Source organism: Grus americana, chromosome 5, assembly GCF_028858705.1.
Source record: "Grus americana isolate bGruAme1 chromosome 5, bGruAme1.mat, whole genome shotgun sequence".
NCBI classification, from domain to species: Eukaryota; Metazoa; Chordata; class Aves; order Gruiformes; family Gruidae; genus Grus; species Grus americana.
Genome location: NC_072856.1, coordinates 7,920,103 through 8,208,460, shown reverse-complemented (window position 1 = coordinate 8,208,460; position 288,358 = coordinate 7,920,103). Strand labels below are relative to the sequence as shown.

General features: G+C 40.1%; 2 protein-coding genes across 8 annotated transcripts; one reads left to right on the top strand and one right to left on the bottom strand.

Moving 5' to 3' along the window:
* The first annotated feature begins 105,497 nt into the window (after positions 1–105,497).
* Positions 105,498–235,884, top strand: MPPED2 (metallophosphoesterase domain containing 2). Of its 4 annotated transcripts, none has more exons than XM_054828777.1 (8): positions 105,498–105,607; positions 118,995–119,148; positions 133,354–133,597; positions 166,296–166,477; positions 187,128–187,353; positions 228,483–228,598; positions 231,278–231,391; positions 234,467–235,884. In XM_054828777.1, the coding sequence occupies exons 3-8, from the start codon at positions 133,470–133,472 to the stop codon at positions 234,583–234,585; spliced, it is 885 nt and encodes a 294-aa protein (XP_054684752.1). In that variant the 5' UTR covers positions 105,498–105,607; positions 118,995–119,148; positions 133,354–133,469; the 3' UTR covers positions 234,586–235,884. The 4 variants fall into 4 exon arrangements, with proteins under 4 accessions (XP_054684752.1, XP_054684754.1, XP_054684751.1 ...); XM_054828779.1 differs by lacking the exon at positions 105,498–105,607 and adding an exon at positions 111,130–111,164; XM_054828776.1 differs by lacking the exons at positions 105,498–105,607; positions 118,995–119,148 and adding an exon at positions 127,906–128,386.
* A 35,674-nt stretch (positions 235,885–271,558) lies between these two features.
* ARL14EP (ADP ribosylation factor like GTPase 14 effector protein) lies at positions 271,559–280,308 on the bottom strand. Of its 4 annotated transcripts, none has more exons than XM_054827964.1 (4): positions 280,125–280,308; positions 275,666–276,172; positions 274,520–274,650; positions 271,559–273,092 (listed from the first exon to the last, which is right to left on the bottom strand). In XM_054827964.1, exons 2-4 carry the CDS (start codon positions 276,086–276,088, stop codon positions 272,864–272,866), a joined length of 783 nt encoding a protein of 260 aa, XP_054683939.1. In that variant the 5' UTR covers positions 276,089–276,172; positions 280,125–280,308; the 3' UTR covers positions 271,559–272,863. The 4 variants fall into 4 exon arrangements, with proteins under 4 accessions (XP_054683939.1, XP_054683942.1, XP_054683941.1 ...); XM_054827967.1 differs by having other exon boundaries at positions 276,727–280,272; XM_054827966.1 differs by having other exon boundaries at positions 280,130–280,272.
* Between the last annotated feature and the right edge of the window lie 8,050 nt (positions 280,309–288,358).

Sequence of the window (288,358 nt, the reverse complement as noted above, 5' to 3'; positions counted from 1 at the left end):
CAATGGAAATGGCAGGGAGTTTCTCCAAAGTAGTCATTGCTCAGAGACCAAGTGGGCATTGGTCTACTGGCAGGAAGTGGGTGAGTGATTGCTTTTGCATCACTCGATTTTGTGTATGTGGGGTTTTTTCTTCACTTAGTATAGGGTCTTTGTCTCCACCCACAAGGTTTTTCTCACTTTTGCCCTTGCAATTCTCTCCCCCATCTCACTGGGTGGGTGTGAGTGAGCGACTGGGGGGGGATTAGCTGCTAGCTGGAGTCAACCCACCCTAACACGTTATGGATGTGGTACAGCAGAAGAACTCCAGCCCCTTCAACTTCAATTCCCTTTAGATTCACTTAGATTTACCTCTGAATTTGACCTAGTGATTTTTTTAATTTTTTTTTTAGTCCTAAAGCAGTAGGTTGCAATTTGCAAACTCCAAAATTCCATATGTTTACCTATTCATATTTCACAGAACGGACAGCCAGGCAAGATGAAGTTGGTGTTCAAATGGCTTTTCTATCCTTTGAGAGTCTGATGTAATTTTGAAATGTGAACTGTAATTTTGAAATGTGAATTTTATACACCAGTATTTTATTTCATTTGTTACTGTATAGTACTTAAAGAATGTTTTCCATGGTAGAAGCAGACTCTTCTGCAGAATAAAATATTGTGCCTTTGAAAATAACAACTGAGAATACCAAGAAAAAATAGCAAGGGGTTATGGATTTTTTTAGTATAGTAATAGGATACAGTCCTGGGCATCGATCGCATGTATCTAACACAATGATATAGGGTCCATGACAAATATTTCCTTCTCTTCTAGTCTGTAAGGATAGCCACTACTTGGTAAGTGTGAAAATCCTGGATGCTGAAAATCTGTGACCTTCTGGGGAGACTCAGACAAGACACGTTTTAGGCCAAACTGTCTTTTCATTCCATCAAGAAATTGTAAATCTTCTAATCCCTCAACTTCATAACTTGCTGACATTTTTACATTTTCCTTTCATAAACAGAATTTTTTACTGTAGAAAATAGAAGGATTGCTCATTAATTTGGTGATGAACTGGGAAAGCAGTACATTTAGAGATATTCCAGAACTGTATTTTAGAAACTCCCTTGTCCATTAAAAAAACAAAACCAAAAACAACCCCCAAACAAACCCAAAACACACCCCAAAAAACCAACCACAAAAAAACCCCAACTCCTATCATTATACAATTCAGAGTCTCCAGAGCCCAGCAATAAAGACGAAGACAGCAGATACTCATCTTACACCCAGAGAACAGACTTTTACCTTCTAGATGTTGGTTCTCCCTACATCAAGTACCCCTTCAAAGGACAAGGAGAGAGAGAAAAGAACATGTGTAGTGACAATCCTCTGTTGCTAAAGATGGTCAAAGAGAATTGGACAAGTTACCACTCATTTTTGCATCTGAGATTGTCCTGCAGTTATGACCAAAGCCTCTTGATACAGGACTCATGAATGCAGAACTCAGAATGACTTTTTTTGCCTTTAACTAAGGGAACTTCATTAGCTGTGTCAGTGTTACTTTGTGCTACACCGAATTTGTTGTTGTTTTCCTCTTAATTGTTTTTTCCTCTTAATACTAAAAAAGGGTTGATGTTAGAAGGTATGCTATCCTCTTCACTGCAAACATCACATTCTTCTGGCACTACCTGTTCAATAAACTAAATAACGGTAACTTGAAATAAAGAATAACATGTTATGAAAGCTAATTCAGCTGTAACCAGACATATGTACAGGAACATTCATTGAAGTTTAAAATAGGTATCTCATTAGCAAAACATACCAAATTTTGCGGGACTGAAATCCGATTTTAAAAATAGCTAGAATCTTGGTTCCTAGATCTCCAAGAGTATCTATCTGCACAAGAGACATGAATACAGCCACCATTTCAATAAAGTGTAGTTTTGACTGAATTAATTTTAAATTAAATGTTGGACTTGATTTTAGAAATGTACTGTTTGTATTCCAGTTCTGATGATATTTCTTCCTTTTTTTTTTTTTTTTTTTTTTTAATTCAAGACTGACTTCTTCACTTTGGCAGCTAAAATACATTGCACCTTCTGTAAAAAGTCCTGTCCTCTTTGTGGACTGACACCTTCTCACAGACTGCCTCGGAGGAGACCGCTGCAGCTATGACCTAGAAAGCAGTAAATATAATCGCATATAGAAATGGAGTTGACTACCAAAATGGGCAGTTCATATTGACCAAGGCATTCCCTTTGGGAGGTAACAGTCCCCAAAGTCAACTGTAATGACCAGTCACTGCCGCTGCCTACTCGCTCCTTGTCTATTTTTCCACATTCTTACACGTGCTCTTTAAAACTTTATGATCAACTTAAATAGTTGCATTATTGCCAATAAGCCCACTAAGGATGATCAGTATGAAAGAGTTTACCAGCTCGTGCCTCTCAGGATGTAAAGAAACCCAAGCTATGAAACATTTTGGACAGTTCAAGGAACCGTGCCTGCGGAGGGCTTACCTACCTTTGAGAGTGAGGTGACTTGGCTTGGTCAGGAACGGAGGCCACAAATTTATTCTGTAAACCCTAGTAAATTTATGGGATGGTTCAGGAACAGACTTGGTTATTGCAAAGGTGACTCTCAGGAACTTTAAGCTGTTTCTTGGTGGCTGCGTGTCTCTTATCCATAAAGTCCATCTCCTGATTCCTCATCGTAATCATTGATTTCAATAATCTCTTAAGTGGGAACTCAGTGTAAACCAACTTGGGGATGTCCATTTGAATATTTAGGTAACTTCTGAGAAGTATGAATTTTCCCATACTTTTCACAGAATGTTTGAATCCTAGAGACAGTATGTCAGCTAAAGCAGTACTAATCACTGTAACAACTGCGTCAAGCATGTCTGCTTCTCCCAGCTCATTAAATATGAGACAGATAGTGAGCTGAGTAGGAAAAGCATTAGAATATCTAGTTCTGAATGTCTAAAAGGTGACAAACCCACAGAATTTAACTTCTGTTCAAGGATAGCCCACGATGTTGTCACGGGCTGCAACTGAGCAATAGAAAGATTGGGGAAAGCAGCGTGAAGGAAGAGCTAAAATCTGCAACTTTGCTAAAGGAATGACTTGTGGACATTGCAGGTAATAAGACAATCTTAAAAGTCTCAGTTAAATTTTTTTTTCTGTGAAAATGCATATAGATTATTTTTAATACAGCTACAGTATTTTGTTACAGAGCTAAAAGACAACCCTTTCCGAATAAATGCTTAAAACTATCTTTAGAAATCCTTTACCTTGATTTTCACTTTCTTACAGAAAAATGAACTATATTAGAAAAAATATTAACATTGCATAAACATGCTGTTTATTTGTGTATTTTAATAGGCTCTTTTTAGTTTAATCTTACCTCAAAAAATAGCACTTTTGGACTAAGAATGAATTGCATGACGTATAGATGTTGCTTTGAAAAGTTTGTGAAAAGTTGAAGGGAATACACCTGTAAGGCCAGCATTCTATGCCGTACACAATGAGGTGCCTAATTTGAGAGCATAATTAATGTCACTGGATGTACAAATTATACTAGTTGCTGCCTAACTGACCGTTACTTTTACAAATTTTTAATCTATGTACACAACTACAATCATTGCACCGGTTAATTAAATGCTATTGAAAATCAGACTTGGTGTAAAGGTTATATTAAATAAATACCAGGCTACTTAAAAATTATTAATTGATCAGTATTGCATGCAAGATGATATACTTTTCAGAGTAAGCTTCTGAAGTATTTTTATATTACTGTTAATCATTTTTATTGCTGACTTGATACATCTGTGAGTATGTAAAGATTGATTGTTCTTAATATCTGTAAAATAATTGGAAGGAAAAAAAGACTATTGGGATTGTGAATCCATTTTACGTACTAGTCAATCCAGAGAGTAAGAAAAAAGAAATAAAGATTTGAGATTAGCTCAAAGATATAACAAACATAAAAAAATGTAATGGAATTTTGTGTTAAATTCACAATTATATTTTTATACCATTAATTATTAGATGGATGTCAGTCATGTAAATTCAGATCAGAATCGCAACCTTCCCAAAATATCATTTGGTTTATTGAAAGTTTTAACTTTTAAGTCATGCGATCAATGCCAGGAATTAGGTACCGCAAAGAGGTGGCTCAGAAGTCAGCAACTTGCTCCCTGCTTCACACAATACCATTTAATTAATTAATTACGCTTAAGGCAACATGGACAGATAGTATTGGAGAAGAGAGACCACAAATGAAGTTTCTCCATCTTTGCTAAATACATAACTGCTATGCAGAAGAAGAATAGTCCCTTTTGGGTGTTGTCTCTTTGTCCTCGTTAGTTTTAAATGTGTGATGACCTGTTTTCACAGAGAACGATGAGATTTCTGACCAACTGTGCTGTAGTTTGTATTAGAAGAGGCTCCTGAGAGTGGGGCAACCAGGGTCAGGCCCCCTGACTTCTTCAGTGACTCTTAACAGCTAAGCTACGATGTCAAAACAGAGGAGATGCAAACCCCCTACCCTGTTTTTGAATAAAAGTAGCGTGGCTGATTTCTCTTGTGCGCCACGCTGCTGTCCGTTCATGAAAAGCACGCTCAGAGGCAGATAAATAGGACCTGCTGGGTTTGACCTGCAGATTAGGTATTATCTCTGGACTGAAAAAAGCGGAAAGGGAAGTTACTTCCGTGCACATATTGAAGCCCAACTGTAGGGACTTTGGACAAAAAAATCACTCTAAAAGATACAAACTGAATTAAATGAAGGATCTACCAAGTGCATTACCCAGTGAAAAGCATGTCACTTAATTGGCTTATGGGTGACTTTCATCTTCAATCCCTTTTTCGCGCATCAAACCAAATATCTTGATATTGTCCGTGATTTCTGTTGAAGTGCTTCTGTCTGCATACCTGAATTCCTCCTGTAACTCTGAAAATCTGCCCCAACAGTTATTTTTTAGCCCATCAAGCAATTTGTACTTCATCGTGATTAGATCCATGCCTACCTCATTGATTTTTTTTTTCCCCTTTTCCTTCCTCTTCCAGTTCTTAACCAACGTTCATTCTTCCTTTGTCCATCTTTAGGCAGCCTTTACCTCATTGTAGCTGTACTCTTATCCTCAAATAATCAACACCATTTACCTCTCTCGTAAAAATGATCAAGTTCAATGAAAGGCGATAATAAAGGGTTGATTGCGTGGTAGTTATCACTCTGTAGATGCAACTAGTAACAGTTGGGATTCCTGACATATCATCCTGTCTTCAAAAACTGCCAATGTCATTTCTTTTTTATGCTTTTGCTAGCAAAACTGAATTGATGGGCTAAGAATGTATACACTTCAGCTAACTTTAATGAGCAGCATAAATGCTAGCATGCTGCTTGGAGAATTAATAGATGGGAAAGAAGATAAAATGGCTATATCTCTTTCGCAAAGCTGTGATATTGCAAAGGATTGTGATTCACTGTGTCAAAAATAAATACACAAAAGAGAGAAATCTAGAAAGCCAAACAAAATGAGGAAGAAAACCACTTTAAAAACTGGGAAAAAAAATATCTAAAGTTTTAGAATGCTCAAAAGTTTGCCTGGCATTGATGTGCTGTATAAAATGAATGTAAACTCCATTCAGTACTGCCTCAAACAAAAATGGCAGTGCAATTTTCAAATTGTGAATTTAACATCTTGCGTGCTTTGAGTGTTTTTAAGTGTTATTCTATGTTTTAAAAGGAGGCAGATCTTACCGATGATAAAAACACATGTGCAGTATATTATTCCACCCTTTTGGTACCAGTGAAAATTTTTTTGCCTGTGTTTCAAATGCAAATTTTGTCACTTCCTAAATGAACTTTTGAGATCCCTTAATATTGCGTATTATTAAATTTTGAATTCTAGGTAATCTTAAAATGAATTGCTCAATTAGACACAAATTCCTATATTGACGTTCTTTAAAACTTCAGATGAAATTCATTGTATTAGCATTAATAGCGTGTGACTTGGTTACCTGAAAGATTCTCTGTTCTTTGTATACCTTGTTATAGCACAAAGAATGTAAGTTTAAGATGAGGCCGTGCTGACTTATCTAGGATTTTCTCTTAAAACAGCCTACCTGAGCTATCTGAGCTATGGGTTAAGAATACAAATTCCAGAATTTACCAGATCCTGGAATTTGTGTGCTGCGGAGAAGATCCAACATTTTTCTTTGGACTGTATGTAATGTGAATTTGGATGATCACGATGGTTACCTGTTTGGATCTACTAATTTGTATAGTTAAATATTTTTTATTTTTCTTTATGATAGGCATAATGAGAGAAAAAGCAGACTTTGGACAATTAATTACTGATCTCTCTCATTTGTTTTAAATCTTCTATTTCATTGTTTGTGTAATAGTATCACTATATAAATTGTTCTGAATCACAATGTTTTTACTTCAACCAGACATTAAAAAGTTAGCTCCAGTCAAGCTACAGAGAAATGACACCTTTTAATCTGTTTCTGTGATGTTAATTTTTTAAAGTTTTATTAGCATAGGAAAGTATGAAATATTACAATATTTGATGCTTTTGCATTTGGACATATCATTCTGTGTCATGCAGTTTTAGCCATAACATAACTCTGAATTATAATGCCAAAAAAAAAAATTTATAGATTTAAAAGCTGCCATCTTCATACTATAAATAACCACTGCTGTCACTGAAAAGTAGTAGATTAATAAATCTGAGTCTTTTAACCTCCCTGTTGTAAAAGCTAAGGTTTTAAAACAACATTTACCTGGTATTACAATATCAAATGTTGCGTAAAAAAAAAAAAAGAAAAAAATCAGTTGGGCGTTACTGCACATGATATTTCCATCTTTGGTCTATTTAAGAGAATGGTAAGATAGTAGTCTTAGTAGTTTGTTGTTCCTGTTAATGCACAAAATCCCCGTATTGTGTTTGGATTAAGGTTGCTGTGTACATCAGGAGTGAAATTCGATCCCTTTGAGATCCGTGGGATCTTCCAAACCTAAAGAACACAGAAAGGAAAGGATTTGGCTACCAATAACAGTTTTCTTATACTGTATAACAGGCTCAGATAGCCTATAAGGAACAGAAACATATTGCAGGAAATATGCCGTATAATTCATAGGCATGCTGTTCTTCCACACCATCTTCCCCTAATGAAATCCACGATTTTGTGCCAGAACAGACCTTTTCCCAAATTACGCCGTCGCCCCCTTACTGAGAACGTACATGCTGGAGGAGTTTGGAAAGGCGCTGCTAAAACATCATCCTTTATATGAGGTAAACAAAGAAGTATGGTGCATGCGTGACTGCGGCCATGAGGTCATTAGCGAGCTGTGACTTGGTGGTAGAGAAGCATATGTAATGCGGCCTTTTCCAGTTTTCATTTTCTTGCTCTTCTTGCCTTTGTACTAAGTTTAGTGTAACCAGAATAACCAAGATGGGTGCACACTAAAGCGATTTTGGGGAGGGAAGTACATAAGTTCTTTCTTGTAAGACACTTAATGGTTCAGGTTTACGTATATCACAAACTCTCACCCTTGAGCCCTCCAGACGTTTGAAGAGCAAAATGGCTGAATAGTTTTATGGAGAGTACGAAAGAAAAGGTAACTGTATTTTTCCTTTGTTAAAGATCCTCACTGTTGCCCAATCTTCAGCTTTTTCCTAGGCAGGTTTAATAATTTCCAGAATTTCCTAGTCTTTCACAAAGTAATTTCTGATTCGTCAAAGATCATCTTCATCTAAAAAACTAAGATTCATGACCTAAACAAAATCCATTCTCAAGGCCCCACAGTCGTTTCAGAAATCATTACTGAAGGCATATATCAAAAGGCAGTCTTATATTCTAGTCCTGATCTTTTTTTAAAAAAAATATTTTTTTCTACAAAGTTTTTTTTCTTCTACAAAGAATCATAGTAATTTTTTCCTTCCTGTAATTAATCAAACAATTATAAAACCCTAGAGAGAAAATGAGACTGTTTCACTATACTGGGATACCAAAATTTGCCCTTCTGTAATTTTAATTTAATTTAAATGGGTTTCAGTAAAAATCTCACACAGGTTGTTTACCTAAATTTTCCTCTCTCATCCTATAAGATTTCAGTGGTGCACCTCCTTTATCTTCCAGCAATAATAGTTCAGACTTGACGATATTTGCATTCCCGTATACAGCTCACTTTTAGTACAAAGACTTTTTTTAACATCCAGAGAGAGGGGGGAGGGCATTTTGCACATATGATTGTTTTTCCTTTATGGACCATTCTGCAATGTTACCACCTACCCCTGTGGTATTATTGTTTATTATTATTGTCTTCTTCCGTGATGTAACTATTATAACTCAACCTTTTAATTAAATTGTGATTTATTAACACTCAATACATGAACAAACGGATGAAAGAGAGTGTAGGTAGTTTTAAGTAAAGTAGTAAGACCAGAATATTTTTTTTTTTTATTCTAACACGTTATAAACTTTGTTGTGGCTTCTCTGAAAATAGAAGAAAAGCAAGAATGAAAGGAGTGGGGAAAAAAAATCACTATTAATGAATCCAGGCAGTTTAAACATCACAGCTGATTCTTTGTGCGCATCTTCAGCAAGCTAACAGGAGTCCAAGTTTCCTGTGGAGAACTTTTTTTGGCTGACCGGTATGTATTTGCTGTGCCTCCTTCCTCCTCGGTACGGGATAGAAAGAAAACACGGGGCGGGAGCTGCCCTCGTGTTAAATGGCTGGTCCGCGCGCATGCGGCTGCCTCCGGGAACGGAAAAGCAACGAGTAACAATTGTCTTTCCCCAGGGGAAAATCTGGGTCTGTCTCCTCTACCCTGCCTCCATTTTAATGTAATTTTTAGGAAGGTAGTATACCCGAGTCCTTTATTTGCCTGTCAGGTTAGATGGAAATAACTGAACGATGTTATTGGAAGTTCCGACAGACCCGCAGACCTAGCGCGCTTGCGGAAGCCTTATTTCCATAGGTAATGAGCCTGGTTTTCTGATAGTTCTCATTCCTAAGAGTAAGAGCTTTAAGCAGATGGAATAAACCCATCTTCACTGCCTCACAGAAGTGTGTAATGCTAGAAAAGTAAATGTAATAAAAGCATTTAAAATAAATGCAGGGTTTGGGTTTTTTTTTTCACTTTCAAAGATTTTTTGTAAATCTGCATTATTTCTAGAACTTCTTTAGGACATTTACTTTCAATTATTTGTCTGTAGTTGAATCTCCCTAATTCATCACTCTTCATCTTTTTAAAATGTGTTTTCCATAATAGCTCTGATTATACTAACTGATCACTATAAATCCATATGGATCTATTAATGCAATCATTATAAGAGATATGGGCTATAGAAATACTGTAGGGTTATTATGATATTTGAGAAAAAAAAGGGGCAAAGATATTTATCTAGAAAATAAGACATTTTTGACTGATCTAGATGCCACAAAACTCAGACGGAGAAAGCTACAAGGTCGACATCATTAAGCATTCTGTAACTCTGTTATTTGTGTACGTAGGAATTTTCATCGTAAGGTATTATGAGGTATAAGTAGTTTTGCAATCCAAATTTGTTCATACGGTTCAGCATTTGGACACGTGCATTTTTTGACCTAGAGAAGCCTTTGTGCCATATGAAGCTCTGTACAGATTTTTGGCAATCTGATGTGATCAGATCTTAAGCTATATGTAGTAGAACTGGAGAGGAGATATAGATATATATTTTTTTTTTCCCCTTTGGAAATGTTTTCATCAAAACTGTATTGAAATTACATGGATTATAAAAACCAACACAACAACTGGTGCTAATAACCTTAATACTATGTAGCTTGTTGATGTGTTATGTAGTTTGTTGATGGTGTTGACATCATGAAATAAGGCCCAACTGAAGATAACAAGTAATGCTTCAAGATCAGACTGGAGAGATTATCTAAGCATATGTTGTACAACATAAACTGTGCACAGTACATATTTCTATTCTGAATATGGAAAACACACAAAAAAAGCAGCAATTTTAAAATTGAGTATTATGGCAGGAATGACTGTTTTCTCCAGTATGAGATGTGTAAAGATCTAGCCATGAAATATAAATGAAAAATAAAATATCCCAATTATAGGTAAGCAATACTTGGACCATCTGTTGGCCATAATCAACTCCTGTATCAACTGAATTAAATTACTCAGGAAGAGGCATTTAACTGAGCATATGTACCTTGGTTTTGTAAGATACTACTGAAGTATTTAAAATGGATTGTTTTATTTATTTACTAAGCCTAAAAATACTGAGAGATATTTGTGATAATTTCATTCCCTGATTTTTTTGCCACATAGGCATATTACTCAGAGTTGCAATTCAAAAGAAATTTTTCAGTATTACTTAAACTGCCATCACCTGAACTGAGATGTCTGCATGATCACCCAGCTGCAAAAAGAATTGTGCTTATCTAAAAGCTTATAAACCTGACCAAAGAATTCATGCCTCGGGAAAAATAATTGTAGAGGTAAAGATACTGAAAAGGAGATCTGACTGTCCAAAGATCGGCCTTGTATGACAGAGCAGCTTGCAAGACTCAAAGCCCATTGGATAAACATGGAGGTTTCTTTACCAGGTTGTTTCCGGAGATTCCTATAGTGCTGTCAGATTGATGAGGAGCTGACTAGAGAATCAGTTTTTTGAACTTTGTTTTTTATAAAAATCTATTCTATATATTGTCTATATATTATATTTATGATATCTATTATATTGTATACGTATTTATCATATAATTAATGCAGAAATTATCAAATCTGATTTTCTCACTGTTGTGTACTTTTCTCGGGTTCATCTGGCAATTCTTTCACGTGTACAGCCTATCAGTGACCCAAAATGAAAAATTACATATTTATCAAAACAACAATGAAAAAATTTTAATATCTTCAGTCAGTAGTACCATGGAAAGAATTGTTGCCAAAATATTTGTAGTGCTCTTCGACAAAGACAGTAACAGTGCCTGTAGCTCAAGTTCAAGTCATCTGCTCCAAGTACTGCAAAAAAATTACTTTAAAGACCTTTGCTGAAGACATTAACTATGCAATACAGCAAAGGAATGAAGAATAATGCACTCTAAATGTTTATTAAATGGATTATATGTAGGCTTATTTTGTAATAAATTTAATAGAAATATTTTTCTTTGTTAACAAAACCCATGCAGTCCTGTTCCCTTGAATCCAGGGTAAAGTGAACTATACGGACTATAAGGTATAGTCTGTTTGAATATTATTTCAAAAATCTTTTGCTGGTATATTTTTTTCAGGATCATTCTACTAATATCTTGTTGCCTTTGTTGTCATTTTTACAGTGGTCCTCCCTCATCCTTTTCCTAAGATATGTCCAGTAAAATATCTCCTTATAGCTGAAATTGTTCCTATTTGCAAAGATATGTTTATTAAGTGAGGGTCTTCTATTGCTTATGACATCTGATTAATGGCTTTTTAAATTTATCTTAAACGTATACCAGGGCTCGTACCTTTTCATCCTGCTTTAGGGCGTTTTAAGTCGAACTATAATAGTGTATTCATATTCATTTTCTGTGTTATAAACCACCATATTTTATATATTTGGTTAAATAATTATATGAAAGGTTAAATGAGACCCTTAAGTAACATCTTACTTAAAATAGTTATACAATTCTAAAATGTTGTGATTATTTTATATTGTGGGCAGGATTCACGCACCTGATCCCGCAAATACGGCTGTGATGAACTGAAGAGGCCTGCTAGAAGAAAAGAAAAGAAAAGAAAAGAAAAGAAAAGAAAAGAAAAGAAAAGAAAAGAAAAGAAAAGAAAAGAAAAGAAAAGAAAAGAAAAGAAAAACCACTCGCAATTCTTTTTCCACCTGGTAGATCACGTCTAGTTACTGTTCTTGAGCGTTGGTGAGTTCCCATAAGTTGCGTTAGAAAGCAAGTATGACTTTGCTGGCCAAGTACACCAGATAAAGCTGCCCCCACCAGCTGATTGTGCCGCAGCCGGTGAAGCAGAACAAGAACAAATGTTTGTAGCTCTGGGCCTCCCATGAAAATCAAGGGAATTATTCACAAGTTTGTCATCTTTTCTGATATTTTGACCACCTTTCTCTTTTACATTGCCATTTCTGTGAATTTCTTACATTCGTTTCTTTTGAGGATTTTTGAGGGAAAATCCAGCCTCTCTCTTTGTGGTGCGAGGGGTTTAAAATATCACACGAGTGCAGCAGCAAGAGTCAATTGTTTGTGTGTGCATCGCAGCGACAGATCATCTTTGGTGTTCACTGAGTTCTTACTGTATTTAATGCATAGAGCCGAGACCTGAGTCATCAGGGTCGCCCACATCGTCCAGAGTCATATATGGGTACCCTTGAAGTCACTGCTGTCTCTTCCCCACACACAACGTACGGTCTCGCCCTGACCTGCAGCTGTCTCCATCTCCTCCCCCGGACTGCTGTACGCCTTGCCTGCCTGCCAGGCTCTGCTCAGTGCCTGCTGCTCCACAAAAAGTAACTCCCAACCTGGCATTAAAGCCTTTGTCCTCCTGTTCTGCTGCCCAGGGACTTAGGAGGCCCGCTCGTGCGCAAGGCTCCCTCGGCCAGCCCCAGTGAGCTGCCCGGGATGGGCAGCAGGACCCCATGGACGAGCAGAGTCTTGTCAGGTCCAACATAATATTTCTGCAGGTTTGGCTTTATTTAACAGTTCACATCTAGTGCCTGTTAGGAATTACTGAGAACAATATTATAGAGCAACTTTTTATTCTTTATGTAAGTACGTGCACGTGTGTTCGCCCGCTTACACAGTTCAGGTGTTCTCTGCTTATCCCTTTCTTGAGTATCGGTTCATTAACTTTGGGGATTTATATGTGATGTTGCAAGATGGTGATGAACTATTCCTGAAATTTGTCAAATAACGAGCTAGATCATCTTTTTAGCCAGAAGGAGCTAGGCAAAAAAATCTAAACTAGTATAAAAGAATGTACATTAATATGTTATTTGAAAAATATTTACTCTATAATGTGTGTTAGATGTCTCTGTCTACAGTGGTAACTGTACTAGAATATCCCCGATGATTTCTGCTAATCCTACGTTGCATGGATAACATCCAAAACAATTTATTTCTTTATTTATTTATTTAAACCTAGACTCTCATTAACAACTGTAGCAGGTTTGCGTAAAACTAAGCGTGGTCCTCGGCAGAGACTCGGCAGCAAGAGGTATTGTAGCATCTGGTTTACTGGAGTGTGTTCTGTTATATCATTAAAAAATTATGGTACTTAGAGACGTTAAGTAAAGACTTTATTTTAAGTTGCTACACACATAATGATTAGTTTCATGTTTTTTTTATTTTATCTGCTAGATAAGTGCACCTTCCAGCTAAATGCGCAACAGCCTGCTAAAGCTCTTTGCACACCAGACGGTGAAGTGCACGAGCCACGGGATGAAATAGAGTGTGCCATGGTTCTGTTTGTTTCTTCAGGAAAACCTTTTATGAGCGGAGAAGGTAATTAATCAGACGTATCCTTCTATGAAAATTGAGCAAGTTGCCAAGTCTTGCCAGATGGCCAATGCCTGTTATTGAGAAAAAACTAGATTATGACTTAACTGTTACACTGTGGGTAAAATCCAAACCTTTCCGAAGCCAGGACTTCATCTAAATTTAAAATATCGGTAAATCAAATCCACATTTGTATAAAACTCTCTTTTTTAACAAACTCAGATTAAAATGATCATTTGGTTTAAACCAATGAACTCCCCAGTTTTAATCTGATCTTTGTGTTTTCCTTTAATGCTTATTTCTGAGATTATTGACATTTGCATGATAAAATATCCTTACTGAAAGCAATGTATCAGTTTGGCTGCTGGTTTCTAAACTCCTAAATTTATGTTGTCTTCAACTGGATTGAACATCTGATAAGACAAAGATTATAGATAAAGGAAGCTGTTCACTTTATGATTCTTTAGCTTTTGAAAGGCAATACCATCATTCATCAATTTGGATATTCTTGAATTATATTGTAATTTGACTTAATGGAGAATTAATGAGAAACTGAGTGGGAGCAAAGGATGCATGCTCATCCTCTGAAACAAAAAATAAACAGTATAGGAATTAAATAGTGAGGGATACAGAAATTACAACAGATTTCATTGATGTCTTAGTCTCTAATAAAATGAAATGTATTCCACTCAACCGATATGCCTGTGGTAATTGGCATCACCAATCATATTTCAAAGGAGCACTGTGAATGAGATTTACCAGAAAAGAATAGCGAATTAAATGACTGCATGTGAGGAGCACAGACAGACTTTCCCCCTCATTTATTCAAGATTGAACATAATAACCAAGGAAAACTGATGTAGCTAACCACTTCTGACTTCTGTAAATTGATACGGGATGGAGCTGTCATCTCCTAATCAGATTAAGTCCTTTCTTTAGGCCATTTTTAATCCAAGTTCTACCATGAGGTTTTACTTTAGGGGAAAATAAACTGCTTGGTGTTCAGCTACTAAACATTATTGATTTAATAAGATGACCAAAAGATAATATTCCACTGGTAACCAAACATTTTAGCTGTAGCGTGTATTTTGTGAATGCCTTTTCACTTGTTCTTTACAATATTTTGGATACTCTAAGTAAAATGGGAACCAATCAACTAGATTGCTTTAAACCGGAATTTAATATTAGACCATGGTTGTTCTTTTGAATTGCTGTGATCCAGGAAAACTCGGAACATAGTCATTAATAGGAAAAGACACACACATAGATGGAAAGGTAATTTTTAACAGGTGCCTCACAAGGTAGCCTCTGATTGCGTAGGCAGTTGAAAGAACTCATGTTAGGAAATGCAGGGAATGCAGCAGCAATACTTACAAACAATTAAGAAAGCAGACTGACCTTTACTGTGGTCAGAACCTTTGCAGAGCTCTACATTGTACTCAGACCCAATGTTTAAATTTTCACTCATTCTAAATTAAGAGTGATAGTTCGCAATTATTGTTTACGTTACGACGAATTCATTTACATTCCTGATGCATTACAGAAGTCAGCGTTTTTCTGGGTTTACTGCCTCATACTTCAGCCGGAGGCTTACAGTTTTATATCTCGTTGATTTTTTCAACTTCTATAGCTTATAGTATTACAGTCCCCCTTATGCTAACTTAAATCTACCTAATATCCCAATAATGCTTGAATTCTAAAACCTGATTATCCCTTCCACTTCTGCAAGGGATGAAAAGATGATCCTCTTTTGAGAGGTGGTGAAGGAGCAATAGCAATAATCCTGGCTTTTTTAGGATTCCACCGGAGCTCTGTGTAGTAAGAGGTCCCCAAGATTTTGGAAAAATGGGCAAAATTAGAACAAAACATGTAGCAGACTACTCATTTTTGAAAATGATTTCATGTAGTCTAAAATGTTAGAACAGCGAGTCATGCTATTTGCTCCACGGATGACCTACGGTCCTTCTGTTGTAGCTGCTGTGCAGAGATGACTGCTCTTTGGGAACGGCACGAGTGCTCGCTTCGGAAAGAGATGCTCCACAGAGTTGTCAGGGTAGGGCCAAACAACACTGAATGCCTTCTCTCCTAAACTGGGACTACTTTTCCATTACATTTGGGACCAAGAGCTGTTTCTCCTTCCCCTTCTTTATCAAGCTCCTTGCATGTGAGAATCCAACAATCTAAAAATTCCAAAAGTCAAATTGATCTGGTTTTGTAATCTTCTTTTCTACTATGATTTATTTCTCCTTATGTATCAGCTTCTTCCTGTTTGCGTGCAGCTGTCAAAAAATACAAAACTGTTTAATATTAAAACGACCAATAAGGAGACACAGCACCAGGCTGAAGTTCTGATTCATTTCCTTTAAATTCTACAGGAGTTTTCAGTCTGCAATCTGTAGGCTGAAGCCAGATAGTTTATGTTAATATGCATTCTTGATATTTTGTCCTTTTGTCTTGTTATATTTTTATTTATATAATTTTTCATGTTATTGGACAGAATACAAACTTACTGCATATAATAAATGCGACTCTTTATATATTTCTATGTAAAAATGTACAAATTTTAATTGTTATTCCAGCACCCAAAGGCAGCAAGACCCAGCTGCCACAGATGCTGTTGTTTCTCCTCCAGAGAAATATAGCAGCCAGGTGTTTTGATATAGGTATTTTACACAAAATCTAGAAAAGATATGTGGCTACTGTTTTCTTTTTTTAATTAGAAATTATTTATTCCATCACCGTGGCACATCAGCTTTATACAGTTCATGTGCTATAGCCTTTTACTTCAAACTGATACGGAATTGATGTCTAAAAGAATTAGAAACAGTAATTTAACATGTTTGAAGTTTACCCTAGAATAAACACAATAGCATGCCTGATAATGAAAGATTTTTCTTTGACTTTATTAGAAATACTTTTTCCATTCTATAAAAGCAATAGATGCTTTAAAATTGTTACATGTACAATAACAGCCAATAATTTTTTCAACAGACTCAAGTGCATATAAAAGAAATTTCAGTGTCACTGTTTTGGAATTAAATTAATTTGGAATGAAATCAATTGTGTCCATGTCCTAGGAACCTTTCTCATCTAATCTGCAACTGTGACTTCAAGGGACCGATGCCACTTGTAATATTTTTATTTTATTGTGGTTTAGGCTGCTTTCTGTTCAGTAGAAATTAAGGAATAAAACTGTCCAAACAAATACAACACAAGAGCCAAAGAAATTCTCCAAGTAAGCGAGTAAAGGAGTCTGGGTTCTAGTTTTTCAGAAGTGTACGTGAAACTTAAAATGCATGAGAAATGGGCTTTTAATGCACTAATTCGTTTTAAAACCATGTAAATAGAGAGCCACAGTGAGTTAGGATTAATAATCAGAACCTGGCTGTCACTAGTTCATTACTTTTCTCTTCCCTTGTTTTTCCATCTCATCTGCCAGTAAACCGCAGGCCTGCTGAACGGGTCTCATGTAGCCGGAACCCTCACTTACAAATCTCACCTACTTTTTCTCTAGATAAATTTTTCCGTAATGCCGTTTTCCAGCGTGCTTGAACTAGACTAACATTTTGAGTGTAAACGAAATCCTCCAGTTCTCTCTCCCTCCCCATGACGCGAGCGGTGGTAATTCCTGCCGAACGGCAAGTAAGTATCTCTCATTTCTAAACTCATAAAAAGCTGCATGAAAATAATTCTTCCCTTTCTCCCAGCATGGCAAGGAACAGATCCCAGCTTGCAAGGTAACATCCATTGGTTCTCCTTACTGAGTTTCTCCAGTTTCACTAAATTTCCTGTTAAAAAAAAAAAAGCAAAAAAAATTTTGTTGTGTCCGGTTCTACAGTAACCCCATGGTTAAAGGAAATGTAACTGCTGAAAACTCCAGTATGTTATTGACTACATAGAAAAACAAGTGTTGTTATTGTTCAATAATTAACCAAAAATGTGGTTTATGTTGAGTCTGAATAATGAGATTTCTATAATGAAATAAACAGATTTGAAGGCAGGTTTGTATTCATTCTTAAGTGAATACTTGTTAAGTTACATATTTTTCCCTCATAAATGCTTCAATTTTGGGGTGTGGGAATATTCCCTGTGGTTAAATCCTATATGGACTCTCCGGTTAAGCCTTGACTTGTGGGCTTGATTGTCAAGTACCACAACTTTTTAACAAACCCAGTAATTACTGGAAGGCTTTTAAAAATTTGCATCAGCTATTTGAAAGCCACAAATCAGATTCCCGGGTTTTTAGATGAATGGGGAACCATGTTGTTATTAAACGTGAAAGGTACCAACGTCTCTGAGCTTGACAGCATCCCATGGAAGATATATTTCCTGCTGCTACAGAAACATTAAGGTGATCCGAAGGTAAATCAGCAGTGACAGATCAGTGACCATATTGCACACTCAGCATCCTCCAGAGAACTGTGTGTGTCTGCATATCTCACGCTCTTCCCGTCTAAAGACTTTTCTTATCCATAATTAACATGAGGATTTGATAACCATAAAGCATTTATTTGCAAGGTGTTTTCAAGCAAAATAAAAAATAGCTCACACTGTGACTGCCTCCCTCTCTGTGACTGGACTACAGGTTTGGGCAGAGTGGTATATAAATTGAAGTGTCTGACACTTTAATGTTGCTGTAGCAGCCTCAAAATACATTGAAATCAATTACAGAAGAAGCAGAGATACGCATTGCAATATTGCAAAATATGCAAATACAGCTCAGGAGTTTGTTGTTTCTCATATCTCTATAGACTTCATATGCTTATATTCCTACTGACAGACTAACTCCATATTTATACGTATAAATACGATAAAAAATAATTTGTAATTTTAAAGGGATATTATGGGTAGCCTTATGCCATGGCCTTTTTTCTTCAGGTTGTTTTATAAAGAATATGTGATTACTTACACAGGGGCAGAAGCTGTTCGCTTTCCTTAATAAATCGCGAGCGTTTTGGGATGGTTTTCTAATAATAAATTGTTACCATCTACATGTACGCTGAAACAAGTTAAGAAAACAACGTTCTTCCAAACTACTGGTTTTTAATTTTATTTTCAACAATGTCTAATTTAAGACTACGAAAAATATTTATTGATGTTATGAAATAATTATGATTATTGCAATTTTCTATTAATTCCAGAACTCCCAGCTTACTTCTAGCTCTTAGTAGCAGTGCCCGCCTTGAAGAGCCAGGTAAGCAGCAGATGCGGCCGCTGCTTTGTGACAGATTGCTCAATATGCGATTAGCCAAGAAACCGATATCTTTCAGAGTCTGTTTGTAAAGTCCTCAATAATTTTACCAAGGCTTAGTGTCAGGTAGGAAGCAATACTTGCGAGAAAAGTTTGGACAGAAGCAGAAATAGATTTGGTGGCGGGATTATCACACGTTTAACAGCTACGATACAGTCCACAGCCCGTAAGTGATAGCAACATCAAAACTGGGCATATTCTCGAGGACTTGGTTTCTGTAAAACTGTTAAAGAGGAAGACTTTCTTTGTAACCACCCAGCAGGTTCAAACTTGAGCAGGAGAAAGGAGTTGCTCGGTGCCGAGGGCCTTATCTAGCAAAGTTGGGTATCCGTTGCGCAGCACAATGAAATTAAGCTCACGCACTTTGCTAAATTGAAGCCTAAACCTATTACCAGCACCTGAGCAAGCAAAAAAGCAGGGCAGAAAGAGCGGCAGCTAGAATGTACCTTTTTACACCCAGGAAAAAAGGAAAATACAAAAATAGGTACTGTAAAGTAGCTGTAGAAGAACAGAGGCTCATATGTAGTTGACACAACAGATGTTAGGATAATTACTCTGCTGCCCTCAGAAGAATGTATCTCAGAACTGCACGTGATACAACAGGTTTTCCTCAGAGAACTACTTTGCACTGAGGGACCTGTGAGTCTTTAACTGTGAGAAGGTGCCTGTACACTACCACAGGATGAAAAAATGCAAGAAAAACTGGTATGCAGTGTGAATACCACACAAATGCAAAACCTCTTATAATTTCTGAGGAAATATTCTGTCTTTTCTAGCTAAAACCAATTGCAATGCTCAGTGATCAAAGCGTGATACAACAGAACCTGTACGACCAGCTGTATCTTTAGCCAACTTGAAATGCCAGTTGTCTTCACTGGGACTCTTTTCTGCTTAAAATTAAGGAAATTTTTAAGTCCTGGAGAATCATAAAACTAATCTTAGCTGCTTGTGCGATTTGCAGTGCCATAGTGGTTAAGCACTTCACCGTTGCTAGCGGTCTCACCCCAAGACACATCACTGGCTACGTGAGGTTTGATAATTCAGTTAGAAACCCACCTTATCGCAGTGAGATTCTGCCTGTCATTGGTAGACTTTTATATCAAGAACTCAGTCCCCACTGGGACATTAGCCTGGTATTTCAGTACTCTTGGAAAGCTACATTTTGAGGGATCAGCATCCTGCTCATTATTGTGTTGTTTTATGAAAGTAGCTTCCCAGTAGCTACTACCTTTCCTAGGAGAATACAAGAAATACAAATCAGCGTGAATGACTTGCCATATACTGTGCTTTTGGGGGAGAAACTACACTGTAGGAATCTTTCTGCAGTAATGTTTGCTTTTCACCTGATGTCAGGAGTGTGTCTGTAGTCCTTCCACGCAGCTGTTCCTGACGCAGCAGTCCAAGGAAATGGTTATCTCTCTGCAGAGATGGTTAGGACAGCAGGTGTGCTAGAAGATTGCTAAGGCTGAGCCTTTCAGGCACCGTGTCCCACGTATCTAGAGCACAAGTTAAGCCAGACAGAGCTCAATCCACATTTTCACCAGCTGCAACACTATTGCAGAAGAATCTAGGACAGATGTCGCATGTGACAGAGCAGTTCTGCAATGGCAGGAGTTCTTCAGGTCGTGTTCTCGCCCTCCTTCCCCTCCTTCTTGGAGTCTCCAAATCCTTGTGCAACAGACTTGAGGTGACACAGGGTATATTCCAAGAATGGTGTGGTTCGAATATGTCGAGGGGACATACTGTGAATGGGAGAAAAAGCTAAAACATATATGCACCAACTGTGGGAATGAATATCTAAGCAACATATCTTTAAGAATTCTTGTTATTTGTAAGTAACTTCTCTTTCTGAGGCACATTGCTGTAGAAAAGCAATCCTCATCCAACCATTAGTAGTAATAGAGCACAATTAGTCTGAGCATCACATTTCATTAAAATTCCAAACCCTCCCAATGTATTCTTTTGTAAAGGAAACATTGAATCCAAGGTACATTCTATTTTCAGAAGACAGAAAAAAAGAAAACTTGACATTATCCCCTTTAAGAATTAATCTTGCTCTTATTCATTATTATTAGATCCTGAAAAAAGTAAAGATACTACGTTAACTTTAAAGGACCTAAAATACATCAGTAGTTTCTTCTTCAAAGATGAGACTGAAAAAATTACCGTGATCATACCTACAAGAAAAAACGGTGTAACACTAAAAAGTTACCAGTTAGAATTTTTACTTGTCTTTCTTCCTTTGATGTAAAAAAAAAAAATCCTTTGAGAGATGAATGTAGACTTAAAAACAGTGAAATTACTTAAGAAATATAGTGGAAGACTTAACCTTTTGACTTCTGCCCAATGTCCCAAAACCTACTGAAAATGTTCAAGGTAATTCAGTGAAATGAGTTCAAAGCACTAACATCTCATCTGCAACTAAGAGTTCAAAGAGCCCTTTTACTTGAAAAGCTTCCTCCTTCCGTTTCCATATTCCTCCTCTTTCTTTCTATGACGTTCTGTTCTTTCTCTTAAACTCAGCCATTTTCCCCATCTTTCAATGCTGAAATTCCTGACGACGCTGCTGGATCTCTTGTTTCCTTCCAACCTGAGTCGATCCTTTCTCAGCCGCAATTCCCAACGGTGAACAAGGAAATTCTGCTTGCAGAAATGCCGTGTCAGCAGAGAGTGAGCCTACTGCTAGAATACTGGAAATTATGAAAAAAAGATTAAAAAGTTGAAAGCAAAGCATTGTCAATACAACCCACAAAAATAGGCGGGGTTTATGCCAGCCATGGTTACTAATGTGCATATTAAATATTTAAACTGGGCAAAAATGCAATATTAAGAAATTCTTTGAATTGATTCTTGGAAGTGATTTTTTTATTAAGAATTTGACATTTGAAAAATAAAAAGTAAGCATCTCTCTTAAATATTAGACTTTACATTTACATCACAGTAGTAAACATATTTAAGCTATATCACAGTTACAAATAGTATTATAAAAATCTGCTCAAACCCAGAAATAAATAATATAGAGGGAGATAACTGTCATATGTTTCCTTTCTAATTATTAAAGTACCACAGCTAATGAACTGAGAATACTGTCTTGTGATAATGTTTCAGCTAAAATTGGAACACTCTGGTGTTAGTTATTATCTATTTTCAGGTTTGTTTAAAAAAAAAAAAGGATCTTGCCTTGTGAAGTTTACACTACAAGGGCATGAGGGCTTTTTGCACTGAATTCAGTGGCTGGAAGATGAGAAGGAAATAGAGCATAGAGAGGCAATAAAGTACTCTCATCTGCGTTACTACTGAGCTTATGAACGTTTAGTGAGGAAACCAAAGATTAACAATGAGGTTGTTTAACAATAATCAAATACTAATAACGGTGTTGATGATATTTTTTATAACAACCGTCAGATGCAACTGCACTGAATCACTTATCGTAAGTTCTAAAATATACGAATAGACTCAAATATAATTGCTTGTGTTACCATTACTACAGCTTTCATTTTAACGTGCTTCAAGCTAGTCACCTCCTTGTAAAAGCTTTCTAGCACATAATCGATCCCCCCTGGCCTTTGCCTGGATGTACAGAATAGATTTTATCTCTGTCAGCACAATAATTAAGAAAAAGCATCTGAAGACAACATATTTTTAAGGATAGAGAAAAATGAAAATCAAGACTTCTCATGAAAGAAGAATGAACCAGCTTTGTAGTTCAGACTTCTCATTCCCCCCTCACCTACGGACCATGTTGTGTAACCCCCTTCTGCACGTGTTACATAGGTAATGTCTGCAGAGGACACGGGCACCGCTGAAAGAACGGCTACGGTTCGTTCTCTTGCGCCGACTGCAAAGGGTTTCCAATTAGAATTGCAGCTCGTCAAGACAGTGCCAGCAGGCTTCTGGGTGGTTAAGCCTCCAATTTTAATTGAACAGCCTTTAGCTGGTGATAAAATCTGTCTTTTTAAACAGTCAAACTGCATAGTTCCTGTAGCAAGTTAAATTCAAGTTGGGTTTGCATTCAGGATAATTACACAGGCTTGGATCTAATTGATTTAGTTGAAATGTGTATTTTATTCACCAAAGCGCTACAAAATGTAATTCTTTTCTGTAGAGTATCCTGCTTTTTTCCATTTCCTATTTCTCTCCTCCTCTATTTTCCATTTTTGTCATCATGTTGTTCCTTTCAGAATAATTAATATGTAAGGAATAAGACATGTGAAGAGTTCTCTGGTTGAAAATGGAGGTTCTTCAGAGTTTCCATACATGTGGAAAAATAGTTTCAAGACTAAACTTAATTCACATTATCCATTTTGTACTGCCAAAACCAGTCAGGACTGTGTGAAATTTAGAGAAATATTTTGCACTAATTTATAAGATGGTAATACCAGAGATCAATGGAGATTTTCCAGCTTCCTATGCAACAAAAGAAGGAACAAGAGAAAGTGTATATTTTCAAGACATTAAGTAACTAAAGCATATTTTCAAAACAAGTGCTCTCCAAGAATAGCATGACAGTCTTTAAAGGTACAGAGTCATTCCACTATAATAAACACATCAGCTATGTATAAATAGACGTATAAGATAATCTGGGAGGGAAAATGGAAGCAATGCATTCATGTGATGAGATTTAAAGAATGAAGTTTTACAACGTAATGGCATAAAATTCCTAATTAAAGAAATAGAATAACGACACCTTTTAACTATTACAGGTTATTTTTAAAATTCACACGGTGTGATTGGGCCAATATGAATCTGGCCCCAACTGCACGTGGTGTAGTTAAGTTCTGTAGTTCAGAAATTGGTCTGTCTCTATCCAGCAAAACAGGTAAGCACAACTATGACTTCGAGTGCTCCAGTAATCTCCTCAGTTATGTTGATTATATTCATAAATAAAAGAGGAGATGACCAAAAAAGTATGTTTTGCTTTCTGTCTGCATCGCTGTGCAGGCACGTCTGACAGCAACATGATCTGCCTGTTTATATCCTGGCTCACTTGTCCAAGGGCTGCCATTTAGCCAGGGGCCTAATTTGCAGCTGATCAAATACGTGGACATATCATTATTTTTCAATGATGGTGAGAAAGTAATTATTAAGCCTCAGTTGTAAAAGCAATGTTCAGAATGAAAAAAGGATTTTTGACACATTCAGCGACAAAAGCTAACAAATGCAGCAAAAATTATTCTCTAAAGTGTGCATGCTATCTATTAAAAACATTTTAAAAATCAGATTTTTCTGTCAAAAATAATCAGTGATTGAAAATATGACTAACGATCCATCTTCCAGCAACTGTTGTAATCTTTTCAGGACAGAAGCGTTCAGGGGAGGTACCCAGAAGTCATTCTGAGTGCACGTGCCTAGAATACTGCGCAAGAGTTTATTTTCTTAGAATCATGGTATCCTTTCCAAGTTTGTATCTCGCGTGATGGAGGAACTGCCACTCAGGACTACCCCAGCGTAAGGACGGTCAAACTGCTTTTACAACCCCTTTTGCAACGCTGGAGGAAGCCCGGAGTGACGTCGCCCGTTGCAATGAGTAAGAAATGAGAGCAACAAAACACGTTGCAAAGTTGCAACACGTCATCAAAGATTGCTAAGCTTCTTTCTGACTATTTCTCTCTCTTTTTTATGTTTGCCGTCTTTTTGCCAGCAGTTAAGTTAGGTGTTAATGGAAAAACCATTAAACCCCCCTATTATTCTATGAAGAAAAAATGAAGGCACTCAAGTGGAAAAGGAAGACTTATCGATCAATTTTCAGGTAAACCTTCTTGTCTGACACTTAGCAACAAAGGAATGCATTTTTATTACTTGGCCAGATAGTTCAGATTTCTGTTCAGTCTTAGTAAAAACCTTTTTTATAACATTTATAAAACTTTATTACAGAGTTATGAGAATAAAATTAGATTTCATAACTCACACGAGATCTTGAGGGACCTGCATCTATAAGATTTAAAATCATTATTAAACTTAATGCATCTGTTCTGATAAAATGTGTGTTTCTTCTCATTTCTCTGAAAATTTTAACCATATTTTTTTCTTTCCTTGGACAAGTGAGGTTGTCTTTGGTAAAAATTTAAAAAGTTATTTTATTTTTTAAAAAATCCAATAATTATAATTAGTTGATGTTATAAGTCAGTTGCAATTTGCAGGCACATTCTTTTGAGAAACTTAAAAGTTAAGCTCAATCACTGTACAGTTGATGTCACCTGAACTCCCCTATGCAATGAGCATGTTTTAGGAAGCTAGTTGCTGGTCTTGTAAATGTATACAGCGTAACTACAAACAAGTATTTTTACAATCTATCTCAATAAATAGTTGTGAATTGTGTACGTTATAAATTACATGTACTAAATTAATTCTAAAGATGTCAAAATTAAATAGTTGTAAGCGACTGGAAGATTAGGAAGGAGGTATTCCCAGTACCGAAGGATATGCGTCTGCCTGCGGTACAGTCAACGGAGGTTCCTCCAGAGGAATATTCAGAGTTTGAAGCCCAGTCTAGATTCTCCAGACTAACCCCTGGGGGATCCTGTCTCTCTTTACTGTACGTACAGCTGAAGGACGTCACCCGCACAAGTTAGATTTTTCAAGCAGGTACCTAAATCTAGGTGGTATGAGTACCTCCTTATGATGAATTTTCAGAGTCTCGCAAATTCTCTCATGTGTTTTAAAGTTTAGTATAAGCATTTAAATTGTAAATACATGTCTTCTGAGAAAGAGAAGATGTATTCTAGCTCTAGATTTGAAAAGTGCAAGTAAATTAGGATGAATCATGTAATTTACCTACTAATAAAAAACTTTACTCATTAAACTTGGTTTAAAATCTTTTGAACCTCCTTTAGAACTACCTATTGGGCTAACATTCACAGAGATAGCCTTATAAGGAGTGGTACCATTTGAATTCCTGTTGAACAGATAAGCGTCTTCCTTGAGCTAGCTAGAGAAATCTAAATAGCCAAAGATTCAGTGACAAAAAATGTAATTGTAGACTTCCTTGGAAAGTTAAGAAATGTTATAAAATCATCAGCATCATATCCAAAAGTATTGTTAAATTAGAGATACTAGGCAAGATCCTCACTAGAGGTAAATTAGAATTGTTCCAATTAAGTCAACTAAACTATGACTTTAAAACTTGTAGTTGAAAACAATTTTGTTTCTTTTTCAGGCTGTTTTTCTGGAATGAGGTTTCTGTATTATACAAATTCTAGGATCCATTTACCACATTATTCTGAAAATTCCCTGCTCTTCGGGTCATCTCTGAGTTTAAAGACTCTTTCAAACTCAGCTCAAACTATGACTCATCAGGTGATTTATTCTTCTTTCAACTTTCTGCTGTTCCAACTTTGGGATTTTTTTCCCTTAGGATTCCCACTTGTTGCATTTTGATGACAAAGTCTTCTTTCCAAAAGCAGTAAAATTCTAAGGTTATACTACATGGATTAAGGTGGGGTTTTTTCTGTTGAAAATACCAGAAATCCACTAGTGTTTTAGAGAGCAGATGATAGCCAAATTCATGTTGTTCTGACTACTCACGGGTTGCTTTTTTCAATTATTCCAGATCATTTTTTATTATTATCATAGATACCATCATTTCTGCACAGAAGCTGTCTACGTATTTATGTTACCATAGAGTCCTAGCAACAGACTCAATCTTGGAAATAACTGTGAATTTACAAAATTAATGTTCTTTTAAGTAATTAAAAGTTTTCTGCAATCCTTAGAATTCAGTTAAGTAAGGCTGCACAGATAAACTGATTATCCAGAGGGAAATATACAGATATTTATTTCCAGAATCCATAGCTGAAATATTTTGTTCCCTGAATAAGACTGCCAAACCAGAAACTTAAAATTCAGAGTCCTGACTATGGCAGCCTCCTCCGTTACAAGTTTCTTGAAGCAATACAGAGAAACAGCACAAGAGTCTGGATAGGGATTATTCAGATTTAAAAAAAAAAAAAAAAAAATTAAAGGAAGAAGAATTTAAAAAGGACTTGTAAGGGATCATGGAGAAAATTCTCTAACCCTTTTCCCTACTGTGTGAAAATATATACTGAAGGAGATCATATCCAAAGGTAAGACTAAACACTAGAATTTGAAAAAACAAAATAAATGTTCCCTATAGTTGTGGATGTTCGCATACACTTGCCTGTAACTGGTTTCAGATCACAGCCTATTTCCCAGTTGCAGTTTAATAGTCTTGATCTTACTTATTCATTTATTTTAGCAGAATTGGCTACTATTGCATTTCTTTGTTTGATTATGAGTTTTCTCAAAATCATCCATTAGCTTGAGAAAACAGTTTTCAAAATGTAATATGATATATCCTTCCCTGAAGACTGAAAAACTAGGACTTAATTAATATGGCAAATTCCACTATTGTGGAGAACATACATAGATTTTGAAAACAGAACTGAAATGTGGTAAGGGAATGGCATAATTGGTTTTATGCATTAGGAATAAAATTTTCATGTAGTTTAATGCAATTTTTAACATAGACTTGATAAAGCTTTACCAAATACACAAAAGATTTGGCTGGAAGCTATGGTTCTTCAGCTTGTATTACTTAGTATGATTTAAGCAGACATAACTCAATAGTCTAGAAATGTGATGTTTTAATTTAAATAGTTTTGATCTCATTATTTTAGATTTCGGTTAAAGTTTTGAGGGGATATTAGAAAAAAAGTTAATCAAAAGGGAACAAATAAGTTCTTAAAAGTCACTTTGATTCTTACTATGTTAGATCTCATTATTAAAAGTAGTAAAGAGAAATCGTTTCCTACAGAAAAAAGCTAAACTTGATGCCCACAGTGTTCTATTACATAGATAGCAGCAAGTGGACAATGATAAGTCTCTGATCTTCATACTATTATAAGATAATTGAAGTTGATGGGGTTATTCTCTGAGAGGAGTGTGAGGTCCAGTCGTTTGAATTGTCTAATTAAAAATCATCAATGAGAGTAGTTTTAATAAGAGGAGTTTCTGTAATGAAACATAATTTGGATTATTCCAGAAGGCTGGACCCCCTGACACAAGAAACTTCCGGAAATTTCCCAGGCATAAAACTGGAAACATTATACAGATGTGACGGGGGAAACGTGGCTTCTTATTTTGGAAAAGCTGTAGCCTTGCAATCTGCTAAAAAGTCTTGATTTCAAGGCAGTGATGATGTAGAGATTTCTATTCATTACAGCTTAGTTTTATTGGACATAAACATTTATACCGGGCTGATACAATGGCATGCTGCAAATTTCTCTGCAGAAAATAGGAGCCACCAAATACATATCAAATCATCTCCATATAAAAGTGTAGGTAAATGACTGTCAGTCAACAGCAACAGTCCATTACTGACTACCCTGAGGTGTGGGCGGTGAAGACCTTGGCACACTCGTATGCACATTCAAGGGCATTCTCCAGGTATTTTATTTACATCAGTTAACTAAAAGTGGCTAAGAGAATAACTCCCACCAGAAAGAGAATGCGAGTATATGGCTCGTTGTCAATGGACTTAAATTAGGAAGGTGCTTAAAAGCTTTATTGAATCATAATCTTACAACTTTAATTTCCCTGTGGTGTATTAATTGAATAATATAATTGTTTAGTGATTTTTTTTTTCAAATAACCATCCATAATATGTGCTGTTTAATGAGCAAAGGACAATGAAATCTATCCTTTGAATTTTTTTCACGTAAATAACTTTTATTTATAGAGGTAATTGTATTTAAATCAAGAGAAGCAGCAGTGTGCTTTCTCTTATGAGCAAGGCTTTCAAGGATAAATTGAAAATTATAAATAAATGCATGCTTTTTACATTGGGGAATAATTTTAATATCTTGATACATGTCATTTATGTCTGTTTGCCATATACCATGTAAAGTTATTGCATGATCTACAGATAGTCATTTCTAGCTTTTTAAAAACATTATAAAAGACAACTAAATGTGGTTGGTTTCTTTGCCACAAAATTGAATTCTCTATTCGTTATGTCTTGATTACATGATTATTAATTCCAGTGATAACTAAATTTGGCATGAATGTAGCATGTATTTCTGTGCTATTGTTGCTGTATATATATTCTCTACTATTTAAACTTTTTTATTTTCTTTGTAGCTTAGCTTATAAAGCATTTCTAATGCTTTATGCAGTTGACTTGGGCTCCAGATACAAAGCGTACAATATTTGCAAAGTAAAACTACAAAGATGTAGTAGAGTGACGGAAAGCAAAGGTGTCACAGACCTAACAGGCATGTAATAGTCAAGTCACAGTGATAACATCAGCCTGAGTCATGCCCAAGAAGTCTTTCATACCAGCTGTTACCTTACTGCCCTTGAATAGTAAAGTACTTTCACATAAGAAAATATTGGACTTGTTTATATACAATAAACCAGTGAGAACAGTAAGCTCACACGTTTCATGTTAAGAATATACCTACCTGGGCTTCAACTTCTAAGTGTCTTAAAATCAAATGCAGGTTTAAACGCAGGATCAGGGCTTCTGTCAGAAAAGATTTACAAATGTAGTTAATACTGTACAGAATTGGTGTAATTTAAAGCCCAGTGAAATAAATTGGAGGAAGTTTTAATGGTTCATTGGGTTTAGATCTAGTTCTGGAAACAGTTCCACTGAAAGCACTTCATACTCTGCAAAGCACGTGCGTGTGTTCTCACCCAGTCAGGGTCTCAGCTTGAAGCCCAAATTACGAGTTTAAAAAATTTGGGATAGTTACTGAACTTTCCAAAAAATATCAGTGTACATCTCAAAATCACTTACATACAGTGATTAATGCCAGAACAGTGTTAAAATAGAGGAGGCAGTGTAGCCAAGAAATAAGGTGTTTGGCAGAACCTCTGGTGGATTTTTATTTACTGTACTTGACTGCTTTGGGTTACACTAAAGTCATGCAAAATCTTAAATGCAAACAAAAGTCCCATGCCATAGGAGACCATGGCTGCTTGTGCTTCTTTTTTCTCTTATTTAAATCATAAAAATTATTCATTTATCAGGTTCAAGCAGAAATTGAACCTTTCTTCAGAGTTCCAGCTACTCTGATTTAATGTCTGATTCCATACCTCTTTAAAGAAATATGAAACCTTAACATATTGGCATGTTTAATACATCTATATGTAACAGAGTTTCTTCATGCTATTTGATTCATACAGTGGCTTGTATTAAATTAAAGCTATTGCTTTAAAAGTGCTATTAAAACTTGTTTCTGATAATTATTGTAGCTTTTTCTGTAGGAAGAAGAGCATGCTCTTGGTCCTAGGTACCTACAAGAACTCAGTAAATTGTACTAATTCTTCCAATATTTTTGTTACTTCTTTTATGGTAATGGTGCCTGAATAGACAGAGATTAGTTCCTTTAACACCTTTCCATTTCAATCTCCAGAGGTTCTGCCATTCAGCAACTTGCAGGAGTGGGCTCAGGAGGAAGACCTCAAGATATGAGAGGTTAAAACCAATTTTTTTTTTCTTTAAAAAAAAAAAAAGACTGGTGGGATTCAAGCTGCTTTTATATTGATCATAGTACTTGTAAGATTCTCTATAGCCTATTAAAAGCTACAACTGTTATTAAGACAGGAATTTCTGAAACACTTATATCAAGGGAGAGTACAACAGAACACAAGCATATTACATGTAAATATTTTAAAATATAAGTGTCAGGAAATAGTATTTGCTACTCTAATATTTCATTTCTGTAACAGCACACACAAAACGCCAAGAATGCTGCTTAGAGTCCCTAAGCTCAATAATGTGACAGCAATCTTTTTGTTCACTGTCCTTAAGATACAGAATAATGATCATTATAGATTTTTGCCTTATGCTGACATCTAAAACTCACATGGAAAATACGCCTATGATGACAGTACAGAGAAAGGAGACTTTTAAAACCTAAAAGAAAGCACTGTTAGCAGCCAACACAAATGTGAGGTTTTTTTAATTGTCATGTGGTAAACAGAGAGGCTGTGCCCTGCTGTGCCTCCATCCTGCACAAGACCGATGCAACATTTAAATAACCCTTCGCACTTAATTATTCATTTTTTTATTATCGTAATAGGAACATGCCCCAGCTGATAGCAGGGCCCAAGCATGCTGAGTGGGAGTACATAAAGCATACAACTCTGGAGAGCATCTCCTTGGAGTCCAGAAGGTCAGGTCCGTGCTAGAACTCTGCTAAGGCAGCGGATCCAGATCCAGCGGCTCTCCACCACGCTGTTTTCCTCTCTGCTTCTTACGCCTCAGACCTCCGCCTCGTTTCACAGCCGCATCCTCTCCGCACCCTGTGCACGCAGCTCCCCAGGCTTTCTACGCCGGGACTGTTGGGCACCTCAGGAATTTCTTCTCTTTAAATAATATTTTTATTGTAATACCTCCCGCTTTTGCTGTTGGTGTACAAACAGCCAGAGCAACTGGGTAGATGTGGGCCAGGGAGCAGGGTTAGCAAAACGACAGTCTCATTCCCCAAAATCTTCTGGGTTTTGCCCAACGTTTTGTTGGACCGTTCGACTGATGGGAAGACCCAATCATTTCAGAGAACTGTCAAAAATACTGCTTTTCTGAGCCGTAGCCACGCCAGGCCTCAACAGCTGGCGGGAACCTGCCATTTGCATGCTACTGCCCGGTGCTGCTGAGGCCAGGGGAGGCCCCTGCTGGCCTTTTCCCTTCCCTTTCAAGAGGTAAGGAAACGCGTTTCATTTGTCTGGATCTTAACCTCCTCTGAAGATTTACTTTTATTAATTACAGGGAAGGGGGTCCCCTTAATTAGCGACGAGCTGCTTAAGGGAGACCGGCCGCCGGCCCCGCCTTGCCGCCGCCGCCAGGTGGCGTCTCAGCGCCGGCAACCGCCGCCCCCGCCCGGGCCTTCCCGCCGCCCCGGGAGCGGCGAGGGGAGGCGGCCCCGCGGGGCCCGGCCCGGCCCGTGGTGTGTCTGTGAGGGGGACACCCCTCGATCGAGGCCCGTGCTCTGCCCTGGGGGCTCCGCTGCCCGGCAAGAGTGAGGGGAGACTCAGGCGGGGGCTGCCTCCTGTGTCTGGGAGCCTGGCGGGTTTTCACTGGCGGTCTCTGCGTCTTTTCAAGCAGCTGCCGAATCGCCGGCCCAACGCAAACGTGCAGTTGCTGTGTTAGGAGGAAAAAGAAAAAAAATAATAATCTTTTGGCTTTTTTCTGATGGAGTTCATGAGTATCCAGTTTATGACCTCAGCTGCTTGGGTTTTTTTCTGCAAACTCCTTCAAGTCTTGGGTTGCTTGCGGCGCGTGGTGGTGGAGGAAAGTTGAACGATGGAATAGAGATTTATTGCGTTTGTCTGAGGAAAGACTTTGCTTTCAGGTGCTTGCTAACACCCCTCCGTACTTGCTCAGAAGATTTAGTCCTTAAAATGCACGAGTCTCCAGTTCAAATATTTCATTGGGCTTTTTCTGACTTGCTGCGTTTTTGAAGTCTCTGCCAGATTTATCCTAATTGTTCCCGAACGCATAAATATAGCTCCTCCCCTAGATGGGCACGCACTTAAAATGTATATATATATTCTTTGGCATGGGCCTAGTCCTGTAACCCCAGTGGCAGTTTAAGGAGCACGTCAATGGCTGTGGAAGTGCAGAGGGCAGCGCGCGCCAGGCGGGCGGCAGCTCCGCTGGCCGGTTAATAAAGGTTTTATGGTTTAATGTCTCTTCTGTTGAAGCCTTCTTGGCCAGAAGACAGTATACTTCTATCTTAATATATGGTTGCACTGAAGCTTCCAATGACTTAAGTGTATTTCAAGTGTGAGTTCATTAGCCCCTTTGCATACAGTGAAGGATACGGCGCTTGTATTTGTTTCTCAGGTGTGGTTTTGGAGTAGTAAGGCTGGAGGGCACACGTGGGCTGGGGCATTGGTTGTGTGTTGGCTTATTCATACATCAAATATTACTGAAATACTGCTTTTCGGAAGAAGTGGCCTACTACCGAGTGGATATGCCTTTTGTTGTGATTCTTTTTTTTTTTGCCTTTTTTTTCGCCTTGGAAAAAGGAAACATCTGGTTGCGATGTAAGCCTTTCCTTAAAGTGGTACATTTGGGGTAGGATATAGCTCTACCGCAGTCAACAAATGCAGAGCAAGTCTGTGTATTTTTGGGCTGAAGGACTGATTAGGAGGCAGGGAGCCCAGGTGGACATTGTCCCTTTGTATGATACTCAGGCATTCCATTTTCTTAATGTGTTTTCTCTTTTCTTTGCCTGTTATGGGAAATAGCCTGCAATTTCTGTTCTATGAGTGTTCTCCATTGAGTCAAGCATGATCTGGTCTTCTATTTACAATTTATAGTGAAGTGCACATACGTGAATATATATGGCTAAGTTGTTTTGTATTGCTAAAGTTGACAGGTATCATTCTCAAATTGCTCTTCACTTGGTGTGATGAGACCTTTCTTCTCTCTCTTTGCCTCTCAGGCGCACCAAAGTTATTAACCGTGGGTAAATGGTATCACCACCATGTGGTTTCTTTAAAAATCATCCAGCCAAGGAGATCACTCTTCTTATGGTAATAAGAGGCAAGTATATCCCCTGGTGTTCTTACAAGCCTAATTTAACTGCTTGAGGGGAGGCAGGGGCAGATTTAAAAACAACTGTTTTAACTAGCTTGTGGCATTAAATTGTTTGCATTTAAGCTTTTTTCTTTTTTTGGGAGGGCAGCTTCATTTGTAATAAGATGTATTTTACATTGACCATATAAATATACCTTGCATTTGTTTAAGCTTTCTATTTCTCATGTGTTTAGTCATTTTTTATGTAAATAAACTCTGGATCAGATCAACTACTGAAATGGAGCATAACTGTGCTGACATCAAAAGAGCATGTGCAGCTGAACATGTATCCCTGTATGGTCAAAACCTACATGTGATTTATTTTTAAGTAGAGGACAGGGTGGCTTCTTGGTCAGATACAGGATTCATTGTCAGGAAATACAACTTTTATTTCTGCCCTCGTCCTGAGTTCTCTTGTAACCTGGAGTAAGCACATAATTCCCTTATACTTTGTCTCTAAATCGAGAACAATTCTTTCTTCTCTCACATGGGTATTATTCAGTGATGCATAAAATGGGATAAATACTTACATTAAAGTTGGTATGCAGAGTGTCAGAGTATGAAAATAAATACATTTTAAAGCTGTGGGCCATTTCCTCAGCCAGGTTAAGTTGAAGTGGTTTCCTTAAACCCCTGAAGGTATGTAGGTTCATGCAAGCTCAAGGTCTGATGCATGTGTATTTCTTGAGAGCTCTTCTGTAGTTCAGCCTATACAAGAACATCGGGTTTTGCATGCTGGAGATGCTGTGAAGGCTGGAATGAGTCTGTAAATGTTACTTATTAATGGTCTCTATTAATAGAAGGAAAAAAGCTTGTGTTAAATTTTTCAAATTGGCAATGCATTTAAAGCTGAAGTAAATTTGATTCTGCTGGCTGCACATAAGTGAAATAGGTCACCATCATTCCTACTCTGGTGGGCTTTTTTTCCTCCGTTGCTTTGATGACACTTTGCAAAGCTTTAGGAAGAAAATTCTACACAGCTCCAATATACTTGCTTTATTTAAAAAAAAATAAAATCTATGTGTGTATACTCTAAAGGCAGGGAATAATAAAGCTGAGGAAACCCCAAAGTATCTGCAGGCTACTTGGCTTTGGTAAAATGACTTTGTATTGAATTCATATATACTGTACTTGCACAATATAATGTAAAATAGCATTTATTTACTCTGTGATGCTGAGTGACCCACATATTTCTGTCCCATATTAAATGGCGAGGGGGATGAACACTATCTGCAGGTGAATATTTCACTGTTCTCCAAGGATTTTTGTCCTTGTCAAATATTCTGCAGCTTCTGTATATGCTTGAGCTATTCTCAGAAGATGTGGTTGAATGAGAAAATTAGTTTTGGCCCGTGCCATGTAGACCTTTAAAAGAAAAGGCCTGAGGGGGAGATTTTATTTAATAACCCTCTACACCCCTGCATAGCAATCAAGTGCTTCAGTACAGCCAGAAATGGATTTGTGCAGCTGTGAAAGGTACCGGTTGGTGAGCAAAGGACGGTCCAGCTCAGAGGTAGGCTAACAGCGGCACATCCCTCTAGTCCTGGACTGGCAGAACTGGATGGAGAGTCTGTACAACACTTCTGGTCTGGGGCCACGCTATAATCGCACACCGCAGGTGTCTTTACAGTCCTTTGGTTTCTTGCCTGTCGCACTTTTATCCATCTCAGGGCAGCTAGCTGCTGTTTCATAATCTGGATAAAAATGGATGGTTGTAGAGAAGGGATGCCACTCAGCAGTGTGTTTTGCATTCAACTTAATGCTCTATACATACACAGGGCACCTGTCTTAGACTTCTTTGTTTACTTATGTCCTCTGCTATTTCTTTATATTTGTTCAGTCCATTTGTCTTCCAACACTCTGACCAACAAAGGGTGTCTTGATGACAGAGTAATGGAGATCATTTGTTTCACAGAAATGTGTTGCCTGTTACTAACACAGGCTACTGATACTGTGAACATCAGGATATTAAGAGTGAATAATAAAAGAGGATGAATGTACTCCATTTTCATACAGACTGGTGGATTGTGCTGGCATTAGGCACTCGGCAGTCTTTAGCTTTAGGATATCAGTGTTGGAATACATGTAGCAAGAAGATGTTGTCTCCAGACATCTTGTCTATAGGCAGCTATCCACATCAAATGAGGAGAGAGTAGGAGGGAGGATTAGGTGGAAGCTGCAAGTCTATCGGAGGCAATAATAGAAAAGCATGTAAGCTATGCTAATTAATACTCTGATAATTTATTTCCCCCCCTTGTTCTGTAGGCGATGACAAATGGTGAGCCTGATTCTGTTCCCCCACTCCAAGGTTTTATATAAATATATTTGCACAACTTGACTCCAAGGGCAAGTTTACTTCTCCCCTCTGTTCTTTATACTTAGCCTATTTGCAACTCTGTCTGATATTTCACTAGGGCTTCTACTGCTTCTCTTTCACCAGCATATATTTTTATTTACAGTATTCTTCTTTTCCTCCCTACATCCTCCAGAAAGATACAAATTTGTGTTTTGCCAAACCTTTTGCTATATGTTGATTTCCTTTTCTCATAGAAGGATAAGTTGGATGAAAAGAAAGCTACTACTTTGTGCTTTCTCCTATTTTGTGTCATTTTGTTCTGCTAGACAAACTATCTTTGATTTAGTGGGGTTGAAGTATGAGCACATAATAGATTATCTGTCACTGGACCAAATCAATCATGGTTAACAGTGTATTGGCAGAGCACATAGCAAGTATCCTTGACCTGAGGTTGAAAATACCTGTTATCAACATCATGTGGTTCTTGCTGCTCTTTGGCATGAACTTTGAGGCAGAATTTTATCAAATTTTTTATTCTAATATATGTACTAGTTTTCTCTCTGAGCCTTTCCAAACTAATGTAGGCCTCCTTCATTTGTGGAGCACAGAACCACACAGCCAGACGTGTCTCAGAGTTTCAAAAGTAAAAGAGAGAGAAACTCTTGTGCTTTAAATAAAAGCCAGCCTTTAAATGTTGAGGTTACAGTGAGGTTTTCACTATAGTTAAGCTGCCATTTAATTGCCCAGGCCAGGGTGTTATACATATTCATTTGTGGTATCTAATACTGGTTGTTGTTGGAGGGAAAGTATGGAATTGGTGTAGTCCGTTATAGCAGATCCTTTGCTCCTTTATTCATTTTAAGCATTTATGCTTAAGCATTTCTTTCACACAGCCCTAGGCACTTCTAATAGCATTATTTTAATATTATAGCAAAATGTTCCTGCTGTTTGTTGTATAGTATCAGTTCTGTAGTATTTTCTGTTGGAGAAGTGTCTTTTCCCTCTTCAACAAGTGTGTTTTGGTATTTGCCCTGTGCTTCTGCACAAATGAAGGTGCTTAGCTCCTTGCAAAAGCAGCCAGGAGGTGACAGGGTCAGACCGAACCATCACTCTCAATTGGGATGAACAGGTGAGGTATGTGCTCAATGATACCTTCTTCCCAGTGATACTGCTGCTTGTGTCTGAATTCAGAAATCAGAAGGGTGATGTGAGCATGTGAACAGCCCAGCTGAACTTACTGGTACTTAAGTTCAACATGTGCTTAAATGCTGTGCTGAAGTAGGAGCTTATTTTGCATCTGCATGTGTCTTTACAAAGGTGAAATGGTGATGCAGAGTGGGTCTGCATGTGTCTTTACAAAGCTGAAATGGTGATGTAGAGTAAGTAAAGTAATTACTACCAAGTGAGAAATAAAAGACTTGGAGTAATATTATTGATATACTTTGCTACTTCAGGAGAAATGTATTTGGTAAGCTTCCAGGCAAGCAATGCCTTTGCTCTAGTTTGGCTTGCAGTTTATGGACAAATGAAAATATATTCTGCCTATGGACAGTGTAACTAGATCTGCTTTGTCTTGCTTATCAAAAGATACATGTATTCATGCAAGAATGACCGAACTTCTACCAGAATGGATTTTTCTTCATTATTACCTATTTTGTTTTATGAAAATTCTTTCTTGCATTGTCTCCTAATCCTGGCATTTGAACGCCTTCTGTTTGCATAATCAATATGTTAATACCTTGTCTGCTCCTTATGTCCCAAATAAGGAGTATTTTTTTTTTTTTTTTAAGAGGAAGGTGAAATGTTTTCTTCTGTGGACCAGCTTGTAAATACATGTTGTTGGCAAGGACAAGGCTACAGTTTGCCTTCTAGTTGGGTCAGAAGTGAGGAGGTTTATGGCGATTCTTAGCTCCTGCTCTTCTGTATTTGTTTCAGTTTCTTGTTTGATGTGTGCAAGAAAGAGAAGCACATGGCACAAAGTTGGGGGCATGATGCTGTTGGCCCAAGTACAGTCTCTTCCAGCGTCAGGAAACCACATGACAAATGTTGAATCCTGGAAGGTCTGCAGAACATCTGCAGCCCAGCTACACAACTGTTTCTAGTGCTCTGTAACGGGCTCAAGATATACGTGCAACATTTAGCATTTTACTACATAACATAGCATCCTTGGTTTCTTGACTAATATTGGGGTCCTGGTCTCTGAAATACCTGGGTTTGTGACAAATGAAATTCAGAGATGGTTACAGGAAGCAGAAATTTCCCCATGCTGCTTTTTTTTTTGTGTGTGTGTGTGTGTGTCTCTGTCATTGCAAGCTGACCTGAAGAAAATTCAGTCCCCAAATTGCTAATCAGTTTAAACCTCACCACGAAGGCACAGCCAGACAGTGGAGGGTTGATCTCCACCCAGGTATCCCGCTCGCATTGGCAGTCCTGTTCCTGCTCTATTCATTAACAGAAATACTGACATCATGCCCAGTTATCTGTGTGCTGCGGAGGGGAAGTTAAACTGGGGGTGGTGGTGGAATGCCTGTCTATTGAGTAAGCAGATGATGGTTTGCATCTGGAGCCCTACGTGATGTTTCAGATGACCAGGACCCAGGCTCCCACTGCTATGAAAACAGGTGGGAACCCTGAGGTTTTCTCACTGTTTGAAAATGTCGAGATGTGAAATATGTTTTGTTCCCACAGGTATTGCTAATTGGCTGATTTTTGTGAGAATTCCTGCATGCATGCAAAAGGGTAATTATGTGAACCATATTCCTAGAAAAGTTTCAGACATAATTCTTAGGAGAAACAATATCAGGCAATATCAGTTGATTTGTATGTGGACATCTAAGCAATAGATCATGCTGTAAGAGGGCCACGTACTGGAAAACTGCAGGGTTCCCGCAGATTTGTTCCTTGGGACAAAGCTGTGGAATTAGGTAATTCTGTGTCCTTCTGCATTTCTCATGATATAAGTGCTCAGCTTCTGTGAGTAGATGAAACTTTAAGAAACTTTGAGCAACATCATAAAAAGACTTCAGACTACTCCTTTTGCCAAGACCTGCTAATGAATGGATGAATTCAAAACAAACTATCATTTATCATGATAACCTGTAGTCAAGCATAGAGTGGTTGAACTGAAAACACAGGCAGAGAAACTGCATTTTACATACTTTATATTCTACTCATGGTGAGAATTTGAAGATATACATCTGTTTGGGGTTGGTTGGTTGTTTTTTTTTCTTAGTTAGATTTGTAATATTCATGCATTCCTCATGTCCAGACCAATAGAACTGGAATATGGATCTGGCTCTGTGAGAGAGCTATGATGGATTTTATAACTCTGTTGCAAAGTTTCACATCTCTAAATGCCATACCAGGGACCTACATCTCCATTTCAGAAAAATGAGCTCACAGCATGCCTACTGTGTGATTTGTGTACCAATCACACCTGTCATAGGTGTGTCACCTATGCAATACACTTCTGTATTTTGTTTGGCTCAAGTCTGAGGGAAGCCAGGTTATAAGAAAATGTTTAAAGTTTTTGTTAATGCATTTATTATAATGTAGTATTGGAATATCACCTAACTGTTCCTGCTAGCCCTGCAGGAGCCCAAACATGAAAACAGTTTTGTGACATCCAGATAGTACAGCACTGGTTTCATAAGAGATGAAGCAGTTCAAGTGGAAAACCCTGATCATTGTTTATAGTAGATAAAAAATAAATAAGCAGCTGTGGGAGGGCAAACAGATGATATGGTAAGAAATGCCACTAACCTTTGTTTTGTTCTAGACAAAATAACGAAGCCCTTATTTCTTTACATCTATATAAAGCGAAGACAGAATTGGTGTAAAATATGCAAATCTGACTTCACTACTTATTTACAGTGACATAACCTTATACTTTTTATCTCCTCTTTCTTTAGGTGAAATGGCTATGGTACAAGTAAAGTAGATGCTGGATGTTTTACATTTTTTACCTTCCCTAGAGAGAAAAGTACTTTTTAATGTATCATTCAAACAGCTGCTTCCTCTCATTGCTGTAAAGGTAAATCAGAGCTTGGGGGAGGTTTCAGGAGGGAGAGGAAGAAGCGGATGTTTTGTATAAGTAATGTCATTATCTGAGGTTATGGCAGAGGTGGTGTGTGCGCATACAAAGTTACAGGAGGGCATAAGCTGAAGACAAAAAGAAAATGCTTCTGGAAATCACAGCTTTCTATTATGGGATTTTTTAGATCTTCTCTGGAGCTTTGGCAACAGTTGCTGTTGGAGAGAGGATGGTATGTTAGGTCGCAGATTTGACCCAGAATTTGTCTATTTCTTTTCTGTTAACATTAGAGATAGTGAAGAACTGAAACGAGGGCTGTTGTTTTCAGCTGTTATTTGTTTTTCCACATTTCCTCTTCATGTGTCACTGATGACCTGTTCCACTGTTGATTCCCTTGTTGTCCATTCAGTAGTAATCTCACCAGAGGCTTTGTGAAGAACTCAACCATTTTTTCTTAGTGAATTCCATTACTTCTCAAGAGTTCAGAATGCTTGTTCCTCAGGACTTGAGTGTGAGCACATGCTCCTTTCCCAATAACTTCCCTACAGGACTGTGTTTACATACAGCCACTTTCTTCTGTTATTACAAATACTTGGTAATGGTACGTTTATCATTTCTGAAAGAAAATGTTTAGTAGGATCAAATTTTGTCTAACTTTGGCTCGATTGAAATGCCACTAGGAAGCAGATTGCTCACTCCAGCCTGGAACCAGCAAAGTTGTTGTTAGAAAAAACCCAAATCAGATAATGGGAAAAGCAAAACTGAAGTGGGATAACAGTCATCCACCCTAAACCACAACACTTATAAAAAAATAGTTGTACAGTACACAGTACAGAAAGGTTTGTCTGTCATCTAGGTTCTCGGTGAGCTCACATGAGCCTGAGGAAGAGTTTTCATCAGAGCCAAAAATGGTTAAAGAAAAGATTCTTCTAGGTTAAAAGGAAAAAAAATAACCACTCTCTGTATTAACTTGTAGAGCACAAAATACTCATAACAATAACATTCCAAAGAAGTGAGATTGCCAAAGATGTGAACAAATGCTAAACCCTCTCAGACTTAACCCAAAGGGTAGTAGTGAAATGCTGCTCCTTTGTCATCCTTGGGGGTTGGCGGGGGGAGGTTTGGATAGTTGGGAGATTTTTTTTTTGTTTGGCTGGAGTTTGGGGGTACAGTGACAATCTGCTGGAACTGAAGGAGCAACCATTTGATAACATTTCCAGATTTTCTTTCTTGTTTCTGACCTAAAAAGATGGCCAATTTATTGAGATTTTTTTTTTCTTCAGGCTTAAGGATGAGCCTTAAATCTGGGTTTTCTTTTTTTTTTATCTCTACTGATCTGTTTTAAACTTTGTTCAGGTTCAGCCCTAGCTAAATTAGGGCAAGTTTTAAGTTTAAAAATCAAGCAAAACAAAGCTCTGGATACAATGTATTTTCCTTTTTCTAACTGCTTGCTTTTAAATGTCTGTGTGAATTTGCGATCCAGAGGGACCTTGACAGGCTTGAGAGGTGGGCCCATGGCAATGCTAAGTGCAAGGTCCTGCACATGGGTTGGGGCAATCCCAAGCACACATACAGGCTGGGTGGAGAATGGATTGAGAGCAGTCCTGAGGAGAAGGACTTGGGGGTGTTGGCAAACAAAAAACTGGACATGATCCAGCAATGTGTGCTCGCAGCCCAGAAAGCTAATCGTATCCTGGGCTGCATCAAAAGAAGCATGACCAGCAGCTTGAGGGAGGTGATTCTCCACCTCTACTCCTCTCTTGTGAGACCCCACCTGGAGTACTGTGTCCAGCTCTGGGGTCCCCAGTGCAAGAAAGACATGGACCTCTTGGAGCAAGTCCAGAGAAGGGCCACAAAGATGATCAGAGGGCTGGAGCACCTCTCTTGTGAAGACAAGCTGAGAGAGTTCGGGTTGTTCAGCCTGGAGAAGAGAAGGTTCTGGGGAGACCTTAAGCACAGTAAGTGAAGAGACAAGAGGAACCGAGTTGCGAGGAACTCACTGTACTTCTGTGAATGGATGGCCACATTGCCTGCTAAAACATTGCCTCAAAATCGAGGAAAGCTCATGTGAGATTGTCATTGCCATCTTCACTCCCCCAGCTGCTCAGCATGTTCCATTTTTTTCAAGCACCTGTGGTGGGCTTGGTGGTTTTGTTTTGTGTTGTTTGATCTTACTGTTCTGTTATGGTTGACTATTCTTCACAATTATGATCTGCTGAAGTTTTCCAAGCATAGTGGTGAAAACCAGCTGAGTACAGAGAAGCAATTTGGGCTGCTCTGGTTCCTGGCATAAGGTCTAGTGGAGAGGAGATGTGAGAAGGTGAGAGAAGGCTTTGGGGTCTTATCTTTTTTCCTGTGGTGGTTAAATACCAGGGCTTTCAACAACTTCAGTTCCAGCTGGGTCATTGGGATTCTGAACTAGGTACTTCAGCATAGCTTATGGATTTTAAACCTGTCACATTGTACTTTTATTATAGATATGGTCCTGCACTTGCAAGCTGTTTTCTTGATCTTTTGCCAGCAAGGCTTTTGTAGCAGTCCTTGGAAGATATACTGTAGCAGTTGCCTTTTATAATATCTATCATTAACACCTCTTTGGCATCTCTAAGAGTTTCTTCTTTGCTGGAGATTGGAGCAGTTGATTAAGCAGCCTTTTGCTGTCCGCAGGCAATTTCTCAGATTTCCACCTTGTTTCAAATCTACCTTTCTAGCAAAGGTCCTGGAAAAAGGTTGTGGCAGGGCAACTGCAGCCCTTACCTTCATGGTAATAATAAACTGTTTGAAAAATTTCAATCAGGCCAAAGCAGTGAGACAGCTTTAATGAGGATTTGTAGTGACCTTCTGTTTTATAGTAGGTGGATTCTGGCACATTGTCAATTTTAATTCTTACTGATCTTCCTGTGGCTTTTGATACCAGAGATCATAGATTTCTCTTAAAATACCTGTAGAAGATCCTGAGCCCTGTGGGCACTGTTCTGACATTGCTTCATTACTATTTGCCTCAGTGGTGCCAGTTTGTCACTGTAAATATCTCATCTTCTGATAGTGCCCCTGTGAATTGCCAAGTTCCCCAGGGCTATGAATTGGGCGGGTCCCTGGGTTTCCACTCTGTATATGTGATCTGCAGCTTGCATTTTCAAAACTTGCACGCATTATAATGGCATGCAGAAAGTGCTTGGAAATATTTATTTCTTATGAGTGTTTTGGTGTATATGACAGCAGTGCTTGCCTGCCAAAGTTTAGACTGTAAAATGTTGAAAAAGTAAATGCAAATAAAATGGGGTTATCACTGTCTCTTATCTCCTTTAGATTGAACCACATTGGTTTAGTTTTGATTCAGCATCTTAAATCACAGAAGTAGCCTAGGCATGGGGGTGAATTTTACTCTCTGGTTAGTCATGTAACGCTGGAGAAGTATTTCTGGATGCCAAGAGGCAGCAGAGACTGACTGCTGTTACTGTTTGCGGTAGTTATGACAGTAAGACTTGCTGATGGAAAAAGTCTGCGAAGTCATCAACTTGTCCTGTCTAGCAGAACTTTACTTATGGGATATCTGTTAGAGGCTTCTGCCTAATCCGTAAAAAAAGGAAGAAAAAAGAAAAATCCAAGATGTGGCACCTTTATTTTATGTATAGAAGGACTTTTTTTTAGAGTTAATCTGATGGTTTTAGTCTTTTTTCCTTTACTCCTAGTTATTCTTCTGGTCACTTCAGGTAGAGTTAATCTTGTATTGGAGGTATCAACAGTTAGATAAATAGCTACGACTGGGCTAGATATCTCGACTGTGGATTTCTGTCTGTGGAAAGACAGAATAAATCTGTACCGTGATTATTTCATGCATAAGAAAGCTTGTACAGAATAGACATTTAAATCCTTGACCTCAGCCGAGGAGGGTGGGTGTATTTGGAAGATTATGGTCTGAACATAGTTGTAGGCTCGGGAAGCAAAAGCACGAAAAGGCAAAAGGTCAGGGGACCTACAACTAGTTTGTGCAATGTTTGCATGTCACAGACTTTTTAGCAGTACCGTTTCTGGTAATCCTACCCACCCAGGCCGTGCAGAACATCTGCCAGGGGCTGTACTGTGGATTGGCTTGGCAAAGTGGTTAGGCTGGCTTCTTGGGGAGTTATTTTTTGGGGTGTGGGAAAAGACGTGGGGAGAATTAGTTCCCTGAAGGGCTGATGTGTTGCAATGCAGAGGTCAGGACAAGTGTCCAAATCATGGAAGGTGCTCGTATTGCTGCCGACTGCCACGGCTTCATTTTGCCCCTGCCACTCAGGCAGTGGTTTCATAACACAGCGTGTCTGAGCTTCTGGTTCATCGTGGTATCCATTCAATTAAACTGTCTCTGTCCATCTTAGAAGAAGAGCTAGCTGATAATTTACCTCGTGATTCAGTGTATATATCCTCAAATTGTACTTGCCTTTTGGATCATATTTTGCTTTGAAATGATGTTTAAGGTCTCTTATTCACAACCTCTGTGGATTTAGCTGTGGCAGCTAAATCTGACAGGGATTATGAATTGGAGCCCTCTACCACCACAGTTCACAGTCCAGGGTATTAAAGTGAACTGAAATCAATAGTGGTTTACATTATAATGTGCCTGGCTCTGAACTGGAAACTGAAGAATGGACACATCACCTGTTTTTGCCTCTTCAGCTTTCAGCAGAAGGTAAGGTGGCCAGCACCAAGAGAGTACTTGAACTTTGCTTAATAGGACTTGGAAGAGCTCACAAGGAAATGTTCTTCTCTGATAGTTTGCTTTCTGTGTTGCTTGTTCACTTCTTGCCTCTGTGCTTCAGATTATACTTGCCACGTATGAAGTTTGCATGTGTTTCTAATTTACCTTGTTTCTTCAAATTTTGTAATCTCATGCATTTTTGCCATTTATCTCAGATTGCTACCAGCTGTAAATATCACGAGTATGTTTTTTCACACTGTTTTCCTAATTACAAATGAAAATGCTAGCTAAAACCAAAACGACCCTCCCATTCCACATGAAACAACTTCTATATTTAATACTCTCCTTCAAATCAGTTGTTACACAGTGCTAGAGCTATTATCTGTGTAATGTCTGTTCTGTCTCCACCAGTGGTCATCAGTAGAAAGGACAGGGCAGCAGCTTGGTTAAATACACATCTAGAAATTGAATAATGATTTCAAGTTGTTTTGTCTGTTTCTAGTTTTATCTAGCTGGCTTTTAATTCCTTATTGTCTAATTAAATGTAAAAAAGATGGTAGTACTAGATGCTTCACTAAAAAAAAGAAGTGTTACATTCACCTAATAGAACATTATCAGATTAAAAGAATGGATTAGTAATTTAATTAGATTTGAAATACTCTCTGTAAACCAATGGTATTCAGTAGATGCTATCCTGCTGCTTCTCTGAGTTCTTTTAAAGCTTGAAAGTCCACAAATGTTTTTCCTACATAATGACACTTTCATAATAGAAATTATTAGAAGCATGCCTCTCTGTAGTTGTGCCAAACAATGCTGTGATTTCTGTTTTTCTAGTTTCTCAGTCTCTCCCAGCTGATTATGAGTTTTCAAAAGTCCTTGTCAGTGCTGTGGTAAGTGTGGCAGTGGATTCCCTCTGAGCCCTACGACGACGTGGACACCTGAACCAACAGGTATGCTTATGCTCTGTTTACAAGGGTTGTCTTGCCGGCTCTTTTCTGTAGTTGCTTTTGATGAATCCAAGACGCTGTGACCATCAGATAGCATTGTTGCGCAGTAATATTAAGGTCCTGTTTATTTTCATGAAGAAGAAAGACAGCAGCAAACCTTATCACCCGAACTAAGCATTCACAGCACAGCTCCCCTCCCCCAGGGGCTGCACTGGCTTTGTGTTAAACAGCATATTGATTACAAGATTACAGCATTTTGTATATAAAAAGTGTATGGTCATGGGTCTTTAGATTTCAATTGCCTATTTATCTCTGTGGAAAATTGCATATATTTACAGAGGAACTGCTTGGGGTGGTTCAGCACAATGTGGGGCGAAATGAGTTAGGACAAAGAAGCGGATACTTGCTCTTCTGGGGACTCTCTTCTCCAGTAGCCCCCTGTACCTTCGTGGGTGAACATCAGTGGCAGCAGAAAAGGTGTCAAGGCTTTGCCTCTGTTATCACTGGTGCACAATTTGGTGTCTCTTCATTCCTTCCTCTCCCCTCCCATCCACTAAGGATGATGTGTAAAACACAAAGGATTTCTTAATCAAAAATGCTATATATGCAGTTGTGAAGCATTTCTACTGTCCTAGGTAGGTAAAGTGGCATTGTCTTTCCAGTGGCTACACCCACTTTCATATAAGGAATCAAATGTTGGGTTAAAGTTACCTCTAACACAGTGTGTTTTATGAATGACTGGGTAAAGCAATTTCCTGTGCAATTTGGGAATGCCCAGGATGCAGAGCGTCTTGCGTGAGGATCGGCACTGGTACAAGTGATGGATGTATGCATAAGTTGCAATAGACCATGGTCAACTTCATTTTATACTTGTAATCTAGTCTGTTTGGCTGCTCGGTTTATGGATGAGTTAAGTATGGCTGCTTCCCGGGTAGTATAATATTTCACACTGTGGTGAATTAACTTAAAATCCTGTTGCTGTTCTCCTGTAAAGTGCCTGCCTCACTTTCTTTAAAGTGTTCTGAGGTCTGTATGGCTGCAGCAGTGTAACTACTTTAATTTAAAAAAATGATAATTTAATTCCATATTATGTGAGCATATTTGGTTAGTCAGGACAAGTAATAATAATGTAATTTCTCACTCTAGTTCTCAGGTTTTAACCGGTTGCTTAATTTTCACACTATCCTCCAAATTTTCATTAAAATTTTGAAAGGCTAAGCTAATATTAAGAACTGGATGCTAGTATAGCTGTTAGAAATATTGATGAGAAACTTGTGTATGCAAAACTGTGTTGTTAGTAAAAAGCGGAGAATGGCAGATATTGAGAATTTCCGATTGATTTGGATGCGTTTAAAGTATTTTGTTGATACTTGTACACAAGCCATATAAAGAATATTTATTTGGTCATACAAAGGTCAACTACAATTCAGTGGCCATGAGGAGTGCAGAATAGGCCTGTATTTGCTAGAAGTATATATTTTGAGACTGTTTTGCACCAGGAGATGCTGATCCATTATGATTCCAGTAGAAAAGTCACTCGAACTCTGTAAAGTGTCATTTAAAATGGAACTTATTAGAGCTAACACTAAAAAGAGAAAGAGAATAGTAAAATCTTGCATCGCTTCAGATATTGGGAACCCTGAGCTGTGCAGCATCGAAACGGGCCTCTGATCCACTTACAGCACACCGTGCAGACCTGCCTGTGTAAAACTTTACTCCATTTTGGTCATTCAAGCTCTTATAACACTTTCTAACAAGAAAACAACTCTATTCATCATCCCTACTGTCAAGCAGAAAGGATGTTGACATGAGAACTTGTTGCTGCGCTCGTTAGATAAAGGCAAGGCCAGGCAGGTGGCATCATCGCCGGTACCAAGTGGGAGCTGCCCACAGGCTCCTCCGTTACAGTTAGCCCTGCGGTTACCCGAAGTTTATCCCGCGGCCAAGAGATATGAGCAGCACATCACAGGGCTGAAGGCCAGGCTGTACAGGCAGCACGGCGCAAGCCCGAGACTGCTCAAGTTAACTGTTAGGTCGATGTACGGTGGTCTGCTGGATAGGATCGCTGCAGAGACCACGTCCCTTTCGTTCACAACTCGAAAGTGTAGTATCAAAATAGGAAAGGTAAAATACTGGTCATATGGTGTCCGGCGTTGCTCGCTTTTTGAAAGCCCCTGTGTTACACGATGTGTGTATCTAGTCTGCAAAATTGATTTCCAGTGTTTTGAAATCAACACCAGGGATTATTAAAAAAACAATTACTGGTCTTGGATGCAGCGTTAGAGTTTTATATGCATTAGGGCAGCAATACCTCTGTAAAGAAAGCCAAGAAAATCACCAGCTATTGATACACTAGAAAGAAAAGCTTCGTTAATGTATTTTATGAGTCGGAGTGATTCAAAGAATGTCCCAATGTGATCAATCTCGATGTTACTCCTTTACCACAGCTTGAAATGTGGAGAATGTAGAACTCATTGAGCCTGAACTGTCTTTGGACAAAGTCACAAAGAGAATTACGCATGTTAAATCCTATTGCTGACCTTATTCAGGAACTCCACCTGCTCAGTCCACACTGCCTCTTCACTCTATAACTTGAACTCCTTCATTATGCAAAATTTCCTTTAATGCATACAGAGTCAGTTTATAAAACAAAACAGTGAGAAATGCATCTCCTAGTTATGCTCAAAATACAAAAATCTATTTAAGGTATTTTGAAATATTTGAAATTTAGAACACTACCTCTTTCCAAAAATCATCTGCTGAGTTACAGATCAGCTACTGAGCAGTATTAGTAGCAGAATATTTTTAAATATTTCAGATTACCAATTCCAGTCAGAGTAAATATGAAATATGTAGTTTACAAGAATGTAACAGGAGCCAGCTGTGAAGTTGTGAAAGTAAGGAAACTTGAATTTGCTTGACAGATACTGTACTAAAATCTTGATTGTGTTTGATACACCTATTACCAATAAAGGCTGATTAAAAAAAAAATAGTTGAGGTATAATTTTATTGTGGTTTTGCGTGCATAATCCATATCATCAGGCAACGTGCAAAAATCAAGGCAGAGGCAAAGGAGCTATTAGAAAATTTGAACCTGGGAACCATAGGAGAAGTATGACTCTCGGTTAAACTTGTATAACCTGCACTAATGCTTACTATGAGCTGTTGTGAGGAAGCATTTTGGTTTGTCACTTAAAATAATCTGCAGGTTATAGGTATGAAAATATAATAATTGTGACTACTGCACTGAGTATCCTTCAGCCATAAACCTTAAGTGATTGTGCATATATATACACACATATATTTGCCATATGCAGCTGTTGAGTTTGCATTCTCAAATGGGTTTTGTAGTCATGCTTGTTGCCAGATTTTACTTTCCCTGTATTGCTGGTCATCATGCTCTCTTGCCCAGTTGTAGCATCAAACGTAGTGTGCTATCTGGCCTGTAAATGCCAATGTGTAATTAGCGTTTTAAGGATCAAGTCTTTTGTGATAAGAACTACAGTGCTCTAAGCTGTGTCGCGTCTCAGAGTGGCAGATAGAACAAATAGGCAGAACCACAAGGGAAAGAGCTGTGTCCTTCTGATTACACAGAACTACCTGGATTTCGAAACTTAAAGATTTGGGGTTTTTTTAAATACAGTATGTTAAAACAGATGGAATCCTTTTTCTGCTTCAAGGTGGTTAAGGATATTTTACTTTGGAAGGACTCCACAAAGTAATTATTACCCCGTTCTATAACTGTTACAGAATGCAGGAAGCTCAGAGAAACTAATAATTAAATCTTAAATGATTGTGTTTTGGGCTAGGTTATTTTTCTTTCCTCCTAGAAAATTCAATTGTTCAAATGCCTGCTAATTAGAGAAGGGATAGTCTATATTAGATTACCTTCTCTCCTCCCCCTTTCTGGTGTATTTGGAGAGGTATGTTTCAAATTATTTACAGTCTTGAATTGGTGAGATATTCCCAAATATTTCACTGATATTTTTTTTCCTGCTGTTGCCATAGATTTAATGTAATTAGTTCTCTCCTTTTCATTAGGTCACTCAGGCTGATGTATATCCTGAATGAAATCTTCTTATTTTATATTTAACTAGTAGTTATAACATACTTAACCCAATAGGATCTGATATTTATTTTGCTGTTTTAAATCCCTATCATCTGCATTTCAAAAATGTGGGGTTAAATTTGTAATTATACCTTAATTATTTGGTTTTATTTTTATCAAATACATTGCTTTGTGGCATTATACAGTTTTTTAAATATCCTCTTAAACTGTTTGGCTTTTTCTTACCATGTGGACTGTATTGTTTTAAACTTACTCTGAACATACACCCAAGCAGTGCATAGTGCTGTTGGATGTGTTCTGTTTTCATGAGATGTGTGAAGCTTTGATTCATGATTTTGTTTGGTTTTTGTCAAGATTTGCTCTCGTCTCCCTCCTTTGTCAGCCTGGTCCCTTTCACTCCTTATGGGGAGTAGGAAATAATCTTACTATTAAGATGAGGATATACAATCTATTTTTTTTTTTCCTGCCATGTTCACAGCAGTCTTCTTTCAGCAGCTAAATGTTTTGTCCTGTCGACTCTTTTGCAGACCAGGTTATTAGGAAGTAGAATATTGATTATTTAGGATGAGATTTTTAAAACTTGCCTAGAGCATTGGGGTGTCCAATTAGAAATTAATGACCTAGAGGCAGCTTTGAAAATCCCACCTGTAGAGTTGAAGCTTTTAAATGAGTTTGAAGTTAAGAGTGCAGCCATAATGAGTGCACAAATGGTGTGATATTTTCCTGTGATTGGAAGGAGTGTTAAATAGCAGCTCTCTATCTTCATGTCAAATAATTAAGGAAGTTACCAGAAGTAGACTTCAGATCAGTAAACTGATCCTCCTTTCTTTGGAACACGCTAACAGGCAGTTATTTAAAAATACTAAGGCACAGTACAGCCCGGGTAATGACAAGTTTTGTCTAGGAAGTCATATTATATCTGTTTTGTGAAGATAGTTCATCTGAAACTTAGAAAAAAGCCTAAAGCAAGAATAAAAGCAGGAAATGTAGATGCAGAATTTTTTTTTCCAATGGAGTAAGAGAAAAATAATTTTTAGTTATTTTTAGGATGTAAAAGTAGTAGTATATCAGCTACAAGAATAAAACTAAAGCAAGGCTCTTGTGTGCCAAAGATTTTTTTTTTCTTTTTTTAATGATTCCAAGGGTATGGCAGGTGAATCCATTTAGCAAGTCTAATGACTGGAAAGTGGAATGTTTTTCAAATAGCATAGATGAAACGATCTGTAGCCCATCAGCGTACAGCTGGAATGATGTCATACGTGGTTATGCTTTAATTCTTCCTGCATTGCTAAAGGGGGAATGGGGTCTGTAATATCCTCAGACTGCCTTGTTGAATGCAAATCCTCAAGCTGGAAATGGAGAGCCTTCTCTTTCTCCACATGACTAATGTTAATTTCTTTAGCAGAAAAAAATTTAATAAGTATCTCTAATGGTAAATTACCATTTATTGTAAATGTGCCACATAAAGGAAGTAATAAGTCATTATTATTGACCTATTACTGTTCTTTCTGTTTTACCTCTAATTAAATAAAAATGTGCACTCTGAGTTAATATGCTTTTTGTTTGAATATTCTCTTATTAGTCCAGAACTGGTGCTGATACTCCAACAGACTGTAGTAATCAAAACTTCCTCTTAGATTTTGCTTAAGCTGGGGGTGAAGTTTTCATCTTAGTTGTTCTCCTTTAATTGGATTCCCCCACCTCATTTCTGTCTCTCTGAGACTTCTAGTTCCGATAGCATATTGTTAGGTGGTGTTCCTAGTCACTTGTTTGCTCCTCCAGCACAAAGGTGGAGTTTTTCTGTGGGGAGATAGTGCCCTACTGAGCTAATGATAACTTAAAATACATTAGTGCTTAAAAGAGTGGACCATAATGTAGAAGAATGAATGAGAGTAATTATAAAGGAAAGCCAGAAATTCACAGGGTGTGAGTGATGTTACCGTGCAGCTGGTGGAATAGCTGAATGATTGAGGTGGTGGTGTAGTGTGCCAGACAGTGTTAGAAAAGAGCCTCAATTCTCTCTTCTCAGGCCAACTTAGACACTTCAAGAAAACTGCCACAAGGGTAGAAGCTATCCCAAAATAGGCTCAGGAACTGAGATCGTAATCTGGGAACCTGGAGGCAAAGTACCCTATCTATAAAACCAGCTCTGCTCGTTCTTTCTCATGGTTGGTTTTGTGGTGTTTTGTGGGTTTTTTTTTTTTCTTTCCCCCTCAGGTCAGTATTTCTTTCTGTGTAATAGCACAGGGTTAGCAGGAGGAATGACAGGAATTGCTTTGTAGCTTGATATACACCCTGGGGGAAAGGCAGTTTCCTTGGAAAACATGGACTTGAACCTCATGAGGCAAGGAAGGCATTGAACCTGACCTCATGCACACTAAGCAAAGGTATGAGTGCTGTGATAGTATATGAAGGTGAACAGTGTAATCACCACCATATCAGCCATATTTAGGAAACCCTGCTGAGATCTCATAAAGACTAGATGCAAAAGCCTACCCTCAGAAGAAGGTCCAGTACTCTGTGTGCTAGCACGTGTCTACATCTCTGAATAAGTGTATTCGCTCTGGCATTTAAGATGCTGTGTGTGCTGATTTTTCTCTGGACTTCAGTGCACTGGTTGTTTTGAATCCCACTCTGAAATGCCAAGTTCCTCCATGCATCGCAGACATCAGGCTCTGAAATCTGAATTCCCTCCTTGGGATCAGAAGCCTAGAAGTTAAATGTCATCACTCGTTCTTTATAGAGCCCTGTGTCTTTTATTGGACATATCTAATCCCAAGTGTCTAGGCAGAGTGCAAGGACAGTATGTCACCTCATGTCTCTTTAGTGATCCTGTTGCAGTAATTGTCACTAGGGGTACTCCAGGGTCATCCTCGTTCAACGAAATGTTGGCAACAATACTCTAACTATAGTGGGACCAAAGCTTTGCTTTGTAGCTTTGTTAAGTCTAATTAAAACATTGTGATGTAAACGTAACACAACACCAAAACTGTCGTAGTATGATGGAAATGCAACCACTGAAAATTGATCTTCAGCTAACAATAACGAGCATGTTGATAAATGCTGGTACTTTCTCAGTCAAAATTTAAAACTGAGCCCAGTCTTTGTTCTCCAATGTACATGGCTAATCCCACTAAATTTGACTCAGTACTAGCTCTCTAGCTCCTTAGCATTTTTTAAGAAAATATATTACACTTTGGAAGTGAAAAAAATGCTGCTGTTACTTGAAAGAGAGATGCTAAAGAGCATTGCTAACTGAGGCCTGTAAGTCCTCGTAGTCTGTTATGGCTGTTGGTAAGTATGGCAAGCCGTGGATCTTGCTGGAGGAGTAAGAAAACCTATTGAACTTCCTGTCGTTATGGATTTCTCCTTGCATGCACATATTTTTCTGAACCGAGAAGTCTTCTGAAGCGCTGAATGTCCTTAACTTTTGTTTCCTGGTAGCCATAGTTCCCTTTGTCGCCTGTCCCAAATGCTCCTGCAGCCTTTCTGGTGCTTCCCCAGTCTTCCTGTACATACCCTGCTCCTTCCTTTGCTTCTGAAACACACCTCTGACCTGGATCTCTTTTCCCAGAGTTCAGCCTCTTCTTTCCACCAGTCCCCTGGTACCCTTCGTTCTGTGCTTTTGTTCTTTCCTTCCTTCATGATGCCTTCGCTTACCTGAACTTTGTGAGGAATACTTTGAGGAACACAGGTAACTGAGGCCAGATAGTAAGGGAATAATGCATTTTAGCTAATTGCCTCTATGCAGGGAAAAACCCCATCCTTTCTGTCAGAAGTGGCATTGCTCTGTAGCAAGAACGCTTTAAAAAGAAGAAAAATTTCCTAGAATTCCTAAATGGTCGATCTATTTAGCTCAGACTTTTAAATCGCTGGTGACTGTATTGTTAGTCTTCAGCAATGGTGCTTAATAAGATGGAGAAAAAATAGGAAGTATAATTTCTCTTTTAATGCTCTTTGTATAAGAGTTCTGATGTAGAAAATCAATAGTAGCTATTCAAAGGAAAGCTACTGAAACAAATAATATTACTGGTTGGCAGGCTCAGCAGGCCGTTTTCTTTGATTACATCCTTGCTGACATAGTACTGCGCTGGTGGTTAGAAAACCCAAAAAACAATTCTAAGTGCTTATGCTATGAAACAATTTAAGCAATTTAGTATTTGGGGTATAGCTAAAAGAAATCTCAAGAACAGATGAGAATATGATCTTATTTGTGCTAAAAAAAAAATTTTGTATTAATGAGCAAATAGATTCTGTACATCAACTCAATGACCACTACTGTCCCACAAACCCTTTCTTTTGGTTGTCCATGTTTGGTTTTTAAGTTTGTTCTTTGTTGAATTCTTAAGTGAAAAATATGATACTCGGGGGTTTTTTAAGATCTCTTTTAGCATATACTTAATCACAAGCATTTTCCTTGTTATATCTGGAACACAGATTACTCAACGGTCTTTCTTTGTCTGTGCCAGCTCATATAATTCACATTTTTATTACCCTGATCAATTGAAACATTTTATTAAAGGTCAAAAGAAAAGAAAAATTGTAAAATTAGAAATGGAAATGGATTTGATTAACGATTGAAAGCATAAATATGGAAGCAAATGATCCAATTTATTACCTTTTTCTGTTTAATAAGTATCTTTGTCTTTGATTCTAGTTCTACATTTTACTCCAGCTGCTTTGACTATACAACTATCTGTTCTTTTTCTATCTAGTCATTTATAAGCATGGGAGAAATCTGTGCTAACCTATGCACGTGTAAAATGGCTGGTAACAACGGCAGTATACGACGTAGTATTAAACTCGGTCAAATGTGTTAAGTGTTCCTTTTTTAATTTGCAAATTCAATACAGTGCTGAAACCGTGTGCGTGAAAGATTTTTTTTTTCCTGAGACTGTAATGCTAAACATTTATTACTGTTGAAAGCCTATTTTGCAAACAGACTATGTGTGCGTAGCGCTTAGACTAGCAGTCACTATGATCACGTCTGCGCTGCGGGGCGAGTGTGTGCAGCGTCGCTTTGTGACACTGGTGTTGGCTGTGCAGGCAGACCGTGGATACTGAGAGTTCTGCTGACAGCCAGTCAGACCTGGTCTGGGCACCCATCATCTCCCAGTGCTGTCGCTTTCCTCTGGAAGGAGGTGGGGGGTTCGAGCAAGAAGAGAAATGAAGTACAGTAGGTCAACAAATCTGGTGATGGGGTGAATAGGACTGGGGAGTTTTCTGCGTGTCCAAGCATACTTTAATCCACAGTGTATACACAGTGTAGGTTACTCCAGTTTGGTGGTGGTGGTGTAACCGCCGGGTTCAGTGGTGGTGGAGTGTTTAATGGGTATAAAGGCGGAAAATGAAGCCATTTTAGCTGTGTAGTAGAAGGTGTTCTCCCTGTTAGTGCCCAGGTTCAGCAAAAATACTAGGTGGTACTTAACTTTTAAGTGCGTGAGTGGTCCCCTTGAAGTTCACGTCAGTTAAATGCGAGCGTATGTAACTTGCTGAGCTATAGACTATTTTCTTTTACTGGTTAAGACTGCGAGAGGGCCCTTGAGACCCTTTGGGAAAAGGAAGTCTTCTAAGCAGTCAGCGATCAAGGCACCAAGCAGGAGAAGGTGCGCCCTATGCACAACATGCTCTCTGAAGTGCACCCAGGCTACAACAGAAACCTAGCAGAGGGCAGGTGGTGAGGGCAGTTACGCTTAGGGAGGGAGGCTGGGCTGACAGTACAGCTCAGTGCTCCCTGGGAAGCTGACCTGGCAAGGCTTCATTCCCCATTGTGACCCAGCTGAGATTATTTGGAAGGATGAGAGTCCAGCCATCCTTGTGAGATGTCTTTTCACAGATCTTCAAATGTCCAGCAGACAAGTGGGTGACTGTTTTTTTGCTCATTGTGTAAATAAGGCAGTGGTACATCAAATATCACGTAAAAAAAGTGCAGCTAAGCACTTCCTGGATTCTTAATTACACAAAACAAATTGACAGGTATAGCGACATAAATGTTAGCTGAAGACCAAAACAAACTCAAGTCTTTTATCAGTGATCCGAGTGATGACTGTATTCAAAAGAGAAGGAAACTGAGGGTTTGTTTTTTTCTGGAGTAGTAGTAGTGGATTTTTGTTGTTGTTTAGGAATCACTGTACACCATTTTTAACACTATAAAGTCATGTCCTTTATAGCTTGTCTAAATATATTTGTACGTAGTACTTTATCTTCTAGTGTGAAGTGTTTATCTTTGTGCCTACTGCTTCTATCTGACCCTGAATTAACAACTTTCTCATAAGCTTTGCATTGATGATTACAGCTAGAGTATCCGACACAGCCGTGCCTCCAGCAGTGACTGTAGCTCCAGCGGCCCTGTTTGGCTGCAGTAATAGCGCCGTTTACATTCCCAGGCCTCAGTGAGCTGTGGTCTTTCCAGCTGGTCAAGTGTTGATGGTAGAGGTGAGGTGGCGAGCATGGAAAATATCCAGTGGGGAAGTAAAACTGATGAAAGTTGAGGATGAGTAGGACAGGAAGACAGAGCTTACAAGTGTTGTTCCAGAAGAGCTGGGAACCACTGCACTGATTGTTGGATACTGAATGTAAGATGCCTAGGGTATCCACTTTAGAATACTTAGTGGCAACAAGCACTTCATGTATTGAAAGCTCAACTTGCATTGAGGTCACTTTTGAACATGCTTCATTTGCAGAACTGTATTCACACTTCTGTAAATCAAACCCGGTGCCTGAATTCAGGACTGACAAAAACAAAATTGAGGAATTAGTGGCCATCTAGGGCAAAAAAGTGATTTGAGTGATTTATGTTGCACTATATAACATCTGTGGCAGGTGAAGAAGTTTTCCAGGTCAGCTGATCAACTGACGTATCTTTCGTATCATCCCGGCCTCTTTCAAAACATAACTTCTTTTTTTCCCCCAACAACCAAAGTGGGTGTTCCTTTAGTTACAGCTCAGTTCCCTCCCTCTACATGTGCAATGAATGAGGCAAGAGACTTGTTAAAATATCACTACAGTCTGTTTTGTACGTGTTGCGTCATTGCACACAAAGGAGTGAATGAAATTGTATGGTCAGCCCTAGTTTGATATTTCTCAGGTTTGGAATCCTGGATTTTTGAAAAGTCTGTTGTAACACATCACACTGCTGTAACACAAGGGGGTTTTGTGTGCAATTATACAATACTCCAAATATGTTAATATGCAGTGGTTGAGAAGATTGATGGATTCTAAATATATCAACAGGGAATTAACTGAGGGTATCTCGAGGGGTAATTTTAGAGACAAACAAGACAAGACAGTTATTTTCAGCAACAGTCATATAATTCTTTTACATGGAACAACTCTTTGAGAGATGTCTGATTCACTGATAATTAAAATTATAAATGAGTCTTGTTTGGCCTGAGTGATTATGTTCATGCTCCAGTGCCCATGGCCTCTAAGTACTAAGGCATATAATTAGACCCTTCTTTGACCTTTCAATATCATGTTGACCATATCTAGGCTATAACAGATCCATAGCCTAGATAGTTGTTTAGGGCCAGATGGTGTTTTCATGCAAAATTAACGCAAGAGGTTGCTTCAAAGCTCCTTGTTCCATGCATAGCACAAGAATAGATTATTGAAACAGGGGCTCTGGTATGATATGATGAACTGTAACTGAACTTACTGAGGATGGGCACTTTGTACGTATCATCTTCCTTCCTCTCCAGCATTCTCTGTGTCGTTCTAGGTGATTTAACTTGTAATTTTCGAAACATTTTTTTTTTCATTCAGCAACAAGATGTAGGTTTTAGTCTGACTGTAGGAATAATTCATATATTTTACCAATAACAATCTTTCGTGTGTTTAACTAAATAAAATAATTCTACTTTCAGAATAGCGTGACAAGGTACATAATTCGCATGAAGCATCGATGTACTTTGTACATCCAAAGTGAGCATTACCTTCACAAACTGCAAGAAGAATAGGGTTTTTTCACTCAAATGTAATTACACAGTGTGGGAGACTTTCACATACAAATTCCAATTACTAATTCCTTTTCCTGAAATTTTAGTTTGGCTGTTTCCACTTCAAGCATTTTAAATTTTGAAAATTTTTGTAGGATGAAGGGTCGCACTAAGGAAAATGGCAAAACCCAGGACACTAACAAGTCTGTCAGACACTGCCGAGAATTTCCTCAAGTTAGAAGATGACGGCCAAGATAAACATTCCTTTGCAATATCCTGATGAGCCTGAACTTTCAGAAGGTAGTTGATGTTCAGTGTATGAGCACAGCATTTCTTTTGGGTACCCAAGAATACAAATAATCATTACGGAATTTATAATAATTATGGAAATTATATAATCATTATGGAAATAAAACAAAGTTATGAAATAGAAACTAGGGAGGACTATGTATCAGCTCTACATCTTGACTGCAGCTGTTACTTCGCCTTACCTGCTTAGGAATTCATCAAGAAAAAATGAAACAATCCTTAATATTCTGTGCAATCTTTAAATCTGTGCATAGGAAGGCATAAGACACAATTTTTATATATTCATTGATTCGATGCTAACGAGTTGACAAAATATTGGGCTAAACTGTACCCTAGTGTAGCTTTACTACTGCTTTACAGAGAGTTAATATTGCCTGTTTTTTTCCAAAGCCAGCTGTGAGAATTTCTGTAGTGCACAGTTTCCCTTTAATGCACTCGGGCAGACTTTGGAAATGAGGTCCAGCAGTAACTTTTTCTGGCAGTGCCTCCATTTTCCACATGTTCATTTAAATGATTTACATCATCTTCTACCCTGTCCCCAGCCAAAGTCTGCACTCTGTACCTACTGCTTCAGGTAATGGGCCCAAGATGTATTTAGAAGCCCAGATGAGGGGTTATTGAATTTACATACTTTGTCTATGAGGCAAATGAAAGTCATATAAAATGGTTTGACTGATGTTGACAACATAAAGGAATATAATACTTCTCAATTATTGATTTTAAACTAGCCTTTTGGTAAACATGTCTTTGGTTTTGATGTTTCTGGCTCTTAACTGTGAAAGAAATTGGTCTGGGTTTTTGTTTAGTTTGTGTCCTCCTAATTTGTTTAAACCGGGCTGCTACACGTGCTGTCTTCACAATGGTAGATCAAGGGGGTTCCGTTTCCTTTTGTTGGTTTCATGTATAAGTCCGGAGTCAGCCACTAACTTAATAGAGTTATAGTAGCTTTGTGTGGTTATAAAATAGATGACAATTTGTTCTCTGTGTTAAGTATCGTTCAGTTTTGTTGGGTGTAATTTCCTTCATAAGTATTTATTAGGAAGTCTGGCTGGCTGGAAGTGGTGTGCCTTTCCATGGTGTGGAATTGTTTCATGAGCCCTGCTTCTCTTTTCCCTGAAACTTACATAAAAAACGTACTGTGCAAATGATTCCACTACCAGAAAAGTATGTGTAGGCTAAGGTAGTGCTAAAAAGGGCTGAATAAACTCTAATTCTTCATTTATGGGGTTGAAGTTACTGGAAAGTGTAATCTAAATTTGCACTTTTTTTAATTACTAGGAGAGATTGCTCCTGGTCATTGTTTAATGACATCTTTCATTCTAAACCACTGACAGGAGGTTGTGTCATCCACTGCTGAAATGGATCCAACGCTTGTATTTAAACCATGTTACCAGCAAGAAAAGGGCGTTGGTAGGAGAGCAGCGGAGAGATGACCCTTTATATAACTGGATCTTCTTTTTTGGAGTTTACGTTTCTTAGGAAAGAGGTGATAGGGAAAGGATGGATGCATAGGTGGATGGGGAAGGGATTCCTATCGCCCTTTTGGAAATGAGCATATGTTACTTGTGTGTGCCTGGGAGCCATGGCACGCTGGGAGCTGTTGGAGTTGCAGCTCCAGGGAGCAGGGTATGAGAGAGGCTGGGGCCGGAGTGGCTCCAAGAAACACTGAACCTCAGGCAGTGAGTGCCTGGGAAGTCGCTCAGGGTTTGGGCTCTCGCCCCTTCTGTTAAGGATGGATTTGATACTCCTACATTTCTTGTTCCCTTTCTGTCACCTCTCATGACTCCCATCAGCTCCCCTGACTTTCACTTTGAAAGGGACAACTCCTGTTTGTTCTTCTGGTGTGCAGGGAAGAGAGGTGATTTGACCTGGTAGCCCAGGAAATTTTGAAGCCCCTCTGAGAAACAGAAGATCTAATATAGGAGTCCCCAAGAAACACGAGTAAGGATGTTTAGGATATAATTTTCTAATAGTTTTTTCATCAGTGCAGAACTTGCTTTTATTACCATGTGGTTTCTTTCATTCTGTTACATGTTATCCAGTGGTACTGGTACTGTCATTCAATTTTTCAAAATATGAATATTCCCTTTTTATTGTAAAAAGAAGATTATAAAAGGATGCTGCTCAAGTAAAGAGTGCATACCTGCTGTGTTAAGGCCTTGCCCTCTGCAATTACTTGGGAGAATGCTGTCCTAAAATAACCCCCTCTTCCAAGGCAAGCATATCAAGAGCATCTCTTTTCAATTGATTGTATTTTAACTACTGACTATGAAATCCTGATTTAAATATGAATAGATGTAATGTTTTTTCCCCCGGAGTTAAATTCCTGTATTTGATTTTGGGTCTTTGCTTGTGTATTCTTATTTTGTAAGGCAGCTGTTTAGGCTTATGCAATACTAGATAATGCTGACTGAACCTCCCGTGTTTGTTTGCATTATGCTTTTGTTTTACTCTGCAGTTCCAAATGATAGGTTGCAGTAAGTATTCAATTTTCTGATGAGGCTTAAAAGAACTTTGGCTCTCCAATGCATCAGCACATGACTCCTGTTTCACCATGATAAGAAAGTGTTTGCCTTTAGGGAAAAGGAAAATGATTGAATGTGTGTGTTTTACATTACTTGAACCATGATCATTTTACTGAAACAGGCCAAGACATTAACAAGGGTTTGGCCATGAGGGAATTAAGAGTCAGTCGTGTATCTTATATCCTAGTCAGATGTTGCTTTTCTTTTCTTTTAAAAAAAAAAAAAAAAAAAAAAGAGTAGTGCTGGAGTTGAATGCAGTTGGTTCCATATAAATATATATAGATGCATGTGTGCGTCCATCCGCATGCACTGGCGGCCTGTATGCAACATCTGTATGTAAAGTACAATGTTATTGCTGAATGCTAATGGTGATCCTCAACTAGCAAAATGTATTTGGAGGAGAAAATACCATTTCAGCTTTTACATAGTGGTCAGAAGTACTGAAGAACGAGATGTGATTATACCAAGTTCAGTGCCATTATTCATATAGATTTGAATATAAATCAAAAGTGTGTAAAACTGTGTTCTTTGTTATATATTTATTGTATTATAATTCCTCAGTAATTATTTTAGCCTACATCTAGACTTTGTGCCATTTTCAGACCTTAGATCCACTCTCCTTCAGGAGTTGTCTGGCCACAGTCTTTCTTCCTCCAAGAATTTTGGGTTTTATCTTTGAAGTCTCCCCTGAGCTGTATCCGAAAGTATTATTGCTTGTGAGTGAGATTCTACGTGTCACTCTGCTCCCTGAAAGGTTGGGAAACCACTCGGATGCAGTTCAGATGATAATCTAGATGTTGTAGCGTGATCCTCTATGCCGTATCAGCACTGATGTTCATTCATCCACTTTCTTTTAAACAGTAGCTGCATTGATATTCTCTTGTGCAGCATGATGTAAGGGGCAAGCACTGGACCATTTGCTGATATTTTGTAAGAAGTGATGTTCTAAAAGATGAGAATTGTTTGCAGCAGTACCTCATAACCAAGTTGCTTCCATAGAACAAACGATGCCAACAAACAGGGCATGGAGAAGAAAATCCTGAAATCTTCCTACCAAAAATAGAATGGCACAATTCACAATGCCTTATCATTTCAAGAAACAATATGATAAAAAACGAATCTTCGTTAGATGCAATTCAGCCTCTCTCCTGGACCTGGTAGGGCACTAGTGGTTTATCATAGAATCATTTAGGTTGGAAAAGACCCTTGAGATCATTGAGTCCAACCGCTAACTTAACAATGCCAAGTCCATTTCAAAACTCTGGAAATGGTTACCTCGTTGTTTAGAGAATGATACCACAAACTCTTGGAGGTGCCCGCCCTCTGGGAATCAGCAGATTGACCACTGAGGCTTGTGCCAACTCGGTGTTCCTGGGCAGCTCTAGGATTAAGCCTTTAGCCAAGCCCTGTTACTTCACACGTCCTGATGAGACAATGGGGACAATGTGTTTCATAAACTGATATGGTTGCAGTCTGCGTGTTTATATTCATTAGTTGTATGGACTGGATCCTTTGGCTGTTTATGTCAGTCTGTGCTGATACTGCGTATGCGTCTGTCTGTCTTTCCTGTATATGTTGTTCAGCTCTAATGATAGATTCATGAGACCACAGCTCCTACCACGCTTCCTTATATGTGCCCAGAGTTTTGCACTGATCTGCAAGAGGAATTGTTTAGACTCCAGCCAGGCTTTCTGGTGGTAGATTTTGGTAGTTTCTAAGGCCTGTTGTTTTCCCTGCGCTGCCAGGGTTTCCTGGGGGGACACGGGAACTTTGGGCCTAATGGAACATGCAGCATTAACCTGTGAAATCAAGATTTTCACTGCAACATAAGCTGTCACCCAGGAAAGCAGTGTACAATGCATTTGTGAAATGTATGAAAAGAAGTCCAGGAATTCAGTTAATTAACCACATCAGTTTCTTAACGTGATCAATTTTAATTAAACTGAATTTTAATAGAGATCTGTGTAGTCTGTAGAGAGCAATTGCTAATTCTACAAAGCATGTGCTGCTTTTCACTTCAGATTTGCTCCCATCTAATTAATATGGATAGGGCATTAAGCCTTTTTGGACTCTGGTGGTTTTCATTTCATGACTATTAATGATTTTAATGAACTGGACTAATTCAGTAGTTTTCATCCTAGTGTTTCAGAGCTTTGTTCATCACAAATTTCAGGTTTATAATTGGTTTCCAGGTCTTAACAGTGGTCATTGATCAGCTTCAGCAGTTTCTTTTACAACCCAGTAGGAACATAAGAAAAGTTTTTAACCCTTTGCTAGCACATGGGCACATCAAAACTGCCTCGGTATCCAGAGAAAGAAGATGGGATCTGTGAGTTCATTGAACATACCAAATTGTGTCTGAATGCAAGTTGGGTAGAAATGTTGCCATTAAGACGTAAGACAAATGAAAAGCAAACGCACAAGGTGGAACTCTGTCAATCTTAACGTATAATTATGTGACCAGTTTACAATACAGAGGACCTGATTCTGCACTGTTCCTCCTGGTAGGTTTTTTTATACCAATACAGAACTATCTTAAAGCATTGCTATTCTAAATGTGCATTACCTGTCTGATTTTTACACATATACATATATATTTAAAAAATGATTGTGAAAAGTGTGGAGACTGCTTGTTCATACAGTGCCACGTGTGTTCAAAACTTTGCATTCATAAATCAACAGACCTTTTTAACTCTTTCTGTACCGTATGTGTTCAGATTAGAAACCCTTTGTAGGTTCATCTCCCTGGCTGCACAAAGACTGGCACAAAGTGTCCTTCTCTCGGTAGAGGCTTTTACCGTGCTAATGTGTATTATTACTAACAGCAAAAACCTTCTTTCAGTAGGACTTAACTCTGCTGTTGAGATAAGTAAAAATGCATACATATTATTTTTGCATTTAAAAATACCAAATATTTTCAGCAGGGTTTGAGCAAGAAACCTTGTACCTGTAATACAAGTTTTATTGATTCCTACATAAAACATTAATGCTGGAAATTCTCCTTCAACAAACAAAGCCCCTGGTTTTGTTCATTCTTGTAGCTATCTGCACTGCCTTTGTGGTCCTTATGAATTTTAGGACAATTCAGAGGAAGCAAATAGTGTCAAGCTTCATTTTTAAGTTGGTTGGTCATCTTAGACTTGGGAAAATAATAAAAAAAAATTGCAAATTTGTTTTAGGTGTAAACACATGTTCATTTACAAGATACATAGAATGCTTTGCAATTGCTACAGACACTGTGCTGAGCCATGGAAGTAAGAGGCAGCCATATGTGTCCTGGTGTCGTGGTGATGGTACTGGTGTTTTGTTTGTTGAAAATCTTGATCGTTGACCAAGACTGAGTGTAGAAGGTAGGAGAACAGGGTTAGCTTGCTACACAGTGTACTCAGCAGTTACCTGGCTGTTTGCAGATGGCCACCTGCAGAAGGATGCAAACCACTGTGGAACCACTGCTCATTGGCATGAGAAGGCAGCAGGGTCTGGTGAACTGAGCTACTGATGGGCATTGACTTCCTCTCAGGTGAGTCAGGAAGAAGCTGTGCTCTACAAGGCTCTTGTTCAGTTGTGTGTCAACCTTTTTATTTCTCTTTCTCATGGATCATGCTACATTTGGAGTCAGTGAAGGTGAATCGTTTCACACCCACAATTTCCTAATGTTTATATACATTTCTAGTCTTCAATTACTTGATTTCTAAGTGTTAATGACAGCTTGGAATGATATTTGCAGTCCAAAAAAAAAAAGTGCACATCTTGTCTAGAGGCAGCTCAGAGACCCCAGACGTGAACCTGCATCAAGAGGCTATGAATGCAGGCTGAAAAATAATGTGGTGCAGTGGGGTTTTTTTTAATTTTCATTTTAATTCTACCAGAAGAAATAACAGCAGTTTGATATAACACTAGAGATATATTTAGTAGGTTTGTTGCAGAACAGAACTGTATTCATGCCACTTCACCAGTGTCAGTTGGTACCATTTACCCATCATCTACCAGTGCACATTGGGTAATTGTGTTCAAGTTCTGAATGGATAAGAGCAAGTTAGAAGAGAGAAAGCCTTATGTATATTCAGAAGATTAAGCAATGATCATAACTATTCCTTCTGGTCCTGTAATCTCGGCAGGCATTAGCATAGGGTTCCCGTTCCTTCAGAAAGACACCTTGCGCTCTGACAGAAGGATCTCTTTCCTTCTGCTGCCAGCTGTAATCTCTTTGGTTGTGCCTGAGATGAGAAGATTCTTATCCAACTGCACTGTGGTTTGGAAATACCTCTGTTTCAGCACTGATGTGTGTGACTCTATCAGCAGCGGTAAAGATCCATCATGCTTTCCAACTGTATGTTAATCCCGCTTCAGTTTTTGTCAGGGTTTGTTTTTTAGCTGCCCTCAGACTGTGTCACTCTTTAAGAATACGACATGTATATAATGTATGGATGTGTGAGACCAAAATCATTGGATTGTTAAACAATAATGGTGAAAAAGATACTAATAACTTTCATTATTCTCCAAAACAATGCTCTCTTTTTGAGCTCGCTTTTTGGCATTCACCTATCATTTTTAGCACTTTTAACATTTCAAAACAGCACTGAGTCAGTGCTAAGAAACATGCTGTAGTAGTAGGATCTAGTGAGTAGGGTAGTGAAAGATAGTGAACGGTGTTTGACAGTGGTTCAATGTTTTCACTGAAAAGTGAATAGAAGCTCTCATTGTATTTACTTGCTGTTTGTGAGGTTTGAGTTTATCTGTAGTCTAGCAAGTTGCTGTTAGAAAGCGCTGTGATAATTTCTTGGAGTGAAGGTAAGGGAGAGATTTGACTATGTGCTTATTACATTTCAAGAAAGGAGTTATCCTTGGATTTCTACTCTGTCTCAAACAGATTTTTGAGACTGCTGAAAACAAAGAAAATCCTTCTGGACAAAATGAACAAAGTAGAATGCCTCTGACTCCAGGTCCCTGTCCCTGTTTTGCTCCATCTGCCCTCCAGAACAGAGTCCTGGGAGGTGAGCAGTATTCTGACTTCATGATGACTTGCAGCAAGATTTGCACGACACTATCTGTGTGTGCGCACGTGCCCCAGGCAGGACTTACTCATTTCATGTAATTTACAATATGCCACAATGATTCTGTAAAGTCAGGAAACATTCTATATAGAAGGATTAAGAGCTGGGTTTACAGCTGTAAGAAATACCGATATGTAGCCATGTTTTATAATCTATTAATTCCCTTTCAGTGATGAGTGTAAATGTTAATGTGCTGACATAAAGTCCATTGACACTGAGACACCGTTGTTCAAGAATTTACCTATACAATATCTTTATCTTATAGTGTGGTCCACAAGAATTGACTGGAAGGTGTTTCAGGGAGAGTGTGCGTAAGGAAGGATATGGTCTTATTAGAAGCAGTTTCCCAACCAGATTTGAACCATTATGATTGGTTGGCTGTTGTCATGTCAGTAGACCAAAAATGTGCTAAAAAGCAGATGCCAATTTATTCAGTTAAGTTGAAAGTGGCTTTTTCAGTTTGCAGTTTCTCCCTTTGATGTAATGCAAAGACAGTAGAACAAAAGGAGAAAAAAATAACAGGGAAACAAAGACAAAATAACATTAAAATACAGCAAACTGCAATCTGTTTTATGTAAGGACGTTGTTTTGTAATCAGGGGGCAGAGAGGAGGAAAAATACTAAGATACAGCACCAGAAAGGGACAGAGCTATGTTATATTGTATAGCTAATACAGTCCTGAACATAGTGTTGCTGCAACACAAAAAGCAGCTGTGATTTAGGAAACGGTCATGTTTGAAATGTCTAGATCCCAGTTTTCCTTCTTCTTTCATCATTGCAGTCAGCATAGTAACAAAAAATAGCTCTCGTGATGTCATAAACTTTACTAAAGAAAGCGGTGTCTTTCTTGAATTATTTATTTTACATAAAACATTTATAAAGTGCTACCAGACAACATGTAAGAGCAGTATAATAAAATCAATAAGCATTAAAATCAGAATTAATTTGGACACCTCATCCATTCTGTGGGATTATTCTTCAACTGTGCCCTATATGTGGCTACAAAACACCTCTTCTGCCATCCTTGATCCTGTGGCCTCTCTGGGGAGGCTCTTGATATTTGAACAACATTGCTGGGCTGTCCTCAGCCAGATCCCAACTATTGCCAAGGGACTGTTTCCCAGCTGGGATCTGCACATCATGGTTTGTGCTGACCTCGCCGTTCTTGTGCTGTTGAGCACCAGTATTTTTGCAGAAGTTTGAAGCGTAACACAGAGTTGGCTGAGTTGGTCCATGAAGTGCTGTCGCTGTGGTTGGGGATCTCCCAGCTGCCCCTATAGCTGAGCTTTAGGTCCCATAAACTCCCTTGGAATAGCAGAACAAGGACCAAGGAAATGACCTATCGCAATGAGCAGTGATCATTATCATCTTTCCGAACCTGAGATTAAAATTCTCAGTGTAAGAAATAAAAAGCAGCTAAGAAGTTCAAGTAATGTGGAAAGGAGGGAAGATTGCTTTTGTTCTTACCGAATAACTACATTTGTGGTTATCTGAATTAATAGTGTCACACAAATACGAAATGACAGCATTACATAGAGCATATAAGCGTAATATAAATTACATCACTTCATTTAAAAGCAGAGTCTGTGCATGTGTACAAGACAGGCACTGGGTTTGCAAATACAGATTGGGAAGTGAAATGAGATCACTTTGTCACACACACAAAAGCTTTGCAGCGTACACTCTGGTGTCATAATTCTGTCACAAAATTTATATTTTAAACTGCTGAGTGATAGTTTTGCAGTGAGGTGGGGTTGGTGCAGCCAAATACCTCTTTGGGAGCACTGCTTCATCCCTTCATACAGTTCTCGGGTGCATCTCTTCATCCTCTGGTGAGATTCACACCCTGGTGAGGTAGGTTGTCATACTACCAACTCTTCCTCTGCTCAGTATTTCTTGGCTGCTGTGTTATCTGTTCCAGAGCGACCTCTCTGGGTTTCCTCAATTAGTACATCATAGTTCCCTGAGGCAGTATCGGTATTGCCTGCTGATAAGCTCTCAATAGGTTTCCCAAAAATAAGAACCTGTTAGATGCTGTGTGCTCGGCTGTGATTTCTTGGCACGTAATTTGCTGGTGGGGTATAACAGGTCCTATCTAGTTTCTAGACAATATCAGCCAACAGATGGTCCTCATACTTGTACCTCTTCTTGTTGGTAATCCTCTTGGTTCCAGATCGCAATCACAATTAAGGATCTGGAAATAATTGATTAATTTTTTTTTTAATAGAGTCTATAGGTCAGCTGCTGAGGGAAAAAAAAAATCTGGCAAAAAAGTTACTTTGGTTTGGAGCAAATCTTAGCTATTTTCTCATCTCAATGAAAAAGGGGAAAATTGAACAAAGCATGCCATTCAAAGTTAAATGAGCACAAAAAGACGACTGCTGCTTCACTACTTGAACTTGCTTCAAGAACTCGAACTTGCGTGTCTCAGAAAATTGACTTTAAGATCAGGCAATACAGTCACTTTCTTTCATACGCTGGGGGTTTTGTTTGGTTTGGTTTTGTGTCAGTAAATATTTGCATATTTTGTAGTAACTGAAGGAGTACAAACAGCAGAAGCTGAGAGCACATAGGCAGAGACTGTGTATGGTTTTGACTTGTGAAGTGAAAAATGAAGATTTTCCTAAGCAGAGAAATATATTGAATCTGGCCTTGCGCTGCTGTTACTGGACATTGCTGCTGACAGCTCCACTGACAAGTGAGAAAATTGATCTTCAAAAATGCATTCTCCAAGCCTGTCTCGATGGGTTTCTCACAAATTTCCTATTAGTTTTGGCTCATGTAGTTTTGGGATGGCCCAAATTAAACCTTCTGGTAAATAACTCGGATAGTATTTTCAGTTTTGCATGTGTGTACTTGCTTGGGTTTTGTTGCTATGTTTTGGGTTTTTAGGGGTTTTTTTGGTTGGTTTTTTTTTTTAAGGGCATTGCATTAACAGGCAAAATTATGTGGTAAAAGTAATGTTTTGCCAAATTTTGGAGTCTGCGAGCGTGTTAAAGACTCAACAGATAAAAATGTTTTTAATTGTACAGGAACTATTTACTTTCACAATTGCAACAATCACTAGCAGTGGTGAATGTGCTTTGTACAGTATAATAAGAAGCCTAATCTGCTAATTTTTCCATAGTGTGTTTTCCCAGGCTGATCAAAGTTTATCGGTCTCATGACTGAACTGCTAAAGCACCTAAAAAGCCTCTAAGACTTCATAGAGAAGCTGCTCTACTGTATGACTGTTGCATGTTTTTGCATGCAGGTTCACCAAACTCTGTGAGTTTTTATTTTTGCAACCTAATTACTCTATCTATAGCAAATCAAATGAGATCTGCTTGCTTTAACTAAAATTTGTAACACAGCAAAGCCCTTTGCATGACTGTTGATCTCAGGTAAGAGTAAAAATGTTGGAGTGGTAGAATTCTACTTAGAATCAGTTTTTGTCCATTTAAGTGCTTGTCAATAGTCAGATATGACTATAATTGAGCCCGTTCTTCCTTTCTTTGCACAGGAAAGACTCCTAGGAGGCAGGAAGAGTTTTGCATAAATGAGGCAGGTCACAGTCCTCTAGACGGGCAGTATTTTCACAAGAGCTGCTCCACGTATTTGTTTTCTGCCTTCAGCCTGTCCCCAGTACACATGTACCTCTCTATGCCATAGGCACCAACGACCCCTCCAGGTAGCCACGTGTCGTGGGTCTCTAACCAGCACCCTGACAGGAAGACTCAGTGGCTCAGTTTGGATAAAGTTCTGAGACTTTATTAGTGATCTCATGGTTTCTGATGACTGGGGATGTTCAAGATCTGCTCTGATGCAGGACGTTCAGCGCCTTCAGGTCTGCACTCTCGCCACAAAAACAGAAGTTGTCCTTTGACTAAAGTGGTTTGTGGCAAAGTGTCTCTTCTTTTTAAAATCTCACGCCATCGAAGTGGCAGACGTGATCTGGCAATGATGGAGGATGGGTCAGTGAATATTATATATCCTGGTGAAATGCAGCCTTTGGGAGCAGCAACACTGAAAGTGTCCTATCGGCTCTTCGTGTCAGTCCTTGCTAGTACACCAAGTGGAGTCTGCCCGCATGGGACGATGGACACATGCCTGTTTCTCCCTTCTTGAAAGGTGGTGGGTACTACTGGTTCATGTCAAGTACTCTGGGCTAGGTGGGACCCAAAACTGGTACCTGCAGTTTTCAAGGAAAAAAAAGAAGGGAAAAAACCCAACCCCAAAAAAACCCATCCCAAACCCCAGACTTCCTACTCTTTTTTTAAAGTGCTTCTTTTGTTTTAAGGGTTTATATCTTCTTCTATTCTTATTTCTCTGGTATTTCTAGATTTAGCACATTAGCCTGTCTTGTAAGGGTGAAAATTTGGGTTGATTTTTAGACCTAACTGAACAGCTATTTGTTATTTTAGAATATTTATTCTAAATAATGTCTTGTTATTTTACAAATCTGTTCTTTGCCAGGTTCTCTAGTTTAGTTATAGCCTGGCTGGCTGGTTGCAAGGCAAATACTTTGAAATCTACTGAAATAATAACTAGAATAATGACAAATAGTTTCTAGAATCTGCAGAATTTATTGTCGGCGTTTGGTTTGAGTTTTGTTGATTTATTATTGTTATTTTTAAAATAAGCCTGTCTGTTCTCTGAAATGAATACATAGTACAGAAGTATTACCCAATTACAAGAATCATCTGGCTAAATGTTAAATATAGATAAAGCGCTAGTTAGTCAATGGAACTGCCGTTCTCCTGAAAGCCCAAATCTGTTTCACGTAGTATTACTCTCTGTTGCACATTGTTCGGTTTTGTATGTAGTGCCCAGATAAACATGCAGGGATGGCTTTTCCCTAGGCAGTAGCACAGCACGACTGTAATCTATGAACTCAGCTTGCACATGCCTCCACATTGCTAGTTGGTCTTACTACTGCTGAACAACACGGGGGAGTGCAAGACGGGATGACAAGGCGGTGTTGCTGAGCAAGGTCACCTGGAGCTTACGTTTCACAGCTAAGCAGGCTACTGCTCTTGACTAAATTGCTGGTGAGTTCACTGCCTGGAAGAGTAGGTGGCCACGGCAGAGACAAGACTTGCTTGCTTACTTTTGGTAGGAGGATAAAGGCGATGCTGAGAAGAGACAGAAGCGGTGAATTCTGTCTCAGAAAGCTTTTATGTTTATTCTTATGGTGGCAAAATTCAGTTTTGCATGTACTGTATGGAGCTGACCATATGACGATGATACTTTAGATTTAATTTTAGTAAGTTATGAGGAATGTGGAGATGATAACTTTGAAAGAAGTGATCACAAGTGATTCGGTTTAAATTACATGGAAGGATGTACATAAACACCAAAGTAATTTCAAAAGGGAAGAATTTGAGAAACATGTCAATTAAGGATCAATTAAATGAACTGGACTGAAGAATTTAGGGAATTGAAAAGTGCTTTGGATCTTCAATTTAAAGAAATTCCAACGTGTAGTGTGGAATTTGCAACCAAGGACCTAATTACAGAGCATCGGGTACAGTTACTACAGAGATAATTTTGGCCCTAAATTAAGGGATGCGACCCATAAGCAATCATGTTCATTGCGTACCCCGAAACTATAATTAAGCTAATGCAGATCTAGTGGGAGAACAAACGTGCATAATTTTGCTTTGAATAAATTCAGATTGAAAACTAGCTATTGCGATTCTGGCACAGCTCTCCAAAAGGAGACAGAAGACCTAAATGGAGTTACGGTGGAGCCCAACATACTGTTTAAATGCATTACCTAGAAAGAGGGTGTAAGCTGAGGGTGTAAACCAGATATGAACTGTAAGCCACCTCTGATATTCTTTTGCACAATACTGTGTTGTGCAGTGCAGGTTTACCCTCAAAATGTGTTTGTTATAAACCTGCTGTACTTTTTCAAGACTCCCATTGACTATAAATAGGCTTTAAATTATGTCCCAAAGCAGCAAGTGGGGTTTAATTTGCATAGCTCCTAGTACCTCAGCTGAAGGTACTCCTTTTCCATTTCTGGCATGGTAAAGCCTAAGAGAAAAAAAAGTCTGATTACCAATATTTTACGTCTATCACCTGCAGCTGATGTTTTTTAAAAAGACACGGAGAAAACAGGCATGGAAACCCAGTGCGACAATCAATATCAAATTGACTCTGACAGTTCCGTCCTAGTGAAGGCTGTATATGCGTGTGGGAGCGAGCAGGGAAAGGGGGGGCCGAGGTCCTGTCTTACCTGGTGCCTTGCTTTCTCTGCAACTCTCTACCTCTGGCTTTTGTAACACTTATCTGAAAACTTGCTTTAAATGAACAGGATTTTAAAGGTGTGCAGGCTATTTTATGTGAAAATAAGGTAAGTTTAGAAGTATGTAGTCATACTTATTTTTAGGTTTTTTAATTTCACAACCTGTCTAATGGTAAGCAAGAAGTAATCCCATTACAGTAAGCAGGGTTAGTCATGGGCTTGAATTAAGTAATTTTGCTTAGTTGGTGCATAGAAATATCCAGAGTCCCAGTGCTTAAGGAATCAGCATAATATATCCAGTGTCCCCTTCATGTTTTATATTTTGGGAACCCAGAGGTTATATATTTTTCAAACACATTTGAAATCAAATCAAATGAAACAATATTAGCAAAGCTACTATATAGGATGTAACACTTAGAAGAGAGAGAACCTTTGAAACTATTAAATTATTATCTACAGTAGTACCCAAAATATTTTAGCTGCGTCTGTGAGAACTTTGAAATTTGTTTTAAGGGCTGTATAGTTAAACACTTTTTAAATGCACTGTTTAATTTTTCCTCACATTGTAATTCATTGTTGGCCTTTTCCACAATGAATTGTTGGGATTAACCAATAAATCAACAGAAAAGACATGCCAATTTCCTCAACAGTTGACAAATTACAGTGTGGGCAAAGTACTATATGTTTTATTTATTTTTTAAAATTTATTTCATGAGGAAGGCTAACATTCAGATGCCCCCCAAGTGTTGGTTTTATTTGCTAATATTGCATTTAATTATGTTTCATTGTTTCTCAAGTAGCATTTGTAAATGTATTGCTAATAGTCATTACCGATATTAAAGTAACGTTTTCCTTGATTTGCAAATGTTTACTTAGAAAAAAATTGTAATATTCGGGAATAGAAGATTTTTACTTACAAGGTTTTTCTTTCTAGAGCTTCACTTTAATGGAAGACCTTTGTCTTGGGTGTATTTTTTCAGAAGAAATAAAGCAGAACTTTGGGTTTGAATACTGTAGTTCTGAATTATTTAAATACTTGCATTCTAGTTTCCACATATTCATTATTTCCTGATGTTTTGGGATTGTAGCTGTGCAGTCAGACCAGGCACGGTATTGCCATGTACAAATCCTGTGTCTGTATTTACAAATGGATATATATCGGGCTGTTTCTAAGTAGCACTTGATGTTTGTGAAAACTAGTGAGAAATGGCCATGCAAATTAGGCCGTTAATTGTGCTTTATCTTGGATTTCTCAGTTTTTAAATATCATTGTCTGCAAGGCTTAAAACAATAAATACAATACAATCCTCGTCAGGAAGGTAGTCTCTTTCGTCTTTATCATAACAAATCTATTGTTTAAGACAAGCTTTTGTTAAGTGCTTAGCAAGTGCCAGTGGAGAGAAAATGTTCCTGACCTTGGCCATGTACTACACCTCCTGAAATTGTATTAGCTTTTATACTGCATGATGTATGAGCAGCCTTTTGAGATCTGGGAGTCTGGAATACGATGCTGAAAAATAACCATTCATGCGATCCATTCAATATTTAAGGTTAGGCACGTGAAAAAGGCAGCAACCTTGGAGTGTATTGCAACATTACGGGGTTTCTTAGAGCCCTGAAGCTGCAATCAGCACCTGGGGAGCTTCCTTGGGACATGGGGAAGTTCTCGCGCAGCAGCTGCCTTGTAGCTGCCATCGAGACATCTCCCTCCCTCAGAGACGCCCAAACTGTGGCAGGGGAGAGCGTTCATACGAACCACGGTGTGCCAGGTCTGTAGAAATGAGGCAAAGTAGAGAAAACACCCCGTAGTCACGGTCCTGATCTCAGCTGCTCGTTGTGCACCGGCCTGTAGCTGCTCCCCAGGTGGGCGCAGTTATGAGGGGGAAAATCAGATCCTGTCACGGAAGAGGTGAAATGTCCCTGGGGACGGGGATGCTGCAGTGACTAAAAACCAAATGATCACAGTAAATCACCTGCTACTTAGCAAGATCAGTATTGAAACAGAGCTTATGCTGTCTAACAACTCTTGAGGGAAAGAGGCGTGGGTCCTGGCAGAGAACATGGCTGCATCTTCCACCTCCCTCTTGTGTCGCATGGTGGGGCTGACTTTGCCCTTGTCCCTGCTTTTCAGTCAGCGTACATTTTTGCATGTATGGGTGGCATTGCCACTTTCTAAAGCTCCGTGGAAATCCAGAGCTCACCTTATAAAGGGCCAAGGCATGGGTCCCATCCCACCGTCACTCCTCGCTGACTGAGCACACCTGGGGACAAATGAGGCGGTGCTTGGGGAGCACCGTGCTTTTTCTTGCTGCCGTTTGTTAAAAATGATTTGAACTTCAAGTATGATCTCAGTAAATATGGTGCAATTTCTATATTGCTGTGTGATAGATAAAGTCTTTAGCCTGCTTCTGGACAGGGAACGTTCTGGGAAGGATGAAGGCCCTGTGGGGGCCAAAATGGAGTTGGGAGCCGTGGGAAGTACTTAGAGTGTCTGTTTGCACGTTAAAACTGAATTTCTGTTTACTCATTTAAAATCCTCTGGAGAATATGGCTAGGTATCTATTATTTTAGAAACTATACATTATTTACTTAGCTGTGGCAAACATGCTCCTGATTTAAAACCAAACTGTGCTGCTTGTTTGGGTACCAAGTAAAAATTCCCCCCCACATAGGAGGAAGTATCGCTCATGAAAAGCATCCGTGGTGTTAGAGTGTGTTTGTGGGAAAGGAACTGGTTTGCTTCTGAAGCTACCGGACTTGGTGGTAAGGCGCCAGGAGACGCACTCGTGGATACAGAGCCAGTTCTTGTGGTATGAAAATGTCTGCCATACTGGCATTAATTATAGTTAAGGGCAGACAGTGTGAATTAAAAGGGTAGAATAGTGTGAATGAACAGCACTTCGGCTTTACGTCCGAACTTTAAATGATTGGCTAAACTCTCCTTTGTAAGAAGCTCTAGCTGTATTTCTGTATTATCAAGGTGTTATGAAACTTGTCTGTCTGGATATATCTCAACTTTTAAAAGTTAGCTTACATAATCTGAAAAGCGTGATAGCACCATTGCAGCTTTTTATTATAACTTCTGTAACTAAAATCTGACAATCATAGGGATGCGGTTGTACAATTCATTGCTATTGGCGGTTGGGCTGGCTCGAGTGGTTTCCAGGCTGGGCTGATCATCTGCGTCCCCTCGTGCTCACGCAGCTTTCTGTGGCGCTCCTCTTGTAGGGAGCGCTTGCTCCGGTTAAACACAGCCTTGCAGGCAGCTGAGGAGACCTTGCTCTTTGGGGAGCGGGCAGACTGCTTGTGACAGCCCTGCCAGCATGGCCTGAGGCTTGGGAAACTTCATCCTCCTCCTCCTCAGCTTCTGCCCTGGCTTGCATCTTTGCCATTGCATTGAGGCTCGTAAAAATGTTTTATTTGTTACGTTACAGCAATATTTCGCCTTACAGTTTTTTTGTTTTTCCCCAATGCTTCAAAATCAAGCTTCAGAAAATTGTTCAGGAGGGAGAAGGAAGGCTTCCTTTCTTTATGTATTTGTTTCTGTAGGCACTCTTATCTCTTTCATAGTATAAAAATATTATTTACCTGTCTTAAGAAGGTTGTAAGGGATAGCTTGAGAAATTGGTATTTAAATATGTATTGGAACAAAACACTCTTGGAAGGTTACTTTGGTGGTAATTTACAGCTACTTCTGGGATCACTACTTTGGCAAGACTTCCTTCTTTTTAGGCTGTAAACAAAATACAGCTCATAAAAGCATCGTACCAAGAAAATACAGGAATATGTAATACATATAGTACATCTTTCTCTTTTGCTCCACTAGTAATAGATGATGAGGTACGTAATTTGTATAAACAGTCACAGATGGAGCTTCAGTTTTACTATTAGGATCTCTCATAAAGCACTAATTACTTGGCTTAAAGGAAAGCACTAGGGGGAAAAATGGGGTTTGTGGATCAGAAAGAAGGAATCTGAATTGAAGTTTTTGTTTCATAATTACCTACACTTTTCTTTTGGTTTGGGCCATGCCATGACCCCAAAACCTCTGAAAATAAAGGTTTCAATTTACAGACTTCAAAAGCTTTGTATCTGACTTTCTGTTTTCCCATTGATAAACTTAAATGAGGCAATAATTTAAATAACCTACCAATTTTAAGGGAGCATTTGAGTGTTTTTCTTGCTGTGAACATTACTGGCAGGAAAGAGGTTCTTTACTTCCCCCTTATTTCCCAACATGTGCATGTCAGAAATGAGCTCGAAAACAAAAAAAAGGCTGTCTCCCCAAAAGTGTTAGGACAGGACTCATGTTTGTGATCCTTAAGAGTGAACTCAAAGAAAAAGCTGTATTTACTGTGCTTTTTGAAGTCAAAGGTCTTTATAAATGTGGGTAATTTAAAACTAAGATAATGAAAGGTTTTGTCTCAAATTGTGCAAGTTTCTTGCTCTAATAAATTTGTCCACTGCTGGTACTAGCAGTCTTTTCACTGTCTGAAAAGTGATTCAGATCACCCACCTACAACTCTTATCGCTATGATTAAATCTTATCCAGTGGGGCCACCCTAAAACACCCCAAACATTTTGTAAGTAAGTTTTACAGTAAAGTGTCCATCCTTGCAGGTAGCAGAAGCAAGTTAGATTTTTATTTCAAGGCTTAGCTGGGTTTTCTCTGGCTGATGAAATTTGGATACAAAGCCTTAACGTTCCAAGAATTCAACCTGCTGCTGGTATTTGTCCTTTCATGCTTTCAATTCTCAATTGCATGATTATTTTGATTAGAAAGAATACGTATGTATGTGTGCTAATAATTTCATCTAGGGATTAATAATTGCTGTGGAGATTCATTTAGGAATAATGATGATTTGAAAAATATTAATTAACCAGTCAGGTTGAGAGCATTGGCTAGCAGCATTAGATTTCCAGGCCTTTGATTTCTTACATGTACTCTTGTTCTGTGAATCTACGTTTTCCTGCATCTAAGTCTAATTAATCTATAATAAAATTTTCTCTCATTTCTAACCCTTTGCTTTTAGAATTCCATGGTCTTGTTCTGTTTATTAAATAAAGGTTGCTTTCCAAATACAAATGTATGCTGAAGAAAATTAATATAACACTTACAATGAAGTGAATGTTGCAATTTTTAGGGTATTTAATTAATACTAGAACACTTGAAACAATGTCCTGAAACGAATGGGGTTTGCTGATGAGTTGGTTTATATTTCATTTTTTTATATTATCCTGCTTCTCCTAAGGGGAAAAATATTTTTTGTTCTTAGTCTAACATTTGTCTCAAGAATAAGCATAATGAGCATCTGAAAGTTGACTGTGGGTGAAATGATGTGACATGCCAATGACATTTTCATTAAAAAATATTTTAATGAGAACAGGAAACAGAAGGGGGAGAAAAACCCTGTAGGCTCTGATGCACTGTTAGCTTCTAAAAAGTACAACTATTTACTTTGGAGTGTGGTGGGATAGATAGGTAGATATTCTTTCCACAAAATAATCTTTAAAGATGTGCCCAAGTTTTTGTAAGGGGTTATAAGTAATGCAGAACATAAGGGTAAAGTAAGACTTTAAGTTTAGTGACATGAGCTGCTCCTGTTCTTTGTACTACTGGACGCAGGAGACTCTCAATAGTACCTGGTTTTAACTATTCTGACAGTTTGTTTGAAATAGTATGCCATTGAGTGGAACAGGGAAATGTAATGTGCTGCATTTCAATATGCATTTGTATCACCTTTTTTTTTTTATAGCAGCAAAAGCTATGTCATTAGAATGAAAATAAAAAATAAAAGAAGTCAGACAGAAACAAACATCAGCTGACCTCTCCCAAGTGGATCCACTTACAAAACTACAGTGGTATCTATCAATTTCCATTATTCATACTTCGGTTTATTTGACTAGTACCAAAGCAATTCAGATTTAACATGTTGAGGAGCATAAGCTATGTAAGTGGTAAGACTAAATTAAAACAAGACTAGTGTTTGGATAAGAAGTCCATGCTTTCCCTCTAGTGCACCAACCATTTTTACAAGGTGTGTTTTAATCTAAGACACAAGTACTGTAAAAACATACAGGCTATACATGGCAGAATGATCATCTTCACCAAAATGCTGAAAATAAAGAATCATTCTTACCTTTTGTGGTAAGTATATATTAATGAATGCATCACCAAATCCTTAGTGTTGGAGCAGAAAGCATACATGCTGCAAAACTTGTTGCATTACCTTATGTTAAAGTCGATGAGGCCTTAGAACTGCCTGCAAAAATAGTTTTGCTTACAGAAAAATGAATGTTCGAAGTCATATAGGGGAAGGCAAACTGAAAAATGTCTGTTTAACCCGCTTCTGACTGTTGGCTAGTGTGTACGTGCCTGAAATTTTTGTTTTAAATCAGTCAAGTTGTTCTATAAACTTCTGCATATCATCTCAGCCAGTAAGAGCCTGAGAGGGTAATTCAAATGAATGAATATTTTCTGTATGTCTCAGAACACTTACACAATTAATCATTCCCTTGAAAAACGTTTTGAATTTTTGCCAGCGCTTATATTGGTACAGAGCCAGTGCAGAAATAATTGAAGGGTCCTTATGTGTAAAAATTGTAATATATAATAGAATTTGGGAATGAGGGAAAGGTCTGGGTTCATGTTGCAGTGATGTCATCCCAGAGCTCAGATACCATGCGAGGTGGGGGCTGCAAGCTAGAACAAAACAGTAAAAAATCCCTCCCCCTCTTTCTCTCTTCAACTGTGACCATGATGGCCCAAACCCGTCTCTTCTTCCACACTAGAATTGAAATCAGAAGCCACTCTTGTTCCAGTCTTTAAATGTAACAAAGAATGAGACGTGGAAGTGTCTTGCGTAGGGGATATTTAGACCAGAATAGTAATTGATCTTTGGTTTGGATTCTAATAATCTGAATGGATAAGGACATCTTCCTTCATTAATATCCCTTCCACGCTTGGTAGGCAGGGATCCTGAAGTTCTAATAAGTATCAAAAACCCACTGGAATCTGTCCCTGACAGTAACAAACCATTTAAAATAAATGAGACTTGCATAACTCGCTTCAAGCACACGCGAAGGCAAATTTCATACAAATGTCTGTATGCTGTCTTAGCTTCACCTGCCAACTCGATGTCTTGGTTGCCCTTTCAACACCCCTCGTACTTCTGCTGTAAGGTCCCTTAAAACGGAGACCGATAGCATCATGCCAAACTATGTAAGGCAAAAATTAGGATATGAATAATTTCACCCCAGAATATTTTTTACTTGCACCTTTGGGTGAATACATAATAAAAAAATGATTATCACAGAAGAATAACCTCAGAAAATCCTGACTGAGTAATGTATCGTTTGCTTATTTTAAAAGAAAACTCTGACTACTTTTTATCTACAGAGAAGGACAGAGGGAATAGAAAGGTGTGCCTAGTTTTTAATGTTCTTTAGTCCAGTGTTTAGAATTCTGCTGGTTTCTAATATTTTTTAACTTAGAAATATATTTAAATGAAAATCCATTAGGTAGACCAATTTTCATAGCAGAAATAATGACAAGTTTTCTTCAGTCTCTGACCTTATGAGTTGTGCCACAGGGAGATTTTACCTTTTTAAACAAACCAAGTATTTCTGTGCAATGAGCTAGCTTTGAAGGACTGAAATTCGTAACACACAATTGTAGTGGAAGAGTTAAAGGCAACTTCTGCATTTTCTTGGCAAATAAATACCAGATTTTATTAAATATATGTTGTGCAGGGACAATGCTCCACATATAGAGGAAATGGCATGTATCCTGCAGATGCAGAAGATGCCTCCTGCACCTTCTCTAGGTACTGAACTTCACTGATTAGCAATTAAACCTGAAAACACGGAACTGTAGGACAAGGTGCCGTGGCAGTGATCAGAAAAAAAAAAGAAAAAGATTAAAAAAAAAAGATAAAAGCTCTCTATGCTTACAGGGGGAAAAAAGCTAAATATATAGAAATGTTTATATATTAAGAAGGTTTTGTATATTATGTAGTGTTTGGAAAGGGTTCACACTGCTGAAGAACTGGAGTTTCTTAATCCTTTTCCTGTCCTTAAGTCTCGGGTTTGTGTAAGGACCATCAGTTCATTCCAACTTTGACGTTTAACTTGGCTCAGATTTTCAGCATTCAAAGGCTACGTTTCAACCTTATGTGCTATTCAGGAGGCCAGTTAAAAGCACCTCTGCTTGAGATGGAGTTTTTGGTGATTTTCCCTTTTACTGTTGCTTTGTTTGTGAGTGTGGAGTCAATATTGTCTCTAGCGATCATTCCACAAAGTTCTTGCAGTTAAGGGAGGGGGGCTTGTTTGGTTTTTTTTTTGTCTTTATGATTGATAGCTGTTTCTGCATCTTGTCTGATTAAATTCAGGTATTTTAAAATGAGAATATTTCAGTGACAGCATTTCCCAGTATTATGAATCAGCTGAATTTTCATTTGCAATATGGGTAGTATAATATTGATAGCATTGCAGTGACAGAGCAGACAAACAAAGCACTCCACTGGAAATCAAATAACCTTTGAGTTTGCAGTCCTAAGCACCAAAGCTGTCACTGGTGTGTTCAGGTAGGAGAGATGGTTGTACATAAGCCAGACTATCAATGTTTTCAGGCAGAAGATTTTAATGGTTCTATCAAAATGTTCAAAGAGGAAAGATGACAAAAAAATCTTTGGTGCTGCAATTGTGCTCTCCTCTGTGAAGTGCAAAAGTGTACCGATTCGGACTAAGATCAGTGTGATTGACTTGGAGACTGTCTGATTACAACTTGGATACCAATTTTAACTAAATTGGTTTAGAAACCAATTCAGGTCTATAAACCACATCAGGCTAAATCGATTTAAGGTTCTCTTAAACTGATTTAAGAGAGACTGCACCAGGGAGTTGCACAGATTTAACTAAATCTGTTTCTAAACCACTAGAGTTAACTCAGTGCTCATATTGTATATAAATCAGCCTTTAGATGTAGAAGTTAAAAGGTCCATATTTTATAGTTGTTCACTTTGTTCATGTGATTCATCTAGATATATGTACAAATGTTCACTGTACACAACTATTTCATTAGCAGCGAGCAGCATGGAACAGGAGTCATAATTTTCTTTTTTTTTTTTTAATTGAACTAATATTTGAAAAAGGAAATACTTGAGATGCATATAACAGTGCTTTTTCCTGAAACCTTTAGAAGGATGAAAAGACACTGGATGATAATGAAATTGTATTTTGAGCTTTTTTCCATAAAATGAAGTAGTCATTCTAGTGTGCGAAATGCTATAATTATAAAGCAATTTGCCACCCTTAATGGGAGGACTTTTATTTCATAAAATATTAACAAAATATAATATCGGTGCAATAGGTTAGGAACAGTCTTATTTTCTCCATAAAAAGTCAATTTGTAACCACTGTAGGCTGTCTTTCTCAAGATGACTATATTAGAGTAACTGATCCTTTTATAGAAGTATCAAAATATAAGCATTAAAATAATCACAACAGATGTCTCATTTACCTCTCTACTTAGTAGTCAAATATTTTTCACTGTCTGCCTCTAATTTAAAGGCTGGTGTTTTTTCTGCACATGATTGGCCAAGGGAAGTACCATCTAATGAGTGCCTAAAAAAAGTAAAAACATTTGAGACAAAACTACGTTTAAGAAGGGTTATCAGCTAGACAACATGGACCTGTCTCCCAGCTTGCCTAAAAAAAGCATTTGTATTAGGCTAGCAAGTAAGGAAAAATCAAACTTCTTTTCCCACAGTGAAGCAAGAGGAAGGAAAGTGAGGGAGCATCTGTAATTACAGGATTTCAGCTCCGGTCTGGGCAGCTGCAAAGCATATGTATCATATGAAGAACAAAGGACTGGAGATGGCAGAATTAACCAAGCCTTAATGGATTTGCTCTTTCATTTGCTCTCTTTGTTACTATTTTTAATTAACCAGTAGATATCCTTTTTCTTTTTTTATTTGCTCCTGTTACTGTTCCAGTGTCTGCTCAAGCAGAGCAGGATCAACTCCTAGGGCAATTGTTAATCATATTCATTTTGATAGTTCTTCAAGATCAACTAAGAAATGGAACTCTCTAAATAGTTGAGACAAAGATCAACTCCAAAGATGGAGGAAACCACTTCAGCAGAATGATAAACATCATTTTCCTCTAAAATAAATGAGAATTCCCCCTGTGCTGATGTTAGCTGGTGTGCTAGCTAGGTAGAAAGGTAGGGAAACACCAGGAGAGACAGAACAAAATGTTCAGTTAGCAAAGTAGGATCAGAAATCAAATGTGAACCACCTCTTTCTCTAGCTTTCCAGTCATCTGATCAGTCACTAAAGATGAATACAACAAACCTTACTGCAATATTTAAGTGTTGCAATGAAGTTGATAAGAGGTATCTGGTCTGCCTCTTCTCTGGTCAGGATGAGAATCTGTCAGGGCTAAAGTTTGTGTGTTTGCTGAAGCTCAAGGGCCAGGAAGCTGTCCTTTCATTTTAGCAAACAGGTTGTGTTCATTGGCTTCAGTGCAATTGCACCACTTTACACTGAAGATAATCTGGATCGTATGTCTGCTAAAACAGTGTCAAGTTCTGTGCAGCTTTTCCACTGACCCAGAACACTCAGATGTGATAAAATTAGATGGATTTTATGTTATCTCTGGAAGCTATGAACCATTGCTCTGCCTTTAGTTTTTGGGGTTTTTTTAAAGTCAATAATGACAATATATATTAGGAGCATAACCCTCTGTATTTAAAACCAAACCAACAAAATCATAGGCAATCCATGGGCAACTGTAGAGTTGTGTCCATGAGAGAGTATTCACCAAACTTTTTTCAAATGCAGTCCCTCTTTGGCAAAATGTATTTTTAAGCTTTTCTAAGTGGACTAAATCTCTGTTTTAATGATGATTGGTTTTTGTTTGCATTTAAAAAATAAAGTAAAAACAAAACAAAAGGAACAGCACTACAACAACCAGTTAAAATCTTTTATTTCTAACTATATTTTAAGAGTTCATTTTCTGAATAGCAGGAAAATAGTTTAAGGAAATTACATTTATCTGATTGAGGATACAATAAAGATCATTAGAATTTTAGCCATTCCAATGCCGTGAGGTCCCATCCTAGTGTCCTTTATGCAAGCAAAGCTCCACTGATGTTACGTGGGCTCTACGCGACGTTAGTTGATGTTCAGACTGAAGGATGGGATCCCAGCAGCATAGTTAGCAAATGGTCCTTAAGAATTCAGTGTACAGTGTAAACTTGATTATTAGCTAACAAATCACTGCGAGCTGAATGTTTAGTCAGTCTGCCAAAGCTACTGGTTGGAAAATCTGTATCTAGAGAAGTCATTCACGCTGGAAACCCATCCTGCATCTATTATTAACAGGGTGGAAGCAATCTTGCTTATGTCTCTATGTATGTTCACAGCTGTCTGGCAATCAGGAGTGGTGGAAAACACTGAAGAAACATTGCCTAAACTAGTTGCTTGTGGGTTGAAAAAGCAGTGTGTTGGTATTTATCCTTGTCAACAGCAGGCCCTATTAACTGTTTTTAATGAATCACCGCTGCTTTTACTTTTGCCATCAGCCATGACCTTCACCATTTAGAAACACATGGTCTCTCATAAACGATGGTCTATGACATATAAACTTGAGAAGGATTCTATCACGGCTCAAACTACAATATCTATCACTAAAACAAACTGCTCATTCCAGCTGAAGAGACACTCATATATATCATGGAACCAGCCTTCCATATTTTGAAATTTACTGCCCTGCATTGGTGCTTCTTTTTCTTGGCTTTTTTTTTTTTTCTTTAAGGAGGCCATGCAACCTTGCTCACTTAATACTTTTGATAAACTTCTACTGACAAGGAACTTGATTAATGATGGTTAAAAGAATTGAATCAAGAGTAGGAAAGACAGGGCCAAAAAAGCAGACTGCTGGGCTGATGGAAACTAACGTCTCTACAGAAATATATGATGGACCCTCCTTTTTGCCATGCCAAGTAATTACTCGCACAGGCCTGTTGTAATAATTCCTATTACAGCCAAAACGGAAAAGTCAGTAACTCACAGCCCTGGGACAAGGTGAAGGCAAGGCCAGAGTAGCGTGGATCAATATTTCATTTACTCACTGAGGTTAGCTTCTATCCCTGTATCAAATTCTCTTACAGAAAGCCATGAAAGAAATGAGGTTTGCTGAAAAACACCGATACAGGGCCCTCATTTCCTTGGGGGTGCTCATAGAGTACACGGAGCAACAAAACCTTTCAGCAAAACAATATGCACTCAAGGTCACTCATTACTTGCTACTGTTGGAAAATAAAGTGCCATTAGCCTGATATGAGTAATGTACATCAATCAACTGCAGACCAGCAAAAGTATGTTTTCAACATGGTGTTGCAGCTGAAAATGAATGAACCATGTTAACGCTTTCTGAACAGTTTGACAACAGTGAAGAATTTTTCCTTTGGCGTTATCATTTATTTCAGAGTTTCACTGCGACTCGTCTCTGTAAAATCAAGCCAGAGCATCTCTCTTGTTTGCTGTGCTTTATTATAATTGAATTAATTCTCATTAGGCAAAAGTCATTATTTTGATGGGGGCAGTTGGATGCTTTCCAAAAAGCTCCTGTCTGTGTCTTACAGGACACTCCATCTAAGGGCAGATAAATAGATTTAAGAAGAAATGATCTATCGTGTTAGTCAAATAATTTAAAGCAATTCTTGCTTAAAATGAGAGGTACGCATGCTTCTACTTTGCTGCATACAGCCAATATTTTCTTCCCTAAGGAAGTTTTGAGGAAAAGGAGGACCTCAATATATCACTCAAGAATTGCATGTTGTATGTAAGGCTACCACTGTGCTGATCTGAAGGGCAAATATAATATATGCTTCTGAAATAGCTAAAGTACACCGTGGTGTATTTTTTTTGCTGCTTCCTCTCACAGACTTCCTTTAATATTTTAAATGTTGTCTTCCCTGTAGCTTTGGGGTTTCCAGAGAAGCTGTTGGGAGAAGGTGGTAACTGAATGTGTTCTGGAGCTATGTACAGGAGACTGTATGAAGCGCAGTCACAGTGATATAGCTACTGTGCAAAATACTAGTGTTTTTTCTTGCATCTGGGGCATTTATCAAAATGCAGGCTTTCTTGTTTGAGCTTTCTCGTTCGTAAATACTTCCATGAAAACAGAAGAGAAAGTTCTTTTCCTTCTGTGCACTTATAGGGATACAATCTTGCTTTTACTGACTGATTTTTGGAAGAAGTATTTGGCGGGTTGTTTATGATTGCTCATATGGTTGATGACGTTTTAGATCTTTTCAAATCTTCTTGATTGTCATCTGGTCAGAAAGTTATGTTTTGGTCCTTAGACCCATCTCCTTTTTGTGTGTGGCATTTTTTGAGTATTTTTTCCTTTCACTTATTTAGGGCATTAATCTGTTTTGTGTTATTAAAGTTCAGAATTCTCTAATCTTACCTGCACCGTTGAAAAATTTATATCATAGTCATGAAGGGGTACCTTCCTAAGAACTGCCATGTCATCCTGTTGAAAAATAAATGCATTTTGTAGACATAAGCTGTTACAGAGTAGGGAATATTACTGTATAAAGGGCACGCTTATTTTTCTATAAGATGGCAATCTTTTCTTTTTTCCCCCCCTTTTCTCTTTTGTAGTATTCTCTTTGTCTTTCTTTAGCATTTTCAAATCACTTACTAAACAAAAATGTTAAGTCTTTGTTCCAGGTTCTTATCCTGAAGACTTACTGTGGTGTGAAAAAATAGTTGAAGTGTTTAGGATTTTGCACTATTATTGTTTTCTGTAGTGGTGAAGATAAAGCAGTTTCTTTTTCTAGCACCATCTCCTGAGCGTTGAGCTACTTCCAGCACTGAACTCACTTAACCCATGTTAAGTCCATGCAACACTGTGAGGCATAAGTAAACACAACCCAGAAATGATGGAACAAGGGGAAAATAACTGATCAAAGGTCATGTGCTTAGTCAGAAACGATTGTGGTCTTTCACGTCTGACATTTTGAAAGTTTCTGTTAAGTTTACTGCTGTTCAGTAGAGTCTAGGAACATCCAATGAATTAATTTCATGTCTCCTGCATAAAGGTGTCCTCTACAGTTGTTAAGAACTTGGATAATGCTCCTAAGTTTTGTGCAGTCAAGATGTTTTGTATTTTCATTTACAATTTGGAAGCGTTGGCAGTTAAGCAAATATAGTCTTAATCCCAGTTCCTTGCAGACCACGCTGTTTCCATTTGAGTAAATCAGCTGAACCACTGGTAAATGTGAGTTTGATTATATTTGGGGTTCGTTTGTTTGGGTTTTTTTCCTATGGATTTCCTTCTTTAAAAATGAAGATTATAGTAATTATAGTACAGTGGGACACTTACCTCTCCTTCCCATTGTTCTCCCTATGTGCTATTTCTTTCTAATGATTTAATGTAAAATGATGTACAGTGTAAGAGTCCTGAGACAGTACTGCTCCCTTCGTCATGTCTGCAAGAAGGAAAGAGAGGTGAACATTTATAACTGCCTGTGAAACAAAATAGATCAGTTTAAAGGGACTCTGTCTTTCTAGTCATGTAGAGAGGCTCGCTTGGATTAAAAGGGTCCACTACATTTGATTTGCTCTGTGGTTTAGATGTGGAGTCAACTTTGTAAAGAGGGGGTAGTTCAGTCATTAAAAGTCTAATAATTCCTTAGAGAGATCCTTTGAAAGGCACAGAGGAGAATTAGAGAACCTATCCCCTGTTCTCATAGGAGAATTAGAATCACAATTTCCTTTTTTTTAAAATCATGTTGTTGTGATTAAGTTACTTTTCAAAATCTCATTCACTACGGGTAGTAAGCCTATAACGCTGTATGGGGCTTATCTATCCTATGTTCCTACAGTCTCTGAGGCCCAAGTCCTCAAAGTTATTTGGGGGATTAAATATAATTTGAAATGATTCAGTGATGTTAGTAGTTCATTCTCGTGAACCTTCTTTGAAACAAGCAGACAGTATTGTCTTCATTTACTGGGAGGAAGAGGAGTGGTGGAGCATAAATAGGTTTAAAGGCATTTAGGTGCCCAGTTAAACCAATAGGAAATGGGCACCTAAATACCTGTGGAAGATCTAGGTTTCACTTACTATAGGGAGGATCAGCACATAGGTATTATAAATCTCTGGAGATTTCCTATGCTTCTACTTGCAATGAATAAATCTCTCAAGAATGCCTCAGTCAGGGCAGGAGGGCCTTGTGATGGGAGGTTGAATGCTTCAGTATGTTTTAAAAGAAAATTAACCCCCTCTTTCCCCCCTAACTTTCACTGGTATAAAGGAATCAAAGATTTCTTTTTCACAAACTAGCACTCTAACTTTGGGGTTTGCTTTTATTCCTATTTCACAAGAAAATACCCCAGTGGTTCTTGGTGTTACTGAGAACTAGGAGTCACTACTTTCTGTTGGTGAGCACTCTCGTGTAGCTTTCGTAACAATAAAGTTGCATGCAGCAGGATTATTCTTTGAACCAGAGTGTTAACTGAGAGATTGGGGTCACATCCGTCACCCAAATGTGAGGTGGTTTGCTTGCACTTATAATAAAGAACAAATGTTTGGTCTGGAGGTCAGGATTTTTGGATTCCCAGTGCACTTAGTTAGATCAAGGTCTGATCTGGGATTAAAATCAATATTGCAAATTGCAGCTAAAATGACAAAGAATATGTTTCCATCTATGTTATATTTTAGGTACAGTAGTCTTAATGTGTAAGTAGGTCAATTCCATTAAGATGTAATTTCATTAAGGGACCATAATTGCAACTGAAATTTGGCCACTAGATGAATTGTCTAAAGCAACCGTACAGACATGCATCACTCTTGGATGCTGCTCACATGGGTAGTTCTGCTTTGGAACAATAAACCCAGTAATTATACAGTGCACTTCACAAGAAAGTTTGAAGGAAATCAGTAGAAAAGTGTTTGTCTGTAGGGAATGCATTCTTTTTTTTAAACTGTCACAAGAATACCTATAATATAGTAAAGCAGTCAAACGTTGAAGAAATGCCCACTTCATAGAAACTGAGTTTAATGCACTTGTACAGGTACAGATGCAAGTCGGGTATTTAGCAGTGGAGCCTTCAGGCTTGCTTTCAAAAGGGACATGAGACAAAACACCTGATTTTAGGAAGCTTCACTTCAGTTTCTGTAATGTGGCAAATCTTGACCATAAAATACTTCAAAGTCTGCGAATAAGGAGAGGAAGGAGTCATTCAGGAGAAGACACTTTTTCTGCATTCATGTTGGCTGAGGTACAATGTCTGTCTCCAAGCATGGCGTATGAAGGGGTGGCAGATGAGGAGGAAAGGGGAAGTAATCTCAAAATCTTGGAAAAGAAGAAAGATAGTGGAACGGGTTTTATTTAATCGTCCGTGAGGATTAATTTCATGTGCTTAAAAGTCATATGGAGCTTTGTAACAAAGCGTGATGCCTCATTTACAAAGGGCGGCTCTGTGTCTGCTGGTGGCTGGGCCATAGGCTGAGAGTCATCTGACTCTCGTAACTGTTGAGCTAGAAGAGGCTGTGTATTTCTTGCACAAACTGGAAAGGTTTATTTTGGGTTTCATACCCACTGCCCATTACCCTAAGGGCATTGCCGTACAGCACAGAGCGTAATATGCTTTCATCCACTTACCGTGCGGAGTCAGGGAGGAAATACAGCCAAAGCTGTAGCCAAGCAAAGAGCTCTGGCTCTTTCTCTCTGCTGGGGGGGCCTTAAGAAGCCCCAGCTTGCCGACAAAGATCTGCTGCATGTATGTGGAGGAAGTCTGGGGAGAGGGAAGATCATAACTGGGCAGCAGCTGCTCTGTATGACTTGCTTCCCTGGTAACCTGGCAGCTCTCCAAGGCGAAATCTGAATAGGAGTTAAACTGCGCGAAGCATTCATTCTCCTTACAGTCACGAGCCTTCTCTTTCTTCTCCCTGCTCCCGCTGGAGCAATGCTCAGTAGAATTGGAAGTATCCTGTGCCCGTGCAGGATTTGGAGGGTTCATGCTGTCAGCAGAGATGGGGAAGGCACTGCTGCTCAGCCTGGTTTGTCTTGAGTGTCGGCTGCCTGCTGTAACAAACAGGAGGACTGGGATGTTGGCGAACGACTCTTTTCTCTTCCTTGGGCCCCATCACTTGACATGGCCCAATCTCATGAGGAGTTAAACACTGCATGTACAAGCTTTTGTGATTGTATTGATATTTGGTGATTCCTGTTTACATGGAAGGCTTTTCCATGAATTTCCAGTCATGTGTAAGGATCTTGGGATTACTTTCTGCCGTCTCTGGGTGACTTGGACATCCTCCCCCTGCTCTCCCTTTGGTATTCTACATGAGCAGAATTTTCTTGGCAGCTTTTCAGGACTCCCCAGCTTATTATTGGGTTCTCTTGACATTCAAAACACTGCTCTGAATCTAAACCCTGTTGCAAAAATGCAGTTTTATGTCCCTTTGATATTTATAGACATATTCTTTTAAATCTTCCCAGTTTCAATCATGTTATAATTTGTGGGTCTTTATAAGTACCTTTTAAATTGTCCTGTTTCCTTCCTGCTGCCTTTTGTAACAGTTTTGTCTTGAGCTTTCAGTTACTGTACAACATTAGTGACTCACATATTCCAAAATATTGCAAAGAGGAAAAAATAAAATTTCTACCTGTTGGAGAGCGAAGAGATGATAAGCTGGGTGCAAATTAGTATCTATTAATGAAATGCTGATGTTTATTTTGTCAAGATATATAAAAAAGGAGTATAAAATTAACAAGAGTAACACATACAGCTACTTTGTGCTTACTAGTAAGTTTTCTCTCTATGGAGGCAGTAACGACAGCAGCCCAGACAGTTTCTTAAGGCTTTTCCTGCTCTTCTGTGCCCTCTATTTGATCATCTGCCAAGGCTTGTGAATAGCGCCAAATCAAACAGTACAGCATCTCCATAAGTCTGCTCTTGGAAGCTAAGGAATTCAGCAGTTGAAGTGCAATGCCAGATATAAAAGAAGCAATTATAGTGGACTTCCAGGAGTTTAGGTTGAATAACTTTAATATTTGTTTTAACAGATATTTTGAGGCTCCTTTTACTGACTGGACTTCTGCTTTCTGTATGCTTTATCAACAGAATCTTAATCTATGGAAATATAATCTTGTAAACCCATGGTTTTTCCCTCTCTTTTTTAGGTTCTGAAGTTCCATACAAACTATGAAGCCTATTTCTGTGTATACTGGCATTGGCAACTGAAGAGCAATGTTCACTGAAAGGTGAAAGAGAACCTTTGCAGAAGGAACCAAAGCAGCTATTTTGAGTATAGAAGACCACCTTCGTCTTTGCAAGTATTTATCTTTCTTCATGCTTACGCAGAAGTCTTCTTTAGTTTTTTGTCCTTCTTACTTAGTAACAGTGAAGAAAATGTTTAATGTGATATCTCACAGCTTTTCATGCTTTATACAATGAAATGAACTAGTGAGGTAATGACACTGTTTAGAGTGAAAGGAAGAAAACTTGGATTTCTTTCATTGAAATGCAGTGTGGTCACATGCCAATTCTCACTGAAGTAAAATTCATCTCACTGTGGTTGACCATCCAAAATCTATTCACCATTTAATCTTCAGGAGCACAAAGAGGAGCTTTGCCCCAAATGAAACTATTTTTACATCTACGTTAGTGAACAGCCATGCTCTCTTGGGGTCTAGAAAGCCAGAGTGCATTTGCACTGATTTAACATGCTGCTTGCTTAAATTCTACATGTGGGGGGCAGGGAAAATCTAACTGAACTTGAAACTTGATTACAGTATGACAAGGTTAGGGGAATAAATGGCAAAATCAATCTCACACTTAGTGATTTTCCTTGTAAAGATTCCCGTTTTACCTGTATATGTATTTTCTTGTTGTCTCATAAAGAAGCAATGGCTTCTTATTAACCCACGTGACCCAGACCTTCCACACTGTGCCTGTTTGTTACGTGCATACCACTGTGTTTGAGGGGGGAAATAATTTCTTTGAATAGCTTTAATGAGATAAAACCTCGGTCTATTTTCTTTGTTGTTTCAGTCATTTGTACCTTGGAATACTTGGACTATCATGATAAAGGGAAAAATAGTTGAAGATTTCCACTTTTATGTGAAATTTATTGAAGTAGCTTTTGATGGTAGTGAGCTCTAACAAACACTAAAACAAACCAAAAAGTCCTTTTTCTTAATTGTATGTGGATTTTTCCCCTTGTTATTTTACTGTGCGGGCTCAAGTCTTCACTACAGTAGATCAATAAAGAACTTGTTTGCATTAACAGGGCTAACTTTGCACTTGATGTAGGTGCCTGGCTGTATACAAAGGTCACTTGCACTGGAAATGCATGAGAGAAGTAAAATCTTTTACCTGCTTTGGTTGGATCTATGGACAGCTTCAACATTACTCCTTTTCAGTCAAGGGACTTAGTTCTTAATTGTAGCTGCTAGAGCTCTGTTATTTATAATCTCTGTGAGACTTGTAGGAGTAATAATAACAAAAAAATAAATCCTAGATTTAATTCTATTTTTAAGCTCACTGCAAAAAATTAGTGTATTTGTCTTGTAAGTTCTACTTCACAACATCACAGTCAAATTCCTTTCCCATTCAGAAACACTTTGTAAATACTATCTCTTGGACTAACGGGTGGCTTCATTACTGCATAGGCACAAATTTTCTACAGTAACATAGTGCAGGCTCATTGTAACAGATCTCATGCTTACACTCAGGGGAGTTCACTGTCCTTGTTAGCAGACTTTACCTGCTGGTGAGCTTCCAAGTTGTATTGGCATCTGTTTAAGACAGGGTTACTTTCTGTCCCCTCTTTCTTCTTTTCCCTTGTTCTCCCCATCTCTAGTGAAAGATGCAGTAGAAGTGACAACTACCTATCAAGCAGATGTACATTCAAGTATATATAGAGAACACTGTGGCAATGCGGGCACATCAGGTATGCTGGGGAAACAATCTTCATGGTATACATATATTTCTAATGACATAATGACTCTAAGTTCTTTTTGCTATGGAATGGTTTGTTTCATCCCTGCAGATGTTGAGCTGATAATGCACCCTCTACGTATGAATTACTTTGCAGCCTTTCAGAGGGCACTCTCTTTTGGAGTGAACTGCATAAAGGGAAAAGGATGCGTGAATTATACACTGCAGTGCCAAAAGGCTGGAGCTTAGCCATGGGAGTGGACGGCACTGTATGGCCGGGAAATCTTGGGTCATTGTGGAACTTGTGGCAGAAAGTTAGGTGTCTCGTTTGGGACTGATAGCAGCCACCGTACTGAGCTTTGGGATGCTAAAAATGCACGTGCTAGGACACGTCAAAGAGAAGGCTGCATCTAAAACTTCTCTCTCCTGCACAGGTGCACGTGCCTATGTTCTGGTTTCAGCCATGCCTCTGGTGAATGTTGGCTTCAGAATTTGGAGCTGTGCTCAAGCAGAGGTGTGTGTGGGGGGAGGAACTCTGTTTAGCTTCTGAGATCTCGCAAGATTAAAGCTTAAGTTCACGGGACATATTTGGTCCTCAGGATGCAGCTACTTGATTTAGGGTAGAATTGGTAGAATGAATTTTTAATATTTCATCTCTCAAGGCTCCTTGAAATGCAGAAAAAAATAGTGTTGTAAGGAATCTTTACACTTCTTGTATGCAAACCTAGTATATTTTTTTTTTACTCAGTACTTCACATGAAGGAGAGGTTTGTTCATTTAATGATTTTATGTTCTAAAGGAACAAGTTTCTAGCTTTGGGTTTTGCTAAAAAATAAAATCTACACATGTGCACACATATGTGCTGTCCGCCAGGTGACATTTTCTAGTATCTTTTTCCTAGAGAAGTAGGATATGTTGAAAAGAGAAGTAGAAGTAAAATAATTTCACTTTGCTTTGGAAAGCAACCTTTTGTAATGTGTAATCCTATGTTACCACTTCCTTGGGAAAGCTTTCTTTTACCTAAAATAAACTTTCTGAAATAACTCTTACCATTTGGGCAGCTTTCAACACATCGTAGGACAGATTTCTTTCTTCTTCTCTTCCAATAATGCTTTGCACCATGGTGTGACTTGAACTTTTTTTTCACATGTTGTGGGAGCATCTGAAATCCCTTGCCAATCCACCTTTCTCTCCAAATCCTTGAAACAAAATTAACAGAAAAAAAGGTGTGTATGTATAGGTATGCTACAAATACATGTATAGGGTAATTATTTTATAACAATGGTAGGTAGGAAAACAACATAGGCTGCAAATGGAGCTTTCTGACATCATGTCCATGACAGATACTAATAGCAAATGCTGATTTTAGTTTACAAGAAACTGGTGAAAGTTCAGCTGGTGCAGGGGCAGACCGATGATATTTTATGGTATAAAATAATGTTTACAAAATTCCTATTTTTTTTTTAATTGTAAACTGGGTAGAAACTCTTCTAGGGGAAAAATATAATCAAATAAGGGGTGGGGTTTTGTACAGCAAAGGAAATTTTAGACTAGCCAACTGTTTAGAAATGGAAGTAGGATATAGAATACAGGCGTAGCTATTACCTGCGGTGTGGTAAGGATGCTTAATCTGCAGTCTGCATATTGAAAAAATGTTGGGTTTAATCTGATTTGTGATAAATAGTAATGGATTTTTCACTTTGTGCAGTTATGTTTGTTGTTATTTTTACTGAAGCAGTTTATGTATAAGTTAGCAAAATCCTGAAACCCAGTTAGGCAATGTTTGTGATTTCAGCAGTTCATGTGACTAATCCAAAATAAGCTTGCTAAATGGAAATGTTGTTATGTCTTTCACTGATGGATTTTTTTCATGAAATTTAAGTTCAGGTTAAGTCATGTTATGTTCAAAGAGAAAAAATAATGAAGAGTCTGATCCTACAGTTGCAATTTCTTTGAATCAAGAACTGTATGATTGGGTCTTGATATAGTAACAGTTAATGTTATAGATTCTTACATTCACCTTGAGCAATTATATGGTTTAAAGTTTATGCAGCAAATTATTAGGTTTGGCAATGACTCAGTCGTCAAGATTAGTTTTACACCAAATTACTTGCAGATACCAAATGACAGGTTTTGTAATGAAAGGTTGCAATTATTTCTAATTTCTTCAACAGTAGTCACAAATCACTGATGCTGATTCTGCCATTTGTACGTGGCTTTCTAAAGTAATATCCTGGTGTGTCTGCCTTACCAGTCTTTTATTCTGTTCACAAAGTTGAATAAATCAGGTAAAGTTTCAAGTGTGCAAGAAGAATTTTCAGATAAATTATTACTGAATGACCGGGGTGTGTGTTCTGTTTTGGTTTTGTTTCTGTTTCATTTCGTTTTTTTCCCAGCACATTTGGTTCTTACTATTTATTTGCCGTTGATTTTGTTTGTTATGTCACCTCCCTTCTGAGTTTTACAGTGAACTGCAAAAATGGGTAATTAACCGTGGTACAGCGTTACACTGATGTGACTCTTCGGCTCCTAGTTCTGCAGGTAGCATGCTCAGCCCTGGCTCAGGGACCTTTGCATTCTGTGCTACTCAGTACAGCATAAACGCTTTCAGTCTTCCCAAGCTTCTGAAATTATTCAATCCACAGAGGCTTATCACATTGCCAAGCTCATATAATCTCCTTATCGCGGTCAGTCTCACACAAGTAACACCATGACTTATCCTTATGCTCTCCTGGCCAATATTAATGTATTCTTTCCAAATAAAACAGCTTCTAATTGCCTAAGCTGTGTCTGAGCTATTGTCCACATGGCTACTACTGCTATTACAAGTATTTAATGGCTTTGTAATACCATGAGTATGAAAAAAAAAACTATGTAAAAGAAACTTTGGTTTATTTTATATCATGTTTCAACAACTTGCTGCAACAGCACTGTCTGCAATAGTAGTAATTGGGATTCTAATGCAATTTTCTGATTAATGCTTTTGTTTATGGTGCATGTTTAACTGCATTTTACCAAGAACAAAACTGTACTGCCAGAGAAAGCACCTAAAATCACACAAACTATGTGGAATTCTTTTCATTAAATACTTGTTTCATCTTATCTAAAGTTTTGGTCAAAGCTGTGTTAGCAGTTTACACCTATTCAGTACATGCAGGTGGATAGCAGTGCTATTCTGGATGAATATGCGACAACCTAAATCTTCAATGTGATCTGGATTTAGATACTCATTTTGAAATCTTTCTTATTTTGGTTACTTGCAGGAAGTAGCACAACTATTGACACTTGATATACTGCTGTAGAGTTAAAGCAATATGCCATTTGGAGACCACGCTCTGGGAGCTTTCGTGCATGTTTGGAAGAAAATTTCCTCTTTTCTCTGCCAACAGGTTTTGTAAGGGTGCCCCCACCCAGCCCCAGGGGTGGAACATTTGCATTGCGTTTGCCCAGTGCAGATATTCTTCTAAATGAAAAGTAGAAGTGCAAATTGTTGCGCAAACCTCTTCTCAGTGCTTCTCTCTCATTCTGACAAGACGTTAACTTTCAGAAAATGACTATCAACAGACAAATAAAAATTTCTCCCTATTTTCATTAAAAATTTGTTACTAAAAAACTATGCCGCTATTATCCTTGTATAAATTGCAGTAGCCCTCTTGGGGTCAAGCTTTTTTAACTTTCAAACAATTCTCAGATGAAGAATAGTAGTAAATAAGCATCAGTGGATGTGCAATAAAAAAGATGACTGTCCTCAGTCAGTTTGGGTTTCTCTGTGCTCAATTTTTATATTTGCAAATATGGCCATTAGAGAGGGAGCATATTATACCTGAAATAAATATTTTAATATTATTTGATTGAAATAACTTGAAAAAGCTTTTCTTTCAAGCAATGGTTTTTAGTTTATATATACACTAAATATTTTCTTTAAAATTCATAGTTTTTCTGTTGAGGAGGAAAAAAGTTTGATATCCTTAAGTAAAAGGGTTGTTCAGTATAAAAACCAAAGATATATGTGATGTGTTAGTTCTCTGGAATGCAGTTTGTTCTCAGGGGTCTCGGATTCCCAAAGTGGATGCACATAGAGGAAAGTCTGGGATACCCAATTCCTTCACATCTGTGACCTTCTCTTATAAGCAAGTAAGACATCTCTGCTTTAACAGTCGAACTTTGGTATTTGCGGTATGATGCTGCTACGCTGGAATAACATTGTCAGAAAATCTGTCAGTACCCTAAAAATGATGGTGGTAGGCACTGACGGTCAGACTAAAGCAAAACCTTCTGAGATATAACAACCCAGCAATATGTGCTAAACATGGTAGTGTAAGCAATCTTCTGGCCATTTAGCACAATACAATGAATTTTAGGAATGCATTCCGGAACCTGACTCTACTTGATGGAAAAATAATCCCTTATGCTGCCTGGGAAGGGAGAGGGCAGCAAAGCATTTTAACAGAATATTTTGGGAAGACAGCAACCTTATTTCTTCAGCATATTTTATTTGCTACAGACTTGCAGTGGCGGTTTCACTCTATGGCATCGTGGTGCTGTACAGCTAATATGAGACATGACATGAAATGCAAAATAGGTAGGAAGACTTGTAACTGCTTACAGATGGGCTATGCCTCCATGTATAATCACACTAAGTCAGTATTACCAGGGTTTTTGCTAGCATTTCAGACCCTTCGGTGTTTTGATTTTTTTTTCCTAATTACATTTACATGTACTGTGTTCTTCTATGACCTACCAGGCAGCCTCTAGTGATGGTCAGAATTGAGCGTATTTTTCATTGCAGTGCAAAGGGAATGATTTTACACTCAGGGTATTGCCTGATGAATAATGCTTAAAGCTGACCAGAGCTTTAAGTCCAGAGCTATATTCTTTCTGTATTACTTAATTTCATTTTTTGGCAACTAAATTCTTTTTCATTTCTCTCTGCAGTTTCAAAGAGTTGTTTATAAAACAATTCCTTTTCTAAGCTGCAGTAAATATGAGCAATGGGTGAAATGATAACTGCATGCTTTTGAAAGTGTATATAGTAATCAATAGAGGCAGAAGGCTCTTTATAAAAACAGGAGTTAGTATTTAAAATCAACCATTGAAATACTGCAGAATTTTTAATTGCTCTTAATTCTCTTATTTTAATTACTTGTCAACTGTTACCTTAATTTTTGTCAGATAGCCTTGGTTTGGGTCAGGCAGAAATACAGAGGTTTCAGAACAGAACAAAGCAGGAAGCTGGCTATGTCTTTTCCCATCCTTTTCGTGTGTTCAGGTTTTGTACATGAGGATGAACACCCGTCACATGGCAGAACTGTAAATATTGCAGAATTTTCTCTCTTAAACCTGGATGGTTTCAAATGTATTATTTTGTTTGAGAAGTTCAACGATAAGAGGACTATGTCTTTCTAATGAGTCTTCCTTTTAACACCTTTGCTCCTCTCCAGAAACACAACTCCCAAAGTAGCAGACTTTTTTTTTTTTTTAATCCAGAGATATAACAGCTTCCTGAAAGGCATGCAGTCTGCAATTAACTTTTTTCTTTACTTTTATTTTTTGCAGAAGAATCAAACTTTCTAACGTACTCTTGACAGCCTGAGTCATTTGATGGGGTCCTTCAAGGTAAAAGGGTCATGAAACATCACAGAAAAAGGAGACTTCTTCAAAAAACCCCAGACTTCAACCTTTGCTATAACTATACTTCTTTTACTTCCCAAGAAGAAACACTGTGCTTCAAAATGAAATATTTCTATCATATAGTAATAAAGTAGTGTTGAATAGGGAACAGATATAAAATTACTCAGCAATTCTGTTCTTTTTTAAAGTCTACATTGGGAAAGCTGATTAGTATAAGGCCCATAAGAAAAATGATTTAATTTATTTTTCTGTACCCTATTCTTTGGTCCAGTCTCTTCTTCCCAATCAATTTTATGAGATGCTACATGGGACTTCTGTTTAACGAATACCCATAATACCAAGAGAATTTACAAAGGCAGTCTTAATAGTACAATTATTAGGATTCACCAGATGCCAACTAAACTAATAATAATGTGTTGGATCTCAAACATCAAACCTTGCAGTAGGTCTAATGCTTAACTGTACCACTGGTAGAAATGAAATCTTGATCCCATCACCACAAGTGGGGATTGGTTGCATTGCTCTCAATGCTCAGACTCTGAGCTAATCGTTATCAGCCACATGATCTGCTTGCTTTTCAAGCATGAGTGTGACAATTATAGAAGTTCTTTTATAAAAAGAGAAATGATATAAAGAAAATCTCTATGACAACTATGGGAGCTTACCTGAGTGTGTTAATATAGATATAAAGAACTATTGATAATTGTGTAAAATAGTTTTACCCTTTACATGGAAACTAAGGAGATTAAAAGTATACTAATCTATCATTAAAAGAAAATGAAACTTCAGAAGAATTTATGACAGTTCCCCTAGCTCACTGTAGCCTTGTGGTACCTGTTACAAACGTTAATCAGGAAAGGCATAATGGTGGTGATAACAATAGTCAAATATGTGGCAAGGTAATTGAGAGAACTGTCTAATCTGACTAGAAAACTGGCAGATGCCACGAGGAATGTCTGAAACGTTTTTGGGCTAATCAATGCCAAGGACCTCGACACTAAGATGAACAGACATACTTAGCATGGACTGGGCACCGGACACTATAGAGAGTCCAAAAGCAAGGTGGATAAGCGGTGGTGTCTGAAACATCACTGTCGAAGGGTATGCTTCATTTAGGAAAGATAGAAATGAAAGTGATAGGTGATTTTCTGTGCTAATGAATCTGTAAAGTAATACAAAAGAATAGAGTGACTAAAACAAAGAGTTTGGAAGTGTTGGCTGAATAATGACCCAATGGAAAAGTATCAGCAGTGAGTTATATACTATCAAAGTAAGTTTTGGTTGTGAGTAAAGAACCTTGTTACATAGTTTGACAGAGCACTGTGAGAATTGTGCTGTGGTGAAAAGGTGTAACATTCCACATAAAAATGGAGGAGAAACTGAGGCATTGGTGGTAGGACCCAATTTTAATTCCGTGTGAGTATGATGAGTTTCTTTATCAAGTTGTTACAGAAGAAATACAAGGTGATACTATGCTACGGTAAGCTGTGAGGACATAAGAAGAAGCTGTTCACAGAGAAAAGCCTTGGCTTGGTTGATCCTTTGATTAATTTCAAATTAAATAGAAATATATCTCACACTGTTTTTGAAGAAATGACTTAGATCAAAGTAAAGAGCTATTCAGTGGAGTCACGTGGACTGTAGAACTCAGGACTTGGAATTGCTGTCTACTTTTGGTTTAAAAAATGTTTGAAATTTGCATCTTAAGCAAGAGGGAATAAACTTGTAAGGAAGGTTTTGAGGTCTAGTTTTGTGATGTTAAACCGGGTAACCATCTAGAAGATTATGAACAGTAACGTTCCACTAGAAATTAGGAAGCAAGTTGATGAACAGAGGAAGAGATCTGCCATGGGTAGGAAAACCGTCTAGTAAGTATGACATGACAAGTGCCAAAGTCAAGATGTCTTAGACTTGTGAAATAAATTGAATGCAAATCGATGGTAAATAGTTCCTTATCTTTTTTTTTTTTTTTTTTTAAAAAAGAAGGTGTTGAGAGAAAGTGGGACTTGCATTTAATGTAAATGAGGTGTAGACTGAGGGTAATCTAGGTTTGGCCAAACCAGTTGGAGTTGGGGGGGGGGGGGGGTGTCAAGGAAGCAACACAGTTCTTAATGAGAATAGAAAGTATGAAAATATAATCTTAGTAAAGCCAAAAGAAAATGAAAACTTGGAAAGCATAATATACAAATTTGGCAGAGAGAAAGTAGGAGAGAAAAAAAACCTCTGAATAACTCTTAAAAAAATATGGTATGTGAAACTATGGTTTAAAAGATCAGTAAAACTGTATATGGTGCCAAAACCCAGGAGAATAAAAGTTTTAAGAAGTTTATGCATGGTGGTGAGGATGGCCCTAGGTAACTGTCTGTTGTTTTAGCTTTAATAGTATTCAGAACTTTAGAGAAGTTAAAAGAAGATACTAAGAATAAACAAACAAAAAGTTCTGGAGATTGATTAAAAATGGGATAACACACACTGAATTTACCAACAATAAATTATACCACATATCTCTTTGATAAATTAAATTCTTCATGGAAAGCATTTTTTTATTTAAAACATTCTGTATGGATCCTGTGGTAAAAACCATGAAGGATGGTGTAGAGGGAAATAAGAGAAAAGCCGTAAGGTAGCTGAAGAATTCTACAAAAATCTGTTCTGAAAGTAGAAAATTTTGATTGGAAGTAGATTGAATGGAGGTTTTTTGAAAGGCCACCTTTGAATCATTGTTATATAATAACACTGGAATGAAAAGCAGGTACAGCATAATTAAATTATTGCAAAGCCCCAAATTATGAAGTTATTACGAAATGAACTTCATAAAGGAAGAATTTGGTGACTGAGGATAATGGAAATGGGAAGGCATTTAATACTACAAAGGCTGATGCCATGCTTTTGAAAACTAGTCATAAGGATTTCTTTTGCAAGATCTGAGCTAATCAATTGGAAATGACAACAAAAAGAAGAATTTGAATATATTAGGAGATTACAGGATAAGGATGAGCTACCACCATGATGGGGGTTGTTAAAAAAAACAATAGTTTGATACCCCTGGACAAGTATTCCCAAAAGGGACAGCAACCTGCTAAGGTCATATATGTGACAGTGCTACATGTCATTTAAATTATTGCATGCTGTTCTTGCCCCTGTTTCAATAACATAGTTCCAGTTGAAAGAGGTGTAGGAAAAGGCTGCAAGGATTATCGATGGGATGGAGAACCTCTCTGCTGAGACAAGACTCAAGTAGCTTCGTTTGTTTGGCCTAGCAAAGTGAAGCTGTAAAAGAGCTTGCTTGCTCTTTACAAGTATGTTAAAGAAGTGAACACCAGACAAAACAGCTGCTTAAGAGAAAGGAAAACATTGGCACAAGAACAAATTGTGTATCACCTGGTCTTAGATGCATACATTTGGGCTGGAAATGAGGAGATCTCTAAGGACTGGAGAAGGGAGATGCCAGAAATGCTGTCTGACAGTAGAAGTGGGAGAGAGATGCCAAGGTACTGTTAAGATGAAGTATGATTAATTTATAAAACAGATTGTATGATGATGTGGCTTGTGATAGCAGGCAATTAATTTTGATTTAAGAGGTTCCTTACTGCCCTGTGTTTGGGTTTCATTAAATGGTCTTCCCACCTGCCTCAGAGTGCATGTTGAACGTGATGGCGTGGCACTGAGGGAACACCAAGGATGTAATTTTCAGCTGTGTCATAAAGTCAGGGGATATACCAGTTGAGATTGTTTAAGATCCTATGACTGTTTTCTTGAGTTCTTTCTTATTGCTTATGACCTTGCTAGTTCGCTGGTTTTATACCTACCTTCTGTCTTTTGCAGTTTTGCTGTGCTAATATAGGTCAGAATATTTGGCCGATTCTAACCTCCCTTATAGAGCACTGAAGGGCAAGGATGAAACCAGACTTCCTCAGCTGAGGAGTAGGTCAGAATTCCCTGACTCTGTTCTGGTTACAGGGTTGCATCCTACAACCCTCCTAACGTCTCTGGCACTGCAGGAGTGGATATGGGAGTCAGAGAGCAACAGCTAAAGTGCTTTTGAGCTTCACCGGCCAATGCAAGGTGGGGCATCCCTTTTGGGAACCACAGCCGGGCAGTTCTGTGGCTCCTTCTGAGACATGCTCAGGCTCAAGTCTGGCATGAAAACAGGTCCCAGAATCAAAAAGCTGTTGTGTTGCCAGTTCCTTTTTGCAGTTTTCTTTTGGTAAGCTGTCAATTTTTCTGCAATCGCTGGGTGATAGGAACCTGCTAAGCATTAATTCACTTTGACGTTGTGCATTAGTAAGCAGTGGCTGCATCCCTCTTCTGAAATATATATATGCTTTAATGAATGAAATTACATTTCTACATAAACTGAAAAACGTATGAGTGAATATATCTTACATAAATGACAACTGATTTTTTTATTGCATTTAGTTAATTAAAAATGTATATGCTGATGGTAGGGTATTAACACAGATGTTTCAGCCTCAAGAAAAAAAAACACTCAGAAATGAGGTATGAAGAATAATCTGGGTTTTGGGTTTTGTTTAGGAGGTAGAATATTAATCATGAAAATTGGATCTACAGGGGGATTTGTGAGGTAGGGCAAGAGTTAGACATTGCCTGCAAAAACTCCATGCAGCTGGATTGTTTACGAACGTATCTTTGTAAGAAATCTTTAAAATAAGGAACCTCTCTACCAGAAAGTCTTTTTATGTTTCTTTCTACAAAATTGTCGTGAAGCTTTGACTCTAGATAAGGGAATTATAATGAAATAAAGGAAACATTGTTTAGTTGTCAAAACGAATTTGAAGTGTGACATGTGTGGGAAGAAAGAAACCACAGAAAATTGGATATTGGCTCCTTGAAATTTACGTATGTAATGTGATGACTGTGGATTGTCTGAAAGAATCTAGCCCTTCATGATTGGTAGAATCAACAATTTTATTGACCTTTCTGTTTTTATGTTTTAAAGAGTATTAATATTAATGACACATAAACAAATACTGCAAAAAATCTCAAGAAGTACTCATTTGCAATCAACTTGATATTCACTGTCTCTGCTTTTTTTCAAGATTTATTATCATGCTTGCTCAAATTCCCTAGTAAGTGATATAGTAGATTTGAACTGAATGTTGTAGAGCGTCCATGAAACAAAACATTCTTTGCATCATAAACAGAGTGTTGGGTTTACTTAGATGATTAAGATTTGCTTTTATACAAATAAGAACTAGTCACATGCCCTGCCTGTGAATCAAAAATCAAATATTTTGGTGTAGAAACGAATAATGCTATTTGTCCTAATTACTGCTCAATAACCTTCACGAGGCTAAAGTATGTAAGGTTCAAATGTAAAGGAACATACAGAAATATATTCTCTCTCTCACATACACACATTTACATGTGAAGAGAATCAAATTATGGAGGAGCATGTTTTAAAATACAGATATGAATTTAAGGCATTGGGTTTATCTTCTAATAGCCAAGCATTTGCATAATCAGGATCGTATCAACGTCAGAAGAGATGTATGGAATCCTGAAGTCGGCTTTGACAGCTATAGCACAGGTAGCTACCTCAATCTTTTGGTTTTAATGTGCCTTTAGAGAGAGTACTAGAGTATACAATAATGATAGTGCAAATGAGCTTCTGTAAGACAACTTGTTCTCTCAATAATATTGTTCAGTTCTGTATAAACCATCAGTCAATTTTTAAGTTTCTTTCGAATTCTTTAAAGCCTTTACAAAATGGTCCAGGAATATGCATACAATATGTTTATGTTGACAAGGCTAAGAATCTAAAGTGAGGTTGATGAGGGTCTGTGTTACCACAGCGCAGTGACAGAGATGGCACTGTAAAGCTGAAAAGAGTATTATCTGATGCTTGGTTTTGTGCCATTTTATGCTCAAAAATTACTCTTGAAAACTAGGAATAGCAGTGCTTTCCTTCACAGACACTAGTCAGAAGTAAAATTTTCCTTTTCCCAAAGAGTTCACAGGAAAAATTTTACTAATGCCAACTGATCAATACAGGGGGGAGAAGCCTGACTAGTTGGTGATGAGCAATATGTCACTGGTTAGAAACTGCTGGAGGCTGGTAACAACTGAAGTAGGCATTCTCTGACAGCTCTTTGGTAGTTGCCAAAACCAAGTTCATGCTTCATTCAACTCTTAGTTGACAAACGCCTTGAATTTCAAAACCTACTGTGCTGGTTGTCACCAACTGCAATGCCTTTTTTGGTAATTTCGCACCGAAATTCAAGAATGAGTGAATTATAGAGACTTAGATGTTCCTTTGCTACTAAAGTTGTAGTGGCCCTCCTCTCCACAACTGAAAGCATCCATATGGATTTATAAAGACTCATGGAATTTGAGCCTTAGGTCTAGTAGGTTTGTGGGAGAGTTTCTCTCTTTATGCTTCTCTGTGCAATTTTCTTTCTTGTGTTTTCTTAATGTGGGCTAACTGGGCAAAAGGAGACACTTCACAGGACTCCATGTGGTTGCAGGAGCAGGACGCCAGCCGAGCTGTGGGTCAGGCTGACGGAAGGTCCTGCCTCCAGGCACAATCCAGGAGAGAAAGGTCTTTCCCTCTGCTGTGCTTCCTCGTGAGGGGAAATAATCTGCTGCCTCCTTAGTAATTATAGGACCCACCACACACTCACCTTCTTCCTATACTATGAGGTGACTGAAACATTGAAGAAAAGCTTGAGTTCATTTCTTCCAGCCAGCCGTATGCCATATCTGCATGAGGAAATGTGAAACTGCGGCTGTAATCCCCTCTCTCCAGATGTGCATTCATATGAAATGAAATGACGCTGTGCAAGTGCACGGCCTCTGGGGGGAAATGCAGGGAACCAACCAGACAAAAACCCCAGTGCCCTCACAGAAATCACAGAGAACTTACGCTAATACTGCGTGCAATGTTACAGCAGCAGCAATATTTATATTTAAACAGCAGTACAAAGTCAGCTCAGCAAATCAAAACTCAGTGAAAGGAAGGGTTTAGTAAAAACTAGGTTTTTATTGAATGCATGATATTTTGAGACAATTAAAACTAATTCGGAACAGATTGCGTTACCAGTGACCGAAGCCTGTTCAGGAAGACTGGGGGCTGCAGTTAGTCTGTGGGTGTGTTTCCCAACACGGCCTTGCACACACCCCAGCTCTTTTTCCCCTTGCGCTCCCTACGCCTGGCTGCAAGCGGTGACTGCAGCCCAGGCTGAGGCAGGCAGGGGGCCCGTGTCTGCGCCCGGTGAAAGCTAGAGTACTTCCACTTACTTTAATGGTGTCAGTCCTGATTTACTGTGGCACAACTGAGCTTGTAATCTGGCTCTGAAATAATACATTGATGGTGACTCGGGGAGGGGGGGGGGGAAGGTCTTATGTAAAATCAGGAAAATGCTTTTGTTAAAGGATGACTCTGAGATTTTTATTTTTTATTTTGTTTTGTTGGGTTTCTTAATCTCTGGTAAAAAATTCAGTTTTTTCTCTGCTCAGTTTGTCACATAATAAAAAGAATATATAGTAAATAATATCTTGGGCTTTGTGGAACTAAATGTAAACAGTGTGTTGTTCATGTCAGTGAAATGCCTGCCTTTTTCAACATGTCAGGGCACTTCTGATACACTTGTGTTGGTATCATTATACTGTGGTAGGAGGAAGTCATTTATTTATTCCCTTTTGGCATCCATAGGATTTAGAGATGAGACATTGTCCTTCTGGATACGTAATCCAATTTTGATGCTTTCGTTTTTTCCAGTAAAACATCAATAATTTGATATGTTTCTATTGTCTAAAGCGGTCTTGTCTTGATGAAAGACATTTTAAGTGGGCAGTGTTTCAGAACAAAATTTCTCTTATGTAGCTTGTCATTATGTGTATAATGCGTAAGTAAATCTTATCTATTAAATTAATGAGAATGTGGGGAGAAAGAAATATTTTTGATCAGTGGTAACCAAACTCTGAGAACAGGGAGGAAAAAAGATGTGCAAAAAGCTTCAAAATACAGCGCCGCATTGTTTGCAAAAAGCCTGCTGTTTCCTTTATGTCTAACTGATCCGTGCCAGAAGCCCTCTTGAATTTCTACAAGAATAGAGCTTCAGATCATCTGCATTCAGTGCCAGAGTCATGGCCCTGGAACCGATAATTGCCTCTGACAGGATTTAATTACCTTCTCCAGGACCTTTTCTCTGTTTGATTGGAGACCACCCCCTGCCTCCGATCAAATCAGACAGTAATAACACGCCGCGGCGCCGGAGCCAATCCCGAGCCCGGCCGGCACGGTGACCTTGCCGAGCTGGAGCCGATTGGCGGTGTCGGCCTTGTCGGTGGTGGCAGGCAGCCGTCACCGGCCGGCCACCGGGAGATAAGAGAGCGGCATTAATGCTAATGGAGTCTGTCAGCACGCCGGGCCCCGGGTTGCGGTTGGAGCACGGCGGCGTGGGCAGGCACAAGGGCTGCGGAGCCGATGCAGGCCCCGGGTGCCTGGACCCACAGCCCTCTCAGTGGGCCGGTTGCCGTTCAGCAGCAGCCCCGGTAGCCGGCCGGCCGCGCGCGCTCGGCGTGACACAGTCGCGTTCAGGAGAGTCTTCCCGCGCTCCCCTCCGAAAACAAGTGGGGTGAAACCCACCGATGTTTTGTTGCGTAGATGGAGAACGTCGCTGCTTGGTATGCATCACGCAGCCCCTCTTTTTAATATTAACTTGACATGTGCAGGCACTATATTATTTATGGTCGTTGTAATGTAGAGTCTGTGTGTACCCTCAGCTCTCAGAAGGAAAACTGCGTTCCTTTAGCGGTCAGCTTTTGGAGACCTAATGCTTTTTAGCTGAAATAGCAGCAGAATTTAGAGTGCGGTAGTTTTTAGCAAATATTTTTTTCATTTACAGAAATTAAGCAAAATCTTTTGCCCGCACCTGATTTAGCAGCTGGATGTCTTTGACAGCATTACTGCTTTGAGAGTTTAATTGGCCGGACTTCAACGTAAGGTGTGTGTAACAGCTGAGAGTCAACAGATATTCTTTTGGTTTTGTTCAAAGTTACATTGATCTTGGTGCAGGTAAAGGGCTTGTCCCTGCTCCAGCGAAGCCAGTGGCCGAGCTCCAGGTGGAGCAGGGGTAGGTCCAGCCTTATTTCATGCTGTATTTGTTGCTTCATCTGTTTTCACCTCGAAGGGAGATGTAAATGTCATGTAGTGAAATGGAGGGGAGGGGGTGATTTGATGTCATGGTAACTTCTCCAACTCTCTGTACAGCTGTACATAAAATCCAGGGCTGCTAGAGGCAATGTATCTCATAGCACCTCAGACAGCAGCGGGGCGATGCTGATGCGATTCTTTTCCTTGCGGCTCCACTGGGAAGAGCAGCGGTTACCCTGGTGAATGTCTTGCATCACAGTATTGCCCCTTCCCATTTGAAAGGCCTATCAGTGTAAACAGGAAAACGGATCACAAACAGTGCCACAGATGCAGCATTACTCAGAGAAGCAAAAGCACAGAAGGATGGAGAGAGCGTGTTCAGTTCTGCATTAGATAATCTAGCCCTTTGGGCAAACTGGCTTCATTTTGCCAGTTACCGTGTTTTTTCCTTTTCCTAAGTTTCTGTGTAACTGAGGATCCAGGATGCTTTCATGTGCTCCCAACAGGAATTACAGGGACGTAGGGCTCTCCTGACTCTCCAGGCTAAGACACTTCCATACGAATGCGTTGTTTGGTGAAAATAAGTTGTGTTTCTACAAGGCAGCAGATAACTGTGTATGTGTGACTCTGGTCTGACCAAAGGCCAGTTTAGCTGGGAGTTATTTCACCTTTCTGCAGGTGGTCTGGCAATACAGCGGTCTTCTGAGATGAAGAGATGTTAGAAATAAAAAGGTGGAGGTGCGATTTTTTTCTTTTTCTTTCAAAGCTCTGCTAGCATATAGCAAAGTATGCAGACTGCTTGTATAGACTGAGGCACTGCACAAATGCTCTTAACTGCAGTGCAAAAGCAAGTAGCATTTTATTTTTATTTTTTTTCATTTGCCCAGACAGATTCCACTGTGAACATGTAATGGTTTTCACTGAAGCACTGTGTTATTTTAAGGTAAATCTGCTGACTTCAGAATGCATAATCAGTTTCATGATCGTAATAAATTATATCACAGCCATCTCTGGTGGGAAAATGCAAGGAAATGCACAAAGCAAGACTGCTAGGACACCTTCCTGGTTAGGATGCTAGCCTAGAACCCATTTTTTGGTTGCTTTTTTAAGCAAATAATTTAGAAAGCATCTAGGTCAATAAAAAGCTCGTTTTGAAAGCGTTGTACGTGCTCAGAATTCAAGTGTCTCTGAAAGATACGTTGCTGCAGTTCAGTTCCATAGATGTAGGTTGGGAATTGCACCACTTCTTGCAAAGGTGATGCATGAAGAAATGTATTTGAAAGAAACTGGAACAAAACAGAAGCTCTGTAAGGACCGAGGACAGACAGACAGGCTACATAGGCTGTGGTACTGAGAGCAGATACTCACTAGCAGTCATAGCTTAAGCAGCTCGGGCATCTCTCCCCCCTCCCAGCGGGTTCTTCCCAGCTCTTGCATTTGTTGCCACAACTGTTTGCACAGCGGCACAGTGAACTTGATCAAGGAATAGATCCAGCTGGTAAAAGATAAAATATATGCTGACTACATGGCAACACAAATGTCTCTGCCAGCCAAAACACTGGTTGGCACGTGGGGCGGAACGAAGGCTGGGAGGAAGGAGGGTGGGAGCTACTTAAGCAACCTGTCGCCGAATGCAAATTCAGTCTATTCTTATTTTCCAAGTACTTTAAATGTTAATCTAGAACACTAAAGGTTTTGTTCCAATGTGCAAAAAGGATTGACCATGGTCTGATGAGAAAACTTGGAGATATTTGTCACTGATTTCTATACAAGCAAAACTGGCTCTCTCATTCAGATATTAAAAAAATAGAAGTAAAATAAAACAAAATTTGTTGAATGATAGCAGTAGCCCATGAAAGAGATGATTTAGGAGTCGTACTGTCAAGTGCTATATTTTTATTTTTCTGAAGAATTTAATAGAAAACGTATAAATGGAATGCTGCCTTTAAAAAAAATAGCTGTAATTCTTTATAACTTTTCTTAGAAGCTTGTGTTGTATGTCCGCTACAGTATTACTTTTTTAATTACCACTGCCTAATTATGAGATAAATCATTGTTGCATTACCCTTTTATATTTGAGATACAGATACTCATACTTTAGGTTTGTCTTTCCAGGCTTCAGTGGCAGTATACTAAAGATGAATTTCATCTATTCCATGTGACACAGGTTGTTTAACAGGAAAATGTTTTTATTAGAAGAGCTGGTTTAAGGGTCCATCTGGAACCAATTGAATTCTCTAATGGCCTAACCTATTTCTAGAGGGAGAGAGGAGAAAAAGCAGGGAGGAAATTCAGGCTAACAGTGCAGTTCTCAATGTGAATTTAAGAACTTTCCCCTCCGCTCCCTTCAGCCTCTTGTTCCTGCTCTCTTGCTGTAATTTGCCACGTCCTCAGCTTCGTACATACAGCTACTTCTATGACTTGCAGTAAATTACACTGTTCAAATAACTGCTGTTAAAAGTCATCATCAAAAAAGGATGAGGGGAGCACTTAAATAGGACAAATGAGAGAAGAGTAAGTTGTGCCATGGGAAAGGATATGAACATGGGTCTACCAGGGAAGACCAGGAGCTCCTCAAGCCATGATCACTTGAGCCAGTCATCACGAAAGCCCATATGCCATATAATTACAGACTCAGTCACAGACTGTGATGATCAGCAGCCCTCTTTAGATTACCAAAGTATTGCTGTCTACCTCCCAGGACTGCGTACAAAGGCTTTATCAATATACGAAGCACTAGAAAAATGGAAGGCTAGATATTGCAGCCTGATTCAAAGTCCAGTGATGATCCTAGATCTCATTCCATTATTCCAAGTGGCTTTGGTGAGAACCTGCGTGTAGCATTTCTACATCAGATGGGAGGAATTCTGCCCATTGGGTGCAACAAATTGGGCTGAGCTAAAAGAAGAAAGGGGAAAAAAAAGATTTGCAGTAATGTTTCTTTAAAGGACTTTTTCATATCAAAAAAGACATTGAGGCAGCATTTGTCCTGATACTGTGCTGCTTATAAACCCAGAACTTACCGAGCTCCCCATTTTGTAAACCTATTCTCAATTCAGGCACAATGTTAAGCAATTGCTTTCTCAAATGCAGACAGCCTGTAAGACAGCAAATGATTGCTACTTGTCCAGGATGAAAAGGTCTACAGTACATACATTAATATATGTCATGGTATTCTGAATTTTTTTTATTTCATTGCTCATTTAGTTTCAAAATGCAGTGTAAGAGTCATTATTGATAATCTCACTGTATCTCTGCTGTTTCAGCAGCTTGAAATAAGGTCTCTGCCCCAACCACCTTAAAATTTTGTTAGTAAATGATACAGAAAAAAATTCTCCAAAAAAAAAGAAAATACTCTCCCTTGCTGAAGTTGTCCACTGAAAATATTTTATTTCCAAGTCATGTTGTATTATTAATTCACATCAGGGTGGAGTGGTAGCAAAATGTAGAAAAAGATTATGTTAATATAGAAACAAACAGCTGTGAAGTCTGAAGCTGTGAATTTTGTGTAGCTTGTGTTTGGTAGCACCACATCCTTGGCAGAAACATTGTAGGGTAGAGCATAGCTACAGGAAATTAACGCAAAAAGTGTTGATTATAAAATATTGGTGAATGTATTTGTGTATGTGTTTGGGAGGAGATAACTGCGCAGTTCCCTCCTAACCCCATCTGCTTAAGTGCACGGCACAGTTATTTGAAAAACCTTATAAAAAAGATAAAATCCTGAGTGCAAAGAGCCTAAAAATGCATCTATATTGAGAAACTGTAGCCAATTGATTATTCAGCTCGCAAAAGGGAAATTTCAAGTTGCATAGACAGCTAATTGTGGCCTGCCTATGGAATGACAGGTCTATAATTTTTAGTTTTGTGCACATTCAAAGCCAGTCACCTTGACACTTAACAGTCCATTATCTGCCGGCCACCGACCATATGATGATATTCAAAGAGTGACAGGTCTTTTCCATTACAGAATGATAAAATGCACTATGCTTTATTTGGATAAAGCTGTCTTCACAGACAGAACAAGCCAGGTGCTTATCTGATCCTTGCATGCAACAATGACATTGGGACACCTTTTACTCCACAGGGCTAACCTTTTTTTTATTGTTGTTGTTCTTTTGGGATAAAGATGAGAGAAATGAGTGAAATCGGTATCCCCAGTATTATTTTCTAGAAGAACAGGTAAGCTGGCATTCATATCTATGATTTCTTTCAGTATTAAATAAGATAGATTGCAGGAAGCATTGGGAGCCAGGTCATGCAACTACATGATTCATAATCTAGGGAGAAATGTTTATTTTTTTATAAAAAAGATTGTTGTGTTTTCAGCATGAATACAGAGCAAGGTCAGGAAACATGTCCCAGGATAGTTGCTGTCAAATAATAAGAAACAAACCGCCACAAATCAGTCTGAGACCTAGCATTTAATTCAGACTTAAACAAGGGGCTGGATCCAGCCAGGGACTCTGCTGCACCTTCCCTGGATGTGGAAAATGTGTGTGTGGCTCAGTCCCTGGGCTGCAGCAAGGACATGAGTCTGGTGACCATCTCTCTTTGTGGGACAGACATAGCTTGAAGAGCCAACGGTGCTTGGAGCTGGTTCTGTAGGTTAGGGCGTTCCCTGCCTGGGTATCTCCTGAGGGGGTTGTGTAGTCCGGGGAGGGCAGGGAAGCGATGCTTCTGTAACAAAAGCTCAAGTCACAGCGGACAGAGGGATTCTCTTCCTTGTTCCTTGCTGCACAGGGAAAGCCATACCTTGGAGCGCTACAAAGGGTTTGAGTGCAGGAGCTTGCAGTCTTCAGGAACCTAATGGGAGATGGGCCCACGCCAAAGTCATAAACTCTGCTTTGGCCTCAGCACTAGCTTCTGTGCCAAATTGTTCTCAGTGCGTTTTATTTATTGATTTCTAAATGTGAATTTTTAGTTGGGAATTTTGAATGTGCCTTTAGAATAACTATTTTGAAACTATTTCTGAAGTTTTAACAAGAGTCAGTACTGTTTTTCTTTGCCGGCAGGGCCTGTTTCAGCTCCCAGTGACATTAGCGCAGAGACAGTCACCGATTCATCGTGTGCTGGAGCAAGTGCTGTGTGAGTAACTGTGCAGAACTTTGCAAGCGATAAGTTCTATCAACAGTTCATTTTGAAATGATCTTAAAATGATAAAAATCCTGTGAATTACAGATTTACCAAGCCATTTTCTTGGCCATTTAGAGTTAGCAATAGTAACCTTTGCCACTGGAAAAGATGACTTGTGGATTTTCCAAATAATACAGAGCTGCCATTTCAGTGTTAAATATTATTCTTTTAGCTCCTTGCTTATTCAGTAATGATCTACAATACTTCTGTGGTTTTTTTGTTTTTCCTGTAAGAAATGTACTTCATATGCAAACGTTCGGTCTCCTATGTTCTCATATGTACAGTATATTGCCTGTATTTATAGCTCTGGAAAAAAGGCTAATGAAGAGAGCATATTCTGAAGAGAACAGTCATGAGACTTCATTTGTTCCCTACATGCTGCAATAATACTAATACACCTTTTACTCTACAGAATGGCTTGTACTTGGGGAATTGTGTTTCATCCAATTTTCTTGCAAATAATGAACAAGTTCCCTCAGGTTTATTGGCACTATCTTGTGCACACTTTTTTGGTGTAAATTATTTATTCTACTAATTTAACAGCAAACAGTCCTGGATAGTGAGCTTAGTGAGGCAATTTCATACATATTGGTTGTAGGTTAATTATTTAGGGATTGAGATGTCTCTGGTAATGCCAAATAAGTACAGACCTAATCAGAGAAAGCAATTGAATGCATCTAGGTTTTCCAAATCTCAGATCATGCAACCATTATTTGATGGTCATTAAATTTGGGGTTTTAGTGCAAAAGAACACGAATGTGTTTTGAGGTAGCCCACAAGTTAACCCTTATAGTTCCTATCATTTCTCAGGCAATCGACCCTTTGGTCGCTATGAGCCAGCTAACCAGGATGTTCAGATCCACATATTCTGTTGTTCTGGAAATGGAGACGGTTAAGGATGTTTTTGGGTATGCGTCTCGTGGGATAGCTTAATGGTTTGGAGGCTGTTGAAATGTGAATGCTGAAGAATCAACAGATAAATCATATTTAGGAATAAAATAAACATCCTCTGCTGATTTTTTAAAAGATGGTGTGCAGCCACACAGAGGAGACAGTTTAACTGTTATAATTGTCACTACTTTATTTTTATAGAGAAATTGTGATGCTAATCATCTTAAAAATGGGAAACATTTCAAGTCCTAGGTAACATCACTATCCAGTGTCAGTTTAATGGGAATGGGTATTGTGTATTTTTTTTAATTCAGTGAGGAAAACATTATTCTTAATCAGTATGAGGGGTTTTTCAGCTGACATAAAATAAGTTGGGCAATTCGTTGGAGAGAAGTGTAAGCTCTGAGTAGAGCCTGGGAAGACAATGAATGAAAAGCAGTGTGAGGAGACATCTGTGAGCCAATGCTTGTTGTGGAGAAAATGTTGTAGTTGTTTCCATTCTGTCATCTTTATTTATACAACGAAATTATTGCTCTGTGCTGTGCTTGACTCCTTAAATAGCACTCAAAGCAGCCCTTCGGAACGGCTAGAAACGCTTTTATCATATGTCCACGTTCTAGCACCTCTTCAATAGCAGTTGTGGGGGGTTGTTTTATTTCTGAAGATCCCCGACGGAGTAATCTGCTCTGTAGGCTGTTTGTTTTGATAGTTTGGGGGTTTTTTTCCCCTTTATGTTTGTTTTGGTTTTGTTGGGTTTTTTAAATACGTGTGTGGATTCCTTTTTAATGTTAAATTTAAAGCAAGTTCCTAAAACGTGCCTTGAAGTTGGAGCAGATGGTGGGGAAGATTTGAGATGATCCCTTTTTTTCAAAGGCAGTTCATTCCACAGTTTTAGGTCAGCCTTCATGGAAGTGCTTGCTCCCTTCCAGATGAGCCCTACCTTCTTGCTTAAGAATCTGTTTTGTTAGCGGGAGTGCGTAGTTCATTGCAAAGCTTTAGGATTCACAGGCTTTCCAGTGTAGAATAGAGGATGCGATGGTGAAAGCATGATAGTTCGCATTGTCAAAGGGATGTACCAAAGCATTCTGCACTAATTGGATTTTCTTTAGCACGAAAGCCTTCGTGCCAGATGTGTTGCACTGGTAAGAGAGATGAATAACCGAAGCCAGATCATTAACTAGCAGGATAGGATGGAGTCACTTAGCGGCAGATTGAAGGAATCCCCATTCATTGCCACATAAGGGCATTCTGCTAGCAAGGAATTCAAGAGTACAGCTAAACGTGTTTCCCATTTCACATTCAGTTGATCTGAGATGCATCCTAACAATATATTATTCTTCTCTGTTTCACTATGTAAAAATAAATACAATCCTTCAAGGAGGATGAAAAGCCTCAATACCTGAGTTGTTCTCTGGTAGGAAAACATGCTAATCTGCTAAATTCACCAGTTGCTGTGGCATTTTTGCATTTCTTAGGAGAGAGCTAATAAAACTCATGATTAGTGGAAGAAGATAAGAGAACCTTGGATAGTCCTTTAATGATGGAGTGCTTCAGGGAAGCAAGGAGGAGACCTGGGGCTAGAATCTAATGGACAGCTCTGAAAAGAAGCCCAAAAAGATGGGTGTTAAAGAGTGTCCAGGGTTCTGTGTATCTCTGGGGTGGAATAAAAAGATACTTCCAGCCATGAGCTTAGAGATCATTCAGCAACTTATATTTTATGGAACTATGGAAACTAAAAATTAAAAACATGAAAGGAAGGCTGTAATAGTTGGAAGAGTATATGAGGAATCTTGGCAAAAGTATGAAATAAAACATATACAGCTGTGTTAAGAAAAATATTTAACTCCATTTTAAATGCCATGAGTCATTAGGATTTGTTAAAAGGCAAAGAGCAGCATAGTATAGTTTTCCAGCAAAAATGAGGAAGGAAAATTGCATCTCACTTAATTGTAAAATGTTTTAATTACAGGAGTATGCTGCACTTCTGCTTAGGTGCAGTTCCTGTGCTCTGAAGTCCATCAGCTTAGAATTGTGCAATTATATGTGGAAATGGAAACACAGATAATCAAAGGCTTCAGACTTACACAGGGTAACTATAGGAAGGGCTGAACTGGTTGCATGGAGGATTTGGAGCGGTTAGACATGTGCTAGTTCTTGTTATTTTAGAATTTTATTTTCCTAAGACAAGGTGATGATGACAAGTAAGAAAAATGACTTTTTCATAATTCAAGAATTGTATGACCTGGTAGGCTGGAAGAAAAGAAAGAATCTCCTAATATTTGGCTTCTGTGAGCTATTCATGCAGTACAGCTATTTTTCCTACAAAATTGAGAATGTGTAGGAAATGGAGCTGTGCAGTGTAATTAGAACTGAGGCATCTGATTTTGTGTTCCTAGTCTGGCCCGTAAGTGAGAGCAACAAATGAAAGACACAACTTCATAAGACGAATGATTTTCTGACTGTGATAAAGGAAGAAAAATGGATATGGACTTAGAGAGCAGTGATGGATCGGTCTTTAAAAGCTTCCTAGTTTGGGGAAAAAAATTAAATATTTATTTTACTAATCTAGATAGGGACGCTTTAGCTAGTCCAGTGTTTAAAGTTATGCCTGTATCTTAGGCATCTTAGGGTTCTGTAAAGAGCTACTTGAAATAGAGGTAAATGAGCAAGCCAGGTACTGGAAACAATCTGGTTTCTAGTAGTAAGGAACTCAATAAGCCCTAATTTGTCCTGTTTAAGAAAACACTGGGTTTGAATTCCTTGGTTTTTCTTTGCTGCTTATACATTTTAAATCATCAGTGCAGGATGCAGTGAAATTAATTGGTTATGAAGGTGTAATGTTGTTGGTTGTGATGCTGCTTCTGAGTGAATGTTCAGTGAGAAGACCCTGGATCCCACTCTGCCAGGTTCCTTGCTTCTGCTTTGCTTTGCTGAGCTGACACACGCTTGCTGTAATATGACATGAGATCCAGGACTGTATTTCTAATGACAGGCTTCAAGTTCCCCCTTCTCTTTGTGGCATTTGAGTTGAATTTTTGCAGAAAGGATATTGTAGACAGGCACAGCAGTAAGGATTTTTAATCCTTTTTGTAACAAAACTCAATGAAAATCTTCAGAAACTCAACATACTTTGTCTGCTAGGCTTTGTGCAGTAGTTGCTTTTTTATTTCTGCTGAGAAGCAGTTCTTAAACAGAGTGCAAACCAGTAGGAATGACTGTACAAAAGGCGTGATGCTTTCCATTGTATTACTGAGCTGTTTCCCAGTTTACTTCCTGGCCCCTCTGATGGCGTGGAGACAAAGCTCGCAGCCCACCTGCATGAAAAGGAGGGCACAGGGCTGATTTGGATACAGCCAAACTGATCAGGGAAACTTGAAACAAGGAACCCCTGACAGATTCAGGGGGTTCTGGGTGGAACACAGCCTTTAAAAGTCTCCAGAGGATAACACATTGTCTTTCAATTACATGTCTTTCAATGAGTCCTCTCATTTTCACATTGTTCTTCAGTATGAAATGTTAAACAGAGATTCCACCTGCCTGTTCCACAAGTAGGTCAGCATTTGATAACTGCAGTAAAATTGGCCTTTCCTAAATCCTCTCTCTCACTGTAATCCTTCCTGTCCCTCTCAATTTTCCTATGTTCTAATGCTCTATTATGGAGAAAATATTGTCTTTTTTCAGATTATTTCCAAACTGTCATGCACAATGGAGCTGTTTTGGTTTTGTTTTGGATCACATTTCTTCCCCAAAAGGTTCCAAAGATAGGCATCACAGATATGATGCCACATGGGAAAAAAGGGGGTTTTATGCTCATGCAAAATTCTATGTCTTTTTCTATTGTTCTGAAAAAAAAAAACCAAAAACCACCAAACCATTTTGGGCTTGTAAAAATGTCTTAAAGAATGTATTCTGAATATGTAAAATTATTTGGTAATTTAATTCTCAAGCCTAACATCCAGTTCATTTTCAATGTGGCCTATCACTTCTGGTGTGACATTACTGAAAGCCTTCTGATTAAAGCCAGCTCTCTTATGCATACTTTACCTCTGTGACCTATGAGTAGCTTGAAACCATTTGAACTCCGTCTAAATTGGATCCCCCTGGTTGTAAGTGTTACTGCATGTCAGTTCTATGTCAGTTGGATGGAAATCTTGCTGCAGAGGATGAAAGTTCACAGCTCAGTATTAATCTACTGGGCAAACTACATCTAATGCCTTCGGTTTTCTTGAAATACAGCTTCTGATGACCTCTGACAGGTAAAATACAATATAGGATTTTCTAATATTCATTTCTAGTGTAGATATTTAAAATGTAGCATGTATCATCCTTCTGTACTAAAAAAATGCTGTGAGACACAACATTAAGAATAGTGACAAGTGGGTTATTTGATGTGGAGACTTTTGTTAATAAAATATGTCTAGGTCCACTACTTGTTCTCAAAACAGAAAATGCAAATCCTGGCTTCAGTAAAGGAGGCTGTGTACCGATGAACTGCTGGCTGGGATTCCCTTGATATCTGTTGGATGAGACTTTCAAACTGGTGTGTGAAGAGGAGTTTAAAAAAAAAAAAAAAAAATTCCTGAAGCTGCATGGCTTCTGGAGCAGGCAGCATAAATCATTGAGTGCTGGTGGAGTCTCTCTTTAACTCACAAATAAGAACTTTGAATTTAGCACCAGCTAATATTTAAAAGAGACTCTGTCTAGCTTTGTGCAGCTTGGATGACACCATTATCAACATCCGCTGTTACAGAGTGACACCTTTGCTCTGCTCTCTCAGTGGTAGGGAGTCTTAAATCGCAAGTATATTACATTTGGGTTTGCTTTTGAAGTGACCTTTTTGCACATAAAATTCCAAGCTTAAAAAAAAAAAAAAGTCTAACAAGTCCAGGTTTGTAAGCCTGCAACTTCATCTCACTTCTGTTTAACGGTAAAACTCATACCTCCTTCAGTAGGAGCAAGATTGCCTTTAAATATTTAGTTAGTATCTGAAAGAAAACTGATCCTGTGTTCCTTGCAAATCCCAAATTGTCTCTGAAAGTAGTGGGATTTGGTAGGAGGAAATAAATCTAAGATTAAGCTCTGGTTTGCGGTGGGATGATGCTGATGCTGGGAGGGATGCTTTTTGGGCACTAGACATGAATCAAATTCATCTTTCTCAAAACCCTGCTCCAGTCCTACTGAGGAGAACTGGAAAAGTGTGCTTGTGCTGGGCCTGAATGGAGCCTTTGGCTCTTTGAGAAGTCTGTGCTTCAGCCCTGTGTTTCAAAGAGAAATTGTAGTCTACAGCATGTGTACCTAGTTGATAGTATCTTTTGAGCCCTTCCAACGGCTCCTATTCTGTAACTACAGTTTGTCGTTACAAACCGTTGCCATTTGATGTCAGGTAGAATATCTCATCTGATGATTCTTATCCTGTTATTCGTCTTAGGGAAGTACAAAACAATAGTAATAAATCAGTATCGGTACGGCCAGAGGTATTTTAAGACAGAGGTTATTGGATCAGTTCTTGGACAGTTTAGGAGCATATTTTCCTGTTGCTTCCATTTTTAAACCCAGACTTCTAAAATCCTGTGAGCCTGACTCTTTTTCCTATGAGTCACACAAAGAAATAAATTTTTGATTACAACAGGTGCAGAACCCAGAGTCCCAAACTTTGGAGTTCTCTTCTGTCAGAGGCTCCAACACCTGCTATCAAAAGATATATCTCAAAAGTCAGCGGAGCTCCCTGTGGATGCAGTGTTTGGTCACACTGATCTCTAGGAGACCAGAGCTCATTCAGCAGCAATGCCACAGAAGTTTTCTCTACGTACACATGCTGTATGTACACACATTCTAATATAAATATACAATAACAGCATAGATAGTCTTACGACAATGTAACAAGAACAGAGTATTAAAAAAAAAGGAAATTAAGCAGCTTGCAGACTGCAGCAATCTTGTGGCTTGTGGGCTTTAATCATTGATTTCTGCTTTGTTAATTTGGCAGTATTGAACGTAGGGAGCTGTAGTGTTCTGATCCGACAAATATGTGGAAAAGAGCACACTGATGAAAATCCATCAGAAGATAAGTGAATGTTTCAAAGTAACATGAGTGTGCACAGTCAGATTCTGAACTGAAAGTAAAGAAGCGTGGACTGGCAGCAGTGATCTCTTCCTTTACCGTTCATTGCCTCCCACAATTCATTTTAATAGAGACGCCCAGATATCAAGAGTTAATTTACCCATTGTAGAACTCCCGTATGTGGTAAATTTTCTTTTTAACCTTACTGAGTGCTTTATGCTAAGCTAAACTTGAAAGAATAGAAAGAAACAAACAATGGATGAAATAGTATGGTTTAATGGGTTTTGTATATGAAATAGCTGGCTAAAAATCATGTATACTTAAAAACCCCCCAACTTTTATATCAACAGCTAATGTCTCATCTCAGATACAAGGGTTTGATCTCAAGGCAGGGCAGAACATCTGCTCCTTTCCATTTTATCAATTTAGCTAGAAGTGAAGCCAAGGATTTCAGTGGGATGAAGGTGATTCTGTAGCTTCTGCTCTCTGACCCAACCATGTAAAGCCTTTAGTCTGAAGCTTGGGCAGAAGCTTAAATATACATTTCTCGGGTTTATTCTAGATTTTGACCTTCTTAAGGTTAACAGCTTGTTCTAAATGGGAAAGAGTCATTGTCAGACTATTAGTTTATCTTGTATCGGGGTGGAGACATCAGCTAATCTGGGGACGCTTTGTGCCTGGGTTTGTTTTAGAAGCTATACAGTTTTGTAGGCTTAGCCCCATACTGAAATATGCCACTGGGCTTGTGGGAAGTTGAGACCTGAACCCCTACTTTTTCCTTTGTCTTTTCTGTATTTTTAATTTTTTTCCTTTTCACTTCTCCTTTCCAGAGGTGAGCCATCTCGATGGACGGGCACTGTTGACAATGAGGGTGCTACAAACAGACACTGTGACTCTGCTGCTCTCAGCTACTGTCAAAGGGTACGCCGCGTGCAAATCTGAACGCACGGCAGGAATCCATGGGAACCCTAGGTGGACAGAAAGGTACCCTGGTTAAATTCTAATTGAGATTTATAAACTGATTTTATAAAGTGGTTTTCTTTTAGAAGGCATTTTTTACAGTAAGATCACAGTTTTGAATTTGCAGTAATAACATCACAAAAGACGGAATTGTGGTCAGTAAGTCAGGGGGCAGGGGGGAACACTGATAGAAGGTGGCTCCTCAAGTGCATAGTTTGGGTTAACAGTAACTGACAGAGAAAATGACTTTTTAACACATGGGTTTTGAGATTCCCTCATGGGAAAAGATGATATCAAAACCTATGGAAATCATGCCTAGATTAGTTTAGAAACTTGAGTGTATTACCAGAAAATCCTCTCGAGATTCCACTCACCCTTTTTCTACTAAGCCTCCTATCTGTATATTCCCTAATAGAAAGAAGTCTTCTAGATATTTGTTAGCACAACTTTCTCATTAGGCTTATTGATAATTAATCTGGATAAATCCATGTGCAGAAACTTCTCATTATCATTCTTTTAAAGCATGATATAGGACCTTCAAAAGATGCTTGTTTATAGATATTTCCTATTTCGTGGTTTGTGCTATGTGCATGCCATAGTGAGATTGTGGGTATAGTTTAGTTCAATTTCCAAATCAGACTACACTTTAAAGAAATTAGTGCTTGGTATCCACTGCTTGATCTTGGTGATTGACTTTTATACATGAAAATGTTGATGTGACTGTAATAAGTATCCTGAGATAAATATTTTCACTTACAATAGCACACTTTAACATTTCTGTGTCTTTGTTTTGTTTTGTTGTTTGGTTTTGGGTTTGGTTTTTTTATTACTTCCTGGTTCTTGTTCACCTCCACAAGCACACTGCTAAGTGGCAGGAGGAATAACATATAGCTTGCAGTCCATCATCTGCATTCCCTGTGCATTAGGTGTAACACTGGCATGAAAATTGGAGCCCCTGCTCCAATTTTTCCAGCTGTCTCTGTCTCCCTGTGATCTTTTTGTACAAATTTTCTGGCAAGTCTTCGAATATGCAAGCTTATATCCCTTTCTTGAGCATAACATACACATGTTGCTATCTCAAAACATGGGTACAACTGAACAGAATCATTAATGTTTTTTTCAGCAATTTGAGTGTGTTTACTGATGTAGGCAAACCCTTAAAGCATACAATATCTTTTTCTTGTGTCCTCTTGCTCTCAGATTTCTCTGTAAGTTTGTTTTGTTTTCATTCAAAATGTATGAATAAAGCAATATCAGGATCTTTTCACTGCCATCTTCAGGTTTTATTTACAGAGTACTTTTACAGCTTCAGGAATTGTTAACTTTCAGGCAATAAATGTCATCTTACTTCTGAGGTTACATTTGTTTTATTTTCCTTAGCAATATTATTGCTTTAAAACTGTAATATGTTTTCTATTTTGGTCTTTTTTTCTATTGCCCCAAGGGACTTGTGCTATAACTAAGATTTGCATTGGCCACGGTGCTGTTCTTATTCTCTATGTGGTTACGGGCAGACAGGCGAGAGTGCCAGGGCCAAACATGGTGTTCTATTGGAAGAGCTTGTGCCAAGATTTGGGCTTGAACAATTTGGAGGAGACATGATGTCACTGTCTCCGTAAAGTGAATTTGGACAAGAATGTTGTATTGTATTTTGGGCATGTGTTTCAAAAATAACAATTAAATAATATCTGGTATGTTTCCTTAATTTTTGTATTTACTTTCCGGTTTCACAGACTTTGCCCTGCATTTCTCGTGTCCTAGTGGTATTTCTGTTTCATTATTTTTCAAGCAGAGTTTGATGACACTGATTTAGCAGTTTCTCACAGTTCACTGCTTCAGTTTTCATCAAATTATACTTCTAGTTATACTAGACACTTTCATCATCAATTTCCATATGCCTCAAAGACATGCAGGGACCAGTTTGCCAACACTGAACTCAAATGCTAGACAATAACTGGAATACAGGTTGTTTTTTTTTCCTAGGGTGTCTGAGACAAAGAGTATAGAATCCCTCAGCTCTTATCAAGTGTTTTCAGCCTGGATGCATTAAAAGTCTAGACAATAACTGCTATGGAATATTGATTTTAAAACATCAAATCAGGGGATAAAAATTAACATTAACCAGAGATTACACCGTAAGGTCTTATCCATTTCTTTCCAGAAGCCTATATTACCTTAGAGAGCGCTGCATGCGAATTCAAGCTTCTCTCTTTCACCACAGAATGGGAGGATTCATAAGCATCCTGAACTGCATTTTCTGTACAACTGGGTTTGATAATTATGATAGTTAACAGATAATAAAGATTTTGGCTTCAGGCTCTTGGTTTAAACGTACCTTCAGATCAGCAGTGTTACTGGGGACATTCAAAGTGACAAGACTCCTGAGAATGACTGTGAAAGTCTTTTCCTTTCTTTAGGGAGTCTGGTTCTTAACTTCATGCTCAAATTGGAAAGATCTCCATGTTGGAACACCTGACCCCTTTAAAGGTTTTTCATTATGTTCATCTTAGAATTCTCTACAATTTTCTATAAAGGGACCGCACTCCTGACCTAAAGGTAATTTGGGACTGGACGTAGGTGAGCTGGAGACCGTGGTTCTTATGTCTGTCAAAAGCGTAAAGTTAATTATGCAAGGCATGAAGTGAAGCTCTGGTGCCTATTTGTTTAGATGTAAAGAGGCTAACTCTGAGTAACTGTTGACAACAATCATCATCATCAGATGAATTTGCCATTAAATCTGTAGCCTTCAAGATAGCATAGGAGTAATAGTCCCTCTTCTGCAACACCATGTAAATTGCTTTACTTGCACTGTGAGCTAAGGTCTATTTCAGCTTTGCAATTTGCTTTCCTTGTGGAATTTTGACTGATGTTGAGAATTTTATGCATAACTTTCAGCGCAATAGGGACCTTCTCTCAGAAATAGAGAGAAGATTTTTTTTTCTGCAGGAATTTCAGTTCGCAGAGTCTGCCATTTGCAGAATGCACTCAGTGCGATACAAACCCACTTCACAGAATCTTCTGTCTAAAGTCAGAAGGACGTGGGTAGAGGGAGAGCATAGACAGGAAGCTGTCTGCTATCACTGTGACTTCTCAAAAGTCATGGGCACGCAGTTCATCTTACAGCCAGGAACAGAAATGGAGTGTGGACAGAGTCTGCCACAGGATGAGATAATGTATGTGATGAACAGGGAAGGGAGTTGTGGAGTAAGTTAAAGGTCAAGGAGAAGAGAGGTTTGTAATACTCTCTACTGTAGTACTAACTGTCTGTTTCCTGACAGAACTGGAAGTTTTGGAATTATCTGGTACAATGAGCTGTGAGTGCCTGAACTGAAGCTGAATAAAACTGAAGGTTTTCTCATGCATTGGCTTTGACTCAATGCATTGTAGACCAATTAAGTGATAACATGAGCACTTGAGGAAAAAGGCATCCACCTTTTTCTAAACAGGTAAATTGATATGCAATAAATAGGCTGTTCGAACACCTCACATTACTCCCACAGATGCTTATTCCCTGCCACAGCTCATTGACCAGAAGGTGACCACCAAAACCGTTTTGTGCCCTGAACCTTCAGTATCTGGGAGTTCCTGCAGTAATGTCTTTGCAGTAACTGCTGTGCACCAAACAATACTTGCATCTTTATGTACATACAAAACTGAAGTCACTGCCTGCTCTGTTATGAAGGAATTAATCACCCATGCATTCTTCTCAATTTTGAAAATGAATGTTTGATGGAATGTTCAAAAACAAACAAGCAAAAAATTAATAGGAATGGTTTCTTCTCTAGGTATCTTGACAAGCAGTTACACTGGGAGTTTTTAGAAGGGCAAAAGATTCACCTGCAGCTTTTTTGCATCACTTTTTATTTCTACAGAGAGCAAGTAGGAGAGTTCCAATCAAATATTTAATTTAATTTAATAGGGGCAAGGCAGCAGACAACCATTATCCTGTGACAATGTTCTGGTCCATCGAATATAAAAAGAATGCCCAGAGGACAACTAGTGATATTTCCTTCAGTAGTCTTACCTGATGCTCTGTCAGCATTATAATGATGTGCTCCTCTGTCTGCAGATTCTGACAGAAGGCTCGAGTTTCACTTCCTTTTGAGAATTGTCCTTTTTCTCAAAAAGCTGGTGCACTTCTATGGAGAGGCCATGGGTTCTTCCTGAAGGTGTAGTGTTTGCTGGAGTGTTGAACAGGTTAGTGTATGGGCCCATATTTGTGAGAGAAAAAGTCAGATAAAAATTCACAATGGTAGGGATTACAAAAATCACAAGCCAAGAGGCTTTTTTTTTTTTTAAATTCAGTTTTTAGGATTTAATTAGCTGCTAGTTCCGATCTGTAATTTTCTTAAGGAAAAGAAGCTCTAAGAGCTAAAAAACCAGTTTGTATCTTCCAAATGGGAATCCTGGTTTTTTGTTTGTTTTTATATCTGTCCTGGTTTCAGTGGGATAGAGTTAATTTTCTTACTAACACTGTAGTGCTCTGCTTTGGATTTAGGATGAGAATAATGTTGATAACACACTGATGTTTTGGTTGTTGCTAAGTAATGTTTATACTAAGTCAAGGACTTTTCAGCTTCCCATGCTTTGTCAGTGAGGAGGTGCACAAGAAGCTGGGAGGGCACACAGCCAGGACAGCTGACCCAAACTGGCCAAAGGGATTCCATACCATATGATGTCATGCTCAGTATATAACTGGGGGAATTGGTCGGGGAGGCACTGCAGCTCGGGAACTAGCTGAGCATCAGTTAGCGGGTAGTAAGCAATTGTGCTGTACATCACTTGTTTTGTATATTCTTCTATTATTATTGTTGTTGTTGTTGTTATTACTATTTTCCTTTTCTGTCCTATTAAACTTTATCTCAACCCACAAGTTTCACTCTTTTTTCTGATTTTCCTCCCCATCCCACTGGGGTGGGGAGTTCACGAGCAGCTGCGTGGTGCTTCATTGCCGACTGGCGTGAAACCACGACAATATCTAATCCCATGTTTTCCTGTCGTCGTGATGACGTTGGCCAGCATGCACACCAAATGCTCTGTGACTTATGGGCTACAAATGGAGGAAGAGAGCAACGGAGACCTTTTAATCTATCTGACTACGTTCTGCAAATTTGGAATGTAGTATCTGCTCAGTGGGGCGTGAAGCCTAAACTAGCACAGCTTTTCTCCGATTGTCTTCTGTTCCACAGTTAGTGAAGAATTTCTACTTTAATGAGGGGAACAAGCCTGTTAAGATACAGGTTTTGGCAGAACTGCAGTGGTCTATATTGAAATATGGTGAGTCCAGTGACTTTCAGTGTAGATTGCTGCCAGTGGATGTCCACTGGATCAAACTCTACTTTCTTAAAACGTTAACACATGAAAATAGGCATTGTCTAGCACCGTAGGTAATTTACTAGCGTACCTGCATGTCCCAGTCTCTGCAGGCTGAAATTGAGTTCTCTCTGCAATACAAATGAGAACCCTTGATGCTCTTATCTTAAAATGGCTAAAACCCCAGGAAATACATGTATTAAACAAAAAACCCACCTCTGATACTGTGTTCAGACTAAAAGATAGTGTGAAACACTGGCCTAACTTTGTCTGAAACTGTAGCATACCCTGTGCAGTCTTGGTTCTGCGCTGCAGACTGTGGCATTGTATTATGCCAGCACAAGCATTCAAGAGACTGTGCTGTGGGCTTTATACTGGGGAAGTGATCTGCTTTAAAAACCTTTTTGCCTTTTTGGAAGGAGGCTTTTTTAAAAAACTGAATTTGTGTTTCTTGTGTGGTTTGCATCCCAAAGTATAGGAGCAGAAGTAAGTGTCAGAGGAGTGGGGGAGTTGTGGAAACAGCCTTAGAATAGCATTGTTGATCATTTCATACAGTGAGACATGGCCTTGTAATCAGGTCTTCCCTCCTTCGGTCAGATGATGGAATATTCTTGAGACAGCTTACTCTGAGAGTACCCTCAATGAGCAACATGCAGCAAATTGTGGAGCATGGTAATGCACTGCATGACGTAGTACATCCTGACCATGTAGGACCTGTCTCAGGACAGTGCTGTAACAACAGACCAATGTTGTGATACGCAGGTTGAAAGATTTTCAGGGTTTTTTTTAAAATTCCTTTATCTGTGAAAGATCACTCCAAAAATCTTATTATTTAAGGAACCAGTTCTCAGAGGTTGATTTTAAATTATACTTTTCTTGCATTGCTGCACAGATACTTAGGGAAGATTTTTCCCAAAGTAAAGAGCAAAGTGAGATGGGTCCATGGTTCACTCTGGACTAGCCTATATGTGTCTCAAAAGTTGTTAGCTCTTTCTTGTGCTTGGCGGAAACTGGAGACCTACGGTCTCCATGGTACCTATGAAGTGTATTAGAGATGACATAATAGACTGTGAAGAATCTGTACGCTTTTCGTGATAGTATAGTGGTTTATAATTTTTAACATGTATCTGCTGCATCTGCACATTTGATGATGCTCACATTGGATTTGTGAAAAAACAAAATCCAGAGCAAACTCTGAAACTTGACTAAGGTTTCACGTATAACATACACTTTTAACATTACGAATAGGAAGTATGAAACTAAACAAAAGCTGCTTGTTCACTGTTTTGAATTTTGCCTAACTAGAAAAATCAGTCCTGTGACACTGACAATAAAGTCTGTTTACTTTTTAAGTTTTCAAATTTATCTCTGAGATCCTCTTGTCAAGTGTGTATTAATACACGTTCCAGCCAAAATAAAGAAGTTTTCAGTACTTACAGACTTGCATTTTGATGCTGCTCTTGTGAATTTAAGAAAGGCAACAAAATGCATCTCTTTTCCTCAGAAAACCCCTTAATCAATTTCAGAAAAATATTTTTTCCTTTTTTTTTTTTTTTTAGCAACTTCAGGGCCAACATGTTTCTAGAAGTGGGTACATCTTTGGAAAGCATGCTGTTCTCAGGGAGACAGAAAACAAGTAGTTTGTTAAAAGGAAGACTTTCATTATGTGCTCTTGACAGAAAATGTTTCAGGGTTTGTCAAGTCATCTATGACTGTATTACTGCTTGGTGTTGGTGCCAAACATTTAGTAGTGTGAAAAAGATGTGACCTTAGAATCAGGTCCCATTCTGGATTCATATGAGCAAAACCCAAGTACTGCTGACTTTCAGGCCACATACCTTGCTTGTTTTGAGCACTAGTGAATTAGGTAAATGCTTATTTCAGTACTAGGACACTGGGGCCATGTCTGATTTGTCTGCCACCATACAAGGTATCAGAGAGAAGGCGTTCGAGCTTTCTAATTCCCAGTCCAGCCCCCCACCCAGGCTTCTACCCTGTTTCTCCATCTGTGCTAGAAGCTCATTTTTGCAGTGCTGGGGGCTCTAGATGTGGTATGAGGACACAACTACAGGAAAAATCCTTCTGCGGCAACTGCAGAGAAGGGATGCAGCAGGTTCAGGATCAAACCTGCTCCTCCTTTCTCCCCATGTTTTTATATTTGAGCTGGCAGTAGTACCAATGAACCTATCCTGTCCTCTTTGTGTCCCCAGTTGCTCATCCCGTTCCCTGCCTTGTTCCAGCAGAAGCATGTGTGCAGTTGTGGAGTGGATGAGGAGACTGACCCCCAGCAAAACAGGCTGCTTTTCCCTGGCACTAACGGGATGGGTTTCCAGGCTGAGGGCTAGTGCAGGGACAGAACTGGGGGAAGTGGGCTGAATGCTGGCTTGCTTATTTTACAGCAGTGTCAGAGTAAGTCAGCTAAAAATATTTGTGAAGCTACGGCCTCAAGACTCCGTTCCAGGCAAAGATTCCGTGGAAATGTTGCTTTGATTTGGTGAGGAGGACGACTCATCCGTGGGCCATTTTGTCTGAAATGGGAATTTTCCTTTTGTGGTTCACAGTGCTTACTTCTATTAAAAAGGAAAATGACAATACTTTCAAAAAATCAGACTGAAAGGTCTAATATCAAATTTGGAGACAACTTCTGCCATTTAATCTTTTTTTTCAGGTTGATTTTTCTTAATTTGCCATGCTTTTAAACAGGACAACCCATCCTGGCAATACTGGGGACCCTTCTCATTGTTTTCAACAACAAAGAAAAACCTGCCTAGTTGCCATGCATATCCGAAGGTTGGCCAGAGTCAAAATTACTTATTTAAAATATGTAGGACACTACTTAGAGGCCTGTTAGGGCCTTTTATTTTCTGTCAGCTCGATTATTCCAAATTATTTGGAATTTTTCGTTTTCTTTTTTTTTTCTACCCATTTTAAGTGTGTGGCTGTGGAAGTCCCCCCATCCGTTTGCGGTCTTGAAAGTAAAAGAACAAACACCTCTAATCTTTACTTTGTTACTGTTGTGGCTGTTGACACAATTGCTATGGATTTCAGAAAAAAAAGACAAAAAAAAAAAAAGACAACAGCAGCCTCCCTGGTTCTACCTCTCCATAGAAAAGCCCCAGTTACCCTAAGATAATGTTCAGCCTCAAATGCTAACCCTACAGTAGTGTTTCTTTATGTTTTTCCTGGTTGCTGAGGTTAGCTTATCTACAGAAGGAGCAGAGCACTGCATTAATACCTAATGATGAAAGGTGCGGGACATGTGAAAACCTGTTTCGAGGATTATTTTTTTTTAATTGTTGTTGTTGTTGTCATCTTTTTATTTCATTATTTATTTCGGCAGAGGAAGAGCCGAGCGGCGATGCTGCGTGCGAGGGGTGCCGGGCCGGCTGTGTGCGAGGGGTGCGAGCCGGGCGCCTGCCGCGGCCTCCCGGGCGCTGCCCCGCGGCGGCGGGGGGGTGTCCGGGCGGGCTCCCGGCGCTGCCCTCCCCGCTCCCCCGGGGCTGTGGCCGCCGGCACCCCCCTGCCTTGACCCCGGCTGGGCCGCAGAGCCGCTGCTCCTGCTGGCCTCTCCCGCCGGCTCGGCGGGGGGAGGCTGTGCCGCACTTGGGAAATGCAGCAGCGATTCCTCCCTCCCTCCCTGCCCGGGGGGGTGAAGTGCGAGGCAGCGGGAGGAGCTGTGCGTGTGTGTGTGTGCGAGCAGCGCTCCGTGGCCGCCGTGTTTCCTGGTGCCTGCTCCCTGACCCCAGTGGCAGTCCCGCTCACTGCACCGCGCCCGCCCTCGCCGCCGCCCCGGACCCAGACCCGGACCCAGGCCGCCGCCGCCGGGCACCGCCGCGGGGTCGGGCGCAGGCTCTGCCCCGGCCGCGCCCCCGCAGCCCCATGGAGCGGCCCCGCTGCCCGCGCTGAAGGCATCCCCGACCCGCCCGCAGCGGCAGCCGGCGGAGGGAAGGTGAGCGGCCCCGGGTCGGTGTCTGCGTGCCGGGGTGGGGGGGGGCCCGGCGGGGGACAGCGGCGCACAAAGCGGCGGGTTAGAGGTGCCGTGTCATGGACGAGAACGGGGGGGGGGGTGTTGCGGGCAGGCAGCAGCTCCGGCGGCGGCGCCGGGGCCAGCCTTCTGCAAACAATAATAAGGATAAAACTGGCCGCCTGCTCTCGCTGCCTCCCCCGGCGTGAGCGCCCCGAGGCCGCTGGGTCGGGTCGGGTCGGTGCGGCGGCGGCGGCTCCGCAGCCGAGGCGGCTTTTTCAGCGGCGCTGAGCGAGCCTGCCCTGCCCTTCTCCCCCAGGCCGTGCCCCCGCTGCCCTCTGCCGCCGCCGCCTAGCTCCTCGGCCGGGGTGGTGGCGGGGGTGTGTGTGTGTGTGTGGGGGGGGGGTTGCAGCGCTGGAAGCGGACGGGGGGCGGGAGGCGGTGTGCCGGCTCCTGGCTCGGGGGTCGGGGCGGGGGGCGCCGCGGCGGGGCCGGGAGGGTAGGCCGGGGAGCATTGTGCTGCTGGGGCCAGCGGGCGGGCGAGGCGGCAGCTCCCGCGGGCACAGCGCCGAGCAGCCGGCGGAGGACGGGGCTCCCGGCGTGGAGGGACCCGGGGGTGGGTGAGGGAGGGGGACACACACGCCGCAAAAGTAAGGAGGGTAGCGCGGGTTGCTTTGCCGTTCCCCGGCGGAGTTTCCCCTCTCCGTCTCGCCGGCAGGAGAACCCGCTTTGAAACCCTGATCCCGGAGGCCTCAAGCACTTGGAAACCTTCCGGGGGTGGGGGCGAGGTGCGGGGGACGGCGCGGTTGGCAGTGCCGGAATAAAAAGCAGCGGGCATCCCTCTCCCCTCCCCCCCGGCCCCGCCGCGCTCGCCCGCGGCTCGCTGAGGAGTTATTGCATCCCTTCCCCGAGCATCCTCCCCCCTCCCCCCAAAAATAAAAATTTCGGTTCTGTGGCGGTGCGGGGGGAAGGCGTGATGTGAACTTTGTGCGCCGTGGCACGTATCGCACAAAAATTGCAGAAATGCCCCTCGGTGGCAGCCGGGGCCGGGGGGGGCAGGGCAGGGGGCGCGGGGCGGGGGCTGCGGCACACGCCGGGACGGGGCTGCGCCGGAGCCATTGGCCACCCAGAGCCATCAATCACCGGGGGGGCGAGCCCGGCGCCCCGCGGGGCCGTGGCCGGGGCGGCCCGGGAGCCGGTGGCGGGCGGAGGCGGGGAGAGACCGGGAACCCAGGTACCGGGGGTCGGCGGCGGGGGGGAGTCGGGGTCCGCCTCCCCCCCCCCCTTCCTGCCTCCGCCTCGGACTTGGGTAGGCTGGAGCCCGGAGTTGCCCGCAAACTGCAGCGCAGCATCGCGGGGGCTGTTGGGGCAGTTGCTAAATAACCCCCGAGGCGCAGGGTAATAAACTGTGAGGGGGCGGGGGGGCGCCGGCTTTCGGGGGGTGTCGCGGCGGCCGGTGCCCGCGGTCCGGCCGGGTGTAACGCGTGGTGTTGCTGTAACAGTGTCGGGATAGTGGATGTAGCCACAGAAGGTGTTGACACGGAATTAACCCTTTCTGTCTCCTGCCTTTCACAATTTTCTTTTACAGCCCGAGAGCAGCCAGAAGGCAAATTTTTGAAATTCAGATGAGGAAGGCGTAAATATTTTATTTGGGGGAAATGCGTTTTTCGCGTGCCTGTATGTGCCTGTGCATACGTAGAGCTTGTGTGTGTAGCTCTCCGTGAAATGTGACGTTACGGTTTAAAATGACTTATCTGTGCATATTTTGTGATAGTTTTTTTTGACACGGCGGTAGCAGGCTGATTTAAAATTAGCTGCGCGTAAGTTTGTGTCAGCCCTTTTATGAAAAAGTGCGGGTTTCTACCTGTAAAGCTGAGCCGATGTATACAATAGCACAGCTCCTGCCTCGCTGCCGGCACAAATCCACGCTGGAGAAGGTTTGCTGCTCCCAGGATAACAGCTCTAGTTGGGAAAACGCAACATGCTAAAAAAAAATAAAATCTTTAGGTTTTTAATATAGTCATTCTTAACTGAAAACTGCCACGTAAGGTGTGGAAGATGCTGCACGTTGTTTACCTGACAGATGTGAAAAATAACGCAACTTTTATTCTTTTGTACTCATCTCCTGTATGTAATCTTCAAAGAGTGATTGCAGTTGGAGGAAGAACAATGGTAGTCATTAAAAGTAGCCTTTTTGCTTTATTTTGGTTTTATCTCGGGCCTAAAAAAAAAAATTGTTTTTAAAGTTTTGAAGTGTTCAACTCCTTTTTGATATTTTCTTCAGAGACATTTCCAGTGAAGGTAATAATTAGCTACTTCTGGTAGGTGAGCTGTAGTACTTCATGGAACACAAAATGGAAATTAACAGAATTGTCACAGAAGCCAGCTTCAAATTTTACTTTTTTTCCAGTCCGGCGTTTGTTGTTGAATTTCATTTGAAAGGATGCTGTGTTCGGCTTTGTCTTAATTTAAGTATAGAGATTTATTCTTAAGATTAAAGATTGGAACAATGGGAAGCAATTGCAGCTTACTGAAAGTCAACTTTAAAGTATTTAATACAGCTATTCAAGTATCCTCTTATCATTCGTTTTATGCCAGTTAGTTGTAATTTCTTTTTGTAACGTGGATTGTTATAAACCTTGTAAAAAAAATGCTTATTATCTTTATGTATAATTCACTCTCATGAACAAATTGGATTTTTTTTTCCATGAGTGAACTATAATATGAAATCTAGTGTTCTGACCTTTCTTATGCTAGATTACTGAAAATAGTGTGATTTAGCTTTTCTGAAATCCCAAGCATATTTTTGTTGTTGGTTTAACGTGTCGTTTTATATCGTAGCTTTTAATTGCGAAAAAATAACATTAGATATGTAATTTTCACGCTACTTCTTAATTTATGCAGCCGCTAAAGTTCTTGCTGTGTAAAAGAAAAACTTATTTTTTTTTCCTGGGAGCTTTGATGGCTACCATTCTTGTTAATGACAGTCATTTTTCTAACAGGAAGATGTTTTCATTTGTATTTACTTTTCAGTGCAGGGCAATTATGCTGCTCTGCGTTTCACACTCTTCGTAGTTTCTATCTCAAAAGAATTACAGTGCTTGGAACAGGACTGCAATTTGAAGCAGGTGTTGTGTTTTACTGTTATGCAAAATAACACTAAAATATAATTGTAAGGGAGATTAAGGAAACAGCTGCAAACTTGGTACGGTAACCACTACATTATGATTCGTGAGCAGTTGTTGCACGTTTCTTACATCACGTCTAAGGATTTGGTTTAGTAAAGCTCACCTTGCTGATTTTTACTCCCGAAACTCTTGCGTTTATCCTTACGAGAGGGAGTTAGCGCAAAGACCAGACCATAACTCGATTACGGAGATGTACTTACTGGTGACTCGGTTTGTAAATGGGAACTTTACGGTTTAGTTTCATCTTCATCTATTTTTTTTCCCCTCCGATGCTAAAGAAGATGAAGGATAGAAGCCAATTACTGGAATGAAGGTTGCAGAATGTCTTAACCCAACTAACATATGGAAGCCTACATAGGCCCGAGGTTGTAAAATAGTAAAATAAATGGCCTATAGCAGGCCATCTGCCATTTGCAGGGCATTTTTATCGTGCTTCATGCCAAACTGGAAATTAGTCTTTGTATTAAAAGTATATTTTGAATACAAATCAAAGATTCCAAATGTTTAATGTTACACATGGCAAACACATTTCTATCTAGGAGTGAAGAGAAGTCTAGGAATATCACACTGTAAAAAATATTGCTTAGTTCGATGCCCAGGGCTCAAGTCTCTCTCTTCTCTTTCTATCTCTTTGTCTTCCTAGTAAGCACTGATTTACTTTTGTAAATTGCACACCAGATATGACAAATCTACTACTGAGTGTAGCAACTAAAGGGGGGATCAGCTGATGCAAAGTGTCATGATTTCATGTAAGTCCTTGCAGCTGAGCATCTACCTCAGAAACAGGGCTTTTAAAGAGTTGCTCATCTTGAAAGTATTTGTCCAACATCAGCTGATCAATTTTCACAAAGTCCTTCCGAAAGGAAGGCAGCTTGAGGTATCCTCAGTTTATCGACTGAAGAAATTGAAGCTCAGATTCTGTGCGGGGAACTCGACGCAGATCAGGTTTGGGAAGTTTCTGGCTTTTGGGCTTACGCTCATGTTATAGAATGCTTCCAGTCTTAATGCAAAATATGTTTAAGAGCACTTTGAAGAAGTGAAAGAGAAGGAACAGTGTATTTCTTTCATCTTATGCAGAAATATTTATGCATAAAATTGCACTTAAATCTGTCAGATAAATCATTACTGCCTGGTGATGAATCCAAACCAGTTTCGTTGCTAGTACACTATAGTGTGGATGTTTTGTTAACATTGTCTAGATACTAGCCTTTCTCTGTGCAGATAAATACTTTGATTCAAAGGTATTTGAGTGTACCTTTTGCTATGCAATTGTAAATTTTTCTGCTTTGTATCAACTTCTCATAAGTCTCTTGGATGTAACTTATTTTGTAAAGCTAAAACAGGCCCTTGAAAACAAGTGCGCATATTTGTGGAAAACCATTTATCCTTCAGGAAACTGGGTCCACTTGTTAGTTTTCATGGTTGCAATTAGCACAAGACGTTATTTAAAATAAAGAATAGTAGATGTGGAGTATTTAACTGGAGCTTTCAACACAAGTTCTTCCCCCCCACCCCACCCCAAAGATAAAGCTTTATATTTAAGCACTTATCCTTTGGATGTATTTAATGATGATGGAGTCAAATGATGAGGTAATTCAAAAAAATTCGTGAATAGTAATGCTTAGAGAGTTGGGTGATGGGTACATCAAAAATACAGAAAAGGATCTTTGAATGGAAATCAGGAGAGGATAGAGTAATATGTCTGCCTATGTTTACGTCTCCTTTGAGTTTATAGCGGTGTGTGCTGTCTTTCTCTCCTGGCAGAGGTCCGTGGAGTTGATGAGGTGCTGCTTAGAGTCGGGAGCCGCCGGGAACACAATGTCCTACCCCGCTCCTGGCCTTGGGAAGTTGTGAGCTGCTCATGTCCATAAGGAGGAAGGATGGCTCATGGAATTCCTTCACAAGGCAAAGTTACCATAACGGTGGATGAATACAGCTCCAACCCAACGCAGGCGTTTACACACTACAACATTAATCAGAGCAGGTTCCAGCCTCCGCACGTGCATATGTGAGTATTCCTGACGTTGCCTTTGTGCGTGTCTGCGTGTGTGCCTGCGTGTGCGTTGAAACCGAGATCCGCTGCTGAAGGAGTGGGTTGAAAACTGGAAAAATTGGTTAGTCACATTAGCTAATAGGCAAAATGGTTATCACATTTCTTACGTGGTGTCTTTGAGAAACGCTGCTCATCATCTGGAGATAACTCTTCCAGCCTGAGGCGCAGTGCCACCGACTTCGTGGAACTTGCCCCAACAATGACTAACAGGCTACGTCTTCTGCAACGTCTCACTTTACTGATCTCACTGTAATTCGCCTGAGGGACCCACTGCTTTAAAATTTAAGCTCCTTTCCCCCTGCCCTTGCACTCGGCTGTGAAATAGGCCTAATTGGGGCTAATCGTCCTCCCTGATCACTGATCCTTTGTCCTCCTGGTTGCGAGTGGAACGTGTGCTGCACGCTGCCTTGCACGCTGCCTTCCACTCGGGACCCACCGCACAAAGGAGCAGGAGGGGCTGCCCTGCAGTTCCTCCCAAGAATTACAAATACTGCGTTAAAACCACGTCCCTGGCCTAAAGTTAAACCAACAAACGCATGGGAAGGGGGGGGGGCTGGAGGCTTCCTACCTCACCTTGTTATTCCCGGGGGTTGTATGACCCCCAGCATGGTTCTGCTGCAGGTACCTGGGCACAATGGTTGCCCTTAAGAGCTAAGTACCAGCTTTAACTCCGAATTTCCTTCCCATTGTTTAGTTAGGTTTGATCTTTATCGGTTATTTCTGTGGAGGTTCTTTTTTCTTTTAACATTAATAGACTGGAAAGCACGTGAAACTAAAACAAAGAGAACATCGCTTGACCTCCTGCGTGCCATTGTTAGGCAGGATTTTGAACGATGTCACACTATTGAATTTGATAAGGATTTTGCATAATAAGAGGGGGAAAAGCTGTATGGAACTTCATTGCATTTTTGTTATGTAGAAGCCTGCCGGAACAGTCACAATGTAGGAGTTCAGCACCTTCTAATAGGATTTCGTGTGCTTACAATATTCCTAAAGGCAACTTGAGGAAGGATGCTGAAGAGTGTCTGTCCTGCATGTGACTTTTCAAGGTGGAAAAAGTTATCATTAATTACATTTGATTTAGTACTACTACAATGGTGATGTAACTCTTCTTTTAGAAATATTTACATTTCTTGATTCATTTTGCAGACCTTTTGTCAGCAAATTTCCATTGCATGTTTTGCACTCCAGACTGCACTTCTGACTAAGTACAAATTCTATGGAGAGAATGAATTCAGAACAAACAAAAGAAATTTAGAGAACAGTTTTAAAGAACGTCATCTTACTGACATTGATTTCAGTGGGGCTGATTTTAGGACCAGCTAAGTGTGGCATTCAGCATTGTCAAAATCACTCATGCTTTGTTTCAAAAGCTCACAAACATTTATACAGCTACTTCCCTAATAATTTGTGTGTCTTTTACATGGTACTGACCTGATAGATGTCTTAAAAGATATTCTACTTGTTTAGAGAAATTTTATAATTGAAATAAATACTGAAACTATAAAGTACAATATAGCAACAGTATTTTAAGGGATTTTTAACTGAAATACTGCAGCTTTCTTAAAATCAGTAATTTGGTTTCACGGAACGGTGTGGTATTCTAAAAGGGAGATCAAAATTTAGAAAAACTGGAAGGAGATTACTCTCAGATTTACAGTGGAAGCAAAGAAAACAATGTTGCAGTGCAGGAGGTGAGTTCAGGTATAGGTCTGGATTGCAAATGATGGATTTTATAAGACCTGTTGAGGAAAAAATCAGGGGATCCTACCAGGTGTCTGGAATTGGGGGTAGAGGAAAGCAAGGAGGTGAAGATAGAACTGTGGCTGTGAGCGTGTGTGATGGTGAGAAGCGTAGAGTTATTTCTGGGGAGGAGAGACTAGAGCGTGTGATAGCTTCAGAGGGGGTCCAACTTTGTCTTCCCAATGTTTTGTAATGGAAGCATATTTCTGAAAGAGGATGTCATCCTGAACAGAAAATTGGTAAAAGCAGCATTAACAAAGAAACCGTGATCTTTTTACTCAGTTGTATCTTTGCTAGTGCCACATTGCTGCAGCCGCCAGGATTGTTTGATTTGGTTTGGTTTTACAGTCTGCTTTTCTTTTTTGCTATCTTAAAGTAATGCATGCAGTATTTTTTTTGTTTTTTTAAGATAGAGTTTGAGGAGGTTTTATTCTTCTCTAGTGAAAAATTTATTTTAAAAAAATCACGGGATGATGAAAAATGAGTAAAGCGACACAGGAACTGAGTGTTATGACATGTATGTGAATAGCAGGGCAATATACTGCTACAGGGCCCTGCTGCATACCATAAATCAGTGGCTGGGTGCAGCTTAAGGACAACATTCTTTCCTAAAAGAAGTATTGTTTTAAAGTAATTTCTTTATGGATATGCATCTTCATGTGCTGAGGTGAGAACTGGATTCTTGGCATATACTGAGCCATTTCTGGTTCCAGTATCCTTTGGGCTTGACTCTCACACAGAGTGAACGGAGAGTCTGTGGAATATCGCCAGTGTAAACCTGTGGTTAAGGCACTCCTGGTGTTGCACTGCCCGTTCTGTGGGACACGTGGGAGCAATGCTCCCACCCACAGGTTTCACTTACTTTCTGAAGATGTTATAAAATGTTAGTATTTGAATGTTTACTTTCAGTTAGTTTTAATTAACTGCATCACCTTAGTTCCCTGCTTTAAAGGGCAGCTGCAGAATAATAACAGTTATAACGTGCCTGCCTTTGCTTCTTAGTGATTATTATTCTTCTGAAAATCTTCGTACTTTCCCATTTTTTTGTCAGAAATCGTGACTTCAAGAGGCAGATGCTTCTTGCTCCTTCGGTGTAGCGCTGCCAAGTATTGTAAGTTTGGGTTTTTTTTTTTTTTTTAAACAAACCCCAAACTTGTAAGCCTTGAGATGTTCCATATGAGGCTTGGGTCAGTGGTGCCAACAATACCATGAGCAGCAGTGGGATGGAGCACGGGGCCAGGATGGGCGCAGGAGGAGCTGGCAGCAGGTATGCCTTCAGCCACAGGAGGCTTCAGCCTGCAAAACTGCAGCCTCAAAATAGAGAGGATAGAGAAAATTTGTACTGTTTTAAGCAAACAGTAGGAAAAAAGTAAAAATGACTAGATTTAGAAGATAATTGAATTCATTAGGTGTATTCGTCATTTGCTTAGGGTGTTCTCTTCTTTTGGAAGACTGATTTTTTTTTTTTTTTTTTTTTTGGTTGCCTTCGACCACAGTGGGTCTTTAAATCATTTTAACTTAACAGGAATTGCTAAGGCTCAGTTTTGTGGAACCTTCCCATCTCACCCTTTTTTTTTTTTTCCTCAGTCCAATGGAAAGGAGCTGAGAAGAAAATGGGACAAATCCAAACGGAAACTTACTTAGGTTTTAGTGAGAGGGAAAAATCTTCCTGTTTGGGTACAACACGCCATTTACTTGCACAGGAGAAAAAATAGGGGAGAGTGAAATAAACTTTGTGTATCTGTTGTGGAAAATGCCTGTTCCGAGAGGCTGGGCTGGTGAGGATGAGGGAGTTTTGTGGAGACAAACTAGTTGTAGCCCAAGCTGCTGCAGGCTGAGCCTTTTAGAGGAGCTCATTAGCTTTCCTCTGACCTTACCAGAATGGCTTGGTGGCTTCTTTTTAGGGTACTTGAAGTACACTAAAACTCTGGTTTATATTCAGTAGTAGAGGAGTAAGAAAGATAGAGGTTTCTGTGCCAGAGCAAAAGTCTTCTAAATGAGTTTATATATACCTGGAGATACATTGAACAATCTGTAACTATATAATTTTACTGCCTTTTCTGTACTGGAGTAATTTCCCAGGTGAATATTCTTATTTTAAAACAAAGAGTATAAACAGCATTTTAGATTAGTAGAACTATATATGTATAGTTCTACTAAAGTATTTAAACATATGAGTGTGTGTAAATGTGTGTATATATAATAGTACTACTCATAGAAAAATATAGCTGTATAATCATAGAAGAAAAAACTTTCAACTGTGACGAAGCCTTAAATTGTTGAAACTCAGAGATCTTATTAGACTACTAACCTTGAGAAATAGGATCTTGTGTATTTTTTTTTTTCTTAGGGAAACCATCCTGCATTTAATGGGCTTTATAAACTCCCACTGAGATTAGTGGGAAACCATGCATTTGATTTGTAATATTCTCAACTTTTGTTTCATGTAAGGTATGTGATATTTAGGGGGAGGGGGAAAGAGTTGGCATTAGTTGAATATGGATTCGTTTGACATTTACAGAGTAGTGGAGTTTGTACATGTAATAATATTGGTTGAGAGAATACAGAGATTCAGTCTCAAGCTGGTTAGCTATACCTGGGCAGGCTATCTTAGTTGATACTGATGTCATAGAGGATCATAGTTTTGGTGGAGATTGTCGCTCTGTCCATTAATAACACTTCTTAGAAAAACATATGTAGCTCATGACCACCTAAGTTCCTTTTCACTACTTATTTTTCTAAATAAATCGAAAAAAAACCCCAGCACTCCTTGAAACAATCAAGTTGCATTTAAGCTCTAGTCGTGACAACGTGAGTACATCTAACGAGCGTGGTTAAAACTTGAGCCTTACTTTTGGACACGGGGATTTTTACTGGGGTCATGGCTTGCTATTGGTCCGCTTACCTGTGAGCAGTTTTAGCCTCCTTTCCCTCGCCGGTCCCTCAGCAGCATGGGTGGCTACTGAAACGCAGAGGTGTACAGCCTGGTGGGTTAAGTAAAACAAACGTGTTTTTCTGCAGCCGACAGACAGCAGTGGCCCTTGGGCAGCTGCCCTGAAGCAGCTGAGCTCTCCCTGCGGCGGGCTGGGGATTCCAGCAGAAAGGCAGGGAGGGGGGACCGACAGCTGGAGGGGAGAGTCCGGACAGCTGTCCCCAAAGAAATAGTCCCCACTCAAGAAAAGGGCCATTAACTGGTGGTGTTTTCTGGTTCTCCTACCATAGAACAATGGAACCTGAGTGCAAAGATGCTGATTTTAATTGTTTTTAAGAAAACTTTTACTGGAGCGCTTGTATGTCTGTGTGAGTTAAGATCTCTACTGATCTCAATGATTTTACATTATTTAAAGTTATTTATTTTGCAAACATGTAAGTATAATGTAAGTTCTAAAATTAAATTTTACATGTAAAATGAGAATAAAAACTTTTTCATGAGGACACACTCACATTTAAAGCCGGCTGCTAGAATGGAGCATGCGGAAAGTGAAGTCTTCATACAGCGGTGATACAAGGCTCAAGCATTGCGGTTTTGTAATTAAAACTCAAATTTAGGCCCTTTCTATTGTGTTTATGCAGTGTAGTCGTAGTATGCTAAACTCTTGAAAAATTAAGTTTCTGACATCTCTTTTTGTCATTGCAAAAAGGAGTAATACCAACCTACCTTTAAAAAAAGTTCTGGCATCCCTGGAAGGCTGATGCTGTAAATTATTATTATTAATGAATTTTTTGTCACCATCGCACTATTAGTTACTATATTTCTGGATTACTGTGTCCTAAGCCGGAAGCCAGGTCTGGTCTATATTGGTGCTAAACCCCTTTACCTCGGTGCTGGTGGGAACCGGCTGCCCGAGCAGCCTCCATAGCTCTCAGAATCAGTCGGTGCCTGCAGACGGGTATCGGCCCTGTGCAGTTACCACTGGTGGTCTGGATGCGCGAGCGGCGTCTGTAGGCTACTTGCAGGGCTGGAAGGCGGAAAGTCGTGGATGCGCAGACTTGAGTGCTGTGGACCTGCCGCTGCCCGGCTGCTCGTTCCTGCCCTGTGCCACAAACACGCTCTGCCCCCTCCCTGGTAGTGCTGGCAGAGTCTTCTGTGAGGCTGCGGTATGGATCATACCACTGAAATGGTCTGGCTTAAAAATGTCCATTCAGTGGTGGGGCTTTTTTTTTTTTTTCTCTCCTAATGAGCTACTTCCAGTGATCCCTTTCTTGGTGCAGCCTGAGCAGCAGTGGGTTATGGCGGTGGCCAGCGCGGCGGAGAGCGCGGTGAGGTTACGGATCAGCCGCTGGGCAAGGGTGGGAGGAGGTGGACATTTCTTCACCTTGCTTCTTCATTGACGAAGTCGTGCTGTTGAAACAACACCTTGTAGGGTCAGTCTGGCCCCTGTGGCAAGCCCTGAGAGGGAGAAAGAAAGAAAATTGTTTGGAGCTTACGCACATGTATGTTAATGTTCTTTTATGCTGTATTAATCATGTAAAGAAGCCTTCGGGTAACAAGTGCTTTGATTGCAAGGCCCGTTTCAGTAACTGAACGCTATAAATGGAAATTTTCATCATGTGATCCGATTCTGTGTGATCGTATTGCCTATGCAGTTCATTTAGTGGTCGGTCATACTGAGTGACAGTTGAGTTACGGTTTCATGGCTACGTACAATAAACAGGGTGTGCTTGTCTGGTGGGAGGTGTGGGGTGGGATCTGACCGGGAATGCTTTCTGCAGCAGTGGTCCCTGCCACAGTACCTTGTGCCGGAGGGAGACTGCTCCCTGACGGAGTTCTCTGCTCTGAGGTGGTTAGCCAAAAAAAGGTGGATACGCATTGCAATCAGGATGTCGTAGTCAGTGGAAGCTTGTGATTTCTTATCAGGAGCATAGGGACACTGTTGTGGAAGCAGCAGGTTCTTGCTTTTGTGTAATGCTTGAAGGGTGAGAGCGCAATCTATCCTGTGAAACAGCTTCTAGAGCATAGATTTCCAAACAGGGAACTTTAAAAAATTTGTAGGCCCCACACTGGGAATCTCATAGTAGAGTTTTTGGCCCGTGGTTTTCTCCTAGTGGCAGACTGAGCCTGGTCCTCCCTGCCAGCAGTGATGAGATGGCCTGTGCCCTCTGACGGGTGGCTGTTCCAAGCCCAAGGAAGGAGCTGCACCTGCCTACCACAGATCTTGTTGTTTTATTTTACAAATCCTTGTTTGAATAACTTGTTGGACAAATAAGCAAAAGGAAAGCCCTGTAAACAATGTGGATTTAGAGGTCTGTTTTAAATTGCTATATGCAGCTTGCTTATGTTTGATGCAGGACTATTTCAGAAGTGCTGAAGTGTTGGTGGCAAACATTGATGCTGTACTGAATGTCGTATGGTAACTTTTTGAGTTTACATTTCCAATCTTGAGCTACCCAGAGGTGATTTAATTTCTGAGTCAGTTGCCTAGCATGGGTATCTGTGGAAAAAATGAGAAATGGAGGGCCAGCATGTCTCCTTCCCTAGTACGTGATGAGTTTTGTTTGGAATTCTGTAAAATGTCATGGCATAACTTGAGAAAATAAACGTGCTTAGGCATAGTAGAAATACAGCGAGGCAGGGATTTTTCTTTAAACCACGCATCTCTTACAGCAAGCTATAAAGTTACTTCTTGGAAGATACAGTACCGTTTGGCGCAGGGCTTGGTTACTTGCGTTGCCCTGGGCGCTAGCAGAGAAGGTGGAGTGCCAGTCTTGGGCAGGTCTCCTCAGTCTTGCGTGGTAAAATCCTTCACCTCTTAATTCATGCCAGGTTTTTCCAAGTGCCTAGAAAGGATTCCAGTGGGTTGTGAGTTTTGGTCCTTGAAGCAATGGCTTCTTGTTTGCAGTGGTTTGAATCATACTTGGCATAGGTAGTTGTAGTTTCATGGGCTTCGTTGTGATGGTTTCTACTTGCAGAACGCCCGACACTGGCTTGCTGATCTTTTCTGTCACGTGTACGTGCAGAGCAGTGCAAAGTGGAGGAAGGAGGTAAATGTGTCTGCATATATACCTGCACATACTTCGTAGGAGATATTTCAGAAGATACAAAGAGCTTGTTGTGTGATGGGATGTGGAAATTCAGGTCTTGCCCATTTACTTTGAGTTTTGATATGGACCATTAAGATTGCAATTTTTCAGTCTTACATAGCAGAGGGCAAGTTTTGTGATACTGTGTGTGGTTGTTTTTAATTATGAGGAAACTGTGGCCGAAACATGTGTGCATTTAAAACACTGAAGTCAAACCAATTCTGTCCTGTAGCAAACATGACTAGACTTCATTTAATGATTTTTATTTTTATGCCTTTTTCAAACAAAAAGCATATGATAATCTTGTACCCAGTAACATGTACAGTAGCCGGTAACATGCTCAGAGCCATACCAAGTGGTTAGAGCAGAAAGTCTGGATTCCAAGCAATAAACTTTAGGTACCTGGAGTTGCAGTCATTTTACTTATCTCCTGAGGAGCTGACCATAAAGCTTGGTCTTAACCTCCGTAAACCTGGAGATTTCTCCCGGCACATCAGCTGTATGTATCCTGCAGGATGTGCTGCATGAAGGTGGGCTGAAACAAAATGCTGGTGGATGAGCACTGGCGTTGCACTCTGCTGCTGAAGCTTTCGGGGTGAGGGCAGAGGATGGCTAGAGAGCAAGTCAACCCGTAATCCCCAAATACAGTTGTCCTCTTCCTAACTCTGATGGATCAAGCCCATGTTATTTCTTCCTCGTCTTCTAGATCAGAGTGCTGTCAACAGAGTTCACCTAGGTACTCTCTGCTGGCAGGGAAGTGCTTGCCCCTGTTTTTATATGCCCTATTTTATAATGGGCATGTTTTCTAAATTTGAATCATCATGCTGAGGGGAGAGACAAATAAGAAAACCCCAACTCTCTCTTGTTTTTACTAAAAGATTACTTAAATGATGGTGCTGTGTGGTGTCTTGCAAGATTTATTTTTGTCGCAGGTTGTGGATTTCATATTCCCAGACCCTCTCTTCCTCGCGTGGTGCTTGACATTAGGGCTGCAGAGATTCCACTGGATGTTGACAAGGAAAAAAACCGTAGTGGAGGCTTCCTCGCAGCAGAGTCCCCACTTACTGTACTGGGCATTAACTTATATCCAGCACATTAGACTTAAAAGCACACAGCCATTAAGTGTAGCACTCCTTTCCCAGGAGGGCAGCAGATGGAGAGAGAATGGGGGAGGGAAGGAGAAAGGAGTATGAGAGAGGGACTTTATCTGATGTATTTGTAAGCCGGGAAACTTGCTATTTACCACGTTTACAATTTCTCTGGTATAAGGAATTGAGTGTAGTGACGGGGAGCATCAGGGTCAGCACATTACTCCTAAATGTTTAGCTATTGTATCAGTTTATGGGAAGGAAAAGGTGCAAGTCCAGTATATCTTCTTCCCTCATGCTCCTTTTATATAGGGAACACAAAGAAAAAAGTCATTACTTTTTAATTACTCTAGGCTTCTTTGTTTCTTAAAGCACATTCACTTTTGGCCAGCAGTGAGAATTACCAAAGGGTTATTTCCTTCCCTGTGAATGGTGAAGTAGTAGTTTTGGGGAAAATAATTGTTCAGAATTAAAATTTCATGTGGTCCAGCATATTTAATAAATAGGAGCCTTGTCCTATACTAGTTAAATGCAGTGATTAGTGACGCTCTTATTGCTTCCAGTGGGACAGGACCAGTTACTTAGAGATGCCAGATTAAGTGGCTCCCTCAATTTTAAGCTACGATTCTTTCAGGGACTTCTTTTCTCTGGTTGTTAACAATGTACATATGAGATTATGATAATTAACAGATATTAAAGAAGTGGGAAATTTCATCTTTATGGTTTGTTTATTTTGTAAATTTCAAGTCAGCCAGGCATTCACTTTTCCTTCTGGTGGAAAGGAGTGAATAAATTAAAACTAAATAAATACATAATTATACTTTAAAAAAATATGTAGAACTCAGATGTAATCTTTGAAATTACATGAAAGTTTTAAAAATAAATTGTTTTCATTTTGATTATATCTCTCTTGACATTAGTTTGATTTTCCATCATCTTTTGTTTGTTAAACAGTGATGTTTGCAGCTTTGAAAGGAAGGCATATTTACAAGAACAAATTTTGTTCTGCTATCATTATTATTCTATACCTTGAACGTTTCCACTTAGGGCACCTTCTTTGGGTCACTGAGGGAGAGTTGCAGCTCATATTGCAATTTCTTAGATCTTTTGGAAGGTATTTTAATTGTTTGCACAAAGTTTGTAGGACAGTTTTTCTGCTAGAAATGTTGTCAGTATAATGAGGCTGCACAGATCAAATACTGTAATACGAGTTTCAGACACCCTCTGAGAATTAAAATGATGATAATCCTCTAGGGGTGATATGATTTTTTTTATTATTATTTTTATTTTTTTTTGGTACTCTGACCTTTGGTGGTGTTCTGCTCGGCTAGTTTGCATTGCTGCTCTGTGAGAGTGCCGCTCTGTTAATGGAAGGATCACACGTACTGTTCCTCTCAGAAGCTGATACAGCATCTTGGCAACAAGATGAAGACCTTTAACTCTTGGGGTTTTCATCATTTGTTGTTAGTTATCTATTACCATAAATTCTATGCCTTCAAGAAAACAGGTTGTTTTTCAAATGTATGTAAGTAGAGTAGAACCTTCATTTTCTCTGTGCCAGAGGAGAAAGGAAATCCTGGTATTGGTTTCAAGGAATTTAAATGGTCTGTGTTTAGGGGGATTTTATTTTTGTTTTCAGGCTCATTCATTTTAGATATCATTAATACAGAGCATATTTTCCCGAAAAGAATCCTTGCATTCAGTCTACACTGTCAAGAGAAATATTAATGTAAGTTGAAAATTAACTGTGGATCAGTTGGCTTCCTTGATGGTCTGTTCGTACCATCATTTAATACTGTGATATGCAAGAGTCACTATTTTCAGTCAGTATTTCTGTTAGAAGGTTTTTAAGACATGATTCTACAGAATGAGAAAGACCTTTTATGAATCATTTTATTGAAGGCAGAGTTAAAAGCTGTAAACCGAAACACGTAGAGTCAAAGAGTTGGTGGACTTCTTATTAATTAGTTCAAATTAAATGGAGGTCTGTAGAAGATTTGGTACAAGAAGTGGCAATTTTCTGGATATCTATTTATAAAGAGACAATGCAGTTTCCTTAGGGTCCAGACACTTGTCAAATAAAATGCAGGAGGAATGTACTGGAGGTGACAAATACAGAATAAATGGAAGATGAGAAATGGAGAAATGATTTCAAATACCCAGAAATAACCAGAGATAAGATATTGGCCTAAAGTACAGTTCTTAGCACACCTTGCACCTGCAGCTGTATTTCATTTGTTACGATTTTACTGTCTGCATATGTGTTTAAAGGCAATCTTGCTCTAGCATGAAGCGTAGCCGTAATATATGGCACATTATTGCTGCAGCAGTAGTATCGGAGTCTGTCTTTCAGGTTTGTATGTGTTTTATTATTTTCCTAACAAAAGCTTTTTTAGATCTCGAGCTTCCAGACTTATGCCTTGTAGTTGTTCACAAGGGAATCTGGCAGTGCTGACCAAGAGGTTGTATGTTAACATACTGAGACAAGGTCATTTGAACCTTTCAGTGCTGTGCCCAGAACCTAGCGGCTTTAAAGGCACACCTTTTTTTTTTATTATAATTTTATTTTATTCTTTATAATTTTTCTTCTGTTGGGCATAGTGTGCTTGCGAGCAGTGTCAGACAGTGCACTGGGAACAAATTCTCTTTCTCCACGTATGCACACAGAGCTATTGTAGTTACTGTTAGAGCTTCCCTCATAAGTTCCCTATAAATGACTCTCGTCTCTTACCTGTAGGGGCTTCGGGTGGAACCGGGAGGGTAGATTAGTCTCTGCCTCCATTCAAACTAGAGTTTCTTCAGAGAGCACCAGTTGCCGTGGTGGTCTTTGTTATGTGAACGTCTTTATAGGAACTGAACCAAAGTCCTTTGTGGGTTTTTTAAGGCACTGAACAGCTGTCAGGGGGTAGAATTTCTGTTTGTTTAGGGTCAGATTAGACAATGAGCTCTAAATGAAAAATCAGGTATCCTGCTATCTGTCCCCTGAGTCATCGAATCTTAAACAATATACTGTGCATTCGTGGGCCATGAGCAGTGCTGACAAGTATGTTCAAGGAATTTATGGATTTTTTTTCCTTTCTATTTTCCGAGCAGAAAAAGGCAGAGAACTATGAGTTAAAATGTTGACTCGCTGATGGTATAACTTAAGCATATTAAGTATTGGCTACACGGGCGGCTGCTGGAGTTGCCATCCCCAGCGCTCTGATTTTAGCACCCTCCTGAAGGCTGTTACCTTGCAGAAGGAACAGTTGAATGGAGCGTGCAAAAGTTTCCTGAACTGCCTTAGTTTACACTTCAGTATATTACTCTAAATGAAAATCAGCTCTAGTTTACTTGAATACTTTGACTTGAAGCAGCGTCAAGAACCTCGGGTGGCTGTGTCTGGGACAGGTATGGAAGAGAGAGTAAGGCCTAGGCTGTCCTTATTTAATTTCGTGCCAAACATGGGTCAGTATCCTGGTTCAGAGTGAGCAGTGACACCGAAATTACATTAGGCAGCATTTAAACAAATGTTTTAAAATGTTTATCTAACTTTTGCAATAATTTTTTGTCCAGTACTGTAGAAGGGTTGTGTTACTATCCGTGTGGCTGCCTGTGTTCTTTGAGCACGACGGAGTTGAGGTCTGTTCTCTGTGCACGTTAGGCATTTCACCCGTTGCCAGTTTGGGCAGTCGTACCACACTACCTCCTAGTTGTTGGAGGCGTTGTGGCTGCTGTGTTAGTTGCTACTTGAGATTTTAGTGATGTTGGTTCCACAGTTCTTGCAGATCTCATAACTGAAAGAGCTTTTAGAAACAGGTGGGTATAGTGTTAAAGCAATGACTACATAGGGCATAGCAACAAATGTTTTCGATTTGTCTTACTGATGCTGCTGCCTGTGTTTTTGAAATGAAGTCTTCTGATCCATTACACAGCTACCCTTCTGTTTTCTCTGAGGAGCCTTATGACTGTGTTTTGGACATGTCTTCTGCAATGTGCGATACAGCTGCCAGTGACCTGGCAGCTTAATCAAGTTGGGAGTTCAGCTGTACAAAGAAAAAAGAAACCATATTCATTAACCCCCATGTATCTTTTGGTAATTAGTAAAGGTGGTATGGGTAATTAGAAAAAAGACTTGAAGGTAAATTGAGACATTTTAGTAGGTATTTCCCCCACTGTGCGAATGTGACTTTGCGATGGCATGGGGGGACACCAGTCCACATGTGCAATTTAAATAGGTCTGGATTCTGCATTATAAATATGCACCGGATGCAGGGGAGAAAACCAGCGCATTCTCTCAGGATGCTGTTAGGGCCAAGCAGAATCTCATTAGGGACAACTTCAAAGATCAGTTCCTCATGTCCATAAAAACAAGTGTAAATTATCTTCTGTGAGCCTGCTGTTAGCAGTTGCACTGTTACATTATGCATGATTCTAGACTGCACATGGTATGAACAAACTGCACAGTTTCATTAGCGTGTTTCATTTTTATGCTAAGCCTGGCAACTTTGCTATTTATTGGTGGTGTCTTGGCTCATACACTATTTGACTTAAAATTTTCTGTTTTATAAGCTGTTAGTAGTGACACAACATCTGAAAAGGACTTCTAAGGTTCTACAGTGTTTACCTTTTTGCAGAGGAATAGCGTATAGATAACTCCCTGTACTGACAGCTTTACTTGCTTTCTCATTCTTTTGCTCCCTGCACTCAGTAAGAACGGGGCTGCTCCTGACTCTTGGAGTGCATCTTGACAGAGCTTTCTGTGATGCTGCTCTGCAGCACTCGACCTAAATATTTGTGAAAACAGTAAGAGGGTAGAACTTCAATAACTTGCGCTTTCACTGAGCTGCATACCACATGATATACATTTGAAAGGCTGGTTTGTAATTGTTGCTGGGGAAATGGTTTGAGATAGTGAAGTGCAACCTCTGTGCATGGGTGTTTTGTCACAAGTTACAGTGGGATCAAGATTTTTGAGTTTAAGGCTTCATTATCCTTGCAGAAACAGTAGGATGCTGTGGAATATTTTCCTCAACTGAGCTGTATTGCTAAAAAGGGCAAAATAACTTTTTTTTTCTCCTTCTGTGGTATTTCTGCCTTTATTTATATGGCTTAATCGCTGATGATGCCAAGCTAGGAAAGCATTCACTTGCACACCTAGTCAAGGTTCACCACTGTCTTCAGATGTGATGTTAAACTCCAGAACGGGTCAGCAACCTGATTTGCACTGTGGTTTCACTAAGCAACCTGGGGCTGCTTCAAGCTGCTCAAACTAACATCCCTTGAAACATCCACTGTGGTTTGAGAGCTGGTGTAAGCCACTGCTTGTTAAATTCATGATGACAATGAGTGTGTGAAGCTGTGGTTTTATGAGGGCTCTTTTGTTTGCCCCTTGGTTTGGATTTTTTTTTTTTTTTTGAGGTGGTGGTACTGCCAACTTGAATACCCCTCACTCCTTTGCACCGCTGTTCTCTTCTCCCACGTGTGTTTGTGTTGTACGTGTAGCATGATGGGGAATTCGGAATGATCCCCTGGAGCAAGGGAAACTCTGTGTAGCCCAGTTCAGTTCTCCAGTCCTGCTCAGCACCTGTCCCTGCAGAGGGTTGTACGGGCACCGCGGGACGCCTCAGGGCAGACTGCTGAAGCAGGAACCAGCCGCAGCCAGGGGACCGGGAGCTGCAGAGGCCGGCACTGCTGCTCAAGGGTGAGGTTTTCAAACTCTATACCTGTGCTGATTAGTAACGGCCTTGTCTTTAATGCACGGCTGACTTGGCAGTTTGCAGAAGTACTTCGTGAGGCATAGCTATGGATTGTGGGTTTGTGTCTCGTGGTGTTGGATGGTTTAGCGTTCAGTGTGTAGGTGAATTGCAAAGCTAGAATGAACCCACATGAGACTTTTGCTTAATTTCCAAACGCGACGTAAAGAATTCCTCACTGTTGTTCAAAGCTACAAGAAAAATCTGAGATAATTTCTACATCCTGCAGGCCCTGAGTGCCCCTAGGAGATCAGTGGGAGTTCAGCTCTGACTTTCTGCAGGGCCAGAGTGGTCCTTTAAAGCGTGGAGAGTGCCGAGCTGCCAGCTGTCCTGCTGGTGTTGCCACAGCGCGTGATGATGCGAGGCACTGGTCGGTGCAAGGATGGCACAGAAGTACCCCGTTCTGAACTGTAGGAGAGCATCTCTGGAGCTTCCCCAGTACTGAGGCATCTGGGGAGCCGCGGGCTGTCAGCACGGTCCCGCTTGAGACTGTGCTGATGGGATGGGATGAATGAGGAATGGTCTTTGTTACATGGAGCCTTGGATAAGATGTTCTTCTCTCCTGGAAAACCCTTAATCCTCATTTAGAACTCCTACCTGTGGCTCATCTGGAAGAAAGGGCAGTTAGTCTGAACAGAGGCCAAATCTATTTTAGTGAAGTTTGCTAGTATAGTTTAATGCTAATCATGTTAACAGATCCACCTAATGAGAACGCAGATTATGCTGGTAAAAAAAGCTTGTACTCTTGACAGCAAGCAGCCAGATGGAGAAAAATTATGGAAGCAAAAGACTTGATCCTTCCTGGGTTTACGTTTTTTGTTTTGTTTCATACATACCAGATCTTTTACTGTTACAAAAACATTGCAAAAATAATTTTCTGTAACTGACATCACTTTATAGTGTAGAGTTGTCTGAATTTTAATGAAATGAAAAAAACGTTGAGTTCTTTACTCTGGAAAACTCCCAGCCGCTTCAGCTGCCTTTTAAAATCTAATGAGCCAAAGAAACTCCTTTAACTTTTTTTCTGTTCACCAGGTGTAACAGAGGAGAATTTGATCTTTTTTCCCCCCTGTGATTAAAAACCCAAAGGAATCAAAAAACCCACATCGTGTATATTTGTTTCTACACATGTGTGTGTATGTACATAAACATATAGTTGGTGCTTACCTGTTGCCTTGAGAGAATGTTTACATGCAGTAATATAGCTTTGCCATTCTCTGGAAGCTTGATGCCTATTGAAATTCTCTTGACTTTGATTTTTAAAGCCTGTAAAACACCAGCATGGTTTGTTTATCTCGCTAAGGAGTGATCAGTTGCATTAGAAGTTCAAGACTGGGAGGAAGTCTTCATTTAACATCATTGTTTAGGTCTGGCTCTTTGTCTGACCATAGCAGACAATGTTTGAAATGGCGATAAGATAAGAAGTGGCAGTGATAGCCACGCTGCAGGGTTACTGGAAGGGCATGAAACAGCGTCTGGCCATTGGGCTGTAGAGGTCTGATTCTTAGTTGTAATGGGTGATTGAAATGTTCTTCTCATAGAGTTGGCAGTTAATGTGGCATTCATGTCAGCGTGTCCCTCAGGAAAAAATGAAGTGGTTGTAGGAAAACAAAAAAGAAGAAAGCAAAGTCTGTAAAACTGAGCAGAGCATAGCTCTGCTTTTCACATACAGCATGGTCACTTGCTGCTTTTAAAGCTCAAATAAATACATGAGACAATGTAAGGACACAGTTTTATTCGAGGAAGATACTGGCAAATGGAGTAAGAAAAAAGCATTGATGGTTAGGACCGAGATGCTGGGAAAGAACGGTGTGAAGAAGATTGTGAAATACAGCCCCTTAGCACAATAAAGTAAGTTCAGTCAGGGCTCCTGTTATCTCAATATATTAAAGTTAATTGCTTTTTTTTTCCCCTTCATTAATATTGCTTATTTGGTTTTAATTTTTCTGTTTAGGAAATCTGTTTCCCATCCAAGCCTAATACAGTCTCTAACAAAAGGAGCCATCTAGAAGCCAGACAAACGATGCGCGATCAAACTGCATCTTCATTCAGACCAAGGAGTTTCTTATTTTTGTCTTAATAGGAAGGAAAAAAACCACTTAACATGTAAGAAAATTGCTATGTTGATCCAAATCGTAGCTTCTGCTGAAAGGAGCAGCCTACTGCCTTCACTCCTGCCATACCCCAGTGCTCCTGTTGCTTCACTCGTGCTTGTACTGGTGAGCTGAATCAGCTCGTGGAGGGGCCACACAACTTCCAGAGCTAGTCCAAGTCAGCAGCCGTGCCATCAGAAGTGGCAAGGTGGGCACGGGAGAACAGCTAGATCTAGTTCTAGGTCTGCACGGCTGTCCTGTGAATAGTCCCTTCTCTGCTGTGATGCCTGAATGTGAAGTCTTGACTTGCAGCACTGGCTCAAGACCGTTGTTGGTGCAGCTGCACTGTGAATGGGATTGGGAAGAGGTTTGACTGAACATGTGCCTGGAAACAAGGAGCGGTTGGGAGGATGTGACCAGCCACCTGTCTGTTGGCTCCCAGTGTAGGTTCTGGGTTAGCGGGAGAGGAAGAAAGCCTTTTTTCCCTTTTTCCTGACAAGTACCCATGAAATGGCTCTTGACTCACCTTTTACGTTCTGACTTTTAAGGAGGGCTAAGTCCCTGCTTATGTATTTTGCGCTGTTAGCCTGCAAATAGTGGCCTTGACCAGATCTGTGAATGGGATAGATGGTGTAGGCAATCATTTTGATAGGCTTCCTGATGCTAGTTGTTATCTCTCATGAGTCAGAGAGAATCGCAGGCTGGAAATCATCAGGGAAAATCCAGGAGACAACAGAGCTTCATGGTTAACAGTTTCCTCTGTTTTGCTTAGCGGTGTGAAAAATCACAGCAGAGTTTATACAGTCAACAGCACCTCCCTGCACTTACTTCAAAATATATAAAAGTGGCTGTACATTGTATTATCCTCAGTGTGCAGCTCTGACATCTTGTTAAACTGGTGGCAGGCCATACTTAATGTCCCAGGGTTGAATTCCCTTTGTACCATACTGCAGTTGTCCCTCCACGTACAAGCATGTACCCCTCACGCTTGGATTGGAATTGCATTTTTGCCATCAGGCTGGGAATGAAAAGTGAGTGGCACATGCCATGGGTCAAAGACCTTGTTAAATTCCTGTGAGGTTAGATTCCCTTCGGATAGTTGGCTTGTCTGAGTCGAGCACGGCTCAGCGTACCCCTGCTCGCTGAGGTCTTGGGGCTGATGGTACGTACACCTGGCAGGTCGCCTCATGCTGAGAAATAGTTCGGTGGCAAGTCTGTAATTGGGGCTATTCTCTGGGCATGGTTATTTAGCAAAGGTCAAGGGCAGAGCGACTTACTGGATCGTGTTTGGTCTGTGTGCGCACAGAGGGAGAGCGGCTTCTAAGGAAGGATATCGTGACACAGTGAATGTCGTTGATCTATATGGAAGTGGTTGTCAGCCTCTTTAATTAGCTGTTTTCCAAAAACTATACACCTGTGCTTGTTAAACGAAGTTGTATTTGCTGTTATCTTGGTGACGCTGTAAATGGTATACAGGTATCAAATCGTACAGCAAGGTATTGCTTTGCTGAGAAATGGTCTTTGGGGAGATAGTGATGTTTCAGACAAGAAAATGTCATTTGTGTGGGCGAGATGAGCATAGCTCTTTGGAACTGCGTGATATTCTCTTCACCAGTTAAAGATGATCATTATTTTTAAAAAAAATTAACATGTTACTTGACAAGGAGAGAAATAGTCGTGATCCTTGTTACTATAGGTAATACCGATGGAAAAAAGGAAGTGCTAGAGATGGTTTCTTATGCACAGTAGTTGCTACTGGAAAGCCTCTGAGCGCGTTACCACTTGGTTTCTACAGCAGCCTGCAGGCAAAGCCATTCTTGAGGAAAAGTTGAGAGCAGTCGATTTTCCAGAAGGCAGGTTCACCAGAGCCTCTTAATTCTAGAAAGAGCCAATTCTGCCCTTGAGGGGTATAGTTAGTCTCAAGCCCTCACAGCCTGCAGAAAATGAAGGAGCACAGGATTTTATAGGCCAAAGTAAACCAGTGGAGTAGAACTAGGTGGAATAAGCAGTTGCAGAAGGGATTTCTGGAACAGAGTGAAGCATCTTGCCAGTTTTGCCCTTAAGGGCACTATTCGTTATGAAACAGCCTGTAAGTCTGTTCTTGATTGCCAAAAAGTTTGGAGGGAGGAAGGAGGAGAAAGGTTGCAGGAAATTAGTCACTTCAGTCAAAGAACTAAGAATCTTAACTGCTAATTTTATTTAGTATAGATGACTGTTAAAGCATTGATGTGAACAAAAGAGTTTCACTTAGCTCACATTCCTGTACCATTACGGTCACTGTGAACTCTGACTTTATTGACTTCAGTAAGCACGAGCACAAGCCCTTTGTGCTGTCCAACTGGAAATTTCAGTGGCAACGCCAGAATGCAGAAATGTAAAGAAAACTAAAAAAACCAAATGGATCCAGATGTAAAGGAAGAAATGGTTAAGACAGCTGGTCCCAGGTTTTAACAGTTGTGGGTTGATTTGGGGGTTTTGTTTTTTTTTTTTTCATATCCTTGAGCAACTTACTGAATTAGCCTGTTTCCTTACTTAGAAAATACCCTAATAATTGCAAGACTGTCAAAGATACTGGGAAGTTTTAGTTACTATCTTTTACAGAATGTAATGATTTTTTGTTGAAAACTCACAGAAACTTTTTTTTTTTTTTAATTTGCAATTCCCCATAGCCTTGCAGAGCTGTTGTGGAATTCTGGCATAGTCTGTCCCTGGAAGGTATCTTTTCCTGCTCCATAATGACAGGGAAAAGAACTGGCATTTCATTTGCATGCTGAGAAAAATTACTGTGGATGAGTAGGTGGGTGCAATTTTACACATATTCTTAGCCAAAGCAAAAATGGCTTTGATTGTTTAAAAAAAAAAATCAAAACAAACAACCCACCCAACTTAGTATAGCTCATAAGCGCACCCTGATATTCTCTGCATGTGTATATATATATATATGTATTTTAGTTTTGCCAATTTGTCAGTTTTACTGTAAATTTCCAAGTAGCTGAAGCTTTCCTTAAGTTTTTATTATCGGAATACATATTAAAACCATTTAAGTTTCTTTTCCTTTTACGTACAAAGAGGAATATGAAGATGAAAACGAAGACTAAGTGTGTATCCATATAGGGACACTGATTCAGCTAGTTCCTGCAGAAAAGGCTGTTCTGCAGCTGGTACTCTGAAATTCCTCTTGGTGTGGACACTCATATTCTCTAGGAAAAGTGCTTAAGCTAAATCAGAAAACAGGACTGTGCCTAATAAATAGACTCCCTGGGGAGTCATAGAAGAAAAGCTATGGTACTTTTAATTCACGCAGCCTGTCTTTCTTCAGAGTAACCTCCTTATATTCTCAAGCTTGAAGAAACCAGAAGATAAATAAAAACAATGAAAAACATTATTTTGCATAAAAAAGTGGGGGTTTTTTGGTGCGGGTTTTTTTTAGTTAATTTTGTTGTTTGGGTTTTTTTTTTTTAACTCGTGGTTTGGGGGATGTGAAATATGATTTCTCTGTCTTTAGCTTATTAATAACAAGCTTGGTGGAATTCATTTCTGTGCATGAGGCCTTATGTACCACTGACTATGTGAGCTTAAATTTGTGTACAGCTGACTGTGAGCTTAAATGTTGCGTTACTCAGTTTATGCCTTACCAGCACCCACCGCAATGGGATGGATTTCACCCGCCTTGGTTATTCCCACCTAGATGTGAAATGACGGTTTCTATTTGTTCTGCTGCAGATAGGATGTTTCATAATTTTTACGTCTAATGCATTGGTTGAAGTAATGAAATTCCCTCTTTTGTTTTGAAGTGTAATCAGTGAGATTGCATTTGCATCACTTGTAACTGAATCACGTAAGTGAAATTACATTGCCCACATCTCATTTTGTATCGTAAAATTTATGTGGTGCAGCTTGTTTCCCTCCTTCCTGGAGCTTTTCAGGGTGATATTCTTTCTCTAAATTTCAAAGCTACAAAACATTTGCTTTTTTGTATTTGGCATAGAAATGACTTTCTGCAATGCGCTTCTACATCTGCCACGTGAACCAAAATTTTGATAGTGTGCAACATATGATTTGGAAAGCAGCTAATTTTCAAAGCTTTCAAGGTCTTGTGTTCTGTTGCATGTTAAGTGATTACTAAGTCGGTTTGTACGATTAGCAACAACCTCCGAGTCATACGTGGTAATACCTCACTGCTGTTCGCATACAGAAACTGCATATTGAGGGGATTCAGCTTATTTGGCTTTGGAATTGACTTGTAGATAATATTGAAATCAAAATGATTCTGTTTGTTCTTCCCTCTTCCCCCCTGTCTTTGTTACTGGCATAGAAGTGAAAGTAAATGCATTTTTAAATTGAATTTTCTAAAAGTATCCCTGAGGTAGATTTCTATCTTGACTATAATTCATTTTCGGATTTGATTTTTGGGGATACATATTTGGAAATAAATGGCTTAACACAGTAAGAATAATTGCTAACTGCAGAAGTCAGTAACAATTCTGATAAATATGAATGTCCCAGATACTCCCACTGAGGACTTTTAAGTCATTAATTTTTATGATAGAAGTATAAACAAAACAAAAATGTTCTTAGATAACCTATAACACTGTGGTTGCCCACAAACCCTCTGCCTATTAACTACATCATTGATAAAACCTCCTGATTGTATGTGCAGCAGTGCTTCTCGTAATATTGTCTAAACGTGATATGTGTCAAATAAATGCCATAGACAAGTTATAGTGCAACAGAAATACTCAGCGCTGGTTTTTATCCATAAGATTTTTTAAAATTTTCTACAAGAGGCATTGGTGCCGAGTTCAGCAGCCTCTGGCATATAAGTACTCATTGCTTAGGAGAAAGTGTATGAGAACTCCAAATAATGAACGAGATTTGGAAAACAAAATAAAGGGGGGGAAGAAAGTAAGTCAGAACGAATTGTGCATTTCCCAGGAGTATCTCCAGCTGAAGCTTACATTCGTGCGGTGTTCTGCTAGCACAGCCATGAGATTTTATTTCTCCCCCTGCTATAGCTTTATCTACCAAGCTTTTTCTCCCTCAAACTAATGTTTGTATCTTGAAATATTGTGGAATGTATACTATTTGACCTGCGGTTTCCTTGTCATAACTTGTTTAATACTAGAGAGAGAGAAAAGAGGGAGAAAGCTATCTGGTATAATCTTTTTAGCTGGGAATGTATTTGGCACAGTCTTTTACAAATAAAAGAACCTGCTTTCAGTATCTGTGGTACAGCACGCTACAGCCCTCTCCAATCCAGTCACCAAGGAATTGCAGCATTTTGTTGATTGAATCCAGTTCTGTCTGCAACTGGGTTTCACGTTAGACATGTATGTCAGGGAGACGATGTTAGCTGTAATGAAGACAATTGCACTAGAAAGGTAGAGGGTAGAAAGATAAAAGTGCAAAATTCTTTCCAGTAGAAGTCCAAAGTCATCTTTTATGTTATGGTGTTTCTAACAAAGTTACTCTGAAGAGTTGAGAGCATATCTAAGAGCAGAACCTTGATTCTGGTGATTTTTTTCCCTACTTCAAAGAAAATTAGACGAAGTAAATACATGTTTTTTTTCTATACATCCTGAGACTGATTCAGATCTCTCACCAGTCTAAATATAGAATTCAAGTTGAGCTTAAGATGACCGGTGTCAAAATTTGTGGCAATGGAATAACTAGGACTATAGAAATATTAGACCAGCTGCGCGACTACATACCATGAAAGCTTACATCATTTCGGTGAACCATTTTAATGTACCGATCTTTTCGGTAACCTGGATGCTGAGTAGGAGCCTGTATTTTGGTGTCGATAGAAGGTAGTTAATAATCTCCTCTCTCTATTGCTATTAAAAATAAGGACTTAACTTTAGAAGGAGAGCTAAATTGCTGTCTTTTATCATCTTCCCTGCAGAAAGCTTCTTAAACCTTAAGAAGAGCTAGAGGCTGAAACCTCTGACAAGGGCTGAAATAATTCATATACATGAGACTGAGTGGCAAAAGGCTTTTTAAGGCAGCATAGCTATTATGAAGAGTTTTACTTAGTAGGAAAATAGTGTTAGATGCCCAGAACTCGATGGGAAGCATTTTATTACTAATATCTTCAAAAAGTGTGTTAGAGCTTAGCTACAGTAGAGACCATGCATCCTAACCGAGACAGATTTTTGTACTGGTTCAGATCCACAGATGGATTTTGTAGCTAACGTACAGCGCTTGCCAGTTTACTACCTTAAAAGAGTACCCGATGCTGCATGAATACTAGGAAATTTCTTGTTATTTGAGATGTATATTCCGCTCTGTTTGTTCACCGATCTCCTGCTAACATCGGTGACAATTTCATAGGCATGTTGATGGCACTCTGTGCCCTTAGTAACTTAAAAATGGGAACTGGTGGTGTTTACCCAGCGTGAATTGTCCTTCCTTTGAACAGGGTTTTTGGACTCGGTTCCATCAACCCCGTGGAAGCCAAATCATAAGGCAGAGGAGCAGAGAGACTCCTGATCAGCACTCTGTTTAGGAGAGGGCTAACGCTTTGCTTGCATGGAGATTGAATTGCATCTCATCCCTGGAGAGGGTGATGCCTTCAGGTCAGAAAGTAAAATGATTGAGAAGGCTAAGTGCAGAGTTTCTTACTTGCACTCTCTACTTAAGGAACCCCACTTGTATTTCCTGAGCTGAAAGTCAGTGAAATTCCAAGTAGTTACTGTACTTTAGGCCAAATATATATTGGGGGAGAAGAATCAGAACCAACCTCAGGTGTTTCCTAGCAAACACTCTAGGCTCAGTCCTGTGGGTGTGTAAACACTGAGTATTTGTTTCTGAAACATGAAGATAGATTTTTAGATTGGGTAGTAAATTCTAGAAGATAATAAGTTCTCCTCAGAATTTTGTGCATCTTCAAGCCTAGTGCCTTATTACATGAGTAATTGTCTATTTGCTAAATTTATCATCTCAAGAAAAAGTATTGAGTTATGCTTATGAATTCTGTACATTTTAGGACATTCCAGATTTCATTCTTAATACAAATGGGCATCGAAAATGGAGTTTATGCTGCAATAGATGCTTATACCAGTCTTTTTTGACAGAACCTAGTGATTATAAGTCATCTCATTAGTTTTCTACATTTATTCCTCTGACCAAAATCATCCTAATTTCTGAGAAAGATGGCATTTTTGATGTGTCAAGTTAGAGTGAAACCAATTAAATTTAATCTGTCCTGGAGATCTGCTTCTGCTTGTTTTGGGGTGGGGTTTTTTGCATTACAATTTGAAAAACTATTTTACTATGGAAGCAAAGGCTAAAGCCTTCTCTGTCATTTCCACCCTAGAAATAAGTCCACCCCATTTTATGACTCATGCAATAGAAATAATTGGAGTGATACCACACATTAATTTAGCCTCACTCTTGCCAAAATATAAAAATAATTTTTCAAATCTCATTGTCCTTAAATTAAAATTGGATTGAAATTTGCTTCTCTTTGGGGTTTGGGATGCCAGATTGTACTTTCTAAGCATATCTAATGAGTCGGTGTTTGTAGAGCTTATAGTAGGGAAATAAAAATCTGCCTTTGGTATAGAGCTTATTGACGTGCCTTCCTAGTAGGTGCAGTTTTATCAGCAAATGAGTTCTTGCGGGGTGGGGGGAAGGCATGATTTATAGCAGTCCCCCAACAACAACAATAAAAGTATGTGGGAAAAGTGCTTCTTAATGACTTTTAATTGAAACCATACCAGCATAAAAATGGCAATTTAATGTTTTATTTAAAGGAGAAACTTTTGCTTGGGCCTTAGAGTGATGCTAATACTGGTGTTGATCCTGTTTTCACTTCTGTTTTGCTTCTCTAACCTTTGGAAAGCCACTTATACCCAAATTTTAGAAGGTATTTCATTGACTAAAAAGAAATTTTGTCTGCAAAGGAGTGATTAATAGGATTTTCAAAAGCACTCAAGCAATTCAGTTTCTAAATTCCCACTAATATCAAGGGAGGCTACGTACTTCAGAAAAAAGACCAGCTGACTATTTGCCCTCAAAGTACACCTTAGAAAATCTGAGGTTTACCTCTTTCTGGTTTTATTACTGACCAGAATCTGGAATTAACAGAGTTTGGATGCTTAATTGGCTGAGATTTATACTGGGCTGAGAAGATGTATTATTATAAATTCCTTATAAAGGAGGGTTTTCTAAGTTTGCCCAAATGATGACAGTGGATAATACAGGTCTTTTCTGTTTAATCTCATAAATCTCACTGGAAGTAAACCAGCTCCAAAACCTGTAATAAAAAGATCCATCATTTCCCTGCAGCTATAATTGTTGGAAACGTTAGCAGTAAGCTGCTGAGTGGTGCATTGAATCCTCCTGTGGGTTTGTAAATGTAATTTTTTTTTTTCCCACATTGCACCGAGACACAATTAATGCCACTTCTGAAATAAATATCAGACCCCTGTTTTACAGTTTCCAGAACTCTCTCTAAGGTTTTGATGGGTGACACATGTAGATGGAGGTTTCCAGAAGAGGTGGAGCTTTCTAGCTAATTTGGGGTAGTCTGTCGTTAGATACGTGTGCTTGTATAAATAAGATCTACCAGCGAGAGTGTTGAAAGGTATTTGCATCCCTTTCTTTTTAGTCAGAGACGAAACCAGATGTTTTCTTGGTGTTTGACCATACTGGAAGATGGAATCAAGTTAACAAAAGCGCTAATATGTATGATTTAAACAATTAATGGCTGACAGCGGCCAACTAAAGCAATGCTATATTTTGACATTCATTGTGTTTATTGAGAGGAAATGAGTATTTGGCTTTGTGTCATTCAGCATGTGTTGTATCACAAAATCGGCTCTGTGTACGTGCATGTACATATTTTTCTGGCTGGAGATGTCTGGATATCTATATGATGCGCTGAATTTATGCAGTAAGAATTTGCAGACAGTCCACCTTTCGTTGGAGGGTACAACACGATCGGATAACCTGCCTGTCCCCTTCATCAGAGATTTTGTAGCTTCCCTTGCAAGATCAGGAGATCAGTTATAAATACTGGGAAGTTAATCTGTTTGCCAAACCATTTTACATAGATTTTTGAAGCTGTACTGACTGTTTTATAAGAGGCCCATTTTCTTTGGAATTTTTAAATTCCAGTTACAAAGTGATAATAATTCTTGACTGACTGGAGTGAATTGTGAGGCCCAGCTCCTTGCGTCGGGGTGTTTGCACAGTGGGGCTGGAGGTGGGTCTCCTCCGTGACAGCCCGGAGAGAGACAAGCTGAGCTTTGCTCAGCCAGCAGGCGTTAGGCCGAAGCAGCCATCTGTGATGTGCCGTTAGCGGAGCGTTTGCCCCGCTGGGTTTTCTTCCAGTCTCACCGCCCCACCTGGCTTTTTCTCCAGTTTGTTTGCTACCCTGTTGGCTGAGGAAAGCCGTGGTAACCTGTGGTGTCTGGCTTTACTCATGGGTACTACGATTTCTTAAGCAAGAAAATGAAAAGACAAGAGGAAACGGCCTCACGTTGCACCAGGGGAGGTTTAGATTGGATATTAGGAAATATTTATTCACCGAAAGGGTTGTCAGTCATTGGAACAGGCTGCCCAGGGAAGTGGAGGCATCACCATCCCTGGAGGTATTTAAAAGACCTGTAGATGTGGTGCTTAGGGACATGGCTTAGTGGTGGACTTGGCAGTGTTAGGTTAATGGTTGGACTCGGATGATCTTAAAGGTCTTTTCCAACCAAAACAATTCTATGCGAATGGTTTTTGACAGCTGGGTGTGGGATTCCCCTTCACCTCCTCTCCCTTTTTCAGGCATGTACTTTGTTTTCCTTTTTGTAAGTTCCTATCGCTGGGCCATCTTCCTGCAGAGTCTCATTTAGGATTGGGATCTACAGCTGTAGACGTTGACTGTGCACTGTTGGCGCTGGCGTGTACGCAGCCATGGCCCTGTCACTGGCGTTTCGTCGTGGCGGGCGAGGGGATGCGCTTGCTCTGCCCAGCCAGCCGTAGGGTGCCGCAGGTGGGCAGCACGTGTGGGATCTTCCCAGCTGCCTTAAAAATTTGGGGAACCGCATCCGGAACAGCTGTAGCTTTGAGACAGTGAAGCAGCTCAAAAGATTTTGAGTAGGTTCTAATGAAGAACAGGGGTGCTGTGTCTGCTCCACATTTGATGCTGGAGTTTTGGGTTTTAACCTGATAGTGTATGAAGTCTTTAGTAACATGTTGATGTTCATATCAGCCTGATCAACTAAACTAAACGACACTACATTTTAAGACTTACGTTAATGTTATGAGCCAAAGTTTTTAAATTCAGATGTTAAATTTTTCTTTCCAAATGTAGATATGTTTACAGTTTGATTTTGATATAGTCCTTCTGGTCTGTGGCATTAAAAACTGCTTCTAAAATTATGAAGTTGGCCTAATGGTCCTGAGATTTTTTTAAAAATAAGAACAATGACACATCTTTTAGTTTCATTCCATTTCTTAAACATCTGCAGGGCATACAGATGCATTTCATGCACTTTTCTTCAACTGAGAGACCTATTGATATATTTTGACAAAAATAATTAAGCCACAGGTCTCGTGTGATCACCCAGTTCCACCACTTGGGACTGGCTCTAAGAGAAGTAAAAAAAATACCACAATATAATAAAGCTGTGAGATTTGGCTACAGTAACAAATACTTCAAGAACTGTAGCAAGTTTTCACAGAAATTCCCATTATTCTGTTCTCCTGAACTTCCCATGCGAAAGGGAGCGTGTGCAGAGGCAGAGGTATGAATTCAAAGAGAGAAAAAGATGAAAATGTAGAAAATACATTGCTTTTGTTTTCAGGTTTCAACAAAATTACCTTTTGTTGCCTTAGCTGAGGAGGGGGAACTAACAGCACTTAGAAACAAGCTTTTTAAAGTGCTTTTTTGCAGAAAATGTTTGTATTTAATCCTAAAATGAATGTATCAAGCTAACTGGCTCTTTGAAAAAGTATTTGGTTTACAAATTTTGAGATTAGGAGTAGCAGGAGGAGTATGAAGATTTTGCAAGAGGAAGCTAAACTGTAAATAAATAAAACTATGACTATTCATAGTAAGTATGTGAGTAGGTGGTTTTTTAAAAGCTAGTAATATAGATATGTTTTTAATATAGAGTAGTTACTAGATAGTGTGTCTCCAAATGATTCCCAAAACAGTACAGTAAGTGCAACAACACATGCAGATGTTATGTGGTACGCAGACTTGAAGCCTGTGCTTAAATCGGTCTATAATGAATACTAATTTAGATGTCATAAAAAGCAAACCCACAAATTCAGTTACATATACAAGCCAGTGGAGAAATTAAGAGATGAGAAGACAGCATACAATGTGACAAAGTCTGGGAAGGACACAGGTCCGACTGTTCGTGCATCTGGTGAGCTTGGGAAAGAGTAAAATTATGTGGTCTTGTGTGCTGACCGCTGACTTGTTCACCTGTAGCAAAGCCAACAGAACCAGCCTAAAAAGTAGTGTACTGTGAGCGGTAATAGCGCCGGTTTGAGTTGTGGGGTTCGGGATGTGGGCGGGGGGGGGAAGTCTCTGTGCATCTGTAAGTGTTTTGTCCGGCATAAGTGCTGCATTCATCAGAGTGATTTATTCCACTCTAGGAACTGGAAATTCTTCCTGGCTTAATGTTTAAGATTTTTATTTAGTTTTCGGGGATGAATTGGTTTCTTGGGAATTGTTCTATAAGAGGGGATTTGGGGTCTGCATAGCTCAAACCCCCAGAGAGCAGGGAGGCGAAAAGGCCGTGTGTTCAGCTCTCTAAGCGCAGGCATTCCCGGGGACCGGCTAACCCCAGCCAGAGCGCTGTATTTTCAGCATTCGAACTCACCCGTGCAGAATTATCCTTTGGAATCAAAACTTACTTTCTTTCAGAAAAATGGTGCTTGTGTCTTTTCTGAATTTTCTTTAAAAATGTGACCCCAGTGTAATTCTGCCTGCAGCTATGTCTCTTGGAGAGCTGCACTGCCCTTTCTGTCTCGGAGGTGCTTTCTAATGCTGATGATTTATAAGACATCATTATGAGTAACTAGCGTGAGCTTGGGCTGAAATCCACAGCTAATGTGTCCGCTCCATGGCGTGACATCCTAAATCAAGTCCTTTGCCTCCATGCTTGTGAACAGCCCAATGCTTTCCTCCTCCGTGAGTTTCCAAATTCAGCTGTCCTACCTTGCTGTCAAAATCCCCTTGATAACTTCTGCATTGCTGATTGTTGTTTAATTACTTAATCTCTGCTTTCAAAACATAAAGCCATGACAAAATTTGCAGCCTGATGGATGAGGGCAGCGTACAACTCCAATTCTGCGCAGCCGGCGGGGCAAGGGGCAGTGCTCGGCTTCCCTACGTACGTGGCCCCGCTGTCTTGGAAGTGCCATGGTAACCGTGGTTTTGGAGGAAGATGGCGATTAGCGATAGCTGAGCAAACCAGATCGGAGCCCGTTATGGTGTCGTTTGACTCAGCTGCAGCAGTGTGTGAGGAACTGTGAATTTGAGGTTTGTACCTGAGGGACTCCTGTTCTGAATGAGAACAGCTGATGGTAAGGGCAGTTTAATAAAGCCAAGTAATTATCTGATAAACAAGGTCCTTATAGAAGTGTATGAAGATTACATTGTCCCTTCCGATTCCTAAACCCTTGTCATAAATGCATTAAATGTGACAGATCTTACATTACTGTCACGATCTTAGAAAGCAGTCATTGCTCAACTGCCTTACGGGATTTCATTCCAGGTCTTACAGAAACTTTTGAAAAAACACCCAAGTACCTGATTTTCTAAGGCACAAAATACCTTGGATGCCTACATTCATTTAGAAACTTCAGGCAAAAAAATCCTCATTAGTTTTGATACTTGAATATTTTGTTAGGTTGCTTTCCATGTCTTCATTGCTGTATTAATCCTAACGTATGAACTTTCAGATTATTCTGGAATAATGTTTACTGCATCTTTCCATGAGCATGCTTTTCATAATCTGTAAAGCGTTTCAGTTTGCCAGCTCAAGAATACTGAAAAAATAAAGTATTGGTGGTGATGGAGAATGTCAAAGTTAGCCGGATGCACTGTGTTTGGAGCAAATGGTAAAGAATACGTTGAATTTCGTAGGTATGTGCTCTGATTCAGCAGAGACTGGTGGTAGGGGGGCTGAAATAATTATTTTATCTCCTGTTGAATTGGAGTGAGGGTCAAATGCATAACTATTACAGAGCTTTTAGAAATGCCAGTCTGTAATCCCCAGATGTTGGGTCGTGAGGTGAGCAAACCACCCAAAGAACGGATGATGTGCAAAGCCCAGGTAGAAGCCCGCTAGTGAACAGCACGTCACCAAAAGCTGTGAAAGGGGAGCGCCTCGCCTACTGCAGTAGCTGATCTCACAAGTTCAGAGGCCAATCCTCTCGTGATGTAGTGAAAAAGAAGAAAGTCCTCATTCCTCTTTGCCAGGCTGTTACTGTGGATGGAAAGGAAACTTGAGCCTTCAGGACTGGCAATAACACCCCTCTTATTAAGTTTCTATTGAAGGACTATTTTGAGTAAGATAAATTGGTGGGCTGAACACAGTAACCTTCAGTATCTCGCTTTCAAATACTTAAGGAAGAAATTAAACTAAGATGTAGAAAAAAGGTTAATTGGCAACATCATAGTGTTTGTGAAGAGGAGAAAGAAGCATCAGGAACTTAATGAATTTTGATTATAGAATTTTCTGTAAGTCAGTCATTGCACGAATAGAGAAAAAATCCTAAACCAGATTTTGGTGTCATATTCTAATAGGGATTGCCTGAAGCAAAACAGGGTTTATTTGGAAACAAGCTGCAGAGAATAGCAAAAGCATGGCTGCTGTGTATGAACAGAATTGGACTCCCCAGAGGCAGGCAGTGCTGGTCGTAGCTCAGGCAGGGACTCTCTGCACAAAGTGTGTGGTACTGATGGAAGGTGGTGTTCATTTTTTGTGCTGTCTGAAGTAGACATCCTTGGAAGCATAGAAATGTTGATTCGGAACCCCCCGTGTTTACTGCGTGACTTATTTCTAAGAAGTTTCAACTTATCTTCTGTAGTTGGGAGGAAGTTATCAAACACAAAAGCACTATGGCCTATAATTACAGTTCTGCCCAGCTTGCCAGTGTGATTTCGGGGGTAAATGAGTTTTACTCTGGATATAACAACCTTATTAATTTCTAACCCTTGCAGAGAAGAAGAATCCATTGGTTGTTGGACTTCAGATTTTTGCAGTGGGTTTCTGTAGTGGTAACCAGTTGTATGGCTCAACTAATCGTACCTGGTGCTTTGGGTGGAATAGGAGATGCAATACCAAGAAGGAAAAAAGTTATCTACCAACCTGTCCCTTCCCATCCACTCCACCCTGCAGTAAAATCTGCTTTTAAGATAAAGACTGTATTAAAATAAACATCTTCTTGCAGAGCCTGAATTTTGCAAACTAATTCAGTGGACCATGGCAACCAAATGAGATACGTCTATGGTATATACAGTTTGATTGGAAATATTTATGGTACCTAGGAAATTGCAGTCTAACAAAATGTGCTTTATTTTCTATTACCAATTATGCAGTCTCAAGTATGGGGATTTAAGAAAAACAACTTCACAGGGATGTGCACTAGTTACTTGTTTTTCTTTTCATTTAGTGTGGAGAGAAAAACTAATAAAACCTGTTTAATTTTCATTTTACTTTCAGACACTGAGTTTTGAATGTATGTTGTGCCAGTTTGTCTGAATAAGTCTTAGAACAGCATTATTTTGGGTGATTAAAAACAGAGAGCTTGGTTTCACTGCTCTGATGATTGGAGATGTAAGTGGACCATTATTCTGACATAACTCCTACATACCTCAAAACTTCTAGCTGAAGCTGAGCTGTATGTATGATCAGTGGCATGTCAGTGGAATGGGTTGATGTTTTATGGGGTTGGGATGGGATTTTCTGTAGTGTTAATCCAGATACTGTGCTATTCAAATGTTGATTTACAGTGTGGTACTTCAGGCTATGTCAAGAGGAGTTGAGCAAATCAAGTTATGGTAACTCTGCGGAGAAGGAACTGCTATTCCAAAGCAAGCAATGGATTTCCTTTTGTATTTTAAGTTATTCTGTCACAAATTGGAACTTGTAACCACGAAGTATGCATAAAGTACTTTTCTTCCCTAATATTTTTTCTCTATTTTGCTTAAATTTATAAAAAAACTCCAAACAACAAACCAACAAAACACTTCAAAACCAAACTTCTGTGCTGGATCACATATAGTCAATAAGATCACATTAACAAATGTAGCTTGCAAATAGCCAATCAAACTAAAATTTTAACATCATTTATTGTAGATAAAAATGTTTTATCTATGGTTGCTTCGTGCTCTACAACATCAGTTCCTAAATTTGTAGATTTTAGGAAGATGAGCTCTGGATTTTGTATGAGGATAAGAAGTTGTCATTAGACTCAGTTCTGCGATTTTGAGGCTTCATTGACGCAGTCCTGAATGTACGTGATTGTGTGTAAACAAATATTCCTGCTGGAATCTGTAGGAGTGCCTATGCCCATGAAAAAAATCAGATGCTAAGCTGCTCAGCTGAAGTGAGAGCCTGTTGCTGGCCCACCTGCAAGACCTGTTATTTAATGGCCTGTGCACTACTTCATGTATAAAGCAGGTGACAGAAAAAATATGTCTGAATTCAAAGTCTCTTAAATCCATTTTCTCCAATGTTTAAACTAACTTTAGTATCAGAAACTGGCCACATCTTGTGTATTTTTTTAAATCTTCCTGCCTTACCAGGTAAGTATTTGAGGAGCACTGTGGTCCCTTCTGGATATTTGGCGGTGTTGCATTACAGAGTCATTTCTTTCAGCACGGTGTGTAAATGGATGTGTATGTGTGTGCGTGCACGCTTATATAGAGAGAGATCTGTGTTGATATCTGAAATAATAGATGTGAGGGTTTTAACCTTGTAACTGTTATGAGATCTTTATGTGTCTGCTTTAGGGTCGACCCTATCCCATATGACACTCCAAAACCAGCGGGCCACACGCGATTTGTCTGCGTCTCAGACACGCACTCCAGAACAGATGGCATCCAGATGCCTTATGGGGACATCCTTCTCCACACGGGCGATTTCACCGAACTGGGACTGCCCTCAGAGGTTAAGAAGTTTAATGACTGGTTAGGTAAGGAATTACTGCGTTTTGGTGACCCCAATTAACCTCTCCTGTCCAAGTGTCAGTCACTGCCTCCTAATTGAATTAGAGCACTTGAAAATCCCCCCTACCCTTGCTTTTCTTGTCCTCATGTGATGTGCTGTTTCTAGCCTCAGTATGATTCTGTTAATTAAGACAAATTTAGAGACTTTGCTGTATTTCTGCGTTACCTTGGGGGAAAAGATTCTGTCGTTCCACAGCAAGGACTGTGTGTGGCCTCCTGTGTGCGCTGAGGCGGTGGTGGCACCTCAGATGAATGCATGCAGCATCCTGTTTGTTGATGCTCTGGGGTTTTGTGTCCAACGTCAAACCTATTGCCCACTGTATTTTGGGTTTACCGTAATTGGAAGCAGTGCTGAAAGCTACAACATATTTGGAAATGAGGAAAGTCCTTCTTCCCACAATACAGGATGGCAAAATCAGTAACACTGTTCGAAGAGGAGAATTTTTTGGGGGTGTTATTCACATGATGTCCGCTTTGAGTTAGAGTACTGGCATTTTAACTTTGAACGCAGGCACTCAATGCCTCTTTGGTAGAACACCTCTCATATTTGGCTGTATTTGATAGCAGTGCCTTGATAGCCTGTTGCTACAGTTGACGGCAGCTAAGTTGCAAAAGCAGAAGACCAATATGAAGGAGGGGAACTTGTGTGTGATGCTCCAGATGTAAATGCCGCTGGTAGGCTGGCTGTGTGCTGCCATGTCACCACTTGGAGTAGAAATACTCAGAGATGAAGGTGACTCGAGCAGCTGATCTTCAAGAAACATTAGAATGAATTTACAGCATTATCTAAAACCTTAGAAAGCATAGCTTTGTCGTCATGCTTTACGTCCATCACTGCACTCTCTCTTGCCTGCTGTATGATGGCCACATCGCTACATGCCTTTAATAGCATCATTTTATTCCATTGGAGTTCCTTGGCTGACCCTTCAAGAGATAAGTGGAGAACATTTGGATTTACAAAAGGAATTTTTAAATAGAAGAGCTTCCACATTCTCTCTTTTCACCCTCCTTTGCATTTTCCTCCATACTGTTCTTTTTATCTTCCTTCTGACCTCCTCTGATTTCCATAGCCCAGTTTTAAAGAACGTTTTTCCTTCTCTCTATTGCTGTGCATGTGAGATTGGGGCTTCCAGATACTGCCATATTACCGTAATTTAGTTTTATTGTTCTTGTTTCTAGAAAGCTGTACTACATTTTATGGTCTCAAAACTATCATTTTTCTAGGAATGTAATTGCAGGGTCAGGAAGTAAGAAGTGGTACGAGAAGTAGGTGATACTATGTAGAAGTATATAGGTTGAGGGAAGAGACACTGTAGGAATCATCTTCCTCAACTTTTGTGTGTTCTTTGTGATAACCTGTAAATGTTGGTGTTGTGAAGGAGGAAGAGGAGCAAGCAACACAAGGGCAGTGGGAGGCCGCACAGCTTCATGGGGAGTGGACGGTGTGGTCCTACTGAGCATCAGTCCTCCTAGAGAAGCTAGGCAGCGCTGCTGTGCAACGAGGTTCAGTTTTTACAGATGTTAGGCAGCTCCAGGAACGGAGTTGCTTTCTGGAGAGCAGAGACCTCCAAAGTCTACCATGAATGCACCGCTAAAAGCAGCTCCTGGTTGCCAAAGTTCCTCTTTGGACTTTGGGTCATTTCACAAGTACTGTTTTGATACAGCCAGAGCCCACGTCTAGTGCTTGGCATCTGAAAATGCTAACTCAATACTGCTGAAAGCCAGAACAAGCAATCCGCTAGTGCGTGTTCACCCTTTCGTAGGGAATCTTATGGTAATCGGCAGCCACTTGGCATTCCTTGTATTTAACGGGTGTTTCATGATGATGTTATTTTGTCACATAGGTCCTTGGTTTAACATTTGCAACAGAAGAATTACAACCCTTTGAACAGGTTTTGTTCTGACCTCAATCATTTACCATGGGACTTTCTTAGCATGTGTATAGTTTTATAGGAGTCAGTATGATACTTATCTGAGAAACCAGGTTTTGCATTCTTTGGCAGTCAGTGTCATTGAAAGGGGAAGCTTTGACTGTGTGAGGACCTACTGGCTTTGGCCTCAGGCTTTCATGTCCCAGCTACAGAGAAAACTTCTTTAGGTTGGGGTTTGTTTTTTTTTTTTAGGTTTTTTTTACATGCAGAGAGTCCACTTGCATTTTCATACATATGACAGTACCAGTTATTAGGTTTCTGGCATAAGGTGAGGCAGCAAATTGATTCCCCCGAGGAATCTTGTTGCATTGGTGAATACTTGTTCCAGTGCCATCCTCTCCTCCTCTGGAATCAAAACACTATGAAGTCAGGCATGCCCTTTTGCCGCTTTATTTCAGGCTCCTATCTGCAAAATGGGAGTAACCGCATTTTACTATTTACTATGTATATTGTGAAGATTAATACTTTCAAGGTTGTGAGGCGATGGCATGTAATGGTTTCAAAAATATATACCAGTGGCAGGCAGGAACAAGCAGGATTCCTTTTTCTTCTGCCATATAGTGGGAGGCATCTTTTTTCATCATAGTTGGCAGGAACCTTATTCTAAAGCAAGGCACTGAGGACTCCCATCAAATACAGCATTGCCCTTCTGGAAAGGGGTTTTCATATCTTTTGTGTGCGTGGTTTTCTCCACTGGCGATCGTGTTGTAAAGCGGTAATGAAGACAAGGCATCTGTATCGTTTATACCTTGAGGGAGAGAAGTGAGATCAAAGCTAGGCTTCGTTCTACAGCTTATTTTACCCACTCTGGGGTAACAAAACAAGCCCTCATCTCCACTAGGATTATATAATGGGATAACTAAGACACTGTAACTGTCCATAATTTTCTTGGCAGTAAAACCAAGGGAGAAGTTAAAAAATGATTATTCAGAACCCCTGCCTGGCTTGTACTTCACTGGGTGTTACATATGCCAGAGTTTTATAGGGCTGAGAGCACTTCTGTCAGCCCCACAATTTTCTGTTTTGTGGGTCTTGGATCCCTTTGCACCTCTGTGGGTATCTCACCTGAGCAAAATGTTCAGCATCTTGTCCATCTCTTTCAGTAATATTCACCCTTCTTCCTTGTCTCTGCAGCCAGATCACAGAACCTGCTCTCTGCGCCCTCTTTCCCGCTCCTCCTAGCTCTCGGCCCTTCTCGCAACTTTTACTAATCTTAGGTTTTTTTCCCTTTGGCTGATAAATTTTCGTTATTGGTTTTGCATGAAAGTCGTCTGGGCTCATACATTGAGTAACCTCTGTGGTCACTTAGTGATTACATACACTGGCTGAGGTAATTTATTCACTTTGTTTTGGTGTGAACATGTCCCTTGGGTCTTGTAACTGCTGTAATCACTTGACCTTAGTGACTGTTAAATGCTTTAAACACAGTTATTTTAAATTTATAATTGTTTTCATTAAAAATCCTTTATGGCAACTTAACTGACCTTGCAGTAAACACAGCATTATGTGCTGAGGAAGAATTAAGATGTTTTCCTATGCTCAGTATATTTCCTACTGAATGTTTCAACATACTATTATTATCACTGTTCATGTTTTTCCCATCCATTCTCATTGTCATATATGGGAAAGGAAATACAGGAATATTTAATTATAGCTCTGTCTTCATAGTGCAATATTTCCTCTCCTGCCTGATGGGAAGTGATTGAATAACTCATAAGAACTGAAGAGAAAGCAAAGATAAATTCAAGCAGATAGATCTTTAATGAGTGACGATATGTTTATTGTGCTCAATTAGTATGGGCCTGATTGTGCATATCCTTACTTGTGTGAATAATTTGCATCTGCTTTAGTCATTTTTCTCAAATAGCCAGTTTTGTTCTTTTTTATCTAGTGGTTATCTCTTACTGTGTTCATTTTTTTGTTTTGGATTTTTATTTTTATTTTTTCCATGCAAGATTTCTAATCTAAGGCGTATTACTGGACGAACTAGGCAAATTTCCACAGTGGTGGATGCGAATAAATCCAGTAGGTGAAATTACTGCTGGTTAATGTCTGCGGAGCTGAGACTAGAATGTGGCTCGGGTTTTTATGAGTTGTTCTGGAATTTAGCGACTTGACTGTTTCATGACATGTTTTTATTTCATGTCTTGCTTTTGTTTTGAATGCATATTTCTTGTCATTTCTGTGGGATAATGACTTGAGGAACTTTGTGAATGGTTTAGTGGCCAAACACATATGGGTTTGTACTGGAACAAATATTTCTTCACCTGTAATATATCCTTGCCTTTAGTATAAACATTGTCGATAGAGCTAAAATAAATATTCAGCTTTTTTTTCCTGTGGTGTAGTTCCTCCATCATGTTACTTAAAGTGAGAAGAAAAGAATGATTATACTATTTTAACGTGAAGGTTTTCCTGTTGCACTCTGCACGTATGGATGTGGTCCTCAGAAACATATTGCCAGTTCTTTTAAAGTCCATTTTTGTGTGAATGTTTAGTTATTGAAAATAGCAGCTTCAGCTTGGAATTGCTGGCTGTTACATGGAATAGATGAAAAAATGGGAAGAGCGTTTGGAAATAATGGTGTTGCTCTCGGAGGTACGGACAGCCACTTGGTTCCAGTCTACACTTAGATTTCTGCATTAGTACTGTAGAAATTTGAAATAATATCCAAAACTGTAAGCCAGACACCTGCCAAAATAATATTTGATCTTGAAGATAGTATAATTTAAAAAAGAAAAAATTAACTGTAACAAAATAGTATAATAGTAAGATCTAGCTCTTACCACTGTTTAAAAATTCAGGGTCACATTCCTCTTGTGTCCTTTCTCAGTCTCTCTGGTCTGCTCGGTTATTCCCTCATTTTATCTAGGCTTCATCGTCTCTCCAGGCGTATTTCATTTAGGGGTTTGTGTGCGTGTGTTCCTTTTGCTAATGTGCACTGCAGACAGTTTCATTGTGACAAAGTACTTGTTCTTGAGAACTTTTGCTCCTTAAAAGTATATTTCTGGTGTGAATTATTTTAGCATCTGACATGATACTTCTTTAATAAAAACAAATCAGTGAGTTCTAAATTTCTCCAAATTTAGAAGGATATTAGCTTAAAGTATTTTGAACTAATTTTGAACCAGAAGGAAGCTTATGAATATTGTAAAATTATGGCAATAAAACCAAATCTCTTCCTATTTTTATAAATTGATTTATTTCTGATTTGTGCTTTTACCATCTGGAGCATATTTTGAACCCTACATTGCTCTGCTTGTTATAGCTAGAGTGAATAACTGACTAAACATAACATTTTGATGAACAAAACTCTCAGCACTTAAAAAAAAATTTGCATTTGTTGCAAGTGAAAGAAAACGCTGAGGTAGCTTTAATCCTGTAAGTACGTATGAGTTTTGCACAGCTGTTCTGGGAGAGAGGGAAGCAGGTCCCTGGAAAATCTATTAGTCTAATTTTGAAAACAGCTATGTCTTCTGCGAGCGGCTCTGATGAGGAGCATCTTTAGGCTTCAGGCGCTGGGATGGGATACTTTACTTCAAAAAGAGGTTGAGCTGGCTGCTGATGGCAGTTGACTCTTCCGTTGGCGTTCCGCTGTCCCTCGGATAGCGGTAGGACTTGCGTCTGATTTGCAGGATCCAGGCCATGCTGGCTGCCTACTTCAGAGATGCTCCGAACTGCAGAATAGCAGAGACCTGAAGGTGCGCTGGCGAGCCTGTACGGACAGCTTTGGTGTGTGTACTTGCTTATTAATTTTCATTGCTAATAGGTGCTGAATATTACGAGTTTGGAACATGTTGATGCAATTTCTTTTAAAAAAACCTCCACATTTAGTATGATGAAATCTAGAGTCATCTTCAAGTTTTTTTGGTTTGATAGTTGGCTTGGTCCCCCCGTGTCTGTCGTCCGTCCGTCGTCCCCCCCCGTCCCCCCCTCCCCCTTTAGTTCTCTGGGATTTGAATCTCACTGTGTCCTTACGGTAAATTTTTTAAAAACTTCTTCCAAGTTTATTTAGATCTCATTGCAGTATCACTACTTCAGAAGATTTCCTTTGCTTTTGCTCTAACTTGAACTGTGTTTAATGTCACTATTAAATTCTCATTTGTACTTAGTTTTAAATTCCCATATGGCTTGACTAAATTAATCATCAATACTCAGCTTTTATTTGCATACATTTTTAAAAGATATATTAATACTAATTTCAATTTTTTTTCTTCTCAGAGGAATATGAAAATAATCTGAATGTTGCATTTTATTGTATTTATGAAATAGTGGGAAAATACAGCCATATGGATTTTTGGTAATAGGCTAAATAACATTTTCCTGATGTAGCAATCTACAGTGAAATGTGAAAACAAAATGAAAAAAGTGCAAAATTCTACTTTTGTGCTATGGTTATTATGGCTGCATCTTCATATTTATCCTCTGCTCTGAGTCAGATACTAGATGCTTTGTCTAACACAGAACCCTAGAAGCATAACCTAAATGGTAAAAGAGGAGAAATTGTATGGAAATGAGTGTCAAGATAGTAAAATTTCCACTGACTGAAGTGGAATTTGTGCATGAGGAGCAGTGTAAGTTTATTCCTACCTGTTCAGTTGTTTCTTGCTTTGTTCTTGTTATTCCTGGCAACTTTTCATAAAGAAATTTAACAAGAAACTATTTTTTCTCTGTTAATGGAATACAGAGAAACTTTGAGGGGGTTTTTCTCAACTGTAGTCACTAATTTACTAGAGAGAGAGTGTAAAATACTCTATACATAAAGTTGTGTACTACCTGCTATGATCAGTCAAACCAAACGTTAAGGTGTTATTTGACAGCCATTAGAAAACTTGGCTCAGGTGAAATGTGCTTTCAAAGAGAATAATGTTCTGGATTGAGTGGCTCTTTATATGTTTAAACCTCAGATTCATTTGGTAATTTTCAATGAAAGAAAGGGGGCAGCGAGCATTGGAAAGTATTGCACAAGTCTTGGACAGGACTTTCAATCACAATAATTGCTCAGTCATTTCTGGGATCAGGTTTCAAATAACAAACCATAACCAAAACAAATTTATAAAATAACCAAAATAATTCTTCCTTTCAATTCCCTCTTTCCCGCAAATCCACTTTAAAACAGAACAAAGATTTATGGTTGTTGTATTGACCAGACATGAAACAAGTAATGCCACCCATATAGAAAGTTTTATAGACATTGTCATCAAATTCTTCTTGCAGCGTTCCTGCTGCAGCCGCATATCATAACATGAGAATCGTTTCACTGGAAAGCGGTCAAAGTGTGTATTCTTTGTACACCATCGATTTATTTTGCCACTTACAAATTAAATGTTGCATCAAAAATCCAAAGTGCAAAAATGCCTCTCCTAAATTTTCACATCACACACACCGTATTAACAATATCTAGTTAAAATAAGACGTCTTTCTGTTAGTAGAGCATCACATTCCTGTTTAGAAAGAACAATGGTTTCGGGGTGGAGGAGTTGCTTTGAGCAGAGAGAGCTTGGGGCTGGTGGGGGGAGAAAGCACTGCAGATTTTAGTATAATGTGTAGTGTTCAAAGAAATTTTATTTCATCATAAAGATTAGCAGGCTGTGTAATTCAATTTAAAGCTGGTTGGCAGTGTCCTGTCTATTACAGAGGCTTTTTTTTTTTTTTTTAATCACCACTGGTTTGGGTTTTTTTTATGTTGTATGCGACTACAGAACCTAACAGACAGCAGGAATGATCTTTGGGTTTTGTGCCTCCCGCTCCCCTTCCTCTTTGCAGTTCTGCATGTTAGGAAATGTGTGAGATTACCTTAAATTGAGCTACAAAGCAGCATCTCAGGGAAATGCCATCCTGTGGGTTTTTTTGGCTTGTATGAAATGATTTTTTTTTTTTGTGGCCATCCACTGAGAGTGAAGATCTGCTAAAAATCTTAGATGGGGGGGGGTTGAATCAAGCTTAAAAATCAAATGTTAGCATTTATTCACACTGTCGTGGACATGACTGTGCTGTAGAAAAGCAACATGCAGCAGATTATGTTAGCGCAAGACTGGCAGACCTTTATCTTACAGTAATTGCCTATACTAGGAGGTTAATAAATGTTCCAAGAATTACTGACTACTTTTTTTTGTTAAAGAAAAATAGATTGTTGCTTCTTGCTGGCTATAATCAGCCTGCATGGCTTGTTAATTAACCCTCTTGTTGCAGTGGGCTGGAGCTGGGTATTTGAGCGTGGACAAACTCTGCATGCTTTTTATGTATCGGGAATGATGTGTCTCGGCACAAAAGGGCTGCGAAAGAAAGACCCGTGCAACTCCACCTCTCCCACTCATCCTGGTCACGCCTGTTAGAAGAGCTTGAAATCTTTGTTGGCTGTATTTAGGGAGTATATTGATTTCGGAGGACGGGTGTTATATTCGTGGGCAATCTGGTACCCCTGGAGAAAAAGGAGAAGAGAACCCCTTCTCCCAGAGCCAAAGGAATTGGCATTTTCTTTATCCTGCTTTGTTGTCCTGAGGACGACAGCGTGAATAAGGATGCTTGCTCCGTAGCGTGGTTACAAGAACCACAGGCAATGTCGTCTTCTCTTGGTGACCCTGGTGCAAGGCTGGGAGGACCCCTTCTGCTGCCACGTCCCACGGCGCCGGGCCAGTCTTGGCGTTTGGCTGATGCGTGGGTCTGTTTGTGGTGGCTCTTCCACAGCTTCGGGAACTGACTTGAGATCGCTTGGAGGCTCGGGTCACCTCGGTGTCTCACTTCACGGAGCTGTTCTGGTCTCTCTGTTCTCATCCTACCCCCCCAGCTGTGAGGTGACGGTTACCAAACCCTCGCTTACTATTGATGGTACGTTTAGTAGAGAAGGAACAAAGCAGCACAACGGGGGACAGCGCTGTAAGGAGAGAGGCAAGAAGATGCAAAGCCAACACAGGAGAGAACAAAATAGCATCACGCTGGGGGAGGGACGGAGGCTACAAAGAAGAGGGAGACAAATGAGTAGCGGAGATCCACCTGCTTTTTCCAGAGCTTCGTTTCTTCCCAAGTTAATCAAATTAAGAAATGAAAACTCAGGAACACTCTGTTCTTTGAATTTCCTGTGACTTGTCGATAAGTGAACCTTAAAGACCTCAGAATTATGTACATCTTCTGTAATGAGCCAGAATCTTTAATATTGCAGGCCAGGCTGGGTATCAGAGTGCAATAGCTCCTTTTCTTCTGAATGTTGCCGTTAATTTTTATTTTTTTAAAAATGTGACCAGCCACAGAAACACAGAGAGTTTCAGTTTAAAACAGAGCTCCAAATGACAAAAAGTTGCCTGCATTTCCTTACTTTTACCTGAGCTTCTCTCTCCCATATATTCCTCTTAAGGCTCCCCACTCCCGAAGCAGCATTTGGCATTTGCCTTCACTCCTGAGAGATGAGCAGAAAAGCTGGAAGGCAACCGTGACGTTTCGTGCGGTTTTGTGCAGATGTCTCCTGAGCATTATTGTGGGGAAAGAAGTTTGTTCCTTCAGCTCTCCTCTGTCCCTGCTGCAAGCTTCGGTGGTCACTGGGAATAAAATGAAGTAGCTCTAGCAATACTCGTGGCCCTGAGAGTAAAGGTCCCAGACTAATGTCCCCTCGCAAAACCTCTGCCGAATTAATTCCCAGCCTAGCACTGGTTGGGCTATAGGGAAAGCTATTTGCCATTTGCAGTCTCCTGGTTGTAAATTATAATCCTGTGCCATTAGCTGGAGTGTGAAAGGCGGGGAGGGATTGCCTGAGCGAGGACGGCGGAAGGGATGCCCTGCTGTGGCCGTCACCCGCCTGCCCTGGCGACCGCTGCTCCGGTGACTGACAGCTCTGGCTATCCCTCTTAAAACGGGTCCTGGTATCTGAGCGGGTTACTGGAGAGGATGTGTGTACAGTTAGAGTGGAAGCAATATAGCCATTCATAAACAAATGCTTCCGTGAAGCCAGCTGTAAAAACAATGATGCTTGCCTTTGAGGTGAAAGGGCAGAACCTTAGCAGAAAGGAGTATAAATAAGAAATAAATTGTTACCTTTGTGTAAGTGACTGAAATAGCTGCTCTCTTAGTGCTTTGTCTTAATGACCTGCTCTGATTAACTCTAGCTGTCGCTTTATTCAGCAAAACTTAAGGTCTGCATATCATGCTTTTTTACAGCAGTTTTTTCATTCCTTTTTTTTTTTTAAAGTCTAGAAGTGATGGCTAAAATGGGTGAGTCAAGAGAGACCCTATTCTGCAGAAAGCACACTAGATGAAAAATTGCAAACGCTGCATGCCCCAAGAGTTAATGATAGCATTTAATTACAGAGAAATATTTATTCATGTACCAGGATCCTTGGTGTACTTCTGTACACAGAAGGAAAGTACAGATGCTGCATCGTACAGATTTTCCAGCACCTTGTGAAAATGTTACTGTAAATTCAAGGGCACAGATACAGGTACCATAAAATCACACATATCCATTTAACTTGATTTAAAAACATTTCACTACTTCGGTAGGATAGGTGTTTACTCTTATCCTTACTAAGGATCAGAGGCAACTGCAGCAGAGGGCCTATGTACTTGTAGTAACAAGGATAGGAAAGGTAAGAGTTTCACCTGGGGTTACTAGATGTGCTTAAGCTGACAGGGGAGGTATCTGAGGCTGTGTGCCATTCTGCTCAGGCAATTCTAGGTGGCTAGGAAAAAACCACTGCATAAGAGGAATTCAGTTCCTTGTAATAACATGATACAGCTGGAGTGATTCGGTTGTCTCCTTTAGTAGCTAAGAAACCTCTCTGTGGTCTGGGTTATTAGAAGGAATTTCCTTACAGGGCTCAGGAGATTCCTGGTATCCAAGTTCGTCTTGAAAGACTAAATGGAATGTTTAGGTTTATTTAGAATAGTAAATTTAAATGTGGGATTCAGAAAATAATAAAGGAGGTTCATAAAGACCTGCCTGAATATTTTTAGTTGACTGTAAATTGTGTTTGTGTTCTCTCTGTACCTCCTCTTTAGTTTTTATCCTCTGTAAAAATTTCAGGGAAGAATTGTGGAGGGAGTTCTGAAATTCAGTACCTGGTGCTGTCAAATCAGTATCAGGCTGCTGCTAGAAATGGAGCTTAGTTCAGGTTTTAGATTGCTCCTCTTCCGACTTATAAAAACGAGGGAAAATTCCTAACAAACATCAGCATCGCCATCTGAAAATATGTTTAAAACCACCTTGGAATATCAAACTTGCTTCTCATTGTTTACAAGTAAAAGCACAAAACATGATCCCAGGGTAAAGTTTCAAAAGCAGCTAATTGTTTTAGCGTGCTGGAGAATGTTACATTCTCAGAGTTATTAAAACGCTGATGGTCCTGCTTTTAAAACCTTTGGGATATTTAAAAAATATTTTATCTTATTTCTTATTTTTCCTTTCAGTTTCTTTTCCTTGTGATTATTCTTGCTGTCCTTGCTTATTTTTTTCCCTTGTCATCGTGAGAACTTATCCACATTACATTGGTATTGGTAGTCAGTTAAGTGTGATCCCCAGTATGTTTTATATTTTTACCAACAATGTACTTTAAAATCATAATTTTGACAGAAAGAGTTTCAGTTCCACATATAAAAATTGAGAAGTTATGGAAAATATACTCTTTATAGAAAGAAAATTAAAATACTTATCAGAAGTTTCTTGTTTATGTATTTGAGATTTTTCTTCTCGTAAGAAATGCTGTGACTACCCTGCTGGGATACAGAAAAAAGGTGGCATCTGGAGGGATTTTTTCAGAAATATTGACTAGGCTTTACCAGGCTGCGAGGTAGAGGGAGGCATCTGCCTGCTGCTTCGTGCATTGTAAGCCTCAAAGACTTTCATTTAAAAATGAGAAAACAAGTAATGGGAACAAGTTGAAAGAGGAGAGACACAAGAGAATGTTTTTGGTGATTATATGTGTTTCCTGATGGATTTATTTATCTTGAAGTAGGTAGGTAGATAGATCTCAGAAGTATCCTGGTAGAGGTGTGTGTTTCAGTCCTGGAGACAGAAAAAGAAGTTCTGCTGCTCACATAAAGGTCCCTGTCCCTAAGACAGAAAAATCTGGGGCAGAATCTGGATCTAGGTCCTGCATTTATAATTCTTATTGCCTTCAGTAAGTAGTGAAGAACTGATATCCAGACTTGTTTCTCATTTAAATAAAGATTTTACTTTGTCTGGAAAATCTTGTCCTTAGCATTCGCTGGCCTTTTGCAGTGTGAAAAAATATGTACGTGAAAATACCGAGACATTGTCTGTGATAATTACGATTAGCTTAATTACTTTCTGTATAATTGTTTCTCAAGATGACCTCCTTTTTGATGGCTTTTATTCATTTATTTTAGAAAAAAAGACTTAATTGGAATTGTAAATTACAGAGACAAAGGGTAGTAGGTCCAGATCTGTTTGTGTCAGACAGTGACTGTTGGGTTTTATATTCTTAAGATTCATGGAGAAAAATCATTTAAATTGATACAATATGTGTGCGCACAAGGTAATATCAACAACCAATGTATTATTTCAAAATCTGGTGAGTTTCTGTACGGAGGATTAGGTTATAAAGTGTGAGGGACTCCGAAAAGAAAATAGAATTGTGTATTGATGCCTTTAGAAATATTATTTGAGGGCAATAAAATGTTCCCTGAAATTCCCTCCTGAGTGGAGAAAATGGAGTTTGTTTGCAGTAATTGCATTTTCTAGCATTTGCTTTCGCACTTTCCAATATGAGTTAAGCCAATTGGAACCTGTGATTTCGTTTTGCTTATTGGCAAAAGTACCATGTAAATTGATCTGTGATGCATTTATAGAGAATGCTTTGAAAATTTTGAAATAGAGATGGCTTTTTCTTATTAGATTTAGATAGTATTAGGGTTCATTTCTATATTTTAGCCTAATGTAATAGTAACCAAAAATGTTCCTTTTCAATTTAGTCTTAATCAAGTTCAAGGAGAACATTTCTACTTAGCCCCACTGGCACTGTGAAGGCCGAGTTTATGTTCCCGTTCTCAGCCTCGCTATTCAGAATTTAAGATCTGAGCCATTTCAAATCACACTGAGCTGAAATCAGTCTAAAACTTGTCAGCCCTGGTACATTAAGATCTCGATCACAAGACAAAAATGTAGAATTATGTTGGACAAAATATAACGTATTTCTATATATTTGCAGTATACGTGCACTATATATAGACCTTAAACTACAGGGGGCTCGATGCAAATCTCACCACAAGTGTAAATGTGGGGTAATTCTGTTTAGAGGAACACCCTTCAACTCTGCCAGACAAAAGATGTTCTTGCCTTAAAGCATTATATATTTTCCCAAGTGAATGTTATTTCACTTGAAGGATCTCTTTGAAAGTATGCACGTAGCACCAAAGCGGTCGGAGTAGTCCTTCACGTATTGCTTTGCTACGGGAAGGAGAAGGGTAGCAGGAACTGCCATTTCTGCAAGAATCGCTTTCAAAAATGGAAAAAATAAAGCTATTGTGATTCGCAGCAAGGGTGTTCTCAGAATTTGCTAAATTTAAAGGGAAACTTCATAGCTGTCAGCTTTTTTAAGTTAAAGGGTTTTTTTTTTTATTATCGTTTTTCTTGAAAGCTCCATCTTTTAGGTTCCATAATTACAAGCCTGCAAAGAAAGCCTTGCCAGGGACTAGCAAGCAGACAAATCTGTGCTACTTCTGTTTCAAATTTCCTAATTTTAAAGTCAGTTTGGGGGACTTTTTACACCTAAAGTTGGCAGTGCTGTGAGCTGCAAAATCTGGAGGCTTGAATGTTTTTGAGGTTAAACTAAACAAAAACTTCAGATTCTGTCTGTTTCAAAACAAATAAATGCCATGTATTAATTGGTAAAACTTTAGTGAAGCTTTCATGTTTCAAGAAAAAAATGTTTCAATAATGGTAGCCGAGTGGAATTCAAAACAACTTTGAGATCAAAACCCGACACAAGTTACGTCCGAATAACGCTGAGGAAGGCATGGAACAGCGCTCAAGTGAAACAAAAGATTGTTGCTTAAGTTATGCTCCTTTTTTTTTGTTTTTTTCTTTTACCACAGAGAAGAAGGATATTAATCACAAACAGTTACATTAGAATAATGTTATGGTTGAGACATAAATACATAAAAGCAAGGAATCGTTACCAAGGCAGAGCGTCGCTAAATCAGACCCATAGTTAACCAGGTTCTGCATGGTATATGGCCCTGCTCAGGCTTCACACCGCGCTTGGCCACGTTACGGCCCCGCGTTGTGCAAAATTCACTACCTTTACCTGTGGCAGAGAGGAGGAGTGGAAGCACTTGGTATCAGGTGCCGCTGGTTCCGCAGCGTCAGACTTCTCCTATGTGCCCGTATAGGTTACGTAGCACCTGTACCTGCGGGCCTGCAGCGCCTGGGCTCTACGTAGCCGACTTGTAGATGCTGAGGCAAGATTCACTCGATACTTCCTTGCTTTCATGGGTTTATGACTCAACCTTGGCATTATTGTAACGTAGTTTTTTGTGTTTAATGTTTCTTAGACTTGGTTTTCCATTGCCAGCATGGAAGAAATCCTAATGCATGAGTTTCAGAGGAGAAGGTAGCAGTCTGAACCTGCTGTGTGGCTCGATCCGCAAGTGTGAGTATTAACGCTAGAGCTGTCAGGCCTTGTGAAAATTAATGAAGCCTGACGGTTACAGAGTGAAAGGTCAGAGGCAGAGCTTGCACTTACCTAACATTTCTGTTTTGTTGTGTCTAACAGCGTTTTCAACAAAGGCGAGCTTTAATGTACAAGCTTTAGATTTATCACAGGAATTCAAGGGTCTCAGCCTTTGCTTCTCCCTGTGCTGTGGTCTGATGTTTTCTTTGCATAAAGGCAAAACAGTTAAACTTTCATTCATCTACTCCTCTTGCTGTGTTGCCCATGTGTGTTTTGCCTGTGTTTTTCTTTCTCCAAAATTTTCTTTTGGAGAGGGATTAAAAAAAAAAAAGCATCCAAACCAATGATAGTTTAAAAAGCAGGTAGAATACTTTAATCGAGAAGGTTTTGAGAGATCTTGTACTTCAGCTCTTTGTACTTCTTTAGAAGCATATTCTGGTTTTGTGCATGTCATGTCTTTTTATTTGCCTGCTTTTTTTGGTTTTAATTATTTCATTCTGTAGATTTCTACAGACACAGAGGTAAACGTGGGTTACGTTTTGAGCTAGTATGTTGGTTGACATCAGTTTTAACTATTCCATTGAGGACTTTTTGTGAAGGCTGTTCGATTAAAACAACTGGAACATTTCCCCAGTCAGTTGGTCAGTCTCATCCTAGAAAAGATGTTTGGTTTTCCTACCCAGTTTAGGATCTCCGTACTTGCAGTTGATCGTTGGTGTGAGAAGTCCAGCTTATCACTTGAAAACTCTAGTCTACATAACTGTACTTACACAATCTGACTCATTTGTTGCTGCCAAAGGTGAAATTGGAGCCTTTGAGATATTCTTTCTTTTAAAAAGCTGAAAGGGCCCTATGAGCATTGCAATTGTGCTGTAAATGCTGGGAAGAGAGAGTAACCATAGCCCTGAGATGCAGTGGGCTTTCCATGAGAACTTCCATGAGGAGTTAGTGAGCTGCAGGACAGTAGCAGGTTCTGCAGGTTGTCCTTGCCGGCCACCCATCGGCGGGCAGCTTGGGCAGCTCTGGCCAGGCAACTGAGAGCAACCTGCGCTGCTGTGGGGGCTGGAACTCCATGGGTACCACACCAAATCTCGTCCTTCGCTCTTTATCTCCAGATGTGTACGTGGTTGGTTATAGGTGAATGCTCCATGGCTAGTTTTGCACTTCTGAAGCCTATATGATATAACATAAATTGGAGTTGATTCACTTGCACAGGCAGCTCGCTTATACAGATTTTCCCTCTTTTTGAAGAGACTATGATTTGTACTTCAAGGTTTCTCAGCCCATCTCTCAACATATGGCCAAAGGGTCTATGAGGCTATGAAATGGGCATGAAAATGCTTCACGTTTCATGGAAGCGTTGCGTGGTTTGAATAGTTAATACATCCGTATGCATATTCAGAGCTTCACATCAAAAGCACTTGCGTGGCATTTGTGTGTAAATACAGGTTTCTCCCGCTGTATAGACAGCTAGTATCACATTATTTCTTATTCCCCAGCTTCCCTGTGGGTTTTGTAGGTAACAGTAGTCAAAAAATAATATGATTTTCTATTTTTATAGGGACTCGGCAGTTAACATTCATTGCCAGTCAGACTCCTTTTCATGTCTGGCAGCTCTACAGAACTTGGGTTGTGTGACTAAATTGTACTCATATGAAGCATGCCATTTAAACAGGAACGGTTGTTCAACGGATTAAGGACTCCTAGGATCAAGTACTTAAGGTGAACTTAAAAAAAACACTGGAATACTTACTTAGGTGGGTGGAAACCCCCCCCCCACACAACCCCTCACTCCTCCAGCTTCCACCCCCTCGTGCTGTGTAATAGGTGTATTTAAAGTCAGTCTGTTGTTCAACTAACAGTTTAAAGTGATGTAAGCAGTGCAGCCAGCAAAAGAAGTCCTGCCTTAACCAGCAGCATACACAGAACCTCATTCCTTTTTTGCTACACCCGTTTTCAGCTGGATCGGTTTCCTGATTCACTCTGCTCTGCGGCCACCGAATCCTTGTGTTGGCAAACAGGCGCGGTGGCACAGGAGCCAGGGTGAATGCCTGGGGACGCGTGGGACTGTAGCTCGAGGGTTGAGTTGTTAAAGGAGAAGTCACAGAAATCTTCTGAGACTCCCAGATTAAGGTATTTACTGTAAACAATTTAGTTTTTACAAATAATTCATGGTTAACTATCTTTGCTTTTATTTGAGCAAGAGTGATGCTGACCTTTTGTCTTCCAGATAAGAACAACTTGTCTAATTGCAATATTTTCTTAATCAATCATTACATTGTGCCCTTGCTTCTCCTATTGAGGGCAGATGTTGAAAAACACCTTAGCCAAAATAATATATTGACGATAAACACACACACGCACCCTGTGTGTGTATATACACATATAAGATTTCAAATACTCCAGTATAAGTGACTCAACTTCACAGGCTTGGTGCCCTAATAATTTTTAGTAGCTGTAACTTTAGCCTTTTGATCTCACCTGTTTAAATTAAAAATATTTAAATGTTTAACTCAGTTATTAGCCTGGGAGTTGATAATTGGGGTTTCTGAAGTGCTCACCCCAGCAAACACATCAAACTGTTTTCCTAGTTTGGAAAACAATTCTTGGATCTATTTTCCAGATTCACAGTATAAATTAGAATGAATAATATTACTGATGCATGATGGAAAATTTAATAGTTGGGAAATGAGAATAATAAAGACCAAATGTAGCTAACAAAAATTTAGTGAAGGAGAATGAGGAAATGCCTTTCAACCTGTCTGTTGTGCTACATCGGTCTCTGTACCGACAGCACAGATGTAGATATGCTGAGATTAAGCTGGTCAAGATGAAACTAAAATACCATGGAGTAGGAGATTTTTCTCTGTGTCTATTTATGCTTCCGTATTAAACACAGAAGGTCAGCAGATTATAGACAAAGGGCAGGACTGCCAAAAGCAAACACGCCAAAATATTTCATAAATTGTATCAGAGAGAATGAATGTTGTGCACTGCCACAGGGCCTTTCAGGGAGGGAAAACCTGAATGCACTGAATAAATAGCTAATCTGATTGCAGGTAATTTATTACTGTGATTAGTGCTATATAGTCTTTCCTCAGGGAAGAGGAAAGAAATGGATGAGACTTCCTCTTGCTGCTCCCCTTTGCTTGAGCCTGGTTTTTGATGCGTTGGCATGTTGGTGAGTAGTGTTGCTCATCGTCAGCTCCTGAGCCGGCTCTGGAAAAGGAAAGCAAAACACGAGTGGTTATAAAGTCGGAGAACTAGGGGTGGGGAGTCAGGTCAGACCTTGGTGCCCATCCTGTGGTAAACATTAAAGTACGTACAAATACGGAGCGCAGCACATCTCGTCTCATTGCGGGGTGGGGGACCTGGGCCTGCAGCCGTTGCATCCTCAGCCTGCAGATGTGCAGTACCGCTGAGCTGGACCTTATGGGGTAGGTGTTGATGAACCTCGGTCCCCATGGGGTTTCTCCTCCAGGGCCTGTTTTGCCTTATGCCTCAGTCCTGGTATTGGTCCTTGGGTTTCATTGGTGTGGCCGTGTCCTGAGCGTCCTGAGCTCCGCAGCACCGGGGAGAGGCGGCTCTCCCCCAGGGCCCCCGGCTCCTTCCTGGCTCTCAAGGACTGACCAAGCGGAGCCTCTCTCTCTAGTCTTAAGAAAATCAATGGTTGTCTTGACACCAATTGCATTAAATACTGTTTAGTTTCCCCTTCTGATTCGAGGTGCTTATATAACATGTAGACTCTTGCATTTATATGTTTTAATAATGACTGATGCCACCATTGGTTTGTCTTTTCATGTCCTGTGTGTCTTCAAAGCAAGCCCTCATTTTCAAGGTGTCAAGATAAAAAAGCATTGACTTCAAGCAAAAACATTCCAGACGTAATTGGGCATAATTTCAGCAAAATGCGCTGATTTTCAAGTCTATCATAATAAATGGGAGAAAGTGTAAAACTTGGACATTTTTCCAGTAAGAGAAGTTTTTCTCTGCTAAAACTGGCAAATGTTGATAACTTGGCAGAAACCTGAATTTAACTTCTCCATCCTACTTCTCCGAGAATTTTATCACATCTAGCTTGTTTTGGGGGGATTGATAGTTATGACAAGTGTATCAAATTTCATGCCAGTGGTATCTTTTATGTTTCCTGAGAGAGAAGAAAATAGCAATTTTACCTTGTGACCAGGAGTCACAGAGAGCAGGAATTCTAGGTACCTGCCACGTTGAGTTTTTAAATAAAAATGAATTGCAGAGCAGCATGTAGCAGAGATGGAGAAGGGGAGGGAAGAGGGAAAGGAGTGAGGCATAAACTGTAGAGGAGCATTTATTGCATCTCCCCCAGTTTTTAATCGAATGCAGCACCGCAGAGAGTTATGAATTTGTATGATCTGCGTTTTGCTCAGCTGTGAGGTGTCTGTGAAGATTTCTGCTTGGATTTTTCAGGGGACTAGAGCTTTTTGGTTTTCTGTCTAGAATTAACTAATTTTGCAAAGATGATGTTTATATGCGTATCTTGTGTAATTCCTGTTTCCGTGCTGTAAATATTGAAAAGCAGAGTGAAAAGACTGGTTCCCTGTAAGTCTTATTTAGGGGAAAGTTAATCGTGTTGTAAATACTTACAGTTTTACTTTGAAACTTACTTTTTTAAAAACAACACAAACCTAAACAGTTTTGAAAGTTGAAAGACAAGTTTTAAACTAGTAAAGCCACATCTATTTGGAGAACTGTATTCACGAGAAATATATAGCATCTGATTCTGCATTCCTCAGGGCAGATGTTGGGAGTACCAGAGCTGGAAGATGGACCTGTAGATTTCCACATACATTTTGGTGCCTTTATTAAAAAAAAAAAAAACAAAAACGAATAACAACAACAACAAAAAAAGACCAAACAACAAACCCAACCTTTTCTAAATTATTATTAGGAATAAACACCAAAATGAATGATTTGGTATAAGACTAGGAAATCAGGCTTATGGTGAAGGCAGTAGAAGTTAGCTTTGATGCAAACTTACATACAGTTTTTGGCAAGTCACAGTGGGACAGATTTTGTAAAAGAACCAAACTTCTGTGAAGACACCATGATGTGGAACTGTATTTTTAAGGGAGCTCAGCACCCAGTATGTTTATTTGGAAGATCTGGCACTGATTGTTGGTACCAAGTGCTTGAAAATCTGTCTCTGAACTCCAAAAATCTGACTCCATGGGCCTGATCCATGCCTTGTTCCAAACAATGGGAATAGTTGCCCTGAATTGGGTGATCAAGCCTGTACTCTTTATCTCTGACCCTCACAGTACGTGAATTAACCAGATTTCCTTTTTCCTACCTTATATCTTATTTGCCCAAGTTTCATGGTTTCTTCTACATGTGTACTTACAGAAATGAGATACCACCATAAACCGTATAATAATAATGGTAATGTGAAAGTCCGTTGCAGGTGAATTGCAGCTTTGGAGAATAGGCTAGGTCTGGAATAAATGCCACTTGAACACAAATCAATCCAAATAATGGCGTAATTAAAAAAACCCCACAACAGCACCAGCAGCCTAATTCAGTACCACATGCCTGGTACCCTCAGGACGTACTTGTGGGGCACACTGCAGTCTCTGGTCCAGCCACGCAGACACCCGAGGTATCTCACTGCCCCTCACTCCTGTGGATTAGGACATGGAGCTGCTGACTCTGACCCAGTCCCATGAATTAAGCAGTAGGACGCGGTGTCATGTTTAGGCTAACCTAAATCAGTGTGTCATCAGTTGAAAGCGAGGGAGCAGTGGTGGTTTATGCCACCTTTGGAGCTGGTGTGGTACCTACCAGCTTGTTTTGTTTAACTCTGCAGTACACGCTTTTTATTGTGACATTGCTTTGTGTGTGACGTTACTTTACGTTTTAACACCGTTTCATTCAGTGGAAGAGAAGCAGCATTAATAACTTCTGCTCAGCATGGAGATGCACACGGATCTTGGGTATTTCATTCTGTCACTGCTAGCTGTCTACTTATTGTGCCGGCAATGCTGGTGTGGGAGGAAAATGTGCTAATTAAGTCCTCTTTTTTGTTATTTCAGGAAACCTACCATATGAATATAAAATAGTGATTGCTGGGAATCATGAACTGACATTTGATAAGGAATTCATGGCAGACCTTGTTAAACAAGATTACTACCGCTTTCCCTCTGTGTCCAAATTGAAACCAGAGGACTTTGACAATGTTCAGTCACTCCTGACAAATAGTATTTACTTACAAGATTCAGAGGTAACTGTTAAAGGATTCCGAATATACGGTGCCCCGTGGTAAGTCTCAATTTAAACTTTCTTTGCTGTTTATTACTTGAACCACAGCAGGAATCATTCCTGCTGAAAATGCATGAAGCTGCTTTGTTGTGTTGCCTTGCAGAACAGTATCGAACTTAGCGGTAAACCACCCTGAAACAATTGCCACATTTTTTGTGGATAAATAGCCTGTATTTAGCCACGTGTGTGAAGTAACGCAAAAGGAATTGCAATTTCTATTCTGCCTGCTGAATGCACCTAAAAAATTGTGGACTCAATATCCACTGTGTGCTTGCGGATTAGCTGTAGTGGCATCTTCGTATGTATTAGGGAAGGTCTGTTATATTGTATGCAGTTTTGATATTTATGTCTGCTGTGCTAATAGATTAGTATGGTAGCATTTAATGCCCACACAGCACAAGGTACAAGGCAGCAGGTGCTTTAAGCATTGATTCTGATCAGTTCTAGGCATTATTTTCTTTTGCTTGTAAAGTTGTGATAATGAAATTTCAAGCCTTCCACCCTTGTGCCAAGCACGTGCAGGAAAAGTTGCTGTCCAGTTTTGTACTAAGGAGACCCTTCCTTGTTTTTTCTACATATTGTTTACTTGTGATGCCTGCTGTCTCTGCGTGGTGTCTTGGGTAGCGCTTGTTTTAAATCCTCATGCTGATAACAGCCACGGTCCTTTCAGGCTCCACCAGAAACCTGAACTGCAGTGATGGTGATAATCAACATGCTACTTGGCGTTCTCAATTGTCAGCTGAAGTATGTAGATGCTAATTTATGCACACCTATAAGAAGGGTTTATTAGAAGCTTATAACTTAAATTTTTGATGTCAGGCTTACTTTAAAGGTGAAAGTAGAGGAGAGGAAGGGGGAAGGCAGGGGTTGAACCAAAGAATGGGGCAAACCTATACAGACGTTATAAATTTCCCCCTTCATCTTATCTCGATTGACTGTTCACTTGGCCCGCAGGCCTTGGTGATTCGTGCGACACCACACACATTGACAGTGCTTCTGACAATGCTTTTTTTGTCATATTGTGTACATTAATGCTGGCTAGAAAACTGCGATCTAGTCACGTTCTTGACTTAAGCTACTAATTTTTTTTTTAGTCATAGCCTTTAGCTAGTAGTTTAAATCAGCCTGACATTGCTTAGCTAAAAAAACCCCAAACTCTCAATCCTGCAGTAACAGCTAATTGGGAAAGATGATCTTAATTCAGAATCATCTCTTAAAGACATTGCAAAGTAATTTTTTTAGTAATAGCAGCATATAACACGCAGAAGAAGATGGGGCACATAAGGCCCTGGGTGAAGTGGATGTGAGACTTGCTGCAAGGTGAGCAGCTGTGTGAGCTGGAAGGTTAGCTGCTAAGACTGAAATTGTGTTCACCTTCTTTCATACGTATGTCTCAGACTCAGAGGGCTTGTATTCTGCAGGCATCCAATGGTTACGAAGTGTAGGCATCTTTTCAAATTTATTTGGGGCAGATTTACCTGAACTCTGCTTACTACAGAGCTGCCGGAGAGATATGGAGAACATCGAATCCAAGTCTGGGGAAGAGAGAGCTTGGCACTCTGAAATGGAGAACTGTGTGATATGCCTTTACATTTACATTTGCATGTACTGGCAAAACGTAGTGATCTTTTTTTCTCCTCTTTTGCTTCCCAAATCCATGATGGCAATCTGTTATCCTTTTGTCTCCAGCTGCATTTAGAAGTTCTTTCATTGTGCAGGTACACACATGCATTTAGAATGTTTGTTCTGAAATACTAAGGGACGCCACATCAAGGAACGGAGTTGTTTTAACCGTAACAAGTGACTGGCATACGTATTCCGACCTAGTCGTGAAAGATAAATCTTAATTATTCTTCCCTATAATCCATTGATAACTGGATTTTTCTGATTAGTGATCAATGGGAAATGAAGCTAGATTGCTAGAAAGGCATGCTCAGCTCCAACCAAGTGCAGGCTTCTCTCTCTTGAAGGATGTTTCATTGTGTTCAGCTGTGAAAAGCTGTTGTCAAAGCATGCTTTGAGCAACTGTTGATGTGGAGTTGAGGCTATCATTTTGAATACAGCTTTTTAGATCAGCTAGTCTGTGTTCGGAGCGTAGAGATGCTGTGTCATCTTTTCTTTCTCTCTCTTTCTCTTTTGTTTTAATAATGATGGTTCCTGGAAAATATGAAAATTCAGCTAGTTTACTGCATTGGTCTTTGAGAGGAAGGAAAAGTCACTAGGTACTAGAAAAATATGTTCCAAATCTGTCCTATGCCTGGAAACTGAGACGGAATGAGCAGACAAGCCTGCTAGCACTTCTTAAATTTTTTCTCCTTCCCCTCCAATCACATCTCACTCTACTACTATAAATCTTCATATTACCCCAAAGGAAGAGAATTTGTGGGGGTTTTCTATGTATTTATGGCCTCCTTACCCCAATTAGTTCTGTCACAGAAGTGGAACACTGGTCATTAACCTAGAAGATGCTCCAACCCTAAAATGAGATAAGTTGGCATGTTCAATTTATGTGCATTTTTGTAAGTATTTCCAGAGGGAAAAAATTCTCATTTGCTGATAAAGCTACTGGTTTTAATTTAAAAAGAGGGATCAAACCAAGAATAACAGCTGTGAATTCTGGAGGTTTCAGCCTGTCAGGGGTTTCTAAGAAGTAATTGCCAGAATACTGGGAAAACTGGCTATAAGTCATCTATCTATTTAGAAAATGTAAATTGCCAACTCAGTGTAACTACAGAAAAGAAATAGCAGTCCATATTCATTACATGTTATTACTCATGGTACATCTGAAAGCTTTCTAAAGACCTAAGAGAATTCAAGTAGTGCCTCCTAACTTACAATTTAGTAGAATTTGTATGTAGAAAATAACTTACAATACACGGGAGCATTCATGTGTATTTGCAATTGGAATGTGCGGTGGTGCATATCAACAGCCTCTAAGGAGCAGAAAATTTGAATTTAGCCTGATGGTTCTGAGAGTATTAAATGGCATTAGCTGGAGGGGAGTCGAAAACAAGAGTATTGGCAGAGAAAAGAGAAGGGTGGGACACGAATCATGTTCGGAGCTCTGCTCGTTTTCAGAGGTGGAGAATGTAGCTGACATTTTCACACCTTAAATAGGAGATTGCTTTGATGTACCTTGAAGGAGCAAAATGGCTGAAGATTTTCCATTTGGTCTGCAGATAACAATCCACAAAAACATTTCCCTCCTTTCTGTTCCTTCCGACTTTGCCCTATGAACCTGGCTTGTTTGGTGAGAAAATAATTGATAGTTTATGCAGTCAAAACTTTTAAAGATTCCAATGGAAACATTTTTCTCCTTTGGAAATATGAGATTGAGGCTACTGATTGAACAAGACAAAAAATGCAAACAGTAACGGATGTATGAATTTTTAAATCTTAAAATTGTCTTTGTGAAGGATACGTGAGCATAACTCGTACTGATGTATCTGTGAAAGGGCAAGGAGAGACAGACTGGGTTTACTGCACCTTTGGGTGCTGACTGCGCTTAAGTGAATACATACAAGTTTTATTTAAATTCAAATGTTGTCATTTTAAAATACATGTGTTTTTTTTAAATTACATTTGAAATTGTTGATCCATGCTAAGGACTGAAATTACTATAGTCTACTGTAGACGTTTGAATACAAATATTCTAGCAATGTCTGTTTTCTAATGAAGCTTTAAAAGCATTTAAACCACCAGAGAACTGCAGTTAACTGGAGTCAGAATTTGTTTAAACCACGTTTTGACAGAAACAATTGTTTAGGGAGGATATTTTCCTCTGTTTTATTTTGTTCCGCTATTCAGCTCTAACAGGTAGTCTTTTTGGTTTGTTTGAAAGACGAAAATAGATGAAATGAAAAAGTATTCTGAAAAACTGTAGTTTGTGTGCGTAGAAATTTATGGTATTTAACTTCATGAATAATGAGGCAATAGGCTTATTTATGGATTTTAAGTTCTGTTCTCCATAAAAATTCCACAAAAAATGTCACAAGCCATAAGTATAAAATAATCTAATAAAGCAATCATTTACATTATTTTTAGCTGTTAAAATATATGGTCAAATTCCATCCATATCTAGCAGAATGAAAAGTGAAACTGAAGACCCAAGACTTTCAGCATCTATGTTTGTTTAGATAACTATAGATAGATGGATCTTTTTGAGGGAAGAAAGTGTTTAAAATAAAAGCTAATTTGATATAAATCAATGCATTTTAATGGTTAACGGCATCAACTTTATGGAAGAAACTGAAGAGCACAAACGTAAAAGATTAAAATTGATTATTTAAATAATGATTGAGATCTGCGATTTGCATCATTGTGATGAAAATCAATTCATCCTGAATGAAGCCGGGAATAAAGCTCTTCCCTTCTGACAGGAACAGCCGCATTGTTCAGCAATATCCTGCACATTTGTCAAGTTGTAGCTTGTTCAGGTCTCAAGAACAGAAGCACAGAGCTGGCCTCCCAGTTGCTTTTAATGAATACTAGTGGGTTTTTCCTATGTCCAAGAATTTGATCTGTAGGGTGATCCAGAGGTCAAGAACAAACGGCTCACTATCACTCACCTCTGCGAAGCCAAGGCTTTCATTTGCTTTTTTTAGTAAATCTAGAGGAAGTGCCTTAACTCTTTTTCAGAAGCAAAATTTTAATTGGCATAGATAATGCAGCCTTAAGAAAGTATAGGCAGGTTCAGTCATCTCCTTTGAAAAGTAACGTTTTGTGCAATTTTTTTCTTCTCTTTTTAGCCCAGTGGAAAATTTGGGGGTTTAATCGGATGGTTTTGCATAAGTTTGAACTTATTGCTATAATTCTGTTTCTTTCGCCGCTTCATTTGCAATCATATTTTAAGACAAGTAGCTCTAAGTACCTCTCCCTTCCTCTGATCAGTGTTTTCAGACTTTGTGTTTATCCTGTCAGAAAACCATCAGATGTTGGGTTTTTTTTTTTCCTTTTCAATTATAAGTTTTGTAATGCATCATGGATTTTGCTGACAGTCTTCAAGTTCTTGAAATAGCAAGCAAATTAACAGCAGATATTGAGCGTGAGGACTGGAAAACCAATTGGCAACTCACATGATAGGATTCAGATATACTGATGAGTTAGAATGGATCTCATTTCTTTTATTTTCATAGTCTTAGCTGGCAATTAGCTTGCGCCTCAAAAAAGGAGGAATAGAAATTGAACTGCTCAGCAATGAAGTTCTTCATTGCTATTTAGCAGCGAGGAAAGCAGGGGGAGACTGGACAAGACTTGGTGTTGTACCAGTTTTTCAGGAATTCTGGCTTTACGCAGTACAAGTCGGCAACTGGGAAACGTGTTGGCAAAGACTGAACTCTTCTGTCTGTGTGTTAAACAAACACAGCGCTGCTGTAGCGTGGTTTTGTTTAAAGGTGCAGACTTCTGTTTCATTTTTCTTGGCATTTGTCCTTCAAGTCTCATTTTAGGATCGAAGAATGTATTCCCCCTGGTCTAGAATTGCAGCTCTTTGTTTATGGTTTTTGCCTTTTTGGGAATGTTGCTGATTTTTCTTCAATTTCCTTCATATCAGATTCACTTCTAAGTAAAAAATTACCCTGTTTACTTTTAAAAGCTTGCTTGCTTGCTTTCTTCCTTTTCCCCACTTCCCTCCTTTCCTCCCCCCCGCTTCTTCCCCTCTTCCCCCCCTTTCATTCCTTTTAAATAGTGTCATGTTTGTAATTTTAAATATATTATCTCATTAGTCATTTTTAATACTATGACGCTAACCTGTCCTAGCTAATTCTATGGACAGCTATGCATCCCGGCACTGAGGCAAATCATGGAGTCTGAACCTTTCCTTCAGGCTTGGCTTCAACAGGAAATAAGAACTTTAGAGTATTCATTACTAGTTTAACACATAAACTGTGTCTGTTTGTGGGTGGAAGTCTAGCCAGTTAAAACGGACGTCAAATTGTGGCTCTCCTACCTTTTTTGAATCTTTCCTAGTGTGGAAGCAGGTATTTGAACTCCTTCGGAGCAGTACCAAGCAGGTGATTGTAGGAATCTGCTCAGTCTCTAATTCCTGCACTGTTTTTTGGGAGCGTGGTAGGTGCTGTGCAAAAAAGCAAAGATCTGGAATGAGCGTGAGCTGCACTGCTGAGGTGCTAATTATTTATGATGATCTCCTGTTTGTAGGTTGAAGTGCGGTTTGCTCAACATTGAGGTCATTTTGATATACAAGTTGTGCATACAAAACCCACAAGTTGTGCTTGTGTTGGTAGTTTTGCTTTGTTTTGGGGTTGGTTTTTTTTTTCACTTGCCAGCTGTCCAGAAACAAAAAGTTTGCTTTCCTTTTGAACACTGGGATAACCCAGTGGTCAGTCTGGTGTTTGTGTGTGCTGAGCAGGCAGAAAGCATTTGCACCCAGCAAGGAGTTAGGAAGAGTATGGGTTAACTAGGATACTACCAAACTCCTGAAATTTTCAACTCAGCTGCTACAGACTTTGCCTTGGGAGGAGGCCTGAAAACCCTTAGAGAATGGGAGCTGGGGAAGGAAGAGGGAAGGTGAGAGTTAACCCAAATGCAGAGGTGCACTGTTCCTTCCAGGATCGGACTTGGTGTTTTATGTTCATGCTTGCTTGAATAAATTCTTCCGTGCAGCTTCTGCACTTCACAACTCCTACTTTTCCATTTTCTTCTACCTGTATGTGTGCCATACCTCTTTGTGGTGGTCTAGGGTGGAAGGGAAGAAAGAAAACTGAAAATACCGTGCTGCTAAGGTTAACTGAAAAATTTATTTCAGTCAAGGACGACTCCATAGTAGGAGAGTGAAGAAGTAAGAGAGGGCCTTGGGCTTTGATGAGTTGACATCAGAACAGATTCTGCATTGGGTGGTGCTCTTCAAGCCCGATTACTTTCCTTCCTTGTCCCTATGTGATATACCCTAAGCAAGAAGAAGTAGGGAGCAGCTGGATGCTTTGAGTGACAGGCAGAGAGGCTGCGGGAGGTGTGGGCAAGTGCCAGCCAGGGCCAGGCTGCTGGAGCTCCCAGCAGGAGGAGGTTCAGGGCTGCTGAAGGTGCCAGAGAAACCAGGACTCCAGTCGGGAGCAAAGTGGGACACCAAGACTTTGCTGTAGGGGTTGGTGGGCTACATGAGAGCTGTACCGCTGGGTGAGCCCCATCCAGCCCAACGTGTGTGAACGTGTGTGTGTTTCCAGCAGGGTATCTAGATCCAAACACCCCATCGGTGCATTTGGTGGGGAGTTACCAGCAGTGCCGCCCCTTTAAAAGCACTGGATGCATGAATCCTTGCTAAGTCAGGCGTTGTGACCCTGAGTGAGAAGAGACTCCATGGGCTGATGCCTTCACAGGGTGAGTGTCAACCCACACTGGAAAAATGTAGCGGAAACACCCCCTCACACTTCAACAAGGTACCTGAATGTGCCAAGTCTGGGAGATGGGTACTTCCCACTGACTCAGCTTTAATTAAATTTATATAATTATCTGTTATGTACAAATATGCGCGTTAACAGCTTTGCTGAGTTAAGTTGTAATTGGAAAAATAGGGATACTTTCAAGTGTCTTTACAAGATGTGGTGAAATGAATGAGATTGGGGTGGGGAGGGTGACGGGAGAAGGTAGGTCTTGTCCTGCATACTGTCAGGTGTGAGAAACTGATGTAGTCTACAGGTGGCATCCTTCACAGTTCATCTATTCAGGACTAATGGGAAAAAATTTGGAAGAATTTACATTGCCTGTGGTAGAGCTGATGATAAAACTCAAATGATGTGATGGTGATAAAATGCAATAGGAATGAAAGAGAAACTGTGTTTGAAAAATTGTATTTGGTTTTAATACAAAAGTAAGTCAAGTAGCAAGTGACTAGATTTTGTTAGCTCCCAGTGAAGGATAAGATTTCTCATGACTGTCTTCAGGATGATTTGGGTCATATTTATCTAATAGTTATTGATCAGAATGCTAACTTTACCCTGACATGTGTATAAAATGCTTAAAGTAATTCACAGAGGCTATGAAATAAAGCAAAAATTGCACAAGTACTTCAAATAAGAGAACACTGATCGTGAATCTGAGCATAGACATAAAGGTCAAGAGTGACAGCTACATTCATCAGATTTTCATGAGAATCCATTCAGTAGAATAGGTCTGGCACCGTATTTCAGAAGTGGTCAACACTCATGGATTCAGTTGAAAATCAATGAGACCACTGGATATTTATAACCACCTCTAAAATGTTTAGGTGCTAGTCTATATTACGGTTTGTGTGCATCTAAAGCATGAGAGTTGCTGACATTTCTGACTCTGCTAGTTAAATATCAAAATCTTAATATGGCTGAGAGCTATGTTTGTGTATGTGCACACAGGGAGAAGGCTTAGGCAGGGGTTTACAAGCAGGAGGATGTCAACAGCTTATCATTGTGCCTTCGTAGATGTGGCTGAGTTATGTACACCCTTGAGTAAGTAGAGAAGGCCTCACAAGTTGCGATGTCGTGCTACCTCTTTGGCTAATTTTGCACAGACAAGGACATTGTTTTACAACCCGCAGAGTGTACCCGAGAGAAAGTAATGGGAGTTGCCACCTAGGAATTTCATTCTGTGTTGTTCCTCTGTAGCGTTTTAGATCCACGCTAAACACAGTATCCTTTAATATGTGTGCTTAGCTGTTTGCCTCACATACGGACATGCATGTCGTGCTTGGAAACGCTGTGCCTATGGCTACTGTGACAAAGGAAATAATGCTTCCTAGAAAATGAGCTCGTGATGATTTGAAATCATCTGACAAGAGTGTCATCGTATTTATTTTGCAAGTAATGTTGTAAGTACTTGAGTATTGTATCTGTAGATCTGGCAGCCCGTCTATCCTCTGCTTCTGGAGAGCTCCCGCCTTCGTTTTGATGCTTCAGCAGCATTTGCTGGATGGGTAGGACTGACAAGAAAGTTGCGTGGTCTGGTTCTTCAAAAAGCCCATTTATTTCGGTACATACATGAATCAGTGTATCTTACTGACAAAAGCAGGTATTTGCAGCTGCTAACTGTATTGCTCTCTTGAGTAAGGTTTACAAGTTTGTGCCTTGGGAATTTACTTACAGATTGTGTATCGCCTCAAACTTTATGTAAGAAAGCTTTATGCAAGAAGGAAGGATGAATCTTTTCAGTCTCCTTTTCCTGGCACAGATTTTAATGCATCTTGTTTCCAAAACTGGGAATGTAATAAAAAGACACTGCAAGAAAGGTGTTCTCTTTAACACCTCTCTTGGTGTTCCATCTGGGCTGCTTTGGACACTTCCATGTCCTGCATCGCAGGAAAATGGTGGAGAAAGGCAAACAGTGCTAGTTTGTGTTCCCATTCTTAATATGGGATGCCCCAGTACACTGCCATCTCCAGGGTTCTGGGTACTTGAATTGTTTCTTTCAGTTGTTAGTAAGTTTGTCTCCCTCTTCTGTTTGTGAATATAACACAGGGTTTGTATTTGTTGAGAAACCTAGACAGTAGCATTTCAAGGAAGAATGTCTTCATTGCCTAACCTGAAGATACTTTTTTATAAGCTCCTAGGCTTAGAAGGTTCAAGAATGATGTTGCTTGTGTTCTTGTGTGTATAGCATTGGAAAAGGTAGAGCTTTTGGGAAAGCTTGGAAAATGTGAAAATAAGTCGGGTATAAATCACTCTGAACATATCGTTTAACCTCTCTGTAGGTAAAGAGATACTGTGTCACACAAAGGATGAAATCCATCCCTCCTGAAGTTAGAAGGGCTTTTTTTAGTTCATTCAGGATTTTGGACAGCAGGTTGCACGTGTTTAATGAAGCACTGGCTTTGAGTGGTACCTGCAATTGTTCTTGATCTCTGAAGCAGGCACAGACGCAGCATTTTGTGTTGCTGGTATCTTCACTACGTTTTGTTACAGCCAATCAAACTGAATACTTTCAAAAGCAGAGAAGCATTTTTCCTCGGAGGCACAAAAAAGTTTCATCATTTTCCATATGGTATTTTTCTAGGCAGAGCACATAGTTCATGCGTAACTTCTAATTGCTGAACGTAGGCAAAACTCCAGGTAATGAAAAAATGAACATTATCTCGCATTTTGTTTCAAAGGGATTTATTTGTAGGACTTTCTCTGACCAAGTACCTTTTCCTCATGAGGTGGAATCCTGCTTAGGGCCAGGAAAATCCGCTGCCCAGGATGGCACGGCAGGAGCAGCACGCCTCCTCGCAGGTTTAGATGGGATACGTGGCGTCTTGGCTGGGTCTTAGCATCTGCGAGCATATTGCAGTGGCAGCAGTGTTTTGAGTAACAGTCATTCATTATATGCCAGTGTTGTATTTGCTGATCCATGTATGTGTAACTGAAAAGTACAATAGTTCCTGCAAATTTTATAATCATCCAATATCAACAGAAATTTAAGTGATACTTAAAGTGTGAGATGAAAGTATGCTTTGTTTCAGAGAAGGATCTTGTTGTTTCATAAATTTGGGAGTTAAAGTACAGGTAAAATACTCGGAGATGCAGAGGATGATCGTCCATCTGGAAGTGAGCTGCTGTAGCGCAGAACGGTGAGATCTCGCCGTAAGGTTGTGCCTTTAGCTGATAATTACTAGCAGTCAAACTACCTAGAGTGTACACCTTATTTATATTCCAGTCCTGTAACCTTCCCTATTCTCTTGTGCCTTTGTTCTATTAATCTACAAAACAGGGCTCGACTTGTGATTAGTCCTTAGAGGTTGTTTCTATTAATCAGGCTGCAAAACAGGGCTGCTTGGATGTTCTGTTGCAAGTGCTTAATGTGCTTTCCTCATCAGTCCGCGGCACCGAGCTGCTGGGGTTGTCTTAAATGGCAATGAAATCAGTGATGTGTCTGCTGCGCTTTCTTTGTGTTTACGTCTTGATTGTGTTGCTGTAGGATGGGGAAAACAGAAAGAGGAAAATAATTGCAGTCCTATAGAAAATTGCTTAAGTTAGTGACATTTGTAGCCACACGTTGATAGAGAGCTAACCGGCAGCTGCAGGACGGATCCTGTCGCAGCGGAACCAGCCGCTCCTTAGCTGCCTTTTGAATGAGAAGAACCTGCCCCATCTTTAAGTGCGAGGATTAAAATTCAACCTTTGAGCACAGATAGGCAGGGGGCTAAGTTTTAAACTCTTTTGTAGAGTTTTAAAGATAAATCTATCCCCGTAACGTTCAGAGGGTCATTTAAGATAGTGCGTATTTTTCTGCAGCCAGACAGATTTCTGCTGATGGCGTATATAACAAAAGATAATCTAAAAGTTGGTGGAATATAAACAAAAAAACCCAAACTGAACTGTTCTGTAACACTTCCATTATTAGAACTTATCGTAAAATTTGAACAATAAACAGCATATGTAGTGAGAAACTAATCTAGTTTCATTATAGAAGATATTACTAACCATAAAAGTGTAATGATTTATGCTTCTAATTAAATACAGTGTTTCCTCCCTGTAGGAGGAAAGTTATCTATTTTTAAAATGTATCAGAAGAAACAAACCAGACCCCTAGTTATTTTTTCTATACTGTTCCTTTGATTTTTGTTTTGTAAAGTTTTTGTTATGTTGATTACGTATTTCTTTGCCAGCTCAATAAAGTCTGTCACCGAACTAAAGAACTGAGCCTGCTGTCTGGAAAAAACCCTGGCCCCGAGGCAGCAGGGTTTGTCTCAGCTGCTCTGCTTGCCTCTCGCTGTGTCGCTGCCTGTTTTTTCTGTACGTGCCTCAATTTCTTTAGTGCACAAGTTTAAATTATAAGAATTTACAAAACTGGCCCAGTCTTGACTTGCAGTGAAGCCCACGTCTGAATTCTTGTTGGCCGTGCTGAGAACCGGTCCCTTACCGCTTCGTGCCATCATTTAACTGCTGATTTGAAAGGCTTTGTGCCGCCTCACCCCCAGTTACAAACCGCTTCATTAGGCTTGTGGTTTGTCCAGTTTGACCTTTGATGGCCTAAAGAGCAGAGTTAAATGCCAGCATGTCACCTCCCTGCCTGGGCTGACGCAGTGCAGATGTCACGCCTTGGGTTGTGCCTCCGCGCTGACATGATCCCGACGTGAATAGCTTACGCGCACCCAAGTAACCCGGTTCACAGCAGTTAAGGAGAAGGGGTTCCCAAATGTATCGTGCCTTGCAAATTCATCGCGCCTGCTCTTTGGTTGTGTTGGTCGAGGGGGAGCTGGGATTCTGAGTTACCACCTTCGTCTCCCTGCGGCGAGCCTGAGGTGTTCCAGAGGGCAAACCGTTTGAAGATGCCATATAGTGAAGCCATTTTTTTAAGAGGTTTGCAGACTAGTAATAACAGTCACTTAATTTAGTCCTAGTTTGTACTGTCCAACGTGATTTTCTTTCCAATTCTAGCCATCTTTGAATAAAGCCACCACTGAGAAATTTTAAATACCTTGTTCTTAATTCAGAAGAAATAGGCCCCCTAACACATTTTTTTCTCTAGTCCCCTTTTGGTCATTTCATTCTTGCCAGCTATTTCTACCGGTTTGTTTTCTTTCTTCTTTTTTGCCCTCTCTCCGTATCATTTCCCCAGTTATCACAGAAATCACTCTTCCCGCATTGATTCATTTCAACCAGAGTCTGGAAGGCACAGGGAATCAAATTAACTAATATTTTACTTTTGCATGTGATTAATGCTAATGCTTACAAAGAAGAAAATACTTTTCTATGATTTAATTTTCGTTCTCTGGTTGATTCCCAGTGATTTAATTTTGCAGAGGGTTGTCTCTCTGCTTATTGTCTCTTATGGAGTCATTGAAGTTAGAGATGGAAAAGACCTATTCAGTCATTCTGCCATCACAGGATTGTCTCCTACACTGTATTTTTGAATGTTTTGCCCAGTCTTAGTGAATGAAGAAAAGGAGTTTTAGCAAATCCTTTTCCAGATTGTTCCTCGGTGTAGTAGGTGTTACTAATGGGAACTCATGTTCTGCTTATATTCTTCTTATGCTCATTTCATATTTATTAAAAAAAAACCAAATTGTGTCATACTTGATGAGATGAGCAAAAGATTTTTGTGTGCCTTTCATGACGTTTATATTCTTGTACCTTTCAGGCCCTGTGTCAATGACATTATGTACCCAGTCTTTGTAATCCTTCCAGATTTCTCTCTTTTGCTCTTTCTTATTTCTGGTGAGGTTTTTTTTTTTTTAATATATTTTTCTGGATGTTGGTTGGCAGGTTTTTGGTGGGGGTAGGGGTGTGTGTTTGTTTTGTTGTTTGTTTGTTTTTTTTTTTTTTTAAATGTTCAGAAGAGGCTCAGAACCAAGGCCCAGTATTCCGCGTGGTCATCACTGATGTACCGTGTGTTGAGTAGAGATACTTGCCTAGTTGAAATACCGAGGTAGCATGGTGACTGTATGTTTCATTGCTTCTGCAGATTCTAGACTTGCATCACAGTGTCTTTTTGATGTCTTGTGATACATCCATGTGTGGAGCCCAGATCTTTTTATTATTATTCCCATGCATGGTGCAAGCTCATACATAATTTGCTGTCAGCTGCTGCCCTTAGGTCTTTTGTTTTAGCTTAACAGCTATTGGGTTTCTTCCTTTCAATGATTATATACGTTTTTTAATTGTTCTCAGATGTACAAGCCTGCATTTTTTAGAAGGAATCCCATTTTACTTCTCTCAGTGTTTCTAACCTCCTTTTGCATAATTTCTTTCCCCACTGTCATGTTTATAACACCTCTCACTATATTGAAATCTGTGAATTTAATTAACGTACTGTTTACCCGTTCTTCCAGATCATTAATAAAGATGTTAAATAAAACTGATCCTAATACCAGTCCCTGTGGCAATCCACTAGCACCTCCCTTGTGCTGCTGCAATCTATTTGTTTATAGCCCTTTAGCCACTATTCATCCGTGTGATAGTCCTCACAGGCAAGCCAGATTTAGGTTTTTGAAAAGGGAGCATATCACATTTTGCCAAAGTCTGGGATGATACGATCTACTATATTATTTTAATCTACTGACTTGACTGAATTTAATATATTTACAAAAATTAAATGTGATGAAACAGAGCTCTGGTTTTAGAGCACTTTGAAATCTTAGCAGCTGAGTAGCTGTAATTCTCCTTTCTTAGAGCAATTACACCTCCTCCACCCCCCACCCCAATTACACAGTAATCTTATTCTTTACACTTACTAGGAGATAACTCTCAGTATCACTCCTTAATTCGTGGTATATAGATCAGCACCACATTTCTCACTGCTTCTCCAGGATCCGATTTTAAAAACAAAAGTACTCCAGATAGAATTCTTCTGTTAATATTTCAGTTTGAATTGTGTATTGATTTATGTGTTTGCTTAAGTCCAATGTGGGTTTAAGTGCTTTCTTGCTGTGCAGCTTGGGAGTATGTATCATTTGGTTAGTAGCCCACTGAATTTATATTTCATTCAAACTCAAAGATATTTTAAAATTCAGTAGGAAAAACCTTCTGCTTCGTGACTTTTCCCATTTACATGGTGTGCATCAATATGAACTTGAATAACAAGTTGTGTTGTCAGCAGTTGAATAAAAACAATCTTGGAAAAATTTCAGGCTCTTTTATGTATGTTTGGCTTGATTTTACAAGCTCAGTGCAAAAATCGATTTTTACATTCTAAAGCGTGGCATGGAGAGTTTATTTGTCACAGCTTGGTTGGAATGGTGTGCTGCCCAAATCGCAACTGAATCGTCATAACTGGGAGAAGAAAAGGTACTAAAATATGGGTCACAGCCCTGATTTACTACTGTGCAAATCCAGAACTATAGCAACATAAAACCCGAGCACTTGTTGATACCTTTCGGTTGGTTGGTGCTGGGGAGTACCGCAGCCTGAGGGAAGAACGGGCTCGTGACGCGCCTGGTGCTCGTGCATCACTGACCGCTCCGGGATGGGACTTCCTCCTTCTCCCTGCTGAAGAGGGCAACGTCTCCAGTGACACCAAGCAGTGAGATGCTGTATTATGTGACTTGAAACACAGCAATTTTGATGTCACCCTGCAAGCATTTAAATCCCACTGAAATTGGGGAAGGGAGGGGAGGCTGGGAGACAACTTAGTTCTGCAATCAGTAATACTGGTCCGAGCTCTGCCATATTACCCGTCAATACAGACTTCTCCCAGTCAGCTGGGTTTCTGATCCATTCCCCAGAGCCTAAAACAGGGAGCGCGTGCTGACTGCAGGAGGGACGCAGTTACTCCTTCAGCTCTGCTCCAGATTTTGAACTGGCCATGTTTATACTGGGCAAATGCTTTGCATCTTGTTGCTGCAGTGCTTTCGTTTGGGGTTTTGATCTAGCACTGGGTACGCTAGAATGGCATGTACTGTCTTGTTGAACGATGACTTCAGAACAGAATAAGCACCTCTGTATGATTAGCACTTCTGTGTGTCTTCGTACTTCTGTATGCATAAGGATGTCCCATATGAATTAAAGTGCTTTCTGTACAAAGTAGGGAATGGAAAGTGGCTGCGATACATTTTTAAACTCAGCTGGTGTATGTTCATAGTGTGTTGAACCCTTGAGGAGAAGTCCATTAAGAAGCTTCTGAACCCTCCCGTCAGAAAGCCATGTGATTTGTGCCTATGCATGTATGTGAAAAGCAATTTCACATAGGTGACTGCTGTGAAATAATTATAATTCAAACATATTGCAGAAAGATAAGTGGGTAAGTAGATACAATAAATGCATTGGTTTCTTCGGGAGGCAAACTGTTGTGTCATGAGTTCTTGGTGTAGGGTAGAGAGAGCACTCTAGAAAGGCGTCCATTGTTTGTGAGAGCTGATCACATACGCATGTCAGAAATGCCTTCAAAATTAATAGTTAGGACAGTTACTACACGAGTAGAACATGTATCCTCAAGGAGATCTGGTCGTCCTACTGCTTCTTGAATTATACTGTGCTGGTATGTATCACGGTTTAACGATAGGACTATTTTTAATTACAGTATTCGATCTATATTAATTGCTGCAGACATAGTAACTGGTGGAACTGACCTGTTAAAGTTTGTTTGCAGAGCTGCAGAGCGCCAGGCAGCCGGTGCGTGCGCTGGCTGTGCTTCAGTTACAGCTGTGCGATGCCCGAAGGATGGAGCGTAGGGGCGAGGGGACAGGGCAGGGGAGTCCCAGCTCTGACGCTGTCTAACTGTACGAGGAGCAGCGAGTAACTGCTTTCTTTGCCTCGATTTCTTCATCTACAAAATAAGGCTCGTAATATTTACGTGTTTTCCTCACTGCTTGCTGTTTGGACAGTAGTTTCAGCACGTGAAGCACTGTGAAAGTGCCAAGAATTACTGTTAACTTATTTTTAGCAAGATGATACAGTGAGGTACTGAGCAGATGCAGACTTATTTCGTGAATGATTTCAAAGGAGCCAGCAGGACTGTTTGTCTGCTTGAAGTTTGTGTACTTGCTGAAGTACTTGGCTGGATCATGGCACTGGAAAGCTAAGTAGGTGTCTATTTTTTGCAGGATAAGAAGGGGCGTATTGGAGATACTGTTGAAGTGGAATAGATAGCTGCGTTACTTGAAGTGGGAGCTGATAACGTGTGATTTCAGGACACTTGAAGCCCTCTTTTCCAAAAAGAGGAAGGTTAATAAAAACTGTGCGCTGAGCTTACTTCCTGAAATTTCTGTTTGGGATAGTAAATGCATCACTCATTAATGATTATTTTATTAAGAAAGATTAAAAGAATGCAGACAGGCTTCAGTCTGTACCACAGTACAATGGAGCCAGGGAAAACCATCTGAAATTGTTTGCTGGAAATAATTGTGCTCTCTTGCTGCTATCCGAACCCACGGTGGGCTGGCTAGCGTGCTGTTAGTATAGAAACTGTTCCCCAGACCAAGGCTGCACCCGAATGCCTGTTGAGAACTTCTCCCAAGGAAGTGGTGAGTTGTCAAAGACCTGGGCAATCCAGCCCTCCTCTCCCCACCCCAAACTCCGAGTCCTGCCCACTTGTTTTCCACGGAGCTTTTAGGATGTTGCTTATTTTTCCAGTAGATGCACCTTGGCACTGAATATTTGTGGGTAAGATACTTAGACTTCAAAGGAATTTAGACCTGCATTTGAACTTGGGGGTAGGCCACATGTAAGCACCTGTGGGAAGAAATCCACCTTTGTACCTCACAAAATAATACTAATATTCATTCCTACCTACTAATAACCACCTCCTGCTCTTTATTTGAAATAGGACTAAAGGTAGAAGATTCAATCTTCAATCAAAGGCACTTCCCAGGTATTTGAGAAAAGAGTCCTGCAGTCCAGGCGGTGAAAACCGACACTTCTTCTTACCTTCTATCAAAAGCAGTGTTGAAATGTAGGGCCTGTTATTGTATATTTATTCAGGCATCAATCACAATCAAGCCTCCTGCTAGTTCATCTGTGAGGGCATTGTAATCCTATTTTTATCAGTTCCTTCCTGTACAACAGACAGTTAAAATAGCATGAGTAGGGGTCAGAAATATCTTAATGGCTTCGGTTCCCAGAGATATCGGTGACCAGAGGAAGAGTTTTGCCGAAATTTCTTCCTGAGCTGATAAGGTAGATAAACAGGGGCAAGGTGCAGAGCGAGGGCATGCTGTGGGAAGTAGCGCGCTGGATGGCACCGTAAAGGAGCTGCAGAAAGATTAGGTAGACAGGATTACTTGTGGAAAGACCTCGGGAGCAAAGGGAAAATAAATGTTCCTGTTTGCCAAGTTACCCGTTTGTAAAAGAAAGTCTTTAATTTTTTTTTCATAGTGGGATGGTTTAAGTCTTAAGTGATTTTTATAATTAGCTTTACTCTGGGTTTTGCTTTTGTTCTTGTTAAAAATCTAGGAGTGATTATTTATTTGAAGAAGGCTGATTGTCGCTGATTGGCAATATTTCATTCTTGTTAACTTGAGACAGTATGCTACTTAGTCTTATTTAAATAATAGCATAGCTCACTATACATGAGAGTCATTACATTTTTATTTCATGTTTTTACACTTTGTATTTTTTGTCTATACATTTTAAATTTTTCTCGTTATAAAGAGATGAATTATGCTTTTTAAACTCCTTTTTTGTCATTAATTCAAGGTATCTTCAGATGCAAATCAGAATTAATTTATGATTGAACACAATGAATGGTTTAAAATTTGTTCTCTTACCAGAATAAAACTACCTTGGAACTTCTAAATATATAAAGAAAAAGTAAGTTCATTATAGCAAATTTTATCTTACAAGACCAAGTATTACCTTTGTCTCAGTTTTTCAACTGACCTATTGTTCCTGGTCAAGCTAGTCTTTCAAGATTGCAGAGATAATGGACCTAGTCTTTCATACGTAGTATTTAGTCATAAATTGCAGGTGGCACCTTTGCTTTTCTGATTCCAAGTCTATTTTTTTTTATTTTAATTAAACATTAATATGAACTGCTTGTATGATCTAAAATAAAACATACATTATCTTCTCCAAAAGCAGAGACTAATCCTGTAAAAAATCTTTTTTTAGCAAACTGATTCTCAGAGCTTATTTGGGGACTTCTGCCAGTTCAGTGGCTTGACTTTTAACTTTAGGAGCAATTAAACATTACTTACTTTTTAGTATATTAATGATTTTAACATATTGTTGTAAGTGTGGACTTCATGTGGGTAGTTACAGATTATTGAGGGTAAATGTTAAAAATAATTAGCTGTCCAAACAAGTAATAATGTACTTAATCTAAACTAGAATTCATTATGTAAAAACTCAAAAATCCACGTTAATGAAATCAGAAATGTAAGTTTGTCTCCCCACCACCATTTGTTGTTGTGAATCTTAATAATTTCTGCTGTAAGTCTGTGATAAACTTGCTGAAGAGAACAAAGAAGCCACACGTCAAGCTACTTGTCTACTTAGTAGAGTATTTCCCCCCCTCCATTGTGCTAGGGGTTGCAGCTGCTTATGACACTTGGTTTTATGTTGAGTTACACAATATGAGAAGTTTATGCTAACCATGTGCTGAAGATTTTGAATGGCATTTCACCATGTTTTTATTTTAATTTCAGTTAATTATTCTAATTGTGTATTTCAAAATATTCTTTCCCATGGAAACTTATTTAAAATAAATTGTGCAAGAAAGCATCCGGTCAGTAAAGTAAAAAATATTTTTGGAGATTGAATGCCCTTTGCAAGCAATAAAGGAGTGAAGGCGTCAGCATCCTTCCATCATGAATAGTGAAAATTAGCAACAAATAAGCCATCCCACTCATTGCAAACTAAAACTGTGTACATAGTAAGCCAAGTTTCAGTATTTCCCTACCTCTCGAGTTGTGTGATGCTTTCTGGAACGCATATAATGCAAATTGAGATGAACACAAAGTCTGGAGAAGTGCATGGGGGTGGGTGGTGCTTTCGCTGATGGATTTGTGCGTCAGGGCTTGATAGCAAGCGAGCACTGCAGGGAAGGCTTGGACGGCGATCTCTCCAGATCTTGTTTGCCTTTTTTGTTTCTGTAATGGAAGTTCCTTCTGTTTTTCAGCCTACCTGTCCAAAGCACTGGTCTTTCATACAGAAGTGTCATGCTGCATTGTGTATTAAAAATCTTAAATTATCATAATTTTGTAGCAGCTGACCTTACAACATGATCCATTAGTTACTGTTTGAGAATAACCTTTAGTTCAAGAAGAAATTCTGCTTAGTTACAATAATCTAGGTTTTTCTTTTGTTGCTGTTCTTAACTATCCTTTCAAGGAGTATTAATCATTTCTGGGGGCATAGTATGTAAGTTAATTTGAAAGTTGGTCTGACTTTTTTTTTTTTTCCTCTTTAAATAGGGAGGTAAATATTGATGTGAGCAAAAGATGTCCTTCTAGTTGGAATAAATAGTGGGGGCAGAGGGAGTTGTGACTTTCATATCACAGCTTTCATCTAATACTTCTGACTCTAATTATATTGCACTTCCCTCTCACCCTGCTCTGATGGTAATATTTCAGGTGAATTCATTTTACTCCAGCAAAAGCTGACAAGAAAGGGCAAACTTGGTAAAGGTATAGAAACCGCTCATTCTTGATATTCTGTTCCAGAAACTAGATTTTTTCATTAGCGTGGTGATTCTTTAAAACAGCTGCCCTCAAGGCAGCCGAGTGGCACAGGGAGCTCCCCAGGCTCTGACCGAATGATCCATCTCATGCTGCTGCTACGCTGCACTTGTAACTGTTCAGGATTGAAAAGCTGCTGTTAAAACTTGAAGCAAAGAAGTTTACAGACTGAGGCTTCTATGCTTAATTTCTCAAATACGCGATGAGGGTGCTGAAAGTAAGGAGAGGAGCCTGTCCTCCAGATTTCGGTGTGAAAAATTTCGTTTGCGGTAAGCGGTTCCCTGAATGCATGTCAGTAATTGTGCCTTACTTCTCTTCCTGCTTCCTCGCTGTGTTTTTGCCATTCATATGCACTCTGTCACGGTTTATTCTATGGAGATTTTATATACATAATGAGTAACATGCCTCTAATCCTTTGTGTAAAATTTTGCTAGCTCTAAAGAAGATGATGCTTTAGGCAAGGTGTGATCCAGAGCTCACTTCATCTTTCCGTTGACTTCATTGAGCCTGGTGGTCCAGTGGTCTGATCCTTCTGATTCCACTTTCATGGATTTCTAATGTTTTAGTATCATGATCATTAATGAAATACGTTTTACAATAACCCTGCAGTAAATGCCTTGCCAATAGTCGCCTAGAATTAAATTTTGATGTAGTTTAAAGCAAAGGGCAAACTGCTCATTTCAGTGGGAAATGAAGTTTCAGTCCCTGTAAATGACTCTCAGATCTAGGAAGAGAGGACACAGGACCCTTGTTCCTCCCCAGGACAGACAGGGACTCTGTTTTGATATATTTTGCAGTCAAGCAGAAGTTACTTTATAAACCTTGCATTGTATGCCTGATATTCTCCAGCTAAAAATAAGACATTGTGCTTGTAGAGGCCTTGGTAAACATATGTTTAAAGGTTAAATGGTAGATTATAAAACATAGAAAATGGCAAATTGTATTTACCTGTGTGCATACATAGGTCTTGTAAGAGAGCAGACTGATCTGGGGGGTTTGGACAAGGAAGTTGATTGCAGTGGCCGTGCGATACTGATGCAGCAAAGAGAAGTGTCTGGATCTTAACAGGACTGGGCTGACAGGTTGCAGTGATTTTCAGTCCTCTAGTGCCCAAGGAGGCTTTTTTGGCTATGAAGTAGTATCTGATTTTGGTGCCATGTTATAAAGCATGGCACTTATTATAAATAAACCTACTGTAGTCATCATAATGAACTATCAAATAATTATCTCTGATAGTTACCCTATGTGAACTGGTTTTCATAATTTAATATCTTTAAATATGCTAAAAAAGTATAGCTGTTTCCATGAATAGTGTGAGCAAAAGATCCTGATAATTAAGTCATTTTCTCTTTGGGAAGAATAGAATTACCATCTAAAATATTTATAGGAAATATCTCAATGACCATATAATGTATCAAGTTCAGTTTGAAATCACCATTTCCTATAGCTTGAGTTCAACAGAAGTTAAAATATCTTTGCATAACACGAGTAGAAGTTAAAAATGTTATTAGTCTCTATTTTATCGTTAAGTTCTATTACCAAGGATAAAATTCCCAGGTGTACCAAACAGAGGGGGGGAAAGGTGGAGCAAAAAAGAAGCACCAGATTTCCAAAGAAACAAAGAATAAAGAAAATGTCTGATTAGTACAGTTTGGGATAGGAATGTAGGAAGGTTGAGAGGAAAACTAAGATGACCAGAAGTTTTGATACTGAACTAGCAAAATTGGCATAGTTCAACTGAGAATGTGTTTGTTTTCAAAATCCATGTGGAAAGTACTCAGCTTTTTGAGTTTCTTCAGCATCTCCAGAAGGGCTGCATCGGCTCCATGGCAAACTCACTAGATGCATTTGTAGGCCCTAGATAACTTTCTGCCTGTGGTCCTCTGAGTCTGGTCCAAAGCTTATCGAAGCCAATAGGATTTTTTCCACTTATCTCAATGGGCTTTAAATTACGTGCTTGATCCTGAAGGTCTTAGACAACAGATGAGAAAAATTTAAATACTGTACTTGGAATTCTGCCTGATGAAGGACTGCAGATGTACATTATGAAATACAACCATATCTCCTCCTTGATTCCACCTTTGGCATCTAAAGAACTTAGAAAAATATATTGAAGTCTCCAGGCCTGTAAGAATTTGAAAATGTCTTTTGCTTTATGCTTGCAAAGAGTCCTTCATTGCAGCTGTAGACTGAAAAGTTATGTAGGTGCTGTGTTTTCCACATTATAGATATTTTCCAATGTTTCATTGTGCTATTTTAAGAACTTTCTTTCATTGAGCAGGTATCGGTTCATTATAAAAATAAAAGATTAGGGATGAAAGCCAGTGCCCGCTGAAATCGGTAGCATTGGCTCCTCCAGTTCTGTAAAGCCAGGATTTAATTTCAAAAGTTAAGCAGAAGACAAAAGCCTTCCCAGTGAAAGGCATGGTCAATATAAATTCATGCTAGAAGACTAGATAAATAGAGGACCCTTGTAATTCCAACTGCTTTTCAGCTGTACTGTACTTGTTAGAGATGTAAACATAACTATTTGAAACAGTATGTGAAATTGTTCCAAATTTCTTAAAAACTGTTGAAACTTTCACTAAAAAAAAAATTAATTCTAAAAAGAAATTGCTTTCAGTTTTTGCTTTTGTTTGCAATGCAGTCCAATAGTATTGCACTTTAGAAAGGCAGATGGGGAAGGATAAGAGGAGGCATCTAATCCACACGCCACCTTTATAATAACCCTATTTATAATGTGAGCTGAAGATGGAGGGCTTTTTAAGGTAAATTGTGTAGACTTGAAAGCATCAATGCTGAATATTTTATGTGAAGCTTGTCAAGGGCCCTTACTAAAATAGCTTAAAAGCAGTATCACAGTTGCCTTCTTACAAGCATTACACACTTTCAAGGAAGAAACATGCTGAAGGGTTTTCAATATTGCCAGAAGTTGGTATATATATTTTTTTTAGGTGTCAGATTTTATATGCTGTATATATACATGCATGCTCATGTGAACAAACACCTTTCTCACCACATTTTTGCAGCAGCTTTATTTTATATAATGCATGATGTTCCTTAAGGTACAGTAAATTTTTTGTTGTTGTTTTTTGGGGTTGGAGGTTTGATTTATTTTTTTTTTTTATTTAAAAGCTGAGAGTTGAAGCTAAGCAAGAGTTCCTCAGCTCCCTTTTTAGTTAAAGGGGATAGAAGGCAGCACCTGCAATCTATCCCAGCTGCTTTAAACATCGTCCTGTGGACAAGTTGAATTACCTTTTGCAAGGGCTTGTCTCTCTCTCCATTGCTATAAAGGAGCCCAGCAAATTAGCTTGTACCAAACATTTGACTTTTGAATGGCTAAATTTAGCTGACAAGGACTCTAGTATTAATAGACTTGCATTCGCTGTACTTGATAATAACAAGTCATATTTGTTCCTGATGCATTCTGAGAAATAAAGCTACAGTGGGGATAGACTTGCTTCAATAAGGATATCGTGACAGTGATTTAGACACTGAAAAACATTAAGCATTGTGGAAAACTCATTCCTGATGACAGCCGGCAATACCTTGTATTTTAAACACTTTGCTAATTCATCTGCCTGAATGCAAGTTGCAGTTAAGCAATTAGACGTTGAAACAGAAAGTTAAATACTGCTTTGCCTTTTAAAAACCGGTATTTACAGGCAGAAGTTGAACTGCTCTAGCACTTGGTGAGCAAAGCTTAATAAGGACTTGTATGCTTTGATATGCAAGTATGTCACACTACTTTAACATGCCAAATCATGCTCATTTTCTATGCATTTTTTTACTTTATTATAATGGCATAGCATATAATAGAGCATATCTTGTTTATATATATGAAAAAAATATGGAATATATTGTGTGCGTGCGTGCATGCATAGACTTACTGGCCTTGCCTGTAGGGAATGTTGAGGCTACTCCTCTAGTTTGTTGTTTATTTAATTCATGTCTCCTACTTTCTGAGGAAATTGTTTAACCACTCAGGTATTGAATAAACTGAAGTCAACATCCCCAGCCTTCTGCTTCCCTTCCCCCTTCTTTCTCCCAGCTGTAGCAAAGGAATGGTAAATGAAGGAGATGGCTCGGGCTATGGGTCTCCTGGGGGCAGGTAATCTTCTGCATCCCTGGAAGAGGAAGGTTTCAGATGCATCCCGCTATTAAGCTCTGAAAATATATCCCCAAAATGTGGTATGACTCACTCTTAATGTCTCAGTCATGGAAGATTCTGATCATTTGGGGCCTCTGTTGTACACACAGATTTACATCTTCAGGGGAATCTGGCCAAAATGTGGTGCAGGACCCTATTTTTGCGCTACCTCTACTACTAATCAAAAGTTCGTTTCCTAATGCTTATAAGAGAGACCATGATGACCTCTGGTTATTTTTTTTTACTCAGAAGGTATTGTGATAGTCAAAATGATTTCTTGTGAGGATAAAGGCAGGTGAAGGCTGAATAACAGCTTGTATCAGAGAATGGATGGCAGCGGGGCCTTATAAAGAGGGTAGAATGTGAAGTTTTAAAGTGGATGTTGCTAATAGAAATGCACCTTTTCATATCTTCTGCGCTCTCAGAAGCAAAGCAATATCAAAGAGCAGAACAGTGAGAGATGACTTATTGAAAAATAAATCATGGGTGAAATTTTGAAAATTGACTTCAATGAGACTAGCACTTCGCACACGTTGATACGGGTGCTGGATGTTTCCAGGTGGAGGTTGCTGCATACAAATGCTCGCTGCTCCTTTTTTAGCATTGCTCAGAAAGAGTCATTGCAAGTCTTCCTGTCTCATCGAGCTGAGGTAAACAGGAGTGATATTCAGAGTGAGCAGTTACTCAAGTGGAAGAGATATATAATTGGTATATAATACATAATTGGTATATAATACATACATAAACCCATCTATTTTTCTTTTAGTGGTTACCAGCTCTATGACATGAGCAAGCCTATATAAAGAAGTTGCCTTTTAAAGCCAGAAGATACTATTTCCTTACAGCAAGAAAAAGAGATTTGGAAAAGAGATACCCAAGTTCAGAGTTTGATCCTGAAGTAGTCTTTAGAACAGTTCATTGTAGTTAATAGAAATACTCACATGAGGTAATGATAAATGTTACCATTCATTATCACGTGGGTCTTCTCCCTACTGTCACTGAAAGGAAATCTTTGCAGATTTTTTGAAATCCCAGTGAGCAGGAGGCATCATCTCTTAAGCAAAAGTTTTCTGAAGGATGTTTTATCTTTTTATCAATACTGTTCAAGCCTCATTCTATTAATCCGCATAAAATATGTATTATAGCCACATGGCTCAATCTTCTGTATTGCAGGGGTTTTATTGCTGTCAGTCTCTCTCTAACGTTAGCGGGAGAACCTGTGGTAGTAAAGTAAAAAATACTTGCAAGATTTGGCCCTGGGTGTTTTTTAATAACGTATGTATGCATATGCATACAAAGTTTTCTTAACCTGTGCTCTATATTTCAGCCTGTGTGAAGTCACATTGTGGAGCTTACCCCTGTTACCGTTATTAATACCTGGGAGTGGACTAGGAGCTAGGGGCAAAAGTAAATTTTCACATTTGCCAGGCATGGTTCGTTGGAGAAACTAGCTCTGTTGCTTTCTTGTGCCTTTGCTCATCTGTCATCCTGGCAATACATAGTGACATTTCAAACTGCTAGCATGGAAATAAGATAAAAAGTGTTTGGGACAACTGGGAAATTTCATTTAGACAGAATGTCAGACCCTAGTCTCCAGTGAAAATACTGTAGGTTTACCATGTCCAGCTTTGTGATATCATTTGATGTGAAATTAAATCAGAGGCCAGCCATGAGCAGGAAAGCAGTTGAGCCTGTTCAGTTTTAGTTTGTCGTACAATTCTGGTACTCCTGATCTCTGTTCCTTGCAAGAGTGAGTTACAATGGCTAACTGTTTATAAAGGTGTTTTGAAAGCATGATTCCCACAGAAATGTCTTTTAATTCCTTGCATTACCTTGAAAAGTTTGTGAAGTCTCTAAAAACTTTCTTCTGGTCCTCATTGTTCTTGTGGATTGAGTTCATGCTGGCTAACAGTTATTTTGCTTTGCACAGTAACCTAACACTGATATTCCAGGACAAATAGGCACCAGCGTGGCTCCTGAATGGGTGAGTTACATGTATTCATAAGCTATTCCATTCATTTCTCTGACATGGAAAAAAGGGTAGGGCTGCTTTCATCCTGCTGCCAACCCTTTTATCGCTAAAGAATCAAATTTCAGGAAACCTTTCTGCCTAGGTCAAAATTTCAAAGGGATCCTGTAATATTTAAAAAGTTTAGCATCTTAATTCTCATCATTTTAAGGGGACACTTTCTTTTCCTGCTGAGAAGACAAAACAAAGCAGGCCCCCCAAAACAAAACAAACCAGCGAAAAAAACTAAAGTCAACCGCAGGTTTGGAGATGTGGGGGTTAGTAAAAATGTGTTTAGTGTTAGTTCACTTCCTACTATTCAGGACAGCGCATTGTTAAAACTGATGCAGTGTTTATACACATTGTGGTTATGGCTATAGTCGGGGCTATTGTTGAAGGATGTTATACAGACATTTATCATAGTATGTCAGTAAACCCATTGTAAAAATGTCCTAGTAGTTAAATGAGGCTTAGATTTAATGAGGCTGTAAGAAAGGACCATTTTTTTTTTTTTTATCATACTGTAAATAAGGTTCCTATAGCAATGTCATTGGGATTAACGTGCAGATTTTCTTTTGTTTCAGAATAAGAGCAGTATCTCCGTGAAGTTAAGCAAGCAGTTTAAAGAATACACTTTTACAAAGCCTTTGAAGAAATAGTTGCTTGGTCATACTCTGACTACACAATGATAGTAAATGAAGGTGTGACATTATAAAAAATCCAAGCCTCCCCCCCCCCCCCCCCCCCCCCGCCGTAAACTAGTAGTACAATCTAGGTAATAAAGTCCTAACACTAATAAAATACTCTGTTAATGGCTAAGTAATACATTGTCCATGGCAGAGAAACCCTCTTCAAGACTTTTGAAAAAGAGACTCGCTTAACGCAGTTCCACATTTTTGTGCTGCTTCATATGCTGAACTGACTTGAATACATGTTTTTAACCCTGCTGCCACTAAGAAATGTAAAAATGAGGCTCCTAACCATTATTAAGGTGTTACCCACCAACATTTATTTTTCTCGTCGCTGTGAAAACAGCCATTTAAAGCTCCAGAAGGTAGTCATTTGGACCACGTTTTAGCTTTCTGCATTTATTTTCAATCTGACATATTTTCTGTGAAGTATAGGGGGTGTGCCTTATATTGTTTCAATTCGGAAATATGAAACTATAAGGGGCAATAAATAGAATTTTAACCATTCAAAAGGACATTGTCAACAGCAGAAGATTAGGAAGAGAGGATTGTCTTAATTATTCTTCATATGTTTCTTTTATGATTGTTTTTGTTAAAGCTATGGTTCGATGGTAAAACTTTAATTGAGTTTTGCCATCAGAGAAGCAGCTCCTGCCCTGAATAACCAGTCCTGAGCCCAGTGGTATTGTTTTCCTGTATTTATGCTGTTGAAGATTTGAACACTCTAAAACCAAATAACTGAAAAAGATCTTCCAATTTGTTTTTAAACATGGGTGGTGTCAGTGACCCCATCTCAGTCTCACCAGTACCACCAGAAGGGAGCGGTGCCTGTGGCATGGAGCAGCAGGGAAGGCTCGGGAGAGAGGCAGGAGGTTTTCCAAGTTGTTTTGTCACCCAAGAAAAATATCTTACTGCAAGCATGTCTTTCTAGTCTTTGTAGATTGAATTGTGCTATCCCGCTCGTGAGGGACAGCCGTCCGCAGTGCAGAAGGCAGGGCAACCCTGGGCTCCTGCCTCTCCGGCAGCCTGCTGCGAGCCCTGGGATGGAGTGCGGCTGCCTGGGAGGCTGACTCACCCGAGTGAGAGGCACAGAGCTCAGTTCTGCATCATTTGATTCCAATTTTAGTATTGCCGTCTTTAAGAGGAAGATCTAGACAATGGAGTGTTCTCAGGGAAGAAAAAAAAAAGATCATTCAGGATGAGGATATTTGGATCCATGGCAGCAGCCATAAACACAACAGCTTTTCTCTTCCACTGAGAAAGATTTCAACTTATCCAGGGACTTGCATGCCCCATCAGTGTCCGAGGTTCCCCTTTGGCAGCGCGTTTCCTTTCAGCTGCTACATTCTTTGCTTAAATTTTTCCGGGGGTATTGCCAGGGATGTCATTCTGAGTGCTTTATCCTACAAGAGTAGATTCCTGCAGTTCTCTATTTAGAAGGCTATTTAATGTTAGCTCTCTATTCACTTGGAAATAATGGTGTTGGGGAAAAAAAATTAATTAAAATGGCTTCAGAAAGTAGTTAATTATAAAGCCTACCATGGCCTGAAGTATAAAATACATTGCAGACTGAGAAATCACGTAGGGGTGCATTACTAAAATAATTAATTTAAAATTTTACATATATCACCCACACAGCAAATGCTGTGGCTGCTGCTAAAATGAGTCCAATGCCCTTCAAAAACTGTGAGCATCTCTTGTATCTCCCACTCACTCACTTTGAGATATGCTTGTTTTCTTCTTTACTATGGGCATGCACTTTGTGTTAGGAACATCAGTTTTGTGGAAAGGCTTTGGGTAAGAAATGCAATCTTCACTGCATTTATTTTAGCATTCTCATTGTGTTTTGTGGGGCCAGGGTTTAACTGCTCTAACACAGGCAAGAGGTGTCCAGACCTGACTGCAACCTGTGCCGTGCTTCCTTCATCTGGCGCAGCCTCTGTGTTGATCTGGATCAGTTCGTGCCGGCTGTTAAACTAGTCTTACATCATTTACAGTCCTGCCAGCTCTCTCGAGGAGTAACAGAGTCGTAGGGCTGCACCGGTGTGCTGGCCTTACACCACCATGGGATCCCATCAGGGCAATCTTTAAGTTCAGCACTGTTGTACCAGATGTAGGGCTTTTCTGTGCTATTTGTCTGAATGTGCCATACAGGAATTAAATATTGCAAAGCCTCGCCTTTAAGTGCAGGAAAATAGCTGGTGGGTTTTGGTATTTGGGGGTGGAGTGGTTTGGGGTTTTTTTGCTTTACTTTTGAAGAAACGAGAACGTGTCCTGCGCAGGTGCCGGGTTTGTGATCCCATCCAAACCGTGCCTGCTCTCCGGTAGCTATCTATCAACATGCTGCGATTCTTGCCTCTCGTCAGTCTAATTTCTAGTTGGTGCAGGTTCTTGACATTCGGCGCTTTATCAAACATAGGCTGCTTGGCACCTATTACCACTGATCTCGGCATTGCTAATAAACAGCAACATCAAGGCCATATTTTCTGGTTCCTGTCAGACCACTGCTTTCCTGGGTGAAATAAAAGTCCTATTAACATGCTCCTCCTCATTGGCTCTGACAGTTTGATTAATTAGGCCCCCTCTTTAGATGACCTCTGCACTGACACGACAAGGAGGTGAATATAAAATGAATCGTTTGCCCACATAATGGCCTACTGCAAGTTTCAGATTTTTATCAGATCAGACTGAAGTCCGGGGCCTGTGTTAAAACCTCCAGTGTACAGCAATATACAGCTGTGGGTTATGAACCACAGGCTTTACAACATGGTTAAGGAATTAAAACCAAACCGATCCATGCCATTCTGATATATTGACTTCTCCTCGAAGAATTAATCTTTCCTTTACTCTCTTGACCATACAATACAAATCTAATTCGTTTACATTATCAAATAAAATGACCTTTTGTTTTCAACAGATTTTTTTATTGCCAGAAAATACAGTATGTTAACTCTGTGGTTATTCAGCCTCCCATAAAATACTAATGTAAAGCCATTATTCTAGTGCGACTCTATTTAAATGTCAGTCTGCCTTTCTATTACAAACCGCCAGTTCATAGGCTTGTAACTCATCAGTAAAAAATTTACTTCGGGTGAGAACTTGGAATACGAGCTCACAACTTTTCTTCGGAAGTGTATTTTTTAAAAATAAGAGTGTATATGATGCCAAGGGATGAATACGTAATTGTGAACCTCTAGCACGACATTCGTAGCACCAGAAGCGCCCGCTCGTGCCAGCACGTTGCCCTGACAGCGTGCCCAATGGGGCTGTTGGTCCGCCGGCTACGTGGGGGTTTTTGAACTACATTGCAATCCAAGTAGGAGGCAACTCGGGCTTTTCATAAAAACTGGAGTTTTGACTGGCAGTCAATGAGAAAGACATCTTCCCTACCTCTTTTTTTGCTGTTGCTTGCTTGCACTTAATTACATGCCATTAGCACTCTGTTGAGGGGGATTAGGTGTTGCATGTTGCTCTGGAGAGATGCGGGGGTCAAAATCCTCTCACCATCCAGGTGAGAACTGGACAGAGCATGAATAGCATTTAGTTGATCAAGTGGAGTCACTGATACTGAGGTAAAAATTTTACTATGTTGGTTTCTAATTAAAGTTTTCATGTTAGTTTGTTGTTTGGTTTTTTTGGTTTTTTTTTACCAGCAGAGTCAAATGATCTCTCATTCAGTCTGTGGTAATCTGCATCTCCCACAAACCTCTTTGAAGGGATGACATGAAGGTGGATGAGCCTAAAATTAAATGTTGTATAAACTGACCTGCATGTAATCTGAGCTCCTTGTTTAATGATCTTGAAGCCAACAAAAGCAAGTGACCCGTGCTTAAACAGATCCTTTTCAATTAAAATAATGCTCCTTTTACCTCTGTGATGCCGAATGCTCTCTGCAGTCTTTTCAGTAGCTCCTTCTTCTTTTATGACCCTCATATGTGGTTTTTTTACCTCAGTGTCTCCTGTCATTTTTTTTCTTTGTGTTCATCTGTTGATCAAGTAACTGCATTACTTTAATTGATTTGCTAAATTGGCTCATACATAAGACAGCTCCTCCAGGTAATAACCTGAAAATGTTAGCTTCTATTACTGGGGTCGTGCTTGAGTGCTACAGCAGTTGGAGTTTTCACTGATTTGGGAGTGCATTGCGCCATTTCTTTAAGTTATTTGTTGGACTCCTTCTCACAGGCAGACCAACAGGAGATAAATGTATTTTTATACATATATATGTACATGCACACATTGTATGCATGTAATATTGGGTATAGGATTTTTGTACATGTGAACTTTGTTTGCATACAAGTGTCCTGAGGTTGCCTGAGTTGAGAAGGAGGCGTGATATGCGTGTGGAGATTCATAATCGCCCCTTTCCCCAGATGACTTTTTTTTTTTTTTTTAAGCTTCTTGGCTGTCAGAATTTGACAAATTAAGTAGCAATGGTTTGGGATGAAGATTGGACAGGAGTTGCTAACTTTCCCTTCCTGCAGACTCCAGAGCGGGATCACAGTTTTCAGCAAAGGTGAACTTTTGAGTAGGCCAGATGTTAAATTTCTTCACAAAGCAAAAGCTGTACTAAATGAAAAAAATGAAGCAAATCTGCCTATCTTTTAAATAAATGACATTTCCTAAAACTTGCAATTAAACAGTAAACCAGTATTATTGCTTAAAGTCCAGCCATGATATTTTATACCATACCTAAATGCCAAATAAGCATGTGTTGTGACACTGGAAACTCTTTGATTATTTCGGCTGTTCTCATCTGGTTAGCGAGGGTAGGCGACTTGACATCCAGCTTCAAGAATAAGCTGAAACGGAAGGCAGCACAGACTTCAAACAAACAAGAAATGCTGAGAGCATCCTGTGGCCTAATTATAACTAACTGTTTCCATTCTTTTCTGTAAATTTTCAGAGGATTATGTTACAAGTTCCTACAATTAAATATCATGGGCTGTGTGCGCATGGAAGACTAATACATGTGAACCTTGTTCGGTTTTCCTAACAGTCATTCTGGAAAGTTTCAGTTTCTTCTTGAAGAATGCTAAGCAGCATTTTGAGCAAAACATAAATAAAAATAGTGGTGGTATTTATAGATAAACAGCACCATCTGGCAATAAGCAATCTCGGTGTCTGATCTTAAATCATTGGAGTAGATAAGAATAATTAACTTATTGTTAAAGACTAATAGTGAAAATCATGGCGGGCGGCATTCTGTGCCTGCCATCTGATTGACTTCAAGCAAGTCAATTAGGAATATATTTTGGTAAATTTATTCTTAGGGTAATCAACCTAGTTCTACACAGTACCTTTATAAACAGTGATCTATCTAGACACTTCTGAGGCTAAATTAATTATTACTTGTACTGGAAAAGAGTTTTTGAAAGCCTTCGAGTTCCTGTGCTTGTGATGCAGGCTTGTGCTTAGCGGGGTTTTGGGGTTGTTTTTTACTTTTCAGAAACCAAAACCTGTTTTGTTAACTCTGGAAATTAGATCAGGAAAAGCAAGGGCAACACAGACATCCGGAACATAAGGGCACAAAGACCAGCATCTTTTCTTCTTGATTCTATGTGCTAGAGCATGGAAGTGTGTTATGCAGAAAGCTCTAAAGCAGTGCAAAAACAAGGCCTAAATTAAGCTCTGACTTAAGCCCACTGTTTGACAGACTTTATAGCTCAGCTTAATTTCGAGTCCTTTTTAGGTGTGTAGTAACCATAGTTCTACTGTGAGAGTCTGAGTAGTGGTGATGGGTTTCATGCCGATGGTGGCTCAAAGCGCAGGTGTGGTACCTAGTAGGTATTCCTGTAAGTGTGAAACAGCAAGTCTCTGTTTTCAGAGGACGATCTTCAGAGAACATCAGAGTGAGAAAAGTTACCTTCTTTCAGGTAGCCCAGCTATTGCTTTTTCCTCCATCGTCTGTGGCTGGGGTTTGCGCCGTGGCTTATCGAAGTAGTGACATCATCTAGTGTTCTCTTTCATTTGTTAGTCAGGATTCAAATAGATAGAGTCTGCAAGACCTGGAGCTGGTACAAGGACTGATGGTGGGTGTTTGGGGGGGCTGTGGCCGCTCTGGGCAGCAATGAACTGGTATGTTGGCTCGGCGGCTCTTGGGGAGTCCCCAGCCAAAGTTAATCCTTGGGGGAAGACTCACCTTTCGTGTTGCTGTCATTAAGTTACATATATTAAGAGCAGTATGGGGTGCAGATGTAAAGTTACATAAAGGTGCTGAAACACTACATAAAAGTGTGTACCTGCAATTCCTCTGGTTTGTGGCTTCAGCATTTGTTAATGAATAAGCAATCATGTTATTCTCTGACCAGCACAGCCTTTTGGAGGAACTACTGAGACTCTGGCAATGCTAAAAATTCTGTCTTAAGTAGCATTCAAAAACATGAAGAGAAACTTCTAAGGGTGTTTCTTAGGAGAAAGAACCAAATTCACCAATCAGGCAGGCATGACTTCTTTCCAGCGTTTTATTTGTTGTATTCACTTATATCTGGCAACAGTTGTTCCACAATTCACTGAAATGTAGCTTGTTTGTTTCAAAGGCTGCCATTTTTCAGTTATTATTTTCCAAATGCTACTTTTATAAATATATAAAATATTCAACAGAAGCTACTGGATGTAATTACACCTGTACAGATTTTGCTTTTTTTACGTGTTGAACACACACACACTACCCCAGTGGATGGAAGATATGCACCATAAGTGTGTGTTGGGGGAGCAGCCTTTGCTTCCCTTTTGCTTTTGCTCTGCTTTAATTTGTGTTGTCATTGCAGAAACAGGGCTACTAGTAGAACCTTCTTCCAGACCTACCTGGGGTGGAAGCTTTGTCAGTTTGCATTTCCTGCCTGGATAATAAGAGGCATGTAGAAAATTAATTTAAGATGTAATACAACTAGCGTATTACGAGCGTGTTTACTAGAAGAAGCTAAGCATCCAAGCATCCTTCTATAACATGCACAGTTGTTAAGCAAAATTGAATCAAAATTTCAGCCAGCTGCTTTTTTCCTTTCGTTTCCTTTTTTTCCTCCTGGCCTGTCCATCCGAATGGACATTTAATTTATGTTGTGGTGAGCTTCAGGACCAGAGAGCTCCTTCCTCTAGATAGATACTCCGTGATTCTCTGTGTTTCTACAAAGACCACAAAATTCTACCATAACAATTTGAAGAGCTCAAGCTCTTTTCAATCCTGCAGCATCCTTTGGTACTTCCAAGGGTGGATGCACAGGGATGCAGTATGGGAATGAAGGAGAGAATGTACCCGCTCTGAAACAAGGAGCGGTTCTGCAAATCGGTCCAGCATGGTGCTTTGTAGGCCTGAGCTGCTGCCACACTGCTCCCATCACCATGCGGGGAAATGCAGTGTACTTAACATATGGGCCCAGCTGAGGCTGGTGCTAGCTTAGGCCAGGTCTATCCTTCAAGCCATCCTCAACTCTATGCAGCACAGAAACATGCAGGGTCTGGAATTTGCTTCTATTAGTAGGCCTTTGTAATGCTGTTCTTTTTAAAAGTAGAGTGAAATTAGCCCTTGAGTCAAGTTTGAATTATTTTCTTTTTTGGGGGGATATTAAAATATATCCCAGATCTCATTAAGTAAAGCCCTAAATAAAATAATTGCAATACAGTTAGGGATTGGAAAACCTCAGAAGATTTGGAGGAAATTTCCTCTTTGATGAGCAATTCAGATACTTAAGCAAAGGTTGCCTGAGTCATAAACTTTAAAAATTCCTCTACTCCATTCCTCTGTTTTCCAGTATCCACTGGCTTCCTGGTGTCATCCCCTCTCTGCTTCAGTGTATATTCTTTTCCCATCCTCTGTGTCTTGTGATCCTCCATGACATTTGCCAGCATTTTAGTCTCCTGCCTGTCTGCTTTTTGGCATCAAGTTTCTTACACCTTGGCATGTTTTTATGTGTTTCTTTACACAACTTCCTTCTGTTTTTTTTTTTTTAAATACATCATGCTGAGAGAGGACGAGTTGTGGTCTTAAATACTCTCTGTGGTGCTCTGGTTAACACAAAACATGTGAACTGAGCAGATGTTCTGTGTTCCTCTTCCAAAATGCATCACCAACCGTTCAAGACACAGGATAGAAGATGACAGTGATTGGTATGGGCCATCAGAGAATCCAGACATTGAAGGGTATCTCTCACAGAGTTAGTAGGCTTTAGATTTGGGAACCGGAGCTCAGTTACCCATCAATAAAAGCTGGGGCAGCCTGGAGGCAGCAAAGGCAGAGATATGCGGAGTAAGAGAGGGAAGAACTGCAAGATGCAGGAGAGAATTCTTTTCACTTACTGTTTTCCAGCCATATGGACAGCTACAGCTTCACTTACTTGTCTGTCTGTCCCTGTTTTAGGCAATCATTTGGTCCAGATCAGCACACCCATGGAACATGCTGAAGGCAGCAGTTGAGGGTCTTAACTTTTTCTTTCTCACCTCTCACAGATCCAAGCACGGGTCTCTGTCTGACAGGAGTCTAAGCTAAAACCTCCATTGACCAGTTTGTACAATCCGAGGTAGAAATTGAGAACACCTTGGTGCCGGGAGTGTACCAGGTCACACTAGCTTGTGGTGGTGAGGAGGTTGCTGCAGCTATTCATTGCGGAGGGCTGCTGCGTAGAGGGCAGGCACCGTGGGGACTCTTTCCCTCCAAACACGGTGGATGTTGGGGGAGTTGTGTTTATCAAATGTCTGTCATTTAGACAGCCAGCAAGTGTTTAGAGTGAGTTGAAAGAGAGAGACAACCAACCCCCCCCCCCCCCCAAAAAAAAAAATTACCAGCAGCTGTTGAGGCTTCGGGTTTTTGTGTCGTAAAAATAGCAGAACTATGTTTTAGAGACTTCCTGACTTCTGTGCGGGTCAGTAATAAGGAGATACATACAGTAACATGGCTAACATAATCACCATACTGGTAACCCACTTTTGTGAGAGCTTCAGCTGTTTAAAGATGTGAGGTAAGCAGAATCCCAAGGCACCAGACCCTGTGATGCTCCTTTTGGTTGTGTATTATTGTCCTGGCTTCCTAAATGGGACACTGAGGCACAGCAGGTAAATGCTGGTGGAGTGAAATACAGCTCGAGCCACAAGACTCTGACTCTTACTGATATCACAGCATTTCATATAATGAGCCCATTTAGGAAATAATTTAGCATTTAAGATTTCCTGGTTGTTGTTACATTATGAAAAAGCATTTGAATATTCACTGTAAGAAAGAGCTTAACCCCCCCAAAAATGTTTTTGTAGCACAGAAGGCAAGTTTCAGAGCCTTTATAGAGGCTCTTATCTTGTACAACGTGCTTCTTAATGCATTGTGCACTTGCCCTCCTCAGCCTTTTGTTTCCACGATTACACACGCTCCCCTTCTTCCCCTTCCCCTCACCCCACGCTGTAGTCCCTTTCTGTGTCCTCCCAGTAGGCACGCTCTGGCCATTGACCGAAGGGAGACGGGCACGTGTGTGCTGCTCTGCCCTGGCAAACATTTGTGTGCGGCACTGGGGTGGAGGGAGGAGGATTGAAAGGCTTTTCTTTTCTGTGCACAAAGGCCACCTTTTTTTTTTCCCCCCTTCTTCCTTTGCGGTTTGTTCTCTGCTGTTGTGCTGCACTGCTGCAGCTTTCCTCTAGGACTGTAATAGATACTTTGGGGCTGTGTTTGTAAGCTGGTCCTGGAATTGAACAAGTCTCGGGGTGCGTAGTGGTGTCCTGTCCCACCGTTTTTGTTTTGCTAATGGCACTGTCTCTCTCCCTCGTGAGCCAGGTCTGTGCGTTCAATTCGAATGCTGACAAAAATAAAGATCATTTCATTATCGTTATTAGTTGGGTAGAAGTGCTTCCTGCTGCCGTGTCTTCTAGACACCCCCTTGGCTGTTGTCCTGTGGAAGGAAACAGATGGAGATTTTTGCCTTCTGTGCACTTTACTCATTGGATTAAGGGTAAAATTGAAGCTTTCCTAAAAGACTGGGTACCCTTAAAAGTGAATGAATACATGGGATTAAAAACCCATGAGATAACTTATTTTCTCTAATCCTGTTTAGAAGTAACTGTTGAAATAAATGGATTTACTGGTGGAGGTAAAAGGAAAACCCAAATCTAGAAGGTCTCATTGTACATATACCTTTTGAGTTGTCGAACTCTGAGGATCAGGTAATTAAATTCATGACCCAGAGAAGAGATAAAAGTAGGTAGTAGGAGATACCATCCTTTAAATGTTTAAGTTCCAGAAAGAGTTGAAATCACTGTATCACCTGGATGAACTTGGCCCTGGCCTCTTGTCTCCTGTTTCCCCGTGTGACTGTGTTGTTTCTGAGGTGTACACACCAAGGAGCACTTGTGATTTTGTGTCATAAAATAATGCTGAGCTCTTTTTTTTAATGATATAGGAAAATAGTAAACCCATGCAAAGTTACTTGGGAGAAGGGAGATCTGATCTCCTGCTGAAGAGGCAGCTCTCTGCCTTTAAAAGCAGACGGATTTGTGCGAGTCGGGGAGTTCTCCCAACGCACCTGCAAAGGGAGGGCGAGTCTTGTCGTGAAGCTTACGATCCCCTCCTCCTTGGTATTATGTCAAGTGGTGTCTGTGTCTCTTGCAGCACAAGACGTGAAGATAATATGCAGCCTACTTCATAAGTGTTCTTTTAATTGCAGAAAATGTAACTTCCAAAGTGCCAGGTGGAGGGGGATCTGTGGGGATTCCTGTGTAGAAATGAAGAACTGAAGAGAGCAATGATGGGCCAGGTGTCTGCTTTTGATGAGGGTATTCCCTCTGTCACATCTGGTGCCAGCATAACTGCTATCCCTAAATGATAAGGAAGCTTAGCAGTCAGGGGAGGGCTGAGCTGTCAGGTGAGCCAGGGATCAAGCATTATCCTGACGGTTTGATGGCACGTGAAGGATGCTGTGAAGTTCTGGCAAGCAGGGGCTCAATTAGATTCTCCCGGACACGGGCTGACATGCCGGGCAAGCGGGACCCACGTCACACTGTGCATTGGATATGAGGAAGTGTTCTAGTCCGTCAAACGTAAAATGACAAAGTCATTTGTATGCTCTCATTACTAGTCCCCGTGGTGTTTGCGTCTGTGCTTCCCTTGTGGCATTATTCAATAGCCAATTGCTTTCTTTTCTTGCCAGCTACTTAAAAATGAAGTATACTATTAATGGTTTTAGGAGTTTACTGAAATCTTTTACTTAGAACTTCATAGGAAAGAAAAATATGTCTGCTCTTAAATATGGTTACTAATGACTAAGTAGACTTTACTAATCATTTGCACCTGGTTGCAACTTACCACAGGTGCATGCAGCCAAAGTTCATTATAGATGTTTCTTCCTAGCTGTGAGGTGGTTTCTCCCAGTAAGTAATTAGCTCTAGAAGATGTTGCAGAAGGCACGTAACTACATGCACAGTTTTTTCTTCCTCTAAATTATTAAGAAGTTGAGAGCGACTCCCATTTAACTCCTACGTATGCAAAAAAGGGCACTAATAAGAGTAAAATATGCCCCATCCGATACCCCTTGGTAGGATGCTGCCTACCTACAGTCCAGGCTTTGTCCTTCCTGCACACATTTAAAGTTTGCTGGGGGTAAACAGCTATTCATCTGTCTGCTCATGGGATTCACAGTACATCAACTCCATTTTGTCTGCACTGCAACACAGCGTAGTGCAAACATCGAGTGACCTTCCTTGTGATCTCATCTAAACCTGAAGCTGTGCCATAAAGCCATTTTTCTTCTTGGTGGTGTTCTGAACACATCCTATTTCGTCTTGGCTTTCTGGCGGTGCTTGAACTGCCTCAGAAACGCAGGGACTCTCGGTTTGCATCATCAGGGTGCAGTGCTCTCATTGAATATGCAATGCAGATTCGTGTTTTAAATGCCTAAATCTGTAATCCAGGTGTTCTTCCAGTCATGGCCGCTCTTCTCCCCGATTTACTCATTTTGTATGGAAATATTTAGTATATTAAGGAAGTACTTGACCATCTTTTTTTGTGCACATCCTGCATAATGGGCAAGGTTTCTTGAAAGTTTTCTTACAAGCGGATTCCCATGTGGTGCCTGTTAGTCACAGCTAATTACAGAGGCTGGTGAATGAAGAGTATATTGGAGCTCAGGTTCCCCTCCTCCTCCTCCCCCAGTGCTTCAGAAGAAAATAAAATAAAAAACCTGCAGACAAATCCAGGTTTTTCTGTGGTTGTAGTCTCTGAAGAGCTCCAGAGAGATCACAGATGTGGTTTCACATTTCAGGTTTAACTATGGTGTAATAACTACAGTATTATCTGCAGGAGAAATGCAAGCGGGGAAAGAATCATTAATTGACAGTGAAAAGTTCAACCTATGTGCTGTGTGTTTGTTTTTTTAAGCAGCTGAATGTTTAGCCAAACCATATTTTAACTTTTAACTGCAGCCGTGAAGGTTACAATAATCTTGATATGTTAAAAACTCTGAAAGGAAATTTAGATACGTGTTTCAGAAAGGTCAATCATAGAAAAGCAGAAACACTTGTGATTTAGCTAAAACTAAGACATGCGCTTCAGTTTTAATTCAGTTGCCTACAAACCTCCTGTGAGTTACTCTGCCCTTACTGTACAGCATAGGAGCTTTTTTAAGTGTTTCAGTGGGTACAGAGTAAGCCAGCAGTGAGAGGTGAAATTTCATTGCTATGCACATGAGGAGCCCCTAGCTTACATAAAATGCTTAACTAACATCTAATTTTCCTGTCTTTTATTAGCGTTTCTCCAGCATCCAGGAAGTCTGCTAGGTTGAATGAGTTCCTATGTGTGTGTAGTATAAGTATTAGTTCAGCAGGACTACGTGGGATATGTCTATTATTTGTTACTAAGACACCAGTGACCTTACTGCTCCTGTATTAGCAGCGCCTGCTGTTTTCCCATACTGTGGATTGTCAGGAATTCAGACCATACAGATAACTGTGTATACTCTTCACTGGTCAAATTATTGTCCCTGGAAAACAAAATACTTTAATTACAAAAAATAAGAATTAGAGATGTAGTCTCAGCAGGAAATTTCCACTTAAATGCATATTTGAGGCTGGAAAAATGCATAATTTAGAGGGTGCAGGAGGCAGACTACAGAATTAAATGATGTAGGACTCTTAATGATTTCTCTCTTTTTAACAGTTATGCTTTTCTTTAAGGTTGGTTTGTGGTGTTTCCCCCCCCCCCCCAATTTTTGTTTTTATTTTCAGAACAGCAGTACATAGAAGACAGCAGAAGTTTCAGAAAGATGCCCCCAAATGATTATTAGGGCTAGGGCAGGAGTTTCCTACCTGGAAAATGAAACAACCCAGTCTAAATCTGTTGCTTCAGCTCTATGAAACACACACATGGATGAAAACTCTTAAAATTAGTACAATTCTAACAGCTGTATAAAAAGTTGTTAGTGACGGGTGTAAATATTACATTATCTCTTCAGAACAACTGCCCTGTGGACCTACCCGATAAAGAAAAACTTTTATTACAATATACCTGCATCAAAATGATGCAATTTGGCTGTTATACATTGAAAAAGTACTCATAGAAGGTCCACTTTTCATCACTACGTGCTTGGGGTGATGGATAAACTAAGGTCTCAGAACAACGCTATGCTATGGTGGAGGAGGCTGAGCATCTCAGTGTCCTTTACGAAATACTAAATGAATTTTGAATTATAAGATTTCTTTAAAAAGTCATTGTGATGCTAAACATTGTATGATCAAGGCCTCTAGGAGGATCAGGACTTCAAAGCCAAATTGCATGACAATGTACTGATGTTAAAAGTGCTTTTTAAAAGGGGCAAGTTTGAGACGGTGCTTATCACTGGAGCATCGTACAGCCTTCCTGTTGAGCTGTTACCCACAAGCTGCCTTGTGCTGGGAGAAGTTGTCTCTTGCCTCCAAAAAAATTCTGGGATTTTTGCTTGTTTTGGTAGTTAACATAAGGTAGGAATTCTTATGTTTGAACATCCCCAAACTTTGGAAAAAAGCTTTAGATTTAGACTCTGTTATTTTAACTTTTTTCCCTTTCTCTCTAGTTGAGTAAACGTCCCCAGGGCTGAATACTCTTGAAGTACAAAAAGAGCATAGGATATTAATCTAAATTCAAGCATATAGATTAGTGTATGTATGGATTTGAACCAGTTTGTTTTTGAGGCATCCCCTTCAAAAAGGCTGTCTGCAAGTAGTCTCTGAAGCACAGAAATTGTTTTAATTCAGAAAAACTGGAGAAGGGAAGAGATTTTTATTTTATGCTGATGCAGTTCATCTTATTTTCCCCCAAAGGACACCATGGTTTAATGGATGGGGCTTTAACCTACCCAGAGGTCAGTCTTTGCTAGACAAGTGGAACCTTATTCCTGAGGGAATTGATATACTAATGACACATGGACCTCCCCTTGGTAAGTCGAACAAAAGCTGTGTGTGATTTTTTGCATGAGAATTTTACTTTCAAAATAAGCAAAATGAATAATGCTGTAAGCTGTACTGTAATCACACCCTAACTCAAAATTAGGGATTAAAAAGCCTTTTTGGAAGAAGGGTAAAGTGATGATTAGGCTTAGCAGATCTGTTGAGCTTCCAGGTGTTTTTTTAATAAAAACTAAATTTTTGTTAAACTCAAGCTAGGGAAGATCAAATATCTGACTCCATAGCCATTATAGTTTGACATTTTATTCAAGAATCTGACAAACAGTTTCCAATCCTATATGATTTTTCAGAGATTGACTAAAACTTTTAAAACCTTTTCTCACTACAGTGATGTTTCCTTAAGGTTTTAGGCTACACAGTTGAGTTCAGGAGTATGTAGTCACATATTCTCCTTGATAACGTCCTTGTAAACGTAAAATATGTTACAGTAGCTTTAATGATATTAATTGACTTATAGCAAATTTGTGAAGGAATGAAATTACGCTCTGAGGTAATTGTTCCGTACTCGAACTAATGACAGGTGAACACAAGTCTGTGAATGCATAATTTGTTTTTTCATTAAATAGTTGAAGTTTTTCATTTAGTTAAATTTTGGATGCCTTGTAAAGGTGAGTAATTCACTGGTCCCCGTTTTAATTCTAAGTTCTAAACGAAGTTCCAATGGTCTCAAAAAGATGCTAAGATGTTCATTCAGCAGAGGTGGGAGTACTCAGTTTTGGCATATCTGAAGTCATTAAAGCCCACACTAAAACCTTTTGAAAATTCCCACTATTTTCTCCCTATCCTGTATCCCACAAGATAGTATCACATATTATTTACTGCTTTTCTGTAAGACACATGTGGCAAGCAGTCTAGGATCATAGTTTAAATATTTCAGTTAGTTTTACAACAACTGAGCATCTACCTTTTATAAAAACAGCTTACCAGGGTAAGAAAGTGTGCCAGTCTCTTCTTCATTACTGTTATTATTAGTAGACTGTGATTTTGTCAGGGGTTTAATAAGCTCTTGAAATCCAGTGTGTCAGATCATCACATGATTTCGTGAAGTCACTGACTTCTGAGATGATAGTGAATATAAAAGAAACTTCTCTGAATTGCAAGGTGCCATGGTAAAACAGCATTTAGGTGCTACCAGGCTGGCTCGGTGCTCTCAGAGAGCATCTCGGTGACCGTGGAGCCAGGAATTAATGCTGATGTTTTGTATCCAATTAAGTTCAGAGCCCGCAATCTAAGCAGAGCTAAGGGTGGAAAAAAATGTACAGAAAGTTTTTGACCAGTAATGTACTTAATGGCTCCTTTTATATCCTGGTTACTCTTTTAATACTACTTAGAGAATGTTATAAGACAATCTGCAAATTCTCTTTAATCTTACTAGAGCTATGAGCGTGCTGCTTTGATAAAGCAGCAATACACCATCCACTGACCTGGAGTGCACCAGATATTGAAAACCAACGCTTTGAATAGCACTCTTTTAATCTGTTTATTTTGCCAAAGAAGAAAAAAACCCCACAAGCATGTTTGTAATGTTTCATGGGTGCTATTTTAGATGGGTTGCTAATCTATCTGCTCTGAATCAGGTTCTTTAGAAATAATATGATGCTGCAGACACTAAGGAGTGCTTTAATTCAATAAGCATACTTAAATTTTGGGTTTGATGGAGATAATTAAGTTCAATTTCAAAAGGTTGGCACTGTATTTTAACTAGAGAGACAGATTAGGTGCTAATATTGTGCCTAAAAGGAGGGGGTTTAGGTCTCAGCCTGCATGTTAATATTGACAAAACGCTGCTTTTTAAATTGCGTAAATATTAAGGGAGGTAGATGTGTAACTGGACTCTTTGTTCTCTCCAAAATTCAGTCAAGTTCATGTCACAACGTGTTTTTACTACCTGGGATAAACTTGGCACAGGGTGTAATTACTTTAAAGTCAGTAGAACAGTGCTACAGTTGGACGTGGCTCCTGATTTCCCTTTTACTCCTCACTCACCTTGCCCTGCTGATCCCTATCAGTGCTAGGCCAGGCAGCAGACTTCTGTCATAACGGATGTCAGGTTTTGTGCATTTTTCCATATTAACCATAGGGACCAAGCAGCAACGTAGTCAATTTGCACTAGCTTGTTGGAAGCTGTTTTGCTACATTGCTGGTTGTTGGTGACCGGGGACTCAGAAGTAACCTGACATTTGCAGACCGTGGTCCTCAGCAAGTTGTGGGAGTCTGTATTTTAAATCTTTGGGGTGACAGAGGTATCAGGTCGTAGATCAGCTGAAATTCCTGAGGTGTTTCATTTCTGGAGTAACCACGCAGCTGGCTTGGGAAGCTGACTGCTGTAAGAGCCAGGGGAAAGGGAAGAAAAATCTGCAGCAGTGCCGGGAATAAATGTCCCAGGGTTTCAAGGTGGAGGATGAGTTTAAACCGATAGTTTAAAAAAACAAATCACATCCAGAAGAATATTAATGCAGATGGAGGGAGGAAATCTTAAGAAAGACAAAGTGACAGTGAACATTTCTTAAAAGCCATTGTGTGCTTTAATGGAGAGGTTACGACTACAGATAATGTAATAAACCTTCCGTGAATTATGACTTCCTGAAAGAGTACGTGAAACCTTACCTGAATAGAGAAAATTAATAGTATTGATTGCATTTTGCCTTCAGGTTTTCGAGACTGGGTTCCAAAGGAGCTGCAGAGAGTGGGTTGTGTGGAACTGTTGAACACGGTGCAGAGGCGAGTAAGGCCCAAACTCCATGTCTTCGGTGGGATTCATGAAGGTAAGGAGCAGCACTACTCCCCTCTCTGATCTCAGAAAAGCGCCTTTCGATGGCGCATTGCAAAGGATGGATAATGGCATATTGGACTAAAGTAGGTAGGGAATTGCGGGGAGGAATTGCCTGCACAGCACTTTGTAAATTTATGCCAGAATTAAACCAGACTGTTTCAGGAACATGTGCTACATTTAGCCACCTACATCTTTCACTGTGCAAAGGTTGTTCTATACAGGTTATTTGAAAGCAATTTAAATTTTGACAAACTTGGTTAGAGAAACAGATGAGATTCCCCACACTCTCAAGCCAAAATAAAAATTATCCCCATTATTCCAAGCACAGGAGCCAAGAAAGGTGCTAGAAAAATGAGAAAGTCGAAGACAACTTACTGTCTCAGCTCAGCTCCCTCAGCATGTAAGGAAAAGCAGAAAGGAGGGCATCTTGACTCAGACTTGAGGAGGAGAGATTGCTAGAACTCACTTTGCATACATTTCTAAAAGTGTCCTGTAATACAGTTTGTACTGGTTATGTTACCTTCTAGCAGTCTCATATTTTAGAAGAGATACTTCCCCACTGTCAGTACCAGACCAGGCAGAGTGTGAAGCTTCAGAAACAATAAGCTCAGTTTGTGGCCGTGGGAGAGACTGAGAGATTAAATACGTTTTGGAGATACTAAAATATTTAATACAATTTTGTAGCTTTCATGTGGCTGAGAGAAAACACTAGGAGTTCTGCCTGAGAGTGTAAGACTTTGTGACCCTAGAACTCAAAATTACACATTAAATGCTTTATATTGTCCCCCCTGGAGGTTTCACCATTGACTCTAATTAGGTTCTCCATAGGCTTAAAGATTTGGAGGACTTCATAAAAGAAAAATAAAAAAAGGACAGCTTTCTCAACTAGTGGTGTTGGTTTTTCTGAAGCCCTTGTGACTTCATATAATGAGTTTCATGCCTGGTATCTGTAAATAAAGAGTTTATAAGGGAAATACTGACATGACCTTAAGTATAGTGGCTTGAATAGCAGTCTTTTAATGCACCCAGGAAAAGATTGGATATTTTGTATAAATATTAATCCTTCCACATTAAGAATAAGTGAATACAGCAAGACTTCTAGCTAAAACATGTATATTGTCTACAGCCTTTGTAGGCACATTGGATGATGAAACTTTTAGTTGTAATAGTGTTAAGTAATGGGAGAGGAAAGTATTTTAATGTACAAGATCATCATCGTGAGAAAGCACCGAGGAACCATGTGCAGCACCTTACATTTAAATCTCATAGGAAAGGTGGCAGCACATATTAAAAGTGAACGTTCAAATAAATTCTTATGAGCATACTAACAAGTTAAAATCCTGTTCAGTACTTAGACAGAAGACATAAGAACATTTTTTTTCAGTACAGAAAGAAATAGCCAAGTATTAAGAGCTTTATCTTACAGTGCAATTAATTCTCATCCAACTCCGGCTGAGATGAACGTGCACCACATTCCATTAAATCAACGAAGGCTATACACACATTTTGGTGATGCAGGCTTTTTTCCTGGTTGATAAGCAAGAACAACCACAAGCAAGGTTTTTCCCACCATGAGATGATCTAAATCAAAATTGCCAGTCTAAATAAATAAAGTAATACAGGCGGACAGTGCAGCAATTCTGAAGTGATTATTCTTCCTGATAGACACTGTGGGTAGCTGTATTTATCTTAGCTTTCAGACAGCAGTGATCTGTACTGTATCATAATGGTTTAAAAGAAAAACATTTTTCCCCTGTGGGTTTGCGATGGGAAGTTCTCTTCTTCCATGAAACACCGATTTTTTTTTGAATTTTTTTTTTTAAAAGTACATTTGGTGCCAAAGTCTTCCCAGGTTTTTTTTAACTTCTTTGTTAGCTTCTTTTGGATGTCAGCTGAAAACAATGGCAAAGTTTTCTCTCACCTTTTGCACTGGTGGAACTGGAGCCCCTGTCTCCTTATCCTTGAGAGAATATCTGTAAGAGCGAGAGCTTCTGCCTTCTCCGTACTTTTGTTATCATTCGTTTCCTCACATCACATTTGCTGAATAAAGGCTGAGGTGTGACTCAATTCATGGGTCACTATAGTTTGTGCCACTTGCCCAAAATTACTTCTGGTACATCCTACTCCTGTGCGGCAAGTGGGAGAGAAGATAGAGGCCAGCAGGTTCCTCAGATGCACTCTGAACACGAGCATTGCTGGCCAGATGTTTAGATGGTTGAGAACAGTCTTCAGCGTCCTGAAAGTGATGCTGTAGCGTTACTGAGAAGTCAAGTCCTTGGCGTGCTGAAAAACCTGTGATTAATATTCACCACTTCTTGCTTTTTTATTTGGGAACTAGTTACCAAGATCCCTTCGTAATGAAAAGCAGTCATCTATTTAACCTTCACCTCAACTGACCTCCAGTGCTCTCTTGTCTTTATAGCAGGAGATTCCTTTCCTTAGTCATGATTTTCACTGGTAGATAACACACAGATATATAAAAAAAATATACAAATATAAAGTATATATGTATGCATGTATATTTTTAACGTGGTAATGAGTTTCTGAGGTTTCACAAGCCAGCGTGAACACCAGCTTGGCAGTCCTGTGATGAGGAACTGGATGATAAGGGCTAGCACGGGGAAAGCTTACCAGGTTCTGTTTGTTACCCAGAGAGGGGTTTTTGTAGGCAAAACCAAAGTTGCTTCTAAATCTTTTGCTCCTGTTCGGTTTTTTTCATATGACAGACATTACAGGCATGCAAACTACAGCTCGCTGATTAAGTAATTAGAAACGGTGTCTGTGTGACTTCGTCTCTGGTTTTGCTGTATGCAGTTGTAACGGAGGATTTTCCGTGGCTGAAAAAAGTTTGTACATAAAACAAAAGCATTGGTTCTTATTTCAAATACAGTACATGGCATTTTTTCAATCAAACCTTTGTGGCAGCTTTCAAGAGCTTGTATCATTTTGAAGGGATTAATTTAATTTTATTCCAAAGCATTGATCCCACAACAAGCTTTCAGTGCAGCTGCCCACGGGCTGTATCGTTTGTTTGTATTACAGTAAGTGTGACACGTTCTCCCTACAGGTTACGGCATCATGACAGACGGTTACACAACGTACATCAATGCTTCAACGTGTACAGTCAGCTTTCAACCAACCAACCCTCCAATTATATTTGACCTTCCAACCCCTCAAGGATCATGAAGCACTACTGCACATTTGGAACTGGGGAAGGTCTATAAACTGCCATTTTCTAATTATAAAACTTACATTCTGTTCCATGTTTATTTCTAAATTGAGGGTGGGTGAGTGAGAATTTGGGGAAACTGGGGGGGTTTTGTTTTCGGGTGGGGTTTGGGGTTTTGGGGTTTATTTTGTTGGGTTTTGTTTTTATTTTTTGTAAATTGCTGGTATAAAAAAACCGAGAAGTTAGAGGTTGTGCTTTTTGGAAATGCAGCGTTCATTTTAAATTGATAAAGCATTGTGAATTTGTAAAATGAATTTTGTTTTTTTCAATAAATTTGCCATTGTAAATTGTTATAGTGTTCTCAAAAGGACAGCCAAGCTTTCTTTTAATAAGTGAGAGACCTTATTTTAATATTATATTATAAGCTAAAAATAGGCAGCATTTAAAAACACCCAAATTTGCACAACTTATGTTATTGTCGGGGTTTTTTAAGTGTCTTCTTTTTCCCTAGGTCTAAATGTTAGCTTTTCATCTCCATTTATATCAATTTTTTTTAGTAGCACAAACAATATTTTGGGGTCCATTTACCTCTTGATATGTGACTTGTTTCTGTTGACAGTAGAATGCAGCAAGGGGAAAATAGACTTCTCAGCTGTTTGTCTCTACCTGCTTTATACGTTAAAGACTGATATAGATAGCCACAGCCTGTATGTGATATCTACCTTTTATTGTTTGTTTTTAAATTATTTTAGCTTTAAAAGACTGGGAGTGAAAGCTGCAAAGAGCAGGTATTTCATGCAGTAAAAAAAAAAATGTAAATGCGGACTCCTTTTAAATATGAATTTATATATATATGTATTTTTTGTGCATTATAACTAAGCTAGGATTTAATATTGCCAGTATAGCATCTGCAAAATTATGCTGTACAGCACATCTAAATTATGAAGGATGTGACACATTTTCGAAGTGCTCAAGGCCTTCAAGAGCCCGAGTTAAATCTTTGTCGTAGTTCAGGCATGTATAGACTCAAATGGATACAATCAAGCCTAACTAAAATAAGGCTTAGTTGTCCTTTATATTTAAATATTCTTCTTGTCTTTTTATTTCCTTTTTCTTATTTTGCACTGTGTGTAAATGCAATCTCGCTAGCACAAAATATTGTTGCAGATAGTTATTTCTGTTCTACCACTGTAAATGCTATTGAGCTTTGTTCTGTTTTATGTTACCTTGTTAATGGAATTTAGAAAAGCAGTTGTTTCTTTAAATTTATTGTGATATTATATCTAGCGGCCTTTATATGCAAATAAAATTGCAAGATTTTTAAATACATGGTTTAAGGGAATTTTGCATTTTTCTGTGGCATTAACCATTTGGGGGGCAGTGATAAGGGTAAGAAAGAACTTTTCTATTTCTCAATAAATTTTTATTGCTTACTATTCATAGGATGTCAGTTGGGTCGATAGCACTCAGACTTCTCCTTCCGTTTTTCTCCCATCTGTCTCTTTCCATTCCTTTTAGAAAGAAGAGATTTTGTCTTCAGATGTTACAACTCAGTGCAACCAAGTTTGTGCAGTTAAGCCTTGTAGGATACTATTCCAGGTGACATAAGGAAAAATCGATTAGGCAGTAACCTTTGTGCTTCCTCACTTGGTCATTAGTACCGAGCTGCAGGTGCCTTAGGCTCATCTGCTGTGGGTTAAGGAATGAATAGTCACAGATGAAGTACATCACTTTTTATGTGGATCTCTTCTCAGTTCTGTGGCTACAGCAGGATCCACCAGCGGCAAGAGAAGTGCAGGGGAGTGCGGCTCGGTGTATGCCGGTAGAATGGCAAATGCAACAGGACCTGCTGGTGTTGCTGCCATACAGTTAAGTATATAGTAACAGAATCTTGGTCAAAAATAGAAGTTATGGATGTGGAAATCCAGTTTCAAACATGAGAAGGTAAGGGATTGTTTTCATGAGTCTGCACCTGCAGTAACAGCAAACAAGACCTGAAGCCACAGAGTGTTCCCATTTATCTTAGCAGGTTGTTAACTTTTGACATTATTTTGATACAAAGGTTATAGAGAACAAATTTTAGGCTCTTACAGCAGAGTGCTACTCAGAGGACTGCTGCTTGTATATTTTGATGCAATGCACATTACACATAACTATGGAGTTAGGCTGAAATTTTCAGATTTATAAGGCTGCTATACCAAAGTCTTTTCTGGGAAAGAAGCTGCTGTAACTCTTAAATCTAGTTCTTGTTGTGTACATGGAATTTCTTGTCAGGTTTCCAAATGGACTAGACAGGCATCTTTCACTGTTTAATGATATCTGCCCTGCTTTGCTTGCAGTGCTGGTTATTTTATCAATTGAGCCAAAGGGAAAAAGTCACCAAATAACAGTCCTTCCTTTTTGGATGTAGGTGCAGGGTCTGTCTTGCGGGGGTTTTGTCAGCCAGCAGTGGGAAGACTAAGGAATTGGTTTTGGCAACTGCAGCTGTTTACTGGCAAAGAACATGGCTACATTTAAGATGGCTGTCCTTCCTCAGATAAAGCCTTTTCTTGGAGCACAGAGAAATCATATATATAGCGCACCTTAGAGCGTTCTTTCACTGATCTGTTGCTTGTTGTCAGTGCATAAGGAGGAAAGATCTATCACCTGGGATGCTTTGTAGTGCTGTGAACTTCCAGATGAGCAGAGAATAGCCAGCCGCTGCATCTGGATTGCTCTCCGGCCTTCTGAAGGACCTGGTGCCCCATCACTAGCTAGGACAGGTACAGCCCGTGGTACCAGCCTGCCATTCTCCATTTCAGGTATCTGCCTCTAGTGAAAACCGGGTTATTCCTAAAGCAAAAAAATTTAAGCCAGTGGCTTTGTTCCAGGATTTGAGCAGCCTGAAGCCTTTTGGCAGCAGACGGAGCCAGATGAGTAAGGGCTGGCGTAAGGTCAGCCAGGAGTCTGCCTTGGGTAAGGCTGGCAGCAAGAAAATACCAGAAGCGCAATGCCTTGAAGAAACAAAAGTCTGTACCAGACTCTGCAATGAACTGTAAACTGGTACTTGGAGCTGTAGATGTCCTAAAGGTGTGTGTCTCTTGGTCTCAGTTCCCCAGAGGGCTTTTTCTCTCTGTGGTGCAGCAGGTGTGTTATCACGTGGATGTGAGAGCCTGGATCTCTAACAACAGGCTAAGACTCTCTACTTCCATTTAGACAGGCATCAAGGCTAGTCACTGCTTTGTCATCTGTTGATGCTGAATACAGCTGTTAATTTAGAGAAATACCCACTCTTCGGGGGTACGTTCTACGCGTGCGTTTTCTCTTGTGTTTTTTTTCCTCTCTGGCTCTGTCAGCTTCACCTTGCATACCACCGGGTGTTCAGCACTGAACTAGTTGTTCTCTCTGGCAGGATCTTTTTAATTCCCTCTTTTTAATTTAATTCCCTCAATTTTCCTTTGTCCTTTCAGAAATTGGTCTAGCTTTCCCTCTTCTGAGAAAGCTATCATTTTGGCTAGTGGCAATTACAAAAAGGCTAGGAAAACATCAGAATTTTGGCATTTTTTCTTTCTGTACTCTCAGAGATTTTGAAATGTATACGTGTCTGTCTTTGCTGTCACAGGCAGGTAATTTTCCTTTGCTGGATGTCAGCCATATCTGACAATCATTGTAAATGGGACACAGTGTGATTTGAAGGAGTTTCATTTCATGGGGAGGCAAAAGTGTGATGAATCTGCTTCTTTTCAAGGATCCCTCACTACTAAAAGTAGCTCAATATCTGTATGCAGAATAAACCTTGGATAATAAGTCTTTCTCCGGGGTCTGATCCAAGCCCATTGAACTCACTGGGAGTCTTTCTATTGACTTCAGCTGGCTTTGGATCAGAAACCTGGCATCTATCTGGATTGTGTTTCTGTCTATTACTCATCCTTCAAAGTGGAGGAGATGGTCCCTGGTTAACATGCAAGAACCTCTTGGCAGGAAGAGGGACCTACCTATTGTAAGTGCTGAATCTTTCCAAGTGATTGATTAACAGCAGCGTAGTCGATTAACCTTTCTTCTTCTGAGAGCAGCTTTCATCTAGTCATCTCGATAAGGCTGAAAGCAGTCAAGGCCTTTATCAGGGGAGGGCGGCGGAACAGGATGTTGCCCAGAGGTGATTGGTTCCCAATTCTCTCTGCATAGTGAATTTAGTGAATTCAGCAGACCTTGAGGTCAAGCATTTATTAGGCTAAGAGACTGTCAAATCAATCTGGTCTACTCCAGGCAAGTTCTACCAGGAGAATGGGTTTTGCCAAGACTCTGTCTAAGAAATAGATTGATGACTAACTCCTGGTTGAAGCTGCCTTTCTCTTTTCCATTTTCCGTGAATCAGACTTTTTCCCCTCACTGACACCAATATTTTCTCCCTAGACAAATTTTATTAAGGAAACTCCTGGAAACCATCTATAATTTAAGTCGAGGGGAGACTTCCAAACTCTGTAGCCCTTCCATTCTGTGTTAAAGTGACCCAAGGGCTTTCTTTGAGACCTTGCTTTTGACCACACCTGATTGAATTACATATCTGGAATTTTCTTTTCACCCTTTGTCTGCCCACACCCCCCTCCTTTTTTTTTTTTTTTTTTTTTAACTTGAGGATATTTTCTAGCAGTTATAGACAAGCAGGGATCCTGGTTTTCCCTGCCCAACGTGGTAACTTCTTATTGGAAAGAGAAATGCATCACAAAAGCTGCATGGAACAAAGCCTGCAACACAAAGCAGTATATTTTGTCTTGCCTCTATTTTGAGGTGTAGATCCTGACTTCCTTGTACATGCCTCATTTGCAGTAACCAATCTTTTATGCAACATTTTTGATTCTAATTTATATTTAACTGCTACTCAGATAAAATCACACTATGATCAGGCTTAGACAACTACGTCAGCTGTCAGCCCTTGTAGGACACCCTATGCACCTCTGCAGAAGGTCCCAGCCATCAAAGCAGTCTGACCTACAGAAGCCCAAAGAAAGGGACTCTGATAAAGGAGTGCAGCCTAAGTGCGACACGGAAGGCTAAAGTCGGGTTTTAACATCTTCAGTTCCTGTCAGCCTAATCAAGAGAAAATGCAAGAGAAGTCTGAGCGAGTTTTAGTGCACTAAATTGGTTTTCAGACATCCACATTGATTTATTTTTTTCCCCATCTAGTTAACGCTTTTCCTACCTTCATTTCTGGCTTGAGCCAGCCAGTTTTGTAACGATTAATTTATGATGTGGCTATAAGGACACATCTCATTTTGGTTTGCTTCTTTAAGTTTTTCTGAGGAAGTTTTCCTTAGGCTCAGTTTACTTTTTGTTTATTATAGAACAGAATCAAGAGGAGTCCTTCATTTCTTCCAGGCAGCATTTCCCTGCAGCTCTTATTACACAAGTTAGTAACTTATTTTGTACCTAAGGTTTACATTCACGGGAGAGGGTCTGCCAAAAACCTGTACCTCAGTTTAGGATAACTGAATGAATGGCTTACATTCATCTCTTCCTCAGACAGTGGGGAGTATTTATCTGGGTAGATGGCTCAGTGGTACAATAGCGCTTGTCAGCTTTATGAACTGAGGAGTTGGGACTGAGAGAGAAGACTTTTAAACTACAAAACAGTCAACAGTAAACTTGAAAGTATAGACTTAAAAGTAATAAAACAAAATACTTAAGCCTTCCTCTAATCCCATTAAAATGTATTTTTGTACTACTGTTGCTATTAACATGGCTCAAACGTGTCAGTCTGTTGCCAAGGGCTTTCAGTGATGAACTGTTAGAAAAGGAACAACCCAAGACATTTTAAGGTTTTTGCATACTGTGTACAAGCGTTTTCAACATTCAGTGGCATCTGAGTATTTAAGCAAAATATTTTTTCTGGCTGCTGAGAGTCACTGCAATTGGACTGTAACTTTTTGTTGTTGTTGTTAATTGTCAGTAGAGATGGTATTGCCCGAAGTCAGCATGGATCTGGTTGGTTTAGGAGCTCATTCTGCACGTAACAAGGGGTCTCCTGTGTAAGGCTGAGTCTAAAGGGACAGGATGCTGGAAAGGCAGGAGAAAAGGAGTCTCTTGAGTTAACAGATTGAAAAGTGACCAACTTGCCCAAGATCTCACAGGAGATCTCACAGTCCTAAGAACTGAATCTGCATCTCCAGAGCAGTGTTCTAGCTCTTTAACTACAGGTTTCCTTTTTGTACATTTTCCTTTGCAAATAGATGGAGAAACCATTTCCTTTGTTCCCCAAGAACAAAGCTGCTGCTATGAAAATCATCCCAGGATCCTGCAACACAGGCTGGCTTGTGACAGGGGAGACTCCAGCTAGGCAGAAAACAAAAATCAAAGCAAATTCCTGCATTTTTAATCAAGCTAGAATAGAGGGAGGATAAACAGGTAAAAGCCAAGCTTTTGGTAATAGAACAAGTAATCTCTATTAGATGCACAGCAAAACATATATCAATCATCTTAAAGTGTTAAAGTGCATCTGATGTTTTTTCTTCAGCAAGCAAATAAGTGATGAATTAGCTTAGTTTAGACTCTCTGAAGATGATCACTAGCATAGATTCTTTAAAAGGTCTGAAGCAGGTACAAAATCTTTACATTACTGTAAGATACAGAATACAGCTCTGTCAGTAACACCACACTGTTATTGGCTTTGTGTTATGAGGTATCTAGAGAATTTTGGAGACAACGTGTTTGAGCATCGTATTGACGCTACAAGGCATCTGGCTCAAGCCCAACTCAGGCTGGGAGAGTGGCAGTTCCTAAGAGGACCTAAATTGTATTGATTAAGGTCTCCCAATCAACAGAACAACTTCTACTACAAAGTGCTATTGAATTTACTGTAGACTTAAAACTACAAAATACATAGGCGGCTTATTCATAATCAATTACACGAGATGTAAAATTTTGACATTCAATAGCTATATCAGCTTAAAATTAAACTCAAGTGGTTTATTTTTATCTTTGATTTGGGTTTCTATTATTAAAGCAAGGCCAAAGTTTCAGATATCTTTACATTGCCAGGACCATATGAAGAATCCTATTGGACACCCCATCACTTTGGTGGCATTTAAATCCACCACCTTATGGTATCTAGAAGTATGTAAGAAAAGTCCAGGTTTGTGACATGTCCTTTGCAAAAAATCTTACCTGTTGCTCCGAGATTACTTTGGAGCTACCACAGTTACCAGTTGGACTTAAGCACAGTGGATAGTTGCAGATAAAATTTACTGTTCCTAATATAATGCCCTACAGCAAACTCCCAGCTATGCAAATACTCACTCGGAAAAGCTGTGGCTCTCATTTGCATGTCAGTGGCACGTCAGTCAAGGCTGAGACCTTCTTGACTTGGTGTTACATGTTCAGCGTGGAAAGAGAGTCCCTTTCCTGTGAAGCCAAAGTCCAGCAAGACTCAGGGAAAGCAAAAAGCCGGTAACTATGCTATTTTCAGTGTTGGAGGAGCCGTGAGACAAAAACGAAGCTAATCAGCCACAGTCACACCAGTGACCTGTGGCCAAACTAAGGATTGAATCCTTATTTTCTGATCTGACAGCTTGTTGCTGTTCAGTTCCCCCAGCTTTTTATTTGGAAAGATCTTAAAATGAGAATGAGCCAGCTTCCTAATCATAACTTGGAGAAACAAAATAATTTAAAACCCCACAAAACATGTCACGTTAAAGCCGTCATTTGAACCAATAATAACCAATAGATGCCAGAAAGGGCGTTCTGAAGACACATTGGATTTCCAGGCTTAAGTACATGAGCTATAATTTCTGCGAATGTTAGACAAACGGTATTTTGTTAGTTATTTACTGAAATCTTTCTTCCTCTGATAAAGCTTACGATGGTGTGTGCCCAAGCCAGGAACAATTTTAAGACCGTCCCACCTCAGATATTTTGGAGAGAGGGATGGTTGGTTTGGGGCTTTGATTTGGTTTGGGGTTTGGGTTTTTTTGTTTTTTGGGTTTGTTTTTTTTTTTTGCAAAGTAGCTCTCAAAGCAGTATTCCGTGGGTAGGAAGCGCTCTTTGTTGAAATCTTAATCCCAGTTTAATTTTTTTCAGACCAGCCAGACTTCTATTTGCCGTGCAGTAAATTTTTTTCTTAAACTGTGTTTTGATAGATTTAGCTCCCTGCTGTAAAGATGTGCTCGAACAATGGGGGCAGGTAAGCAGCATGGTTGCGCTGATGATTTAGAGTTTGCTGGCTTTTATATGAAACAAGAGGAAAGCTGGTCTGGTGTCAGCAGTCATTACCTTCTGTCTGTGATGTGCTTTCCCGACACAGTGGCACTTGAGAGACTGCTTTGTAACTACGTTACTATGAAAACAGACTTTTCCAAGGAACGAATTATCTATCTGGAGTGTAGTAACCATATGCAGACAACCCCAGCTGTAGCTGTGGCTTTCGCTAGTATCATTTACAGGCCTGAATATTTGTATAAATGCCAGTTAAGCTGCAGCACCATTATTTGTCACAGAAAGCTTGGCCATATAACGAAAATACCTCAGTTTCTGGTGCCAGACAATTTCAAGAGGACTCTTACTGCAATAAATCAGCCTTGCATGATTACAGAATTGCAGTAAGTAGTTTCAGTGTTTCTGTGGATCTGATCTTTATGAAGTTGGTGATACTGCTCGTGTGGGTTAGGGACTGGGTGCTATGAAATCTCTGATGAAATAGCAGAGACTGGATGGGTTATAAGAGAACTTCTATCTGATGGAACAGTCTTAAAGCCCAAGAATATGGCAATGGAAGAAATACTGGAAATGTGTTTAGAAAGAGATAACACAAAGTTTACTCCCTCCTCCAAATACAGATTCAAACAAGAACATCTGTCCAAAGTAGGTTTGACCAGCAGCAATTACAGCACTGATTTTAGAAATGAACGTGAAACATGTTGCACATGCCTATGAATCATCCTGCATATTAATTTGTATATTTAATTACTGAAATAGCTGTCTATACTTTTCTGGCCTCTAAAAATCAGTGTGTCGCTCTACTATTGCGTATTTGTTACTATACGCATAGGCCAACACTGTGATGATAATCTGATACATCCACAGTAAGAAGTAAATGACCTGCCATCTAGGTCAACTGTTCTTTTTCCTTTGAGACAAGATAGTAGCTCTTCATAGCAAATGAAGCCTCTCTAATCTTCAACCGTTCTCCATTTACACATGAGTAAATAGGTTAAACCGTTCATAAAACGACAGAATCATACCAAAGAGTAGTAATACAAAGTGGCAGTAGCAAAACTGAAAAGCAGTCCATTATATTCTGCTCTGGATAGTACCTGCCAACAAACCAAAGACCAAGTACAGTATTGGATAGCGATCAAGTTAATGGGTATGGGCAGATACGGTTATTCAGAGGAGCGTCTTGCCCTCATTCCTCCTGCCAGGGGAGACGAGCGCTCTCGCCATGGCCCTCCCGAGCTCAGTGCAGCCGTTCACCTGTGTCCCTCGAGCGAGGACCTTGCCCCAATGGCCGTAAGGAAGTAAAACGTGCCCGATTAGGAGATTGTGTCTCTGCATAAAAGACCAGGGAGTTTCATTACATAATTAATTCTTATTTTCCTGCATACTTCTTTGTGGTCTGGTTGGTACAGTAACCTTTCAACGCACATCATGTTTCTCCTCCGCAGCAGTACCTGCGAGGTCTGCTCCTGCCGGCTGTCAGGCTGAGCACTGGGCAACACTGCAGGTTCCCATCGCCAGCACCCACCGCTCCACGGGACCTCCCTAAAGCCACGGGAAGGGTACCTGAAATGGGCAGGAGGGAGAACGAGTAAGAAGCAGCAATGTGATTTACAGTACGTTGGCATGAACAGCAGAATGGTATTCTTCTAGGATATAAATAAGCATAAAAGAGTATCAGTATTACTCTATCAAGCAGGAACGATTAACTGAGCTAGGCAATTTCCCAAGCCCATCATCATCCCTTACACTCTAGAAAGCTGCTGTGATCCTATAATAATCACTGGACGTTATCTTTCCATTTGGGTAGTTTGTCCAATATAATTCAGCCAGGACTTACAGCTCATCCCTATAGTAATAGGTCACCATATGCTTCACATCTGGTCCTACAAAAAAAGCCATATTACACATACGATGGCAACTATTTTCAGGGACAGTCTCCAGAGACACATAAGTGTGACTAGCAGTCTTGACAGTTTAGCAGTTTCATTAATCAGCATTAAAACCTCGTTTTACTATTACAGGCATAATTACTACTAGTTCAAATGATGACTAAAATAAGCACTTTGACGAATTTTGTTATTTAGTGAGCTGATATAACCAATTTTTTTTAACATGTAGGCATTTAAAAAAACCCCAACAGCAAGACCACCATTTTGTCTCATCAAAAGCCATTGGACCAAATTGGCCCCATCAGTGATGACAGAGCAGAAGTGTATTTAATCAGCAAACAAGAGAAGGATGTAGGCTTCTTCATGTTTCTCAGAATTCAGATCTATCTGGTTTGTCACAGAAGAAAATGCTTGCCTGGAATATCTGAGTATCTGCTGTCAGGTGAATATTTCAGCTTACGATTGGGATCTAGCTCTAGTTTTTATCTGAGAGGGGAGGAAAAAGGAAAAAAAAAAAAAAAAGAACCCACTTTGCAGGCAATAGTATGCAGAGAAAATATATCACCTCTTGCTTCACACACCACATCATGGAACCCACTGCTATTTAGAGTCTATAGAGGATAGAAACGATACAAATTCTTTACCTGAAGTCTTCCTACAGGGATAACACACAGGAGCCTGGATTACTCACTGACTTCCATGCACATGCCTATTGTTCTCATCTGATGTCCTAACAGCCTTTTCTTAACATGCCATCCTAAAACCTTAATAAGAGGACAGTGAGCAAAGTGGACAAGTACATTCTAACTTTCAATAGTTCATATTGTGAGACCGCTGCCTGCAAGAAGTCAGCCTACCAAACTGAGACAAATGTCCTTAAAAAGAGCCAGAGAATAATAATTTGGTTCTCTCTCACCCACGGAAGCAAAACTCATCCTGTGATCCATACAGCACAGCTGACAGCTTTTGCCTTCACCGGCTCCAGGTCCTCAGCCTTTGAGAGGATTCCCCTGTGCCATCAGAAAAAGCTAACTTCATCCTCTTTAAGCAAAATACTTTCTTCTTCCCTGCTGAAAGAAGAGTTACTTTCCAACAAATTTAGCAAACGTTTGGGATTTCTGGACCCCAGATCCAGTGTAGTGGCAAGGTGTACATACTGCCTTAAAAATCTGGCAGGATAAGGGCTAATTTCCAGGTGATTCGTTATAATAGGAAATCCTCTAAAAGTGCTCTGGAATAGTGGACGTGCCTCTGCTCTGCGTATGTCCTGTGGGCACCTCTTCAAGAACAAATAATTCCTGCAGCACTTGCGGCCAAAATTTTCCCTTTTCCTTCTGATGGCCAGAAAGCCGCTTCATTCTTCCAACACAAGGGTGACTAATTTGGTATGGTTTTGGTGGGCAGCTTTTGGGTACTCTGCATTACAAGTAGTGATGTACCCATTTTAAATGAACTGTGTTACAGCTACAAAGCAAGGAAAGACATTTATCCCAGGCACTGCAATTAATTTGGGTTTACTCCCTATCCCACCTTTAAATAAGCTAGATATTGGGGTAAACGAGCGGGGGTACTGGCCCAGAGCTGCCCCATGAAGCCCCTTTAAGGGCCAGCCGCTGTCTTTCCCGGCTGGGTCCCTGCCATCTTAGAAACTGGAGCAGGAGGCACTGGAAATCCCTTGAAAACTGTCATTTTTCAAACTGCCAAGAACTGCGATGCTAATCGAGGAAAACACGGGAGATGTACTGGATTCTTTACATGAGCGGGTCTCCAGGGTTGAAATTTATTTTAAGCTTGTGCTTATTTTTAGAGAGTTTCTTGCTGTTGTTGTCAAACCTATGCTAAAGCAATTATTGCCTGTGAGGGTCACGCGGAGTTCAGCGTTACTGAAAAACTTACAGCAGAGCCGCAAATGGCCTGAACGGCTGGGCAGAGCAGCCTGCGCAGACTTTGTCACTTAAAGGAAGAGCAGCTTCCTTCTGGCCTCCCTGCCTTCCTCTTTTTATTTTTTTAAAATGAGAAGCAGGTTTGAGCCCTTTTCTTTAATTGCATGAAGCCGTACTGCCGAAAACCCCTCCCCGCTCCAAGTAGCCAACTCCCTCCCCAAATGCAAACCCTGAGCTGGACTGGGGCAGCTCCGTCCTCCTTTCGCCTGGCCCCGCAGGGGTACTGAACAAGCCATCATTAGGTTTCAGGGCAACCCACCCGGACAAGACCTATTTCAACATCGGGTCTAAAATGGACAAACCAAGATATAGACAAGATAAAGTTATGACAAATGAAAGCCAAAACAAACATAGCCGTCTAAGAGAACCCCTCAAAGATGCTTCCCCCCCGGCCCCGATCAGCTGCCGGCCAAGGCGGTGGGTACGGAGTTGTGCTGCTCCAGTGCGCGTGCCGCTGCTGCGTGGAATCGAGTGCTGGCTGCTGCCTCCATGCAGCTTCATTTTGATCTTCACATTTCCTAACTGATACACCAGCTCTTTTCTTAAATAACATCAGTTTTAGGTTTAGAGGAGTTAAGAGACTAATTTTTCTACTTGGTCCCTTGGTTGGGGAATTACTAAGTAATGCAAGGCAGCTGTTCCTACATTTGAAAGCTCTAATACCAAGAACTTGCATAGAGAAAGAAGCCTGCACTGGGGAGGAGGAGGAGTGTAACAGAAACAGCAGGGATCCTGGGCTGGCTGCTCAAAGGAAAGATGAGGATTTTATGAAGCTGCGTCAGAGCGCTACAGCCATCCTCTCCACCACAGAAGGAGGACTCGACAAGCTAGGTAAGTACTATATTCCTTGTGTGAAAGCCATATTCATTGTTTTTCTCCCTGCTATAAAAAAGCAGAACACATGTGGGGCCAGAGCTGTCCCAAAATGCATTATATTTTGACAGCTACGCTCCAGAGAAAAGTGGGATAGATGTAGCTGTTGTTTTGGGAAGGGAGGAAAGATTTAAACAGCAAAAAAATCAGCAAACTGCCTCCTTTCCTAACTTACCTCATGCACTTTTTGAAGCAGACCATCAGCCGCTGTGAATTTGCACGCTTGGCTGAGGAGCTAAACTCCTTCGTTGACAGTGGCTGCAGGTGGAGAGCTACAACATATGTGTGTTTTTATATGTGTGTATACATACAAAGTCATCATGTTTTCACTTTTAGATGTGTGTGTATATATATACACCAAAAATGAAAGCGGTGCTGGTGCTTGGTGCGTTGGCAAGCGTCCGCAGGTGTTAAGGCAGCTGGGTTTATGGGGTAGGTGCACACATACACACAGACTTGGAGCACTGTATTTATTATACACAACCAGGAGGATTTTTAATAACAGGGCTCCAGAAGTTGTAAGAAAGGTTTATTTTCAACTTCTCTGTCATTCATGAAAAATACCAGCTCACAGACAAAGCTGTTTATTAACTCAAAGAGTCGTGATTACATGCAATGCTCAGGACAAACCCCTTAGACAATACAGAAATGCCACAGTTTTCATCACGAACGGATTTTATGAGGTACTGCAGAACTGCAGCAGAGCAGGTACGGGCCTGATCCTGCCTCCAGCGGAGTCAAAGGTTTTGCCACTAATCTCAAAACCGCGGGTGAGCTCTGAGGCTGGTCGTGCCGGTCAGGAACAATGGTTTTACCTCGTAACAGAGAACAGAAAAAACCCTGGAATTCTGATACCAGCTTTTGGTGGAAATATATTTTCTTCTCTGATCATCATTCTTATATTTAATAATTAGAGGTATGTGTACTAAGTAAGCACAGCAGGATCAAAATAATTTCCTGATGGAGAGACCGAGGCCTTCAGGGAAGGGTCAGTCTTTATTGCCTGTGAGGGTGCTGTCAGCATAAATAATTATCATGAACTTCAACTTCAAGCAATCAAACTTCATCGTATTGAAGGAGCCCCATTAAATGCTCAGGTTGTTCTTAATTTGATCTAGTGCAGTCAATTCCTTAGGGTAAGAGAGACTGCAAAAAAAAAAAAAAATCAATACGGCATCGCAAAGGAAGCTGAGGTGTCTTGGTCGTGTCCACCAGAGGAAGTGGAACCGTGGGAAGGAGGGGACTTTGTCTCGGCCCCGCTGGGACACAGGCGCGATAAAGCTTGTCAGCTGCTCAGAAGCCCTTGGACCCAACGACGAGTTTCGAAGGCAACTCAGCTGAGGTAAATCAGACCTGAAGCACCATTTCTTCTAGAGCTCTGCTGAGCTGGGATTAAGCTCCTCTTCTAGGTTTCCTTGTTTCCCGGTTCTTACCCAGCCAGTTTGCGTGACGGCATCTGCTCTGCCATGACGACGCTTTTCCACCGCTCGCTGCGTGCAGCTGGCAGGCTGCTGGGGCGGTCGCTGCTGCCTCGCCTGGGGTTTAACTTCCTCTGCCTTCAGAGAGAGACGCAGAGCGATGCAGGTTTCAATGCACCTTCTGTTCCCTCTCTGTTTATAGTTCTGCAAGGCAAAATGTGCTGCTGGTTTCAATTTATTTTTTTTTTTTAAAATCTCCGCTCATCACTTTCTTCAGAGGTATAGTGAAATACTAGATGTTAAAAGGGAATAATCCTGAATTTGTGGGCAAAACTTAAGAATCAAAATCTAACCCACTAGATCGAGCTTTAATATTCATAACATTTAGACTTATTTAACTGCCTGGACCTGTATAAACACCCCCTCCCCAAATTAACCACTTTTCCTACTCTATATATAATCTTGCACTGTGAGCTTCTGCTGTACTACCTGTTGCAACTATTATTAGAGAGCATTAGAAACTTGAAACAATTGGCACAGATTTTTTTTGTTAGAACTGCTCTTCTCTCTCATGACTTAAAAATTACTCTTGGTCACTTTGTAGTAATTCTTTTAACCAAAGTTCGTATTGAATTTTTTCTAAAGAAAAGAACAGCTCATGGGAGGCAGATATTTTTGCCTTGTATTTTGATTGTAGGACTGTGGAAAAAAATATAACCTAAAAAAACCCCCAGAAAAATTAATAAATCCAAGGCCATTTATAAAGTAAAAAGTCTTTTCATTTGAATGCTCTCTCTACCTGCCCACTTACAGGAGTGGGAATCGCACGTGTGCATTGGGGATCCGAGTTTTCCACCAAAAAGAGACCGAGAGATGCTTCTTCTGAATTGTGCCTCAGATAACTAAATTAATTTCGTGTCAGAGATATTGCAAATGACACAGATAAAGATTTTACAAAAAAGATTTCATATTTCCCTTTCTCATTGCCGGTTGAATATTGGGAAACTTGACCTAATTCAGAGCAGGAATAACAACTCCTGCTCTTTCGAGTGGGCTTCAGTGGACAAACGATGCCTTGCTCCTGCTCCTCAGAGGTAGAGAAAGCAAGCAGGCTTTCATACCGCCGTAGCCTTTCCCCCACAGCAGGTTCAGAGTGCGCACTTAAATCTGCAAACAGAGGACGCCCGGCTTTCCATTGCCTTTTCAAAATAAACGAACAAAACTTTTAGCTTGTTTGTACCAAGCAGCCACCTTTTTGTGCGGCAGAAGATGGCTTTTGACTGACTGACACGGCAGGTGCCGCGGGAGCCAAGACAATTCTGCATTTCAACTGATTGTTGTCACTACCAAAGCCTATTATCTAGGGTAATAAAGTTTAAGATTAAGGGGATTCTGCATGTTTGTGTTATTCTCCACAAAGCTTATCTTCTAATAGACCAGCTGCTTTATTACGCTTAGCCCATCCCTTCTCATTGTGTAGAGAAGCCACACGTACGAATGGGAACGCCCCGAGGCAGACCTCGTCTACCAGCTGGGAATATCATATCGCCCTCGGCCTCCGCCTGGGAGTATTCGGTTACCGGCAGTTGCCAGCTGGGAACATTGCATCTTCCACCTTGCCCAGCAAAGCACGTCGCGTTATTGTCAGGCTTCTGCCAAGACCGTAACCCGGTTGTATTCCCGCTCTTCTTCTTCATGGTCTTGGGTGCTCCACGTGCAACTGCTCTGGCTCTGCTGGCCCACGGTGACCATGCCGGCTTCGTACTGGAGAAGCAGCAAGTATTCAGATGAAAACATCTCCTCATTCTGTTTTCTGGCGTATGCCCTTGGAAAAAAATGTTAAACATCTGTAGCAGAAAGTACTCAAATGAAACTGCCGACCATTCATCACTCGGAGGATTTATGGATGTCTTTCCCTCAACTCTTACACCTTGCGTTCGCTGAAGGCCACAATGTTGAGATATTATTGCCACATATCTTATGCCAAACAGGCACTCGACTAACCTCAGGTCAGGGGGAGGGGGACGTGGAGAGATACTCTGTGTTGTCACTCCGCCACCCCCCTTTTTATTTTTTTTTTTTTTCCTTCTCTGGATATATTCTAGATGCATTTTAACAAATAGGATCTGCCAGTGTAACACCCTGCCTTCTTCACAGCGTGTGTGGGGACACTAAAACACCATTAGCGTTGCACTTTCGATCCAAAGATCTTGGAGTGTTTCAGAGGGACAGAAGCAGACTGGAGGAGCAGGTCAGCAGGAGCCTCACAAAGTTCAGCAAGGACAAACACAAAGTCCTGCACTTTGGAGGGGCCAACCCCAAGGTACAGGACTGGGGAGCAGCCACGCTGAAAAAAAGCGGTGGGTCATGGGAGCAGAGAGCGGATCACGGGCATTGGGGCTGTCCTGGGAGGAGCACGGCCAGCAGGTGAAGTGATCAGACCCCTGTCCTCGGCACTTGTTAGGCCACATCTGTAATATTGCGTCCAGTTCCGGGGCCCCTGATGTAAGGAAGATGAAGAAACTATGAAAACAATTTTATCTGGCTTCTGTATTACCATTTGATTCCGCAATACGGGCGTCCTTAATGGCCCCCCCAATAATGCAATGGGGGGAGTGCAATAGCATGTCAACTCCAAAGTCCCTGCCCTTCATTCAAGGCACTCAGATCTTATGATACCTCATAGCTCCAAAATGAAGACTAGAGTTGACAGTTTTGGTCTTTGGGGATGGCATTACCTTTAGTTAGCAGATAAGACTACCCCTAACTTAGAAACTGAGTTGTCTTTTGGATTGACATAGCAAAGCCAGAATAAACTGTCTTGAGATTTGAGAACAGCTTCAAACATCACTTATTTCCATCCCTGATTCAGACACACTGCCTTCATATTGGCTCAAGAAAACAAGCACATCAAAGATCAATATACTTTAGGGAACAGATGGGAGGAAAAGAAGAAGAGTAATGGTGAGATGATTCTCGTATTGCTTTAAGGCATATTAATATTTCCTTGGCCACAAAACACAGATCACAGGTGACTTAAACTCCAGAATAAGGTAGGTTTTTGCTGCAAGATGCATAATGCTTGTATGAGCTGGGAGCCCTGCAGGTATGTTTAACAGGTACCAAACATTTATTGGGAGAACAAGAAGAAAGAGTAGCAATTGTGGGTCAAAACAGTCTGCATGGATGGGAGGACTTGGGCTTTTCCCCTGTTTAGGGGTGCCTGCAGCAGTAATGCACCCTAACAAACATAGGCAATAATGCGCATCGCTCTGCAAACTCAGAGCCATAGACAAAAAGACTGGGTGAGAATTAACCAAATATCAACAACAACAAAAAAAAGCCAAAAGAATGTCAAACAGGAGATTTTCCCTTCAGTAATTCACTTTTGGGAAAGATCTAGCCAGCCTGACTAGAAATTGAGATCAGAGCAGAGGGTGTGTGTAGACTATAGTGACAATACCACAGTTCACACTCCTATAAGCTGCTTTATCATAAGGCAACAGCACTTAATTTAGCTCTTAATAAAAAGTGTCAGAAGATTAAGACCAAGCTGAAGATTTCTACTGCCATCCTGGGATTTAGAGGTTATGTTGAAATCATTAATACAACCACTATTTGAACTCTTTTGATCACCAAGTATTAAATTCATCCATAAGTACATAAATCCTAGGAAGCGGGAAAGCGGAGCTACCCAGCATCAACAGTCCTCTTTCACTTGCTTTTCTCATCATTGCCTGTGGTTGTAATGTCTTTCAATCATCTCCTGAACTGCATAAAGAACCAATACAACTGTTCCTCCTCATAAAATGCTGTCCTAAATTCTCTTAGAAGCTCCGTTTTCTTATTTCAGAGTCTCTCAGAGCGTGCATTAAAATCCCAGGTGGCTTATTTCCCTCCGCCGGGTTCCTGGGCATGCTTTGTGCCACCCCTGAGCGCAGAGAAGCAGGCTTGACTTTGCCCCCTGCTCTTTGTAGCCAGCAGGTATTTCTCAGATGCGTTTAAATGATGCCGATGAGTCGATACGTTTGCAGTATCCCCAGTCGTGATGGCCCAGCTGAGCCAACGCGGCGTGCTGGAAGAGGGCGAGGCAAATTTCATGGGTCAATATGGGAATGTACCTCCTCGTTCCCCTGGGGATTTCAGGTACGTTATATGTTCCTGCATGGAACGTCTGGCTGCGTGTGGGGGAGGCTGTGAGGTGGGACGCTGCTGCCCCCCCTTCCTATCGGTGTGGGCAGGAGCAGAGGTCTGGTTCAAAGACACGGCATGGCAGTGCCTGCTCTGCGCAGGTTTCTGGTGAGCGTCAGTCCTTTGTCATGCTATGACCTTGCTAGTGTGTATGGCTTTGGGGTTTATCCCTGAAGATTTTATTCCATATTTTATGATGATGATGTTAGTCCGCAGCTATGAGCGCTCATCTGCTGGCAGAGCTGACTTCACAGAGCTGTTCTGGCGTGCACATCCCACCATAGTGGGTCTGTCTGTAGGTCCAACCACCTTATTCCTGTGCTGTGGTGATAAAAGAGAGCGCTATTTTATTTTATTTATTTTATTTTCTGTTAAATAAATTGAGTGGCTAATATAAAAAACAACCTGTAAAGCCAAAAGACCTGAAACCATTTATTAAAACAAAGTCTACATTGGAAGTGGAGGAGTAAGCACAGCAGTCAAGGCACTCTAACAGCAATTTTTTTGTTGTTGTTGTTTTACAAGTTCTTAACAAACATTTCTAAACTAGACAAAGGATTATGCTAATGAGCCTGCTGAGTTGACACTGCCTTCCCACAGCCACAGCTTTTAAGACTATGGTCACATTTTCTTCTAAAAGCAACTCATTAAAAGAAAAACCTCCAGAACACACAGATTCTCACAGAGAAACAATTCCTTTAATTATATTTTCTATTCTACTTTAGGGAGTATTTGGATAAAACTGTCACTCCAAAATATTATACCATTGTTTCATATTCTTTCTTTTCACATTGTTTTCTGCCCTTAAAATGAAGATTTGTATGAAACCTCTACTTACCATTGCAGAAAACTGTTGGTTTAGGGGGTTTTTTTTTTAAGCGCCCCTCACCGCAGCGCTGACAGCTCAGGTTAGATTACGGGATCTCTTAGGAGGTGAAATGGTCTTAGTAATGCTTTCGACTTTCATTACTCAGCCAGATTGTGGAGTCTATCAATTATACCTACATTGACACACTGGTGAATTAATTGGCGCGTTTGACAAGGACAGCTATTACCCCGTGTTGTTCTGACAGCTGGGTTTGATATCAGAAATTTGTCAACCTTCCCCTTCACGTGAGCTGCTGGAGGCACAGTTGAGGAGATCAGGTGAGGACATTGCAAGATTATTTTTTCTTCCCCCCCCCCCCCGTACAATCTCAACATCTGGTGATAACCTAAACCCTAAATAAAATCACACACATTCATAACATCAATAAGCAAACAGCATGCCAGACCTGCGCTATAAAACAATCTCCTGTCTGGGCTGACAAAGCGTTCGAGGAGTCAGAAAACTAATTTATGATCAGAAAAGTTAGCACCTTTCAGTAATGACTTTCTATGTGTCCTTCAAGTGCCAGTTATACTTATTGGGTGGAAGTATTTAAGTTTATCTGAGTTTGGGGACTGGCGGTTACAAGACAGCTAACTTAAACTTCACCTCACTTAAAATCAGGGGCAAGATTTGAGTTACAATTGGGTGTAAATAGCGCTGGGCACAGAGCACCTTGCTGGGGAGCTGTGCAGCTCGCTGGCTCCCGCTGTCCCGCTTTGAGACAGTTCCCGATAGTTTATTTTCTTTTCCATGGCCGCTCATGTGAACTTTTCCTTTGCCTTTTAAGACCAGATTAGAGAATTAGAAGAAAACAACACGCAGGTGCGTTCCCCCCTGGAGCTGGCAGAGACTCGCTGGCCCCGCAGCCTTCGCCTTAGTGCTCCCCCTCTCCAGAGGGAAACACCTCAGCTGGTCCCCGGCTCGTCGAGAGATCGTCCCTTTCTCGGCGAGCAGCAAAAGCCAAGCCTTGGCTTTGCCCGCCGCACCGAAGGGCACGCAGAGGCAGGAGTGAGCCATCCCTCTCCCAGCCTGGGAGCAGAGCGATGAGAACAGACCGCTCCTTCTCACAGCCTAAAGCAGCTTAGGAGCGAACCCTCAGACACATAACTTCGTTAGGTCTAGAATCTAGCACTAATGATGCTCAAAAGTTAATTTGTAAACAATTAGCATATGTTAAAGCTATTAGGGAGTCAAGACTTACAGCAGCTCTGTACAATAGAAAAAAAAAAAAAAAGAGCCCAAAACTTCCTAATTCCCCAGCGCAGCAGCCAAGTACCAGCCAGTTGGCTTTCCGAAGGCCACGTGGCAAATTGCGGGGAAAGGATCAGGTGCTTTGGGGCAGTCCTTCAGCCACAAAGCAAGTATCTTTTTTCTTGGAATAGGATGATTTTGTTTTTAAGTAATAATCTGGAGAACAGGTTGTCATCGTCCGTTACCTTAAGAATGCAGATGGTGGGCTGGTTGGGCTGTGACAGGGAGACTGGTCTGTGTAGCTGGTGTCCCCGTGAGAGCAGGGCCCAAACCTGGCAGCAGGCCTCTCCAGGCAGCCTCAGGACTTCCCTGGTCCCACATTTTGGAAGACAGCATGCTCAACGGAGAGCTGCCCAAGCTGGCCAGCAAAGGAAGGTTGAATCCCTGTCCCAGCGCTTTCCTTCAAAGCGTTTGTCTCCACGTAGATGGTCGCTATAAATCCTTTCTCCTACAACTGCGGTTTCTCCTCCTTGAGCAAACACAAGGAAGAGGAGCTGCTCCCCTCCACCCATTAGCCAGTTATCCCCGGGTTAATTGTGGGCCTTGATAGGGTTTCAGCACAAGCTGGGTACTGGAGTGCACAGCGCTCTGGAGATTTCAGCACACTCTGGCTATGCTGAGAGCATTTAGAAAGATTTATTGGGAAACGCTTAAACACCTAAGGAATTAAAGCACAGTGGCTAGGTGGCAACAGGGCGGAAGGACGGAGGTCTTGTTACTTGCTGGGCAGCTAGATCTTTAGTGGTTTTTTGCACTTTCCCACCCTCCCCATGCTAAGAAGCCTTTAAATCTGTGTTTCTTGATGTTACGCTTGCTGCTCAGAAGACAAAAAAGGACTTAATTTTTAAATATTGTGAAGACCATGGCGTGGTGAGGCATTGCTATCCTGGATAGTGTTTGGCTATCAGCTTCAAAATGTCATATTATCATTAGATCTGGAAATTACTGGTCTTTTAAAAAAGATAATAATGTAGCCAGGTTTTTATTCATACCTCACTAGTTTTGACAGTAAGTGGTATACAGTAAAGATTCGGTCATCCACAGCTTGGTGAAAAGATACGTAGGAATTGCTATTACGGTGTTTATGACTCTGCTGAGGGGAAATAGCTGTAACCAGCTCATTTATTTTCTTTGACCAGGTCACATGTTGGTGGACGGCAAATTCATTTCATCCGACGCCCAGTTAGTACCAAACTTCTTTAGCAGCTAGTCCAAGAAAACTAAAGTTAAAAAAACAAAGGTCTTGTAACACACTGAAAAAAAAAAAGAAAAAAACCTAGCAGGAGGTGATCTGGCAGGCTCAGTCCCACAGATTCTTGTAGGAAAATTTGCCTCATGGAAGTCAGTTGTTCCACTGCCACGACCGGGGGCTGCTCGCATGTGCAAGGGTTTCCAAAGCTCAGCTGCAGGGCTGTTTGCTCTCCACTGGAACAAGGGCTGTGCTGCCTGCCTTGGCCTCGCACCATAGAAAAACGGACTCCTGGGTGGTTTCTTGTTCTGCATTTCATCCCCCCAAAAGCCGAAGATGGGGCAAGAATGCAAGGGAAGCGGCTTGCTTATTCCTTCCACATCTGGCTGCAAAGCTGGTAAGGGATAAATCGTTTGCAAAGGGCTGGAAATGTGCAATGGACAAAACATGCGACAGTCTCTGTAAGTTTGGTGATATCGCCTCTGAATCGAGTGGATGATTTAAAAACATGATTCAATCAGCGAGCAGAGAAAGTTGCAAAAAATAAATGCAGTTTAATGGTGAAACATTTCCATTTTTGAGGTACTGCATTAAATTATGCAGCTGTACATCAAACTAACTTTCAACTCAAAGTGACCTTTGGTTAAGGTATAATGAAATAATCTTATTTTAGGAAATATTTGTTAGGGGGAAACAAACCACAGGACATACATAGATTTTGCCCTTTCAGATACTTGCCTTACTAAATGAAAAAATACAGCCTTGTAAGTGTTCATTAGCAGCAAAAGAAGCTGAGGGATACATACAGTTAGGGTGATCAGAGTGAAGTGTTAAATTACCTGAGCCAGAACTGCAGTAGTAGATTTCTTTTAGAAAAAGGATGGTCAAGTAGACATAGGCGGTAAGATTACCTTTAAAATGTTTTACTGTAGACCTAAAATAGCTACCCAGCTTTAAAAAAAAAAAAAAAAAAAAAAAAAGAAAAAGAGAGAGAGAGAGGGAAGGAGGGGGGGGAAGAGAGAGAACATAATTTCAAAACCCTTAGCTTATTTTTAATTTATAGTCCTTGGAAAAAAAATAAGTGGATAGCCCAATCATTTATATGCTTGGGCAAAAGCAATACATCTATATAAAAGTACAGTGATATATTTCTGTTGCTAGTTTAATGTGCTGCTCTGTGCCCTGCGTGTTCTGATTCATTGGAGAGCAGCAATCATGTCGACAGGAGCTGTTCTTCAGTTCCCATCAGCGACAACTAAAGGCCAATTCAAGGTTGTGGTGGGGTCATGAATCTAACATAGTCACTGATAGAACAATTTCCCTTCCACATGACACCGTCAGTGGGACACAGAGGGAATATATGGCAAGGACTGCTGCAGGTATGTCTTGTTATTCCCATCCCTCCTCTCCCCCCCCGCCCCTTCCTGTTTTATTTTTAATTTTTGGCGGTGGTCTGTGCTGTTAACAAGGAGCCTCTGGGGGATACAGAATCAGTCAGTGGAAAATAAGAAAAGGGGAAACTTCTAAGCCTTTAAGAAACCAGAATACTCCTGGCCTCTGTGCAGTACAACTCAGCAACACCAGCTCAGTTTGAAAGCTGGATGCACCCCAAGGCAATACGAGCTGTACCTCCCTGCCAGTCTATAAACGAGAAAGGTGCTGGAGCAAACTCCATGGTGATTTCACCTCTGGTACAGCACCCTTTGATTTCAATAAAGAGGCATTTTTATCTGGCTATAACCCCACCAGAGTCACTATGCTTTTGCAGTATGAAAATCAGCCCTGAGTTTTGCCTGACGCTTGGTTTTGCACACTGAAGCCCGTAGATGATCCTTCCAGGGCACTTGGCACAAGCTTTGAACAAGTTGCAAAAAAAAAAAGAGCCAAGTCCCGCAATTGTTTCTGCCATATGTGTCCCAGGGAGAGCAGATTTTGGATCAGATGAATAATATTTCATTCTCATGCTGCTATTAGTCATCACAAGACCGTACAGTTAATACAGTGTGGCTTAGCCCTGCAAATACTAACCACCAGGCGGGGGGCTGATGTTGAGGAGCAACTGCATTGCAGCTGATAGAAACACCTAATGCAGTCAGCTTTACATTTTGAAAAATTACTTCCAGTACCTCAAGTCTGCAGACTGTACTGTTTTCTGCCTTCCCTCGCAGAAGAAGCAGACCTGTAAAATGTGTTAGAAAGAGACCACACAGTACTACGGTTCATTTGCAATTAATATTTAAATGATGCTAGAAAGAGCTGCCGACCACCAATTCAAAATCTAAAATAATCAGCTACAGCAAGGTGCCCAGTTAGACTCGATGCTTTGTATTTCCCATGTCTCAAAAGCCAAAAGCCTGGGTCATATTCGCAGTGAATACGGATAGGTCCAAGCTTTTCTTGTGACCAAATTTTCCTCCCTTGTGCATTACGCTCATTCACACCCGGAGCGAGGCCACACTGCAGAGGTCTCTGAAAAGGCCATAAGTGAACTTGACCTCGCTGAGGCTCGGGTCCTCCTTCAATGGGCTGAGCACAGAAGGGCTGAAAGAATGATGACACTTCCTATTCACGCGGATGCTGTTTGACAAGGGTGTTGGGAGCTCAGCCAGCCTGCGAGGTTGAGCCTGCTCGCCGGTTCAGTCTTCCCCTTCTGATACACCAGGTGCGATTCAGCAAAGATGGGGAAGAGGGAGCTGCAGCAGTACCAGAAACAACTGAGAGGAGCTCTGGTCTCTTGGGGATTTCCCCAGATTTCTAATGAACCTCTTGCAAATGAAGTTTTGCCGTCACTTTAAAATAAGAGAAGGTTCCTTCTTGTTTTAAGCAGCTTCAAAGCTAGATGAAGTTGAACAACCCCAACTTTCTCGGCCTGTCTTCACAAGAGAGGTGCTCCGGTGCTCCAGTGCTCCGATCATCTTCGTGGCCCTCCTTTGGACTTGTTCCAACAGCTCCATGTTTTTGTTGAACTGGGAACCCCAGAGCTGAGCATAGTACTCCAGGTGGGGTCTCACGAGAGCGGAGTAGTGGGGGAGAACCACCTCCCTCGACCTGCTGGTCACACTTCTTTTGATGCAGCCTAGGAGACAGTTGGCTGTCTGGGCTGCGAGCACACATTGCTGGGTCATGCTGAGCTTCTCATCCACCAACATCCCCAAGTCCTTCTCCTTAGAGCTGCTCTCAATCCATTCTCTGCCCAGGGTGTATTTGTGCTTGGGATTGCCCCAACCCATGTGCAGGACCTTGCACTTGGCCTTGTTGAACTTCATGCGGTTCTTCATGGGCCCACCTCTCCAGCCTGTCAAAGTCCCTCTGGATGGCATCCCTTCCCTCCAGCATGTTGACTGCACCATATGGGTTGGTGTCGTCAGCAAACTTGCTGAGAGTGCATTTGGTCCCACTGTCCATGTCGCCAACAAAGATGTTAAACAGTGCCGGTCCTGATACCGACCCCTGAGGAACACCGCTCGTCACTGGTCTCCACTTGGACATCAAGTCATTGATGACCATCCAGCCAATTCCTTACCCACCGAGTGGTCCATCTGTCAAACCCATGTCTCTTCAATTTAGAGGCAAGGATATTGTGCAGGACAGCATCAAATGCTTTGCACTACTCCAGGTAGATGACGTCAGTTGCTCTTCCCTTATCCATCAACGCTGTAACCCCATTGTAGAGGGCCACTGAACTTGTCAGGTGTGATTTGCCTTTGGTGAAGCCATGATCTCTCACTGATCACCCCCTTGTTTGCCATGTGCCTTAGTGTTTCCAGGAGGATCTGCTCCATGATCTTGCTGGGCATCGAGGTGAGACTGACTGGCCTGTAGTTCCCCAGGTCTCCCTTTTTCCCCTTTTTAAAAATGGGGGTTATGTTTCCCCTTTTCCAGTCAGTGGGAACTTCATCGGACTGCCACGACTTCTCGAATATGATGGAGAGTGACTTAGCAACTTCGTCTGCCAGTTCCCTCAGGACCCGTGGAAGCATCTCATGGGTTGTCCCACAGTTAGCAGCTGCAAATACTAAAATCACAGCATTTCTGGGAAACACTGAAACCAAATTAACAAAAAGCTCAAATCTAACAATAGAGCTGTAACTTACAATTTCCTTTAAAAGAATTTTATTCCTGCACTTGTTGTAATTGGAGATATTTATAGTTAGTGCAAAAAAAGGGACTGAAAATGTGTATTTATGAATAATAAGGAAGAGCTGTAAATGGAAAGAAGAGATGTTGTGCAACATTCCTGCTGAAATGCAGGCTTCCCCAACAAAGTCCCATCAAGGATGTTAACTCTTACCCACTAACTCTCGATTCTGGCTCGGCCCCTGTCAGCTGTACGCAGCTGTGTCTAAGCATGTGATGGGGTTTTTTTTCACTCTTGTTTATGCTGTTGTAGTTGCTCCTAATCAAACTCGCTGCAGATAAGATCACAGCATGCATTTGAACTCAAAGGTGAAAGCACACGTCTTTATCCTCTTATTGAGCAACTTCCATGTGTGGGCATCTGTCACACCACAGGTGAAGAAAATGGAGGGTCTGAAACCTGTTGTCCTCAGGCATTACAGCTAAACTCAGTTCTTAGCCTTGCTTTGGGCAGGATGTTTTGCCATATTGATTTCACTTGCATTAAAAATTCTTCTCTGGAAATGAAAGACTTGGATCTGTCTCATTATTTTAGATCTGAGCTGGCAACTGAGTTAATATTAAAATGACATACACACGCAAATCACATTTCCTATGTTACAAATAACTGGAGCAAAGCGAATATACCAACATGAATAATTTACCTTATGAGCTTAGCTCCTTTTTCTTTTTCTGGAACTTCCACAAGCAGATTGCAATTTTCTGCTATTTATTCATTATTCAAATTCAGTCAACAATTTAAAATAAAATGTTTACCTACCAGATAGCTTGTATTTTGCTTCCATTTTCACTGCTCAGTATTTGTAACAAAGCGTTAGTCACAGTCGTGTAATTAAATCACGTAATTTCTGTTCCTCAGCTAAATCAAAATGTAATACTTCTGGGAAAAACTACTGTCCATGTGTCTATAAAAATCAAATTTCTACAAATAGTCTTGTCTATGTCTGAATTTCATCTACATTCATTCAGACTAACAACTCAACTGCTCCGATGTTTAGCAAACAATCATTAAAACAGGCAAAGCAGTTTTATTTCCTTGCTTCTCTGTAAAGAAAGTAAATACATTTTCTTTCCTTTAGCAATCTTTAACTGCTTCTGCTACCCAGTTTTTCGCCTTCCCCCTGGTTCTGCAGGTGCCATTAACAAATAAAAGGCTACTGACAACAGATGGCTTTTAGCTGGTTTTATTCACTTCCTAAAAGGAGCCTTTGGGTTGCTGCAGACCAAGAGGAAACCAATACTAAACCAAAGAAACCTTGGGTATCAGAAGTAGAACAATGAAACGTCTTTCACTCTTCCCCCAACTCTTTTTTTTTGTTTTGTTTTCATTTTTCCTACCCGGGACAAGTTTTTTCATCCTTTTTAAAGTTATTTTTATTGTTAATTTCTAATCATATTCCTCATTTATTGAGGGCTAATAAGACATGAAACCTGCACACAGGAGCTTAAAAGGCACCAAACCAACCTTTGCCACTTCTCCGTGCCTGATTTTCAGCTAAGCATTCAGGTCCTCCTCACACTCTTAGAAATCTCCGCCATCACGGTAGGGTGCCATTTCTTTCCATTACAACTGGAAAGACACTGCCCCACCAGCCCTAAGTCCTTACCACACACCACAGATCTAAGCAGAAGATGAGATTTGATCAGACATAATCTCCTTGCGTGAACAGCGTTAGTTGGTCAAGATGCGTGGTCCTGCGAGGTGAGCCTCCCAGGTGGCTCTTGATCACTGTCCTGACTATCTACCTTCAAATGAGAATAGAAATAAAGATGAAAAAAATTCTGTCCTAGGAGACAGCATTACTAAAGCACATTTAGAAGAGGTTTCTCTCTGCTGCTCCTCTCTAATGATAGCATAACTTTCAGCTGTGTGCCACAGCGATCACTGAACGCGATCAAATTGCTTACGAAATCTGTGGACTGCTCTGTTAGACACCGTGAGGACTAAACGTGCGTGTCAGGCAGCTGTTCAAGCACAAGCACTGCAAGACCTACTAAGCGAGATGGAGTTCTACCGAAAAGGCGTTATCCCTTATGGAACGAACACAGCAAACAGGCAATGCCAGGTGACAGCCGTACACAAACTGCAGATCTTCCATTGCTAAAGCATAAAAGCATGAACGGTTGCTCCTTGTAAGAGCGAGTTACGACTCTGCAGCCTTACTTAGCTGCCCTGTCGATAGGGCTTGTCCCCCGCAGGCACTGGCCACCCTGGGCACCGCGGGCAGGAGCTGTTAGATGCCTCCAAGGTCTGTCCCAAGTTCGGCTCAGCACTCAGAGCAGCCGCTGGATCATAAAGCATATACGCGATTCAACCACGCACGAAGACTTCATTCCATGGGGGATTTCTGCCAACCCGGTCTTCCATGCCACTGAATGAACGTAAAGACTTTAACCCCAGTTTGCACGTGCACAGCTCTTGGAAATGAGCAAAGGCTTTTGCAAAGCAGAGCTGAGTCACGGCAGGAACCAGGCTGCCGACAGAGGAATGCGTGAAGGCAGGGCTCGCAGCAGGCAGGGCTCGCAGCAGGCAGGGCAGCTCTCGCAGGGCAGGGATCTCTTCTTCGCAGTCTGTTCTGCCTTCTGAACTGCAGTGCGCGCTCTGCATTTTTGGAGGAGACAGAATAGATTTAGCGAGTGGCTGCTTATCGATTTATAGTCTTTATGCTGGACATAGCTTTTTATTAAAGAAAGCAGATACTCAATAGTGTTAACTAGTAATGGGAATTGACTTTTCACTAATTGCACAGAACCTGGCATTAATACACTTTAATAGAAAATAGGCCTGTGCGCTCCAGATCAATCCAAAAGTTTTTCCTGACTACGCTACAGACAAAGGACTCCAACACCACCACCGCTGCTAAATAAGACATTTTATTTATTTATTTATTTACCTGCCAATTACCGAGATAAGGACATATCTCCAGGGAACGAGAGAAACACTTTAACTTGGCTGCTCTTCGGCTGTTTGTTCGCTCCGTAGGGATCATTATTTCCCGGTGTGCTATTCTGCCCCACTCGCCTAGTTTGTACACAGAGGAGTGTTTTTTGTCTGCCGCAGGTACGGTGGGATGCAGGCAGAATAAATGTCCTGGAAGTGTGGCTGACATTAGAAATAAACACCTTTGGTTTTTAATACATATTATAAATATGTATAAATGCATATTATTTTAATACTTATTATTATAAGCTTGTTTTAAATGTTAATGTTATGAAACAAATTATGTGTTCGGCTTCACCTTCTGGTTCCTGGTTAGAGGAGGAGGAGGGGAGTAACAGCCATGCCCTGCTGAGCACCCTCTCCCTCCCCAGCACCCTCTCCCTCCCCAGCCCATCGCCTCCAGCCAGCCCTCTCTTGAACCACCCCTCCACTCAAAACGCTCCAGCTTCCACCAGAGCAGTCCCTGCCTGGTCATCTTGCTGGGTTTCTCTCTTTTTTGTCCAGAGAACGCGTAGCGACTGTAATTCTCTGTGATAAAAAGGTTGGTGGTTGTTAAAACCCCCTCAAGGTTATCATTGCGGGTGCGTGGGTCCCCAGGGCTCAGTAGCTGGGTGCTGAGAAGGTACCACGAGTTTCTGGGGGTCCAGCTGAGGAAAGGTAGCTTGTTCAGTTACAAACATCGCATTTTTCACCCAAGTGTTGTCACTAATTTTGAACATTTACTATAATGTCGTGCTCCCATTATGCAGTTCACGTGGAGGTTGCATTGCCTGTCAGCCACCTCCATAAAACGATTGAAGACAAACAAACCGGGATCAAGACTCAGTCGCTGTCCCACTGAAACTCTCGTAGAAAATGAGAATATGTGCTCTCCCAGCAAACAGCGGTTCCAAGTGGAGCAAATTGGAGTCCCGGCCCCTTTTAGGCACTATTACCAGTCAAATAAAGCAGCTAATAATAAAGGATTGCTGTTTTATTTCATGCACTTAAATAAAACAGATTGGCAAAACCTCACTAATGGTTTGTGACGCTCGAGCATTATACCAGCCGGCTCCTGGAGACAGGCCCCGCAGAAAAGCAGATTTTTCACCAGCTTCAGCCTTCTAAGGGATGCAAGTCCACGACTCTAGCCGAATAAAGCTTGAACCACCCTCACCTTTATAACTACCCTTCCCATAGTTATCGGCTGCTCTTAGATCTCCCTTTAGTCTCCTCCGAGCCCAACTGAAAAAAAGCCGTGTTCCCCGGGGCACCCGCACTGACACGGGGGCTGACAAAGGGCGATGCTAATTAATGCTTCATGCTAGTTAATGATGTATGCTCGTGTCATGAGAAAATAATTTTTAGCTCCCTGTAGTTCGCACAGCTTGACTTCTTCTGTCGCTGGCCTCCCATCAAATGGAGCCTGAGATGAGCTGGGGTACAGCGACGCTGTATTTCTCCCCACAGAGGTGAAAGCAGCTCTGCAAAGGAATCCTAAACTTTTCAAAACTTCTGACTCACCGCAACACTCTTTGTATGACAGAGCCAAACGGCGAAGGAAAACCCCCTCCACAGGGACGGGGATGCTCTGAAATCTCTGGGCAAGTGCCGATGGCCACGGCTCTGCCCCCTGCAGCGCTTGGGCACAGCGCTGTATTTCCCTGTATTTTGTTGCTGATGATAGTTTATCAAAGAAATGAGAGATCAAACTGTAGCTCGGTATTAAGAAAATAATAGTAGTTTACCATGACTACTATTTAAAAGCATGTTATGATACTGCCTGTCAAACACTACTAATATATTGTTAATATCCTATCCTGAAGTAATTGATGCCATTATTAATCAGTGATAAAGCTGCCTATATTTGTCCTCTTTTCATAATACGGTAGTTTATACAGAAAGAGCCACTCTACTAGTAGTGCCAGACATTGCGTTTCCTCTGGATACCTGCAGATACGTAGAGTAACTTGCCCCACAGGAATGTTTTATTTAGTAAGGCAGGACTTAGAAGTGAAAGGGTAACCATTTCTGATCATAACCTTGGCTTTGCACTTCTAGTAATTATCCTTTAATTGCATTACCCTATTTGAAATAGAGTTGTAATTGGAAAAAACAATTTGACATTCATTCCCTGATGCGTATTCTGACATGCATTATTTGCTTTTTATTCAAATATAAATGTTCTCTACAATACTATCAAAGAAAGGGGAAAAATAAAGCAAAATTGAAATGTCAGTAGCAACTTTTGACCTGTGAGAAGCATCACCAACTAGTGCTGGATGGTAGGCAAGGGGTTTCAATTCACTTGAAAAAAAATCAAATTGCAAAATCAGTGGAGTCAGAGGAAAGGAGAGATGTAAAGGGCGAAAGAGCCACAGCTCTGTTCCTCCAGGAGTGCTCTCTGTTGCACATGGTAGTATCAAAATACCAAGCCAGCTACCAGCCGTAATTGAGTGATGAATGGGCCTTTCAGATCACATCGAAGCGGAAGATGCAGAAGGATAATTTCCAACCTTCCAGTTAACTATCAAATAATTGTTAAGGCCAATAAAAGTCAGTGAAACGCAGGTCCCCTTTACTCATACCCTACGGGACAGAACATCCACTTAGGCAGAAAAGTGGTTTTGCATCTTCCGTCTCAAGTCCTCTTGGGGTGGGGGTTCAAACAAATCTGCTCTGATCACACCATGCCATTTGTACCTTGCGTATCTGAGAGGTGAGCTCCAGCTAGTTTGGCTGGGTCAACTGCATATACAGCCCTATAAGCACTTACACGTACACACAGCTTTACCCAGATTTGGAAGAAGTAAAAGTACCTGAGGGGGTTCAGGATCTGAATCAGCCTTAGACCATTTGGGGCACTGTGCAGATTAAAATGAAATAAATTACAGGTACAAAGTTAGTGGGTTCGGTTCTGCCATTCTGGAGGAAAAATATTAATCAAAACTAAGAGATCAGTATGTGCTCAGACGGTATATGGGGAAAACCAGTTACACCAGTTTGGGACGGAGGTACCCGGGTGGGATGGGGGTGCGTGCATGCAGAGCTCGATGTTGCAGTTCGCTCAGACCAGAGGAGTAGAAACTGCAGACATCTTCGGCAGCACTTCCTATGATGGATGTCCTTTGTCAGCGGCCCTGCGTTCTCATTTGCTCCAGAGCAGATCCAGCCCAGTGTTTTACTTCAAAGAGTCAGCGGTTCACAGACAAGGAATTAACACAGGGGAGTCATAAAGCGGAGGTAGTTGGCACAGACAGTAGGAAGAAAACTTTCTCTTAAGAATATTCTGGGTTTGCCTGGAGATATCAACAGCTTTCATTCGGGTAAGTTAATTACTCTGTGCTTTCTACCCGTCTAGTTTACTACGACCACCTCCAACACAAAGCATATGAAAATCATCTATTCCACCTCTCCGTGTTCAGCTGCCTTGTCCCCACCTCCAAGCCTGACTCTGAACTCCAACAGGAAGCCCAAATATTCGAGTCCAGATCCAGGCTTTTGGCACAAAACATTTCATAGGGATTTCAAGCTTCTCCAGATCTGGGCTTTAGGGGACAATCCTGTAAAGGTTACCCAAACATTTTATTTTGGGACCCCAGCAGCAGAAGGAGATTTTATTTTAGGCGTACACTGGTGGTTGCTCTGTAGCTGCCTTCCACGGTGGCTTTGTAAGATCACAGGGTCTCGGGCACAGTCTCTGCTCCTGTGCCAGTACGAAAGCATCCGTAACAGGGGAGGGTGAATGGTCTTTGCCCAAGCAGTCCCACCAGCTTCAGCATTTTATCACGACACATTTCACTTGTGCAGAACCCATCTATTTGCTCGGCCTGCTTATCCACCTAAGTAATTCCACTGAAGTCAATAGGACAGTGAGCATGAGCTCACCACCAAGACAGAACAGCTTGCTGTGGTCAATGAAATACACAAAGAAGTGGCTTGATGGAGCAGCGTAGCTGAGATGTGGGGCTCCCTCGGTGATGATTCAAGGAGCTTGTACAATTTAAGGAGTCTGGCTGGAGGTTAGGCATACTACACAAGTGTATTTAGCAGAATAATAACTCTGATTTTTGTCCTTTCTTAGAGATCGAGCTGAAACTCCCAGGAATCAGCACAAAGCTAATAACTGAAAACTAAGCTGCAGTACAATCACTCTAATTAATAAGATAACTATTAAGAAGAGCTGGTTGTCAGGAGAAAGGTTCCAGCAACATTGAAGTCAGCTGGCAAGATCCAGCCCACCTGACTGGAAACTGCCAAGGCAGTCACCTGCCAGAGCACTACCATGCTATAAAACAGGAGGAAAGGAGCAGGTTGGGGGTTTGATGGTGGGGATTTTTATGTTTTTTGGTTGTGGGTTGGTTTTTTTTTGTGTGTGTTATGAACTTGCAATAGAAGATGAAGTGAGGAGAAAATTCATTCTGTTGAATACATCTGGATTATCAGGTACTCCTAAAAAGGATGAACTAAAACAAGAAATACTGAATTTAGGAAAATTACATTGCTACTGAAAGTCAGTAAAATCTGATTTTCTACCTTTAAGCAAAGTAGTTGTGTTAATGGAATAGCTCTGTAGTCTATATATGCATTAGATTATGATGCTTGTTTCTTTGTTTGGAGTGGGCTCTGGAGAACATATGTTGATCTGTAGTTCCAGTTTCTTAGATGACTTATGAGGCCTTAAGAGCTGTGGATTGAGTAGGATCTCAGTGATTTCCCTTTGAGAAGTTTTTAAGTTCTGATGGTTCTGTTGGTAAGTGGCTCTCTTGGGCTGCTTAGCTTGTGGGACTATTTTGTTCTTTTTTGAATATGTAAATTAATGTTATCTGCTTCATGGTGTTAATTCAGTAGCTAAAATGAGTAATTTAAAGTAGGTAGAGCTAGCAATTAAAATGCAAGAACAAATGAAAGAATAACAAGAAGAAAAATCAGAAGATGACTGAAGAGAATTGCTTTTACTTCTGGTTGCAGTCTGGAGCTCTGCATGGGCACTAGACCACTGCTTACTCTCCAGAGGTTATAGCAGACACTGCTGTCACCTGTGGCCGAGATGGAGAACTGATTTTGTTGTGCTCTAGTTGTCCATATTTTGCAAACTAGAGCCTAGAAAGGCAAGGCAGCTAGTGTGCTATATGGATTTAATTTGCTGGTGAATATGTGTCTGCCAAAGGAAGCTGGGGGAAGAAGAGAAGAATTAGGGCAGTTTTATCTTCACCTAGGAGTGGCAGGAGACCCAGGGAAACTTCATCCCCCGGGCCTACCACAGCTTATGCCAGGCTGCTTCTGGTTGCTGTTGTAGCTATTCTGGTAAAACACTGTCAGAGTTTTTTATCTGTTTGTCTGGGAAACAGGACACTCGGCTGCGCACTGTATGCTGGCGGGAGCAACAGTGTGGATGTCAGCAAGTCTCCTGTTCTGCTAACGAGTGCAGGACACTGCTATGAGTGGGTTTCTTGGCTGCTTAATGCTGAATTTCTAAGGGAATGCTCAGGTAGAAGCTTTAAACCAAGGTTTCATAGTGAACACTGTAAATTGTAAATGTATCTATAAAATTGTGTTGATTTCTACTTAAAGAACCAATGATCAGCAAGGTATTTAGGGGGCTGGATGCAAAGCTTTTATAAAGACCGAAAAGAAAAACAATTTCTCGTATTTTTTAAGTGATAATCTTGTACTTGAGGCTGCTATATTTCAGCCTCACAGGTGTGGGTAATGCCTCTTGCCTTGGGCTCGATTCCTGAACCTGTGCAGTAATGAAACCCCCTCTGCCCAGATGACTGGGGATGCACCAGAAGTTCATGGTCAGGTTTGCAGTGAGCTGATGCCCTCTGCTGGGTATGACAAACTTAAACCGTAAACCTCCTATTTCAGAGCAGGATAACGAGTTTTCGAACAAAACCCCCACAAAGAGAGAAATGGGCAGTTTAATCGCAACCGTTCACCCCTCCCTGCAATATTTTTAAATATGTGCTTGGAGGAGAGCTGTTAATTTGAAATCTAATTGCAGTGAATTATTATAAGAATAGATGTGGGTACAGCTTCCATATTGTTAAGTATTAGATGCAACTTGTAATTAAAGATCTGTAAATACAAATATAATCCTTTTAATAAACTGTTCCTCTACTATTGGTAGGATTTTGAAACTTGTGTAACTTAAAGTTGGAGAGAACCATTTAGCCTGTTTAAAGATGTCGTTGATATTGACTGGTTAGAAGTCAGTGTAAAGGCGGATAAAACTTTAAGAATGTTTGCTGAAGAATTATTGGGGAAAATAATCTGGATCATGAGGGACAAGCTACTGCACGTCTGTACATCCTATATTCCACTGAGAAATCAGTTAATAAATGCAGAGTTTCAGCATTTTTTGAGACACAAATATGACTAAAAATGTGAGTCTAAAATTAGAGGAAAACAAACAAATTGAAACTAGAAACTGTATGTTTATGTTTTTTCGTGAGAGTAGGAGAACTTGAGGGCTTCACTGCTGATTCCAGCAAGCTGTAGCTGTTTGTCACACAAGTGACAGATGTCCACCTGACCACTTAACCTCTGTGTAGCTGTGCCATTAGGGGATTTTAGTGTGAGCTAGTGTGCCATTGTCTATTGGCCCATTCTGGCTAATACGGGTAAGACTTATATAAAAAGGCTAAAAAGAATTTAAACCAGGTCTAAAAAATAAAAATTAAAAAAATAGTCACCTTAACTCAGTTTTCTTTTTTCCCTTAGAGACTTTAATTCTGACTTCTGGATTTATAAAATCATACTTCTTGTGTAGGTCTGTCAGCTTCCTGCTGTTTCCGATGTCTTGAATGGTCAGCCAAGAGGTTCAAAACTTAGTCTCCCTGTGTTAGTTTCCAAGAGTTATGAACTTAATTGATTAAAAGAAAATGAAATTCATGCCATGTCTAAGGATAAGGTTATATTGTACCTCCCAAAGATAAATGCCTTTTAGTAGCATAGATGCTGAAAACATTAATATAACACTTTCTCTGAATTAATTACTTGACTGTATTATATTATTTGAGTATTTAAACTCATTATTTGAGTATTTAACAGAAAGCATCCCAGCGAATGTTTCATCAGTTTGAAACATTCAACTCCACTACAGGGGACAAAAACCAGGGCACATCCTGTCTCAGATATGACCACAAGGTTGTGTAGTAACTCTCACAAAATCCACAGAAGAATTCTCACTGACTTTAGAAGATGTTAAATTTGACCATGTTCTAAACTTGATGTGAAGTTTGCTTTGTGTGAGAAAGAAACCAAAACAGTACTTCACACTGTACTTTAAAGATCACAAATCTGGAGCTTCTGTTCAATAAACACAAATTGACCCATGAGATATGCATTGTTCATAAACCAGATTCTTTGTTGTCATTAATTTCTGTCTTTTGAATACATAAACTTTGTCTAGGTATTAATTTTTGCAATTAATATCAAAAGGCAAGTTTTAACATGCTAACTAGGGTGTGTCTGCAGTTAGCTTTCCTCTTTAATGCATGCAGAGCTTAAAATAGTTATTATACCTGGTGTACGAACTTTGGCAGGTAGTTGTTTCCTTTGGCTGTATTAAAAGAACAAGCTGTTTAACAGGCTTAGTCGTAGAGTAATTCTCAAAGATGGGGAACTACATATGCTATGGGGAACAATATGCACTCACTTCTAGATGATAAAATAGCTTGTGTATGCTGATGGGATAAATTTGTGTGGTGTTCATAAAAAACATAGAAAAAAATTGGAGAAATTCATAGCTGTAAGCATTTTAAATCTAGCAAGATGGTAAAGTTTGACTTGCAACACTGTCTTTCACAGAAAAATAGATGAGGGGGGACAGAAGTATATAAAAACATACTATTGAACTTAACAACACACTACAACCTAGGCATGTTAAGGAAATGAAGCTAAATGGAAATGCTCTAAATATGTAAGGAAGACATGTGAACAAGCAACACCAAAATGGCCTGTTTTACTGGGAATTACTCAGTCGTGTTGCTATCTGGAAAAGCGTATAGCATGATGCTCTCCCTAAATAAACTCACATGATGGTTCTTGGAATAAATGTGGCTGGAACCCAAAGCTAATGAGAGAGACATCCACTGAAAGAACAGCCAATGCTCTGACCAAAAAAGAAGAAAAGCCTTTATTTTCATAGTAGGTTTAATAAAAATGTAGTATAAGTTGATGCTTATACTTCACTAGGACCAGCAGATGTCAGTACGACTCAAAGCATAACTTGGGATTCTAGCAATGCAACCTTCATGACACTTGGCAGAAAAGAAAATACTCTCAAGAAACAGCATGATTACACAACTTTACCCAGTAAGTCTTCAGAAGTCAATAGTTAACTGTATTCTTGAATAAGCATGACCCAATAAACATGCAGATCTGCCAAGTCTATCACAGAAATAGGAAATTTAGCCAAAACATAACAAAAATACCAAGGAATAACATTTAATGTTACTAAGATTTCAATTATAAAATCTCTTTTCCATAGATCTTGTTATATTGTAAAACTCTAATGTTCTGAGGATAGATAATGCATCATCCAAACATAATTTCAATTCAGCTGGGGTTTTTTGTAGCAGTCCGGATATTCTTAGTTTGGGAACAGACACTTAAGTTCATTTCAGCTGCATGTAAACATTTACCTTAAAAACAAGTAAAAGAAAAAAAGAGGGCTGTTGAAGTACCAGTCCAATTACAGACCGATAACAAATACAGCGAAATTTTCAATTGTATTGTACAGAAATCAGCAAAACAGTACCAAAATTACATACTTAAGGTATTTTTAATGCTGTAACAGTTTAGTAACACTTTAACAGTGAGGCTTGTATTCATAAGGATAACTTAACCTCAAATCCCAGTAACTTGGATGGGATCTGATGCCTTTGAATCCATTTAAGTGAACACAATTGAATTTATCAGACGTAGCTGGAACAATCTATAGAAGATATAGCATTTTCTATTAATACTGGAGAGAGCTTTATTAATACTGCATGCAAATTTACTGAACTTTTAGTGTGCTTCGCATACACCAGATTCAATAACCTGAGATCCTGAACTAAAGAAGGAAAAATGAGGCATACATGGAGATGGTACACTCTACAAAACAGTATATGAAACAGTGAATGGCTCAGGATACATCACATGAAAATTTATCACCTTAAACACAATGAAAGACTGTTCAATGAGAACTTACTTGGATGACTAACAAGACTGAGTACAAGGTAGAAAGAAGTGTGAAAAGACAGTAGTATGATTATTTCCATAATCATACTGAAAATGGATGTGAAAACAAGCACATTAATCATATGGGTTGTGATAAATTCCAGTGGCTTTCATTAAACCACTAAATGATGAATGCTCTGCGTTTAATCAAAGCATGGAATATATACTCAGGATAAATAATGCACATGTGCACTAACCAACATGCTTATTTCTAATTATTTCTCCTCCTTCTATCTCAATTTGCTCATATAGCCACTTGCGGTCACAGCGACATTCAGCTCCACACTTGTTGGAGCCACACTTGGGGCAAGCATAGAAACATCCCAGGCAATCTTCATCAAGACAATCGCAGAGGTCCATCCCGCTGTAAAGCAGCAGTCCCTGGCTATCGTAGACTTTACTCTTGGCTGGTATAACTTGCCTGTATAATGAAAAACAACAGTTATTTCCATGTTAAAAAAAAAAAAATCCACCTATTTTGATGTCAAGCTGCTAACAGCTGTGGACAGAAGTTTGCTTTCTTCAAGTGTTCATTTTAACAATCTTAATTTAAAAGATGTATATATGTTACTGTATTTGGCAACACTTCTCAGTCCTAATTGTACCTCCACTATAGTGCTTTTGAAGTAATTTCAAGAACAGGAAGTTTTTATTTCTTCAATAGCACACTTACTCAAGCATTTATGAATATTCTTAGTCACAAGATGTAAAGTTCAAGTTATCTTTCAGATGATGTGAAACGCTCCCTTAATTTCTTTTGTAATGTGTAGCTGTAATTCACAGGAGGTCATGCAGAATCATTTAGGGTGAGCACATCCTAATTTCAAATATATTTTAAGGCTTTTATCATTACCCATCTCTGTAACAATTATGTTAAACTGCAGAATCACAGACCTCTGGAAGTCACCTTGTCTGACCCTCTGCTCACAGCCAGGTCACCTCAAATTAGGTTGCTTAGGGCTGCATCTGAGTTCTGAATAGCTCCCATGTCAGAGATGTCACAACACTTTTGATTTAGCGTTTGACTACATACATAGAAAAAGTTTTCTGAACATTTCAACAAAATTTCCCTGGTTGCAACTTGTGCCCAAAGCGAGTAGAAGAAACAAATGGAGGGGGAAAAAGGATGTGTGGGTTGTGAACAGCACATCTAGTGTTTCTGTCTTGTAGGGTTAAACTTAGGTGGAGAGCTGGGGAAAGGGATTAATGTGATTTTTTTTTTTGCATGTTTTATCAAATACTGTATGACTAGTTAAAGCTGGGACTTCTATCACTCTCCTATTAGGACAAGACCGAACTTCTAGTGGAAAATGACAGACAAAATTCAGGTGCATGTACCTTTCCTCTGTAGAAAGAGTGATTTTTAAAATCAGTCAAATTAGAAGGTTGTAATTTATCTAGTATTGTCCAACTTGGACACTAATTTCCTTTTTTAAAAGGAAGGCAAGGTCCTAACTTGCATGCTTTTGTTTGCAAAGTGTAATTACTGAGTTTATTGAAAGATAACTCCAATATTTTAAGTGTAGTCTACTTGATCTTACTGTATTCAAATTTAGCCTATGATCAGAATTTTAGATTATGCATAAATTAGCAGCTTCATCTATGAGCTGCATTACCAAATATTTGTTTGTATTCTAACTGCCTGAAATACGGACTGTATGCTAACACTTCATCTTCTGTTTTGTTTATCTCATTACTGAGGGTGAGCTTTAACATCCTCCAAAACAAAAAAGCAATCCATAAACATGAACATTAAGATAGAAAATGTTGTAGTGTTACAGGGACACCGACCATCAAGGCTATTTTATTTCAAAGTGAAAGCTAATGTAAATACAGGAAACAATTCACCTGTCTGAATTAAATGGTGCATTTTTTGTTTGCAGCCTTCTTTTTTCCCTCTTACTGGTCTCAGGAGTGAATTCAGTCTGTCGTCCTGGATTAGCAAACTGTAGAGACTTTAAAGCCTTAGCTGTACGCCCCTGAACAAAGAAAATCTTATTTAATTACAAATACAAATTAAATTAATAAGAAAATGTTCAGTCAAGCCAGGATATTGTAATAACTTAGGTAAACTGTTGACCTCAACTCAAAGCACTGGATTTCCCACCAGAAACAACTTAAGTCTTAAAATTTTTATACTGCAGAACTGTACCAGTCTCAAAAGCCAACAATACAAGTTTTATAGTAGCAGTTTTAATCAAGGCTTTCAAATTTCACCCCCTATCAGTCTCCAAATCACACTGACATGTAATTGAAAAATACAGCTGGGCAACAGCCCTTGGGCTGAAAGGGACAACAGCTTCTAGAAGGCGATTCTGCTTTGCTACAGGGCATATATGGATGGGGTCTTGTCGATTTGGTTGCCCACACTTCTACTGATTACCTGCGTACATCTTGAACAATGCATCCAATGATATACAAGCTGTATTCCAAACTCAGTGCTTAAAGCATTATCCTCCCACACCAGTTCGTTACTGACCCTGAACAAATGCCATGGCCTTCACAGCTCAGACACCACACGGGTACACTTAATTCACCTCAGTGCAGGTTCACTTGGTAATGAACTGCTAGAGAAAGTGGATTTTTTTTTTAAGCTGAAGAGACTAACCAAGAGGTTTATCTCAACATCTTTAGAAGGAACCTTTGCAGTGTTCAGTTTTAAGCACACAAGCTTGTTTTTTGCAATGCTTGAGTAACAACTTAAAATACAAGCAGCAGTCTGGTACTTATATAAACTTACAAGTTCTAAGTCACCCTAGTACACAGAATCATTTGAATTTAAAAGGCTATAATGTTTAATTAGGGAAGAGGATTTTTTAAGGTCCTCCAAATAAAGGTTTAAATACAGTAAACTCCCATACATCCAAAAGACTACACCCTTTCATATTTCTAGTAAAAAACCTTAATTTCTTGATGTAGGACTTGTATGAAGCTCAATTCCAATAGCTTGCAGAACTTAGGGGGGAAGGTGGGAAAACTGATCCGTATACATACGTCTGAATCAAGTTTTCTTCTTTGACGATCTTCGGATTCAACATCCACGCTTCCGTTTATTATCTGCATGCATTTGGGACAAAGCTTCCAACCAGGTACAAACTGTCTTCCAAACTTGGCACTTAGAAAAGTTGCATCATCTAAGTCGATTGCACGTAAGTTTTTCTTTGATAGTTTTCTGTGTATATTAAAGGGATCACAACATGATTTTTGTAAGTCTTCAAATCTCTCAATGTAAATTTTTGCATGATGGAAGCAGATTGTATTGTTCTCTGAAAGGGTTATTCCAGTCCTAAGCTGAAGTAACAGTAGATCAGATGAAGATATCTCTTGCTTAGTCTTGAAGCCAGTGTGACGGGTATAATAGATCTTATGGCATTCATTGGTAGCTTGAAGCTGAACTCCAACTGAACAAGGATCCATTTTACTTTATCAGAACAACTTATTTCATTTATTTTGCCTAAAATGAATTCTTTGAAGTCTTTAGTAGTTTCTATGAAGATCACCCTAGAGAAAGCATTAAAATCAATTAGATTTGTGCTGCAAACCTTTCTCTGTAAGCTTGGCAGACTAGGTTTAAGTAATTTAAAAAACATGTAAAGAAATATAGCATTCTAGTCTAGATAAGACTAAAAATACACTGAATTTAATTCTGGAATGAAACCATGCATATTCTATTCCTTTCAGAGGTATTTTTGCCCAGTTACAGTTAAGTATCAATTAAAAATGTTTAGTAGCATTACTTTCTCAAAAGCAATCTGGGAGCAAGATGCAAGGGAGATGAATTGTTCAGACAGCAGCCTGCTCCGGTCATCATTTTCCTGGGGGACTCCTCTCTTGGCACAACCCCTGCTAGTTAAGAGGAGTTGTGAAGATGGCCCACAGGAAGAGACTGCTGATGGCTAAACAATTAACCTATCCTGTTTCCAAGTAGTTTCTAGGAAAAAAGACTGCTGAAGGTAGGCTGCATAGGCTGTCTGATGTCTGTTAGCAATTCATATCTGATGGTGCTTTCCTGTGTGTTCTTCCTGTGTATACCAGGTGCAAGTCAACACACACACCTGAGCCTTTTCAAGAAAGAGCCTGAGGTATACACACAGACTGGTGGTTCTAGATGTGTGCAGTTGTGGTGGTCATGTGGCCTTGGCGTGCAGCTCTCTCCAACTGAGTGCCATGTCTGTTTGCTGTAAATACGGAGCAGTTATTTAAACACTAATTCAATTACCAAATACAAAGCTAGCTACTGCAGAGTGGTCTCGCACCCATGCCAAAGCTTGTTACAACTCCAGTGCTGGCCCCAAAACATCAGAGCCTGAGCCCATCTTGTGCTATTTTCTACCACAACATAAAGGACAAATTTCTACTAAAAGGCAGGCATTCATTTGCTTTCAAAACCTCAGAGAACCTTAATTACAATGAATACAACCTAACTGGGATCTTAATGTTCACCTACACACTACTCTGCAAAAACAAATTAAAACGCATAGTGTACTAGTTTTGGCTGGGATAGAGATAAATTTCTTCATAGTAGCTTGTATGGGTCTGTGTTGGATTTGTACTGAAAACAGTGTTGATAACATGTTGATGTTTTAGTTACTGCTGCATAGTGCTTACAGTGTCAAGTCCTTTTCTGTTCCTTAGACTGCTCTGTCAGTGAGTAGGCTGGAGGTGCACAAGAAGTTTGGAGAAGACAACAGCCAGGACAGCTGACCCCATCCATACCATATGATGTGGTGCTCAGCAATAAAACTGGGGGGGAGGCTGGTAGGGAGGGGCTGCTGCTCTGGGACTGGCTGGGCGTTGGTTGGTGCTGATAAACTTTTCATTTGCATTGCTTGTTTTTCTTCTTGGGTTTTATTGTCTTTTCTGCTTTTGTGGTGTTTTCTCCCTTTTTTGGAAAAACTTCTTTTTAATTATTAAACTGTTTTTATCTCAACCCAGAAGTCTCTTCCTCACTTCTCCTTCTGATTCTCAATCCCATTCCACTGGTGGGGGAAGGAATGAGTGAGCAGCTGTGTGATGCTTAGTTACTGGCTGGGGTTAAACCATGACACACAATTATTTGTGCTAACCACTGAACAGGGTAATATGGCTTTTTAATCAATAAAAGTATCAGCCAGCTGTGTAATGGAAACAGATAGTCTGGGATGCTACTTTCAATAAAATAAAAACAAATAGCATCACATACGACCTAATGACATGAAATGTGCAAGTTTATCCAATATACAGAAATACTAACGCAGCAGTGCAAAAGTTTAACAGAAAACAATGAGAAGCTAATAGGCTTTCTAAAATGATTCTGAAAAGCCACTGCCTGGAGCATTTTTGCAGCAGAAATCCTCTTGATTGTAATACTTCAGTTTTTCTGAAACAGATGTGTTTATCTGAAGCAATCATATAACACATTTCCATGTATTAAACTGTATGCACAGTAATTTAAAGGTCTTGCATAGGACACACTATCTAGTGATTTAACTCTTCCAAATATAAATGATATGCTGGGCTATACTCAGGCCACTAAACTTGTTTTAAAGTATAATTTTATATCTGATTCAAGACAGAACTGAGTATAACTGAACAATTATTTTTGAACAAGTTTTCTCAGCCTATTGTTAAGAAAGCTCCAGCTTTCACACTTAAATGAAAGCAAGAATAGAGGCACAAAGTCGTGAATGTAGAGGCACAATGTTATAAACATCTGAGTTTGCAAAAAGGGGTGTGTATTTCATGCTGAAAATAAAGCAAACTTGGTTCTGTTTTTTCAAGTTATCTGAAAATAGAAAGACTTAAGTATTAGAATATTTAACACTGATTTCTCAGGTCAAAACCTAATCCTGTATTTTAAGGCCTAGAACTAGTCCAGTACTAAACTGCTAAGCTATGTGAACTCTTCTTCACTGAAATTTCTGTACTTTAACTAAGACTTCTGAAGTTTTGACCCTGCACAGCTCTTCAGCTCTGCACTGAAGAATACAAATAAGGAGTAAAGGGTAGATGTAGATGCAACTGCCTTTAAGTCTTATTACATAAAAGTTCCAGTGCCTTTGCCTCTTTATGTACTTTTACTGTGGGTACTGACTTTGAATTATTTTTTTCCCTCTCTTTGACAGGTGATCTTTAAAACTTTACCATTTTAGTAAACCAGCTGTATTTGGAATTAATCTTTTTTCATTGGGTGTACGAAGTTTGTCTTTCAAACTAAGGTAACTGGAACTGTGTATGATCAAAGCTCACTGCAGCTGAGTTACTAAATTGCTGTTAAAACATTAATACCAAATAACTCAACTCAGAAAATTCTGTTGTGGGCTATGCACCAAGCTTGGTTCAAATGTTAACATGTACTTTTGACTGATTCCTGTTGTGGCAGGTGGGGGTTCTGTGTGTGGATGAGGAAGCATACTAGGTCAGTATAAAAGTGATGATCTGAATTTTCAAAATTTGCGGATGTATTGTACATCAGAACTCTTGGAAGATGTTCTAATTTAAAAATAACTTGTTTTCAATAAAACAGAAAACAACTATTGCATTGCTATCCTTGGCAGTCATCTGTTCTGACAGTTGATTATACTACCTGAAACACCACTGTATCATACAGAGGGAAAGCTCATCAAGTCTATCATCACAGTTTGTTCAAACAACAGTGTGCTGGTGACATAAGTTATATATCTCATCCACTTGATTTGTTAAGAATTCTTTGTAGAAGCTTCATAAGCATTTCTTCCCTTGTCCCCTTGGGAGGAGTACACAGCTTTTTGCCTTTGAATTCTCTTTGGTGGAAATAGGAGAGAGCTTCAAAACCCAAGTATTTAAATGAAAGCTTGTATTCACACCTGTGAAATCATCAGTGTTTACTGCACCAAACACAACAAGCTAAAGCAGAAGACAGTGATGAGGATCAGCACAGCGAAGCACTTGTGCACAACAGGCCTGCAGCACTAGCAGACTCAGCAAGGGTTTTCTAGCTCCTTGCTGCAAGTAGAAACAAAGGATGGAGGAAACTAGTTTAAGCTGGCAGCACCGGGCTATAAGAAGTCAAAGGGAAAGAACTGTCCTGAAATTGCCGATGTGGCCCCAGCTTATGCTGGACGTTCAGCAGCCGTACAGCACTGCACGATAGCCCCTCATCCAAAGGGTGGCAGCCCCCGGGGAAAGCCCAGCTGCTCGTCTGCTTTTGCGGAGGGCACTGACCCTTTGAGAGGCCAGCCTGCCAGTCCGGCTGGGCGGAGAGCAGGGCGGGAGGCGAGCAGCGGGCCTGCCCGCCACCCAGGGTGGCTGGGCGCTACCGGGAAGGCCGCTCTGCAGCACGGATGTGGCCCCGGGCCGCGGACGGCTCCTCGCAAGCGGGGCCTGACACGGTGCCGCTGCGGCCTACTCGGTGCGGCCCATTGCCTCGCGCCGCCCCTCCCGCTGCCGGCCGCGCACCCGCTACCCCTCGGGCGGCAGGAGGCCGTCCAGGTACCTTGCCGTGGATTTTCTTCCGCCGTTGCGCGGGGACGCCGGCACCCGACTTCCGCGTTCCCCCAACGACGGCGAGGCTGCTTGTAGAGGCCATTAACCGCCCCTCGCCCCGCCCAGCCTCCAGCACACCATAGAGCAGCGGAAGCGCCGAGCGGCCCGGAGCGGCACTTCCGGTTGGAGACGGGAGAACGGCGACACTGGTCGCTACGGAGGAAGCAGCGGGGAGGGAGTGTGGGGGTCACGTGGCCAAGCGTGGGCTCGTGCGCGGTGGCTTCATGCGCGACGTCACGTGCCGCCGTGTTGGGCTCGCGCTGCGCGTGCGCTGCCCGCTTTGTGTGGAGGCGGCGGGAAGGGAAGGGGGGGGGGGGGCAGTAGCCGCCGCCGCCGCCGCCGCCTGGCTGGGCTGAGGGGCCCTGGGGCGACGGTTCGTGGTAGCCGTGGGGTGGGCTAGGTGCAGCTTGGCGAGGGTGGGCATCTGCAGCGTCGCCGCCCTTGCCCACGGATGGGGCTGGGAAGGCCGCGGCCGGCGTGCGGCAGCCTGGCCGGGCTGGCGGCGGGGGATGAGGAGAGGAGCGCCGCCGTCGGCGGCTGGTGCTGACGCTGGGGGCTGCTGGGGGGAGGAGGGCCGACGGATGGTGATGTCAGGGGTGGTTCGCCTGTGGCGAAGGGCCAGGTGTGGTGCCAGGCGAGTGAAATGGGCCGAAGGCAGCGCTTGCACCAAGGGCAGGCCGCGGCCTGCCGCCTCTTGGCGTTAGCGAAGGCACTGGTAACAAGTCGAGCTTTGAGGCAGAGTTGCTGCTGTGCAACCCCCTCCTCCCCCGACGAAAGATAGCTTTCAGTGCTGTCAGCCGATGGCAACCTCAGGGAGTCAGTAATTGCATTTTTTTTCCTGCAGGTTCCTTGCAATACTCTCCCCCCTCCTGGTCCCCAAGTCAGTGCTACTGAGGCTGTTAATTTATTTTAAATAAAAGAAAAACCTTGAAAATCTGTTGCTTCATTTAGGAAAAAACCCCACACAACAGTTTCTTGGTCATTAGAATGTCTCTCAGAAGTCTGTTTGTTTGTTTGTTTTTAATTTTGTCATGTTTTAAGGACAATGGATCTTTCCAGGGAGGAGTTACAAAATTTTGACTAGTATTTGTTCTACTGCTAGGTAGTGACACCACACCCTACTTATTCTTGGAGCTTTTGGAACAGTAATGGTAATAAACAGAACACAGGTATCCTAATAAGTACCTTAAATTTATCATACTGATGCTGATTTCAGATTGTAATCATGCTAGTGGTATGCCTTAAATTACCACTTATACCTGTGGAAAGTTATTATCTATTTCTGTTGAGAATTTGAGAGTTTACAAGAAAAAAGTGCTGGAATAGAGTATGTTCTATTTCTCTTTCGTGACTGGATTCAACCTAGAATTTTTTAGAGGATGTGACTGTTCTTTCCAAACCTCTTCAAAGGCAGGATAGCCTTTTGAAAACATTGTCCTTCTCATAAACAAGATGTGACGCGCAGACTTGTTAGGCACTGGGCTGCTCTACTTGTGTTGCTCCTGTCCTGTTCAATAACTGCATATTGCTGAGTTATCACACAATGAGAAAGAAAAGATCTGTGAGATCATCTGCTATATGTTTGTGCCCATGCAGAGCTACTGCCCATAGTACATCAGTATAGCACAGCTTGCTAACATTAGCAACAAATTAAGGCCATGTAGTTAGTCACGGTAGAGGTTTAAGTTCCTTCTCCAATCATTTATAACTAAATAATTACTAGCTGGCTTTCCAGCAGATTTTCAGTGGATGGTAATAGTAAGAAAACTGAATTACTAGTCAGAGCAAATATAGAAAAGGCATGACATGAACCTAAGCCAATAATTTTACTGAGCCACGGAAACTAATATTAGTAACAGAATAGTGAGTAATACTGTACCCGTTATTTGGGGCTTGACACAGCTGGTGGATAGTGTGCTAACAGATGACACCTCTTTCTGAACACATAAATGATTTTGGGGTTGAGCTACAGTAGTGATTAGTGCAATAGAAGCCAGTCTTGATTCACCATAAGTATTTGGGTGTAGATCTGGATGGTTAAAGTTGTGATTCAAACAGCTTTTGCGCCTGGTTTCATTGGAAGCTTGCTTAAGCTGAAGCAATGTCAAAATCTTGTATTTGGCAACCATTACCCAAGCCTAAAAGAAACTAAATTTGCCTTAAGGGGCAAAAAACTGGCCTGAAATATGTAGCCAACTTAAGCTAAAAAAAAATACACAGCTTTCTTGAGACCTAGGAGTAGTTTTCCGTGGCTCTGCTATAGTTTGCCATTAGAAAAAAAGTCTTAGTGTAGGGGAGTACTGAAGGCAGTACTGGGCACAAAAGTTAGAAACAGCACGAAAGATCCAAGGGAGCAAAGGGAGGTTTTCTCTTGCGGTCTGTTACTCACAGTAGCCTTTGTCAGTACTAGTAAAGAGATCACCTAAGGATATTTTCAGGTAGAAATACGATTTTGAAATTGTTTGTATCCCTTTAAAATACAGGACTATAAATTGGGGTGTCTTTTCATCTAACTTTTTGCAAGAATGTTGAAAGATTGGTGGAATAGTTGTCTGAAAATAATTAAAAACCTGTGGAGGTGAGAAATAATTTTATACTTGCTTCAGGAGGTGCCCAGGATTCTGAAGCACAGGAATGTAAAGCTTTTACTGTAATGTGATGGTTAACAGCATGTAGGCTGTGCCATCTTCTATTTCTCCATCTGACCATTAAAGAAAGCCATTATAAATTCCATATATGTTGCTTAAGTTGTACATTGGCTCAGTGATGACAGAGAGGCTGCGAAGTGCTATCATTCAAGGAGGCTTCAATAAGGCTTCCTCTGCTGACTTGTACTTAGGATGAAATGTATCGAATTAACGAAGGGGAATAATTCATGAGGGGAGATATTTGAGATATAGGTTGTGACATCAATTTTTATTAGATAAATATAGGAAGAGCAGTGAGGTGTGTGTATTCACTTTCTTGGCAACACAGTGTTGGTGTCAGTCTGTGAGGCTGATTGTATAGTGCTAGAGACAGATTTTGGGTTATCCGGGTGTTAACCTGTAACAAGTCTGCCATCCATGGATTTAGACTGGTTTTGGTTGATCACATTAGCTTTTATCTGTGTAAATGAAATTGTGCCTTAAGGATGGAGAAGTTTGGGGTTTAAAGTAAAAGGATTCTAGATATGGAAGATGAAAGATAATGGGATTGTGAGCTAGACTGATGTGGTAAAAATATTCTCATATATTTTGGTAATACTGGGCTGGAATTTAAATTTGTTTCTCTACCAGTGCAGGTTGACTCCATATGCCAGTTTCATATGTAAGCGCATCTGAAAACTGTCAAAGCTTGTGCTGCAAAGGAATATGTATGTCAAGGTAATTTTTAATGGATTTCATGTTGAAGAGTAGTAGAAGTCATACTCTGAATCCAGTTTTGGTTTGCTTGCTACGATTCAGTGGTTAGTGTGTGCCTTGGTTCACCCACATGTAAAATTGAATAAAGTAGCATTGACATAATCGTCATTTAAAAATTGCTGTATCTTTCTAGCACCCTGATTTTCCAGAATCTGAAGCAGTGACGGATTTGTTACTGACCTGCAAAACACTGGGATAGACTCAGAAAAAAGGTGATATTAGCACTGTATTCTGTAGAGTGCAAATTCCAGGTAGGTCAGCTCAATTTCAGAGATAATCAAGTGAAAATTTTTGCAGTAGAGGACTACCTGAGAAAGCAGAAAAAGTAAGTCTTTTGGTAATTTTTCCTCCAGGAGCACTACTGGGGTTTTAAGTTTTTCCTCGCTACCTATCATGTTAACAGCATTGTCTTAAGAACTTACAGCTTATCCATAGAAAAATTCCAGAAATTCAGTTTATCTGCATCCAGGTAGACTGGCCTAGAAGCCAGCAAAACGCCGGTAAGAGTCAGAGATTTGATTTAATTTCTTCTTTAAGCAAGTTTGAGAATGCTGGTAAACTGGTTTTTATTAAAGTGAAACAGACTAAGATAATCCACTAGTACAGAACCTTTTGTATCACATGAAGTGTCTCTTTTAAACTTAAGTGTTAAATGAAAATAAAATTTGCATATTATTATATTTGGCGTATTTGATAAGGAAAAAAGGATCTAATTAGGTTATATACTTTTGTTACAACCAGAGATCCTGTTTCTTTTCCTCAGAGTTTTCAGACAAACATCTCTCCGTGTCTAGCTCCTAGCAAGTGTGCTAGAACACTAAGTAGGCATAGATGTTGTCTGCTTTGAGGTTTTCTATGAGTTTCTTATGAAGTATTGTCATGTGCTCTTTCAAAAACATAAAGTCAGAGATAAAGAGAGTGATTATAGCAGGGAAAGAGGAAGAAAAAGCTGACAGTTTTGGTAGGGAGCATTTAGGTGTAAATGGAAAAAGAAAACTTTTACTATCAAGGAGTAAATTCAGTGTGAAGGGGTAAAATTCCGTGTGAGGTGCAGTTCAGAACCTTTGAAGCTGCGTAAGAAGTAGGAAGACTCACAGAAAGAGGGCTGTATCGGTTGAAAGGGTTATTGTGAATTACTAGGCTCTTGATAATAAAAATAAAGGTTTGATGGGAGAAAATAGATGACAAACTTGGCTTAAATCCTAAGATGTGTTTGGTTACGTCTTGTGTATTCCCTTATGCTGTGGGTATCCCCAGCTCAGCAGAGTTCTTTCTTTTGTGACTGATTGTTACACTCTGGGAGTATTAGCCTGTGTAAATACTGCTTGGGGAACAAAAGCATTAGTTTGTGGAAGGGTGAAAGAAAAGGACCTTAGAGAATTTATTATGTTGCCATTAAATTTATGTTGCCCAGCTGATTTTTTTTTTCTTTTGTGTTGCCGTTTGTTAAGTGGCCTTGTCTTTCCCCTTTACAGGGACCTACAGTTTCATTAGAACAACATCTAAATAAATACATTTTATTACAAATAAGGGTAAGTGCCAATTTCACACTTTTGCCCGCACAAACTCAAATACAAGAATAAAGACATTCACCAAACCATAGACAGAGTTCTAAATAAGTTGCCCATGTGAGTTTTTCCTTGTAAAAAAATGGGATGCCAAGTGCTGCATTTTATCAGAGAGTCATGAACTAATGATTTGTCAGCAACAGAACTGTTTCTTTCACACCAAATCTTAAAAAGTTGCCAAAAGTCTGGATATCACCATAGAGCTAATGGTTTTTAAAAAAATATAATAAACAGTCTTAAAAAGCAGATTATTTTCAAAATTTGCATTTACATTTTGACCCAGAAATGTTCAATATTTGGATTCATATCATGCTGCCTTTTTTGAGTAATGTATTTCTATTCTGTCAGGCTGAAAAAAACCACTGAAATCCCCTCAACACTTTGATTCTCACTGTGTCAGAATGAGAATCATCTGCTTTACTGGCATCTGACTTTGGGATGCCTCTTTGGGAATCTTTTGCCCTTTCCAGGCTGGTTTCTTGATAGTCTTTATAAATTTATTGCCTGGAACGTTCTGTCTGTCTGCTCAGTGAGATCTTTGTTTTTTTGTGTGTTGAGCAGGATTTTGGCTGCTACTTCCAATCTGCTCCTCTTGTTTGAGCAACTTCACAGATGATGTAGCATCACCCTGTTGCTATACTGTGTTCTTTGCTTCGGGGCTGAAGAGAACGTGCTTAGAAACATGGATGTCTGCTGTCCTTTGGAATTGGTGCAGCGTCTCTCTGCCAGGTTTGTATCTCATTAGAAAGCCCCAGTATTTTGTTCTAACATTTGTATCTCAGATGGTGCTGATTTTCAGGAGAAGTTTTCTTTACCCTTCTGTAAAGATACTGAATTTATTTTTGATTCAGAAAGCAGGGACGTTAGTTTTTGCTGTTATTAAAAACAATCTCATCCAGCCTCTTTCTGGCCTCTTAGAGAGCAACTAGGACTTGCACAGACCTAAGACCAGTTAATGCTTACTCACTGGTAACAGGTTAGGGTGTTCGAGGAATTTAGGATTTGACCTTTGTTAAGAAAAACGTCCTCTCCATGCTTGGTTTGATGCAAAATGGAGGTTGTTAATCTGACAGTAGGCGAGTCAAATACAAATAGGGAAACTACTGGTTTTACATTGGTGTATGCTCAAGCATTTGCCTATTTATCTGTTACTTCTTCCCAATGCTCTCTTCTGTCCAAGGAAGTAAACAGTACAGATAATGTGTACGTGCCCGTGAGCGAACATTGTGCCTGAATGTAAGTATGTGTTTATGGGTCATACATCATGCCAGAAAGCCTTGCATGGTTGTTTCCTATTAAATAGTAGGGCTTGATTTGTGGCTATTCTGCATTTCTTTTATATTGTCTGTCACAGAGAACAAGCTCTAAGGCTATCTTAATTGAACACTGCAGTTGAGGAGCAGAAATGGACAGATCAGCCTTCAGGTCTAGGAGTGTTGGTTGTATAGCTGCCACCACCAGGTATTGACAAGGACTGTAGTTAAGTCCTAATTTTGGAAAACCTATCCAGCACAAATAGCATTGATTATTAGCCATATCCTGGAAACTCTTGTGTATGATATTGTCTGCAAAGGGAGAAATTTTCCTGTGATATTTTTATTCAAGAAAAATATTTACTCTGTTCACATGGCTATACTGGCATGAAAGTGTTTCTGCTACTGTGGGTAGCTGATACATACTGTATTTTAAAAGGATGTTTTCGAGGGTGAATCACACCTATCTTAACACTCAGTGGTTTGTTACCTTATTGAGGAGGTTCTAAACGATATCACATAGAGAAGTTGAATGACTTGCTGAAATCCTGAAGCGGTTCAGTAGCAAAGTAAGAATAGCACCTAGGAAGTCTCAGTGTAGGCTTGTATTCCTGAGAACACCTGTGCAAGGTTTGATTGGTGCAGTTGTACTGGCATAATCATATAGGAAACATATTTTAGTAAAGCCAGCTGCTTTACAGAGGCTCTGCTGCAGGAGTGCTTTTGCCTGCTAAGCCTGCTGTTCATAAGACATCAATTCTACCACATTTCCTCAGTTACACTCATGGAACAGTGAGTCCTGAGATGTTTGTGACAAGGAATGTCAGAAACTGACTCATGTTTGACTATCAAGTGTGTTGCACAACTTCTTATCAAACATAAAGTCTTGGTATTAAAATGGTCAGTGCAGCCGGGTGTTTACATGAACAGAAGTGTACCTATGAGGTTAGATTATTTTCAGTCCTCTTCTGTTACAGGGGTTGGGCTCTGCACAAAATTCTGTAACTGTATTCTTCAGTTCTACAGCATTCTGCTCCATGACTCACTGTACATCAAACTTTTCTATCAACTGTAGCTATGGGGATTGCCGTGGTTCCTTGAAGTCCTTGTAGAAATGTAACAGTTATCCCATGAAACCATTACTGAAATCAAGTTTATTTATATCCTTTGTGTTTTTACATTAGAGAGTGATTGATTTTTTTTTTTCTTAAAGCATGGGAGACAGTTCTATTGTCCAATTTTATAGCCTTGTGACAAATCGGTGACCTAAAACCACACTGTTTGCCCCTTGGATTTTGTGCATTATTATGTATTTGGAGAGAAAAAGGGTGCATTTGTCTGCAACTGATAGGTCTGTTTGCAGGTACCAGCAAATATTGCAAACAGAATCTAAACATAGCAGTTTTTAACTTCCAAAAATTAATGTAAAAACATGACATATTCTTTTAGGCTATGTTATTTAAAAATGTTCAAGCAATCAGATTTTGGATTTTTTTATCCTCTGTCTGTCTTCGTCATTTTGAAAGGTAAACCAGGGAAGTCTCTGATAAATGATGGGAGAAAATTCAAGTGTTTCTCATCCCCCCTCAAAAACCACAATAAAACATGTGCAACCTAAGGCCACTTTGTTGATGTACTTTAGAGTGTCAAAGCCAAGCCAATACTAGTATTTATTATGGTGGAACAAACCAATTTACGAGTCAGTCAGTCTATGCTGACTCAAGAGTGTTGTACAGTAGTTTATAAGTTACAGCAACAGTTTACTTGATAGCTTTTATTGAATCAAAGTAACATACTTAAAAGACGACACTTCAGCTTCCTAAGGTAATGAATTTGAGTTCATACCAGCAGCTGTATTGACAAAAGAAACCTATTACCAAACTGAAAAGGTGTAACTATCCTAAAGACAACCTAGAAGAAGTTTCTTAGTTTTGACAGTAATTGTAATCTTTTATTTTT

Excerpts from the sequence above, each read along its gene's own strand:
- ARL14EP (XM_054827964.1), bottom strand. The coding sequence starts at position 276,088 with ATGGATCCTTGTTCAGTTGGAGTTCAGCTTCAAGCTACCAATGAATGC. Across the intron at positions 274,651-275,665 it reads GAAGAAAACTTGATTCAGAC|GGGCGTACAGCTAAGGCTTT; the intron begins GTATGTATACGG and ends TTCTTTGTTCAG. Across the intron at positions 273,093-274,519 it reads GCACCATTTAATTCAGACAG|GCAAGTTATACCAGCCAAGA; the intron begins GTGAATTGTTTC and ends TTCATTATACAG.
- MPPED2 (XM_054828777.1), top strand. The coding sequence starts at position 133,470 with ATGGCTCATGGAATTCCTTCACAAGGCAAAGTTACCATAACGGTGGAT. Across the intron at positions 133,598-166,295 it reads CAGCCTCCGCACGTGCATAT|GGTCGACCCTATCCCATATG; the intron begins GTGAGTATTCCT and ends TGTCTGCTTTAG. Across the intron at positions 187,354-228,482 it reads CGAATATACGGTGCCCCGTG|GACACCATGGTTTAATGGAT; the intron begins GTAAGTCTCAAT and ends TTTCCCCCAAAG.